This window comes from Sorex fumeus, unplaced genomic scaffold, assembly GCF_029834395.1.
Source record: "Sorex fumeus unplaced genomic scaffold, SorFum_2.1 ptg000098l, whole genome shotgun sequence".
In the NCBI taxonomy this organism is placed as follows: Eukaryota; Metazoa; Chordata; class Mammalia; order Eulipotyphla; family Soricidae; genus Sorex; species Sorex fumeus.
The window spans coordinates 4473427-4740018 of NW_026606155.1; the positions used below are offsets into that span (position 1 = coordinate 4473427).

Sequence of the window (266592 nt, forward strand, 5' to 3'; positions counted from 1 at the left end):
GCACTACAAAATGGGTGTAATCCCCAGCAAATGTCACAGCTAAATAATGTGCATGCGCAGAAGTTTCAACCTTTAACAACATGTTAGTAATCTCTCATAAAAGGGCTTATTGGCCGCTGGGTGAAGTACAACAATCTTCACGCACTTTCCTCTAAGGAAACTTTTTTTGATCATTTTTAGTGGTTTTTCATAACAAACAATACAAAATAAATTATTTCGGTTCTGCTTTGGGGCAGGGGTTGGGGTTCTGGATGGAAACTCCCGAATGGTGGGTGCTGGGAAGGTATAATGGTGGTGGGATTGGTGTTTGAATATTGAATGTAATCAAATATTGTGAGCTATGTTATAAAAATAAAATAAATTAAAAAAAATAATGTGCGTGTGACACTGTCAGGAAGTGTGAGTGCTGGGGACAGGTGTGGGATCTATCACAACCACCGTAGGCAGCAAGGTGGCGTGTGCGTCAACCAAGAGAGGGACCCCTGAACACCTACGTAAGCCTCACAACCAGGGAAGGAAGGGAAGAGAAATGTTTAAAAATCCTAAATGATGGCGTTGGAGAGATAGTTCAGAGGTTAAGGCACTTTCCTGGCAAGCAGCCGGCCCCAGGTTCAATCCCTGTCAGCACATGTGGTGCTCTGACATACACCACTGCTGTGTGACCAACAAACAAATAAAACCAAAAACACCAAAATGAATAAAAAGGAGTAGCAGAAGTTGCATCTAGATCATCAGATAAAAAGTCACCCTCCCACATATACACCTTTCTTTGATTTTTTTTTTTTTGCTTTCAACAAACAAAATAAAAAACAACCACCAAAAACAAGCAAACAAAAAAGTAGCAAGGGCCGGAGCGATAGCACAGCAGGTAGGGCATCTGCCTCGCATGCGGTTGACCTGGGTTTGATCCCCGTCATCCCATATAGTCCCCTGAGCATCACAGGAGTAATTCCTGAGTGCAGAGCCAGGAGTAACCCCTGAGCATCGTCAGATGTGACCCCAAAACAAAACAAAACAAAAAAAGTAGCAGAAGTTGCATGTAGATGGCCAGAAAAAAGGTGGTCTCCCCCACCCCACCTTTATTTGTTTGTTTGTTTTTGCCCACTCCCACCCGTGCTCGGGTGACCAGCAGTGCCGGGAACGGGGCTTAGGTAAAGCCTGGGCTCTAGCCATTTGCATCCTCTCCCTGGCTCCGATGTCCCCATCTGGTTCTTGTTTCCCTGTACCTGCCAGTCTTCTTCAGAGACCATGTATCAGGCATTCCCCGAAGACGCAAAAAGCCAAGCCCCCAGAGCCCCCTTTGTTAATATGGCATAGCTTTTAGTATTTGCCACATCCTCAGGGGACAAAACTGTCTTGTTTCTTATGCTTTGTTTTAGCACAGCAGGTGGGGCATTTGTCTCGCACGTGGCCGACCTGGGTTCGATTCCTCCGTTCCTCTCAGAGAGCCCAGCAAGCTACCGAGAGTATCCCTCCAGTACCCTCCAGTACGGCAGAGCCTGGAAAGCTCCATGTGGCGTACTCAAACAAACAAACACACAAACACTGTCCTCCCATTGTTCATCGATTTGCTCGATCGGACCCAGTAACATCTCCATTTTGAGACTTGTTGTTACTGTGTTTGGCATATTGAATATGTCACGGGTAGCTTGCCAGGCTTTGCCGTGCAGGCGAGATACTCTTGGTAGCTTGCCAGGCTCTCCAAGAGGAGCGAAGGAATCGAACCTGGCTCGGCCAGGCTGGCTGTGCTCAAGGCAAACGCCCTACCGCTGTGCTATCACTCCAGCTGGTGGCTGGTGGCATACTCAATATACCAAAACCAGTAACAACAAGTCTCACAATGCAGCCGTTACTGGTGCCCTCTGGAGCAAATCGATGAACAACAGAAGGACAGTGCTACCATGCTACTGTGCTACAGTACTACAGTTTTTGGGCCACACTTGGCTTTGCTCAGGGCTTAGTCCTGGCTCTGTGCTCAGGGATCACTCCTGGTGGGTTGTGTGTGTCAGGGGTGGGGTGGGGAGAGCGGCACATGCAGTTTGGGGGATGGTACCCAGGTCGGTCGACTGCATGCAAGATGAGCACCCTCATGGGCTGCTGTACAGCTGCTCTGACGCCCTATTTTTTTCTAACAAGAGCTTCTCGAATGCTTGTTGTTCACTGAAGCAGGCGTCCACTTCTTTGCAGAGGAAGAGAAGGACCAATCCAGTGACCAAATGACTGAGAGCCCCAGGGACGAGAGACACTGTGGGAGACCGCTTCTCTTTCCTGACTGTGACTTCACTACACACAGAAACTAGGTTGTGAAACCACACGTTTTCATTTCAGGATTGGAGAAGACGACCAAGTCCCCTTAAAAGTAAATGTAGGTCAGGTTATTAATTATGGTGGGGAGGGGGAGGGGGTGCTTGGCGTGGAAGTGAATTTCATTTTCATTGGCACGCTAAGCCAATCTTAATCTTTATTAACATTGATGCCGCCTTGTAAAAATAATGGAACCAGGAGCCGGAGTGGCAGTATACAGCAGGTAAGGTGCTTGCCTTGGATGTGGCTGACCCAGGTTTGATCCCCAGCATCCCATGGGGACCCCTGAGCCCTCCAGGAGTAATTCTTGAGTGCAGAGGCATGTGTAACCCCTGAACACTACTGGATATGGCTTCAAAACAAACAAACAAAACTAATGAAAACAGCTTAACTTTATTTAGTTTATTTATTTATTTTTAAATTTTTATTAGTGAAACACCATGAGGTACAGTTGTAGACTTACACATTTTTGTGCTTGGCTTTCAGTTATACAATGATCGAGTATCCATCCCTCCACCAGTGCCCATTTTCCACCACCACGAGTCCAAGTATCCCTCCCAAACCCCATCTCCCCCAACCCACCCTGCCTCTGTGGCAGGGCGTTCTCTTTTGTTCTCTCTCTCCTTTTGGGTGTTGTGGTTTGCAAAAGAGGCATTGAGTGGCAATCGTGTTTGGTCTATAGTCTACTTTCAGCATGCTTCTCCCATCCTGGGAGGATCCTCCCAACACCCTTTATTTGGTGCTCCCTTCTCTATCTGAGCTCCCTTTTCCCCTAGTATGTGTGGCTGGCCTCCAAGCCATGGAGAAAAATTCCTGGTAATAATCTTGGCCATTCTTGGCTGTTAGTCTCCTATTTTGTTACTTTATATTCCCCAGATGAATGCAATCTTTTTATGTCTATCCCTTTCTGAGTCATTTCGCTTAACATGATACTTTCCAAGTAGTACCACTTGTATGTAAATTTAATGACTTCATCTTTTCTAACAGCTACATAGTACTCCATTGTGTAAATGTACCAAAGTTTCTTTAACCAGTCATCTGTTCTCAGGCACTCAGGTTTTTTCCAGGTTCTGGCTATTGTAAAGAGTACAACTTAATTTTAAAGCCACACAAGTGCTTATGACTCCTGGAAGACATCACAAGCAAGAGGGCAGGACTGTCTTCAGTGATTCCCAAACTACCCTCTTGTGACTGGGTCCGCTGGGCACAATCCCCGGTTGTGGGGCTCTGGGGTACCTTTGGAGGTCTGCTCCCTCACCTTTCCAAATAGCCTCCATCTCTTGCTGCCCTTCTCCCAGGGGGCTGGGGAACACCCACTCTGCTCTCCTACAGGAGTCCCAGTAAGTTTCCTCGGGCCCAGTTAGGAGCTCCGGGGAGCGGGCCCTCTGGGGTGGATCTTGAAAGGCTGTGGAATTCTGGGCAGGGCTTGGCACAGAAAGGGTGGGCGAACTCACCACCCAGTGAACCCCAACCTATGGCTTTTTTGGAGAAGAAAAAATTGGCTTGGGGGACTGGAGCGATAGTACAGTGGGTAAGGTGCTTGTCCTTTTTAAATGTGTGTATGTGTGATTATTCACATTTTTAAAATTTTTTTTTTGCTTTTTGGGTCACACCCGGCAATGCTCAGGGGTTACTCCTGGCTCATGCACCCAGGAATTACTCCGGCGGTGCTCAGGGGACCATATGGGATGCTGGGAATCAAACCCAGGTAGGCCATGTTGGCTGCATGCAAGACAAATGCCCTACCCGCTGTGCTATCTCTCCAGCCCCTATTCACATATTTTTGTTGTTTTTTATTTTTAAATTGAATCGCTGTGAGATACACAGTTGCAAAGGCTGTTCATGATGGTTTTCAATCATACAATGTTCCAACATCCATCCCTCGGCCAGTGTACATTTGTACATTTCCCACCACCAATGTCCCTAGGTTCCCTCCCACTGCCTCCCACAAATCTGCCTCATTACTCATTGGCCCACAATTTTCTCCTTTATCTCTCTCTGTCTCTCTCTGTCTCTCTCTATCTCTGTCTCTTTCCTTTTGGCATGATGATTGGTAGCACGGATACTGAGGGGTCATCATGTTTGGTCCTTAACCCACTTTCAGCACACATCTCCCATTCAGAGCCATCACTCCCAACCATTATTGTCATGGTGGTCCCTTCTCTATCCCAACTGCTCTCTACCCCAGCACTTGAGGCAGGATTCTACGTGGTGTACAGGGGTCCAATTCTCAGTATCTTATATGACTACCTAAGCACTGTCAAGAGTGATTCCCTGAGTACAGAAACAGGAATAACCCATGACCACTGCCCAGTGTGACCCAAACACATACTCTCTCTCTCTCTCTCTCTCTCTCTCACACACACACACACACACACACACAATTGCCTCAATCTCTAGCCCTGCTTATAATCTCTTGAGCATCACCACTTATGGATGAGATAGGGTGCATTGAGGGTGGTTTGGCCATAGACTCACCACATTACAAAGGAGGAAAGCACCTCGCCATTTTCATTAATGAAATGAAAAGAGTAATCACAATTAAATAAAATATCTTGTTGTGTTGATGTAATGGGGATAATGTTGCATTTTAGTGGTGTTTAAAGCTTGTGTCCCCTATCAGCCGATCAATTGTGAGCATTTATTTGTAGAAACCATCCTCCTCCCTCCATGGAAATCATTCTTACATCATGACCCAAGGGCAGAACATACGTGGCCTGTGGGTTACATTTTGCTGACCCCTGGACTATGCCACTGTCACCAAATTAGTGGCAACTTCTCAAGTACCTATACAACTTGCATCAGTGGTGTTTCCCACAGGGCTTTTCCATTCTGCAGCCCCTCACTCCCACCCTGGGCCCATCATCCAAATGGATTCCTGATGCACCTCTGACATTATGTTCACTGGTTTCTCCTGAGTGGTCCCAAGATCCAACAGAAGAAGCGGAAGACTGGATGTAGGTTCTCCCACTTAACTGCTCTAGACTTTGGACAAGTGATTTCACTTCTCAGTGCCTCAGTTTCCCTATCTATCTACGAGTTGGTTTTCAAGCCTCAGTCTGCTGTGGACAAAGTTGGGGTCACTTGTTTATCTGGTGCTTCTGTCTGCCCTCCTCCCCTGCATTCTCATACAGAGTCCAGGTCCTTATCAAGACCTCCCTTGGTGATTTCTTGTGGTCCCACTCATACCAACCATGCCAATGGCCACCATCACTCAAAACATTAAAAAAATATTGATTCACCATGAGATGCACAATTACAAAGGTGTTCTCGATTGAGTTTCCCCTATGTCTCCAGTTTGCCTCTATGGCAGGCATTCTTTTTTTTGTTGCTCTATTTGGGGGTCACACCCAGCGATGTTCAGGGGTTACTCCTGTCTCTTCACTCAGGAATTACTTTTGGTGCTGTTTGGAGCACCATATGGGATGCCAGAGATTGAACCCGGTCAGCTGCATGCAAGGCAAGGCAAAAGCCTTACCTGCTGTACTATTTCTTCTTCTTCTTCTTCTTCTTCTTCTTCTTCTTCTTCTTCTTCTTCTTCTTCTTCTTCTTCTTCTTCTTCTTCTTCTTCTCCTTCTCCTTCTCCTTCTCCTTCTCCTCCTCCTCCTCCTCCTCCTTCTTCTCCTTTTTTCCTGTTCTACTTCTCCATCTCCTTCTTCCTCTCCCTCTCCCTCTCCCTCCTCCTCCTCTTCCTCCTCCTCTTCATCCTCTTTCTCCTCCTCTCTATTTGCTTTTGGGCATTTTTATGGTTTGCAATATAGGTACCAAAAGGTTATCACATGTATCTCTTTACCTATTTCCAGCACCCAGTTTTTTTTTGCTTTTTTTTTTTGCGGGGGTCACACCTGGCAATGCACAGGGGTTACTCCTGGCTCTGCACTCAGGAGTTACTCCTGGCGGTGCTCAGGGGACCATATGGGATGCTGGGAATCAAACCCGGGTCGGCCATGTTGGCTCCATGCAAGGCAAACACCCTACCCACTGTGCTCTCTCCAGCCCCGCACCCAGTTCTTGTCTAGAGTGATCATTTCCAACTAACATTGCCATCATGGTCTCTTCTCTGTCTGCCACCATTATTTGCCCAGCCAGACATGCAGACCCTGCTGAGCACCTGTGACTCTGACAGGTGCCACCACTTGTGATCTTCATCCAGACACCTGTGGCATGGATACCATGGGACTGAACCTACACGATCATTTGGGCAGAAGGTGGACTTGTCCTGTGGTTCCCTGTCAGAGGGGCTCTAGGGCAAAACTATGAATCAGTATCAATGAGTTTCTGGAGGATTCTTCCATGTCAGCCCTACCCCTACAGAATCCATCTCTGGGGTCCATCTCTGGGATGCGACCCAGAAGCACCCTCAAAGACTCCCCCAGACAACTAGCATTAGAACAGCTCTGAGCCTTGGATACTCACAATTCGATCAAATCCCACAATTGGCTCAGACCCCACAATTCTATCAGCTCTCTCTCTCTGACTGCTGCCCTTCCGGGATGTTTGTTGATTCCAGAAGTTTCTTCAGCCTTTCTGAGCTCAGTCCTATGTTGAAGCTATGCATCTCATTTATTTGGATTCAAAGTGAGACACCCCGCCCCCACCAATTACATCCCTCTGTGCCAAGAGTAAAAGCAAGCACTCAGTTACAATGTTTTCTTACAAGAAGATTAAACTTTAATTAAAACAAAATACTAATATCAATCAATTAATTAAATATTAAATAAGTGTATTGTCGAACCACTTCTTACAAAGTTTTGCCTCCATGAAGTATCCATGCCCCGGTGACTTGGATCTTCTCTTGACTTGGCAGTGTTTCAGCCCTAACCCTTTTCCCCAAGTGTCCCCATGGGTCTGGGGCTGCCATTTCCCCTTGAAACCTGCCAGGTCTGTTTTTCCCAGGTGCACAGCCTCTCCACTGACCTCTGCAGACCTCAGCTGTCCACAGGCTGACCATGCTCACCTGCCTTGCACAGCTGGGTGGCTTTATTTATTTATTTATCTATTTACTTTAAAGAAGTTTTATTGGATCACTGGCAGATACAGTTACAAACTTGCATGATTGGGTTTTAGTCAAACTATGCTTGAGCGCCCATCCCTCCACCAGTGCACATTTCCCACCATCATTGTTCCTAGTGTCCCACCCGCCACCCCCACCCGACCCCACTCCCTGCCTCTGTGGCAGGTACCATCCTTCTTATTCTCTCTCTATTTTGGGGCATTGTGATTTGCAATACAGATCCTAAGAGACCATCGTGTTTGGTCCTTGGTCTACTTTCAGCACACATCTCCCACCCTGGGCGATCCCTCCAATCATCATTTACTTAGTGGTTACTTCTCTGTTCCAACTATGGGTGGTCTTAGTGAAATTCACACTTTCGTGTGGTCTTGGCTGATTTGTACCTGGCAACCCAAGGCAATCCAGCAGAACAACGTCTGTGATGCTTCATTCCCTAGTGGGGACCCTGGCAAACACGTTGATAAATGACAACACTAATCTTCATCACACAAAAAGCTAGGGTTTGTTTCAACTTTCTTGTTCATCAAGTAAGTTGCTTGCCAGTTTTGTGTCTTGTCAAACTTCCAGAACACATGTGCATGTGAATCTGGGTGCCCCTGGGTTAGAAACAGACTGGATCCGGATGGGACTGGGTGACAAAGCCCAGTCGTCAGCGTGTGTCATCCCCCAACCCCGGGGCACTGACGCACGCCTGCTTTCAGAGACAGCCGACTACACAATTGTGTGGCCTTGAGACCATAATCTGTGAGTCTCCCCTAAGCCTAGAGCTGAATGAGAGACTTTCTGGGAGGAGACCAAGGTCCTCAAGGGGAAGATGATCTGCTTGGTCTCCCATAAGTGCTCTTCCCTTGGCGTCACTGGACATCATTGGACCGAGACGTCAGCAGGTTCCAAGGACTTGGGCGACAGACTCCCCTTCTTTTCTAAAGCATCTTGTTATTTCAAGCATCTTGTTATGAAAATAGGTTTAATTAAACAAAATAGGTGGCAGCTCCTTGCAGCAGACAGGATGACATCAGTGCTGAAAGGACAGGAAATCTCATCTCCGACTCACCTTGGCCTCTTTCTAGGCTTGCTTTCTGCCCACACCAGGCGCATCGGAATGCGTTCTGACAGAGGTGATGGTTTATTCACAGTCCCAGTGCCCCCACCTTGCCTATTTTCTCCTTTTGTTCTCGGAACAACAATCTAAAGCACAGATAACTATTTGACAAGCTCAGGTCTACAGCTGCAGCAGCTCAGATTCAATGAAATAAAATTGGCTTCTGGTCTGTTTCCCAGTCTCCAGGTCAGCTTCTGGCTGACAACCTGTCCTGTGTCACCAGAATATGCAAAGAGGCTAGCACCTGCACAAGCACCAAACTTCTCCAAGTCTCTTTCTCCCCTCCCCTCCCCTCTCCTCCCCTTCCCTTTCCTTCGTGACTTACAACCATAGTGATGATGATGATGATGATGATGACCACCACAAAGGAAATAAAGTGAAGAGAAAAGCAAAGAGTCCTCCCAGATACCACTAAACAAAATTTAAAATTGAGTATCTCTGGGAAGGCAAATCAGCACATTCTAGAATTCAGAGCTCTTAGGATTGGGAGACTTCCTGTTAGCAAGCTCTACTTAGGGTCGCAGAACTCATCAGCTTCCAGGCTTTCCTATTAGTGGACCATGTAGACTCTCTAGAGGCTATAGGAAAGGACCCCATAATGAGAAAGGAAGAAGAAAGAAAGAAAGAAAGAAAGAAAGAAAGAAAGAAAGAAAGAAGAAAGAAAGAGAGAGAGAGGGAGGGAGGGAGGGAGGGAGGGAAGGGATGGAAGGGAGAGAGGGAGGGAATAAATGGAAGAGAGGGCGGGAGGGTGGGAGGGAAAGGAAGGGAGGAAGGAATAAACTAAATAAGCTGAATTTTAAAAATGAAACAATCTTGGAGGAAATATTTATTTTGAGGAAGAGAGCCCAAATGGTGGTGAACTAAACTAAAAAGTGTCAATGAGTATATTCAGAAAGACAGGAAGTTAATTTGTCCATAGGATGCCACCATAAAGTACAAACAAGATGAGCTCTTACAAATTAAAAGGGCACCTGTTAAAGTTGTAAAAGTACTAATGGAAAAATCAAAATTTTATAGTCGAAATGACATCTACACTCATATGTCACTGTAGCACTGTTTACAATAGCCAGAATCTAGAAAAAACCCGAGTGCCCAAGAACAGATGACTGGTTAAAGAAACTTTGGTATATCTACACAATGGGGTACTATGCAGCTGTTAGAAAAGATGAAGTCATGAGCACACAGCCGCAGAGAAGAAAGGCCGCAGGGTGCGGGGGTTCCACAGCTCCCAGAGAATGGACTAGGTCCCAAAAAGAGCCGAGATCCCCGGGAAGTCCCAGATGGGGTAGGTGCCTCATCCTGCCTCCTCCAGATGGAACCCCGGTGACCAGGAGCCTCTACAAGCATAGCTCAAGTATGTGGGAACCAGGACTTTTTCTTCAAACTGCCGTGACCGCCCCGGCTCCCAGGTAACCTCTGATTCTGGAAGTCATGCCCACAACCCACCCCCCAGCGCCATCTTTACAGCACACAGCCGCAGAGAAGAAAGGCCGCGGGGGGGGGGGGCGCTCCACAGCTCCCAGAGAATGCACCAGGTCCCAAAAAGAGCCGAGATCACCGGGAAGTCCCAGATTACCGGGAAGTCCACCTCCTCCAGGTGGAACCCTGGTGACCAGGAGCCTCTACAAGCATAGCTTGAGTATGCGGGAACCAGGACTTTTCCTCCATACCGTGTGGCCACTTATGCGGCCGCGCGACATCTCCCTATATACAAAGTGATCAATGGAAAGTAAATCACCCAACGTTTCTCCCTGAAAATCAGGCTTAACTCTTATACAAACCACAACACCCAATAGGAGAGAGAGAACAAAAGGGAATGCCCTGCCACAGGGTGAGGGTGGGTTGGGGGGGTGGGGGGGTGGGAGGGATACTGGGATCTGCGGTGGTGGGAAATGGTCACTGGTGGAGGGATGGGTATTCAAAATAAATAAATTAATTTTAAAATAAAATAAATAAATTTTTTTAAAAAGCCTTCTAGAGAAAGACCAGGCAAGGAGAAAATGAATTCCATGAAGTAATCAACGACATTTTGTTGGGCTGTAAACCCAGAAATGGTCAATACTTCTTTATTCCAACAATAGGAAAGTCTTGTCTTTCCCCCATTTTCAGATATTTAATATGTTGATCTGCCCACAGACTGTTCCTCCTTGTCACCTCTGGGTTTGCAATGAAGAGAACAAGCTGAGGTCAGGGCAGTGGTTCCACAGAAGAAGATTTGTCTGCACATGTGGGGCCATGAGTTCAATTCCTGGCACTGCCAAAGATACTCCAAAAGTTAAACATAAAGAGCTTCAGCCTGCTAAGCGTCATAATAGTTCAGTTCTGTCTTATTACAGGGCCTTGTATGCTGCTGCTGGTTTAATAAATATGTGATAAAAAAAGAAAAGATGAAGTCATGACCTTTGCATATAAGTGGATCAACATGGAAAGTAACATGCTAACTGAAATGAGTCAAAAAGAGAGAGAGATATAGAAAGATTACACTCATCTGTGGAATATAAAGTAACAGAATGGGAGACCAGAACCCAAGAATAACAGAGATAAGTACCAGGAGGTTTGCTCCACGGCTTGGAAGCTGACTGAAGGAAAAGGCAGCTGGAGGAAAAGGCAACTCAGATAGAGAAGGGAACACCAGGTAAAATGTGGTTTAAGGACCCGCTTGGGATGGGAGATGCGTGCTCTAAGTAGATTACAGATCAAACACAATGGCCACTCAATACCTCTATTGCAAACCACAATACCTAAAAAGAGAGAGAGAATAAAAGGGAATGCCCTGCCATAGAGGTGGGGTGGGGCAGGGGGCTGAGGTGGGGGGGGGGCATGGGAGGGATACTGGGATCATCGGTGGTGGAGAATGGGCACTGGTGGAGGGATGGGTACTCAAGCATTGTATGACCGAAACACAAGCATGAAAGTTTGTAAGTCTGTAACTGTACCTCACGGTGATTCACCAATAAAATTTTTTTAAATCAAATTTTAGGTTTTTTTTTTTGTGGAAAGGAGGCCCCAAAGACAAAGAGTTTCTTGATCTGTTAGTTTTTAAAGGTAAATAAAAGGGAAAAAAAGACAGAAAATAAACACAGGAAATTAAAGATCTTATTAATAGTAGAGACAGAGTCTCCTGCCCCTGTGCCTGGCTGTCCTCGCTGGGGCCCCTTGGAGAGGAGCGGGTTGAGTTTCCCTCCCCGCCCCGACCAGGGCTCCAGCTACCACCTCCAGAACCAGCCACCACCATGCTGAGACCACTCTCCACACACATGAAGGTACCGGCAGAGGAACAAAGGCATGTGGGTCCTGGGGCTGAGATCTCCAAGCCTACTCGGATCGGGGCTGAGCATCCTCCACCCAGATCCTCCAAATTCCAGTAGGCGGGGGTCACACCCACCAACTGGCCCCCTGGTGCTGTGTAATCCCATCAATGGCCAAGACTCAGAGACTATAAAACCCAGCTCCTGGAAGTGCGCGGCCGCATTTGCAGCCGCATGACATCTTATTATCTCATTCCTACTTTGAACAAACTGGCAGGCTACCGAATGTAACCTGCCCACACGGCAGAGTCTGGCAATCTCCCTGTGGTATAACCAATATGCCAAATACCAGTAACAATGATGGGTCTCATTCTCCTAACTCTAAAAGAGCCTTGAATATGGCACTTTTTAAAAAATCTTAGGGCTAGGACAAAGGAGACATTACTGGGGCCTGCTCGAGGCAATCTACGAATAACAGGATGGTCGTGATCGTGATCGTGATTAATAGTATGTTCACAAAGACAGGATAGATTATCAAAGGAGAGAACATAGGTAAGATGTTTGTGAATTTTCTAGCACTGAAGCCCACTCCCCATACAAAGCAAGCATCTTACATGCCAGCCAAACCCAGGGAAGTATCTTACAAGTCAGCCACAGAGAAGGAAGCATCTCACCTTCTGGCCTGTCTCTCCAGCCTGCTCTCTGCTAGAAGCTGTTCCCAGGGCTTTTCCAGGTGCTTTCTCTATCTTGTTTTGTTTGTTTTAGGGTCACACTCAACAGTGCTCAGGGCTTACTCCTGGCTCTGTGCTCAGGGATCACTCCTGACTGGGTTCAGGGAAGCAAATGGGACACTGGGGACCAAACCTGGTTTTGGCTGCCTGCAAAGTAAGTGCTCCAGTTCCTGCCGCCTGTATCTTAACAGCCAGCCCTGGAGTGTTATCTCTCTTGTACTGAAGATGGTCCATGCTTGGAATCTCTGACGTCCTTTGTTAACAGTTGGAAAAAGCCCCCAAGCTTGGAAAGTCTCTGATGCAGGTAGGGGAAATAGCTCAAAGGGCTGAGCGTTTATACTTCAGTACCTGGTGCACAGTCCCCTGAACACCACTGGGAGTGACCTGAGAGTAGCCCCCAAGCACTGCCCTGCATGAGCCCCTCCAAAAATAAACAAAAGGCTCTCATGATTAGGCTCATCCAGTTCATCTCCCTATCTTCAAGTCAACAAATTAGTAACTTTAATTGCATCTGTCAAAATCCTTCTGTCCGGTAACATCGACATAATGAGAGTGATTCACTCATACCTGGGAACAAAGGTCATCTGGTCATCTTATCATACTACTACAGTTTCTGAGAAAGTGACTTATTTATATGGAGGATGCATTTGATGACAAAAATGACACTGTTAAGTATAAAGAAGATTTTTGCTTTTTTTTTTTTAAGTGCCTTGGGAAAAGGGAGCTCAGATAAAGAAGGGAACACCAAATAAAGGTGTTGGGAGGATCCCCCCAGGATGGGAGAAGCATGCGGAAAGTAGACTATAGACTAAACATGATTGTCACCCATTGCCTCTTTTGCAAACCACAACACCCAATAAGAGAGAGAGAACAAAAGGGAATGCCCTGCCACAGAGGCAGGGTGGGATGGGAGAGATGGGGGGTGGGAGGGATACTAGGATCCGTGGTGGTGGGAAATGGGCACTGGTGGAGGGATGGGTATTTGATCATTGTATAATTGAAATCCAAGCACAAAAATGTGTAAATCTGCAACTGTACCTCATGATGTCTCACTGTTAAAAAATTAAAAAAATTACTGGGCCCGCTCGAGCAAAAAAATAAAAATAAATAAAAAATGTGCCTTAGGCACCAGAGAGTACAGTGGGTAAAGAGCTTGCCTTACCAGCAGCCTACCTGGGATTTAATCCCCAGCATCCCTTATGGGTTCCCTGCCCCCACAGTACTGCCAGCAATGATCACTGAGCATAGAGCCAGGAGGAAGCCCTAAGCATAGTTGGGTATGGTCCCCCACCCCCAAAAAAGTATTTGATACCTCAAATATCACTTCCCAGAAACCAGCACTGATATTTGGGTATTTGTTACCTTAACAGGTCCTGATGTATATCAGGGAAGAAAGATTAATAGACAACTATGGGATTTTCTTAGCTATTTCTTCAACGCTCTTGAAGGCGTTCCAAGCTGCTCTCTTCCTCCTGCACAACTCAGGTCCCAGGTCATTTGTCATGTTGACTTCTCGACCTAGGTACATATAACTTGCATTCGGAGATGGTCGTTCCCTTGAGAGCGAATGGAGCGTCAGGAACGAGGCTGTTTCTCATAAACATTATCTTCGTAAGATTCAGCTGTAGTCCGACCTTTCCACACTCACTCATTTGTGCTGCTCGGCTAATGTTTGGTGTTATTAAAACAATGTCATCAGCAAAGCAGAGGTGGTGTAGTTGCCGACCATCTATCTTCACTCCCATTCCTTCCCATTCCATCTCTTTGATTCCACTGTTCTTCCTGCATTAACATACGCCTTAGAGACCTGGGCCCTATGCAAACAGGATGAGAACGCTATTCAGGTCTCCCAAAGAGGAACTGAAAGAGCTGTGCTTGGAATATCACGTTTCACTCAAATGAGAGAAAGAATTCGGAGTTTCGACCTCCATCGACGATCAAGAATCAGGGACTCTGTCTCGTTTGCCAAGGCATCAAAAATCAGATGGGCTGGTCACATAATGAAATTTAGAAACGACCGCTGGACTAGAGCCGTTACCGACTGGATTCCATGGGATGTTAAAAGATCGCGTGGCCGCCCACCTACCAAATGATCAGACTTCTTCATCAAGATCACGAACGATTGGTTTGAGGCTCTTCGTGTTCCTAGAACAAACAGACATCATTGGGCTACACTAGCACGCGACAGGGACAAATGGAGACGTTACTGGTGCCCGCTCGAGTAAATTGACGATTAACGGGAAGTCAAGTGATCAAGTGATGAGATTTTCACTCTACAATTACCTGTAAGTAAGTAAACACTTTCTAAGTACTGTAGCACTGTCCTCCTGTTGTTCATCGATTTGCTTGAGCGGGCCCAGTTAACATCTCCATTGTGAGACTTGTTACTGTGTTTGGCATATCAAATACGTCACGTCACGGGTAGCTTGCCAGGCTTTGCCGTGTGGGCGAGATACTCTCAGTAGCTTTCTAGGCTCTCCGAGAGGGGCGGAGATTCTGCATTGAGTTACTTAAAAATATATTAAGGGAGACCAAAGAGATAGTACAATGGGTACAACTATAAAATTATTAAACTTTATTTTATAAAACGAGAAGTGGAAGTGAAATGAGTTGTTCTCAACAAGATGCACTACAGCACATCTAAAAGTGAAATGCATTATCTTTAAAAATAAGAAAAATATTAAAATTGTCAAGATGAAATCATGTTTTATCGAAAAAGCTGTGGTGCATGCATTTCACTTTTTCAGAGTGATTATTTCCCTGCCATATTTTTTCAGTGATTATTTCTCTTTTCATGTACAAAATATGAGTCAATTTGTATACTTACAAGTCCTCCGGCTGCTTCTCCATCTTTCTTCTCAGGTTTGGGAGGTATGGCAATATTTGCATAGCATGAGAGTTTGCAGTGTTCGCATTTCTCTCTCTCTCTCTCTCTCTCTCTCTGCTTTTTGGGTCACACCTGGCATTGCACAGGGGTTACTCCTGGCTCTTCACTCAGGAATTACTCCTGGCGGTGCTCGGGGGACCATATGGGATGCTGGGAATCGAACCTGGGTTGGCCGCGTGCAAGGCAAATGCCCTACCCTCTTCTGTGCTATCACTCCAGCCTCACTGTTACTTTTACCTTGATTCAACTCTTCATTTTAGTTGAGCTTCTTGTTCCTCTTGTCCTGAGCATTTCCTCAGTGATGCCAGTTTTTTATATTTTGGATCTCCATGGTTTATTTTCAGTAGCTACCAAATCTTTATCATTGGAAAAATTGCCTTGTTTGTTCCCATCTTGTTCCTTCCATATTTGTTCCATTGTGTTTTTTATTTTTTGGATTGATCTAAAGCGGTTTTCTTCGTTCTTTTCATAAGCTCTGTCACTTTGTTATATTCTCTTTTATCGCTCTGTGATTTCTCTGTTTGTACTGTGACTTCCCTCTTTGTGGTTATATTTTATTTAAAATATTTTATTTTATGATATTTTTCTTAGTTTTTGTTTTGGGGGGGGTCACACCCAGGGGTGCTTGGGGCAACTGCTGGCTCAGTATTTGGGGTTGCTCCAGGTAGTGCTCAGGGGACCATGTGCTGTCAACGGCTGAATACAACTGCTGTTTAGGAAGCATGCACTCAGCTTATGGTGAGCTATCTCTGACCCTGAGTTTTTTTTAATCTTTTTTGTTTGTTTGTTTATTGAGTCACCATAAGCTACAGTTACAAAGCTTTCATGTTCAAGTTTCAGTCATACAATGATTGAAGACCAATCCCTCCACCAGTGCACAATTTCCACCACCAATGTCCCTAGTACCCCTCTCACCCTCATCCCAACCCCACTCCTGCCTTTATGGCAGACAATTTCCCAAATAATCTCTCTACTTTTGGGCATTATGGTTTGCTCGAATTTTCCCACCACCATTCAAACCTGCCTGCCAGGGACAGATGCTAGATCATTTATTTTCTATTGCTTATTATGAGTATCTCGGGTCAGCCATGTTGGCCGCTTGTAAGGCGAACGCCCTACCGCTGTGCTATCGCTCCAGCACAGCAGTAGGGCGTTCGCCTTACAAGCGGCCAACATGACCGACCCGAGTTCGATTCCTCCGCCCCTCTCGGAGAGCCCGGCAAGCTACCGAGAGTATTCGATATGCCAGACACAGTAACAAGAAAGTCTCCAATGGAGACGTTACTGGGCCCGCTCGAGCAAATCGACGATCAACGGGAGGGCCTTACTTTACTTATTATGAGTATCATGAGAGGTTGTGTGGCCACAAAAGTGACTGCATGCTTCTGGAATTCTGAAATTGTAAGTGGTTCAGGTCCAGGGACATCTCCGTAGGGCGCTAATCCATTTTGAGATTCATCTTGGAGTCTCTGGATCAAGGCCGTTGATGCACTGATGTGGCACCCGGAGGTAGATCGTGGGCGTGACAGCCAGGACCCCAAGTGGGTGGTGAGACGGGAAGAAATGGCCTGTCTCCGCTGCTGCCATGTGGCCTGGAGTCTTAGTCCTGGAACCTGCATACCTGAAATTTGCTTCAGAAGCTTGTGGCTACTGGGGTTTCATCTGGAGCGGGTGGAGAGGGTACATCGTCTCAATCTGAGGTGCCCTGGTGGAATTGTGGCTCGGTACGAGCTCCAGCGAGATCTCCAGTGAGCTGCCGTCTTCCGGGACTCACTGCTGTGTCTCTCCTGAGATGATTTTTGAAAGGAAAATAATTTTGGATTTTCTCCATCGAGATAGTCACATGCAAGGAATGGAGAGTAATGAAGCACTTGGCAACTTGTGTATGTTTCTGATTCTGATCATTTTCTCTTCCTGATTCTCTATTGGGACTGGGGAGGTGCCTGGCCACCATGTTTTGTGTTAGAGATGCTGGAAGGAGGGAGGTTACACACGTGGCAACTTTGGCTTGGAAGCCAGTTCACAGCTGATAGCAGTAAGTAACCCTCAGCCTGGTTTCTCTTTGATAGTGCCTTTTGCTCTTACCAGACGGTTCTTCAATGAACACTCCTGCTACCCTCGGGGTCTTCGGGTTGGGGGGCTCCAATCTAAGTATCAGCCATTAGGGTACCACTTCCTCAGTATTTGCATGTAGGCCTTATTATAATCAATATTCTTTGAATCAATATTCAATTTTTACTATCTTGTTTGTTTGGGGGGGGCACCTAGAAATGTTCAGGGTTTATTCCAGGCTCTATACTGAGGGATCATCTGGGCCGTGCTCTGGGAACCAAATGTGGTGCTGGGAATAGTACCCAGGTCAGCCACATGCAAGGCAATCACCTTACTCGTGGTACCATGTCTCTGATGCCTCAATTTCTGTTTTTCAAAACTATTATAAGACAGATGTAACTAGAATAATAAGTGTGATACAAACAAAACAATAGTAAGAGTGAGTTAGCTACAACAGTGTATTATCTGAGACTGGGGTCTAAATTCTCCTAATTAGGGAGATGAGTAGCATTTAGAGACAAATCAAAGCCCTCTGCACCAAAGCAAGACTCTTTTTCTATTCACGTGATCACAAATGAAAGAATTCTAAATTGACTCCTTTTCGCAATGAGCTATTTGGTATACATGGCTGATTGCTTACTCTCAACTTGTCCCCTGCTCCCCTAATAATACAGTCTCCTTTGCCTTTGGGAAAACCGACTCCAACGTAGGAGTGATTTGGTGCTTGGGACTGAGAACAACATTTGAGGAAATACATACTGTGCTGAGGGTTGCTGGCCCAGGCTGCGGGCTCTTAGCACCTCCCCAATTTCAGTACAGGTTTTGCAGTATTTGGCAAAATACTTCATGGCTTGTGGTCTGAGGTTTGAGAATTTCCTTGTTTCATTAAAAATAGGACTTTTCTTGTGTTTGTGCTGTTCTGGTGTTTGGTGGTTGTTGTTCCTTCCTCAAGATGTCAAATGGAGGAGGGGAGTAAAAAAATCTTTACTGCCATTGCCTGGATATTGTGTATATGTATATACACACATATATATGCACATATATACATATCTTCTTCATACATATAATGAGATGCCTCTACATCCTCTCCCTGCTAAACAATGAGGGGCTTAGACAGCCAAATCTAGGAGGGTGTCTTCCAGCTCCACCTAGGGCTAATTTGTATCTTCTGGAATCCCAGAGGCAGGGTGAGAACTGAGGGTTGTGCCCTACCTGCAGGATGGCTCTCTGCCCACCTCCCAGCCTCACTTCTGGTTTGCTTTATTTTGACTTTTTCAAAGTTCCTGAGACACAACAGTCCCTTTGTCTGCCTCCAGAGTCTTCAACCAGCATCTGAGAATTCTTTCCCCCTGCACAATTCACCTGAAAAACTGGCCTGAAAGGTTAGTTCGTGCCTTGGTAGCAAGTGACTCCAACAGCTCAGCAACTTAAACGGAAAGTCATCATCAAATTGTTTACTTCTAAGCCTGAGATGGCTCAAGGGGGCTCACTTGACCACTCTCCTGTCTTTCTAAATTTAGTGTCTCTAATAATGTGTGGCCCCCTCCCCCGCCCACTCAACAGGTGGCCTTTAGAGTTGCTCTGGAGAGAGTGAGTATGAATGGCATTTCCTGGCCCCACCTGGAAATAGCAGTGATGTCTGCCCACCTTCCATTGGCTAGGTAAAAGTCACATGACCCTATCCTAACTACAAAGTGGGGGAGCGATGAGTGGTCTTGGAAGTCCAGGAAGAGGAAATGAGTTCAGGGCGTCACATCCTGGTTAAAACCTACTCATCTTTAAAGACTCCAATGAAATACAACTTTTCTTTACAGGGGCCTTCAAGATTCTCCAATCTCCTCCCACTTTCCAGGATATATATTCTACTGCAGTATCCTGTAATTCCCCCCTTCCCCTCCCCCCCCCCCCACAAATTGATCACTTTGGAGCGCATACATTTTATTATGTCTTTTTTTTTTTTTTTTTTTTTTTGCTTTTTTGGGTCACACCCGGCGATGCACAGGAGTTACTCCTGGTTCATGCACTCAGGAATCACTCCTGGCAGTTCTTGGGGGACCATATGGGATGCTGGGAATTGAACCTGGGTCGTCCGCATGCAAGGCAAATGCCCTACCCGCTTTGCTATTGCTCCAGCCCCTATTATGTCATTATTTACTATGCATTCCCATCTATAGACGCTAAGAGAGCAACTATGGCATCTAGTTTATTCCCACTGTGTTTATAGCATCTATCACAGATCTGGGTACATTGCTGGTACGAAAGTTCAGTGAGCAAATGAATAATAGCGCACCATGGAGGAGAAGAACCAAAAGTAGGCAGTCAAGTTTGAGTGGGGTAAATGTTCCAGGCAGACAGGCCCAGGATACTAAGGGAAACCTGAAGAGGCTTCCAAGACTTCTCTGTTTTCTCTTCTATTGGAACTTCATGAATCTGTAAACCATAGCCTGCACCAAATTGGGCTTATTGGACCCTGTCATTTTAGGGTCCTCAAAATGAAGAATGGTTTTTACATGTTTTAATGTTTGCAAACGGATTATGTTTAACTTAACTGTCAGTGTCCATAAATAAAGTTTTATTAAAGCATAATTATATACTTTAGTTTGCTTATTTGTCTTGTTTTGGGCCACACCTGGCTATACTCAGGGTTTACTCCTGGATGTATGCTCAGGGATCATTTCTGGCTGAGTTTGGGGGATCATGTGGTGCCACGGATCAAACCCAGTTCAGCCACATGCAAGGTAAACACTTTATCCACTGTACCATCCCTCTGGTCTGTAGTTTGATTATTACCTATAGTTGCTTTTGCACTATAGTAGCAGAGCCAGTTATGAAATAGACTACATGGTCCAAAGCCTAAATATATATATATATTATTTGGCTTTTTTGCAGAAAATTTCTGATCTTCGATCTAATCCAAGCTTAGTGTAAAAGTTCACTTCTAGGTTAAATCCAAGTGCACTTTTTTTTTTCTTTTTGGGTCACACCCAGCGATGCACAGGAATTACCCCTGGTTCATGCACTCAGGAATTACTCCTGGCGGTGCTTGGGGGACCATATGGGATGCTGGGAATCGAACCTAGGTTGGCTGCTTGCAAGGCAAACGCCCTACCCCCTGTGCTATTGCTCCAGCCCCCAAGTGCACTTCTTTACTCTTTTTTTCGTTATCCAACCACTGTCAGAAATTGGGAAAAGTCATTTCTCTCTGGCAACAGTTTTCCTACTCCGCTCACACTTTTTTTCCAGTTCATTTTTGTGGTTACAACCAAAGCAAATTTCTAAGGGAGCAGCTTTTTTTCCCCTTTTTCTTTTTGAGCCACTCCCAGTGGTGCTCCGGTGTTACACCTGGCTTTGCGCTCAGGAATCACTCCTGGAGGTGCTCTGGGGACCGTGTGGGATGCTGGAGATAGAACTTGAGTTGGCCGCGTGCTCCCTAGCCTCTAAGGGAGCAGCTTTGATATTGTAACTACTCTTGGAAACTACCTTTCCTGTGTTAAATAAAATCTTCCTCATTAACCACTGTACTCAAGATTCTTTATCACTTCATCATTTTTTCCTTTGGGATTCTCGCATCATACTTCCAAATCTCTTAATTCCTTAACCCACGTTTGCTTTCTTCACACCAGGCCTATGTTCGTTACCATTTGTTGAAAAGTTTGCTACTGGTTTTTACTTCTATCCTACCATATCTTTCATGTTGCTTCTCATAAACGCTTCCGAGCCTTTCAAAAACCTTCCCCAGTTGCTCTATGGAGCGGTGCAACGCTCCAATGCTTTGTGAGACTTTTATTTCAGAGCCTGCTTCACTTTCCCTTGAGAGCTGTTTAGGGTTACTGTAGCCTGCTCTCTACATCGCTGTAGTGTGCTTCGGGTGCCATTGACGTCTATTGTCAAAAAGGAAATGTCAATTCTTTGCGGATTTCTTCAAGTGAGAGCTAGGATTGTGAGGTTTCATAACGTCTAGCAAAACTACCTAATTCGGGTACAAATTCCACTTCACCTGCTCGTGCTTACTCGGGGAGAGTAACAACACCTTTCCAGTCTTCCAGCGGATCACACTTGTGGATTTCGGTCTACGGCGCCCAAGCCTGCAAACACGTGCAAGAGCGGAGCGGCCCTCCAGGCTCCGCCTCTGTCCACAGTGATTGGCGGACCAAACGTACCAATCAGCCCTCCCCGCCTCTTTCCGCCACGGCCAATCACAGACCCCGAACGCCTCCTGCCTACTAGACACTGTTTACTAACACAGAAGCTGGGGAATAAGGGGTGTGACGGCTCCGGGGAGGTCAGGGAAGGGAAGGTCTGGACTGCGCGTGCGCGCCCGCGGGTGGGCGGGGCCGGGACTCGGGGCCCGACCAATCCGAGGCGCCGCGCTCCTCCCTCTCCTGCCTCCCCGCCAAGCAACAACAATTCGGGGAGCGGGGCGGGGCGGCTCCGGGAGCGTCGGGGCGGATGGGCCAATGGGAAGCCGGCGTGGGCCGGTGCGCGCGCGGGGCGCCCAATGAGCGCCCGCGGCTGCTCGACCTTGCTGGCAGGGGGCGGGGCGGCGGGGCGGAGGCGGCGGCGGCGGGGCCGGGGGGCGGCTTGGTTGCGCGGTACTAGCGGTGCCCGCCGGAGGGGGAGGAGGCGGAGGCGCGAGCCGCGCGGCCGGAGCGGGAAAGCGCCGCCCGTCGGCGTCGGCTCGGACCCCGCGCGCCGGCCACGGGAGAAGATGGAGGAGGAGGCGGGCGGCGCGGCGGGAGAGCAGCTCCTCACGGTCAAGCACGAGCTGCGCACGGGTGAGCGACCCCGCCCTCCCGCGGGTGCCCGGGCGCGCGGGCGGGGGGGCGCGGGGGGCGCGGCCTCGCGGGGTCCCCGGGGGATCGGGGCGCGCGCGCGCCCCAAAGTTTCCCGGGGTGCGGAGGGGCGCCGGGCGCGCGCCCAGAGCCGCCGCCGGACCCTGCCGCGCCGCGGCCCCTTCCCGCACAGGTGACACCGCTGTCACTGCGTCCCTGTCGCGGGGGGCCGGGGCCGCCCCGAGCTGGGGGGCGCCGCGGACTTGGCCTCCCGCGCCCGCGACGTGGCCCCGCTCGGGTCTTGTGGCACCATCCCTTCAGGTCTGCCGCTGTCCTGCACGAGGGAACATTAAAATTAAAAGAATAATAATAAAAAAATAATAAAAGGGACGCGGGTGGTGGCTGGTCCCGGGGCTTTTCATAGACCCCAGAGAGATAAAGCGGGATCAGAGGCTCCAGCTCCTGCCACGGGGAGCTTTTTTTTTTTTTTAAATTTGCAAACCACATGAAATCCTAGACTTGGCCTTGAATTTCTCGCAGAGGTTCCCCGGAGGGAAGGAGAGGCTGCCCGTGTCCGCCTCTAGGTAAAAGAAGGGCAGCGAGCAAGCTGCCTCGGGGTGGGTGGCGTTTGCGTGCTAGGGTGTGAGGTCGCTGGAGTTGTCCCAAGCTTTCTACTTGTTAAATGACTTGGCTCCTCGTCGGGGGTGGGAGGGCGGGGGGAGCAGGTTGTTCGTTTTGGAAAGCGCTTGTCTGCACGAACACGGTCTGGAGCTCAGAAGAGAGATTCATTTCGGAGTCTAAGAATAAGACCTTTCCAGTAGCTGCTGCCCCGTTATTGCTCTCACACCTTCTCAGGAGCACGGAATACGAGATGCAGTGATACCGCTGTGGAGAACAGTCCCTTCCACCTCTACCCCTCCCCTCCTTTTTTTTTTTTTTTTTTTTTAGAAAAACAACAAAATGTTGGGATGTGCTTGTGTCTTATAGGGTTGGATTCAGGTGTAGGCTACTGCACCCCATGCTTCTGTTTGAAATGATTGTAAGTTAGAGGGAGTGCAACTTCTGGTGTACCTAACTGTGTCTAAGACTATTAGCATACAACTGAGTGCCAGCATGGTGACTTGATTCAAGAGAGCTGTGGATTTCATGCCTTCTTCCACAGTTTTTCAGTCTCAGTGAATTTGTTATGTATACTAAGCCATTTCCTTTGTGGTCTTCTTTGGTTACTAATGTAACCTGTGTCAGGTAAGCGGTTAGTTCAGATGTTTCTCCTTTAACTTTATAGACAGCTGATGTTTTCAAAGAACTGTTACATCTTTTATTATTCAGTATTAATGTCTGATCAATATCAGGGGCTTTTCTTGGGGTGGATATTTTTTGAATTTGTCTTAACCTTGCACAACGGTATATTGATTTGTCTACGGATCATGCCTGTGCAGTGAAGACCACTTGAGGTCATATGCTCCCAAGTCACTGACCGTGGTTCAACAAACAGCTTTTTTGCTAACTGACCAAGGAGCCAACCTACATGCTAGGCAAGTCAGCCAGCTGCTCAGTTTCTGGGTTTTGCAAACAATGCTAGTTTTGTAGAAAACAATGAGTACTGCTTTATTTCCCCTTCTCTAGTAACTGTGTGAATCATCAAGCTGCAAGTTTGCATCTCAGAAAATGTTCTGATGGATGGTGAGATTATACTGAATTCATTAGGACTGTTAACTGTCAAAGGAAATGAAGAGTCATTTTGATTTATTGCTGAACATTGGAGCAACTGACCGGATATCGTGGTCAAAGGCTCTGTTAAAATATAACTTGAAAGATTTGCTCGACTTCAGCCAACTGTGCTCCTTGTCAGCACATGGTACTATAATAAGCAGCAAAGTCATTTGATCTGCCGTGGTCCCTTGCTTCTGAAAATGTGGCAAGCATATAGTCCTATCAGCTCACCAGTTGGTGATTGCTTGTTTGTGCCTCACACTTAGTTATTGTATGCCATAGGGTGAAGGAAAGTTGCAGAGGAAGGAGTGGAAATGGGCGTCTTTTATTTTGCTCTGCTGGGGCTGGAACCCAGGTCCTCCATATGCAAGGCTGCTCTGCCACTGAGTCACATCCCCAGCCCATGGGATGGCAATGGTTCTAGTTGTGTAGAACACAAAGTAGTGCGGTATATCTGACCCTGGAATTGGAAGACAGGCATTTCTGAGTCCCGGTGCTGCCACTTAACTAGCTCTCTGAGCGTGAACAGGTCACTTATATCAGACATGCAGCTCTCAACAATAACTGTGTGAGGATGGAATGAGACTCTGTGGGGAAATGGTAGGCAGGTCTTAGGTCACGTTGGTTGAATGCAATTCTGAAAGAATTGAACAGTACTTTAAAGTATGTGAATTGGAGTCCGAATCACCCGCTTGGGCTTAATTTAGGCCACGTTTGTTCTGTGTAGACCTCGTCTTCTGAAGGAGTCAACTCCAGAGATCTCTGATACTATCAGACAACCTTCTCTTCAGAAATATTTAGCACACAGTGCTGTAAATAATAATTGATTTACTGCTCTGTGGTAGGTTATAAGACCCTTGAGGGCAGGTATTCTTTTTTTTTTAACACTCTTTTTTGTCTTTTTTTTTCTTAAATTTTTATTAGTGAAACACCATGAGGTACAGTTGTACATGTACAAATTTTTGTGCTTGGGTTTCAGTTATACAATGATCGAATACCCATCCCTCCACCAGTGCCCTTTCTCCACCACCACTGATGAGGGCAGGTATTCTGACCTTTGTCATTTCAGCCCTGGTGTTTAGTAGGTAAACAGTCATAGAATGAATTAATTTAATGGGTAAACTACTTAACTGAGCATAATAGTTTGTTTTATCTCCTGTATCAAACAGTGAATTAATGGAATAGATGAAATATAGAACTGAGTCTACTGATTTATTCCCAGTATCTTGCAGATTGAAATATTGATGGCAATGACAAAAAATGCTGAAGCGTGAAGAGTAAAAGACTGATTAGATCAGTTAAGCATAGATTTCCTGAGTGATTTCTGTTTTCTAGGTTAGAAGGTACAGATGACATAAAAAAATGATGAATTTCACTCTCTGATAGCAAGGGAGGAAGCTCTGTAAGTCCGTATTTAGGACATACTGCTGAAGGTCTAATAATAGAGGCATAGACAGCAAATGGTAGCTGTGAAAAACCCAACTCTGGATTCCAATAGCCTAACTGTTGAGCAGCAGAAACACAGAAAGATTGGCCTGTTATCTAAAGAATATTGGATTTTCTTGTCCGTTCATTTGCTTGGCAAATACTTCATTACGCACTGTGTGCTCTGTTAAGACACTGGGGTTACCAGAGACGGGAGGTTTCCCAACCAAGGAACCTCTGCAACTTCAGAGAGGTGTTTGTCTGTTCTCTTTCCATCTCAAATCGGTGCTGACCTCCACGGGCCACTTCATTCTTCATTGCTGTGTAGCTTTCCCTACCCGGGAATGAGGGCTGCTGGCAAACTTGAAAGTTTTTCCTGTCTCAACGTTTCAGGCCCCGGGAGAGATAACACCTTTGTCTCAGGCTCAGGAATTGATGTCTCAGGGAAGGACTTGTTTGGTTTAATGTTTCTCAGGTGCCCACTTTGGGCTCATTCAGCCAGTCATCGCTCTCTGCAGTCAACAGAGAGGTGGGAATGGAAGGAAACTTTTTGAACAGAAAACACTGGAGAATAGACAGCTGGAAAGATGCTGTTTGCTATCCCTTCGATTAGGAGAGAGAACTGAACACTTGGGCGAGGTTTAAGGAAGAAGCACGCAGGGTCTCTTCCTGGGGAGCAGGCGTTCTCGACTTCAGGGGCTCAAAGCAGAGTGTGCTGTCGGGACTGGGGAGTTGCCAGGCATGATGGTTTTCAGACACCCAGGGCTTCACACGGGGTCGAAGTCATGCATTGTGGCCAGCACTGCAGTCACCTGGAGACTTGTCTCAGCGTGGAGTTCCCCTTTCAGGAACGACTCGCATGTTTTCCATGGCGTGTGTCAGTACTTCTTGCCATCTCGATCTTGACGTCTCTGTACTTGCTTGGCGCTCCTTGTGATCCAGAGAGAATGAACACAGTGGAAGCTCAGTGCCCTGTCTGTAAAGACATGTACTTTACATATCTCATACAATAAGCTGCTTTTAGCATTCAGGTCCCACCCAGAAGTCCCTGTGGACCGCTCCTACCTTGGTGCTTTGGGGTTGTGCCTGGTGGTACTGGGGGGAGCACATGGTACCAGGGATTGAACCCAGTCTCCCGAACACACAGCATGCGTACTAGCCCTTTAAGCTATCTCCTTGGCCCCCAGATCCACTTTTTAAAAAGTGTATAATTCAGTGAATTTGAGTACATTTATAGTTATACAATCATCACCATGATCTAATTTTAGAACATTTCAATCACTTTAGGAGGAAACATTTCACCCATTTATATCAGTCACCCCAGATTTTGCAGCTCCAGGCAACCACTCATTCTGTTATTCTTTCCCTATAGAAGCAAATGCTTCTGACGGACATTTCATTTATAAAATTTTACAAAAATGGGGTCTTCCAGGGCGGCCACCCTTTATTGACTGTAGCGCTTTCAGGGTTCATCCTAGACATCATGATACAGGATCGTGAAGATTGATTGCTTCTTCTAAGCTTTTATGGCTTTAGCAGGTCCATTTTTGCTTTTGATCTAGTTTGAGTTGATTTTTGAATGGCATGTGACATAGTCCATATTTTTTCCCATGTATATGATTCACTTGTCCCAGCACCATTTGTTGAAGGACTCTCCCCCAACCCCATCCTCCTTTTATTATCTTGTCATCTTTGTTCAAAATTAATTGAGCACAGTTTTATGGGTTTATTTCTGAGTTCTCAATTTGAATATTAATTCATTGATCTTTTTTTTTTTTCTTTTTGGGTCACACCCGGCAATGCTCAGGGATTACTCCTGGCTCATGTACTCAGGAATTGCTCCTGGTGGTGCTTGGGGGACCATATGGGATGCTGGGAATCGAACCTGTGTCGGCCATGTTGGCTGCATGCAAGGCAGACGCCCTACCCACTGTGCTCTCTCCAGCCCCCGAATTCATTGATCTTTACTTTTTCTTTTTTTTTTCCCCCTTTTCGTTTTGGGGCCACACCTGTAGTGCTCAGGGCTTACTCCTGGCTCTACACTTAGGAATCACTCTGGAGGGCTTGGACCCCATCTGGGATGCCGCAGATTGAACCCGGTTGGCCATGTTCCCTGCTGTTGTACTATCTCTCTGGGCCCTCGTTGATCTTTATGTATATCCTTATGGTAGTACTTATGCTGTCTTGAGTTTTGTAAGTTTTGGAGTTGGGAGTAAGAATCCTCCAGTCCTTTTTTTCCCTTCAAGATTATTTTGGCTAGCTGGGTGAAATCCCTTCAATGAATTTTAGGATCAGTTTGCTAATTTCTGCAAAAAAGCCAGCTGGGCTTCTGGTGGGGGATTGCATTGAATCTGTATGTCAGTTTTGGAAGTGTTTCCAACTTAGCATACTTGTTTCTCTGATTCATGAACATGAACATAGAATATTTTTCCATTTATTTAGAGCTGTCGTGTGTTCCCACATTTTGTAGTTTTCAGAGGAAAAGTTTGAATTTTGTTGAATTGAGTCCTTAGTGTTTTATTCATTTTGGTACTACTGTAAAAGGGATTATATTTTAATTTAAAATTTGGATTGTTATGGGCTAGGGAGATAGTACTGTGGGTAGGATGTTTGCTTTGTGTGTGGTTGACCCGGGTTTATGTCTTTGGCACCCCAGATGGTCCCTGGAGCCCATCAGGAGTGATCGCTCAGCCCAGAGCCAGAAGAAATCCCTGAGCACTGCTGGGTGGCACCCAATGCGTCCAAATCTTATTTGGATTATTGAAATAATATAGAAATACAGTCTTTGTGTGTGTGTGTGTGTGTTTTGTACAAATGATTTTGTACTCTGCAGCCTTGCTTAGCTAGTTTACTAGATATAATAGTTTTTAAAGTGGCTATTTTCTGTTTACAAGATACTGCCTAGAAAAAGAGATGGTTTTACTTTTTCCTTTCCATTCCGCATGCCTTTATTTAATTTCTTGCTTAATTGCTCTGCCTAGAACATTTAGTACGATGTTCAGTAGCATGGGTGAAAGTAAATATCCTTGTCCTTTTCCTGATCTTAAGGGGAAGCATTAGTCTGTCACCATTCTGTATAAAGTTAGCTGTGAATTTCTCATAGAATCCTTTTTCTTTTCCTTTTGTTTTTGTCTTGGGGTACCTGCCAGTGCCAGCAATTAAACTTGGGGCTCCTGCATGCAGAGTATGTTAAGCCACTTCCTCAGTCCTAAAGTAAAATCAGCTTCTGATTAGTTCTATAGGAGTATAGTGATGACCTCCAATATGACACTTGGACAGATGTCAATGACAGTCTATCTCTGATGGGAATGAGCTTCCATCTTTATAGCATATGTGCAGAAATAGGTATTCCTGTGTGTGTTTTTAATAATACATTTTTCTTGAGAAGTGTGTGCAGATCTTGTGGTTCTATCTTTATTTTTGTAGGATATATTGAAAAGGTTAAAATGTAAAAAATACATGGGCCAGAGTGGTAGTGAAGTAGGTAGGGCCCTTGTTTTGCAAAAGGTTCACCTGGATTTGATCCTCAGCCCTCCATATGGTCCTCTGAGTCTGCCAGGAGTGTAGAGCCAGGAGTAAGCCCTGAGGACTGCTGGGCCTGGCCCAAAACACAAAAACAAAATGTGAAAATAGAGACTATCAGTATCACTCTAATTTAATTCCCTAGAGTGCAGCTTTTAAGACATTATTATTATTTCTGTTCCTATTATGGTTTTTGGGCCACATCTAGTGGTGCTCAGGGTTTATTCCTGGCTCTGCACTCAGGAATCACTCCTGGCAGGACTGGGGGACCATATGGGGTGCCGGGGGTGAACATGGGTTATCACATGCAAACCCATCATAAGGCAAACAAAACACCTCACCCACTGTACTATCTCACCAGCCTCTCAGAAATGATTTCCTAACTCTCTACCATGTTTTAGAAAGTAACCTAAAGGGGAAAAGGAGGCAGCATCTCAGCCCTCAGGGTTAAGTACAAATCTATTTTGTATTTGTAACCTCAAGGGGGAAAACCCTTTTTTGGTGACACGTCTAATGTATCATCAGATACAACAGTGATCTTTCTTCCAAAGAAGCAAGGAGGAATCTTGAAACCGCAGCTTCTTCGAGTCACACATGGTTTTGTGAGCAGGAGCTGAAGATTGGGGAAGACTCCAGAGAGAAGAGAGGGTTTAGCCTGGTAGCATCATGCGTTGGCTGAAGCTTCAGAGTTCAGCCCCCTGTTGAGAGATGTCCTGAGACGCAGGGGGCTGTCCCATGCACCTCCTTTGGGCATCTGGGATGACTTACCAATCTCTTCTTTCTGCACCTTGTGAGTACCCTCACTCCTGCTGGGCCCTTGGGTGCCAGGTCAGCAGTAGAATCTGCTTCTCTGCCCCCCTCCCCCCCAGGGTGCAGGTGTAGCCGTTTCTCCAAAAGCCAAAGAAGCTCTCTGGACTTTATATATTCCTAAAGTTGTGACCTAGCTGGCTGCTGCATTTAAAAACAATTTCTGGGGCAGGAGAGACAGTAAGGTGCTTGCCTTGACATAGGTTTGGTCCCCAGCACTGACATGGTCGCCTGAGCACTGTCTGGAGTAATCTCTGAGTACAGAGCAAGGACCCATCTCTGAGCACAGCCAAGTATGCCTGCAAACAAAAACAGAAACCAAGCAAAAATGTCAAGAACACCTACCTCCTCTGTAGTGCAAGGAGAGTGCGAAGGTGAAATTCCTGACTCTGGGGACTTGTTTTTGTAGTTATTTTATTTCACACAAGTTTTTCTGTAGGTGTGATGCTCTTGGTGTATAAGTGGGTTCCCGACCCAACATTGTGTAAATAGTTTTTTTTCAAACTATCTGGAATATAGAAGATGCACTTTGTTCTTAAATAAATTCTGTTATCAACTCTTTTCTTTTTGGGTGGGTTGGTTTGGGGCCACACTTTAGCTGTGCTCTCTCCAGGTGAGACTCAGGGGGACAGGTATGGAGTTGAGGATCGATTCAGTCATGTGCAAGGCAAGAGCCGTATCCATTGTATCTCCAGCTCTCTTATTAACCTAGTCGGACACAGAAAGCCAACTCTTTGATTATTATTATTATTTGCTTTTTGGGTCATACCCAGCAATGCTCAGGTGTTACTCCTGGCTTTGCACTCAGGAATTACTCCTGGCGGTGCTCAGAGGACCATATGGGATGCTGGGAATCAAACCTGGGTTGGCTGCGTGCGAGGCAAACACCCTATCTGCTGAGCTATCTCTCCAGCCCCCCCCCCTTTTTTTTTATTTTTGGATCACACCTGGTGATGTTCAGTGGTTACTCCTGGCTCTGCACTCAGGAATTACTCCTGGCGGTGCTTGGGGGACCACATGGGATGCTGGGAATCGAACCTGGGTCGGATGTGTGCGAGGCAAGCACCCTACCTGCTGTGCTATCACTCCAGCTCCCAACTCTTTGATTAGATGCCCATTTGTATCTTTACTACTGTGTTGATTTGATGTGACATTGCCCCCTCCCCTTCACCCCATGTCCATGTTCTCACCTCAGAGCTGTGTCTACTTCCCTCAGGGGCAGAGTAAGGTGCTCCCGCGCTTCAATCAAGGATCTTAATTCTGGATTATGCAGACACACCTAAAGTGACTGTAGGGTTCTAAAAGGGAGGCGAGAGGCCAGACCGGAGCAGGTGAGGGGAGGCTGGAAGCCAGGTTGGAGCAAAGAAGTCTTTGCTAGGAGGAGGCCACGAGCCATAGAACGTAGGCAAGCCTCTCCGAAAGCGACAAACCACGGTCATCTTGACTTAACTGGGTCATCAGACCAGTTTTAAAATTTTGACCTCCAGAACTGTAGGAAAACAAATTTGTTTTGTTAATGAGCCATGAGGTTTCTATTAAATTTTTTTTTTTGGGGGGGCACAATTTGGGGATGCTCAGAGGTTACTCCTGGCTTTACATTCAGGAATTACTCCTAGCGGTGCTCGGAGAACCATATGGATTCTGGGGATAGAACCTGGGTTGGCTGTATGCAAGGTAAACACCTTACCCCATGTACTATTGCCCTGGCCTCCCGTTGTGGTTGTTGTTGTTATTATTATTATTATTTTTCAGCAGCACTGGTACACATATGCCTTGTTTCAGTTTGGGTGAGCCACGAGATAATTTTGCCCGGACCAGGGAATCGAGTATGAGAGCAATGTGAAGCATTTAGCTAAACAAACAACTCTTTCAGTAGAAAATGGTACCAAGTGTCATTCTTCATCAGAGCAGAGTGGTGTCCTCTCTGGAGGAATTCACGAGAAGACATTCCTCTCTGAGCTTAGTGCTAACCTTGTGGAGCTGCCTTTCAGCAGCTGCTGTGCTCCTAGGAATGTTATCAGCGGGCTCTTGCAGACCTCTCGTCACGCCGGTGGCTAGGAAGCTTCCAGTACCCAGCCTTTACCCTGGAAGAATTGTAGTCTGGCATAGTCCCCATTCTTTTCTTTTATTCTTTATCTTCTTCTTTGTCTTTTTTTTTTTTTCTTGTGGGGGTGGGTTTCGGCCTACACCCAGAAGTGCTCAGGGATTCCTCCTGGCTCTGTTCTAAGGGATCCCTCCTGGCCGTGTGCTCACGGATCCCTCCTGGCTCGGTTCTCAGGGATCCCTCCTGGCTTGTTCTCAGGGATCCCTCCTGGCCTTGCTTAGGGACCTTATTCTGTGCTGGGGATTAATAGGTCATGTGCAAGGCAAGTGCCCTCCCTGCTGTACTGTCTCGCTGGTCCATCATCTCTTTAGTTGATTTCCGTAATTTGCCCAAAACTTCTCCTCGTCTAAGGTAGGGATTTGGTTACGTATATAATTAAAGAAATATATGTATATGCACACATGTGTGAACCAACTATAAATGCTGTGTGCAGGTTGGAAAGTGAATTCATTTTAGGGTGGTCACCTATTAAGCAGTGCTCAGGGGGCCTTAGGGCCTCTCTTGGGGACACTTGGGAGTGGGGCCAGTGAATCAGTGCTGAGACAGAAGATGCAGTGCTGCTGTGGCCCTGCAGTGCTAGGGACCACCAGGGATACCCCGGCAGTGCTCCGGACCCCTGTCACTATAGCTGATGCTTAGGGGACCTCCAGCCTTCCACCTGCGATGCTTGGGGTTTCATGGTGTGCCTAGGATTGGACCCTTGTGGGGTCTATAATTCCTAGTCCAAATATTTGTCTTTCTGTAGTCTTTCTGTAGTGTTTTGTTTCTTTCTTTTTTTTTCTTTTTGGGTCATACCCGGTGATGCTCAGGGGTTACTCCTGGCTCATGCACTCAGGAATTACTCCTGGCAGTGCTCGGGGGACCATATGGGATGCTGGGAATTGAACCTGGTTGGCCATGTTGGCTGCTTGCAAGGCAAACGCCCTACCCGCTGTGCTATTGCTCCAGCCTCAGTGTTCTGTTTCTTAAATATAATCTTTTGTTATATAATGTTTGTGCTGTATTTGTTCCAAAGAGAAAATAAAATTTGTAGTTATATTTAAAAAAACCCAGGTACAGCCGGTAGGGCGTTCGCCTTACAAGTGGCCAACATGGCCGACCCGAGTTCGATTCCTCCGCCCCTCTCGGAGAGCCTGGCAAGCTACCAAGAGTATTCGATATGCCAGACACAGTAACAACAAAGTCTCCAATGGAGACGTTACTGGGCCCGCTCGAGCACATCGACGATCAACGGGAGGGCCTTTTAATGAGAAATCAGTACATATATCTATTTAAAATACGGCAAGGGCTGGAGCGATAGTACAGTGTATAGGGTATTTGCCTTATTTACTTCAAATAAGGGTTCAGTTCCCCACATCCATATGGTACTCTTAGCACTACCAGGAGTAATTCCTGAGTGCAGAATCAGGAGTGACCCCTGAGCATTGCTGGGCATGGCAAAAACCAACCAACCAACCAACCCCACCCCCCAAAACCCCCAAAACAGGCAAGCCAGCTTGCTTTCTAGTAACAAAAATAGCATGTTTGAAAGGCAGTTAGGGGAGTATCCCATCTATAACTGGAAAATCCAGCCAGATGAAGCACTCTGTTCTCTAGTTGCATCAATACTAGAGTGGAATTTTATGTTTTTCCTAAAGGAAAATTATTGAAAGTATTTAACAGGGGCAGAGTTGTACTTGATGTTGTAATGCAGTGTTGTGCTAGGAAGGTGAACCGTGCCAAGTCTTAGCCGACTTGGGACAGACAATGTTCCCTGTAAACTTGCCCATATCAGCATGATTTATAAGGAAATGCCGTAGTGACGGTCAGAGCAGGACAAATCCAGTGGGACTGCCACATACCAAAATCAAAATTCTGACCTCAGTTTGCTATGATGTGTTGGGTGGGAGAGTCTTGGTTTTATTCAGCCATTAAAGCTGTGTCAATTTCTGAGTATTGTGTCCCATAGGAGACGCTGAGTTTTATGGGGAGAAAATCCGACATGTTTTCGACCCTCATTAACCCCCCACCCCCCGCCCTCCAAAAAAGACCCTAAATACAGACTTAAGCATCTGAGTCCATGGCTGCAGTTGTGCTAAGCTTTGGGGAAGCCCGGGATTCGATGAGGGGGGATCAAAGAGCCTGGCTGCATTCTGTGGGAGGGGTGAGGGAAAGCTTCTGTGAGGAGGTGACACTCCTAAGCGAAGGCCCTAAGATTTATGGGGTGACAAGTGGGTGGAGGCGTGAAGCTTTTTCTATCAAAGGAGGCCACACTCATGGTCCTAAAGTGGAAGTAGCCTCAAAGACTAGGGTTACTACAAGAGACCTTTGTGGCTTGAGTGACATGTGTCAGTCAACCAGGGGAGTCATATGAAATAGGGCTGAAAAGGCAGCAGGTTCTGTAGGTCACCACAGAGTAATCAGACACCGCGTAGAGAGCACGGTGGAATCATTCCAGGGGATTTGGGCTGGGAGTGAGATGAGTTTTGTGTTGGAAAGAAACACCTCTCTGTGTAATGGGCCGAGGAAGAAGGATGCTGTGCAGGAAACTGCTGCAGCCGTTCCGAGGGAACCGTTGGGATTGGGTTAGAGCCCAGTGGACTCCCAGTGCTCGAGTCTTTGCGGGAGGCATTCAGGGGAGAGAACTGACAGGACTCAGTGCTGGATTGGTATAGAATTTTCTGGGTGGAACAGACTTTTTTTTTTTTTTTTAATTAGTGAAACACCATGAGGTACAGTTGTTGACCTTACAAGTTTTTGTGCTTGGGTTTCAGTTATACAATGATCGAGTACCCATCCCTCTACCAGTGCCCATTCTCCACCCCCAATGATCCCAGTAGCCCTCCCAACCCACCCTTCCCCCCCATCCCATCCTGCCTCTGTGTCAGGGCATTCCCTTTTGGAACAGACTCTTTTTGCAAGTGCTGTTTGCTCTAAGGGTGTTTTAATTGCCACACAGCAAACGATAGCAGGTCACTCAATAAGGTGGTGTTCTTCAGCATCGTTTTATTGTAACATGAGTGTGGTGAGACCGAAGGTTCACAGCCAGGTCGTGTCTGTGTGGATTTCCTCTGGGGGCCCCGTTTCTGTCCATGATCTAGGGATGTGCCAGGTAGATATGGGGGTTCCTGATAGGGAAAGAGAGAGAGGGAGGGAGGGAGGGAGGGAGGATGAGACAGAACACAGAGTGGAGAGAAGAGGCGAGAAGAGAGATTCCAGCCACCGCGAGTGGAATAAGCAGGTTGGAGAACAAATGTCTGAAGGCATACAAATGATCGCTTCATATTACAAGTTTTGGGATCTTTTTATTTTATTTATTTATTAATTTTTATTAGTGAAACACCATGAGGTACAGTTGTAGACTTACAAATTTTTATTTTGGGATCTTTTTAAAGGAAGTTTTTGTGTCCGAAAATAGACCCTAGAAACTTAATTATTTATAGCAATTAGCCGGGGGTCAGCTTAGTTTGGAGTTGTGTTTCACTTAAGTTTAGTTTCCAAGAACCTATACACGAACTTAAGTGACGGCTCAGGGTGTCCCACACATTTAGTGGTTTGCGATAGTCCTCATTTATTTACTTTTCCTCATACCCACCCCTGAGAATAATCCTATAGCCCCACAGTTTCAGTTTGGCCAGGCTCAGTGGGAACCAGCCTGCGTTCACAGAGACTTGGGATAGGAACCTGCTCACAGGCTCACCCAGTTGCCAGATTTCAGAACCCTCGGTAGGTCTGAGCTCCCAGTTTCCGTGCAGGGCGCTGACACCTCCTTGAAGGCACCTGAGTGCCCCTTCACTTGGCCTCTGCGTCTTCAGGCAGCACCAAGCCCATCATGCCCTTCCTGTGATTCTGCCTTCTCTATCTCTCTGTCTGCCCTCTATACCCAGATTTAAACAGCCTCGCGGTGACCAGTAGCTCATTCATCCATCAGAAGGAGTCAGGGGCCTCTCATACTTCTCATATAAAAGTGAACCCCCTGGGCTGGAGTGATAGCACAGCAGGTAGGGCGTTTGCCTTGAACGCGGCTGACCTGAGTTCAATCCCCAGCATCCCATTCAGTCCCCCAAGCACCGCCAGGAGTAATTCCTGAGTGCAGAGCCAGAAGTAACCCCTGAGCATCGCTGGGTGTGACCCAAAAAGCAAAAAACAAACAGACAAACAACCAAACAAACAAAGTGAACCCCATCTTCTCGACCCACCCTGGGTCAGACCCACCTAGATGATCCCTCTCTCATAAGTGAACTGATTTGGAATCGGAATGGCTTCTGTACATTCCCTGTAGCCTAAGAGCGATATCTCATCTCATTCACTCCTGGGGATGAAATCAAGTGAGGGATCCTCTTCAGGTTCTGCTTTTTAATTCGCAGGTGGTCAGAACAGGAGACCTGCACGTGGGGTGGGTCGAGGAGATGGGGTTCAGTTTTATACCAGCCGTGGTAGGTTTAAGGTGGACGGGTGTGCGAATGGTCATTGTCTCGGTGAAAGCGGTGTGCTATGTGGGTGTTGTCACAAACTCGCATCCAAACACCATTTGGGCGGCAACTAATATTATGCTACATTTTCAGAGGCAGGAAACTGAGTCTGAGAGGAATCACTGGTTTGCTTAGGCTACCCAGGTAGTAAGTAGAAGTAGTCAGGCTTCAGCGCCCGTCTGTGCCTTATGCCCTCACTGGGGAATGGGGTAGAAGTGTAGTCACTGCTTTGGATAAAGAGCTTGGCGTCATTGGCATTTAGATGTCAGTTCAGGCCCAGGTGTGGATGACATCACCATAGGAAGGGAGTGGGAAACTCCCGGACATTAAGGATGGCTGGAGAAGGAGTTGGCAAGAAAGGGTACAGAGAGACAAGGAAAACCAGACGAAATCCTCTGGCTGTTTGGGCATAACATATGGTGCCTCAGTTAACTCTGTGCATCTCATATATTGCCCTTTTTACCTCTTACTAGTAAACACTCCTAGTTCATCATTTATGTTACAAATGTCAAGTTTAAATTAATGTGGCTTTCCTACCATAAGCACATACTGACTAATTCAGTGGATAAAATAAATATTTGGTACTTTTGAACGGAAACTAGAAATTATCCACAAAATTCCATAGTACTATAATCAGTTGTTACCAAAGTTTTCATAACTACATAATAAGTCATGTTTTTTCCAAAATAAAAAAAAAAAAGAACTCCTCTGCAGAGGGTATGCCCCAGAGCAAGAGTTCCATCCGGGTGATGGGCCTCGGTCTTTACCATGAGCAGTTTTGGGGGTGATTGGAGAAGAAGCCAGATTGGAATGGGCCGAGGAGTGGGTGCAGATGAAGACAGCTTTGGAGAGATGTGGTTAGGGAGGGGATTAGAGACATAGCCAAAGAGGAAGAGAGGGTGTGAAGGCATCTTTCTTCTGTTTTCGGTTTCGTGATGGGTGGCAGCTGGAGTTTGCTTAAGTACCGCAGGTCTTGATCTCTGAAACTACACCAGTAAGAGCCAGAGCCGCTGCCATCAGGGCCCGAGGGGGAGTGGCACATGGGGATGGGTGGGAGACTGACTCTGCAAAGGGAAGCCCACCAGAGCGCGGCTAAGGGGAGGTGCAGGTGCCTTTGAAGATTGGACACGGGAAGATAAGGGCATTTTAGCTCGTGGGTTTTATTCCTTTCCTTCCCCCAGATCTGGTGGTATTCAGACTTACTCCAGGCTCTGTCCTCAGGTATCACTCCTGGTGTCCTTGGGTCATATGGGGTGCCGGGTACTGGATTCAGGTCAGCTCCGTCGATGGCAAGTGTCCTAACCACTGTACTATTTCATTGGCCCCAGGGTTTTCTGAATTCTTTATTCAAAAGAGAAAAGGAGCATTGATGTTCCTGAAAATTGTTACTCTCTCACAGCTCTCATTGCAAGATTCTTAAATGTCCAAGCTGTATGTCCAGAGTAGGCACAAAACGTGATCCGTCATAAGTGAAACTTTCTATAGTGCGTTGTGCCGCGTGGAGGATTTCCATCTGAGCCATTGAGCGAACCGGTTCTGGGGCTTTCCAGCCAGGCAGCTTCCGGTTCTTTTTCTTCTTTTCCACAGATTTTGTATTTGGATGAGTTCATCTAAGTAAAATGGATGGGGTTCCCATTATATGATTGGGGTGGAGCAGGGGGAGGATGTTTATTGCTACTATCGTGCAGCATTTATGTTCTTACAGACTTGGTTTTCACATTGGCGTCACCAGGGAATTTTATTTATTTATTTATTTTTGCTTTTTGGAGGGTGGGCGGGGTGGGGCCACATACCTGGCGATGCTCCGGGGTTCCTTCTGGCTCTGCACTCAGGAATTACTCCTGGCAACACTCATGGGACCATATGGGATGCTGTCGATTGAACCTGGGTTGACCGCGTGCAAGGCAAACGCCCTCCCCACTGTACTGTCGCTCTGGCCCCAGCAGGGAATTTTAGAGTCAGTTGGCTACACAGGCACTGCTGTTTTACACACCCAGAGTACAGTGAGGCCTGGACAGAGTCACTGAGAGGGAAGCGGTGAGCCTTGCTTTCAAGTGTGCTGATGTGGAAGAGGGCTTTGCTCTCTCTCCAGCAGAATGCTGTCCACACGTGTGGCTGGAGGCCTCCCAGGCAGTCTTGGCCCCTTCAGGATCGCTGAAAGGCACCTGGCCGTGGAAAGGAAGCCTCCAGGTGGCCGTGCTTTCACTCCTCTGTGAGTGCTCCCCTGTTCCCCGGAATAAGGCCAACTGGACCCTGCCAACTTGGGTTAGAGATTGTAGATTTCAGTTCTGTTCGGGCTAGCATACTGTGCTGGGCAGCCCCTAAACTAGAGCTGCTCTGGCACATTGTTTTATAAATAATTTATTTGCCCCTAACAAGAAGGAAAAAAACCTCGAACAGCAGAGAAAGTTTTTTTTTTTTATTTCGCACTGCATACAATTGTCACCTTTTGATGGAAGCTAAATTAGTTCAAGAAGCTTATGTTTCCGTGATGTTGAGTAAGAAAAGACAAGGTTTCATAAGAGGACTTATTTCACAGCTTTATTGTGTTGGTCCCGGCAAATTAGATCCCAGATACATATCTTCCAGTTGGAATATTAAAAAAAAAATCTAAGCCTCTAAAAGTTGGTCGTGTCAGTTTATGCTCTGATAACCTCTCTTGGAAATCTTCCACTTCCTCCGACCACTTCTCCATTCCTTCTCCCACACGGCCCCTCCTTTCCCTGAACCTCAGACTCTCCTTTCCACAAACATTTGGGTCTTCTTGGAAGCACCAGCAGGAGCTTCCAGGAGCCGCTGGCCTTTGTTACTCTCTTCTCCACCAGCTTTCTTGAGAACATGTTGTCCCGGCTGTTCCTGCTTCCTTACCTCCCATTCCCACCCCTGTTCCCAGGGCTGGGACTTTAAGGGGCTTCAGAAGGCCCCTTGGCTCATGACTCCAAGGGGCACAGTTGCCCTGCGTTGCCTGGCTGAGTATCACCTGTAGTGGTCCTGAGGCCTCTGAGCAGCCTGGGGAGGCCCCAATTAAAAATAAACCTTAAAAATGAGAGTTGTGTTGGGGCTGGAGCGCTAGTACAGCGGGTAGGGTGTTTGCCTTGCACGCAGCCGACCTGGGTTCGATTCCCAGCATCCCATATGGTCCCCCGAGCACCGCTAGGAGTTAATTCCTGAGTGCATGAGCCAGGAATAGTCCCTGTGCATCGCCGGGTGTGACCCAAAAAGAAAAAAAAAAAGTTGTGTCTCTTTCTGGTCTATTGGCATTGTTCCTGAGAGCAGTCGGTGCTTGTGCACTGGTCCCTGCTCTGGTCCTTTTCCAGCTCTGACTGCCCCCTTGCCCTGCTCACCCGGGTCCCTCCACTGTGCCCTGTGAACCTTGGTGCTTCTGGGGGCGCCCCAGAGGGGGGCAGGTGAGAGCCCTCCTTGCCCCAAGGGAGCAAGCCCCAGCAGCCGAAAACCGCCAGAGCTCAGCCACCGCCCTGCCCAAGGCCACTCTCGACATGCTCGGGCTCAGCCTCACCCATGAGTGAACCTTTTCCTGGATCTTGCGGCCGCATTTGTGGCCGCATGACACCCCATACGACACACCCTACCCATACTCCAAGAGTGCTGCATCACATTTGATGGGGTTCAAAGTAGGAGGCGACTAACCCTAGAGGGAAATAATATATTATTTTGCTTTTGCATTGAGGCAGGGAATGGGGTTCGGGATGGAAATACCCGAAATATGGTAGTGAATGGTGGAATGGTGGTGGGATTGGTGTTTGAATATTAAATGTAGTCAAATATTGTGAACTTATTTATGAAATAAATTAAAAAGAAAAAGGTAGAAGGAGTTTTGGTGCTGCATTGTGGGTGCGTATGTAAACATCTGTGCCCCTCCTGTGGGGTTGGAGACCAGCCAGGCCCCCCTGTGGCATGGATCTCCTTCTCCAGGTGCCTCTGCTTCCAGCTGGCCGTGTCCTACCCAGCGGCAGGGCCCTCCTTCCCGAAGCCGAGCTAGAAATGGCCCGAGACTGCTTTCTGCTCACACTTCTCTCTCCCAGCCATCCCTGCAGCCCAGAGTCTGATTCTTTATCTGTGTCTTGTTGAACCACAGTCCCCACCACAGACTTAGGCCAGTTGGAAGCAGTCGTTTAGTTTTGTGTGTTTGCTACCGTGCTGAGCGCTCTTGTGTGTATGCTACTATGCTGAGCCTTCTGCAGGTCTCACTGAGCCCTCCTGCACATCTCTGTGATGGGCATACTTCCCAGCCCTCTTGAACACACCTTCACAGCTCAAGGGTGATGACGGCACATGCTCATTCATGTTTACTCCATCCAGGCCCCTGTATGTGCCTTTTTTTTTTTTTGGCTTTTTGGGTCATACCCAGCGATGCTCAGGGGTTGCTCCTGGCTCTGCACTCAGGAATTACTCCTGGTGGTGCTCAGGGGTCCATATGGGATGCTAGGGATCGAACCCAGGTTGGTTGCATGCAAGGCAAACGCCCTACCCATTGTGCTATCACTGTGGCCCTTGCTGTGTCTGCTTTTGGGCACATGCTCTGCCCACTTTTCCATTCTGCTCCAGGACTTTGATTCCTGTGCCGAGATCTAGGATCTGGGTGGGAGCCGACGTGGCTTACAAACGCTGGTCCCAGAACCTAAGAGTTTCCCTGTGTCACTGAGAGCACAGCAACTTATGATACCTGACGGCGTTTCTCGGCCCTTGGCCTCAACTGGGGGCGGCCTTCTATAGCCTTCCCTCCTCCAGGCCAGTGCTCACTCCTTCCTCTTCCTGACTGACTTTCCAATTGAACCCTGTGCCCCTGAGTCCCCCTCAGGGGAGGCGGTGGAGGGCTCTAGAAAGTATCCCTTGAGGGCACTGTTGGGGTGACTCAGCCAGGTGGCAGCAAGGACAGCATGGCAGCTGGGAGTTGGGGTAGGTGACGCCTGCCTCTGAGGGATCGGGACAAGCCTTGTATGGAAGACACAGTGTCATGCCATGTCACACAGTGTCATGCTCTAGCCTCGAGGGGCTTGGGACAGTGGTGATGAGGGCTCCGAAATTGGCCGACCCCTTTGACTCGGTGGGGCCTTGACCACTAGAGCTTGGCAGTTCCATCAACATTTACCCTGAAGAGCAACTTGTGAGAAGAGGGACCTCTTGTATTTAATTTTAAAAAAAATTTTTGGCACTATGATTTATGATACGAATAATGGCAGGGTTTTGTGCCTGACACACGTCACCACCACACCCTCCACCAGCATCCCCGTGTCTCACTCTCCCGCTTCCTGTCCACTCCTATCCCCTCTGCTGTGAGAGGCTGCCTACTAAAGACCACTCCTCAGTTTCTGTTGCTTTGGGGTTGTTGTTTCCTCACTGTGTTTCTTTATAACCCCCATATCAGGGAGACCGTTCTTTATCTTACGCCCCCTTCTGACTGACTTCCCTCAGTGTGGTGTTCCAGATCCTTCCTTTGTAGCAGCAAAGTGCATGATCTCTTCTTTTCTTCTAGCTGAGTTGTATTGCCTTGTGGATATGTACTCTCTCTCTCTCTCTCTATATATATATATTTATATATATACATATATATATATAATTTTTTTTTATCCAGTCATCTGCTTTTGGATAGTAGTGTTGTTTCTAGATTTTGGCTGTTGTGAGTGGCGCTGTAACGAACATAAGGATGCAAACGTCTTTTCTGAAGAGAGTATTTGGGTCCTTGGGGTAGATGCCCAAAATTGGAATTGCTGGGCCCTGTGGAAGCTCAGTTACTCAGTTTTTGAGAAGTGGCCATATTGTTTTCCAAAAAAGATTGAACTATTCAACATTCCCACCAGCAGTGAATGAGGGTTCCCCACATCCCCGCCAACACTGGTTTATTTTAGTCTTTTGTGCCAGTCTCATAACAGTGAGATGATATTATTGTTTTGATTTGCATTTCCCTGATGATAAGTGATGCAGAGCATTTTTTCACGTATCTTTTGGCCATCTGTATTTCTTCTTTGAGAAAGTTTCTCTGTATCTTTTCCCTCCATTTTATGTTTTTTTTTTCTTGTAAAGTTCCACCAGTGCTTTATATATCTTGAATGTTTACCCTTTGTCAGATGTGTGATAGGCAAATATTCTCTCCTTGTTTATGGAGTTGTCTTTTTAAAGGAATTATTTCAACACCATGATTGACAAAGCTGTTCCTAGAATAGTTGTTTCGGGCATTCAGTGTTCCAACATCCATCCCATCAACAGTGTGATCTTCCACCAGTGTCTCAAATTTCCTACCCATCCTCCACCCCTCTTCAACTTGCCCCCTTAGCAAGTACAAAAATTTATTTTATATTGCTTGTTACAACAAAATGGCAAATCATATGGAATTATTAAAAATCGTTAATAAAAGTTGATTTGTGATAATTGCTATATTTCACAATGGTGTTACTAAAGTCATTGAAGATTTACTGGGTGGCTTGGTGGTAGTTGAATCTTCTGTGCTATTGGGTGCAGGGGGCCTGCTAAACCACTCTTCGGCCCGCAGAGGTGGCCCTAGGGATCGATCCATAGGTGCAAGGAGGGACCAACCGAATGAACACAAGACACAAGAGACAGAGTGCAGTTTAGAAACAGAGAGAAAAAGGGACAGAACTTTATTGAGGGCTACAGGCTGTTTATATAGGGTCCGGGGTAGCCCAGTCATGAGCAGAAGCAATATACCCATACATGGGAAGGTCATCAACAAGAGTTTTACATAGTTTTTAAGGTAAACATTTGTACATCAAAGGGTCTTATAGCATTCAAGGTAAACATCTGTATATCAAAAGGTCTTATCGCAGCAGATGCAACAAGAGCTTTACATAGCATTCAAGGTAGACATTTGTATATCAAAGGGTCTTAGGAAGCCTCTAAGGAGGAAGCTCTCAGGGTCTGTGTGGGTCCCAACAAAGGTTGCTCAGTAATTCAAGATCTCACAGAGCAGTCTTGGCTCCTGACAATTGGGCTTAGTGGTTATCTGTGCAACTTTCCCATCTGATTTGCTGTGCTCCTACTGGGCTGTCAGTCTTGTGAAACTTGGAGGTATCTGATGGCTGCATATGTGGCTACACACTTCTGGAGCTGTGGAATTGGGGCAGTTTTGTGGCATGGCTTGCTGAGGTTCATTTGTAAAACTGGGCCAGTTATATGCCTAAGGGTGTTGGGTGTGGATGCAGGCAGCTGGGCCTTCTGGCAAGGGAGGGGGGAATCTTCCCTCCTTTCCTCCTTTTCCAAGAAGGTCCCAGAATTCTCAGCCTGAAGATCCATATACTTGGGATGATTCAGTGACTTGGCATTCTTTCGAGATTAGTTTTGGAGCTGAGTGGTGGTGGTGGAGTGGGGGGGGAGGGGGAGTGTCTTTTTTTTTTTTTTTTTAGTTCACAACTGTTCATTACAGGTAATATTCAAACACCCACCCAACCAGCAAACCTCTTCCCACCACAGTAAGAGGGAAGTGTGTAAAGGTTGTTGATTTCATTCTGGGGCTCTTTAAGCCTGCATATAAGAGAATACAAGCAAGTATGTTAAAACCAAACACATGTGTGCTGCTTTAGGTACATCAGTGGGCTAGAGTATAAGAAGTTGTGCAGTCACAAATGCGGCTGCATGCTCCAGGAAAAACTGCGTGGTTCTCTTCTGGGAGCTTTGTTTTATAGTCTCTAGATCTTGACTGTTGATGAGATTACATGGGGCAGCAGTTAGTGGGTGTGACTGCCAAGCTACTGGTAAACGGGGGATCTGGGTGGAGGAAGCCCAGTCCCGATCTGAATAGGCTTGGAGATCTCAGCCACGGGTCCTGCAAACCTGGGTTCCTCTGCCAGTTCCGTCATGGGTGAGGCTTGTCCGAGCATGTGGAGAGTGGCTTTGAGCACGGCTGTGGCTGAGTTCTAGAGGTTTTCAGCTGCCGAGGTTCTGCATGGGGCAGGGAGGGAGACTCAGCCCGTCCCCCTCAGAGGGGGCCCCAGTGAAAACAGCCTGGCGCAGAGGCAGGAGATTCTGCGGGGGGTGACTTTTTATTCTGGTAATTACTTCTCTTGCAGTGTGGAAGCTTCTTGGTTTGATGTAGTTCCACTTGTTTATCTTTGTTTCCATTTGCTTGGTCAGTAGCATTGAATCATTTGAAGATGACTCAAGATTTAATGTCATGAAATAGTCTGTGTTTTCCTCAGTGTAACTTATGGACTCACATCTGATATTGAGGTCTTTGGTCCATTTCGATCTTACTTTTGTGCATGGTATTAGGAAGTAATCTGAACTTTCTCTCTCTCTCTCTCTCTCTCTCTCTCTCTCTTGCTTGTGAAAAGTCAGTTTTTCCATCTCTTGAAAGGCTTTCCTTGCGCCACTTGATACTTTTTCCTCCTTTGTTAAAGGTTAACTGTACTTATACCTGAGGATCTATCTCTGGGCTCTCAATTTTATTCCATTGGTCTGAGAGTCTGTCCTTATTCCTGTACCACACTATTTTGATTATCGCAACCTTATAGTTAATTTAAAGTGAATCAAGATAAGCCTTTATCCGACAGTAGAGATAAGGGCCAGGAAGATTGCTCCATGGTTGGAAGCCAGCCTTATGAGCTGGGGAAAAGGCAGCTGGGATAGAGAAGGGATCACTAAGGGATCTATGACGGTTGGAGGGATCGCTTGGGATGGGAGATGTTTGCTGAAAGTAGACTAAGGAGCAAACACGATGGCTTCTCACTATCTGTGTTGCAAACCATAATGCCCAAAAAGTAGAGAGAGAGAGTAAGAGGGAAATTGTCTGCCATAGAGGTAGGGGATGAGGTGGGATGGGTGGGGGAGGGATACTGGGAACGTTGGTGGTGGAGAATATACACTGATGTAGGGATGGATGTCCGATCATTGTATGACTGGAACTCAGACATGAAAGTTTTGTAACTGTAGCTCATGGTGATTTAATAAACAACAACAACAACAACAAAAAGATAAGCCTTTATCCTCCCCCACCCCACCAAGCTATCTTCTTTCCCCCTAGAATGGCTTTGGTTATTTTGGGGGCTTTACTACTCCAGGCAAAATTCAGCAAGCGTTTTATCTGTGTCTTTAAAAATATCATGGGGTTTTTATAGCAACTACGTTGTGTCTGTATAGTGCCTTGGGCAACATTGTCATTTTGACAATATTAATCTTTCTAATCCATGAACAGGGGATGTGATTTTATTTCCTTGTGTCATTTTTAAAAAAAATTTTAGTAGTGATTTATAGTTTTTTAAAATATGTCTTCCACCACTTTCGTTAAGCTGATTCCTAGGTACTTGATTTTTCTGAGGTTCAGTTGTGAATGGTATATATTTTAGTGACATAGTAGTCCATAGAATACTTTATTTGAAGAAATAATAGATGAAAACTTCCCAAACTGAAAAAGGAGTTAGATACCCAGTTCCCGGAAGCTCAGAATATTAAACAAAATAAATCCAATAGAGAGTGAAGTTGCCTCGTCAAAGAGACTCTGAAAAGCAGCAAGAGAAACGTGCAGCATCTCACAGAAGGGAGCTGACAGCACCACTGGCAGATTTCTGCACAGAACCTCAGAGCCCAGAGCAGCGGTGACGTGACGGAGCCCGGGGAAAAGGCCTCCAGCCAAGAACACTCTGCCTGGTGGTTAAAGGGATTCACTGCCCCTGAACCAGCCCTTCGAGAAATAAGCAGAAAAGAAACCCAATTGGGATCATTTTAACATATGCTAAAAAACCCAAAGTGTGTGGGAGCTGGGCCCCTTCAGCTTTGTGCTTGTTACACAATTCATGGTAGGACGCTTTGACAGTGGGCCAGAGGGATAGCTTAATAGACTCAGGTGCCTGCTTTGCATGCTAGGGCCCTGGGTTTGATTCTTGACACTTTCTGGGTGCTCGGAGTAACCTCTGAGCACCAAGCTTGAAGTAGCCCCTGAGCACCACTGGGTGGAATCCAAAAATCTGAACATACAAGAACCAACAAACCTTTGGCACTGCCCATCAAAACCAAGTGACCCTCACCCATCCCTACCCCACCTCCCAGATTTCTCAGTGACAGTGACAACAACTTCAAAGGGAAGGGACACATTAAAAACCTTTAATGGAATTTTTCTCTCTTCCTTTCTTCTCTCTACCCTTCCCAGTACTGGGGATGGAGTCCAGGGCCTTGCGCTTCCAGGCAAGTGGCTTCTGTTTTGTTTTAGAACCTGTTAACACACACACACACACACACACACACACACACAGAGCTGGGGGGCTGCGGCTCACTGGAGGCAGCCTGACTATTTGATTGCTCTCTGAGGAGGAGGGGGACAGGCAAGTCAGGGGACTCTGGGTGCCCAGAGGAGTGGATAACGGCATTAGTCACCAGTGTGACAACTTACTGCAATTGTCCGGCAGTCCTGGAGATGAGGTGAAAGAGGTTTAATTTTCTGCTTTTTACCAGTGAGGAAATAGTCAGCCAAGGATAAGCCTTGAAAAGTATCACGTGAAGTGAAATGAGTCAGAAAGAGAGGGAGAGACATAGAAAGACTGCACTCATCTGTGGAATATAAAGTAACAGAATGGGAGACTAACACCCAAGAATAGTAGAGATAAGGACCAGGAGGTTTACTCCATGGCTTGGAAGCCGGCCTCACACGCTGGGGGAAAAGGCAGCTCAGATAGAGAAGGGAACACCAAGTAAAGGGTATTTGGAGGACCAGCTCGGGTTGGGAGATGCGGGCTGAAAGTAGACTATAGATCGAACACAATGGCCTCCCAATGCCTCCAGTGCAAACTACAACATCCAAAAGGAAAGAGAGAACAGAAGGGAATGCCCTGCCACAGAGGTGGGGTGGGGTGGGGTGGGGAATGAGGTAGGGGTGTGGGAGGGATACTGGGATCATTGGTGGTGGAGAATAGGCGCTGGTAGAGGGATGGGTACTCGATCATTGTATGACTGAAACGCAAGCACGAAAGTTTGTAAGTCTGTAACTGTACCCCACGGTGATTGATTAATAAAAAAAATAAAAAAAAATCAGTAAGCACAAAAAATAAAGGATAAGCCTTGATCTAAGATGTCTTCAGCTTTGTGGCTGAATGGGGTCAGAGGCCTGGACGGGGGAGCCTGGTTTTGGGACTCTTGCCCCTTCAGGACCCCCTCCCCACCACGGCAGCCCACAGTGGCTGCTTGTGGAACCCAGGCGCCCAGCAGGGAGGGATGGGGAGAGAGAGAGAACCTGGGAGAGGCTGTGGGCTTTGCAGCAGCTGATGGTCCCTGGAGTGTGGATCCTTTCCAGAGAAGTGTGAGCCCGGAAGGCTCTCCTGGGTGGAGGGGAGAGGAATGCACAGAGAAATGTCCACAGAACTCGGGGAGAGCCAAGGCCCGGGCTGCTCTGCGACTAAGCCACACCGCCAGGGTTCCAAGGCCACACCCAGGGCCTGGGCCTGCCTGGCTGTCCCGGCCTCTTCTCCCCAGGGGCACTTGTTCAGCAATTCTCATGGAGTGAGTATCTCCCAGGGGAGGTTTGGCCCACACCTGGTGGTACTCAGGAGACTCTACATAGCACGGGGGACTGAAGGCTCGAAGACAAAGCTGTCGCAGGAATGTTCAGGCAGATGTGCCTTAGCGTCTCAGCGCCCTCGATTTTCCAGGAATCCTCCGTGCAATGTTTTTCCGGTGTGGAGACCAGCTATCTGGATCCTGTTGGGGTGACACTGCTGGTTCCTTCTTAGAAGCTGCTCCAGCCCATCCTCTCCTGGGACTTCCAGAAAAATAACAAGATAAAACTTCAGCATCATCCACGCACGAATATTCTTGTTCTGGGAGCAAATGCTCAGGCAAAGAATTTCAAGACACGGCCAAGATGTACCAATAGGCGCTAGGGACCATTGCGGAAGGGTGGGTCTTGGAGGTGTCAAACCCGGAAGACGGAGTAAGGCTGGGATGGGACGGGGAGGGCTCATTCATGGGGGAGCACCACTCGGAGCTCAGGGTTACTCTGCACATCACCCGGTTTCCTGGAGTTTGCCCTTGAGTATGACCAGGGATAAATTATCAGAATACGCGTGCAGAGATTCAAGGCCAGATGTCTCCAAAGGCCTGGGGTGAGAATATCGCGGGAAGGATGCTTTGCACTCAAACAATCCGGATTTGATTTCTAGCTCCCCCCCCAATAGGGTACCCCAAACTCACCAGGAGTGATCCCTGAGTACAGAACCAGGAGTAAGCCCTGAGCACTGCTGGGTGTGGGCCTCAAAACGGGGGGAAAAGATCTCTGAAAAGAAAGACTATGAAAAGGGATTCATCCTAAGTGGTGGAGAACATATCTTCATGTTTTCTGGGAGGGTCCAGCGACAACTTCATTCGCCGTGTCTTACAGATTGTTCTGGTGAGAAACAGGCCACGAGGGGAGAGACATCCACGGATGCGGGTTTCCGAGTAGCCATAGAAATGCTGGGTTTGGAATCAGACTGTGTGGTGGCACTTAGCATCATCGGGAAGGTACAGAGGGCCACTGGCATCCAGGATATGTCCCAGCTGCTAACATCTCAGAGGGATCTGAGGCTTCACTTGTCTTTCTCTGTTGAACTGTGGCTGTTCCACTTTGGGGGAACACACTTAGCAGTGCTCTGTTGTGTTCAGAGGTCGCGCTCCTCGAACCCAAGGATGTGGGGTGAAAAGCATGCATACCAGTCCTTCGACCCATCTCCTTGTTCCCCCAAAGCCAACCTCTTTTCCTCCTTGAGTATCCTGCAGAGGTGGGAACCTTTAGAGGTGAAATCAGTTGGCCATAGGTTGTCACCTTTGAGGGTGAAATCTGTCAGTCTTAGGGTGTCATTTGGGGTCCTCAGTGATTGCTCTTCCTGTCTCTCTGTACTTTTCTGTGTTGAATCAGCAGTTGTGTAATTTCTTCCCTTTTTTATTTTTTGGATTACTTGCTTTTTTCTGTTCTTGGTTTTTCCACATTAGGATTTTTTTTTCTCATTTCCCAAATGTTTATTTGAAGATTTAAAACCAGTGAGGAGTGTTCTGTGATTATTTTTTCCAGCCTTGTAGCTTTTCTTTTGGAGGAGTTGGGATGAATTTATCAGCTGAGAAGCTTTCATTCGCGTTTCCATGTGTCTAGGGCTGGTTTGCAGCATCTGGCTGATATTCTGTCTGTCTGCTCCTCTGAGCCAGTGCCCTTCTCTGAACACTGTTGCATGTGACTGTTCAACACAGTTCCTGATGCTTTTTAGCACCCTGCAAAGACCTGGCCTGTGCATTTTCTGTAACTGGGTTTGAATGAAGCATTAGACAATGTGTTTATATGTCCTTTAGGAAACTAGGTATGTGGGAATCCAGACTTGTTATGTAATAATTATTAAGTATTCCATTGATAGAAATTTCATTTTTTTTTCCTACCTATCTTTTCATATCATAAACAGATTTTTTTCAGTGAGGTCCATTTCTTCTTAGGGCAAGGGATCTTTCCAACCCACTTGTTATTTTTTCAAACTTTATTTTGTATTGTATTCCTAGCTGCTTTTACCTCACTCTAATTACGTGTGTTGTATTGCCCTGTGATTATACATGTTTCTCCTTTCCTACTAAGTTTTCTCTAAACCAGCAAAAAACTTTATGGTTCTTTTTTGTGGTACTAGTAGGTGCCCACTAAAGGAATTAATTTACTTAAAGCAGAATAGAGACTAAGTTGATGTCGCCTCATCAGTTGTGAATAATGTGAATATTTTGGGGCTGATCTTCCGTTTTGAAAGTAGAAAACTTGAGTAATGATTAGATTTTATAATAATACTAAAATTTAAGGTAATGGGGTTACTACCACTTTATACCACAAAACTTAGGTTAATAGATTTGTATTTGGGGGTGATGACTTGGGGGTCACTCCCAGTGATGTCTGAGGGATTCTCCCAGCTTAGGAGACCACATGGTGCTGGGGCTCCAACCATGCACCTCACGTGCAAAACACGTGCTCCAGCCATTGGCGCTGCCTCCCAGTCCTAAATAGTCTTTTAAAAACAGAAATGACTTTCACATATACAGCTTTATAAATAATATTGTTGATTAGTTAAAACTCTGGGAATAGAAACGACTCCCTATTTAAAAAAGAGTATGAAAAGTCTCTGCAAAATCATTATTGTCAGCACATCATTTTATAAATGACTTTATATATATATTTTGCTATACAAAGCCATGTTGCATATTCCACAAGCTTAAAATTGCTCATGCTTATAAAAAAGACAAATATGGTTTCTTTTCTTTCTTTCTTTCTCTTTTCTGGAGAGAGAGAGAGAGAGAGAGAGAGAGAGAGAGAGAGAGAGAGAGAGAAAGAGAGAGAGAGAGAGAGACCCAGCTGTGCTCAGAACTTATTCCTGGCTCTCATAATAATACTCATAAATAATACTCAGGGATCACTCCCAGCGGGGCTCTGGGGACCATATGGGGTGCCAGGAATTAAACGCAGGTCGGCTGCATGCAAGACAGTACCCTACCTGCTGTACTACTACTGCGGGCATGATGCACCTGATTTCTTTGGATGTGAATTTGCCAAAATTTGTAAATTTGCCCTGTTCAACACAGTTCCTGATGCTTTTTAGCACCCTGCGAAGACCTGGACTGTGCATTTTTTGTAACTGATTATGAATAAAGAATTAGACAATGCATTTAAATGTCCATTAGGAAACTAGATATGTGGGAATCCAGATGTTATGCAATAATTATTAAATATTCCATTAATAGAAAGTTTGTTTTTTTTCCTACCCATCTTTTTTTAACATAAACAGATTTTTCAATGATGTGCATTTCTACTCAGGTCAAGGGATCTTCAACCCATTTGTTGTTTTTCATACTTAATTTTGTATCGGCTGGTCATAATCATTCGGCACGAAAGTCACAAGATTTGAACATTAAAAAAGAGGTCTGCATAACTTTATCATGTCGTTTGCTGGATTTAAAAAAAAAACCCACCAGATTTCATGCAGAATTTCTCACAGAAAGATATTGTTATTAATAGCACACACACTGTTGTATAGGTCAGAAGAGAATTTTGTCTCTGTAATTAAATTGATTTAGAAAATAAATGCTAGTTTTCTATATTTTGCTAGTTTGCTAGTTTTCTATGTTCTGGACAAAAGAGAAATGGGGGTCGAATGGGTAGTTGTCTGATACTTGTGTAGTATTCTTTACACTAATTTTCTTTATAATAATTTTCATTTGAAAGATCACTTTAGTTCTGTTTGCACGGTAATTTTAACTGATCTATATATGTATATTTATATGTGTTTATATACGTGTGCAAAATAAGTATATATTGTGTGTATGTGTGTGTGTTGGGGTGGGGGCACACCCAGCAGTGCTCAAGGCCTACTCCTAGCTCTGCACCCAGCGATCACGCCAGGCAGGGCCCAGGGGCTCCTATGGGGTGCCAGGGCTCGAACTCGGATCGGCCATGTTGAAGGCAGGCACCTTGCCTGCTGTACTAGCTTTCCTGACCCCCCCAAACTGTGATCTATAGTTTGACTTATTGTTACTGCTTAAAAGACAGCCTAAGTAAGCCACCTGCACTCCAGTTGTTGTGTGATTTCTTTGGGAACATTATACTTTCAGGTGGATCTTAGGAGAAGACATTTGAGCCTGCTGTTTTTAGCAAAGTTGCCTGTTTGTCATTTAAGAAATTGTGAACACCTGTTCCGCGCCGTGGTGGCATGGACGGTCCTGTTGACTCGGTGATGGTTCCTGTTATTAGTTGGATAACGCAGGCAGCTGCTTTGCGTCTGCATCCTCAGGTTCTTCGCCGGCTGCCCTGCATGCCTTATTCTGACTGCCGCTGTGCTCCAGACGAAGAGACTAAGGTCGGGGCTCCATGCAGCTCACACACACCTGGCAAGTGGCAAAGCAGGTTGTGAGTCCAGGTCCTTGAACTCCAGAAAACCGTGTTCTGACCCTTTCCATGAGATGCCTTCACCCTTCCTGAGAAGGACATACCTTCATTGACTTACTAATTTTCAAACTGGGAGAGATGGGAGAGTAAGGGGGTGGTGAGGAGTGAGGGTGATGAGCCAGGATTATGTTGTATCTTCCGGAATTGTCCGTTACTTTAGTTTTTGGTTTTTATAAATGAGATTTTTAAACACGTGGATCTCTTCTGAGAGTACGCACTGCAGAGTGAGGACTCATAAGCCTACCAAAGGATAGTTACCTGGTCCTAGTATTTACAATGTTGAGTTCGTCAGAAAATACAGCATACTCATTGTTTTATTTTGGGACTGCCCTTGGAGTGCTCAGGAGTTTCTCCTGGATCTGTGCTCAGGAATTACTCCTGGTGGGGCTTCAGGGACCATATGGGATTTGGGGAATTGAACCTGGGTCAGCTGTGCACCGTGTCCTCTGTACTATAGACTATAGCTCTGGTCCTGGTATACTAATTTTTTTTTTTTTCTTTTTGAGTCATGCCCAGCAAAGCTCAGGGGTTACTCCTGGCTCTGCACTCAGGAATCACTCCTGGTGGTGCTCAGGGGACCACATGGGATGCCGGGGATCGAACCTGGGTCGACCTCGTGCAAGGCAAACGCCCTACCCACTGTCCTATTGCTCTGGCCCCACAGGCATACTAATTTCTGTTGAAATATAAATAAATACCCCTCTTTGATCCCTATCTCTCCTGTCTTCTTTACAAAAGTAATCATTATTCTGCATCTAATTCATGTCATTCTGATGGTGCTTTTCTGTTTTTAAAACATAAGCATATATTAAAAAATAACATTATATAATAATATTTGTGTGCCTTTCTCCTCCATAAATGACATCATATTGCATCCACATCTTTATTAAATATGCCTGTATCCTATTTCCACTTTATACATAGTCTTCCTTGCTAACATTACAAAGGAGAGTTGTGTTGACATCTGTAACTTTTATTAATTTTTCCTGCTGTTTCTCAGTATTTTGTTATATGATAGCAATCTTGATTTGTTTGCCCACTGTTCTGTAAATGGGCTTTCAGGCTGTAAATGTTTTGCTTTTGTGTCCTGATGTTGGGCGTGGCATCACTCTGTGTCCACAGGCATATGTGTCTGGGTTTCTCTGTGCTGCAAGCACATCTAGGACTAGAATCACTGCATTGCGTGTGTGCATACTTTCAGCCACCCGGTAGGGGTCAGAGAAATAGTACAGGGCTGAAGGCGCACAGAGACCATGTGAGTTCAAATCCCCAGCACCATATATGGTCCTCAGAGCATCACCATCGCCAAGAGTAATCCCTGAGCACAGCCAGGCATGCCCCTCCAAGCCAAAAAAGGCCAAACAAATAAGTATCAGCTCTGTCAGGATGGCAAAACTGCTTTCCAAATTGATTGTATTCATGTCTTCATTATCTGGATACAGGAGTTTTTTTGTTTTTTTTTTTTTTACTCTGCCAATTCTAATCAAACTTGTAAATTTTTACTACTTGATGGGAATAGTCTCGTCTTGAATTGGCATTTCCCTGAAACTGAGTAATCAGTGAATTTATTGCCCATTTGTTTTTCTTCTTTTGTGACGTTATTGGTTTATTTCATTTGCCTCTTTACCAAAACAAAACAAAAGTTTCTAGCTGTTTTATCTGCTGCTTGACAGTACCTGTGATGTGTTTTCTCTCTGCTTACGTTTTTCCAAACAAAACTGTTTTACTTTACTAAGAAACAAACAGTCACAAAATGGGTTTTTAATGCACAGGCGTCATTTAAAAGTAGTTCTTTATAATGTATCCCTTGTTACTCGAACTTTCTATTGAGTATTAGGGACATAATTTAACTCCCCCATCCTTTTTTTTCTTAAAGGGACATTTATTGTGCTATGTTTCTATAGCAATGCTGTCAGAGGTATATGAGACTGTATACTCAGTTATATATTAGGCTATTAGGGCTTCCCACAGTGGGTGGTACTGCACCCTGGGGGGCACTGAGATGATCTCGGGGTGAAATTGAGGAACGGTGAGTAAAAATAAGGGGCGTATGTTCTTTTCCTCTCTCTCTCTCTCTCCCTCTCTCTCTCTCTTTCTCTCGCTCTCTCTCCCTCTCTCTCTCTCTCTCTGTCACATACACTTTTATAAATCTTTTATTGCAAAATATATGACTAGGGAGAAAGATGGTTGGGAAATTATAGGTGAATTAATAAATGAATTATTACATTAATGAAAATATCAGCTTCCTAAAAAATACATTTATAGAACATACCATATATTGAATTGTGTATTAATGTTTAGCCTTAAGATCACTTTTTTGAATTTTAAATACATTATCCATTTATTTTGTATTTAAAATTTTAATTTTATTATTATTATTATTGTTATTGTTTTGTTGTTACTGTGTTTGGCATATTGAATACATCACAGGTGGCTTACCAGGCTACAGTAACAACAAAGTCTCCAATGGAGACGTTACTGGGCCCACTCGAGCAAATCGATGAACAACGGGAGGACAGGACAGTGACAGTTATTGGTTTGGTTTTGAGGCCACACCTAGCGGTGTTGACTCAGGAATTGCTCCTGATGGTACTTGGAGGGACCATATGGGATGCCAAAGATCGAATGTGGGTTGACCTCATGCAAGGCACTTGCCCCACCCACTCCACTGTACCATCTCTCCAGCTCCAAATGTACTGTGCTCTTAAAGACTTTTAAGCACTGATTAACAGTACTATTAGTGATAGAGTTTCATGTATAAAACATTCCAGCATTCACACTCCAAGTATTTCAGGCCCCTTACTCCTGCTAGGGTAAGCTGCCTACTAATAACCAGTTGTGACTTTATGATTTCTGTTATTGCAGAATAAATATGGAGAACATGATTGGATATTACACATTTGATATTTGTTGTAATTTGTCAGGTGTTCATGCCTAAAGCAAATCTAGATAATTCTTTTACAGGTTAATTGAGAAAAAAATGAATTGGGAAACATTGGCAATTAAAAATTTTATGTTTATTAAAACACCACGATAAATTATTCATATCGTTTTTGTCAGGCATACAGTGTTCTCACAACAACCCCACCTCTAGTGTGCTCTTTTTTTGGGGGTGGGGTCTCACCCGGTGAAGCACGGGCTATTCCTGGCTCTGCATTGAGGAATTACTCCTGGTGGTGCTCAGGGGACCATATGGGACACTGGGAATCGAACCCTGGGTTGGCCGCATGCAAGGCAAACGCTGTATCCACTATGCTATTGCTCCAGCTCCTCTAGTGTGCCCTTTTCCTCTCCTTTCAACCTGCCCCCTTAGCAAGTACAAACAGATTCATTTCATGTTACTTGTTGCAGGAAAACTTAAGAGGAATCACTGTTCCTGTCCTTCCGTTGTTCATCGATTTGCTCGAGCAGGCCCAGTAACATTGTGAGACTTATTATCAGAAAACAAATCAATAAGTCAATTTGTGATGATTGATTGCTCTATGATAATTAACTTGTGTAAATAAATTAAAATAATAGAATATGCTTGTTATCATTTACATGGTTAAGTTTTTAACTTGGGTATCTAAAATTACTTTTATTTTGTACTTGGGTATTATGGTAATAATCCTGTCTTTTCTGTTTTTTTCTGCTTTTTTTGGGGGGTGGTCACACCTGGCGATGCACAGGGGTTACTCCTGACTCTGCACTCAGGAATTACTCCTGGTGGTGCTCAGGGCACCATATGGGATGCTGGGAATCAAACCTGGGTTGGCCGCGTGCAAGGCAAATGCTCTACCCGCTGTGCTATTGCTCCAGCCCCTTTTCTGTTATTAATACAAATTTTCTTTTAAATTCTTCTTTTTGAGGGGATTCTCAGGGGGTTAACTACCGACTCTGCACTTAGAAATCATTCCTGGTGAACTTTGGGGACCATAAGGGATGTCAGGGACTGAACGCGGGTCGACTGCTTCCTAGGCCAGTGCCTTATCTGCTGAGCAGTCGCTTTGGCCCCTATCTTTTAAATTCTTCACTCATATATTTTAGAGTTTATGTGAAGTAGGTAGAGCCTACAACTGTAAATTTTAGTAAGAGTGAAGAGAATTCAAAATAATTTAAAGGGAAATATCTGAATAGACCTATAAAAGTACAAAGTGTTTTATACTAAGAAAGGGAATATTAAAAAATTTTAAGACGTAATATATTCAATATAAGTGAAACGTTAATTCAATTGCGGAAAATGTATAAAATTCCTTAGCTAGCTAGGAAAAAACATGCCTCCCTCTTCTAGCCGAGGGCAACCTTAAGCACCACGAATAAATGCCTTACTCAGTGCCACTGTTGAGTAATCTGTCCATTTCCTTAAAGATGCTCCTTCAACACTTGTTGTGAAAGTGGTTTTAAGGCTATGAATTCCCTAAGCTCTTGCCTGTCTTTGAACCTTTGTATGGTTCCTTCAAATCTGAATGGTAATCTGGCTGATTAGAGTATTCTTGGTGAAATGTACATTTCATTGAGTTTTTTCTACTGTACCTCTCCATTCCCTATGGCTCAGAGTGTCTCATTCATTAGGTCTGCTGCGAATCTGATGGGACTCTTCTTTATATGTAAATTGCTTTACTGATCGATCTTGCTGCTTTCAATGTTCTGTCTCTTATCATTGGATTTTTTTTATTTTATGTAGATGGTGCCTTGGAGTTTTCCTTGTGTCTGTTTTCATTGTGACCATTTAGGCCTCTTGGAACTTAGTGCCTATAAATTCCTCTTCTGTTTCCTTCATACATTGTAGAAAATTCCGCTCAATCATTTCTTTAAATATTGTTTCTTCATCAAGTTTGCCTTCCTGATCTTCTGGAACTCTGAAGATTCTTAATATTCTTCCTCTTGAACTCACCCCATAGTTCTTGGTGTGCTGTTCATTTCTTTTCAGACTAATTCCGCCTTCTGATGTTTCCTAGTGGTTTCCTCCTTCGCACTGTGGAGCGCCTTGAACTTTGGCTCAGCTTCTGTTCGTCTGTTGTTCAGCACTCTGGTTGAGTTTTTGAAATCATCTGCCATGCTGTTCATTTCTGTTTGTAGTTTTCTCATTGCAGCACTCTTTCTTTGGCATGACTTTGCTGACTACTTGTGCTGTCATTTCTTTGATCTCATTGAACATCCTTACCGTGGTGTCACTGAAGGCTTTGTCTGAGGGTTTCTGAGCTGGGCTTGCTGTGTGAGCCCTCTGTGTTCTTGGTTTTGCTCACTGAACTCGATGGGCTTCTGCACGGCTTCCCCATTGGGTTTTCTGTGCTCCCATTGGGTTGTAAGGAGTTGGAAATTAGGAGGAGATATTGAGTGGCCTCCCATGCTCTTGAGCAGTGTGGAACTCCTTGGTATGGTGGAGTTCTGGCGTGGAGGCCGCACAATTTGCCTGGAAGGGAGGGGAATCCACTCACCTCAGTTCCAAAAAGGATGTGTAGCTGTCAGCCGGGTAACTGATCAGCCTGGGATGGCGTGGTGACATGCAGAATTCAGGAGTTGCGGCACTGGGCTCCTTGCTTTGGCGAAGTTTGGGGATGGAGGCTGCTGGCTAATTGGCACTTTTCTTTGCAACTTTCAATGGCCTGGTTTGAAAGCTATCTGGTGTTCATCCTGCTTTTTATATAAATGGTGATAATTGTTTTGTCTGAGTCAGATTTCTTTTAGGAAACCATGCATGTGATTTATGTTCAATAATTTTTTTTAAAGAACATTGAATGATTGCCTATCTTTTGAAATTTAAATCTATTTTCTGCTTCATGACAAAATGTTCTGCATTAATTTATATATATACACTTATAGTACTAATTGTCAGCTCATTTGAAATGTAAAATTATTTCATGGTTTTTTAATGAATATTTTATATGAATATAATTATTTTATCTCAAATCCTCTTCATTTCAACGAAAGAGTTTTGTTGTGGTAATTATTTTTTTTCTGACAAAATAGTTAATCATGAAAGCTTTCTTACTTTATCTCTATATTTTTCTTAAGAGAATTATGGATAAACTACTATAGATATTCCTTGTGGAAAAAATAAGGGAGCAGTGAAAGCATAAAAAGGAATTGTAAAAAAAAAAGAGAGAGAGAAAATTGTAGGCTTTCTTCACTCTGGAGAATCCTGTGTTCTCTCTTGAACATATATTTCCTCGCTTTCTTTCCTCTCACATCTTTCTAAGTTTCATACAGTAAAAACTATCTTGTTTCACTAAAGAAAAAAAATGAAAATGCTATTTGTGCACATAAAGTGATAGTGACTACTTCCCAAATAAATGAATATAAGTTATAAATGATCTGTGGGCAAGTCCAGGGAAAGACCTCTTCAGGCAAGTGTTGGCCCGAGAGTCTGTCAGGCAGTGCTGGGCGTACCAGCAGGAATGCAGTGACTATTTGCAAGTGGGACGATAAGTAGGTCTCATGTATGGAGTCTCATTTGCATTGTTTCTGAATTATGTGTCAAGCAGTCAGCAATAATGCAAGTGCAATAACTCTTTAAAGTATTGATTCATTACAATTTTAATTTCATATTCAATTTTAATTTCATTTTCAATATTTTTTCACTTCGACGGTGAGTGTGGAAAGGTCGGACTACAGCTGAATCTCACAAAGTCAGTGTTCATGAGAAATGGTCTCGCTCCTGACGTTCCAGTCGCTCTCAACGGAACAAACATCTCCAAATGCAACAGTTAGGTGTACCTTGGTCGAGAAGTCAACGTGATGAATGACCTGGCACCTGAGTTGCTCAGGAGGAAGAGAGCGGCTTGGCACTCCTTCAAGAGTGTCAAAGAAATAGCTAAGAGTATGAAGAACCTCTGGCTCCGGGCACATCTCTTCGATTCCATTGTTCTTCCTGCCTCAGAGACCTGGGCCCTAAGAAAACAGGAGGAGAATGCTATTTGGGTCTCCCAAAGAGGAATCGAAATGGCTATGCTTGGAGTATCACACTCTACTCAAGTGAGAGAAGGAATCTGGAGTTCCAACCTCTGTTGACGATCGAGAATCAGGGATGCTGTCTCGTTTGCCACGGTGTCAAAAATCAGATGGGCTGGACACGTAATGCAGTTTGGAGATAACCGCTGGACTAGAGCCGTTACTGACTAGATTTCATGGGACGTCAAAAGATCGTGTGGCCACCCACCTACAAGATGGTCAGACTTCTTCGTCAAGACCCTGAATTATCAGTTTGAGGCTCTTCGTGTTCCTGGAGCGAGCAGATGCCATTGGGCTACACTAACATGTGACAGGGACAAATGGAGACGTTACTGGTGCCCACTCAAGTAATTCAATGAGTAATGGGATCAAGGGATCAAGCAATTCAGTATTTTTGATCATATGTTTGATTATGTGATTGATGCCTTCTTGTCTCGGTCAGACCAATGATGTTGTACTTGATCTTCCATGCTTACACAATCAGTTCCTTGATGGCTGCTTCTGATGCCAGCATACGTGCATTGAAAGTACACAGAGTAATTTTTGTCTCTCTTCGTTTTGGCAGCCTAGTTCGGTCCTGAGATTTTATCAGCCTCTCCTTGTTCATCCTTCTTAATACTGCCATATTGGGGGCTCTTTCAGGGTCAGGGGAAGGAGACTCATTGTATTTACTGTTTTGGGCATATCGAATATGCCACGGAGAGCTTGCCAGGCTCTGCCGTGCAGGCGGGATACTCTCGGTAGCTTGCCAGGCTCTCCGAGAGGGATAGAGGCTTTTAGGGCGGCCTCTAATTGCCCTTGCAGGTGTTCCCATGGTGTGGTAATAATGAAAAATGGGTATTAAGTGTCTTATGATGTGTCACAGCCGTGTGGTCTGGAAAGCGGCATGGAGCATGGCGGCAGCTGGGTAGTGGAGGTAGTGGAGGTTGACCGATGAGGTATTTATCTGGCTCCGGAAGGATGGGTCTTCTGGGTGTGATCCCTGGGTCACTGGAGATTGGTGGAAGCAGGCAGAGGATCTTTGTTTCTGGGTCCTGTTGTGTCTGGAGTCCAAGGTCACAAAGTTTTTACACTATTTTTGACACTGGAGAACTGTCCCTCCAAACATGCGACGAAAGAGGCGTCAGTGGTGTCGGTGTCCTTGTAAGCACAAACTTGGCCATGAGCATTGATTCATTCGAATACCTAACAACCCGAATCGGATGATTACACTTGAATAGATGTGGCTCAGTGCCAGCAGTTTCTATCTTTTTCTTCTACGCACCAACATCCAACTATGATAAAGAAGAAATTGAGAAGTTCTACATGGAGCTGGAGAAGTTCTATAAAGAAGAGCACACCTTCTACAAGATCATTGTCGGTGATTTTAATGCCAAGATAGGACCGAGAAGATCAGCCGAAGAACTCCACACTGGGACCCATGGCATAGAATGGAACGAACAAGGTGAGAGACTGTCTGAGTTCATCATGTCGACCAAGACCATCCATGGTAACTCACAGTTCCAGAAGGCCGAATCTAAACGTTGGACATGAGAGTCTTCCAGTGGACAGTTCCACAATAAAATTGACCACATCATATTCAATCGACAGTTTTGCCTGATGTCCCTGTTGTCCCAAAATTCCAAATGGGAACGGACCACCATCTCCTTTGTGCAAAATTCTACTTCAATGAGTGGGTAGAAAGGAAGGGCTGCAAAGTTTAAAGAGAGAACTCCCAGAACGACCACCAACTGGGAGCTCTGGTGCTATTGAGGCAACATGGGAAGATGCCGTCGTTGATGACATTGACAAAGAATACAATCGACTGATTCAGCACCTCCATGTTTGTGCGAGGAATGCTGAGGGAGAGAAAACCACAAAAAGACACCTGTCTTCAAAAACTCTTGACGTCATTTGCCAATGTGGCTGGGCGCGAGCCTTGGGTAACCACAAGCGAACGTCCGAGCTCGCAAAGCAGTGCAGAGAAGTGGTAAAGGAAGACCTTGAAGAGAGAAAAGCAGCAGTGCTGGCCAATGCAGCAGAAGCAGGAAAAGCATTTGCAATGCCCACCTGTCCTTCGCCAACTACAAGACCAAGATGACAGCCCTCGACATCCTGATGGATCTATCACATCTTCCAGAAGGGCAGTGGAGAAGATTATCCATGACTTCTACTAGGATCTCTTTGATAACCACGTCCACCTGCCCACATACCAAATTCCGCAGGATGGATATGTCATTCCCAACGTTCTCTCTTCCAAAATCTGACATGCCATTTTGTTGGTAAAGAAGCGAACAGCACCTACCCCAGACAAGGTCAGACCTGAACACCTGAAGAACCTGCCGTCAGTACTCATCAATACACTGGCTTGGCTCTTTACACACTCACTGTCTGAATGCAAGGTTCTGTCCCAATGGAAAACCAGCAGGACCATTCTACTGTACAAGAAGGGAGATATCCATGGCATTGGCAACTATCACCCGAACTGCCTCTTGTCCGTCGTCTACAAGTCCGTCTGTTCACTCAAGTCATCCTGAATAGGATTGGCAGAACACTAGATGAAGGACAACCATGCGAGCAAGCTGGGTTCTGAAAAGGATTCAGCACGGTTGACCATATCCACATGGTAACCAGGAGTTTCTCAGGAGTTCAAGATGCCTCTCTGTCTAATGTTCATTGATTTAAAGAAGGCCTTTAATTCTGTTGAGACTGAAGCAGTCATCAAAGCCCTAGTCAAATGGCGTTAAAACTCAACACATCAGGATCCTGCATGAACTATATTACTGATTCACTACCAGAATCTCACCATTCTACAAGGAAGTGATCACTGATGTCAAGAGAGGGGTTCAGCAGGGTGATACCATTTCACCAAAACTCTTCAGTGCCATCCTTAAGAATGTCATGTGATGACTGGAATGGGAAGGAATGGGAGTGAAGATAGATGATCGGCAACTACACCACCTCCATTTTGCTGATGACATCGTTCTAATAACACCAAACATTAGCCAAGCAGCACAAATGCTGGCTGACTTTAACCGTGAGTGTGGAAAGGTCGGACTGCAGCTGAATCTCAAGAAGACAATGTTCATGAGAAACACTTGTTCCTGATGTTCCTTTTGCTCTCAACAGAACAAATACCTACAAATGCAGCAGTTATGTGTACCTAGGTTGAGAACTCAACATGAGGAATGACTTGGCACCTGAGTTGTGCAGGAGGAAGAGAGCGGCTTGGAATGCCTTCAAGAGCGTCGAAGAAATAGCTAAGAGGATAAGAACCTCTGGCTCTGGGCACATCTCTTTGACTCCACCTTTCTTCCTGCATTAACAGATGCCTCAGAGACCTGGGCCCTACGAAAACAGGATGAGAACACTATTTGGATCTCCCAAAGAGGAATTGAAAAAAGCTATGTTTGGAGTATCATTCTTCACTTAACTGAGAGAAGGAATCTGGAATTCTGACCTCCATCAATGATCAAGAATCAGGGATGCTGTCTCGTTTGCCAAAGTGTCGAAAATTAGATAGGCTGGACACATAATGTGATTTGGAGACAACTGCTGGACGAGAGCTGTTACCGATTGGATTCCTCGGGACATCAAAAGATCGTGTGGCCTATGTGATGGTCAGACTTCTTCGTCAAGACCCTGACGTTTGAGGTTTGAGGCTCTTCATGTTCCTGGAGTGTGCAGACACCATTGAGCTACACTAGCATGTCACAGGGACAAATGGAGATGTTACTGGCGCCCGCTCGAGCAAATCAATGAGTAACGGGATGTCAGGTGATCAAGTGATGTTTGATTATGGATTTAAACAAAGCCAATTGGATTGTTTTTATAAAACATCAGTTTACACAAGTATATATATATATATATATTTATTATTAGTGAAACACCATGAGGTACAGTTGTAGATTTACAATTTTTTGTGCTTGGGTTTCGATTATACAATGATCAAATACCCATCCCTCCACCAGTGCCCATTTTCCACCACCATGGATAATATCTCTCCCACCCCCATACCCCCCATCCCACCCTGCCTCTGTGGCAGGGCAATCCCTTGAGTTCTCTCTCTCCTTTTGGCTGTTACACAAGTATATTTTAATTCATTTCTATGTCTTCTAGTGCTTACTACTAATAAAATTGTAGAAGTTTGTAGAAGTTTTGTGTTAGTACAATACTATTTGAAGTTGGTAGTTAATATATTTATTAACTAATATTTTTATTATAACATTGACAAAAATGAAACTATAAAAACATGTTGGCCATTAACATTACATTTATTGAATCATTTATGTTAATTGGATAATAAGTCATGTATTAATAAGGAACAGCTATTTATTTAATATTTATTTATTGAATCACTGTGGGAAAAGTTACAAAGCTTTCAGGTGTAAGTCTCGGTCATGCAGTGGTCAAACACCTTTCCCTTTACCAGTACATATTTTTCACCACCAAGAACCCCAATATATTTTTCACCCCAACCCCCCTCACACTCCTCCCAATGCCTGTGAGGCAGATGAATTCTACTTAATTCTCTATCTACTTTGATTACATTCATTATTTCGACAAAAGATGCACCATTATTGTTTAGAGTTTACACCCGACAATCAGAACTGCTGAAAAGGCATTGTGAAATAATTTGTTTTCTACAGCTGGTTATGAGAACCATATGATTTTGGGTTTCTGATATTTTACTTATTAAGCTTGGAGGGATTTCTTCCAAGAGCCAGATAATTACGAGATTGGTTTCTGTGGCACTGGAGCCATAGCCGTGCCAGGGAGCTGCTCGTGGGGGGCAACTCGTGACCTCGGTAGGGCATGAAGGACGAGCCGGGAACGCCCCTCTTCCCATGAGGTTGCAGTTGCCCTGTCACTGCCGGCTCATACCTGGCTTTCCAAAAAGCTCTGAGGCGGCCGCCATCCAGGAACAGCTATTTAAATAAGAGCAAACTAAATTGCATATTGATGTGTTGTTTTTGAGGGAGGACTTTGAGTCCTTTCTTGGTGTTACTCAGAGACTGTTTTGACTCTGTGTTCTTGAGCCAGAGTCGGGTTTATGCAAAGTACTATCTCTCCTACCTTTGATGTATTATTTATAATTAAATTCCTGATAAATTAAAACACACATATCTAATGCTAAGCAAAGAACAGAACACAATTTATTAGTTTCATTAGTATTTTAGTTTGCCTTTTGCCATCTTACACAAAAGACATTGTATACATGATGTCTTCTTGACTGTCATTGCACAGTTATTGCAATTACACAGTTATATAACTACACAGTTATTGCAGAAAAATTTGATTATGGTAAGAGGATTTGAACTTTTAAAATTTATATAAATGGTTTTATCTTTTGATGAATTTTATGCCACTATTATGATAAACATAAATAGTTTAAAGATAAGGCTGAGTCTAAGAAAAAATATGAACAATATAGTAGTGACTATTTGAGCTATGACTTTATTCAGTTCCTACAAGCAACGCATTACCAATGTGCCTGATTTGTCAAAAAGTTTTACCAAGTGAAGTTTGGAAGCCTGCAGGACTAGAATGACATTTGTTAAAGTTTCATGTGGATTAGAAAAGATAAGAATTTGTTTCTTCTTCAAGTACTTTAGAAAAATATTCTGAGACATCGAAAATGTCAGAACTCTTTTCAGTAGCATTCGAACAAGATGACAATGTGTGTGTGCTTGTTAAACATATCATTGCTGATTAATATATCAAGAAAATCACATGTTACTGGTGAAGAGCTAATTCTACAAGCCAGCATCTAGTATAACCAAAAAAATTTGGGTAATAATACAATGCAACACAGAGCTGATGAGATGGCTCAGGAGGTTCAGCACATATGTATTTTAAAACTTCCCAGTACACTTACAGCTTGATGAGTCAAGTTGTCAGGAGACAAAACCTTACTTTTAACATATGTGCAATTTATAAAAGAAGAAAAAGTTTGCTAGGAATTATTCTTATAAGAATTAGTTTTGCTGGAGCAGTTATACAGTGGATAAGGTAATTTCCTTGTACACTGTGGACCCGGGTTAATCCCTGGCACCTCATCAGGGTCCCAAGATTAATACCTGATGCAGGACCAGGAGTAAACCCTAAGCACTGCTGAGTGTGACCCCCCCAAATTATTTGCTAAAGAATTTCAAGCTTCTTCAAAAGGTGATTTGATGTTTTGTGCATTGGAAGAGGTTTTTTGTTTTGTTAGTTTGTTTTAAGAAAAAGAAGTCCCCTTGAGTAATGTTGTTACTGATGGTACTCCACAGGTGATAGCATTATGAGGGGTTCTTTCATACTGGAAAATGGGGTTCTGGGTCAGAGAAATAGTACAGCAGGTAAAGTGGTTGCCTGGAACGTGGCTGACTCTCTTCAGTCTCTGGCACCACATATGGTCCCCTGATAACCGCCAAGAGCCATGAGCACCACTGGGTGAGACCAAAACCAGAAAACAACAACAAAAAAGGAATTTCTGAATATATTTTCTGTACAGTGTGTCACTCCTTACCAGCATTTAGTTGCCAGAAATCTGAGTGAACACCTACATAGATCATTATGTTATTAAAGAACTCCACAAAATCAGAAGGAATGCATTAAATGACAGATTGTTTGGACAACTTTGTATTGAAAACAATGAAGAATTCAAACACTTGCTGTTTCATATAAGAAGTTTTCTGGGCACCAGGACTGAGAAATAGTAGGAGTTAAGATGTGTGCCTTGCATGTGGCTAACCCAGTTGGATCTCCATGGCATTGCATACAGTCCCCGTGCACCACCAGGTATGGCCCCAGCGTCCCCGGCCAAAGTTTCTGGCTATCAAAAGGTACCTTTTTGCCTAAATCCATAGCTTCAGTAAGAATCTCTGCAGACCCATCCCGGTTCTCCAGATCCTGAAGTTTCTGCTCTGCACATATGTGGCCGCATAACACCTCCAAATTCTGCAGTACTGAAATTCCAGTAGGAGTACACCAAATTAGATTAGAAAGGGACATAGAAGTCAACTAAACAAACAAAAAGAGTAACACAGAAGGCTCAACCAGTGACAAACAGCTTAGTAAATCCCCAAAGACTTAGCAACCTCTTGGTGAGATAGAATAATTTTCACAAATTTTCTCTTACTGAAGTATTTTTGATATTTCCTTTAGTCATTTGGTTATAATAAGTAATATAAAACAAATTATTGTGTGACTGCTAAGGGGGCAGGCTTGGGGGGTGGTTGAGAAAATGCGAACAGTGGTTGAGGGAAGGTCACTCAGGAGGTGGGAGTGGTCTTGTAACAACAAAAACCCATAACACCTGTATTATGAACAAGTAAACTACAGTGTTTAAATAAAGTTTAAAAAAAATGAGAAGAGAAAAAAAAGATGCCTGTTTGGGCAGGTTATATAAACTCTTTAACTTGTGCTAGACTTCCTGGAAAACAAAGGTGATGCTTTACAAGCAAACTTGAGCCCAACAATGACAGCTTGTTTGACAGACTTGTTCAATAATTATAATGAACAAATCTATAGATCCAAGATGATAAGATGAATTTTTTTGTTTGTTTTGTTTGGCCACAATCTGGTGATGCTCAGGGTTTACTCCTGGCTCTGCACTCAGGGATCACTCCTGATGGGGCTCGAGGGACCATATGGGGTGCTGGGGATCAAACCTTGGGTGGCTGTGTACAAGGCAAGCACCCTACTTGCTATACTATCTCTTCAGCTCAAGATGAATTTAGTAAGAACAAAAACTTATTTCTGTGCTTATTGCAAACTCTCTTCTGTAAAAATACAATTTAGGATGGGGGAATTCAGCCAGTTTCCAGCTTTATTCACCCAGTTTCCAGTAGAGAAAGATGACTGAAACTTGCCTACCTACTGTTAGCATATGGAAACTCTCCATTCTGAGTTAGTCCATGATTTGGAGATATTCTTCAAATGACATACCTGATTGGATTTCAGTCCCTTTTGCAAATACAAATAGGAAAATCTCCAAAATGACAAGTAGAACTAACAGGTAGAAGTAACAGCAAATGAGGAATTGGAATCAAAATTCCGTTTCGGTTGCAAAAGCACATCCTGACACTTAATCCCGGATTATGGGCTAGAGTATAAAAGATCTTAATTTCATTTCCTTCACATGTATTGGAACGTGGGCTGAATGCAGCCATAAGTCTGTTAACCAAAAACAGAAATCGACTGAAAATGGCTAATCACAGCAATGTAAGGATGCTGTTGACAAAAATAAGGCCAAACATTACTGAATTGATAGCACATCAGATTCAGCCCGTTAGGATTGTTTTTAATATTGTCTGTAGTTTTTTCTTGCTCGAGCAAATCGATGAACAACGGGAGTGACAGTGACAATTATCCTATTTATCTTGGAGAGTAATGTGAGTGTTACTATGGTTGATTTCAATAGTCATAATTATTGTCTGATAAAATGCTATGTTGTGGGGGGTAGGTAGAGTTATACATTAAAGAATGTAAACTTGCATCTCTGTTTGCTCACTTAAAGAAGGTAGATTGCTGAAAGGGACTTCAGTGGGTGCTTTGGGCAACACACACACTCAAGAGCTGGATAACCCCTGAATCACACAGACACACACACACACACACACACACACTCACTTACACTCACTTACTCAGAGCTGAGTAGCCCCAGAGTACCAGCAGGTGTGGCCCCAAAAGAAAACCAGGAAGATAAAGAAGGTAGATTGCTAGTGGGGGCACTTAGTAATTTTGATTTTCCTATAAAAGGGCAGTAAACGAGGTCACTGTCATGGTCATGGTCCTCCCGTTGTTCATTGGTTTGCTCCAGCGTGCCCAGTAATATCTCCATTGTGACAATTGTAACTGTGTTACTGTGTCGCTGCTTCCCTTTCATGGTGATTAGGGGCCTTTGGGACTGGCATACAGTATTTTATTTATTTATTTATTGCTTTTTGGGTCACACCTGAAGATGCACAGGGGTTACTCCTGGCTCATGCACCCAGGAATTACTGCTGGCAGTGCTCGGGGGACATCTGGGATGCTGGGAATTCAACCTGGCTTGGCCACTTGAAAGGCAAATGCCCTTTCCACTGTACTATCACTCCAGCTCCGCATATAGCATTTTATTTTTTATTTTTATTTATTTTTATTTTTGTTTTTTGGGCCACACCCATCAATGCACAGGCTACTCCTGGCTCTGCACTCAGGAATTACTCCTGGCGGTACTCGGGGCACCATATGGGATGCTGGGAATCGAACCTGGGTCGGCCACGTGCAAGGCAAATGCCCTACCCGCTGTGCTATCTCTCCAGCCTCCGCATATAGCATTTCAAATCAATGTAAAATTCTTTTAAAATATTTTAAGATCAAAGTCAGGTGTGTGTGTGTGTGTGTGTGTGTGTGTGTGTGTGTGTGTGTTGAGTTTCTTAGTTTTGCTGGAGTGAACTGAAGTCTTGTTTATTTTATGAGTTTGGTGGGGATACCCCTCCGCCTGACGTCACTTGATGAGATTTTATATTCACTTTGGCAATTCCAAAACTGTTTTATTCCCTTATTGCTTTACACTGGCATTAAAATTCTCTGGCAGTAGGGATACTGTCCCTTGTTCAATTGTATCCGATCATCTAAAATAATATTTCGTTAGTTGGAAAAGTAAAATAGAAGCCAGCTAAACTCAACAAACAAAAACAATATGACTCAGCTAGCAACAGATGACTCAACTAGCAACAAACAGCTTACTAAATTCTTAGACAAAGACTTAACAACCCTGTAATCAGATATAATAATTTTCACATAAATTGATTTTTTATACTGGTTTTAATATTAGAGCTTTGTTATATAATCAGTTTTGATTCTAGAATTGTGTTGACAATTGTGGCTTTTTTCTATATTAAAATAAAAAATTGAAAATGCAAAAATATAGCATTTGGGATATATAGGATTTTGAGAATTAATGATGGAGTGAATGTCCTTCGTTTTTACTAATAAATCATGACTCAGGTGACTGAGAAGATGGTCTCTTTTTTTTTTTGCTTTTTGGGTCATACCCAGCGATGCTTAGGGGTTACTCCTGGCTCATGCACTCAGGAATCACTCCTGGCAGTGCTCGGGGGACCATATGGGATGCTGGGAATCGAACCTGTGTCGGCCATGTTGGCTGCATGCAAGGCAAACGCCCTACCCACTGTGCTATTGCTCCAGCCCCAGATGGTCTCTTTTATATTCCTCTTTTTTCACTTTCTCAGATTACCTGCATACTTTTTGTTGTCTTCTATTTTTTGTGTGTTTTGTGTGTGTAAAAGTGCTTGTGTGTGCGCGCGCGCGTGTGTGTGTAGTGTATGTATTTTGATGATTACCAAAAAAAATTAGGAGACAGGTGGTGCAAATTTGGTTTGTTTGTTTTTTGGGTGACACCCGGCCTTGCACAGGGGTTACTCCTGGTTCATGCACTTGGGAATAACTCTTGGCAGTGCTCAGGGGACCATATGGGATGCTGGGAATCAAACCCAGGTCTGCTGCGTGCAAAGCAAATGCCCTACCTGCTGCGTTATCGCTCCAGCACCCCCTTGGTGGTGCAGGTTTGGGGCTAGAGCACCTGTGTGTATGCTGAGCCCCCCAGGTTTGCTCCTAGTGCTCCATGGTCCCCCACATGTCACCTGTGTGACCTTGGCAGCATCCAGTCCTGCTGGACCTGAGCAGTACTGTAAGTGTACTGCTGATGGTGGCCCCCAGCTCCCCTGAGTGCTGCTTAGAATGCCCCCCTCCCATTTATTTTAGAAGTCAAGGAGAATGCTCAAGTGACACAACACATGCCTGACGTATGTGGGGCCCAGACTTTGAGCCCCAGCATCTCATGCCCACTTCCCACTGCCCGATGTGGCCTCCGTGGTGCAGACGTGAGTTTCATTACTTCACTGACCACAGCACACGTGGGCCTTCAGCCAGGCATGGCCCAGAGCAGCCCCAGCCACCTGAACTCCGCTGGGAGTGACCCCTAGAAGTAATTAATTTAACTGTGCACTTTTTTTTTGCTTTTTGGGTCACACCCGGCGATGCTCGGGGGTTACTCCTAGCTCATGCACTCAGGAATTGCTCCTGGCGGTGCTCGGGGGACCATATGGGATGCTGGGAATTGAACCTGTGTTGGCCATGTTGACTGCGTGCAAGGCAAACTCCCTACCCGCTGTGCTATCGCTCCAGCCCCAACTGTGCACATTTTTAAAGATATGAAATGTATGTGAAATACCAAAAATTAATGCACTGCCATTCCTTCCTGTAGCCATCACATAGTTTATGCAAAGGGATATTCCCTTTGAAGCCCTCTCTGAGTCTTTTTTCTTCCTTTGCAGATGGGGGAATCATAATCTTGATTTATTGTTGTTGTTTTGCTTTTGCCCCCAGTGATCCGTGGAGGACCTCACAGTGCTGGAGTTTGAATTTGAGGCTCCCACTTGCAGAGTGTGCTCCAGCCTTCTGAGCTAGCCCCCAAGCCTACATTATCTTGATTTTTGTGTTGTCATTCTCTTGCCTTCTCCTATATGGAGCTTTAAACCGCTGAAAGATAAGATCCTGCTGTGTGCATTCCTCTGTAACTTGATTGTTTTTACATTGACATACGCTCTTATATTGATCTGTGTGGTTTCAGAGAGGTAAAATTTATTCATTATTATTGTTTTAAAATAACACAGGTATGAAAGTTGCAGTTTATCCATCCTACTCTCAATGGACAATTGAGTTTTTCTTTTTCTTAGAGAAGCATTGCTTGAACTCTTTTGTTACTTTTTTTTTCTGCTTGTCTCTATATACCCAGAAGTCATATAGACTCCGGTGGTCATGGGTGGTTGTACAGCTTTAATGGGTATTGCCAATTTCTTTCTGTTTTTTGAAAAGTGGTTGCATTAATTCATATTCTTACCAGAAGCATGTAAGTAATTTGGTTGGTCTTCATTTGGCCCAACAGGTTTTTGGTTTGTGTTTGGTGGTGTTCAGGAGGATGTGGGATCCTCCCTGCAGTTCTTGGTCAGCAGCTGGTAATTCAGTATGAGGGCCCCGAGGACCCGATGCTGCTCGGGCCCTGTGGTGCTGGAACTTAAATGTGCCTAAATAGTTTTGTTGTCTCGTTGAAGAAAAATACCTTTGCCATTATGGGGAATGAAATGAATCTGATTTATAATTTACTTTCCTCATTATCCTGCAAATGCCATCATGTCAGCTCATCTGTTGGCCCCACATTGCAGACTCATGATTAAATCTCGGAAGAGATCAAGCAAGCCACGAAAATTCACGGGTACACCGGTCTGCTGGCTGAAAACTCTGGGGCGCCCTTGGGAGCGGGGCAGGCCAAGACCCTGCCCCACTGAAGGCCAGGCAGCTGTGCCCACACCCCCAACTGCCACTATGCCAATCACCCAATTCCACTGCCTCACAGTTAACCTTGGCAGAGACAGCAAACTGCTGTAAATTCCAGGTCCATCAGCCTTCAGGCTGAGAACACTGGGGTCTGGGAGCCCTGGCAGCCACACCCACACCCCACAGCCACTGGCATGTAAACTCACAGCCCAGGTAAATGCTCTGGAGTTCCTGGAGCACATGGCCGCGTTCTTGGTCGCACGACACCTCTGAATTCTACAGTACTGACACTTGTAGGAAATTAGATAGGAAAGTAATGTAGAAGCCAACTAAGCCCATTACAAAAAAAAAAGAGTAAAACAGAAGGCTCATCTAGCAGTGAGCAGCTTAGTAAACCCTCAGATAAATGCTTAATGACCGCATGGTGAAAAATAACAATTTTCACAAATTTTCTTTTACTGAAGTGTGTTTTGATAATTCCATTAGCCATTTAGTTGTAGCAGGCAAGATAAAATAAATTATTTAGTGCCTGCTAAGGACAAGCTTGGGGTTGATTGGGAAAATGGAAATAGTGGTGGAAGGACACTCACACTGGTGGTGGGATTAGTGTTGGAATATTGAATGCCTAGAGCATAAGTAGACCATGGTTTTTAATAAATTACATTTACCCAATTATTAATGCGGTTGATCACTTTTCATGTTCATTTACCTTCCTGATTTCTTTCTATGAAGTGTTGGCTTGTGTCTTTTGCCCACTTTTCTGTTGACTGGTTTGTCTTTTACGTAGGTGTGTATTGCAAGTTCTGAATTTCCTTTGCCAGTTACAATTGGGTTGCAGTTAAAACAACGTTCTTCAGGATCACAAATGTAGTGAATACTGTGGTTGAGAGTTTCTTTCCAACTCAGCAGCCTTTTCTCTCCTTAAAGGAAATACTTTGTGTTTTGCGTATATGCTTGGGCCATTTCTGTGATATGGAATCTTTTTTTTTGGGGGGGGGTGGGGGGCTTTGTCCTCCAGACCACTGGTAGTGAGCTCTGGGTCCACAGAAATGTCCCTGGTATTCCATCTGGATGAACACTCTCTCCAGATTGCTCCCAGCACCATATTTTGTCTTTCGGAATGCCTTATGTTACCCTTACTATTATCTATTTAGATAATAAACTTTTTTTTTTTGGGGGGGGGAAGAAGCTGTTTCCGTCATCTGTTTCTCAGGCTCGTCTTAGTAATAACTGGTGTGAGAAATCCAGTTCTCAGTGTTTTTCATGCTAATCAGAAAGAGAAAGCTCAACTCCAGCGGTTTAAGTCAGTAAATAAAATGGAAAAACACACAGTGAGGAATCTGGGCTCAAGCAGTGTTTTCCCCCAGAGAATCCAAACTCTTCTGTCTTTGCTCTGCCAGCCGTCCTGGTGGCTTCTGTCTTCTTGTTTAGGCGGAGACGCAGGGCAGGAGGAGGAAAGCATGTTCTTCTGCGTGGGATGCGGTTTTTTTTTTTCCTCGTCAGAATTTGAAACTCTCCACAGACTTTCTGTGTGTTCTGGTTTGGACAAATGGTGTCAGATGAACATCTTCCTGCAAGGGAGGCCGTGGAGTGGGGTTGTTTCCGAGACTTCCTCACTGAGAAAGAAGGGGGCCGAGACCCGTGTTAATCAGATAAAATAATAGTGTCTTCCATAAAGAGTATGTGATAATAATTTAATAATTTAAATAAAAATATAATATTTTTATTTAATTAATTTTAAATAATTAGTATTTAATAATTTAAATAAAAATAATCTAGGGTGGAGAGGTAGCAGGGGGGAGGGCACTTGCCGAGCATGCAGCTGACCCAGGTTAGATCGCCAGCACCCGATATGATCCCCCAGTCCTCAGCAGGAGTCATCCCTGAGTTCAGAGCCAGGCATGAGCCCTGAGCACTACCGGGTGTGGCCTCTCAATAAGTAAAATAATTCCTGCAGATGTTCAGTCAAGGCTCGTAGCAAAACAAACAAAACTAGCAGTTCCTACCCCTCATCTGCCATTCCTTTCCCATTTTCTATTTCTTCTATTATTGTCTTATCACGGGCTGGAGCGATAGCACAGCGGGTAGGGCGTTCGCCTTGCACGCAGCCAACATGGCCGACACAGGTTCGATTCCTCCGCCCCTCTCGGAGAGCCCGGCAAGCTACTGAGAGTATTCGATATGCCAGACACAGTAACAACAAAGTCTCCAATGGAGACGTTACTGGGCCTGCTCGAGCAAATCGATGATCAACGGGAGGGCCCTTTACTTATTGTCTTATCATTTTTGTTAATGGCAAGTTTAAGCTATTGTCTCATCTGTTTTGTTTATTTAGTTTTTGGGAAGTGCTTGGGGATTTCTCCTGGCATAGGGATCACTGGAGATGCTCAGGGGAAGGTTCCAGGATGGGAACCAGGGTCTGCTGCGTGCAAGGCAGGTTTCTAACTCCTGTGCTGTATCTACAGCCCTCACCCATTTTAGACCACCATTTCTCTTTTCATATATTTAGTGAATTTCTATTAAATTATTTTCTGAATCTGTGTAGTCTTTAGTGTCTACGTAAATATTGCCAAATAACTCTAATCTTCTTCTTTACTTTTCAGTGAGTCTTTGCTTTTGTGTGTTTTAACAGCCCTGTAAAATGCTTCCAGAATGATTTTTGGTGCTGAGCTTGCCGTTTGTTCTTGCAAACATCCCTCCTGATCCCTCTGCCCCCTTCCAGATTGATCGATTATTCTTTCATAGTCATCAAGAGGCTTTCCTTCCCTGTCATGTCATGCATCCTCTTTTCCTAGCTCCCTTAACGCTTTTTCAAATTTCAAAAGTATTTTTGTTGATGTTTGCATGTGTATGATAGGTTGACTTGTCAAGACTGAATTGTCACTTAGGATTTTCAGAAGATGTTTTTCTAGCTTCTGCAATGCCATTCTGATTGCTTTGGATCTGACTTATTTTCCTTTAATTGCAGAAAATAATTTTGAGATTGCACATTTTTATTTTTGGCTTGGTGTGGATGTTTTTTTATTCACTATGTTAAGCATTGAGTGTTTTTAAAGATCCTTTCAGAGGCCGGAGAGGTAGAACAGTGGGTAGAATACTTGCTTTGTATGCAACCAAATCGGATTGGTCCGCAGTGCCCCATATGGCCCCCAGAGTCTGCAGAGTGATGTCTGAGCATGGAGCCAGGAATAAGCCATATATATATATATATATATATATATATATATATATATATATGCTGAACTATATATGTATAGTCGGAGAGATAGTTCAGCAGGAAGGACACTTATTGTGCACGCAGCTGATCCAGATTTGATTCCTAGCACCCCTTATGATTCCCCAAGTATCGCCAGGAGTAATTACTGAGCCCAGAATCAGGAGTAATCCTTTCAGGGGCCAGAGAGAATAGATAAATATCTATCTGAAAGTTTTCTCCTTTTGGTTCTTCGGTTCAGTTTTTCTAGAATGTGTTAGGTCCCTCCTTCTCCTTTCCCCTTCTAACTTGGTTTATTTCTTTACCATCCAGACCTTAATAAAAGAGGCTAAGGTGCTTGCTTTGTATTCCTTCAACCCTCGTTCAGATCCTCACACTACATATGGTTCCCTGAGCACTTCCAGGGATCACAGAGCGAGGATGGGCCCCTGGACACCACCAGGGGTGGCCCACCCCAATTTATATTTCTCTAATTATGCTTTCTATAAATACTTCTTACACAGGAACTCTTGATTGCCTCTCCGCCCCCCACCCCCGAATTCTTTTTGCTTTATTTTGTTGCTGAAAATTTTTTCATTGATCTGATCCTTCAGTATTAAGATGACACTAAAACATTGATTAGAAGCTCTCCATAAGGGATGCTTGCCTTGCCAGAATCCTAGACCTTTTTCACTGGGAACAGCACATGTTAATATCAAGTCTTTACCCAAGGTGATGCATTTCTCCAGAGGAAGATCCTTCAGAGTTTTGGGGAGCACCAGCTGGCTCTTTGCATACTGGAGCCAGGAGGGGACATGTAGACCTTTGCTTAATGCTTAATTCTCTCTCTTCTCTATCCCTTGCTCTACTTAATGAACTCAAAGTTGAAGCCCGACCCCCCCCCCCCCCCCACAGCTTTGCCCAAATTATTAATCCTGTTTCCTGGGAGTATGTGCACATGGGGAATAAAACTCCTGAAGTGACCTTCAGGCCTGGGCATGTGGCTCAGCAGTGCAGTGAATGCCTGGCAGGCATGAGGAAGACCTGGGTTCAGTCCCTGGAACTTAAAAAAGAGTTTTGGAAAATGGAGAAATACCCAGGTAGATGGCTCCGAGGATGGGACTGTGGGCTTTGCTCGCCAGAGCTCTGGCTTTGATGGTCTCCGGAGAGTAACTCGCTGAATTTGAGCTAGTGTGGGCCCCAAACCAAAACAGATCAAGTGTTTATGCTGATTAATATGTTAATGAATGTTAGACAGAACGACATCTTGGACTCCCGAAAAACTTCAATGAGCTTGGTTATCGTGGTGATATGGTCAATTGTGATAAATTCTTTTCAGAATTATGTTTAACGTTCATTGATTTAAAGAAGGCCTTTGATTCTGTTGAGACTGAAGTGGTCATTGAGGCCCTAGCCAAACAGGGCTTTCAAAGTCAATACATCAGGATCCTCTGTGAGCTGTATTGCAGATTCACTACCAGGATCTCACCATTCTACAGGGAGGTGATCATTGACGTCAAGAGAGGGGCTTGGCAGGGTGATACCATTTCACCAAAACTCTTCAGTGCCATCCTTAAGAATGTCATGTGATGACTGGAATGGGAAGGAATGAGAGTGAAGATAGACAGTCGACAACTCCACCACCTCCGCTTTGCTGATGACATCATTCTTATAACACCAAACATCAGCCAACCGGCACAAATGCTGGCTGACTTTGACCGTGAGTGTGGAAAGATCAGACTACAGCTGAATCTCACAAAGACAATATTTATGAGAAACAGTTTTGTTCCTGATGTTCATTCACGCTCAATGGGACGAAAATCTCCAAATGCAACAGTTTTGTGTCCTAGGTCGAGAACTCAACATGACAAATGACCGGCACCTGAGTTGCGCAGGAGGAAGAGAGCAGCTTGGAACGCCTTCAAGAATGTCCAAGAAATAGCTAAGAGGATGAAGAACCTCCGGCTCCAGGCACATCTCTTCGATTCCACTGTTCTTCCTGCATTAACATATACCTCAGAGACCTGGGCCCTACAAAAACAGGATGAGAATGCTATTTGGGTCTCTCAAAGAAGAATTGAAAGAGCTATGCTTGGAGTATCACTGTTCACTCAAATGAGAGAAAGAATTCAGATTTCCGACCTCTGTTGATGGTCAAGAATCAGGGACGCTGTCTCATTTCCCAAGATGTTGAAAATCAGATGAGCTGGACACGTAATGAGATTTGGAGACGACTGCTGAACTAGAGCCATTATTGATTGGATTCCACGAGATGTCAAAAGATCGCGTGGCCGCAAACCTATGTGATGGTCAGACTTCCTTGTGAAGACCCTGAACAATCGGTTTGAGGTTCTTTGTGTTCCTAGAATGAGCAGATGCCATTGGGCTACATTAGCATGCGACAGGGACGAATGGAGACATTACTGGCACCTGCTCGAGCAAATCGATGAGTAACGGGATGTCAAGTGATCAAGTGAATATGTTAATGTCCATATATTAATAGTTATTTTCAAATTTGTCTTTTTTACCTTTCAGACCTTTAGCCCAAATTTAGAAGTATTAGAAACGTAAAATAGTGGAATCTCTATCATTGTATTTACCACCCCTTCAGATATTTTGGTGTAAAACAGCAAATTTGTGGTACATAGAGACAAATACAGGTATTTGACTATGTAGGCGAACATCTTTGGAAAACACACACACACATACCAGTCAATGTGTGTGTGTAATTGTGATTGCCTGAAAAAATCATCAAATTTTCTTTATGTGTGTCATGGATATAGTTATCTTCCATAATTTAAAGTTGTCAATAGCTTGCTATGGCAATAGCTAAATTTGTTTTTTGAGAACTCTAATTAAAGCATTTTAGTTCCCATCATTTGGCCAACCAAAACATTACATGTCTTTGACAGGGGGTACTTAGATTTACTGTTTGTCATTTGAATTTCATAAGAACGTGATTTCTTTGATTGAGTCAGTCTAGTTTCACATTCTAAGAAATACGTTTCCTGATTGCTTTGAACAGAAACATGGTTAGGAGTGTGTTAAGATGCAACTTCTTTGATGGAAATTCTTGTTTCTTGTCTGGCATTCGGGATAGGTCCTTTTGTGGTTGGGCCAAGTCATTAGACTCCACTTTAGTTCTGGCCAATGAACTTATTTAGAGGTTACATGGAAGTCTTTCACAGCTTTGGTTAACACTGGCTCAGCACGTGGCATCACTCAGGAGGTTCACTGTAATCTCAGGACTCTAGTTAAAAATAGTAACAGAACTCCCTGGGCAGCCCTTATTGGTCATATCGAAGGAAGGAGAAATAAACATATTTAAGCTGCTAAAATTGGGGGCACATGTTACAGCACTGTCATACTGTCATTTAGATAAAGTTGGGTAGATTAAATGACGTGTAGTGAAAGTTGTATAAATTATTGTTGGAATTATGATCATCATTATTGTCTCCTCCTCCTCTTCCGCCTCCTCCTCCTCCTCCTTCTCGTGCTTCTTCTCTTCCTTCTCATCCTCCTCTTGAGAGCTTTTTGTTCTTTGGGCGGGGGGGACACTTCAGAAATGGCAGTTTGTAAAGAGCAAGACTCATATTTTTGGTCTGGAAGAAAATGATAGTTATCTGATTGAAATATTTATATACAAAAGCAATATAAAATTACTGTAAAAATAAATTTGCTCGAGCGGGCCCAGTAACGTCTCCATTGGAGAATTTGTTGTTACTGTGTTTGGCATATCGAATACGTCACGGGGAGCTTGCCAGGCTCTGCCGTGCGGGCGAGATACTCTTGGTAGCTTGCCGGGCTCTCCAAGAGGGGCGGAGGAATCGAACTCGGGTCGGCCATGTTGGCTGCGTGCAAGGCAAACGCCCTACCGCTGTGCTATCAGTTAATGAAAAGTCATCCCTAAATCCAGCCATTATACAGAATAAAAATAAGTAGTAACACAATACCCCAATTGAGTAAATATCCTCCGATATTTACTAGGAAATGGGGGGGGGGGGGAAATACCGTAAATCAAATTTTCAAAAGCAAAAGAGGGAAAAAGGCAAACAACATAAAAAATTTCAAACAGGAGGAAATTGAGTGAAAGTTTATTGTAATCACAAAACTCTTAGAAGGAAAAGACAGAATAGTGTAAGAAATGAAGACTAAGTAATAATGCCCTCAAGGAGGAATAAATTCAAGGGGAAAATTTAAAAAGGCATTAAATAAGAGAAGAAAAAAAGTTTCAAAATTCCTATGGTATGCCAGGAGAAACAATACAGGTCAGAGAGAAAGCAGTTGAAATGGAGGAGAAACAAAAATGTAAGATCTACACAACTGGAGTCTTTAAAGCCAGAAAGATGAATTTATTTAGGAAACATTATAACAACAAATGAAAACTTGAGTCTGGGTACTGGGGATAATCAATAATGATATTTTGATTGATTCCAAGACATACAATTACGCTTCAGAGGGTAGTTTTGTTTTGGGGTCACATCCAGTACAGAGAGCTTAATTCTCACCTTGTTCTCATGGATTACTCCTGGCAGGCTCAGGACCACCCTTGATAACCAGAGATCGAACCTGCGATGGTTGCGTGCAAGGCAGACTCCCTACCTGCTGTACTCTCTCTCCAGCCCCAGTACCGTTGCCCTTTAAAGATAAGATTCTTTGACTTCAACAGATCAACGGAATTAAATAATGGTGGGATAATTTATCTGGAACTAGACTTCCCAGCAGCCACAAAGCAACATAATCCTAAGAATTTAAAGGAAAGAAACTCAAGGAAATATAGTATAAACCAAGAATTATAATTAGCCAGCTGCCATTAAAATTAAGGCCAAATGTTAGAAGTTTGGAGATGGCAGGAAGTTCAAGAATTCCCATAAGAAGTGATGTCTCTGAGGAAACTACCAGACAGTGAGCTTCCTGCAGATGGACTGGAAAAAAGGATTGAGGGTGAGCTCTTAATGTGTATTTTTAGAGCGGATTCAAAGGAGGATGGAACTCTGAGTAGATCTGTGGTATTTGAATGGTACATTACATTGTGTGTGTATATATACATATATATATCTCCTCTCCCCCATTTTGTTTCATAAATATGCTCAGAGCAGAAGTCTATGTACATGATTTGTTCCTGATTTTAGCTTCAATTTCCTTTTTCCTTTGGTCACAGCAAAAAAAAAAAAAAATGAAGTTCTTTGAGTGGTAGCTCTAAAGCTAAAACTAAGGAACCTTGCAAATCTTGTCCATGCCTCACGTTCAAGTGTCCATCTCAAAGCTCAGCTGGTAGTAGAAACAGGTTATAAGAACCTAATTTTCCCCTTCCCCTTCCCTCCCCTCCCCTCTCCTACCTCCTGCTCCCCTCAGGCCTTGGGGCCACACCTGGCTATGCTTTGGGCTTAATCCTTCCTGCCTCTGTGCTCAGGGATCACTCCTGGTGGTACCCAGAGGATCATATGGTGTTGGGGATCAAACTCGGGTCAGGTGCATGCAAGGCAAGTGCCATGTCCTCTGTATTATCTCTCCAGTCCCTGGAGTGGAGCCCTCAGTGGGCTTTCTTCAGGCCAGCTGCTTCAGGATGGTGGAGGAGGTGGTAAGACTAGTGAATCTCCCAAGCCTGGGTCCATTCTTCACTTCCTTTGCTGTGAAGTGCGTTCTTCAATGAGAAGGCGGCGTGGACCAACATTATGATAGACAAGACATTTTAAAATTCCTCGGATGGTGGTTTGGACAAGGATTATAGGCAGAGGAAGCAAATCTGCATGTGTCCACAGTATCTGTTCCACTGATCCGCTGTGCTGCCCCTTCCACAGTGGGAGCGGTGTCTTGTCATCAGCCTGCCCCCAGCTTGCTGTGATCCCGGCAGGGGGAGTCCGTGGGGCTCTCTGGTGCAAACAGACTCGGTCCTAGTGCCTTGAGTGGAGGTGAGTGAGTGAGTGGAAGTCCACGTGGCTGCAGTCCATGCATAGCCTCCATCTTTGCTGCCGAGGCCTCTGTTATCAATGAGCCTGTGGCAGTGGTAGGGCCAAGAGGCAGAATGTCACAACCAACGGGGTCATCCTGGCCACCGTGTGACTATTGAAAGCCTTGGGTCAAAGGAGAGAGAGAACAAAAGGGAATGCCCTGCCACAGAGGCAGGGTGGAACGGGGGAGATGGGGGGGGTGGGAGGGATTCTGGGATCCGTGGTGGTGGAAGATGGGCACTGGTGGAGGGATGGGTACTTGATCACTGTATAGCGCAGCGGTAGGGCGTTTGCCTTGCACGCAGCCAACATGGCCGACCCGAGTTCGATTCCTCCGCCCCTCTCGGAGAGCCCGGCAAGCTACCGAGAGTATCTTGCCCGCAAGGCAGAGCCTGGCAAGCTCCCCGTGACGTATTCGATATGCCAAACACAGTAATTGAAACCCAAGCACAAAAATTTGTAAGTCTACAACTGTACCTCATGGTGTTTCACTAATAAGGTAAAGGTAAAGGTAAAGGCCCTCCCGTTGATTGTCAATTTGCTCGAGCGGGCCCAGTAACGTCTCCACTGGAGACTTTGTTGTTACTGTGTCTGGCATATCGAATACTCTCGGTAGCTTGCCAGGCTCTCCGAGAGGGGCGGAGGAATCGAACTCGGGTCGACCATGTTGGCCGCTTGTAAGGCGAACGCCCTACCTGCTGTGCTATCACTCCAGCCCGTTTCACTAATAAAAATTTAAAAAAAAAAGAAAGCCTTGGGTCATTGTTCACATGGAACACAAATACCTGAGCAATTTTTTGCTCCTGTAGAGAGTTCTGTCCACCTACCAGTCCACCTTGTAACAAGCTTCCTTCCATCTGCCTCCCAAGTTCCTCACCATCCAGCTGAACCATTGAGCACGGCCCATCCCTTTGTATATAAGCACCCATCCGGCCAGTTCTCCTTCCAGGAAAGAGGATGGCCAGCAGGAGCGCTGCTTGGAATTCGTCCCCAGAAGGACTTTCCTGGCACCATCTTTAGGGACGTCCCCAGAAAGAATGGTAGTGCTACAACTGTGCACTGGGGTCGTGTCGAGCTGTCTGGGAAGCAGGACCATATCCCGTCTCTTCTGGAACTCTCTCATAGTAGCCATTGTGGACCGGGAGAGTGAAGGGCCATCGTGGTAGTGGGGACCACTTGCTCGGGGGCTACTCCCTGTAACTTCTTATTTCTTTAGATGACCCCAGTCTCTTGAACCCCAGTTCCATTGGTGCCGGACTCTCGCTGCAGTTATCTAGTTGTCATGGAAGGCAGTCTGCTTCACTCAGCATCCATGATTTTAATAGTAATCACCCCTCCTCCCCCCCACCCAAAATAAAAGCCTCCCAGAAGCACCCAGAATAAAGACTGACCAAATAGCAGGACACCCTGGGTTTCTGCCAAAATCCCATGTAAAGTGAGCCATGACAAAGCGCATTGGACAGCTGATGAATGGGTTGTTAAAGTATTTTTTATCAGTGATAAATTTGCAGATTTGATACTGTACTGTACTATACCAGGTTACCTGGGCTGGAGCGATAGCACAGCAGGTAGGGCATTTACCTTGCCGACCCAGCCAACCTGAGGTCAATTCCTCCACCTTTGATTTTTTCACCCCTCACGAAGAGCCTGGCAAGCTACCCAGAGTATCTTGCCCGCATGGCAAAGCCTGGCAAGCTACCCGTGACGTATTTGATATGCCAAACGCAGTAACAACAAGTCTCACAATATTACTGGGCCCGCTTGAGCAAATTGATGAACAATGGGAAGACGGTGACAGTGACAGTGACTGAGGTTACCTAAGAGTTTTTAAGAAATGCACAGCGAAGTATTGAGGATAAAGGTGATGATGTGTGCCAGCTACTCAGAAATAGATGATGACAGTAAGTTTGTGTGAATTTGTATAGTGTAAGAGAAAACAGATATGGCAGAATGTTACAAATTAGTGATTTGAACCAAGTGCTTATTAAGAACCAAGAGGATTTGGGCCAGAGTGATAACACCGTGGGTAGGTCTTGCCTTGCATGCAGCTGACCTGGGTTTGATCCCTGACATCCCATAGAGGCCCCCAGGCACTGCCAGGAGTAATTCCTGAATGCAGACCCAGAGTAAGCCCTGAGCACTGCCAGGTGCGATCCCCCGCCCCAAAGAAAACGGAAGAATCAAGAGAGTTATGAATATTAATCTGTCTATTTTTAAATAATTTCGCATTTTGAAATCCTTTAAAAATAACATCGTGCAAACAACTAGGAAACATAATTATTTAGAGGCACAGAGACATGTGACTTTCTGGGGGAGTGGGAGGTGGGGAGTACAATATTTGGGCTATGTCAGGCAAGTGTGCAAAGGCTATTTCTGGCTCTGTGCTCTGGAGTGATGCCTGGGGGTTCCCAGGGGACCATGCGCAGTGCTGGGATTCAGACTTGGGGTGGCTGCATACAAGGCTAGCGCCCTAACCCCCCTGCCATTTCTCTGGCCTCTCGAATATGTTGTAATGCATTTGTGCATTGTCATTGTCAACATTTTGGAAACATAGTGTCTCTGGTTTCAGGGTAACGTCTATACTTCCTCTCTGAAATCAGAAAAATTGGGGGTAGCAGGAGCTCTTTGGGGGAGCCCTAGAGCCTGGCCACCTTCTTGAGACGGACTTGGGGGCCAGAGCAGAGCAGGGCTAGAGGAGACACTGCTCAAAACTAAGGAAGGGACTAGGATGCGTTTTCCCTCCTTCCTTCAGCCTTCCTTATGCATTGCATTAAATTGAGTTCTTCTCTGTGAGTTCTAGGTAACATTTTAAAAAAGTGGAACTGTTCTTGACAAATGAGTTGGCAGTAACACTTCGAAAGTACGTAGCTTTGAAAAATACAAATTACTGCAAAGTGATTTCCGAGTCAGGTTTAAGTGCTAACAGAAACCAGATCTGCACACACATCTCTTGTCATTGTCGCTTGGAACATAGAAAGAAAAAAAGGTGTTGACGGAGTACTTTCTCACAGCCGAGTGAAATGGAGCAGTAACAATGGAATCCTGATAGAAAAATTAGATTATGACTTATGAGGGATGAAGTGCCACTGCATTTTCTTTCATCACATTGAAATCTGATCCCTTGGACTATTTTGTCTTGCATGGAAAGGACAATTGAAAGCGTATCAACACACACCAACATACTTTGGGATAGCCCGTTGGAAGGGGAGATGGTGGCCTTGCCGGAACGGTTTGGGTTTTCATTGTTTAAACGCCACTTCGTGTCTTACTTGCCAGAAGACTCATGTAGACTTGCTGTCATCAGTGAGTGCCGGACTCCACTAAGGAACGTTGTGTGGAGTGGAGAATGCGGATCCAGTTTCTGTCTGTTAGAGTGAGATCTCTGGTGTGAATCACTTTAAGCTACCTTCATCTAACACCCCGGCTTGGTCCCTTATCTGAGTGTCTCCCAGAGACCCCCCCCCCTCCGGCCCCGCTGCCTGGCATTGGGGAGCCTGTCTGCTGTAGTGTTGGCCCTGCTTTGCACAGTATTGAATACAAGTGAGCACGTATACCGAGTGCTGGATCAGTGTAGACGATAGAGATACATGTAGAGTGAGATGAAAAGCCTGAAAAGTGGGTCAAGGATGGGCACGAGGTATTAGCACAGCACTGGGTTCCAGAACCGTTGGTTTGGGGGGAACTGCCCTGGGAATGCCCTTGGTATCAAACTCAGGTAGGAAGAGGGTTGGGGAAGGTGACGGAAACAGCGATGGATCGTTAGTTTTCTTCCTAATGGGAGGAGACAGAGGAAAGTAAATAATGTGATTGGAGACCTTGCAGTGGGGTGGGGGGGGTCGGCAATCCCTTTGCAGGGAGGAGCCCAGGTTCTCCCCGTTCCCCTCAGCCCTGCCAGGAGGAGTCCCCAAGCACCAGTCTCGGAATAGTCCTAGAAAGCCCATGGGTGTGTTTTAGGAACCAACCGGCCAACCCAGCAAAGAATATGAGGCCCCCCCTTGACTCGTTTTCCTCCTTGCCATATGTACCATGCCCCTAATTCTCCATAGAAGGCTTATGGCAAGGAAATGGGTACTTTTTGCTGTAGATGGGGCTTGGGGTTCTTAGGGTTTAGGGCAGGGGTTTTGTATAGAACCTGGAGGAGGACCCAGGCTCGTGCCATTCTGGATTGGGCTGGTGCCTTGGGGGCACTGGGGCTGGCAGCTCTCCTGATGGGTGGTAGGCACCGCAGGGTGTCAGAGGTAAGTGCATAAGCGGGGAAGAGCTGATAATAGGGTGTTGGGGTTCAGTCCACCTCGCCCCAAGACTCTCTGTTCTTAAAAGGAGGGGAAAAATCTACAATATTGGGTCATGATATGTCAATGCAGGAAGAACAGTGGAATCAAATTGATGTGCCCGGAGCCGGAGGTTCTTCGTCCTCTTAGCTATTTCTTTCAAAGGTAACTTACAGTTCTTTAATATTGAAGGTCTGGAGAGAGGAAAATAGTTATTAAGGAACAGGGAATTCGGGCCAGACCGAAATGACTTTACTGAAATGGCTTTACCGAAATGGTTTTACCGAAAAGAAGAGCTTTGTTATTAACTTGTTAGGCTCTGCCTGTCTGTCCTTGCCTCTCTCTCTCTTTCTCTTTCATTTGGAGAGCTGTTTTTTTCCCCAGAAGCAAAAAGTTGTGGATATATAAAACTTGGATAAGATTTTGAATAGCAGTTTTGTTAACTGACAGTGTTCTCTTTGATCATATTTATTATAAATCTTGATTTAACTTTCATTTCTGCTACCACAAGCTGTTTCCCCACTTCCTATTGCTTTCCACAACGAAATCGAAACAATGTTGCTTTTTAATCATTGTTCTCCTTTTCTTTAGAAGTGAAAACACAACTCAAGTGCCTTGTCCACTGCTGCTGTCCCTTGATAGCATCCAGTGGGCTTCAGTGTCCCCCCCAGCATCAGGCTCTCTGCGTTTTCTCTTCATGCCCTGATTTCATGCACAGAAGTAGTCAGAGTCTGATGTATCATCCCCAAAGGTATTAAACAAATTGACATGGGGATTATCAATAATCAAACTCATGGAACATTTGTGTCTACTGAGGTAGGACATTTTCCCTTCTGGCTGAGGGTGTTAAGGTTGGGTTCCTCAGTGAGTGTGGGCTTAGCGTAAAGGGAGTCGGTTGCATATTTGGGTAGACTTAAAGTCTCTGGAGCTTGACCCTATTGGCAGGAGAGTTGGTCTTTCCTAGGCAACCTGATAGTGGAATGGACTAGTTAACTTTTGCCCTGGAAAGGGCTTGACACACATTGCCCAGTTTGGCATTTTCTTTTTCAGATTTCATGTTTTCCAGTTTCTTTCATTGTTCGTTAAAATGACAGTTCAAATCGTTTTCCTCTGATAGTGATTTTTACCTCTTTTTTGTTGTATTTTTTTTTGGGGGGGGGGGGCACTCCTTACTCTGTGTACAGGGTACCATATAGGGTGTTATGGATTTAACCTGAGTTGAGTGCATGAAAAACAAGCACCTTATCTGCTCTACTATCTCAGAGAGATAGTTGTTTTTTTTTTTTACCACTTTAAAGGTAATTTTTTCTTTAAAGTAGGGATTTCAAGCTATGCTTATGGAGTCCCCAAAACTCTTGGCACTCAGTCAACCAGCTCTGAAGGCTTGAATGCTAGGTCCACACCCAGAAGTACTCAGGCCCCTAGGGCTAGACCCTTCAGTGCTGGCCAGCAGAGAGGCATGGAACCGGGGATGGAGCAGGTTCTCTTTGTCCCCGACCCCATGGCCATCACCTTGGCACCTCAAGGTGACTTTTGGGTAGAGCTCACTGAATCTTTTGTGGAATATTATTCCTTCCTGATGGATCAATGCCTGAGTCTCTTCCTCTTCCATTTCTACTTTTTCCACCTTTCCCATCTTTTTTTTTTTCTTTCCTTTTTTTTTTTCCTTCTAGGGTTTCCCACATACAGGTGCTACTCCTGGCTGTGTGCTCAGGATTGAACCCATGGCAGTGCTGAGGGAACCAGTCGCTGTGCCAGATTCAGGCTGGGGCCAGCAGGATGGAAGGCAAAAGCCTTGACCCCTGTTCCATCCCACCAGCCCCATCTTTCCTTATTTATTTATTTACTTACTTATTTGTTTATTTTTTTTGCTTTTTGGGTCACACCTGGCGATGCACAGGGGTTACTCCTGGCTCTGCACTCAGGAAATACCTCTGGCGGTGCTCAGGGGCCCATATGGGATGTCCCGGGGGATCAAATCTGGGTCGGCCGCGTGCAAGTCAAATGCCCTACCCGCTGTGCTATTGCTCCTGCCCCCATCCCTCTATTTTTTTTTTCTTCGCTATCCTTGCTCGAACTCAGGCAAAAAAGCAGTCAGTTATTTCACCAACAAAATGGGTTTATTTGGAAATGACTTTTTTTAAACAGAAGGCCGTTTCTGCAGTGCAGTCTCACGACAAGACACAAGAGGCCTTTTTTGGAACAAAAGCCCTCACCAGTTCACCTAGATTTGTGAGGGGCTCTTGTAGCCAGGAGGACCCTGGAGGAGAGTGCTGTGTAGTGGCTGTTCATTGGTTGCTTCACGGAGTTCTCTCATTGGCCGAGCTGTTGCTGGCCCCCCCAAGCAGCATCACCTTCTCTTGGAACTGCAGTGCATGCTGGGAGCTGTAGTCCCCCGACTGCCCGTGGGTGCGACACCACTTCAGTAGGGTTTCTGTGTATTAGTTGGCACCTTTTGGGCGGAATCATCTATGCCCGTTGGTTGGTTTTCAGGATGTTGTTTTGTTTTTCCTCCCTCTTCTCACACCACAGTGTCCCTGTGTACATTCAAGGCTCAACCTTTTGCTCATTCAAACGATCGAGACTACAACTACATCTCAGACATACCCCAGTCAAAGTTGTCTTGGGGCTTGGGGGGCAGCTGGGAAGGAGAGCTCCCAGAGGGAGCAGTACCCTCCCAGGCACTCTTTGTGTGTCCCAACTCAGAGATGCTGCAGTCACATGGTTTGGAAGGGAATGTGAGCAGGGTCCTGAGGGATGTGACCTGGACACATTGGCCCCAGGCAGTGGACCAATGCCCAGCTCCTCTCCTGGGAGCAGGGAAGATGGGGCTGTGTGCCACAGTCTCTCTGGGAGCCCTCAGCCATCTCGTCAGTACGGAGGCCACTCGGCCTCTTTGGAGCTCCCCGGGTTTTTAGGAATTGGGTGCCGGAACCACAGAGAAAACTTCTGGGGGAGACCTGAACAGGAAGAAGTTGCCATCTGGATGTCTGACCAGAGACAAGGATGCAAGAGAAGACAGAGAGAAGGGAAACAGTCATTCCCAGTGATACCACAATTTGACTTCATTGCCGATCATTATTTTAGTCAGCATTCGCAGCGCCTGGACCCACAAACACAGTTTCTTTCTGTGTCTCTTCTTGCATCCTCTTGCATCCAGACATCCTTCCTGTCAGGTCTCACCCAGAAGCTTTCTCCTTAAAGCTCTGGCCAGTGCCCCTCTCCAAATAACTTTGTGCCTCGGGTCCCTCTTTTCTCTCTGACCTTCTAAGTTCTTTACTGGAATCTCTGTCACAAGAGACTAACAAGGATGTATTTTACAGAAGTGTCACTGAAAAGTGGCTTGGGAGCCTTCACAAGGAACTGAAGATAGGAAAGAAAAGATGGATTGACCCGGGCATTTCTGTTTCAGTCCTGAACTAGCGCCTGACAGAACAGGCTCTGGGATAAGCAGCCAGTGGCCATTTGTTCTTGACCTCTTCGTCTTTATGGAGAGAAGCAGGCCCTTTCTTCAGGGTATGTGGAGGCTTCTCCTGGGAAAGTCATTCTTGCAGTGTCATTTCTCAGAATCCTTCAGCTTCAAATCGCTACTTTGTCAAGGTGTCAAACATTTCCTGAACCCCATCTGTGCACTGACTGGAATTTCAGTCCTTTGTCTGGAACTGTCTACACGGCAGCCTGTGGGGATGTCCTGCCATCCTTCAGAGTCGTGTTGAAACCCAAAACTTCTCCCTTTCAACTTCCACTTTCAACTAAATCCTGTCAGTAATAATTACCATTCATCAGACTTTGTGTCTGACTGGAGGGTTTGGTGCCAGTGGAGGATGGGGGGTACACTGTGATCCATTCGGTAAATTTCTCTGTGAGAGCGGAGGACCCAGACCCATTGGCCCCTGTAGTTTCAGCCCCCAAGTTGTGTGATGGGTGAGTGGCCTACAGTGTCATTGGCTCCGTTGAACAGAGCACGATTTTCCGGTTCGTTCTCATTTCTGCTCCAAGCAGACTCCCCTCAGTGCACGCGAGACGGTTGCAGGAACCTCCCCTCTTCCCCTACAGGTCTGAGGGCTTGTGCTGCTGGAGTCGTTCTTCCAAACCTTCCTCTCCATCTTGTCAAGAGCCATCATTGCTGATGGGCTCTGCTGAGACTAATTAGTCTGGTATTCTGGGTTTTAGTCAGCAAGTGTCCTGGGTGTGTGTGGTAATTGTAGTAGCCGTTTGCTGTTGTTTCCCCATAGAAGCCTGGTAGAGCCAGTGAGAGCAATCCTCTTAGTGCTGTCTATGAGGAAAACACTTCTCCACTTCTCCTTTTGCTCCAGCTGTTCTAGCCTAGTTCCTCTTTCTCTCGTCCTGGCCAGCTCAGATCTCATAATTTAGAACTGAACTCCCAGTACCTAACTTGGGTGTTGGTAGACCTGGTGAAGGCTACATGTGTGAACGAGGACATGCATTCCTGTCAACCTTCCCAACCAGCTCACAGGATAATGATGTTACATGGAGTTGGAGCGATAGCACAGCGGTAGGGCATTTGCCTTGCACACAGCCAACATGGCTGACCCGAGTTCGATTCCTCCGCCCCTCTCGGAGAGCCTGGCAAGCTACCGAGAGTATGTCGCCTGCACGGCAGAGCCTGGCAAGCTCCCTGTGACGTATTTGATATGCCAAACACAGTAACAACAAAGTCTCCAATGGAGACGTTACTGGGCCCGCTCGATGTTACCCTTAATATCCATAAACCGCAGAGTCCTTCCTACATGATGACAGTTCTCAGCACTTAGTTCAAGTTTGATGAATGATCAGTTCATTGATTAAGACCTGGTTTAAGAGTGCCCTAGAGATCATATGTCCTTCTCTCCCGGAAGGGAGCATAACATGATGCTAGCCATAGCCTTGCCACCGCACCCTGCACCAGGCTGTTTCACTCGGGGTGCCCCAGAGGGGGCAGGTAAGGCAGCTCCCCACCCCAAGAGACCCAGCCCTGGCAGCCGAAACCCTCCAGAACCCAACCGCCATCCTGCTTAAGGCTGCTCCCCATACACTTGGACCGAGCTTCACGCAGAGTGAACCTATTCCTGAACCGAGCAGCCGCATTTGTGGCCACGCAGCACATCATAACACACTTCCTACCCACACTCTTAGAGTACCACATTTCATTTGATGGGGTTCAAATAGTAGGCAACCAATCATTTTTATAGTATATATATATGGAAGTTCACAAGGCTCAATCTTAACAACATGTTAGTGATATCCTATCACAAATCACAAATCATCCTGTTATTCGTCGATTGCCTTGAGCAGGCCCCAGTAACGTCTCCTTCATCCTAGCCCTGAGATTATAATTCAGGGCTCTTTAGGAGAATGAGACCCATCATTGTTACTGGTATTTGGCATATTGGGTACGCCACGGGGAGTTTGCCAGACTCTGCCGTGTGAGCAGGTTACATTCGGTAGCCTGCCAGTTTGTCCAAAGTAGGAATGAGATGATAAGATGTCGCATTCGCGGCTGCGTGCTTCCGGGAGCTGGTTTTTATAGTCTCTGAGTCTTGGCCGTTGATGGGATTACATGGCGCCAGGGGGCCAGTTGGTGGGTGTGACCCCCGCCTACTGGAATTTGGAGGATCTGGGTGGAGGATGCTCGGCCCAAATCTGAGTAGGCTTGGAGATCTCGGCCCCGGAACCCACGTGACTTTGTCCCTCTGCCAGTACCTTCATGTGTGCGGAGAGTGGTCTCAGCATGGTGGTGGCTGGTCCTGGAGGTCTTCGGCTGCCGGAGCAGTGATATCCTATAGAAGGTCTTAATGGCCCCTGCCAAAATAGAACAATCTTCACACTTTTTTCTCTATAGATACTTTTTTTGTAGCATTTTCAGTGGTTTTTCATAACAAACAATACAAAATACATTATTTCGGTTCAATAGAACAGCAGGTAGGGCGTTCGCCTTGCATGCAGCCGACCTGGGCCAACCTGGGTTTGATTCCTCAATTCCTCCGCCCCCTCAGAGAGCCTGGAAAGCTACCCGTGACATTTTGACATGCCAAAAACAGTAACAACAAGTCTCAAAATGGAGATGTTACTGGTGCTCGCTCGAGCAAATCGATGAACAATGGGAGGACAGTGCTAACAGTGCTGCTTAGGGACAGGGATTGGAATTTGGGATGGAAACATCCCAAATATGGTGGTGGGAAGGTATAATGGTGGTGGGATTGGTGTTCGAATATTAAATGTAATCAAATCTCGAACAATCTTATATATATTTTTAAGGCTAAAAAAAAGTAAAGGAAAAACTAAAAAAAAAAAGAGTCTGGACACTCAGAAGCATAGGGGACAGATGGGAAGGACCCATGGGACAGCAGTGATGAGATAGATTCTGGCACTCTGATGGTGGGTGTGGAGCAGTAACATTATATGCCTAAAATACTAATATTAATGCTATTATAAATCATGATAGCTCAATTAAAAGGGGGGGCAGCAACTTGAAATGGCTTTCAAAACCATTATTCTCTTTATCCTACTTTAACTGTAAAAATGTTTTTAAATTAAGCCTTTTCATAGCTTTAACACTGTGAATCATTAGATCTAATCGAATGGTTTGCAGCAAGGTTCAATTCAATTGCATTTGTGCAGCTTAGCAGAAACTATGGCAACAGAATGAAAAAATGTGTTCTTACTGATTGTTTTTTCCTCTGTAAGAGTGAGAATTTACAAGTTAAACATTCACAACAGAAAAATTCATCGAAATATGCTTTGCAAATTACATTTGGTAATAGAAAGTACATTTGGCCTAGAAAGTTGGGTTAAGAATCCATTTCTCAGTCATTGGCTTAGGACGAAATTTCTGAAAGAATATACCAAGGGCTAGCAATAACTATTTTATCTTTTTGCTTGGGGGCCACATCCGGCACTGCTCAGGACTTACTCCTGATTCTGTGTTCAGGGATCACACTGGGCAGTGTTCTGGGGATTGAATCTAGGTCAGCTGTGTGCCAAGCAAACATCTCACCTGCTGTACTATCTCAGACCCTGAAAATACTTACCTTTCAGTGGTGGGGTTATAAAAGAGTTTCGGGGCCAGCTTGTCAACCCTTTGCTTATTATGTTGTCTAGCTTTTTCAATCTGTGAACCTGGACATTTTGCGAGGGGTGGCGATGGGTCATATCAATCAGTTCTTGGGGGCTACTCTTGGCTCTGTGTTCAAGGGTTACTTGTGATGTAACCCCTGTAATTATGATTAGCTATTGTGATTTGTGGGGAACCTTATGTGCTGCTGTATCGTCATCATGCAAAACAAGTGTTTTAACCTCTCTGTGAACCAGAACTTGTTTATGGTGCCAAAAATAATTGAAAAAAAAAAAAAAGAAACCCAGATAATTAAGTTTAGGAGAAAAGGGTATTTTATTGTTTACTCAAATTTTTTATTTAAAAACTTTTTTCCCTTTGTTTTTAAATTGAATCACCATGAGATACTATTACAAAGATTTCATGATTGAGTTTCAGTCATACAATGATTGAACACCCATCCCCCCACTAGTGTACATTTTCCATCACCAATGTTTCCAGTATCCCTCCCGCCACCTCCACCCCTTACCTGTATGGCAGACAGTTTCCTTCTTACTCTCTCATATATTTTAAAAATTTTGTCAGTCATACATTTCCACAGTGCACATGGCCTTCTTAATGATGGGAGGAGCGAAAGGATTCACTCAGTGTAAGGGAGCCACTATTTTATACTCATTGTATAGTCTGGGATTTTTCCCTTCAGGAACCGTTCATTCCACTCTTTTTTCTTTTTCTTTTTTTCTTATGATGCCCAGGGGTCACTCCTGCCTTCTGCACTCAGGAATTACTCCTGGCAGTATTTGAGAGATGGTGTGGGATGCTGGGGATCGAACGCAGGACTGCCGTGTGCGAGGCACATGCCTTCCCCACTGGACTATCGCTCTGACCCCGCCATCTCTTTTCTAATGAGGACATTGGTTTAACTTATGACAAAGATTGTTTGAAAAATACTCTGATTCCTTGCAAAGGGCTTAATGAAATTCACTTTTAGAGTGGTCTCCTAACCAGGAATATACTTTGTAGGATTCTAATACTAATCAAGAGGGGAAGCATTTTTACTGGGAGCATTTCTAACATTTTCTTAATAAGGAAGTTGGTGAATTTGTGAATTGTTTTTAATGGAAGTATTGAAACTGTTCACAACTGTCTTTTTTTAATGACTAAACTTGGTAAACGCATTGACATAAAAGAAAACTGTAGATGCGTAGGATCTGAGTTGGCTGTCTAAGTTGATTAACAGTAGAGATAAGAACCGGGCATGTGGCACAGGGCAGACAGCATGCCTTGCTGTAAAGCCCTGGGTTCTTTCTTAGGCACTGAAAGGGCAAAAAAAAGAAAAAGAGAAAAGAAGGTCTAAAGTAGACCTTGATGTGTTTAAATTAATTAGTCCAAGTTTACTCGATTTAACAATCACTAAATTTAAAAAAGAGAAGAGAGACAAACAATCAGGTGATTTGGGACTGAAAACAGATGCTAGTTAGAAACAGTTGTGGAGTCAGAGTGATTGTACAGTGGGTAGGGCACTTGCCTTGCATGCAGTCTACCTGGGTTCAATCCCCAGCATCCCGTGTGCTTGCCTGAGCCCCGGCAGGAGTGATCCCTGAGTGCAGAGCCAGGAGTAAGCCCTGAGCGTAGATGGGTATGGCTCAAAAACAAAAAATCAAAAACAAACAAACAGAAAAAGGGGCTGGAGCAATAGCACAGCGGGTAGGGTGTTTGCCTTGCATGCAGCCAACCTGGGTTTGATTCCCAGCATCCTGTATGGTCCCCCGAGCACCTCCAGGAGTTATTCCTGAGTGCAGAGCCAGGAGTAGTCCTGGTGTGACCCAATGAGAGAGAGGGAGGGAGAGAGAGAGAGAGAGAGAGAGAGAGAGAGAGAGAGGAGGGAAAGAAAAGAAAAGAAAAGAAAGAAAGGAAAGTAAGCAAGCAAGCAAGTGAGTGAGTAAAATACCAACTAAACTAAATAGATCCAGTCTAAAATTTTGAAGCCTAGGGCTGGAAAGATAGTGCAGTGGGAAGGGCAGTTGACTTGCACAGGACTAACTTGCATTCGATCCCCAGCATCCTATATGGCCCAGCCCCTCCTCCCTGCAGCCTATGAGGAGTAATTCCTGAGTGCAGACCCAGGAGTAGCCTGTGAGCGTCGGTGGGTGTGGCCCCCCAACAAAAAATATAAAATTTGGAAGCCTCTCAGGATTCTTTGTTAATTCAAGTATGTGTGAAGAGTTTTCACAGGGCACTGTTTCTGTGGGAAGCAGTTGATCAGTTTAGCTAGGAGCTAGGGGCTGAGTACAAAGGTTTGGCATTTCTCTCTACCATCATATTTCTATAGCCAGAAATCCACAAACGCCCAATTTCTGCTCAGCCAGTCTGCTCTTCTCTCTCCAGAATCCTGCAGGAACTCTGTGCAAAGACAAGTGTCTGTAGGACAGCGTCCATGAAAGCTGCCAGGGTCCTGCAGCCTGTGTGTGTGGGGGGGGGTGACTCTAGAAGCAGGCTGCCCTCAGACTGTCCCTGAAGGAAGGGAAGGCGCCTTGGAATGCTGCAATGCTTTCCTCGTCTTTGACAGCCTCACCCTCTTGCAGTGCGGGTTTCAGATCATGTGGGAAAATCACCTTTGTGAATAGAACTGTTGGTCTGCACAGTTGCACATGGACTCGTTGGTTCGTTTACTAACTAATTTATTCCGTAAATAAAGCAAGTATCCTTGGGAGGAAAAAAAGTGACACAGTTGCACATAGTTTAGCTTTAAGACCAGAGAGGACTCCAGTTTCTTTCCTGCCCTCAGCTAATCCTAATCTTGGGACCTTCATAGTTTCTAGTTCTCCGAGTTGGGAGACTGAAGGAGTAGGGTGAGCACCAGGTCCCACAAAAATTCAGAACTGACGTTAAGTTCAGTGTTCTGTGTGGTGAAGGGAGAGTGGCAGGTGAATGGCCACTCAACCCCAGAGGGCAGAACAGCCCAGTTTGGGGAAAAAGTAAAGAACTATATGAAGACTCTTTTTTTTTTAAGCATCGGACTCCATCTTCTGTTCACTTGCCCAGTCAGAATGTTGACTCTCAATTTGAAACGGGCAGGGTTGGACAGAGGTGTGCCTTGGCATGGGAACAGCAGCTTCTACGCTCCCAGTAGTATCAGCGACTTTCATACATGATGGAAGACAGTGGACAGCGCTCGCACTCTCTCTCTCTCTCTCTCTCTCTCTCTCTCTCTCTGGAGTCCGGTCCCAGGCCAGGGCGTTCCAACCCCTGTGATCAGCATAGCATGCTGGACTTTTCCCAAGGCTTCTGAATGACTCAGTAATGCAGATGACCCCTGTCATGGGCTAATGTTTATTTCTCTACCGGCTGAAATACAACATATAAACATTTGAAGTCTCGTTCTAATAAATGTTAGTGTTCCTGGGGAAATCTGAGCCCTTGCTCTTAGGTTAACAGTTTCATTAGGAGAAACATAATTTAGTTTTAGATTCTCATGCCCAAGGGCTTAAAATCACAGATAATAGCATAAAAATGAGAACCAGTTAGAGACCTTCAATTTATGTACTTGAAGAGATGTTTGCTGCTGGTTAGGATGCAAGGTGTATATTTACCCTTTGATTTAAAGTGTGTGTGTGTTTTTTTTAACACAAACATTTTCATAATTCACACATACTCTCCCATGATCTGGTAGGAGAGCTCTCTATTGATATAGCTCCATAGGTGTTTCCTTTCCTTATAAATGCGAAGTGAAGAATCATATCAGGAGCCCTGTGTTGGACCTACAGAATATCATCCTTTTGGGATTTAGTTTACTCTTTAATTTGCTAGGACAGTCAAATGAAAAGTAGAAGAACTGAGATCACAGTGTTATTGGTAGGAAGGCTTTAGCTTCTTGTAATGACAGAGTGAGACTTCCGGCTGGAGAAATTCTTTGCAGAAAACCACTCTAAAACCTGGACTTAATGCAAAAAAGCAGCTCCAAAGCCCTGGAGAGAGTGAAGAGAAGCAGAGAGACTGCAGGGGGAGTTGATAGCTGCAGGAGGAATGGAGGGAGCAATGAGAAGTAATTTTCCTTTTTCACGAGCTCTAGCTTCAGGCTAATTAACAGTCCAATCCCTGGAGGCTCTGGTGGAATATCCAGTGTCTGGCCCAGGAACTCGAAAACTGAATCTAGAGAATCCTGAGCACGGAATAGCTCAGAGAAATTCAGGGAGATGCCTGAGAGGAGGCCTTCAGGTCTGTGTTCACACATCTCTGTCTAACCTTAGACCCGCGTGAATTTAAAGCAGCCTCAGAACCCAGACGTTGAGGACAAAAACAGACAAACAAAAAACCACCAAAACACTGAACTGGAACCCCAGAAGGCTCCTAAGAAGCAGAGTTTTTAATTCAAGTTGGGGTATTTGCTGAATCAAAAGAAAAAGGTCTCCCCATCTCCCTTTTTAAAAAATGGAATCACAGTGAATACAGTTACAGAGTTGTTCATGATTTGGTTCCAGTCATAACAGTGTTCCAAGGTCTGTCCCTTCACCACTGTATATTTCCCACCACCAGTTTCCTTTCCGCTCCCCATCCCAGCCTCTATGGCAGACAACTTTCTCTCTTTCTCCGCCTGTCTCTCTATCTCTGCCTCTCTGTCTCTCTCTCTCTCTCTGTCTCCTTTCCCTTTTTTCCTTTTAAGCACTTTGGTTTGCAATACTGTTACTGAAAGACTCTCATGCATATCCCTCTCCTCCTTACAGCACTCAGTTCTTGTCCAGATTGATCATCTCCAACTCCCATTGTCACAGTGGTCCCTTCTCTGTCCTAACTGCCCTCCTCCTCCTCCTCCATTATGGCAAGCTTCCTACCATGAACCAGTCCTCCTGGCCTTCGTTTCTACTGTCTCATGCTGTGAAAAGAAACAACTCGTGTGTGTGTGTGTGTGTGTGTGTGTGTTTACACTCACTTAAAAATTTATTTTTATTATTATTGGATCACTGTGAGATGCAGTTACAAAGCTTTCATGATTGAGTTTCAGTCATACAATGATTGAACACCCATCCCTCCACCCATGTACATTTTCCACCACCAGTGTCCCCAATATCCCTCCCGCCTCCTCCAGCCCATCCCACACCATGCCTTTATGGCAGATAATTCCCTTCTTTCTTCCTCCTTTTGGGCATAATGGTTTGTAATACGGATACTGAGAGACCATCATGAAGAAACAGCCCTTGTGAGAGGGAGTGGGGAAGTCTACAGAGCTTTCACAAATGGAAGTTTATAATATTATTTAGAAGGATATATTCAACAATAAGCAACACATGAAAAAAAACAAGAAGGTAAAACATATCCCACAAAGGAAAAACAACTGAGATGAAGTATTTGCAGTGGTAGACAAGAATTTTATTTTATTTTATTTTCAAGGTTTTATTATTTATTTATTTATTAAGTTTATTTATTGAATCACTGTGAGAACAGTGACAAAGCTTTCAGGTTTAAGTCTTGGTCATACAATGACCAAACACCCATCCCTTCACCGATGCATATTTTCCACCACCAAGAACCCCAATGTACCCCCATCCCACCTTTTCCCGTGCCTGTGAGGCAGATGATTTCCATTTAACTCTCTCTCTACTTTGATTACATTCATTATTTCAACAAAAGATGCACCATTATTATTTGTAATTTCCCCCCCCCAGCAATCAGGCCTGCTGAAAAGACATCGTGAAATAATTTGCTTTCTCTTACTGGTTATGAAGACCATATGATGTCATGTGGCCACAAATAGCCTTGGGTTTCTGATATTTTACTAATTAAGTCTGGAGGGGTTTCTGCCAAAAGCCGCATTGTTCCGAGATTGGTTTGTGTGCCTCTGGGTCCATGGCCGTGCTGGAGAGCCGCTTGTGGGGGGCAACTCGTGGTCTCAGCGGGACGGAAAGGACGTGCCGGTTCTGCCCACCATACCATAAGGTTGCAGGTGCCCTATCACCAGTGGCTCATACCTGGCTGTCCAATAAGGTCTGAGGCGGCGGCCACCGTGCTGCCGCGGGGTGGGGGAGGAAAGGCAGAAGAGACAGACACCCTTTCCCTCCTAGACAAGAATTTTAAAGTAGAGATTGTAATATGTGCAATGAAATCACATTCTCAGTGAGTGGAGGACAAAAAAAACACAACAAAAATCTTATCAAATAGGAACCATAATAAAGACATGGACATTTTAGAAACGAAAAATGAAAAATACAGCATTGAAATTTGAAAAAATAATTCACTGGATAGAGCTAAGAGTTGAATCAGACATAAGAAGTAAAATTAAGATGGAGCAATAAAATTCATGTGGAGAATGGAAAGAAAACTGGGGAGAAATGAATAGTGTCTCAGGGACCTCTTAGATCTTCTCTCAAACCCAGGGTACCGTCAGTCGCCCCGCAGGATTCATTCCTAGGCAGATTCACCGTGTGAATGTTGTACTGTGGGGCTGCACACGCTTCCGTGCCGTGACCTCCCGTACTTGAGCTCCACCCTGGAACTGCCGTCACATATGCATCTGCGGTTCCCTGAGGGTCCTGGTAGCATCTTGGCTGTATGTGAGAGGGATCTCAGCCAGTGGGCCAGCGTGGAGGGGTGGGGTCGAGAAGTCTTTGGGAAATCAAGGCCAAAAAAATATTCCTAAATTAGATGAGAAATAGAAATGCATAGATATGAGGACCTCAATGAATGAATAAAAGCCCGAGGAGGGGCTGGGGGCATGACTCGGTGAAAGAGTTCAGGAGCCCTGTGTAATACCCTGAGTCCTTTGTGGCCCCCTATGGCCTCCCTGGCGTGTAATGCCCCAGGTCCATCTTGGCAGCCCCCCTGGTGTGTACTGTCCTAGGTCCATCGTCGTGCTCTGTGGACCCTGATGCTAGTACCCAAGATAGCAAAAGAAAAAAAAATTAAATGAAATTCGCATCAAGACTTGTGGGCAAAAGATAAAGGACGAATGTGTAAGTTTGGCCAGCACTTAAAAGAAAAATCACATGTTTCAGAGGCACAGCAGTCCACCTAGCTCTTGGAAACCCCCCCCCCAAAAAAAAGAAAAGAGTGGTTGAATGTGTTTGGAGGAGCATGTCGGAAGAAGAGAAAAAGCCATTCACCCCGAAATAGGAATGAAGATGACTGGTGATGCTGACACAGCCTAAAAGAAAACCAGTGAATTGTATATTTTAAAGGGATGGATTTTTTTGGGTATCTGATTTATATATCAATAAGAAATTAGGGAATTGGTGGCTACACCTGGTGGTTAGGAGCTACTTATGACACATTATTCTGGGGTTGCTACAAGTACTTGAGGGTCACTTCCAGCAGTGTTCGGGGTGTCTGGCATCAAACCCTGACTTCCTGCATGCAGAGCATGTATTTAAGCTGCTGAGCTGTCTCTCGTGTCTCGGGGGGTGGGGGCGTTGGGGGGGGGGTTGGGGGAAGATGGTTTTAAAATAAATGCTTTCCAGGGCTGGAGAGTTAATACAGTGGGTAGGGTGTTTGCCTCACAGGCCACCAGCCCGGTTTGCTCCCTGGCACTCCATGTGGTTCCCCCGAGCTCAGCAGGAGTAATTCCTGAGCGTAGACCCAGGAGGACCCTGAGCATTGCTGGGTGTGGCCTAAAAAACTTAAATAAAAACTGCTCTCCAGATAAGAGAAAACTCAAAGAAGAATGTCCTACAAGAAATGTCAAATGAAGCTCTTCAAGGCTACATTAAAGTGTTACCAGTGTCGGGCTGGGGAATAGTACAGCAGTTAAGGTACAGGGACATCCCCACCCTGGGTTTGATACCTGGCATCAGGTGGTCCCACAAGCACGGCTGGGTCAGCCCTGAAGGTCTTGAGCACTGTTGCCCAGGTGACCTAGGACTGTAGGTTATGTATTTGTGGCACCCCCCACCCCCCGCATTGAACCCTGGCTCAGCGGGCAGAGAACAGCCTGGGAGTACCCCCCCCCTCTTCCCCAAATGACACCTTAAACTTTGGATTCTTAGAGCATTTAAAAATGATTAAAATAGGGCTGGGGAGATAGCACAGTGAGTAGGGCATTTGCCTTGCATGTGGCTGACCTGGGGTTCGATCCCTGGCATCCTGTATGGTTCTTCTGACCAGTGATTCCTGAGCACAGAGCCTGAAGTAAGCCCTGAGAACCTCTGGGTGTGGCCTCAAAATATTAAACGCATTTTTGAAAAAGATAAATATATGATAAATGCAAAAGCATCTCTCCTCTGTACTGATTTATATAGCGTATCTAAACAAAATTTCTTGTGACATTTATAAGATAGAGAAGATGTTGTGAATTTCATAAAAGTAGTCTATAACCCTTTATAATACATAACAACTTTACTACAAAGGATGATTGCAAGGTTTATGTATTTTATATGTTAACTATAAGAGGACTGTGAATAGAAATAAATATAGAAATCTTTAGTGCAACAACTATACAAATAATGCAGAAGAGCAGAACTAAAATAGCAATGTGAAAATTGAATCAGATTATGAAAAGCAATGATTTTTTTTGAGAGTTTGAAGAGTAGGACCATGGGAAACAATAAAGAAGACAAATCTAAAGCAAATAATCAGATGATAGGCACAAACATAATGTAATGTTAATTACATTAAATTATTAATGTTATTTTAGTTTTGGGGCCACACCTTGATGTGCTCAGGGTTTTCTCCCGGCTCTGTGTTCAGGGATCATTCCCGGTGGTGCTCTGAGGACCTGGCGGTGCTCTGGGGATTGAACCAGAGTTGGCCACATGCAAGGCCACTGCCTTACCCCTATGCTAGCTCTCTGGCCCCTACATGCAAGTCAACAGTTAACAATTAAGAGAGTAACATTAGATTAAACATCATTTGTATCACTTGTTGTCATCCTGTTGTTCATCGATTTGCTCAAGCGGGACCCAGTAAGGACTCCATTCGTTCCTGTCACGTGCTAGCATAGCCCAGTGACATATTGGGGGCTCTTTCAGGGTCAGGAGAATGAGGCCCGTTATTGTTACTGTTTTCGGCGTATCGAATATGCCACGGGTAGTTTGCCAGGCTTTTCCATGTGGGCGGGATATCCTTGGTAGCTTGCCGGTCTCTCTGAGGGGGATGGAGGCATCTGGGGCGGCCTCTTATCACTTGTGTCTCTAGGAGATTCTGTGGCGCTCTCTTCCGGGATCTTTATTTTATAGTCTCTGGATCTTGGCCTTTGATGAGATTACATAGATTAAACATACCAATCAAAATCCTAGCATACTGAAACTGGAAACCTAATTCTAAGACTTATAAGGAGGAACATGACATTCTTTTTTTGTTTGTTTGTTTGTTTTGGGGGCACACCCAGCAGTGCTCCGGGCTTACTCTTGGCTCTGCATTAAGGGATCACTCCTGGGGGGCTCAGGGGATCGAGTACAGGTCAGCTGAATGGAAGGCGAACACACTCCTCATTGTAATATTGCTCCGGTCCTTGAACATGACATTTTTGATAGAGATGAAGGTCGCAGCCTTGCCTGAGCTTAGGGTAATCAAAACAGTGACCGAGGAACCTGTTTGTGGCTGGTAGAGATTTGGCCCATAACAGAACTCAGAGATGGGAGATGAAGAGACACATAATACAGGAGTCACACAAAACAGTGGTGAAAAGTTAGGTGTTCTGATCAAATGACACTTGACCAATTAGATAAAAAATGGATCTCGGGGCTGGAGAGATAGCACAGCGGAGAGGGCGTTTGCCTTGCACGCGGCCAACCCGGGTTTGATTCCCAGCATCCCATATGGTCCCCCCGAGCACCGCCAGGAGTGATTTCTGAGTGCAGAGCCAGGAGTAACCCCTGTGCAATGCCTGGGTGTGACCCCCCAAAAAATAGCAAAAAACAAAATTGCTTTTCATTTGAAAACTTTTTGAAACCTACCTCCAATTTTTTTTCTTTTATAATATACTTTCTGGATTCTATTTAAGAAATATTTGCCTATGAAGCATCGCACACTCTCCTACGCTATAATTAATTCATTTTTAGCTCTCTCACTCAAGTTCATGTCCATTTGGGGTTAAGTTTCCCAATGTACAGGAAGAAAGCTGGAGAGAGAGGATGGTAGATAGGGTGTTTGCTTGCATCTAGTCAACACTAGTTCAATCCCTAGTACTCTCTCTGGTCCCCCCCGCCCTGCCCCCCCAGCCAGTAGTGAAGGCCTGAGCAAGCCAGGTATGGTCCCCACCTAAAAAAAAAAAACACACACAACCCCAAGAAACAATGTGAGGTAAGAATCGAGATTCTTTTTTTTTTTTTGCTTTTTGCTTTTTGGGTCACACCTGGTGATGCACGGGGGTTACTCCTGACTCTGCACTCAGGAGTTACTCCTGGCGGTGCTCAGGGGACCATATGGGATGCTGGGAATCGAAATGCAAATGCCCTACCTGCTGTGCTATCACTGCAGCCCCCATGAAAAGCAATTTTTAAAGAACTTATCTTCTAAAAAAATGATGGTGAAAGTGAAAAGGTAGGGGCTGGAGGAGAGTACAGTGGAGAGGGCGCTTGTGTTGCCACGTGCCCAACTCGGGTTCAATCCCCGACATCCCGGATGATTCCCCCAAGAACTGTCAGGACTAATTCCCGAGTGCTCAGGAGTAACCCCAAGCATTGCTGGGTGTGACTTAAAAACGTTAAAAAAAATAATAACTGGAGAGGGAATCGAGTGTGCCGGAGCCCCATGTCCTTTCACCAAAAGGTCCTGATGTGGCCCATAAGCGCTGACCCAGGAGTAGCCTCCAGGCGGCACTGGATGTGGCTTAGAAGCAAATAAACAGTTTAAAGAAAAGGAAAATCTCGGAGTGGCCCTGGGAGAGGTCAGAAGTATCAGTCCTCAGCACTGCTGAGCTCTCTGAGCAGCTCTGGGGGGCTCCACCCTAGGGGTCCAGCATTACTGGGCTCATGCGGCACCACTGGCAGGTCTGCCCACCAGCTTCCATCCCCAGCATCACATATGATCCCCCGAGCACTGCCAGGACTAACTCCTAGAGGCAGGAGTAACTCCTGAGCATCACTGGGTGTGACCCAAAAACTTAAAAAAAAAAAAATCCTCCCAGAATTGGAGAATGTGTTTGGAGAGCATCGCAACAAAGCATTTTTGTTCACAATACACAGTAAGTCCTTAAACCCAGTGGATCAGGGTCAGAGAGCGAGTGGGGGCGGAAGGTGTCCACCTTGTGCGGGCCTGGCCGTGTTTCCATCTCCCGCACCATGTCCCCTGAGCTTCCCCAAATGCAGCGTTGGTGACACCCACCCACTGCCAGGGGTACCCCAGGTCATCCTTGACACCACAGGAGCCCAGCAGCACCGCAACCTGCGCCCTTGCATCGTTGACTGAGTGACAGGGAGTGTGGCTCCTGGCACTCGTGATCACCACTCAGGGGACCCCCCTCCCCCACCTGTAGCCCAACGAGAGTAATAGATCCAGTGTCAGGGTTTGAAGGTTTACAAGCACAGTTTCCTATTATGGGTGTGTGGTGCAGCTTCGGTAAGTCCCTTGGGGTCTGGGGGATTCTTCACTCTTAAAACCATTGCAGTTTGTTAACTTGGTGGCGGGGGTGGGGGCACTTGCAGGGCCTGTGAACTCAGGGTTCAATTTCTGGCGCTGCCAATAGGATAAAAGAAATGAAAAGTGTCTTCGCCCTGAAAGCACCTTGTCCCCAAGTATAACACTTGTATGACGCCTCTTAGGATGGGCCCAGAATTCAGGTGACTTTATCTTGGAACACGCTCATTTGCACAACGTGCTAATTTTATTTAGGACCGACTGTATCGTTGAAGCGCTTCTGTTCTTACGTCCTCCTAGGGGCATTTTAGAACTGGCAGAGATCTCACAGTTTGAGAGCAGCTCTTTGATTTTCTGGGCAGAGGAAAACTGAGACACGAGCATCTTATGTTAATCACAGCGTAATTAATGCAGGCAGAACATATTCAAGTGTTTAGCAGCAGAAATGGGAGCGGATCCCAGCCTAGAACCTGGGGGTGGCTTTTAGTAGACGCTCAGTAAATATTTGTCGAGTAAGTGAACACATCTTCTAAATCGGTCCAGTTTCCTTTCCGCTACACCTCTGTCAACATGGTAGAATTTGTATTTCTTTTCAGGATGCATTGGTCGGCAGAGCTTCTGTTTATACTTCATTTGTGTGTTAACTTTTGGTACAAATAAGATATAGTCACCAATTTCTAAAAACAAGAATGGTACTGTGGTGTATAGCAGAGAGAGAGAGCTGCATGTCATGTTACTGTACAGTTTAATATGTAATTATTAAGTGGTTCCTGGTTTTCCCTCGTCAAGAAAGGAAACCCCCACAAAACTCCTCCTGTTGCTGATCCCCTTAATTATTTTGTTTTTTTCTCTTTCTTTTTTTAGCTAATTTAACAGGACATGCAGAGAAGGTGGGGATTGAAAATTTTGAGCTCCTGAAGGTCCTTGGAACTGGAGGTAAATACTAGATGAATCTTTTCTTTTCTTTTTTTTTTGGGGGGGGGGAGGGGATAAAAATATGCTTGTTATTCTTAGGACAAAGGCATGCTATCTCCAACTCAGAGCTCAGTTAAAATTCAAAAAACATTCTTCCGCCCCTCTCGGAGAGCCTGGCAAGGTACTGAGAGTATTCAATATGCCAAACACAGTAACAAGAAGTCTCACAATGGAGATGTTACTGGACCCGCTCGAGCCAATCGATGAACAACGGGAGGACATGTTCCCCAGAGGACATGTTCCCAGAAATACAGTAAGAGAACTGTCGAAGAATAAGATCTAACCATTTATAGTGGAAATACAAAAGGCAAAGTTGAAAAGCACACGCAAGGGTGGGAAATCCTGACACGGCAGGACCACCGCAGCACCCAGTTTCAGGGCCTTTGCCTTGCACCATTGGCTTGGTTCACTGAGAGTCTCTGGAAGAGGCCCTGGGTCCCTGGAACACTGCTTGGAGGCTCCCTCTCCTCTCCACAGAGAATTGGTGAAGGGTCTGGGAGACAGTTCCAAAGGCTGAAGCAAAGTCTGCTTTGTATGTGCGAGTTTGGGGAGTGTTGCCTGGCCCCTGGTATCACTGCTGGAATGAGCCCTGGTGTGCAGGCAGTATCGCATCACCTACCCCCCACCCCCCGCCCCCTGCCCCCCTGAGCATTGTTTGACTGCTTGGGAGGCCCAGAGGAACAATAAAATAGGAAGCAGACAGACCAAATAAAAGAATTGGCAAGGGTGTAGGAAAACACAGTTCCTTTACTCTGCTGTCAGGAAGATAAATGAGCTCAGTCATTACACAGGACAAGATATAAAAACCCACGAGCGTCTCTTGAGCGCTTGCCGAGTTCTCCGAAGCGCTTTGGCCTGATTGAGTCTCCCAGCCCTCCATGGGTGGGCAGTGCTCACCACTTTTTTTTTTTAATTGAATCACTGTGAGATACAGTTACAAGCTTTTATGTTTGGGCTTCAGCCATACAATGATCAAACACCCATCCCTCCACCAATGCACATTCTCCACCCCCAACATCCCCAGTATGCCTCCCCTTCCCACCCTCCCCCTGCCTCCATGACCGACAACTTCTCCCATGCTCATTCTCTGCTTTTGGGCATTATGGTTTGCAGTACAGATACTGAGAAGTTATTCACGTTTGGTCCTTTATCTATTTTCAGCACACATCTCCCATCCCGAATACTTCCTCCAACCATCATTGTCTTAGTGATCCCTTCTCTTTTCCAGCTGCCTTCTCCCCCTGCTCATGAGACAGCTCTCCAACTATGGGGCAATATTCCTTGCCCTTGTATCTACTGTCCTTGGATGTCAGTCTCATGTTATTTTATATTCCACAAATGAGTGCAGTCCTTCTGTGTCTGTCCCTCTCATTCTTACTCACTTAGCACGATACTCCCCATGTCCATCCACTTATAAGCAAATTTCATAACTTCATCTTTCCTAACAGCTGCATAGTATTCCATTGTGTAGATTCAATAAAGTTTCTTTAACCAGTTGTCTGTTATTGGCACTTGGGTTGTTTCCAGATTCTGGCTATTGTGAACAGTGCTGCAATGAACATATAGGTGCAGATGTCATTTCTACTGTGCTTTTTTGCACCCCCGGGATATGTTCCCAGAACATATTGCAGGGTATTGCAGGGTCATATGGAAGCTCAATTTCTAGTTTTTGAAGGAATGTCCATATTGTTTTCCAAAAAGGCTGGACCAGTCGACATTCCCATCAGCAGTGAAAGAGCATCTCTTTTTTTCCCCATATCCACACCAAGTGCTCATCACTTTTAATCATGAAAAATGAAGGACCCTTCAGAAGCATGAATGAGACCCAACGTTGGTTAAATGGAATGTGGTCCCTCTGTTCTGTATTCAGTGGGGTGAAATGGCCTTGTGTGGCCTAGCTTTCTGAGAGGGGTGGAGGGGTTCCCAAGTGGTGCTCAGGTCAGGCCCAGAGATTCTTGACCAGCTGAGCTGGCAGTTCCAGGAGAGCCTGAGGATGTAGGGCTGCTTGGGCCCTGAAGGACTGGGATTACTGGGACTACTGGGAGGTGCCCAGGGCTTCACCTGGCAGCACTCTGGGGACAAGGTGGTGCCAAGGATTGCACCAGGTCGCATGCACTTTAACCCTGCACTTACTCTCTCATCCCTACTTTTTTTTTTTTAACTTTGGTTTTTGTGTTGACTGTACCTAGTGGTGCTGGGGGCTTATTCCTGGCTCTCCGTTATGGGTCACTTGGTGGGTGCGACTCAGAGGACCGTATGGGTGCTGTGGATCAAGCCTGGGCTTGTCATGTGGAAGGCAAGTGCCTTACCTGCTGTACTGTATCTCTAGTCCCTTCCTACTGAGTCTTTTGAAAGCTCTCCAGAATATAATAAGTAAAAACAAACCAAAAAGCTGCAGCAGAGAATGGTTTAGCATACCATTTCTGCAATGGAAAGCGTCATCTGGGTAAATGTTTCCATGCATAAATGTGTAGCAGGTCGGCTCTGCTATGCACCAAAAGCTATCAAAAGTTGTCAGTGCAGGTAGGGTTTTAGATGAACTTGCCTTTTTGGTCTATACTGCTACCTCTGTTACTGTCCCAGTCAGGGCTTCAGGGCCCTGTGACCGGGTCAGTACGGAGATCCTCCCATTAGAAGAGCCCCATGTTTGGCTTTACACGGCACTTTCTGAAATTCTGAATGATTGCTTTTTATTTTTATTTTTTTATTTTTTTGTTTAGGTGTTTGGAGCAAACCAGGTAGTGCTCAGGCCTTACTCCTAGCTCTGCACTCAGGGATCACTCCTGGAAGTGCTCGGGGGATGGTATAGGATGCTGGGATCGAACCTGGGTTGGCTGCAGGCAAGGCAAGCACCCTGCCCGCTGTGCTGTCACTCTGGCTCCAAATTCTCAATAGTTCCTGACCCAGGCACTGCTCCCTTTTTCTTTTTTCTTTTTTTTTCAATGTAGGCGTACTGCTGTTCATGCAGCCACTGATTAAGCTGACGGAAGCACTGCTCCCTTTTTCCCCGTGCCTGGGCCCCCCATGTCCAGTTGTGGTTCTGGCCGAGACCTGCTGCTTCAGTCTCAGGAAGAAGGCACTGTGCAGAGTCTCGGCTGCTCCGAGGAAGTACTCCTCTCGCTTTCCTTCCCTGGAAAGGAAAGTGGAAGCCAAAGGACACTGTCTACCCCAGTACATCCTCAGGACGCTTTCCTCTCTTCCCTGGAAGCAGAGAGCATTTCAGGAGACAGCAGATTGTTTGCTTGCCCAGTAAAGTTCAGCTTCAACCTGTCTCATGCCAGCAGGAGAGAGGTGCACGTTGGGGGACTGCCCAGAGGGCCAGCAGGAGGAAGGTCCCCTGTCCTGGTCCTCACCCTCAGGCCCGGCTGCTGCCCTCAACTTGCTCATGGCTGTGCTTATGTCTAAGTTCCTGGATGATATTTTACATCTCTAAACCGCTCCCGAGAAGGGCCTGCATTGTTTCCCTGGGGTAACATTTCCAGCTACAAACTAATAAGCCCTGGTGTTTATTCTCATTGATGAAGGGTTTTCATGCCAGGAGGAATTTAATGTAATTCTCCACTTGGCCCTTCCCCCACCCCCACCCCCATACCCCCAGAGTCCAGCCGTTTATTGCTCTGTCCGCCAGCAGGAAGGGGCAGCACGGGTGGCATTGGCTGGTGGGGACCATCCTGCTGCCTGACAGTGGCCTGGGTTTGAGTTGCCTGAGAGTCCCCACATTCCTGCTACTATCCAGTCGGCATTACAAAGCTGCCCACAATCATTATGACACCAATAACACAGGGATCAAATGCAGTATATATGCTCCGACCAAAGTCATTGTTCCTCCTGAAAGGATTTGTTGCCTGTGGGTTTAGCCTTGAGTGCACTCCAGGATGTGTGTCCTTTAGCCCCTGCCCAGGTGTACCAAGGCCACTGTCCTGTGTCCAAGTTACCTGCTGCCCTGGGGTCTGGAGTCTGTCAACTTGGCTCTTCACAGTACATACTGATCTTTGGGTTATTTATAAGCATATATATTTTAAATTCAGCCCTATTACATCCTGTTATTAAGAAATCAGCTTTCCACATGTCAAAGCAATATCTTTATTATATATATTTTAATTTTTTTTGAACTGTAGCACTGTCCTCCCATTGTTCATCGATTGGCTCAAGTGGGCACCGGTAATGTCTCCATTGTGAAACTTGTTGTTACTGTTTTTGGCATATCGAATACGCCACAGGGAGCTTGCCAGGCTCTGCTGTGTGGGCAGGATACTTTCGGTAGCTTGCCAGACTCTCCGAGAGGGACGAAGGAATCAAACCTGGGTCGCCCTGTGCAAGGCAAACACCCTACCTGCTGTGCTATTGCTCCAGCCCTAACTTTTATTAATTTTTAAAAAAGTGAATCAAGTGAGATATACAGTTACAGAGTTGTTCATGATTGAATTTCAGTCATATGCTGTTCCAGCACCAAAGCAATATGTTTAATCTCTATCTTAATTCCCATATCAATAGTAACATCTATTCAAAAGGTTGTCCAGTCCCTTGATTACTCACTTCTCTTAAAAAACGGTATTTGTCGGCCAGGATGATAGCACAGTGGGTGGGACACTTACCTTGCACGCGATTGACCCAGGTTCACCCCTCAGCATCCCATGTCTCCCTCGCACTCCCAGGAGTGATCCGTGAATGCAGAGCCAGGGGGCAGCCCCGAGCACCACTAAGTATGGCCTGGAGAACCAACACCAAACCCAAACAAAAGAAAACAAAAATAGGGGCTGGAGCCATAGCACAGTGGGTAGGGTGTTTGCCTTGCACGCGGCCTCCTGGGTTCGATCCCCAGTATCCTATATCGTCAGTCCCCTGAGCACCGCCAGGAGTAATTCCTGAGTGCAGAGCAGGAGTAACCCCTATGCATCGCCGGGTGTGACACCCCCCCAAAAAAAAAACAAAAATAGTATTTATGAACCAGAGAGCTGGTGTCGGGGGCTAAAGTCTGTGCCCTGCGTGTAGACAACCCTATTCCGTTCCCTGAGTATTGCTAGGAGCAACTCCTGAGCACAGAGTCAGGAATCTTCTTCAAGAACTGCCAGATACCACCGAATCTACCCCTTCCTCTGTCCAATAAAAATAATAGCAAAACATTTTTTCAATTGAATCACCATGAGATACAGTTGCAAAACTTTCACGAATAACAAAACTTTAACGGTGTCTGTGACATTGTGCTTTAAAAGCTTTCCATTAGGTAAATATTAACCTGGAAATTTGTAAATACATCTGAAATTTTTTTATTCTGAGAGCCTTTTTAAGGTAAAGTTTATGTTACATAGTTGCCTGTTTAACGTGTAGATTCAGTGTTTTAGTATGTTAATACAGCCGTGCAACCACTTGCAGTGCATTTTAGAATATCTAACTTAAGTCAAAAAGGAACTTCAGATATGTTCACTCTTCCTTTGCAAGCTCACATCCTCCCCATCCCTAAGCAATCACTAATGAGCTTTCTGTTTCTATATATTTGCTTATCCTGGATCTTTCACATAAATGGAATGGTGTAGTCTTTCGTATATGACTTCTTTCACTTGGCATCATATTTTCTGGGTTCATCCTAATTGGTAGCATGTTTCATTGCTTTTTATGGATCAATATTACTCTATTATATGAGCAAACCAATTTTGTTTGCCCATTTATCAGCTGAGAAGAAAGAATACAAGTCTGTAGGAGAAAACATAAGACAATTTAGATATTGCTGCACCATAGAGAAACAGATGAATACCAGAAAGGGGGAAGAGGAGAGAGAGAGAGAGAGAGAGAGAGAGAGAGAGAGAGAGAGAGAGAGAGAGAGAGAGAGAAGATTCTGAAGGCAGCCAGAGAGAAAAAAAATACAAAAGAACAGTAACTATATCCACAAAGAATTATTCAGTAGCAACCTTGAAAGTGACAAGAGAAGACAAAAAATAGCCCTGAAATATTCAAAGAAAATAACTACCAACTTGAAACTGTATGCCTACCAAATTTTTTTCCCTAAAAGTGAGGGAAAAATAGTTACTTTCAGACATATAAAAGTTTGCCATTCTTCCCCGCCCCACGAGACCCCAAGTTTCCACCCACGAATTGCCTCTCTGGCTCCTGATCAAGCTGCTTAATGGCCATGATCCAAAAGATTCAGAAACACATCTCGGAACCCAGCAGCTTTTGGCAGAAATGTGTCCGGTCCCTACAGTAGATTACTGGCGCTGGGCCACCCCAGGTGGGAATAGGTTTTGTGCCTTGGCCTGTTCCCCCTGGCAGCTTGGTGGCTGGAGCGATAGCACAGCGGTAGGGCGTTTGCCTTGCACGCAGCCAACATGGCCAACTCGAGTTCGATTCCTCCGCCCCTCTCGGAGAGCCCGGCAAGCTACCGAGAGCATCTCGCCCGCACGGCAGAGCCTGGCAAGCTCCCCGTGACGTACACGATATGCCAAACACAATAATAACAAAGTCTCCAATGGAGACGTAACTGGGCCCGCTCGAGCAAATCGATGATCAATGGGAGGGCCTTTACTTTTTACTTTTACTTATAAAAAGGGGGAAAAAAAGTTTGCCAGTAGTTCTCTAAAATTTCTTTCTAAACTATAAACTTTTTTTTTTATATGTAGGAGTACTGCTATTTATTCAGCCACTGATTAGCTGATTGAATTGTGCATGAACTCCACCTAAACTATAAACTTTTAGAGTGAAGGGATTGATTTTTGAGAGCTTCTGAGTGGGAAAGACTTGGTGAAAAAAGACAATTCCAGGTGTTGATTGTGTAAAACCAATCAGTATCCACATCTGTGAGGTTAAAAAAAATAGAAACATGTTTATAGAATTTAAAAAAAAACTAGCATTTTTTGAGGAGTTGGGGTTCTGAGGTTACTGAGCTTGTGTTGCTGATACACAGACCTTCCCATGTAGCAGAACACCCAAATAGCCTAGTGACCACCAAGGAGATTGCTCAGTAAGTCCAGATGTCACAGGTGGAAGAACAAGTTCTGCCTCACATTTATGGCGTCGATCACTCCAGCCATCCCCAGAGCTCTTAGAGCTCAGAAAAAGTCTGGTTATGTCTTCTAGCCAGTTGCCTCAGGCTGGTGGGATCTTGATTCCAAAAGCACAGGAAGAGGGTATGAAGAAGGAAAATGACTGGCCAGTCACCTACATGTGAAGCTTTTAAATATCTAATGTTTGTAATATTCAAACTACTGGAGTATTTTTTCTTTCAACACTGGCAAAGCTTTGTCACATTCTTGACCTCTACATTAAAAAAAATTTTTTAATTGGATGATCATGAGAAACAGCGTTACAAAGCTGTTTATGATTTTTAGTCATGCGGTGTTCCAACACCCATCCCTTAACCAGTGCACAATTCCCACCACCAGTGTCCCACCTCCTCCTGCCCCATCCCTGAAGCCTCTTTCAGATACTTTTCTCCTCTCTCTCTTTTTCTCGGTCTCGGTCTCTCTCTCTCTCTCTCTCTCTCTCTCTCTCTCTCTCTCTCTCTCTCTCTCTCTGTCTTTCTCTCTCATTTTCCTTTCAGACTGTGGTTTGCAATACAGGTACTGAAAGGGCATCATGTATATCCCTTTGCCTCCATTCAGAACCCAATTTTTGTCCACAGCGATCTTTTCTAACTATTATTGTCAGAGTGGTCCCTTCTCTGATTGAACTGCCCCTGTGGCAAGCTTCCCACCATGGACCAGTCCTTCTGGCCCTTGATTCTACTGTCTTTGGGTATTATTCACGTACTGTGGTTTATATATATATATGTATATATATATATATATATCCCACAAATGCATGTGATCTTTCTATGTCTGTCTCTCTGTCTCTGACTGATTTCTCTCAGCACGACACTCTCCATGGCCATTCATGTATAAGCAAATTTCATGTCTTCATTATTTTTTTATTTTTTATTTTGTTGCTTTTTGGGTCACACCCGGTGATGCACAGGGGTTAGTCCTGGCTCTGCACTCAGGAATTACTCCTGGTGGTGCTCAGAGTACCATATGGGATGCTGGGAATCGAACTCAGGTTGGCCTTGTATAATAAGGCAAACGTCCTACCCGCTGTGCTATCGCTCCAGCCCCTGGATGATGTCTGTCTTTCTTTCTTTCTTTCTTTCTTTCTTTCTTTCTTTCTTTCTTTCTTTCTCCTTTCTCTCTCTCTCTCTCTCTCTCTCTCTCTCTCTCTTTCCTTTTTTCCCCCCATCTTTTTGGGTCACCTGGCAATGCTCAGGGCTTACTCCTGACTCTGTGCTCAGGAATTACTCCTGGCGGTGCTCGGGAGACCATAGGGGATGCTGGGAATTGAACCTGGGCCGGGCGCGTGCAGGGCAAACACCCTACCTGCTGTGCTATCGCTCCAGCCCCCGTTTTTCTTAACAGCTGTGCAGTGTTCCATTGTGTAGATGTATTGTAGTTTCTTTATCCACTCATTTGTTCTCGGGCACTCAGGTTGCCCCTATTTTTTTGAGGGGTTTGAACCACACCTCAGAGAGATCCTGTTGGGAGAGGAAGAGCTCAGCTACACCCCAGCAGGTGTCCTGTCCTGTCCTGTCTTGTCCTGTCCTGTCCTGTCCTCTGAAAGGTGCACTCTTCACCATGGCCACTGCTTTTCCTTTGTGTCAACTGACAGGCAGGGGGCACTTCTGAGGAGAAGATGGAAATCACTGAGAAATGCCATTGCGGGCACTTGTGCATTTTTAAAATCACAGTTTTGATGACTAAAAAGGAGTAGGTGGAAACTTTTATTATGAATATAATAAAATCTTGATTTTTTTATTCAGAAATTTTACTGCTAATCTTTCTGTCTTATTCCCTTTTAAAGGTAATTTTCCCCCAGAACTTCTGGGAATAAAAGAAAAACCTCATCAGATGTCTTTGTGTGTCTTGTCAGACTTTCTCTGAAAGTGAAACTGAAAACTTCTGATGAATTAATTTTTGTATATTTTGAACCAAAAAAAAATTGCTATTCACCATGTATCGTGAAGGCTTTGTGGAATATTTGAAATATTCACCCTTTGCTCTCATACCGACGTCCATGAAATATGTATGAAAATTCTCTCAGAATGATTTTCTTCTTCTAGCTATTTTTTATTCTTTTTGGTCTACTGGTACTCCGTTGAGTAATTCTCTGAGCAAGAAACCTGGAAGTAATTTTGGCTCTCCTCTACTTTGACCTCATTATTTCTAGTTTCTCACAGACTCCTCCAAGTCTTTCCGTGGATTTTTGCCTTTCCCTTTCTCTTCCTCGTGCCTCCGGCCGGTCTTCAGGCTTAGAATCTCATTAGGGTTTCCTTCATTGATGTGCCTTTCTGCCTTCCTACTTCTCTCTGTACATTTTATATCATATTCTATTCTAAGACAATATGCCGCCCTATTAAGATGCAACGTTATTCAGATGACTGAATCAAAATACAGTGTTCTCTGTTTCAGAACTGAGTTTTTTTCAGTTGAACGTTAATGACCAAAAGCTTGCCTTGCTCCCAGACTGAGCACTGCTACATCTGTCCTGTCCTCAGTACTCCGCCTTCTGGCCTGCTGGCTTTCTTTCCCTCCCTTGGAGTGGCGGGTGGGTCTGCACCTTCAGATGCGATGCCCTGCCCGCGCCTGCGCCTTCTTCTTAGTACACCTCAGTTCTGCCTCTCCAGTTGCCTCCATCGCTTCCCAAGCACTAGAAGTGCTCCGTGGAGAACACAGCATGGAATAGTTCTCTGAAGTTTCCTTCACTGCTGCTGTGTCTTTAGACTCTTAAGCTCTTAAGGTCATTTGTGTAGCAGGCCCAAGGAGGTGGCCGCATGCTTTGCGTGGGGAGGCCTGGACACAATACCTAGTGGTACACGGTCCCCAGGCATAGCTGGGAGTGGCCCCTAAGTATCACCAGATGTAGCAAAAAAAGAGAAAACAGTAAAAAAGAAAAGTAAAGAAAAAATACCCCTTGTTTTTCCACCTGGCCCTCTTTCTACCATTATAGCATGAAGAAAAAGGTTTGGCAAATACTGTCACTTATATATTTTATTCCAGCTCTTGAGATTGATATCCTTTAAGTCCAGGAAATTTTTCTGGTTCCATCCTTTAGAATTATTTTTCCTCAAGATAAAATTTTTATTTTTTTGTGAGGATAACTTTTTCTTCCCCTCTGTCTCTTCTATTGGCTAATCTTCCCTTGGGCCATTCTGTGTTCTTTGAGACATCTGTCCAAATATGTTGGAAGACGGTATTTTAACATATCCGTAGTATGCATGAGAACTAATTCCAGTGCTCTAGTGAAATGTGAAGGTCTTGGCTACAGAATTGAGTATTTTCTTTGAATTTTTTAAAAAAAAAATTCATCATACATGGTCATGTCCTTTGGAGATGTTTTGTCACTCTGAAACAAGAGAAAAGAAAAACTTGACACCAGTGAAGAGATGGTGTTGGAGCATTATATAACTGATCAATCATGAGCAACTTTGTAACTGTGTATTTCACAGTGCTTCAATAAAAAAAAATAAAGAAAGAATGAAAAACTGACCTATACCTATCCAGGTATAGGTCAGCTGAACGTCTTCTTTTAGTTTTTTTCTTTTAGAATTATGAAGCATTTGGCTGTGAAGGATACTTAAAACTCTCAGGCTTGAACCTTGATATTCCCAGGATCTACTTGTATACCTTGAACTCTGAGTGCCTCAGTTACTGTGGCATGAGTTAACAATGCCTTTCACCATGGTGTTATTAGATTAATGAGATAATAGAGATGAATTACCAATCACTGAATAACCATCAGTCAAGGTATTGATTGAAGTGGGAACTTCATTGTTAAGCTGTGCTTAAATGAGAAAAGCAATTATTTAGGACTTACAAGGATAGATGATGACTTTTCACACTTAGTCACTCAGTTACCATCTCTGGGAGTAATTTCAACTAAAATTTTGTTTCTTATAAGAAAAACCTCACATAAAAATAAATGAGCTACTGATATTTGAAGTTGGCATTTCTAAAAACTTAGTTTATACAGTACTTTTAAGATTATATCATCTATAGTACAGCAGATAAGGCACTTCTTTACGTGTGACTGACCCAGTTCCATCCCCAGCGTCACATATGGTCCCCCAAGCACAGAGCCAGAAATAAGTCATGAACACTATTGGGTGAGGTCCAAAACCTGAAAAAAAAATTATGCCAAATAAAAAGATCATATTCTTTTCTGGTTTTTGTTTTCCAGTTTGGGGCCATACATTGATGGTGTTTGGAGGCTGGTGGTTCAGGCACGGTAGGGGGATATTTTGAGTTGAACAATGACTTGGGATGTAGAGCATATGGTCCAGGCCTTTGAGCTATTGTCCCAGCTGAAAGATCCTATTTCTGATCCTCTATTTTCTCCAACATTTTGTAGATTTTATGTTCTGAACTATCTTTGTGTATGTTTGGTAATCCCATTTTTACTGATAGATGTGAAGTGAGTAACCAGACATTCTGAGTGCCCTAGATATAGTAAATATTACATGTTTGGGCTTGTTATGGAAATGGAGGAGTCTACCTTCTAAAATGGCTAACACAAGCTCTCAGATTCTCCCAACACAAAAGTGGATGCTACTTCGTAACAGAGTTTCATCATGAAGCCTGAAGTGTGTTCCACCATCGGGAAATACAATCCCTACAAAAATCTCCTGGTTCTAGCTTCCTGTCCATTCTCCATACTGAGTACTGCCTCCTACCCCCAGATAGGGCCTTCTCTCAATTTTTCGTACTGAATATTGCCCCCCACCCCGATCCTGACTTCAGTGGATTCTCCATACTGAGTATTGCCTCAGGCCTAATCTTTCCTTCCTGTCCGTTTTCCATATTGAGCACTGTCCTCCGGAGTCTGTCCTTCCTGCCATTCTCCATCCTGCCACCAGAGAGATCTTCCCCAGGTTACATTCCATCCCGTCGCTTCTCCATGTAGAACCTTCTGTTCATTCTCAGTGCTCCTGGGACTGATTAATTCATGCGCAGATACTGCTTGGGGCGCTAGAACTAATTGAGTGTTCCTAATGAGTATTGCTCCTCAGATTGGTCCCACACAACCCTGAAAACAGGAGGACATGAAATAGGGTTCGGTCACATCAAAGGCTTCTGGGTCTTAGGAACCCTCAGGGTGATCACTGACAGCAGAGAGAGGGGCTGGAGAGATAGCACAGCGGGTAGGGCGTTTGCCTTGCATGAGGCTGACCCGGGTTCAATTCCCAGCATCTCATGTGGTTCCCTGAGCACCGCCGGGAGTAATTCCTGAGTGCAGAGCCAAGAGTAACCCCTGTGCATTTCTGGGGGTGACCCAAAAAGAAAAAAAAAGAGAATGACAGCAGAGAGAGCCGAAGTGCCAACTGTAGTCCTGTCTCACGAGCTGTCCCTCTCCCTCTGCCCACCAAAGGAGATCGCTTTTCCCTTTCATGTGGATTGGGGGTGAGGGGGCTGGGGTTGTCACCATCACCGTGCCTGTGGTTGTGGCCGTTACTCCCACATGTAGTAGCGAGTCTGTCTCTGGTGCGGCTCTCGGTGCTAAGGGCCATCCTCCCCGTGGCATTTGTGACAGTTCTGAACTCATTGGCTCCAGACACGGGAATTCATCCCTGACGGGACACTCTTATTTAAAAATAAAACGTATTTTATAGCAGACTTCTCAGAAACATGTCTTATTTCTTCTTCTTTTTTTTTTTTTTTAACATGTTTTATTTCTTAAATGAAACATCTTTCTCCTTCACCGGTGCCACTTGCCACTAGAGGGAGCTGGAAGTTGCACGGAGCAGCTTAAAGATGCAGCTGCTGCTTTTTTCGGCGGGGTGGGGTGGGGTGGGGTGGGGGGGTGGGGGTTTGCGTGATAGCGGAGAAAAAAAACTTGGGCTGAGTCACATAAAAAAAAAGACGCCTACAAAAATAAGATGACTTAGTCATCAGTTGTCATTTTATTCTCTTGGGGTTGGGGCAGTGTCCCTGGTAAAATAGTACTCTTCAAAGTGTGTTCGTTGCATTGTCAGAATCGTCATTTAAGAATAAGTTTCGAGTCTTGCATCTCTCTGCATGCCCCCCCCCAGCCCCCCAGACCTGATGCTTCCGTACCAGCGTTTGATGTTGATGTGCGTCTTCCAGGCTCACCAGCTGCCCACAGTGGTGTCAGGAAGGGAGCAAAGAAAGCACTCGCCGGGTCTCCACACAGGTGGAGGCTGTCTTGGGTCCTGTCTGCTGGGTGCAGCACCTGGAACAGGGATTTGGGGTACATGACTTTCGCAGGGTGCCCACGCCAGTGAGGGGAGCAGGGGTGAAGGGAGGAGGCTGAGCCAGCCCGTGTTGTAAGCAGAAGTTTCCGAACTCAGGCACAGAGCTGGGGGTGGGGGAGGCAGGAGAGGGGTTAACGGGACCTGACTTTCTGGCAGGTGCTGGCTCCTCTCAGCCTTTTTACTGGATAAAGGGGTACCTATGGGTTGCTAGTGGTGGGGACGCAGGTGCACCAACCCCCCAGGTACCGTTCCCACCTATGGTGGATGGCCATTAACACTGGCATCCCCACCCGCGCAGTTTAACACTGGCATTACCGTCCAAGCCGATGGCTATTAACACAGGATGTCAAGACACAGTTGCTGATTTAGGCAAATAGCTGGTTGACCCATGTGATGAGTCTGCTGTTTCGTAGGCCTGCCTGCCTTGTTTTCCTGTGATTTTCATTCAGGAAAACCCTTAGTATTCAGGAAGATACTCCTGGTAGGCATTTCCAAGTCTGGTCTTTAGAAGTAGTCTCTACTCTGGTCCTTGGTTTCTTTGGCAGCTCTTTCTTCTTTCCTGCCTGATGAGAATATCTGATTTTTAGTCATCTGGGGCCATGGGTGAGAAATGGTCTGTTAATTGTGGACCATCCAACTTGAGGGTCAGGGTTAGTCGAAATCACATGCATGTATGTCCCGAGGAACTGGTTTAACACACGTGGTGTTGAAGCTGATCTGGGCTGTTATTTAGGCTTGTTTGATTATTTACACATATGTGATTACATAGAGTTCTCATCCTGTAATTTTTTTCTTCCTTTTTTTTTCTCTTTGAGAAGACCTCAGACTGTGGGGTAGTTAGGATGTCTCAGCCTATGGGCTGAGGCTTATGATCAGACTTTCCCTGGGCACTTCCTAAGCCCCCAAACCACCTCTGGGGTCCCTTGTCCTCCGGGATCCTTAATAGCAAAGTCCATAACAGAGATCAAAGAACCACTTCAAAACTGGCAGATAGCCCGTGGCTTTGAACTTGTGCCAGGCAAGTGCTTTAAGCCACTGAGCCATAGCCTGGACCCTTCACGCAGGCAGTCACAGTCTGCAGGACTGGCCCAATCACCTGGTGCATGCAGTGGCACCAGTGTGAACTCACAACCACACACCTGCTGGGCATCTCACTGTTTCCTGGGCCCTGGCTTTTTGGGAGTTTGTTTCTTAGAAGTTTTTAATATTCTTACATATTATTATGCCTTTGAGAAGAGGGGATTGGTTGGGCCACAGCTAGCAGTGTCCAGGGCTTATTCCTCCCTCTGTGCTCAGGGATCCCTTCTGGCTTGAAAAACATGTGCAGTGTTGGAGACTGAGTCTAGGTCAGTCAAGTGCAAGGCAAGTACCTTAACTTCTGTACTAGCTCTGAAGCCCCTCAAAGAAATCCCATTTATATTCTACCCTTCATTAATCTTCAGTTTTGCTTTTATGAGTTTATAAATACTTAAAACAGTAAATAGTATGCTCAGTAGCCTCAATTATTCTTTTTCATTTTAAAATAATGATGAAATATAAAAATATTTTTATATTTTTTTTTAGTATTTGCAATTTAGTGTGCAATGAAGATATTTGTTTTCAGAGAAGTCTGGGAAATCACTGATTGTTGTTTGATAAATACATAAAATTCGCCTTACAAGCGGCCAACATGGCCGACCCGAGTTCGATTCCTCCGCCCCTCTCGGAGAGCCCGGCAAGCTACCGAGAGTATTCGATATGCCAGACACAGTAACAACAAAGTCTCCAATGGAGACGTTACTGGGCCCGCTCGAGCAAATCGACGATCAACGGGAGGGCCTTTACCTTGACCTTTACCATTTTATTTTTAGTGTTTTGAAATTTTTTTTCAAAGGGATTTAAGGGCATTTTGAAAGATAAAAGAAAGAAAATTAGGTCTTATAGATTTCTAGGATGAAGTTGTCATTGAAATTGAGTCTTGCGTATATTCTGAAGTTACGAAAATGTGAAAGGAAAAGTTTTTGGCTTACACACTTTATATTTTTTAAAAGGAAAGGCGGGATGGGTGAGGACTTGGCTAACAAGAGGCGAGCAGTTAGAAAGAGGGAGGTGGAAGCCAGATAATTTTGACATGCGGTTAAATGAAGGATTCGCTAGGAATGGGAAATGAAGTGGTTTTAGAGAGAAGAGTCAAACATTTTTGTTTTGTCTTTTGGGCCACCACCAGTGGTGCTCAGGGATTGACTCCTCACAGTGTGTGGAGGATTGTGTGGTGCTGGGGATCCAACCCGAACCTCTTGCATGCAAAGTATGTGCTCATCGAGCTCTCTCCAGACAAGAGTCAGACTTAGCAACAACTGAGGTGACAACACAAAAGGAATGTCTGCAAGAATTTGAAAGCAGAAAACAAAAAAAAGAATTTGAAAGCAGACTGATAAACATAGTTAGGATGCTTGATGGCTAGCCAGCTCTCCACTGAACAAGATTCCAGTTGTCCAGAAGGAGGAGAGAAAGGTGCGTTCCTGCAGCCTTTCATGTGGACTTTCAGTTGGTGGATGTGCTCTCATTGGTGGGAGTATCGGCACTTGCAGTTAATTCAAAAAGTCTGTTAAAATGGGAGATCAGGGGCCGGAGTGATAGTACAGCAGGTAGGGCATTTGCCTTGCACTCAGTTGACCTGGGTTTGATCCTTGGCATTCCATATGGTCCTAAGCAACGCCAGGAGTAATACCTGAGTGCAGAGCTAGGAATAACCCCTAAGCATTGCCGGGTGTGACCCAAAAAGAAAAAAAAGTGGGAGATCGTTTGAAAAATGATATACACACTTCAGATATATTTTCGCTTAAAACATAGACGCTTATATATAAATAAATATAAATATACATATATATATTTACTTGCCAATCTTAGGATGTGGGAACATGACAGTTTTAGAACAGGCTCATAAAGGATGGTTTATTTTACCTAAATCACACTTGCACTTCATCACGTAAAATTAATTTTCAGATTCCTTAAAGTGGAGTGAGAATGAGACACATTGAAGTAATCTGAGTAAAAAGTTCTGTTAGGTTTTCACAATTTCTCCCTCACCTTTTATTACAGTTTCACCCACACCTAAGTTTTTATCAGTTTCTTTCTTTCCTTTTTTTTTAAAAAGTGTGCTGCTTTTATCTGTACCCCCCCCCCCAACAGTCAATCTCCTTTTTGCTTTTCTTTCACATTTACATTTTAGTGGTTTATATAACTGGAATCATCTTACAAGAATAACATATACAACAGGGATAAGCAGGAAAGGAAAGGCTTTGGCTAGGGCTCAGTGACTGGGGAGCCCCAGACAGCCCAGCAGTGCGGGTTTCCCTGGCAAAGCAGCTCCAGGTTTCTCTGCAGCATGGCTCACAGGGCCTAGCGCTGTGTCTCTCAGCCAGCCTGGGAAGTTGGCTTTGTGGCTATAATTAAGTGGCTGGAGCGATAGCACAGTGGGTGGGGCGTTTGCCTTGCACGCAGCCAACATAGCCGACCCGAGTTCGATTCCTCCGCCCCTCTCGGAGAGCCCGGCAAGCTACCAAGAGTATCTCGCCTGCACTGCAGAGCCTGGCAAGCTCCCTGTGATGTATTCGATATGCCAAACACAGTAACAACAAAGTCTCACAATCGAGACGTTACTGGGCCCGCTCGAGCAAATTGATGAACAACAGGAGGACAGTGCCAGTGCCAGTGCCAGTGCCATATAAAGATAACTTAAAAGCAACAACTCTAGTTTTTTTTTCTTTTCGGTCATGCCCGGCGATGCGCAGGGGTTACTCCTGACTCTGCACTCAGGAGTTACTCCTGGCGGTGCTCAGGGGGACCATATGGAATGCTGGAAATTGAACCCAGGTCGGCTGCATGCAAGGCAAACGTCCTATCCGCTGTGCTATCTCTCCAGCCCCTCAAGTTTAGTTTTTGATGCTTTTAGTTACCCGTGAGACCCCAGTAACTGATGGGTACATTATACACAAGTCTAGGCATGCTTACCAGGCTGGGGCAGGTGAGACAATACAGAGGTTAAGGTGCTTGTATGTGAGTGACCCTGATTTGATCCCAAGCACCACATAGTTCATCTCCCAAGAACCATCAGTTGCTACCCCCTGGAATAACCAGGAGTGGCTCCTGAGTACTCCCTGGGTGTGGTTCAAACATTGCCCCTTGCAAACAAAAATAAAAGGTCCTAGTGCAAAAGTCAGTATTGTCATAGTGGCTAAGCCCTTTTGATGCGAGAGACCCTCCTTTCCCCTCCTTTCCCCGTTAAGTGCTGTCATGAAGGATACACACCCGAGATCTTCTCCAAGATCATTCTTAGTCTCCAAGATCATTACAGTCATTCTGAGTCTTTTATGGCTCATCACTGCTTCCGTAAAAGAATGCCTCCAATATATGCAACATAATATCCTTAACGTAGACACATCCACTTTCATGCATTTCATTATGTGAAATAAGTAGATTGTTTCAGAGACTGTAAAAGGTTTTTTTTTTTTTCAACAAACTAATCTCTTTACCATTGTAAGGGGAAGATCAAAGGCTTCTTCCTAAAACATTTCAGTCAATTCAGATTTTACAAATAGAGCAAAAAGATTAGTTTAATTGTACTCAAAGCAAATCTCAGCAAGAAGATTACTTTTCATCAGCTTGGAAATTCAGTTGAAGTTGTGCAGTGGGTCTTGACATGGCAGTGTGATATTTTGTTTTTAAATTGCCAGCTTTAACTTTATTTTTTCCAAAAGCACCACAAACCTGATGCAGAATAGAACAAGAAACTCATGTTTGGAAAAGCAAGCCGGAAGAGACCAAGTAAAGACCTGGACCTTGCCCCGGATGTCACATTTAATTCATTTTGCATTTGTTCCCTTTTTAATCAAGCCACTGATAACCACTATCCAAGTGGTTTGTTGTTCTGCTATCAGCCTAATGCCGGCAGAGTAGAATTCTGTCATTGGAACAGAATTATAAATTTGTATTTCAGTTTAGCACAGTGGTAGGGCGTTTGCCTTGCACGCAGCCAACATGGCCGAAGCGAGTTTGATTCCTCCGCCCCTCTCGGAGAGCCCGGCAAGCTACCGAGAGTATCTCGCCCGCACGGCAGAGCCTGGCAAGCTCCCCGTGACGTATTCGATATGCCAAACACAGTAACAGTAACAACAGGTCTCATGATGGAGACATTACTGAGCCCGCTCGAGCAAATCGATGAACAACGGGAGGACCGTGACCGTGATTTCAGTTTGAGCAGAGCTAATTAATCTTCATAAGATAGCCAATCTTAAGTTTTTCCCTCCCAGCTCTGGATAAGTTTACATAGTTTTAAAAAATTCCAGTTCTCCCTTTTTTGGATTTTTTTTGGGGGGGGAGGGGGCAACACCTAGCAGTTCTCAGAAACTATTTTTGACTCTATGCTCAAGAGTGACTCTTGGCAATGTTCGGAAAATGATAGCAGTACTTGTGATAGAATTTGGCATCTGCTTTCTTACCTGTTCTCTCTGGCCCGCCGGCACTCCTTTCAAATAACTGCTTTCACAGATCTCTAACTGGCGGGGCTGGAGTGATAGCACAGTGGGTAGGGCGTTTGCCTTACACGTGGCCAACGCATGTTCGATTCCCAGCATCCCATATGGTCCCCTGAGCACTGCCAGGAGTAATTCCTAAGTGCAGAGCCAGGAGTAACCCCTGAGCATCACCAGGTGTGACCCAAAAAGCAAAAAAAATAAAAAATAAAAAAGATCTCTAACTGGCTCCAAAATGGTGTCTGTTGGACCTTAAATTGAAAGATTTGCCTCATTCATATGGTCAGAGTCTGTCAGGAATGAATCCTTCCCCTCCTTTTTTGGGGTCCCCTAAGCTTTCTCTCCTCTGAAGAAGTCTGTGTTCTTTCCTGAACTCATTTCTCTTGCTCTTTTCTTCTCTGTAGTTCCCTGAAATAAAGCTACTTTGTTTTGCTTTTTAAAAGTGGACTAGATTTGGAGCTGGAGCAATAGCACAGCGGGTAGGGCATTTGCCTTGCACACAGCCAACATGGCTGACACAGGTTCAATTCCCAGCATCCCATATGGTCCCCCGAGCACCGCCAGGAGCAGTTCCTGAGTGCATGAGCCAGGAGTAACCCCTGAGCATCGCCGGGTGTGACCCGGAAAGCAAAAAAAAAAAAAGTGGATTAGATTCACAGCAGTACACAAAACTGGTGGAGATGGTCAGTAGAGCATTTGACGCCTGTTCATGCAGAAATTAAAAAGCGATGCTAAGGCTCAATGCTTCATTTTGGGAAGCAGCAAACACAGATAGATGTTTCCAAAATTCCATTTGGGGGGCTCCAACAGAGCAAGAAGTACTGTCTTTTGACACCAAAGGTGTTCTTGCTATGGTAGTCTTTATGGTTTCTAGAAGATGCTGCCTGAATATGAATTCTCGAGTGATGTAAGTGTACACAGAACCAATGAGAGCCAGGGGTTGGCTGCACCAAAAGGCAGTAGCTCATTTGTTGAGTTGCAAATTAAACTAAGAATGCCACCAACTCTGGCTCTGGTGGCTCTGCTTACACTGCTGCAAAGCTTCTCTGTGGTCTGTTCTACAGAAGGGCCACTTCTCTTTCTCCATCTGCTGAAAGCTGCAATCAGGGCTGCCCCCCAAAAATGGTCTCTTCAAAGTCTCTGGTGGCAAATATGGTCTCCTGCGCCCACAGCAGTGTGACAAGCAGCCCTCTGTGCACCTATCAGCAAGGCAGTCTGGAGGCTTGAGTTAGGCAGCTTATTCATAAGTTTAGATCATCTTGATTAGAAATGTTGTTCTAGAACATTACAAGGCACTCTTTGAAGCCAGTTGATGAAGCATCTTTTGGCACTTAGCAGGTGATAGATGCTTCATAGCTTTAGTGTTAATGGTGGCAACTGTGCAACTAATACCCAAACATAATGTAATGTCAGCCCCGTCATCCTTCTCTCCTTGACATTTTCTGAGAGATGAACATCAGTGAATTGGCAGACTGTACAGTCCTCAGCTCACATTAGTGGCGAACTTCTGCTTGTCATCATACAAGGAGGATGGCTAGGTATTGGATTCCATAGCATTTAACATGGACAGAAGGATGGTTTTCTGTTAGAGACCACAGATAGTCACCTCTTGTAGTACCTTATATTTATTTGTACTGAAATATGACTTTTTTAAAAAAGTAGCACTGCACTGTAGCACTGTCCTCCCATTGTTCATCAGTTTGCTCGAGCGGGCCAGTAACGTCTCCCTTGTGAGACTTGTTACTGTTTGGCATATTAAATATGTTACAGATAGCTTGCCAGGCTTTGCCGTGCAGGTGAGATACTCTCAGTAGCTCTCCAGGCTCTCCGAGAGGGACAGAGGAATCGAAGCTGGGTCAGCTTTTAAAAAAGTAATAAAAAAATTAAAAAATATTTACAGATGGCACAACTAGGCAAGCTTGTGGTGGCAAGACATCTCTAGTACCATCTTTGGTGACTCCATGAGGATGATTAGCTTCAGGGCCAGAGAGATAGTACACTGGGTAGGGCATTTGCTTTGTATATGGTTGACCCGGGTTCTATCCGCAGCACCACATTATTGTTCCCTGAAATGATCCCTGAGCACCACCAAGTGTGGCCCCCAAATAAAAACAACAGCACAATTTTGGCTTTAGAATAAGGACATTTCACCTAGATGAGATGGCATGGCGGTGCATTTTAAGTATTCAAAAAATTATCTCCTAGAAAAGAATGTGTGTTTTTAGAACCCCTGAAACCACAGAAGGACCAGCAGATGACTATCACGGTGCGGCCTATTGTCACACAGTTAGGAACAAATTCAGATGGTAGATCGCATCATCAGTGAGATGGGAGACTTGACAAAACTTTCTCCTCAGCAGCAGCAGCAGCAGCATATTCATTTCCTGCGGACCTCACCAGGACTGTGTTGTCTGAGCACTGCCATCTCCTCCTGTACTTGCCTTTGAGGTCCTTCACTTCAGAGAGGCCAGTGGAGCGCAGCTGAGAGTGTGGCTTCTTTATCCCTCCCAGGGAGGTGGCGAAAATCATCTCTCCACAAGTGCCCGACAGACTTGGCTGTTGGGTTCTGGCACCCTGCTGGCTGGCTGGCTGCCTGCCTGCCCCAAGGTCAGTCCCTCTGCTCACAAACATGAGCGCTATGAAGAGGCCAGGTAGCCATCGTTGAAATGTGGAGAGCTCAGTGCGGATGTGCGCAAAGCCCCCGGATTTCTATGGAAATCGCCCTGGAGGTAGGAATTCAGAGTCCAAGAATTTTGGGTAGAAAAGGCCTCTAGGGGACCAGACTTCATCCTGAGCTTATAGACATCTCCCTTGTTAGGAAACAGCCTGCTCACTCTTTACAATAGCCAGATTCTGGAAAAAAACCTGAATGCCCAAGAACAGATGACGGGTTAAAGAAACTTTGGTACATCTACACAATGGAGTACTATGTAGCTGTTAGAAAAGATGAATCATGAAATTTACATACAAGTGATACTACATGGACAGTATCATGCTAAGCGAAATGAGTCAGAAAGAGAGGGATAGACATAAAAAGATTGCATTCATCTGGGGCCCATAAAGTAATAAAATAGGAGAGTAATACCCAAGAATAGCCGAGATCAGTACCAAGAGGATTACTCCATGGCTTAGAGGCCAGCCGGGCATGCTAGGGGAAAGGGCAGCTCAGATAGAGAAGGGAGCACCAAATAAAGGGTGTTGGGAGGATCCTCCCAGCATGGGAGATGCATGTTGAAAGTAGACTATGGACCGAACATGATTGCCACTCAGTGCCTCTTTTGCAGACCACAACACCCAAAAGGAGAGAGAGAACAAAAGGGAATGCCCTGCCACAGAGGCAGGGTAAGATGGGGGGGATGGGGGTGGGAGGGATACTGGGATCCATGGTGGTGGAAAATGGGCACTGGTGGAGGGATGGGTATGTGATCATTGTATAATCAAAACCCAAACACAAAAATTTGTAAGTCTACAATTGTACCTCATGGTGTTTCACTAATAAAAATTAAAAACAAAAAAACAAACAAAAAACCCCAGCCTGCTTCATGAACACAATTTCTGGCTCCACTTCTTCATATACTTGAGGTCAGCTTGTTGGGTTTTATAACTGGCAGGGCTGGCTTTTGTCATTCTCAGAATCTCAGTCTACAGTTACACTTTATAATGAGATACGACACCAGCCCTTTATGAGCTCTTGCTGTATTTCAAAATGTGTTTGAGGTGTTGCACTTACTCCAATCTGGAACATATGATCGCAGGTCTTGGTGAGAATCTGTTTTTTCACTCATTGGAGATTGAGCAGGGGCCCTGCAGTCACACCATTATCATTTAATCACTTCTGCCAATTCTTGCTCAGGTCTTCCAGTTAATTCTTAACTCTTCTGAACCTGTTTCCTCCTCTGTGGAATAGAACTGCTGAAGGTACCATCTTTGGCAGCTCTTTGAGGATGAAGAGAATCAACACATGGACTCTGGCACAGAGCCCGGCGTAGAAAAACCCTCCGTAGGGGCACTACAGCCACTCATCTGTTCTACATCATATTTTGGTCCTAATCTGCTTCAGAGAACTGAATAGCATAGAGAATACAAGCCTTTCCCTTAAAGCTCTCAGGATAGAGTGGGTGGACTAGAGCCCAATTGTATGCCAACTGCCACAGCCGTGTGGGCAGAGCGTGTGGAAGCCCCGGTCTGCGTCAGAACTCAGGTTCCTTCCACAAGGGCCTGACTAAGGCAGCTCATGTCCTGAGTCTGAATGCGCTTCTTGCTGTGCAGGTGTTTGCCTCTTTAGAGGGAAATAGCTTACTCTGTTTCAGGATGAGTCGCAAGCCTGAGCTTTGTCTCTTTCACACTGTTAACTTTTTTCTGCCTATCTCTTCCTGTCCTCCTTCTGCTGCTTTTTAATTTATTTTTCTCCTTCTGCTTCTTTCAGGAAATGCTGATAACTGGCTCTACTCAGCCAGTCCTCGTTCCTCTAGAGGACCATGGGAACCTAATAGGAATTGCCCAGCAGAGAGATCTTACTTTAAAAACACAAAACAAAACGTGACCAGGGGCCAGAGAGATAAAACAGCGGGCAGGGTGCTTGTCTTTTTGGCTACCAACTCGGGTTCACTTCCTGCCTTATCATATGGTCCGCTAAGCCCTGCAAAGAGTAATCCTGGGTGCAGAGCCAGAAACAAGCCCTGAGCACTGAGGGATGTGTTCCCCCAAACCAAAACAAGAATAAAACAAAAAATGTGAACAGGGGCTGGAGAGAGTACTGCAGGTAATGATGCCTGCCTTGCATGCTGGCCTGGGTTTGATCCCTGGCACCCTAACTGGTAGTTGCGTTCTATCAGGAGTGACCCCTGAGCAGAAAGTCAAGGAGAGCATTTTGGGGTTGGCCCCCTGATAACCAAAAAATAACCAGATGATGTAATGGTTCTCTGTCAGTGTTGTTTGTATGTTTCTTAAACCTGAGACTCTCACTTCCCTGCCAGAGGTTGTGACTTTGGACTTAAAAGTACTTCTGAGCTTCTTGATCTATACACACACACACACACACACACACATACACACACACACACACCCCACATGCATGTACACACGAGATTAAGAACTATATTCATTTGTTTACATTAAAAAATCCCTGGAGGTTCCCATCCCCCATGTCTAACATGTTCTGGTTGTTCCATAATTGGACAGTGGCTAATTGACCATAATAACAACTAGTTTCCTTCGGCTAAAAATATTAAGGGAGTAACAGAGTCAAAGCATACGTTTGTCAGCAGTGGTTAAAGATATAAATACTGAGGGTTAAAGAGTTAGAAGTATATTCAGCATAAAATACAGGAAGAAATATATCAAAGAACTATTTGAAATAACACATGGATACTTTTTTTTTTAATATGGGGGCTCACATCCAGGAGTGCTGGTGTGGGGCACTCCTGGCTCCGTGCTCAGGGGTTGCTTTTGGCAGTGCTGGTGGACTCTGTGGGGTCAAGGATGGGACCCCCATCTGTCTCCAGCTCAACATTAGGATACCTTTTCATTCTGTGGGTTTTTTGTTGTTGTTTTGGGGCCATAGCTGGCGATGCTCAGGGGTAACTCCTGGCTCTGCCCTCAGGAATCACTCTCGGTAGTGCTTAGGGGACCACATGGGATGCGGGTTGGTGGGGGGGATGGAACCCGGTCCAGCTGCGTAGAAGACAAGCACCCTAACCTCCAGTACTATTTCTCCAGCCCTGGATTTTTCTGTTTTGGTTTTGTTCTGCCTCTTTGGTGTCGGTTTTACCATTATAACTTCCAATAGACCACTCTTAAGTGTCTGCCTACGTAGCGTTCCAGCTTCTTCTTTTGTGTCTTCCTTCTCAGCTTACGGAAAAGTGTTTCTGGTCCGTAAAATAAGCGGCCACGACGCCGGAAAGCTCTATGCTATGAAAGTCCTGAAGAAGGCGACCATCATCCAAAAGGCCAAAACCACGGAGCACACCCGGACGGAGCGGCAGGTCCTGGAGCACATCCGGCAGTCCCCGTTCCTGGTGACGCTGCACTACGCCTTCCAGACGGAAACCAAGCTCCATCTCATCCTAGGTGAGCACCCGCCATCCGCCATCCAGGGAACTTCCACCCATCCTCACCTGGGTACCCGGCTGCCTCCTCCACCACCAAAAGGAGCTGCCACGCCCGCCCCTTCCGCATCTGCTTCCAGGGCAGCGCACCTCCCTTCCGGTGCCCTGAGACAGGTTGCATTGACTTTGCAGGGAGCTGCTCACCTGCCTGGACCAGGCATGGGGGTGAGAGGAGGGAGAGCACTTGAGTGTGTCGAGCTTTGCTTTCCTGGTAAAAACCCGAGCATTTTCACAGAGCTTCCTGGTGCCCCATGGGTCATTTCCAGACAGAGCTGGAGCATGGCCCGGGCCACCTTGCTAACTAGGATGCTTGGCAGAGAAGTTGTGCCATTTCCTGCTCCAGCCCAAAGTCAGTAGGCGCAGCGCTTGCCATCTTTCAGTAGTTTGTCGGTGATGGGCCCCTTGTGACCATTTGTGCTTTTGCACTCTTAACTCCCAGTTATCAAAACGTTGTGGGGAGCTGATGAAGCAGAACTTTACTGAGTGCTTGGTAAGCATCAGACGTTTCTTAAGCCTGCAGGATGCTAATGCCCCAGTTTTAGGCTCTCCACTGTATCACTGACCTTCACAAAAATGCTGCCAGTGGCCCTCTCATTGGTGATGTAGAAGGTTCCAGAAACTATGTTCCTAAAGTTATGGGTGTTATGTAAACTTGAAAATTCAGATTAGAGGGTAAAAGAGATGGTACAGTGAATGAGGGCTTGCTTTGCATGCGGCCCACCTAGGTTCTCAGTCCCTGGCATCCCATATGGTCCCCTGACCACTGCCAGGAGGGATCCTTGATCATAGAGCCAGAAGTGAACCCTGAGCACCACCGGGTGTGGCCCCCAAACAAACAAACAAACAAAAAAATATATATATATATTGCAATTCAACCCAAGATAGGTTTAGCTTTTCAAAGGATCCTTTGTATTCTTTGATTTTTGTAGTATAGGCAATTTTTTTTCTATGCATATGTGGTATTCTTATTTAGAGCTCTCATTTTGGGAGGGGAGAGCTATGCTTACATATCTGTTGTATGTTGAGTGTGCACTTAGCCAAACTCAGAGCGCTCATTTTTTAAATTATGCTTTTTTATTAAAATTGTACACACCTTTTTTTTTTTTTGTCAGGGTAGGGTGACATTTGGGCCACAACCTATCGTGCTCAGGAGCTACTCCTGGTTCTGTGCTCAGGGGACTGTGTGGTGCTGGAGATTGAACTTGGGGTCCCAGTGTGCACAACACATGATCCAACCTTTGGAGCTGTCTTCCTGGACCAGTATTCACTTTTCGAAGCATGCCTCAGGTTCATTTTATAATACTTAAAATCAGCTAAGAATCCTTAGCCTTGGGCTGGAGCGGTAGCACAGCAGATAGGGCATTTGCCTTGCATGCGACAGACCCGGGTTTGATCCCCAGCATCCCATATGGTCCCCTGAGCACTACCAGGAGTAATTCCTGAGTGCATGAGCCAGGAGTAACTCCTGTGAACTAAAAACCAAAAAAAAAAAAAAAAAAAAGAATCCTCAGCCTCCTATGCAGGTGATTGCGGGCTCTCCTGTCCTGTTAGAGTCATTAATCTTATCATCTGCCTTTTGTTGGGCTGGAGCGATAGCACAGCGGGTAGGGCGTTTGCCTTGCACGCAGCCAACATGGCTGATCCAAATTCGATTCCTCCGCCCCTCTCAGAGAGCCCGGCAAGCTACCGGGAGTAGCTCGCCCGCACGGCAGAGCCTGGCAAGCCACCCGTGATGTATTAGATATGCCAAACACAGTAACAACAAAGTCTCCAATGGAGACGTTACTGGGCCCACTCGAGCAAATCGACAAACAACGGGAGGGCCTTTACTTTACTTTACTTTACCAATAGCACAGCGGGTAGGGCGTTCGCCTTACAAGCGGCCAACATGGCCGACCCGAGTTCGATTCCTCCGCCCCTCTCGGAGAGCCTGGCAAGCTACCGAGGGTATTCGATATGCCAGACACAGTAACAACAAAGTCTCCAATGGAGACGTTACTGGGCCCGCTCGAGCAAATCGACGATCAACGGGAGGGCCTTTTACTTTACCAATGGAAGAGACAGGAAAATAAAAATTAAGAAAACACGAACATGGCCTGGAGAGCTATTACAGCAGGTGGGATGCCTTTCACATTCTGGACTCAGGTTCAATCCCTCACATCCCATGTTGTCTTCTGAGCACTGCCTGGAGTAATTCCTGAGTACAGAAACAGTAATAAATGACCCCTGAGCATTCTTGGGTGCAACCCAAAAACAAACCGTCACTGTCACTATCCTCACGTTATTCATCGATTTGCTCGAGCAGGCCCAGTAACGTCTCCATTGTGACAGTTGTTACTGTGTTTGGCATATCGAATACTCCACGGGGAGCTTGCCAGGCTTTGCCGTGCGGGCAAGATACTCTTGGTAGCTTGCTGGGCTCTCGAGAGGGGCGGAGAAATCGAACTCAGGTCGACCATGTTGGACACTTGCAAGGCAAATACCCTACCCACTATGCCCTACCCACTGTTCTAGCTCCCAAAAACAAAAAGAAAAAGAAGAAACAAGAGCTTATTTTCACCATCCTGCCTGCGTTCTGCTTTGTTTTTCCTTCTATTGTCACTTCCTTCATGATTTTTCTGTTTGTCTGTGTCCTTGTGTTTTATTAAAGGAGACTATACTGTTCATTTAATTCGTAGCCTTCCCCCCCTGCTCCCCATCTCCATTGGTGCTCTCTGTCTTTCTGGAAAGCAAAATTATGGTTCTCTTAATATCCAGCGTGTCTTAATTATGTATCGCAGCGTATCAAACCACTGTAAAGTGTAGCTGCTTAGTGATTTGTTTTCTCATGATTCCGGGCACTTCTCTGTTGGTCTAGCCTGGTCTCCCTCCTGTGGTGGTCACTGGGCGATAGGGCTGCACTTGATGAGCCAAGATGGTTGTCCTTGGTGATCTGTGCCTGGGTGATGTGTCCGTGGTGCCGACTCAGCCATGGGGCAGCCCTCTGTCTCAGACAGTGACACCAGGGCCTTCTTTCCCTCCCCCCCGGAAGCACAGCAGCTTTTTTCCAAGCATGGGAGGCTCAGGGCAGCTCACAGAGGCTGACAGCAGGGCAGCAGGTGCTCCTGAGGCCAGGCCCTGGCACGTAACACAGGCTCCCTCCCGTTGCATGGCCAAGCCGGGCTCAGCAGATGGGGATCTTGACTCCCACAGTATCAGTGGGCCTACCTCACACAAGCCCACGTTTGGATGTCACTCACTGTCACATCCCACCCTTCCCAGCTGACTGGTCCAACAGGAGGCGTTCTTTGCACCCTCGTCTGGTTCCGTCCTTGGTGTCTTTAAATCTGGAACATTTTCTTTTCTATATCCTTGGCTTAATTGTGGGGAAGAGATCCCAGGGTGTCTGGCAGGCCTGTTCCTTTCTGGAAGTCGAGCAGCTCAAGATGAACTATCGATAGGTTGACACCTTCTCACACGGCTCTCACAGTTGCTGCCACTCTGGAACATTATACCCCACAGTCATACTACGTTTACTTCCCCGTCCCAGCGCTCGGAGCCTCTCCTGTTCCTTCTAGGCCTGCCCACAACGTTGCTATTGGTCCTTTCTGGGTTTTCTTAGTCCCAGAAGTGTTGCTGTTGGTCCTTTCTGGGTTTTCTTAGTCCCAGAAGTGTGTGGAAGGGGTGGGTTATGAAGGATTCGAGGCACTGACTATTCTTTAAGGTGCTCTGGAGGAACTGTAGAGGGAGCACAGTGGGTAGGGGGCCTGCCTTGCAGGCACTCCACATGGTCCCTGAATCCTGCCTAAGGTGAGTCCTGAGCTCAGGAGTATGCCCTAAGCATTGCCGGTGTGGCCCACAAGAAAGCAGAGATGTTTTGGAAGCAGGTGCAGAGGTTCGGGTCTGGGTTGGGAGTCAGGGCTGACTGGAGTTCCTTCCTTCCTTTCCTCTTCCATCTCCAGCACCACACCCTCCACCCGAGTGTCCATTTCCTCCCACCATCATTCCTGTGTCCCATTCTCCCCTGTAGTGAGCGTCCTCCTGGAACCCAGGTCTCAGTCTCTGTTTCTGTGGTGCACCTTTTCCCCCCACTACCCTGTTTCATTATATATCTCTACACTGTCACTGTCACTGTCCTCCCGTTGTTCATCGATTTTCTCGAGCGGGCCCAGTAACGTCTCCATTGGAGACTTTGTTGTTACTGTGTTTGGCATATCGAATACGTCACGGGGAGCTTGCCAGGCTCTGCCGTGCGGGCGAGATACTCTCGGTAGCTTGCCGGGCTCTCCGAGAGGGGCGGAGGAATCGAACTCGGGTCGGCCATGTTGGCTGCGTGCAAGGCAAACGCCCTACCGCTGTGCTATTACTCCAGCCCTATATCTCTACACATGAGAGATTATTCTGTGTCTGTCTCTCCCCTTCTGGCCAACTTAACTCGGCCCTGGAGATTTCTTGACAAGATTTGTTCCTTCAAGAGGAAATTTGCTTGGTTAGCACAGGATTTTCCAAATGATAAGCTCATTCACAGGCGTCATTAGCTTGTCAGGTGCTTACCTCTGCCACCTGCCAGGTCAGAAATAGTGTTGCGTGCGACGTGGCCCTTGTGACATGCTTTGTCACCTGTGACTGCTTTCGTTCAGTTGTATTGTTCTTGCTCCCCTCCACATCTGAGGCCGCCACTTTCTTGGTAAAACAAATAATTCCAGTTGTGAGGGCCTGTAAATAAATAGGTTTGGAAGGACTCCAAAAATGTGATGAAAACAATGAGAGGCCAAACATGTCTCCAGGCTTCACTTAATCACTTAACTTAACTTCCCGTTAGTCGTCGATTTGCTCGAGCGGGCGCCAGTAACGTCTCCATTTGTCCCTGTCGCGTGCTAGTGTAGCCCAATGGCATCTCTTCGCTCCGGGAACATGGAGGGCCTCAAACCGATCGTTCATGACCTTGACAAAGAAGTCTGACCATCTGGTAGGTGGGCGGCCACGCGGTCTCTTGACATCCTGTGGAATCCAATCAGTAACAGCTCTAGTCCAGCGGTCATCTTTAAATCTCATTACGTGACCAGCCCATCTGATTTTCGACACCTTGGCAAATGAGACAGCGTCCCTGATCCTTGATCGTCGACGGATGTCAGAACTCCGGATTCGTTCTCTCATTTGAGTGAAACGTGATATTCCAAGCATAGCTCTTTCTATTCTTCTTTGGGAGACCTGAATGGCGTTCTCATCTTGTTTGCATAGGGCCCAGGTCTCTGAGGCATATGTTAATGCAGGAAGAACAGTGGAATCAAAGAGATGTGCCCGGAGCCGGAGGTTCTTCGTCCTCTTAGCTATTTCTTCGATGTTCTTGAAGGCGTTCCAAGCCGCTCTCTTCCTCCTGCGCAGCTCGGGTGCCAGGTCATTTGTCATGTTGACCTCTCGACCTAGGTACACATAGCTGTTGCATTCGGAGATGGTCGTTCCATTGAGAGCGAATGGGGCGTCAGGAACAAGGCTGTTTCTCATAAACATTGTCTTCGTAAGATTCAGCTGTAGTCCTACCTTTCCACACTCACGGTCAAAATCGGCCAGCATTTGTGCCGCTTGGCTGATGTTTGGTGTTATTAAAACAATGTCATCAGCAAAGCGGAGGTGGTGTAGTTGCCGACCATCTATCTTCACTCCCATTCCTTCCCATTCCAGTCGTCGCATGATGTTCTCGAGGGTGGCACTGAAGAGTTTTGGTGAAATGGTATCACCCTGCCGCACCCCTCTCTTGACATCAACGATCACTTCTTTGTAGAATGGTGAGATCCTGGTAGTGAATCCGCAATACAGCTCACGGAGGATCCTGATGTATTGGGCTTGAATGCCCTGATTGGATAGGGCTTCAATGACCGCTTCCGTCTCAACAGAATCAAAGGCCTTCTTTAAATCAATGAACGTTAAGCAGAGCGGCATCTTGAACTCCCGAGAAACCTCAATGAGTTTGGTTATCGTGTGGATATGGTCGATGGTGCTGAATCCTTTGCGGAACCCTGCTTGCTCACATGGTTGTCCTTCATCTAGTGTTCTGCCAATCCTATTCAGGATGACTCGAGTGAACAACTTGTAGATGACAGACAATAGGCAGATCGGGCGATAGTTGCCAATGTCATGGATGTCTCCCTTCTTGAACAGTAGTACGGTCCTGCTGGTTTTCCATTGAGATGGAACCTTGCATTCAGACAGGTAGCGAGTGAAGAGCCGAGCCAGTGTATTGATGAGTACTGACGGCAGGTTCTTCAGGTGTTCAGGTCTGACCTTGTCTGGGCCGGGTGCTGTTTGCTTCTTTACTGACGAAATGGCGTGTCGGATTTCGGAAGGGAGAACGTTGGGAACGACATACCCATCCTGTGGAATTTGGTATGTCGGCAAGTGGACATGGCTATCGAAGAGATTTGAGTAGAAGTCATGGATAATCTTCTCCATTGCCGTTCTGGAGGATGTGATGGATCCATCAGGACGTCGGAGGGCAGTCATCTTGGTCTTATAGTTGGCGAAGGACAGGCGGGCGTTACGAATACTTTTCCCGGCTTCTGCCGCATCTACCAGTACTTCTGCTCTTCTCTCTTTGAGGTCTTCCTTGATCGCATCTCTGCACTGCTTTGCAAGCTCGGACGTTAGCTTGCGGTTGCCTGAGGCATGCGCCAAACCACGCTGGCGAATTAGCTCAAGAGTTTTCGAAGATAGGCGACTTTTTGTGGCTATCTCTCTCTTGGCGTTCCTCGCACATTCATGGAGGTGCTGAACCAGTCGATCATATTCCTCGTCGATGTTGTCAACAATGGCATCTTCCCATGTTGCCGCAATAGTACCAAAGAGTTCCCAGTTGGTGGTCGTTCTGGGAGTTCTCTTTTTGAACTTTGCAGCCCTTTCTCCCCGCTCTGTGAAGTAGAATTTTGCACGAAGGAGACGGTGGTCCGATCCCGTTCGAAATTTTGGGACAACAGCGACATCAGTCAGGCAAAACCGTCGATTGAATATGATGTGGTCTGTTTCGTTGTGGAATCGTCCACCGGGAGACTCCCATGTCCATCGTTTAGATTCTGCCTTCTGGAACTGTGAGTTACCATGAATGGTCTTGGTCGACATGATGAACTCAGACAGTCTCTCACCCTGTTCGTTCCATTCTAGGCCATGGGTCCCGATGTGAAGTTCTTCAGCTGATCTTCTCGGTCCTATCTTGGCATTAAAATCACCCACAATGATCTTGTAGAAGGTGTGGTCTTCTTTATAGAACTTCTCTAGCTCCATGTAGAACTTCTCGATTTCTCTCCAGGCTAGTGCCTATAAATTGCCCTATAAATTTCTCTCTTACAAGTCACATTTGTTTTTACTTATTATTTTTTGCTATATAGCATTAGTCTCTTTAATTTATTTATTTATTTGCTTTTTGGGTCAACCCAGTGATGCTCAGTGGTTACCCCTGGCTGTGCACTCAGGAATTATTCATAGTGGTGCTTGGGGAACCATAATGAATGCCAGGGATTGAACCTGAGTCAGCTGCATGCAGGGCAAACATCCTCCTCACTGTATTATCATTCCAGACACAGAATCTTTATTTGGACTCTGTTTTAGTTTATACCTTATGATACAAGGAGTTGATGTTTTCTTCTTTGTATTTATCCTTCTGAGCCTTACTCATAGAGAGCAGACCTCTTGTAACATACTTTGTACCTCTGAATGGTAGCAACAAGAAATATAATGTCTATCTGTTTTCATCTCAGAATTCATCTTCTCAGAATTCGTATTAATTAACCACTTACCATGGGAGGGAAATCTATGCGGAAAACATTCTGTAGCAAACAGTTTTCTTTGGGGTTGTGTGATCCCAGTTAGTGGTGATTTTGTCACAACACCAGCTCACCTGTGGCAGTACCAACTGTCAGGTTCATCACTCGAATTCATGAGACGCTACATCATAGAAGTGTTTGAAAAGAAGATGTCGAGGAGTTGTCTCCATGATGAATGCCACCTCAGCCCGGAGGCAGCTCTGTGCCTGTGAATCATCTTTCCAACAAGAGGTGTCGGAAATGCTCAAGTTTTATTTTTCAGTATTTGTTTCATCTCAGAAATTCCCCAGGCGAGGGGACTTGATAAGATGGGACCAGAACACCTCCTGGGACTCTGTCGTCTCTCGTGCCACGCGGGACCATCACTAAAGGAACTCCTTGCTCTGCGGTGAATGTAGCTGGCTCACAGCACTGATCAGAAGAGAGAATTTGGTTGTGGTGCTGGTAGGCTGGAATGGGGGCACAGGAGGGCTTTTTAGAAAGTTGAGTTAAAAATCTAAAGAAAGGGAGGCAGTGGTTTGGGCATGAAGTATACAGAAATGGCAGGTGTGTTTTGTGCATCACGTTAAGGTGGTCCTACGAGACAAGAAAATGTAACAGGCAGGAGATTCAGGTGGTCTAGAGGAAAGGGAGATGAAAATGAGAACCAGAATATGTGGGAGTTTATGTACGTGATGTACATCTGAAGAAAAAAAAAAAACTTTACAGGAAAAAACAAAAGTGCCAAGACAACCAAGGAACAGTGCACATGAGTTGTGGTCTGAATCATCAAGAAAATAGGGACCCATAGCTGCCCTTTTGAAGGTACATTCTGACTATTTAAATAGCCAGAATAGGGCTGGAGCAATAGCACAGCGGGTAGGGCGTTTGCTTTGCACGCGGCCAACCCGGGTTCGATTCTCAGCATTCCATATAGCCCCCTGAGCACTGCCAGGGGTAATTCCTGAGTGCAGAGCCAGGAGTAACCCCTGTGCGTCGCCAGGTGTGATCCAAAAAAAGCCCCCCCCCCCCCAAAAAAAATGCCAGAATATAGGATCGACCCAGGTGTCTATTGAAGAGTGAATAATGAAGGTGTTGCATCTCAGCACAACAGAATACTATGCAGCCACAAGGAAGGAGAAAATCATGCAATTTTCTACAATTTGGATGGAACTGGAGGGTCTATTGTTAAGTGAAGTCCAAGGAAATTTGTCGAAAGGAAATGGACAAATGCCAGATGCTTTTACTATGTAGTAGTATATAGAATAACTTGTCTAGGGAGTGGCAGGCATAACATTGGCTCTAGATTATAGAAACAAAAAATGCCAAGGAAGAGGAGAAACGGAGGGGAGGGAGCAATAAAAGGAGGCCGGAAAGGAACATAGGGGCAACAGAAGCATGGTATCAGTCTATAGCTAAGCCCCGAGACACAAGCTCTTCATTGATGGTACAATCATTTGCCTGCTTACTGAAAGATGAAATCATGCAGTTCACTGCTATGAGGATCAAACTAGAGTGTATCAAGCCGCGTGAAGTTCGAGGGAGAGAGACAAATACAGAATGATGTCTTATGTGGAATTTGAAGAAACCTAGGAAGGGAATAACCCATGGCTAGATAAGAGGTATTATCTTGGAGTTAACAATCCCGTGAGTCAGCCTAAAGGATGAGTTTGCCGAGCAGGGTGGGGGTGGGGGCATGGGGTGGGAGTGAACCTTGGGACCTTCCTCTATCTTAAGTACCCTCCATTCCCCACACCCTAGTGGTAATTCCCAACCACTGACCAGTCTGCCTATCCTGTTTAGCTAGCCATGGATATGAGTTTCCTACTGTTTCAGTCCTTCCATATCTGTCCCTCTCTTTCTGACTCATTTCACTCAGCATGATACTCTCCAAGTCCACCCATTTCTAGGCAAATGTCATGACCTCATTTGTCCTACCAGCTGTGTAGTTTTCCATTGTGTAGATATTGCATAGTTTCTTTAGCCGTTCATCTGTTCTTGGGCACTCAGGTTGTTTCCAGATTCTGGCTATTCTGAATAGTGCTGCAGTGAACATAGAAGTGCAGATTCTGTTTCTGCTTTGTGTTTTTGGGCCCCAGGGGTATATTCCCAGAAATGATATTCCTTGGTCAAATGGGAGCTTAATTTCCAGTTTTCTGAGGAATGTCCATATTGTTTTCCAAAAAGATTGGACCAGTCGGCATTCCCAGCAGCACGTTCCTCCACCACTGTCCCAAGGTTCTCTCCCACCATCGTGCCTAAATAAAAATCAAGAAACTATGAACACTTTGGTGGGAGAGGGACATACATATTTGCATACTTTTTGTGGCTGGAGCGATAGCACAGCGGGTAGGGCGATCGCCTTACACGCGGCCAACATGGCCGACCCGAGTTCGATTCCTCCGCCCCTCTCGGAGAGCCCGGCAAGCTACCGAGAGTATTCGATATGCCAGACACAGTAACAACAAAGTCTCCAATGGAGACGTTACTGGGCCCGCTCGAGCAAATCGACGATCAACGGGAGGGCCTTTACCTTTACCTTGTGGATCTGGTACTTGAATATAGTAACAACTCTAATACAGCTCTTGCCCTTGGGATCTTATAATCTGAAAGAATGACAGATTATATACCTGAGTTAATCATTTCAAATAAGTAGCTGGATGGAAATGTGTAGGGTCCCGGTGAAAGCAGGAAAGGAAAAGAAAGAAATTATTCTGTTGTGAGGGCTGACCTTTCCAGAAAAGTGTGTCACTTGGAGTAAGAATCAAAGGTCAGGGAATGATTGGAGAGGATCAGGAAGAACTTTCTAGGCCAGGGCATCTCTACATCCAAGAGTGTAGGTGAAGCATTCGGGAATTGCAGAAAGTGAGGGCAGAGTTGAGTCCCACAGTGCAGACCATGCAAGGGTAAATTGAGTCTGGAGTCAGTCGGACTGGGATTTAAATTCCAGCTGAATCACTATTGGTATAAATTTGAGCAGGTCACTTGGTTATAACCATAATCTACAAGGCACTAATGTAACAACCTTATTTATAATGAACTACTTTATTCTAATTAAGTACTTCTAAGACAACCATTTTTCTTTTTTTCCCCCCAGTTTTATTTTTCATAAAGTTGTTCACAATAATTGAATACATTCACCATTTCAACACCTGTCCCACTACCATTACACCTTCCCATCACCATTATTTCAAATTTTCCCACTGCTGCTCAAGCCTGCTCACAGGTAGATGCTAGATAGTATATTTCGTATTGCTTGTTATGAATAGCATGAGATGTTACATGGCTGCAAAACATGCTCCTGAAATTCTAAACATTTAAATAACTGGGGTCTGAAAACATCTCTGCAATGAGCTGATTCGTTCCAAGATTCATTTGTGAGTCTCTGGATCACGGCCATTAATGTGCTAAATGACACCCAGAGGCAGTTCAGGGACATGACAGCCAGGACCCAAAGTGGCAGGAAGATGGGAAGGATCAACCCGTCCCTGATCCCTTGAGGCCTGGAGTTTTCAGTCACTGATCCCGCGTCCCTGGGTTTTTCATTAGGTTCTGGAGGTTGCGGCCACTGGGATTCTTAGTGGGCAGGTGGAGGGACAGTCACTGCTCCCATCTAAGGCACCCCAGTGTAATTGGCCTGGCGCAAGGTTTGGAACATCTCTGGGCATGCTACTTTGTTCTGAGATTCATTCGTGAGTCTGACAACCATTTTTCAAAATTGGGTTTATTTAGACATTTTTAAAATTGTTACTGGCTTACAATATTAAAGAATTTCAGAGTTATTGCTTTAACACCTCTTCATGTGTTTAACATTTCTTTGTCACCAAAGTTCTAATGTCATCTCGCTATCTTCCTATTTCTCTCTTCTCGCTCCTTGCCTGCCTAGTTTTCACCAAGCTCAGGAGTTAAATGTTTGTTTCTGTGTTGGGCCACAGCCAGTGTTACTCAGGGGTTACTCCCAATTCAGTGTCCAGTGTGAAGGATTGAAACCAGGGGTCCTACATGCAATGTTTATGCTCAGATCTTTTGGATCATCTCCCCCATGCCAGGTTGTTTTTTTTTTTTTTGCCATCTTGTGTGCTTCAGTTATTAATGTTCCCCACATCAATGAAACCATCTGTTAATTTCTTATTTCACTTAACAAAATAACTTTAAGGGGTGGGAGAGATACTCCAGCTGGTAGGGCACTTACCTTGCACTTGGCCAATCCAGATTTGATCCCTGACATCCCATGTCATCCCCCAGCATCACTGGGAGTAATTTCTGAGTGTAGAGCCACAAGTAACCCCTGAGTGTTACCACGTGTAGCCCCCAAATCAACCAATAAATAACCTTCCCTCCACAATCACCTCACATTCATCCATTTTTGTCCCAGAAATGATCACTGTGGAGAACCTCACTTTGAGCAGGGCCCACGGGATTGTCTTTTGCCAGTTCTACTTTGCATCACTTGAAATCCTTTTCTTTTGGCTTGTAAATTGCAGACGAAAAATTAGGTAATGGGGGACTTAAGAAATGTCTCACAACATGAGTAACATGAGCTTATTTTAAAATTTTTATTTATTTATTTTGGTTTTGGGGCCATACTCAGGGCTAACTCCTGTCTCTGGTCTTTTAGATCACTCCTGAAGGGCTCAGGGCACCTTATGGGGTGCAGTGGATTGAACCCCGGCTAGTGCAAAGCCAAACCACTGTACAGTTGCTTTGGCCCCAACATGAGGTTGTTCTTGTGGTTTCCCTGTAGAGGTGGAAGTTTCAGTACAAGTTTTAGTAGTGGAAGTTTAGTAGTGGTAGAGGGCAGAAGTTGTACTGCAAAGATGGAAGTTGTCTCATAGAGGAGAAAGTTGTATTATGCTAGTGGAAGTAATAGACAAGTAAGTTATATTAATGAGGGTGAAGTTTCATTAGAGGGGGCGAAGTTATAATACGGGGTGAAAGTTCTGTTTTGGAGGTGAACTTTGTATTATGGGGGTGAAATTACCAAGGAAGTTGTATGACGGGGGTGAAAGACGTATTACAGAGGAGGAAGTTGTATTATAGAGTTAGTAGAAGCCAGTGTCCTAATCCTCAGAACCTGTGAATTGGTAGGGTTATATGACTGTGGGTCCTGGGGCTGAGATCTTCAAGCCTGCTCGGATTGGGACTGGGCCTTCTCCACCCAGATCCCCCATCTTCCAGTAGGTAGGTGTCACACCCACCAGCTGCCGCCAGCTCCATCAACAGCCAAGACGCCGAGACTATAAAACCCAGCTCCCGGAAGCACGCGGCCGCATTTGCAACCATGTGACATCTTATTATCTCATTTTTCCTTTGGAAAACCCGGCAGGCTACCGAAAGTATCCTGCCTGCACAGCAGAGTATGGCAAACTTCCCATGTCGTAGTCAATATGCCAAATACCAATAACAATGATGGGTCTCATTATCCTAACCCTGAAAGAGCATTGAATATGGCTCTTTTAAAATCTCAGAGCTGGGAAGAAGGAGACGTTACTGGTGCCTGCTTGAGGCAATCAACGAACAACAGGATGATTGTGATCGTGATCATGATATGGCAGTTGGAATTTAAGACTGCAGATGTGTGTAAAATTGTTAATTGACCTTGGAATAGATTATTTGGTTTAAATAAGTGCAGGAGTCTTTCAAAAGCCAAAGAGGGAAGCAGGAGAGGAGAGTCATGTAGTGGTATGACTTGCTATGCAGGAACAGATTTGGGGAGATAGAACAGCAGATAGGGTACTTGCCTTGTGTGCAGCTGACTCAGGTTCTAACCCTGGTATCCCAGATGGTTCTCCGAGTTCACCTGGAGTTATCCCTGAGCACAGAGCCAGGAGCAATCCCTGAGCACTATCCGTGTGGCCCCCAAACAAAACAAGAATAGACTCTTGCCATCGATGGCCTTGAAGATGGAGGGAGGGGCCACAAGTTGAGAAAGGCAGGCATCATCTCGACCCCGGCAAAAGGAAGAAAACTGTCTTTCTCCTCAACTTCCAGAAGAAGTGCAGTCCTGCTGACACCCTGATTTCAGCCCAATTTAGAGTCCAATCAGACATCTAATCTACCACGTAAAATAGCTCACTTGTGTTGTTGGAAGTCACCGAAGTTATAGCAATCTGCTGGAGCAGCAATAGGAAGCAGGCAGAGGGGAAACAGAGTAAGATCAGACTTGAAGATCACTCAACAGAAGTTTTGCCATGAAAAAGGCAGAGAAGATGGGCCGTGTAAGATTGGAGAGAATGGTGTAGGGTTTTGTGCAGTGCGAGATTTTCTGTGTTTGAATTACCCTGTGATTTATGTGATTGCTCTGTTATTTTGATGCCTCTCGGAGCTTGAGCATTATAGTGCTTCAGCTGTTACTCTGCCTTCCCAGAAAAGCCTCTGAAAGAAAGTTAATTGCACTTGAATAAAACACAGCGATCTCTGCAATTTTAAAACTTCAGGATAGTGAGGGGTGGGGGGGAAATCAATGATAGAAAAAATTTCTCCTTAGCTACATAATACTCTAAAACTAATTAGACCCGAATAGTACTTTGCAGAAATATAGGCATTTCTAAGTCTTGACATTATGCTTCTATTGAGAAAATAGGTAAATCAGGACACCATAAATTTGAATTTTAAAAATATTTTGTCACTGTGGTTGAAGTTGGCAGTATTTTTCAGTTCAATTGAACTTATAGATTGGCAATCCTCATGACAAGCTTATGAGGGAGTAACAAATTACATTCAGAGTTTATAGATAGGAAATAAGAGCATTTCTATGTATAAAATCATTTAGCAGAGGCAAAATAATTAAGATGTAATCATTTAGTGGGACTGGAGCAGTAGTCCAGTCATTAGGGCACTTGCCTTGCACACAGCCAACCCAGATTCAACCCCCTGGCATCTGACTTGGTCCCTAGCACTGCCAGGAGTGATCCCTGTGTGCAGAGCCAGGAATAAACCCTTCTCCATCCTTTATTTCTGACTGTGGCTCCTTTATTTCTTTCCCATGAAACCCACTTTACAGACTGGCCCCTAGTTTTATGCCATAGCTCCATGTTTATGCAGTTTTTACCTCTGTCTGCCCTTTGAATGTTCTGGGGCCCACAGGGTCCCAAATGCTCTTTGGTTGAGGAATACTGGTCGAGATAGCCATCACAGAAAGGTCCGGTCACGGTCTGGTCACGGTCCTCCCGTTGTTCATCAATTTGCTCGAGCGGGCCCAGTAACGTCTCCATCACAGAAAGGTATTCTATTGTAAAGCTTAGATTAATACAAACAGTGCCCTCCCTCCCGTTGTTCATCGATTTTGCTCGAGTGGGCCCGGTAACGTCTCCATTTTTTTGAGACTTGTTTTTACTGTGTTTGGCATATTGAATACATCACGGGTAGCTTGCCAGGCTCTGCCATGTGGGCGACACACTCTTGGTAGCTTGCCGGGCTCTCTGAGAGGAGCGGAGGAATCGAACCAGGCTTGGCCGGGCTGGCTGCATGCAAGGCAAATGTCCTACCACTGTGCTATTGCTCCAGCTCCTTAGATTAATAATAAATTGATAATTTTTTTGAAGTCACATTGGAGACATGCGTGTCACAGATTCCAAAAACATCAGATTCATTCACATTTATTTATAATAATCCATAGGTTCTTGATGGTCCCTTCTGTTCTTCAGTTATGAACAGAATAAGTCTTCACTTCCATGGAAAATATATCAAATCCAACTACTGCTACAGGCTTAAACTTTTTTCCTCTCAATTTTTTTTTAATCTTCTGAAATACAGGATAATATGAAGTAAGAACTTCCTTAAAGGCATTGATTTATTGTTGATGGGTGATAAAAATGGCTGTTGCTTTTTTTTTTTTGAGGAAAAATGCAGTTTGTTTTATTTAGTATATGAAGTACTTACTTGGTATCATGCACAGCTCTTGGCAGGCAGCCATCAGTATGAATTCACTTCTTTTGTTTTACGCATGAGTTGTCCTTGGCTTAGGAATTCAAGAGGGATGTGGAGGAATCCGACAACTTTATTTCTCTCAGCTCAGACAGCAAAAGCAGCATTATTTATAATAGCAGAAAATTAGAAGTTTGTCATCTTCAGTTTTGCCTTCTCATGAGGGAAATCAAAACAGCAGGGGCCTAAAAAAATTTTTTTTTAATTCTCTCCCCATTCTTACTATATATGGTTAGATATTTATCTATTTTTGGAAAATTTTTTAAATATATTAGCATAGAATTATTCTCTTAATTTAAGAAATTTATATGCTTGTCAAAAAAGATGTTTTTGGGGGGTTTGGGAGGCACCATACTGGCAGTGCTCAGGGCTTACTCTGCACTGAGGACTCACTTCTGGTGATGCTTGGGGACCATGCATGTCGAGGATCAAACCTGGGTTGGTTTCATGCAAGGCAAGGGCCTTACCCACTCCCACTGTACTATCTCTCCGGCCCTAAGAAAGATGGGGTTGGGGAAAAAAATTATCGGCTTACTCATTGGTTCCAAACACAGTAACAACAAAAGTCTCCAATGGAGACGTTACTGGGCCCGCTTGAGCAAATCGACAATCAACGGGAGGGGCTGGAGCGATAGCACAGCGGTAGGGCGTTCGCCTTACAAGCGGCCAACATGGCCGACCCGAGTTCGATTCCTCCGCCCCTCTCGGAGAGCCCGGCAAGCTGCCGAGAGTATTCGATATGCCAGACACAGTAACAGCAAAGTCTCCAATGGAGACGTTACTGGGCCCGCTAGAGCAAATCGACGATCAACGGGAGGGCCTTTACCTTGACCTTTATCTGAAAAAATGCCCAAAATGGTAATAATATATGCAATCTGTATTTACGTTTATGTTTTGGGCTGGAGCGATAGCACAGCGGGTAGGGCGTTCGCCTTACACGCGGCCAACATGGCCGACCCGAGTTCGATTCCTTCGCCCCTCTCAGAGAGCCTGGCAAGCTACCGAGAGTATTCGATATGCCAGACACAGTAACAACAAAGTCTCCAATGGAGACGTTACTGGGCCCGCTCGAGCAAATCGACGATCAACAGGAGGGCCTTTACCTTTACCTTTACTCATTGGTTCCCAATTTTTTGGAATTTCAGAAATTTAGCTTTATTCATTTACATGTGAGTATTCATGGGATATAAAGAAACACAGTAAGGGCACAACAGATGGGCAAAGGTCTCAGAACTGGTGATTTTGTCTACATAACTAAGCTTACGGCATGGGGGCTGGTGTGACCCTAAAGGGCTCCTTGGATACTGTTGGACAGAGATGAACTCTCTGGTCATGGGTGTGTGGTTGAAACGACATAGGCATGGAAAGCCTGATTGTGCCTCAGTAAAAATGGTGGGAAAAAGAAAATAATACTTGCAATTAGTTGTGGAAGAAATGGGCAGAATCTTGAGAAATCTAAGACTTTCTTTTTTTTTTTTTTTTTTTTTTTTTTGCTTTTTGGGCCATGCCTGGTGATGCTCAGGGGTTCCTCCTGGCTCTGCACTCAGGAATTACTCCTGGCGGTGCTTGGAAGAACCATATGGGATGCTGGGGATTGAACCCAGTTGGCCACTTGCAAGGCAAATGCCCTACTTGCTGTTCTATTGCTCTGGCCCCAAATTTAAGACTTTCAGTGTTAACCAAACCCCATGGTTTGGCCACACGGCCCAGTGGGTAGAAGAGAATGTAATTCATTCTGGCAGTTTCTATTCAGTTTCTTCATTCCAGCAGAACTTGTCACTACCTTTTTTTTTTAAAATAGAGAAGCATCTCTGTACCCACTGGAAAGGAAGAGAGAGGGCCAGGGGCAGGAAAGGATGAGAGGGAGCCCAAGTGATCGTGTCAGTGGGGGTCAGATTTCAGGGTCTCCTCCATAGTTCTCTCCCGAGTGAGACTCTTCCTGTGTCCCTGGCTCCAGAATTCTTTGAGAAGACAAAAGGTTCATCACGCAGCCCCAGTTTAATAATATCCCTGATGATCTCTTCTAAACTATTGCTTGTTTGGTGGTTTGGATGCCTCGCGAAGTTGTTCTCTGTTTCAAGGACAAGTTCCAACCGTCCCCTCGCCAAGCTGTTCGACTTCTTGGTGGCCGCTGAGGTGTAAAGACAACAGGGTCACGGTTCTGGCATGTTCTTGGGTGCCTCTCACTCTGTTTCACTGTGTCAAGAACTGAGCCCCACCAGTCTGTCTCCAGATGCCAGTAAACTCCAGGCCCGCTCTGCCCAGCAGGGGTAAAAGTCAGGGAGAAGGGATCGAGAGTGCCCGCGTCAGGGCTGGGCACATGCTGGAAGACCTCTGGGCTCTGGCTCTCGGGCCAGAGCTGGCACAAACACCACAGCTGGTGCATCCGGAGACCTGTCAGTCAGTGAGGTGGGAGCTTGCCCATTAAAGTGCACAGTGCTGTTTGTGTTGATGTTCCTTCAGCCTTCTGTGACTTGTAACTTCTTGGAGAATCCCCCTTTCTCAGAAAAAGGTACCTGTGATTACATGCACTTGAAAATAATGCACATAATATTAAGGAATTGATGTCCCCACACACACACACCGGGAAGTTTTCAGTGCAACTCCTCTGTTCTCTCAGATATTTTAGAATGTAACCCTCCACCCCCCAAACATAAAAAAAACATTAATTCGAAAAGATATTGCACAGCTATGTTTATTGCAGGGCTTAGTATAATAGCTAGGATATGGAAACACCCTAAATATCCAATGACAGATGAATGAATAAAGAAGTTGTGGTACATATACATAATGGAATACTATGCAGCCCTAAGAAAGGATGAAATCATGCAGTTTCCTGCAACCTGGATGGAACTGAAGGGTATCATGTTAAGTAAAGTAAGCCAGAGGGATAAAGACTAAATACCAATGTTCTCACTTAGCTGGGGGTGTATAGACTAATAAGACATAAGAATGGAGAGCAGCAAATAATAAGAAACTCTTGGCCCTTAATAATAGAAATGATCCTCTAGCCCTGCCAGAAGTGATCCCCGGGCACAAAGCGTGGAATAAGCCCTGACCACTTCCAGATGTCGCCCCAAACAACACACACACACACACACACACACACACACACACACATACAGTAGGAGGAAAAGAAGAGAGGGAGAAAGAAGAGAAGGAAATAGGAGGAGCAGAAAGAGAAAGAGGGATCTGGACCGGGCTCTAAGGGCTAGCACATGTGCTTTGCATGTGGGGGCCCCCATTCCTGGCTGCTCGTGGGTCCCCAAAGTATAGCCAAGCTCCACAATAGAGTTGCACTAGTCAAAATTAAACACCTCCAGTTCATCAAGAGACACTTTTAAGAAAACTGAAGGCAAAAAACACAGACTCATATAATATTGACTCTTTATTCCTCTGAGAGGATTGCATCTAAAATATGCAAGATTGCCTTTGAGGTGAGCATTGAAGTGAGAAAATTGAAGGTCCTACTCTCAGAAAGGTAATGTGATAAGGCCTCTGAATCTGTTCTCCCGGAACGAGCCATCACAGCTGACAATTACTCTAAAAAATTCAGTGGGATATGCCATAGAAATGCTTCCAGACCCCACGCCAGACTGTCTCACCTGAGGCAACCCGGAGGGGGTTGGGTGAGTTCTCCTCCTCGCCCCAATGGAGCCCTGGCAACCGAAAACCTCCGGAACTCAATCCCTGTCATGCTCATGGCCTCTCTCCACAGGCTTGGATCAGTCTCAGCTCTGAGTGAATCTGCAGAAAAACCCAGGTATGCAGGATTTGTGACTGAAATCTCCAGGCTCAGGGAATTGGGAATGGGTGACCTCCCCCGATCTCCCTGTGTTTCCAACAGCTTGTCAGTTATACCCACAAACTGCCTCTGGTGCCAAATAATCGCATTAACGGTCATGATCCAGAGACTCAGCAATAAATCTCTCGGAAGAGAGCACAGCACAATATTCCACAGACACGCTGATAGACCTCGTACCAAGATGTTTCATTCGGGGAAACTCGGTGGGGGCAGGTGGGGCCCCTCCCCGCCCCGCCCCAACAGAGCCAATCCCAACAGCCGAATACCTCCAGAACTCAATCAACCACTGCCATGCTCATGGCCGCTCTCAACAGGCTCGGATGAGCCTCACCCATGAGTGAACCTGCTGTAGTTTAGGGTTAGGAATTCCTGAAGTGACATCCCATACTTTACACCAAGTGTAGCACACCACATTTGATGGGATTTAAAGTAGAAGGCAAACAATCTTAGGGGGATATCTACACACACACACACACACACACACACACACACACACACACACACACACACACGGCTCAGTCTTTAACATGTCACTAGTCTCTTATAGAAGGGCTTAATGGGGGGGGGGGGGTTGGAGTGATAGCACAGTGGGTAGGGCATTTGCCTTGTACGCGGCTAACCTGAGTTCGATTCCCAGCATCCCCTATGATCCCCCGAGCACCGCCAGGAGTAATTCCTGAGTGCATGAGCCAGGAGTAACCCCTGTGCATTGCCGGGTATGACCCAGAAAGCAAAAAAAAAAAAAAAAGTTCTTAATGGCTCCTTGGTGAAATACAACAATCTTCACACACTTTCCTCTAAGGAAACTTTTTAAGGATTATTTTTAGTTGATTTTAGGATATTTTTAGTGGATTATTCATAACAAACAATACAAAATAAATTACTTTAGTTATGCGTTGGGGGCAGGGTTTTGGGGTTTGGTATGGCGCCATTCAAAATGTGGTGGGAAGGTGTAATGGTGGTGGGATTGGTGTTCAAATATTAAATATAATCAATTATTGTGAACAATTTATAAAAATAAAATAAAATTTAAACAAAATAATTTTTAATAGACAATGGGGCCAGAGAGACAGTACAACATGTAAGATGCTTGATTTGTCTGCAGCCAACCTGGTTTCTATCCCCAGCACCAAGAATGATCCCCTGAGAGATGCAAATCAAAACAACAATGAGATAATCATCTCACACCACAGAGACTGGCACACATTCAAAAGAACAAAAACAACCAGTGATGGCATGGATGTGGGGGAAAAGGGTCATTCTTTCACTGTTGATGGGAATGCCCACTAGTCCAGCCTTTATGGAAAACAATATGGACAGTCCTTCAAAAACTAGAAATTGAGCTTCCATATGACCCCACAATACCACTTCTCAGAATATATCCTGAATATATCTAATGTGCAAAAAAGCACATTAGAAATGACATCTGTACCTATATGTTCATTGCAGCACTGTTCACAGTAGCCAAAATCTGGAAACAACCCAAGTACCCTAGAACAGATGACTGGTTAAAGAAACTTGGGTACATTTACACAATGGAATAATATGCAGCTGTTAGGAGAGATGAACTTTGCTTATAAATGGATAGACATGGAGAGTATCATGCTAAGTGAAATGAGTCAGAAAGAGAGGGACAGACATAGAAGGACTGCACTCATTAGTGGAGACTAAAACAACATAACATGAGGCTGATACCTAAGGATAGTAGATACACAGGACAAGAAGATTGCTCCATAGCTAGAAGCATGCCTCATGAGCAAAGGGGAGAAGGCAGCTGGAATAGAGAAGGAATCTCTAGGAAAATGATGGAACCGGTCGGGATGGGAGATGTGTGCAGAAAGTAGATAGAGGACAAAACATGATAACCTCTCAGTGCCTTTATTGCAAACCATAATGCCCAAAAGTAGAGAGAGAGTATGGGGAATATTGTCTGCCATGGAGGCAGGGGGAGGGTGGGAAAGGGGGGTATACCGGGGATATTGGTGGTGGGGAACGTGCACTGGTGGAGGGATGGGTGTTTGATCATTGTGTGATTGTAACCCAAACATGAAAGCTTGTAACTATCTCACAGTGATTCAATAAAATTTAAAAAAAAAAAAGAATGGTCCCCTGAGCACAGAAAAAGGAGTGATTCCTGAGCACAAAGCCAGGAGTAAGCCCTTGACACTCTGGGTAAAACTCACCCCCCCAAAAAAGACAGAGCAACAAAACAACAGCAGCTACACACCAGTGTATTGACCTTGATTTGATCCACGACAAGAAATTAAATCATCTACTTTCGGCATGCTTCTCCCATCCTGGGAGGATCCTCCCAACACCCTTTACTTGGTGCTCCCTTCTCTATCTGAGCTCTCTTTTCCCCTACTATGTGTGGCTGGCCTCCAAGCCATGAACAAAATTCCTGGTTCTAATCTCGGCCACTCTTGGGTGTTAGTCTCCTATTTTGTTGCTTTATGTTCCCCAGATGAATGCAAACCACAACACCCAAAAGGAGAGAGAGAACCGAAGGGAATGCCCTGCCACAGAGGCAAGGTGGGATGGGGAGGATAGGGGTGGGAGGGATGCTGGGACCCATGGTGGTGGAGGATGGGCACTGGTGGAGGGATAGGTACTTGATCATGGTATAACTGAAACCCAAGCACAAAAATTTGTAAGTCTACAACTGTACCTCGTGGTGTTTCACTAATAAAAATTTAAAAAATAAATAAATAAAAATAAATAAAAGTTTGAAATAAAAAAAAATTAAATAAACCATTTAAGACCTCTGAAGTTGGCCTGTGTGTGGGTATAGAGCAAATGAAGAAATTTTTATTAATCTTGAATGGACTCAGTCGCAGCCTGTGTGGATGACAGAAGCTCTGCTCTACCATCGGTAACCAAGAAACCGGGGTTCCTTCCCCTCTTCCTGCCCAGTTGGGGTAGGGGAAGGTGTTGCAGGGCACTACTGCTCTCAACAGCCCCACATCCCGGACGCCAAAAGTTCCATGCAGCCCCACCCAGAAGGAGAAGCAGCAGCTCTGATTCCAGGCTGGGCGGGTTGAGAGCCGGGGTCTGAGGCCTGGGCGCCAACAGATGCAGCAGGAAAGATCAGGGTCGGGACCGGAGTGATAGTACAGCCCGTAGGGCGTTTGCCTTGCATGCGGCCGACCTGGGTTCCATCCCCAGCATCCCCTATAGTCCCCAGAGCACCGCCAGGGCTAATTCCTGAGTGCAGAGCCAAGAGCAACCCCTGAGCATTGCCAGGTATGACTCCCAAAAAAGCAAAAAAAAAAAAAGAAAAGAAAAGATCAGGGTCTTTTCACCAGCTCCCCGATTCCCACTTACCTGGTGGGGTCTCTGTGTGCACCCCGACTCCAGCACTTGGGCCAACCCCGGGCCCCACTTCCACTCCGGATAGCCCAGACCACCTCGAGAGAGCTGACTTTTCACCTCGTGTAGAGTGCCGCAATCTATATTCACTGGTAGTTGCAAATAAAGCTTTTTCATTTTATTTATTTATTTATTTATTTGAAAGCTAAGACTTCAAGGTAGGTAGCTGGCATGACAGAAGTCAAGAATACATTTCTTGATTGTTGTTTTGTCCACTTAGGTTTGTGCTTCTACTCAGTCTCCCCGACTAAGTAGGAAACCATCACTTTTCTTCTGTGCCAAACTCCAAGTCGTTCTTATTCCCATTGCATTAATAAAGAATTAAAACTCGGGCATAGGAAATGTTCCCAGAGCAGGACAGTGGTAGCCCGAGGGTCTACTCAGTCAAAAATCCACATTCTTTGGTCTCTGTTGCCTCAGTGACGGGAGTACCTGGAGCAGGAGAGGAGATGGGACAGCATTAAGGTGCCGGCCATAGACACAGCTGGCCTGCTTTGACCCCTGGCACCACATGGTCCCTGAGCATTGCCACTGCGTGTGGTCTTGGAATCTTCCCTCCCCAGCACCACCAGTTGAGACCCTGGGCCCCCCAAGTGCCCAGGGAGCATCTGTTTCATCCCCAGCACTGCAGGGTCCTAGTAGTACTGTATACTCAGACCCACGGATTGAACATCAGCTCAGTTGGCTGAGAATTTCTATGCGATGTCCCAGGATCTCCTGAGAACTGATTGGGTGACACCACCCCCTCCCCCGTAAAAAATAAAAGACAGATGCACGTTTTTTTGATTGTTGCTATTTTTCTATTTTGGGCTACCCTTGGCTCCATGCTTGGCAGGGGTGGGGGGGGGGGGTGCTCCATGGTGCTCAGGGAAATTTGGAGTGCCTGCAACCAAACCCACAGCCTCCTACATGCAAAGCCTCTCAGTCTTCAAGCCAGCTCTCTGGGACCACCATGTTTGTTTGTTTGTTTTCCACAAACCACTATCTTTTTTGAGTATCAGAGTGACCTTTTTTTTCCCGTTACTCCAATATTTAGTTATGCATAAAGAACTTCAGTTAATCACCCTGTGTGCATCAAATGAATGCTTACTGCATGCAGGCACAATGCTTTTATTTATTTATTTATTTTTTGGGGGCTTTTTGGCTTTTTGGGTCACACCCAGCGATACTCAGGAATCACACCTGGCAGTGCTGGGGGACCATATGGGATGGCAGGGATCAAACCCAGGTCGGCCACGTGCAAGGCAAATGCCTTACCCGTTGTACTATTGCTCTGGCCCCTATGCTGGGAAGAATATATTAATTATGACTTTAAAAAGATCAGTTTTTGTGGAACTGGAGAGATGGTACAGTGGGTAGGGTGCTTCCTTTTCTGGCACCTGGCCTGAGTTCGAGCCCCAGCATCCCATATGGTCCCCTGAGCACTGCCAGGAGTAACCCCTGAGCATCTCTGGGTGTGACCCAAAAACTTAAAAAAAAAAAAAAAGAGTTCATGAAGAAAAGAAACGTATGAAATAAACCTTTCCAGTACCTAAAGATAATGGCAGAGTTTGAAGTCTTTAATCAGTGAACAATAAACATAAAAGAAATGCCCATTTTGCTGGATGGTTCTTACAGATGAGATGATTGAGTAGGACTTCCAAGGATGTATCGGAGTTTGCCAGTTGGCTGTCTGACCCATGAGTGCCGATTTGGGGTCATGACTACATAACATAGAAACCGTTTATGCAAAACCAGTATTAGATTAAGTAAATCACTACTTAAAAGTAGAAAAAAAATCATTGTCAATTTGCAGGAATGTTGTGTTCTTTTACACCTTTTAATAATTAGCTTTGTGCTCAGATATAATTAAAACCCTGTGACAAATTCAGAGCACTAGAAGGGAAGTGCTTTTTTTGCTGGCATGAGTTTTCTGAAATATTCTGCAAAATTACCAGCTATTAGCATTCTTTCTCTCTTGTCGTATCTGATTTTTTGGTGTTGAACACAGTGAAGTAGAAAAGATGGAACAAATCTGTGAGCTGATGCAGCTGTTACTTTGTTCTTTTAAGTTGTGGTGTCGCTTAATGAAAGGACACATACCTGTGATAAGTAAAAGTAAAGTAAAGTAAAGGCCCTCCCGTTGATCGTCGATTTTCTCGAGCGGGCCCAGTAACGTCTCCATTGGAGACTTTGTTGTTACTGTGTCTGGCATATCGAATACTCTCGGTAGCTTGCCGGGCTCTCCGAGAGGGGCGGAGGAATCGAACTCGGGTCGGCCATGTTGGCCACTTGTAAGGCGAACGCCCTACCGCTGTGCTATTGCTCCAACAAATTTATATGGGATATGTGTGTTTCAAAGTCTTTAAGGACCAGGACGATAGCTCACAGGGCTGCTTGAGCTTTGCATCTGGAGCCTGAATTTGATCCCAACACCACATGATCCCCTGAGCATGATTGGGGGTTGAGGTCACATCCAAGCACTGTAGGTGTGGCCCCAGACCACATCCCCTCCAAAACTCCGAGCTCCTCAGGAGAAGCTCTGACTTTGGAGAAAAGCTTTAAATTTCATCGATGACTGTTTTCTAGCTACGCATTGTTCCTTACACACAAAACTCTATGTTAATATAGTAATGGGTAGTTCCTGATGAGACTGTTATCAGTATTGTGCTGAATAGCATTATAAAATCATTGTGTTTTATTTGTCTCCTTATTAATTTCTTGCAATAATGTTTCTACCTGTCCCCGAATATTGTTTCTCTCTCCTCTCTGTCTCTCTCTTTCTCTCTCTCTCTCTCTCTCTCTCTCTCTCTCTCTCTCTCTCTCTCTCTCTCTCTGCTTTTTGGGTCATACCCAGCAATACTCAGGGGTTACTCCTGGCTCCGCATTCAGGGATTACTCCTGGCATTGCTTGGGGGACCATATGGGATGCCAAGGATCGAACCCGGGTCAGCTGCGCACTAGGCAAACGCCGTACCCACTGTACTATGGCTCCAGCCTTGGGTTGTTTCTCTTGGCTTAAGAGTTACTTAGGGCTGGAGCGATAGCACAGCGGGTAGGGCGTTTGCCTTGCACGCAGCCAACATGGCCGACACAGGTTCGATTCCCAGCATCCCATATGGTCCACTGAGCACCGCCAGGAGCAAATTTCTGAGTGCATGAGCCAGAAGTAACCCCTGAGCATCGCCGGGTGTGACCCAAAAAGCAAAAAAAAAAAAAAAGAGTTACTTAAAGGGCAGCAGGAATCTCCCGGGGTCCCGTGTTTTGGTCTAGCCGGGTTGGGCTACCTTTATTTGGAGCCTTATGCAGTAATAACAGAAGGGTGCAAGTTGCATAAACAGTTCTGGAAAATCGGGGATCTCCTTCAAATTAGTAACTGGTCATCTGACAAAGCAAAGGCTGGAAATTTAGGGTTCACTTTTTATTTTTGTTCTTGTTGTGTAAGCTCACACAATAGGGGCACAGCACACACACAGCAGCGGTGGCTCTATCTCTCCTGCCGCCCGCATTCGGTAGTCTCACCCATCTCCCACCCCGGAGAGGTTGATGGCGATGGTCAGGCGGAGGAAGGAACGAGGGCCAGGCTGGTTGATATTAGTCACAGTTTATTCTGATTCTCTCTTCATCAGTCTCTGCTCCCGTCTCCTTCTGTCTCTGCTCCTGTCTCTCTTTGTCTCTTCTTCTTCTTCTTGTCTCTCCTTCCTCCCCCATGCTACTTCATTCTCCTTCTCCATTCCCCTTCATCCTCCTTCTCTGGAGTCTGGGTTCTGATCTCTCTCCCCCCCCCAGCCCACTCCTACAGTCTAGTTATATGTCCCTCCAAGAGGAATTGGGGGAACAATTACACATAGGTGTGGTCACAATCAATAGGGGTAGAACTCTTAGCCTCAGGGAAAGCCGCTCCTAGGACAGATCCTCATTATCAGATCAATCCACCCTAGAGCAGATTCCCATGAGTGTGTCTCTCCTCTCCTTGTCCAAGCATATAAGAATATAATATAAATCATTTTGTATGGATACAGTAAGAAATATCTTAAACTTATAGAATTGCTCTCCTAGGGCCATCTTGATCTCAGACTACGGTGCTCAGGCCAGATAGTCTTTCCCACCCCTAGCAGGATCCTAGTCTTGTCGTTACCTTTGGATCATGACAGCATTTGTCTATGATCAAACTCTTACCTTATAGTTAAGAATCGTGGCACTTTGGCCTGGCCCATTTCGCTGCCAGGGTAGCTCACCTCTTGCCCTGGGTCCATTCAGTCCCTCGTCGGGACCCTGCTTTTGGGGTGTTAGGAACTAAGGGCAACTGAGGCTTAAGTCAAGAAAGCAGATGCCCGGGAGTGAATAATATTCAAGGCCAATCAAACCCTAAGTTACAAAGCATAATGTTAACGGTCTTCCTGTATCTATACAAAAAGGATATTACTTTAAGGTAAACTATTCATAAGGCATAAGGAGAGGAGAAAGGCAATATTTCACTCATACATATAAAATCATAGACTTCTGGGAAACTGATCTTACAAATTAACAAAGTCTGATTAAGGGGAAAGCTGATTAACTGGGTGGGAAGGAGAGCATAGGGAAGACTGTATACAGATAAACACAATGGAAGTGGAAGTGCTTCAGGAGCACTGTGATGGGTGTAACCAGATTGATGGGTGTAACCAGATAAACCTAAGCTCCTTGTACTCCAACACTTGTAGTCCTTTACTGGGACTTTATAGTAATGGTCCTGGCAGGGGCGTCTCACGACTCTGTTGGGGGCTGCGTACTTAATAATAAACAGATGTCATATGACAGTTGCATGCAGCCCCGTGTGGATTTATTTGCTTCACTTTCAGGCTACCGGTCACTGTCACTGTCCTCCCGTTGTTCATCGAATTTGCTCGAGCGGGCCCAGTAATGTCTCCATTTTGAGACTTGTTGTTACTGTGTTTGGCATATCGAATACATCACAGGGAGCTTGTCAGGCTCTGCTGTGCCGGCGAGATACTCTCAGTAGCTTACCGGGCGCTCCGAGAGGGGCGGAGGAATCGAACTCGGGTCGGCCATGCTGGCTGCGTGCAAGGCAAACACCCTACCTGCTGTGCTAGTGCTCCAGCCCTCAGGCTACCTAGTCCCTCATAAAGGCGTATTATTCTGAATTCGGTAGTCCAGTCTCTATGAAACCATCTGTCCTCTACGCAGCCTCCTTCCAAAATAGGTCACCTTCATGTCTTGCCCATTAGTTCAACGTGTTTAAAAGGAAGTGCTTTCTCTCGTGTCTGTGAATGCCAGTGAAAGAAAGAAAAAAAAATATATTTCGTTTTTAGATTATATAAATGGTGGAGAACTTTTTACGCATCTTTCTCAGAGAGAGCGTTTCGCGGAGGACGAGGCGCAGATCTACGTGGGAGAGACGGTGCTGGCCTTGGAGCACCTGCACAAGGTAAGGCCGTGCCCTTGGGGCTCCTGGGTGTGACGTTCCATGTCCCCCTGCCCAGCCCCGGCCCCGCAGAGCCACTGACTGTCCATCGTCTTGGTTTCTGTGTTCCCTTTTGAAAGACAAATCTCCCGTCCTTTGCTGCCCGTGGGCCAAGTTTGGGTGAAGGGGCTCTGTTCCTGTAGAGCCCTGGGGGCTTATTTAAGAGCGGTACTACAAATAAACACTCTTCTTTCTGAAGATGAAACCCCCAAGTGGAAGTAACTTTTTAAAGTACCTAAAATATGTAGGAATATTGAACACGGTAAATCACCGTGAACGGTTTCATAAAAAAATAAAAAAAAAATTGAAATTTAAAAAAATTAAGTAAATCACTCAAGGTGAGAGACTGAGTTCATCATGTCGACCAAGACCATCCATGGTAACTCACAGTTCCAGAAGGCCGAATTTAAATGTTGGACGTGGGAGTCTCCCGGTGGACTGTTCCACAACAAAATTGACCACATCATATTCAATCATCGGTTTTGCCTGACCAATGTCGCTGTTGTCCCAAAATTCAAAATAATAATAATAAAGTACCTAAAATAGGTGACTTGCCCTATTGGAAAAACTGCCTGTACACCCTCAAGGGCCCAGTCCCTGGTGAGGTGGGAGAATTTGAGCTATTTGGAACAAGCGCCCCCACCCCCATCCCAACCTCCTGCTCTGCCTTTGTTTCCCCCTGGCTGTGGTCTCAGATGCTCTCTCGCTCCGTCTCCAACCCACCTCCCATTGCTTCCAAGTAGCCTAAACAGTGGCTCTGCATTTCAGGTGGAATTTACATCTCTTATATTGTTTGAACACTAGATTATAAAATTAGTTTAAACTTTCAACATCGTGGGCATTACAGCAGGCAAGGCACTTGACCTTTCACGCAGCTGACCCGAGTTTGATCCTGGCACCACATGTGGTCCCCCAAGCCCCACCAGGAATGGTCCCTGAGCACAGAGCCTGGAGAAAGCCCTGAGCACCGCTGGGAGTGGCCTGGGTGAAGCAGCCCGAGAACATGTATCATTAAATCAACTTTCAGCACATTGGTGCTGGTGCGGCCACCCAAGGCTCACAATTAGATGTGGCTTAATTAGCTCAACTTGCGATATTGGCATCAATTTGTGTGTTTTTTTTTAAATAACCATTTTTATATATTTTCATCTTGGTCCAAGCAATTTTGGCTTAAATTTTTCTTTTCACTTAATGAGGAGCCATTACGTGGGAGTATTCATTATGACGGCTAGGTTTGCGGGCATTCCCTCCGAAATAGAAGCACAAGTCAGGTAACTTAAAGTGGTGTGTACGATGCTAAGGGGCCTGCCCAGAGGCAGGAATGTAGAGGGATGCCAGAGATTCAGATTGAAGCCGTTGTGCTTTGTCATGTGTAAAGACCTTCCCCTGGATCACAGAAAAAAGCAGATTAATGTGCTTATCTTGGAGTTTTCAAAAGAGGAGAGAAATAGGGGCCAGGAAGAAGGAAGAAGGGTGGGATTTCCCAGGCGGCCAGGAGATGGGATTGCAGGATGGAGGCAGTGGAGAGGAGATGTAAGGCAAGATGATGAGAGATGAAGGGGTAGGGGGAGGCGTAGATCTGACCCAGGATAGAAGTGAGACAGGGCACTGCAGAGTGATGGGCTTCGGCATGGGAGCAAAGTGTGTGGTGGTGGCGGGGGTGGATGCAGGTGGCCACTTTGGAGAGAAGGGACCAGAGAAGCAGCTGAGAGGGGGGTCCATTGGGTCAGAGGTCAAGAGTCACAGTTGCTTTTGCTGGGAATGTCAAGGACATGACAGGCTTTAAGCCTGCAGTGACTTTGTGGAGCCTTAGGTAATGACATTATCACACGTAAACTGCATTGTTCCAGGAATGAGCCACGAGGGGCACTGAATTATATGCTGACAACACAGCTAGAAGTGCAGCTTTTGATTTGTATAAAACCTTAATTTGATGATTAAAAGAAAGCCTATGAACATTATTATTTTAAAAAAAGGGGGGGTGTGAGTAATAGAAGTAGAATATAGTGAATTCTGAATATAAAAGGGATGAATACTTAGAAGTGAAAGTAATAGAGCCAATCAGGTTGCAGCTAAGTTTTTCTTAATTTTACAATCCTAAAAGATGAGTACGAAGCCAGAATTTTAATCTTGACGTAGCCTCTACCACTGAGTTTCTCGAGTCAAAAGTTGTAGTTTTTTGGAGTGAAAACTAAAAGTGATGAGCTAAAGTGCACAGTGAATGATTTATGCAGAAATAAAGAGGTCACTGTCACTGTCCTCCCGTTGTTCATCGATTTGCTCGAGTGGGCCCAGTAACGTCTCCATTGTGAGACTTTGTTGTTACTGTATTTGGCATATCGAATACATCACGGGTAGTTTGCCAAGCTTTGCTGTGTGGGCAAGAGATGCTCTCGGTAGCTTGCTGGGCTCTCCGAGAGGGGCGGAGGAATCGAATTTTTTTTTTTTTTTGCAGTGCTTATTCCTAAAAACTGCAAGCCAAATGCCTGCTCTGTCAGAATAGAATTGCTGGCCTCTCTAAAAATGTAAATGCTGTTGTCTTTTTCTCTCTTTCTTGTGGAGCACTGAAATTCCTGGAGGAAAATTACCTAGTGTTCTTCTTTTTAACTTCAATTTCAAAACATTACTAAGAATCTGCTCTCTCAAATAACCAATGCAGTGCTTGGAAGTTCAGAAACATTTGATTAAGAGGTGGGGAGATAATTCAATACATGAGAGTATGTGCTTTGCACGCAAGAGGGCCACGTTTGACCCCCAGAACCACATGGTCCCCCAGCACCGTGGGGAGGGAATCCTGAGCACAGAGCCAGGAGCCCCGGTGTACCACCAGGTGTGGCCCCCGAAACACAGCCAAAAGAAAAGCATCGAAGCTAGCACAGTGCTCTTTAACCTGTTTGTATCTATGGACCAGCACCTGCCCTGCATATCAGTCCACAGAAGTAGCAGCTAAGGAGGTAGACTTTTTCCAACATTTCTTCACCCACAGACCAGCCCAGGGTCTGGGGCCTGGGGAACACACGTATCAAGAGAGCAGAGCATGTGAAATGAGATTTACTCATGTTACCCTAGCGCCTGCAGAATTTCGCTCTGGAACTATTTTTTTAAAATATAGAAGTATTGCTATTTATTCAGCCATTGATTAGGCTGATTGAATTGGGCATGAACTCCACATTACTTTTTTTATTGAATCACCGTGAGATACAGTTACAAAGCTTTCATGTTCGAGATTCAACTGTACAATGATCGAACACCCTTCCCTCCACCAGTGCACACTTTCCACCACCAGTGTCTCCAGTATATCACCCCCACCCCATCCCAGTCCTCACCCTGCCTCCATGGTAGGCAATTTCCCCAGCACTCTCTCTCTACTTTCGGGCTTCTCTATGAAACTTACATGTAAAACAAATGGCAGGATAGATAAGTGTTATCTAATGGAGTCACTTTGTGCATTTAGCACTAAAGAACAACAACAAAAAAATTGTTGAGGCTGGTGAGCTATTCCAAAAAAGTAGAGTGTATGTCCATCCTGAGAAGGACCCCAAGTTTCATCCCTGGCACCATATGGCCTCCTGAGCGTAGGTGGGCATAATCTGGGTGGCCCAGCCCCAGAGACCCAGGCACCTAACTATTAGGGCCAAGTACCACCGGGAGTGGCCCCTGGGTACCCAAGCATTGCTGGGTAGAGCTCCCCAAAAACAGAGAAACTGAAATTACCAAATCACCTTTAACCTTTATACTTACGAGCCTGTTACTAGGAAAGCCTTTTATTTGACAGATTGTGCTGGATGCTAGGTACGTACATAAAAGATTAAACAGAGCTAGGATGTGTTTAAAGCTAGACGAAGTATCTAGTAAGTATGCATTATTTCATTTTAAACTACTAAATATATATCTCATATATATAATATGTATATATGTGAATATCTATTTTGAATTTTTTCTTTGGCCTTTCGGGGGTGGGGGCGTACCCCAGATGTGCTTGGGGGGGTTCTCCTAGCTCTGCTCAGGGGACCGTGTGGTGTCAGGAATCGAACCTGAGCCTTCTGCATGCAAAGCTTACATGCAGCCCACCGATGTCTTGCTCCGACCCTGATTTAAGATGGATAAGACTTTCTTAGTTTACTTTGGGGAAATTACTGTTTTTAAATGCTTATCTGTTTGCTTTTACAGTTGGGGATTATATACCGTGACATTAAGCTTGAGAATATTCTCCTCGATTCTAATGGCCATGTGGTGCTGACCGATTTTGGTCTGAGTAAGGAGTTTGTAGCCGATGAAGTGAGTATTACCTGTTCGTTTAAAGTTAATAATGATTGAATGTAAATACCGATGACCTGCAGAATCTAAGAGCCCACAGAATCAGCACAGCACCAGATGCTATCATATAGATGATGGGTTTGGGTGCAGATTTGCCCAGAGGAAGGTTTTGACATGAATGACTGAAAAGGTTTTTGGTTTAAAATTGTCACATAATTGTCCTATTTGAATTACAGCAAACCTTTGATGGATACATCAGAAGAACCTCCCAGCTTAAAACAAAAGAGTAATTTCCCAATAAAATATAACGAACGCATTTTAGACAGTCGATAATGTGCCCATGTAGTAACTGGTAGAGAAGCATGAAACGAAGCCCCAGTATTTTGCATTGTGTCTGTGGAGTGAGCTGAACAGTGAAGACCCTTTTACTGTATGACAGCAATCACTCTGCACAATTTTCACATGATCTTGCTGGTTTTTTGGTCTGTGAAACTAAAATGTAATGAAGAATGTGCAGATTTTAGATGCGAAGGATTTGCATTTTTAGCCTTGATTAGGACTTCTTTAGTATTAAAATGTATTTAATGATATTTAAAGTTGTGCACCTCCTACTTCTAATTAATGCTCCTTATAAAGCAATTTTAATAATTATATATATTACATTCCTGGTGATTTCAAAATAGCTAGGTTTGAGTGTCAGCTCATTTCTAAGAAATTCTTGGCATAGACCAGAGAGATAGTCCAGGGGTTAAGACACTTCCCTTATGCAGCCAACCACAGCTCAATTCCCCAGCACCACAGACGGTTCCTTGAACATAGAGTAAGTAGTGACCCCTGAGTACATATCAAGGAGAAGCCCCTGAGTGCCATAGCGTGTCACCCCACTTAAAAAAGAAATTATTGTTGTAAAGAATAGAATCTGTAAAAGTGGTAAAGGATTTTGTTCTTCTAGAACACGTCATTTATGTGTTCCAAATCAGGCTTACTGATTTCCGCTTACTTACTGCAGTATAATCAAATCAGTCTCTGGTGACTTGGGTTATCCTGGAAATTATGAAAAGCTAATGGTTCCGATTGCTGTTCCTATCTGTATTTATCCAAGTTGTATTTCAGTCGTTATTTCCTGATCATCTCTACTATGCCAAGTTCCAGGAGAACAGAGTGAAGAGTCCCTTGGAAATAGCCTCTGCCTCTACAAATCTGTGATGGCTATCAGAGTGCAATTATGCAGGAAAACCATTGTAAGAATAGATAATGTTTCAAGAAATTCACTTTAAGCTTTGAAGTCTTTCCCTTCTTTCTCAGTGTATTACTGGAAACTCCCGGAACTTGTCATATGTTCACTGTTGCTTCCTCACTGCATCCCGCTCCACAAATGAGTGAAGGAATGGAATGGGTGGGGACTTCGGGAAAGAGAGGGAAAGAATCAGATTTGTAAGAAAGAAAACAGGAGAAATACTCATTGATTGAACAGTGCCGAAACCACTGAATCCTAAGCCAATGATGTGAGAAGTCCCAAAGAAGGATAATTTGTGCCTCTGGATAGCCCCCATCCCCACAGATAAGACTCAGGAGTTGGGGGATTGTAAGTGTCCTCCAGAATAAGGCTGCAGAGAATGTAGGACCCAGAGGAGGCCAGAGTCTGCATAAGAAACAAGTTCCCAAGATTTTGTCTCTTCCCCGTTTCTACGGCAGCCGGTTGTCTAGACAGAGTGCGTTTGAGGACATCGGGTACAGATTTGGGTGACATTAGTGAAGAGCGGCCTCTGAACTGTGCAGCCCGCAGACTCTCTCCCTGCCACTGAATACTGAGAACTTGGCTTTCGAGATTTTCTCTCTGGGAAGCAGAAAATGAACCAACCATCCCAGGTGCTGTCAGTCCTGTCTTGATCAGTCACATGGCCCAGTCAGGTGTGCCTGCAGGGGGCTTGTCTTTGTGCCCTATTTCAGTAGCTGTGTTTCAAGTAATTGGGTGCCTCTGCCATACTGTGTATTAAAACACATTTTTTTCAGGGCCAAAGGGAGTACAGCAGGAAAGGTGCTTGCCTTGCACACCACTGACCTGGATTCCATTCCTGGCAGTTCACAGGGTCCTCTGGATCCCACCAGGAGTGATTCCTGAGTGCAGAGCCAGGAGTAAGCCCTGAGTAATTGCTGGGCATGACCCCAAAGCAGGAACACAACAAAACAAAACCTGACAGTTTCCTTAGAATGGGGTCTTTGCCCTTCCATGGCCTGGTACTTATAGCATCACCTGCATGAGGACTGGTGGTCACCTTTCCCCTCTCTCTGGAGCCAGTCAGGCACTTGCTCATGCCCCCCCATCACTGTTTCCTGTCAGACTTCAATTGCTAGACAGGAGACCCCCAAGAAGGGGCCTCTGGGAACCCCACGGCTTCCAGACATGTGCAGCTGAGCTTTTGGCATGAGGCAGAAGTAGCAAGTGCTTGACACCGAGACAGGGGTGAACAGGAAGCAAACATGGTCCTGAGTTATTAGGTTTGCCCAGAGTCGTCTGGAACGCTGCTTGATCGTCAGCCAGCTCCCTCTCCTGAGAGAAAGGGGGTAGTCTCTGCTTATCAGGTTAGAAGCTGCCCAGCGAGAGAATAAAGGGGTTCAGAATGACATCAGGGTGTCGTGATTCAGTTACATGAAATACTGGGGTTCAGTCTGACATGGATAAGTCATTGATACTACTGGCCTTGCTGCATTCAGCATAGTTCTGTGGCATTAAGCCACATGTTAACAGTGTTTTCTCATTTCCCCTCTCTCCCCTGCAACTGCCCATTCATCCTCCCCCAGCCCCGAGGATGCGCTGTTGTGCCAGGCTTCCGGCCTGACTTGGGGTGGGATGGGCTCTACTCTCTCCTGAGTTTCCTACACTCTGTCCCGTGAGCCTTGGCTTCCAGTGCCCCCCAGCAATTGCTTGGAACCTGTCCCATCCCTTTCCATCTGAAAAAGGTGCCCCGCGGTCTCTCTTGAGAGTAGATGCCATTCCTTTTTTGTTTGCATACCAGCCCAACTCCCTTCAATCAAAAGTCCCCTCTTTTCTTGGATGAGTTTCTGTCTCCCCATTTCTATTCTGCCTCCTTGGTTTCCAGATAATAGTTGATCTGTCTCTTTCTACCCTCTTTTCTCTTGGGCCTTTTGTTGACATTTAAGAATGCCCAATTTCTCCCCTACAGTCTCAAAGTTTTAAAATTGGACAAGAATTAAGAAGTTGTAGAACACACACACACAGACATACACACACAGGAATACTATGCAGCTCTAAACAAGGACAAAAACATGCAGTTTGTCACTTATGTGAGTGGAACTCTGGAGTATCCTGCTAGGTGAACTCAAAAGGAAAGGGTTAGATACAGAATGGTCTCTCTAATCTGTGGGATTTAAAGACACACAGCAAGGGAGCAACGGATGAGTCAAAGGCAACAAAACTGCTGAATTGGCCCATAGAACTGAATTAATGGGGTGACAGGGATCAGAAAGAGCCTTTGAGACCTTGGTGGAAGGAGTGAGTATGATGGCGGGTGTGATGCTGGAACGATGTTTGCACAGAACTATCATTGACAATATTACAAATCACAGCAACTCAATGCAGATTTCAAAGAATGCTATGGATAGATGGATGCATGGATGGATGTGTGAATCGATATACATAAGAATGAATGGATACATGCATGCTCGTGTGGATGGATGCGTGGATGGTTTGCCAGTGCCCAGTGGATAAACGAAGATAAAAAAGAAAAATCTTCTTGGGCTCCATAGTTGCTTCTGTAAAGGACATTGGTTTGTCCTTTCTCCCTTGCCACAGGGAGCTTAGGTTTATCGGGTTACACCCATCACAGTGCTCCCAAGTCACTCCCTTTCCTCTGTTTATCTGGAAAGTCTTCTCTGTGCTCTCCTCCCCAGTCAGTTAATCACCTTTTCTCCCTAATCAGATTCTGTTAGCTTGTAAGATCAGATCCTTCTAAGGACACTGAACTTGTATTGTAAGTTATGTCTTTTTGCATAGTTTACCTTAAAGCAATATCCTTTCTATATGGACACAGGAAGACAGTTAATATTATTCTTTGTTACTTGGGAGTTGATTGACTCTGAATAACCTTTACTTCTGGGCATCTGCTTTCTTGACTCAGTTGCCCTTAGTTCCTAGCACCCCAAAAACAGCGTCCCAACCAGGGACTGAATGGACCCAGGGAAAGTTGTGAGCTACCCTGGCATTGAAATGGGCCAGGCCAAAGCACCACAATACTCAACTATAAGTTGAGGGCATGGTCATAGACAAATTCTGTCATGATCCAAAGGTAACGATGAGACTAGGACCCTGCTGGAGCTAGGAAGACTAGTCTGGCCTGAGGACTGCAGAATATATAGTGAGATGTCCTCAGGAAGAACTAAACTGTAAGGTTATATCTCTTACTGTGATCATACAGAATGACATTGCTAGAAATATTGGAAGTAGATTTACTACAACTTTTTAAGTAGATTACTAGCTGGGGAAAGAACACACCCTCGTTGGGATCCCACCCTTGAGCAGATCTCCTAATAATCTGGAGTAATCTCTTTAGATGAGATCACTGTATCACTGTCATCCTGTTGTCCATCGATTTCCTTGAGCAGAAACCAGTAACGTCTCCTTCGTCCTAGCTCTGAGATTTTAGAAAGTACCACATTCGAGGCTCTTTTGGGGTCAGGAGAATGAGACCCATCATTGTTACTTGTTGTTGGCATATTGAATACGCCACGGGGAGTTTGCCGAACTCTGCGGTGTGGGCAGGACACTTTTGGTAGCCTGCCAGGTTCTCCAGAGTAAGAACTAGATAAGATGTCACGTAGCTGCAAATGCCTCCTTGGGATCCCACCCTTGAGCAGATCTCCTAATAATCTGGAGTATAATCTGGAGTAATCTCTTTAGATGAGATCACAGTCACGGTCCTCCCATTACTCATCGATTTACTCGAGCGGGCCCAGTAGTGTCTTCATTTTGAGACTTGTTGTTACTGTGTTTGGCATATCAAATACGTCACGGGGAGCTTGCCAGGCTCTGCCGTGCGGGCGGGATACTCTCAGTAGCTTGCCGGGCTCTCTGAGAGGGGCGGAGGAATCGAACTCAGGTCAGCCATGTTGGCTGCTTGCAAGGCAACCGCCCTACCGCTGTGCTATAGCTCAGCCCTTTAGATGAGATAAAATAAATAAATAAATAGATAAATAGATAAATAAATAAATAAATAAAATAGATTTTATGTAGATTTTATCCTTGAGTTAATCTCCTGGAGGAGTGGTCTTACCTCTCTTTGTTGATATGTTAATGTTCAACCCACCTTTGTGTCACCACCCTGGGTGATTGCTATGTAAACTAAGACTATAAGCTTGGAGGGGGCTCAGGCTCTAGAGGGCAGAGTCAGAAGTGAGAGGGGCTCTTGAGAGAGAGAGAGAGACCCTTGTTCCTTCCTTCACCTGCCCATCGCCATCAACCTCCCGAGGGTGGGGGAAGTGGCCCGAGACCACTGAACGCAGACTGCGAGAGAGATAGAGCGCCACTGGCCTTTTGAAAACACAGCTTCTAGCTCTGAACCGTGCTGTTTCTCACCTTGTTTGTGCATTGTTTACTCATATGACCCCCTTTTCTACTTCATTTGGGTGGTCCCCTCCCCCGGTGCCTGCTCATCTTTCTCTTCCTCTCCTGCCTCCCAGTGTCGACTTGGAAGGGGTCCCTCACCTTTGCGTTATTAACGCCACACTCCTTGGCTCTCCTTCTTCTCACTGTCTTTTGCCGGTTCTTCTTTAATATAATTAGAGTCCTCGACACTGTCTTTTTAAGCTTTAGTTTCTCCCCCTGTTGGTGTTTCCCAGATAGAAATGGCCAGCCCTGGCCTTCAGCCCCCTAGTGTATCCCCACTTGATTTTTCCCTCAGGTGCCCCAAGCTCAACCTTTCAAGCACTAAACTAATCTTTCTTGCCCAATTTTTTTTTGCTTCTCTTTCAGTATGATGCAGTGTTGTGAATTATGAAGTATGACCTCTTTGGTGTTGGAAATGTATTTGTTATATTTTATTTATTTATTTATTTATTTTATTGAATCACTGTGAGATATACAGTTACAAAGCTTTTATGATTGAGTTTCAGTCGTACAATGTTCCAGTCAACACACATCCCTCCACCAGTGTACATTTCCTACCACCAGTATACCACTATCCCTTGTATCCCCCTGACACCCCCCCACTTTTCTTCTCTCTCTCTCTATCTCTATATCTCCCCCCCCCTCGTTTAGGCATTATCCTTTGCAATACAGTTACTGAGAGACCATCATGTTTGGTCATTTGCCCACTTCCAGCACACATCTCCCATCCAAACTGATTCCTTCCAGCCATTATTGTCATAATGACTCCTGCTCTATTCCCAACTGCCCTCTCCCCAGTCCTTGAGGCAGGCTTCCAATTGTGCACCATTCATCCTAACCCTTGTTTCTACTGTCCTTGGGTGTTAGTGTCTTACTATGTTTTCTTTCTTTTTTTTTTTTATATCTCACAAATAAGCGTAGTCATTCTGTTTCTGTCCTCCTTCTGACATATTTCACTTAACATGATACTGTCCATGTTCATCCATTTATAAGTGAATTTCATGAGTTCAGATTTTCTAACAGCTGTATAGTATTCCGTTGTATAGATGTACCATAGTTTCTTTAACTGGTTGTCTGTTCTCAGGCACTCAGGTTGTTTCCAGATTCTGGCTGTTGTGAACAGTGCTGCAGTGAACACACAAGTGCAGATGTCATTTCTACTGTGTATTTTGTAGCCCGGGGGTATATTCCCAGAGGTGATAGTGCTGGGTGATAACGAAGCTCAATTTCTAGTTTTGTTGAGGAATACCCATATTGTTTTCCAAAACAGGCTGGACCAGTTACCAACAATGAATGAGAGTCTCTTTCTCCCTGCATCCATGCCAGTACTAGTTGTTCTTGCTCTCTTTGAGGTAATAGCTTGACCTGTTCCTTTCCTACCTGGGTGTCCCTGATATCTTTTTCTTGCCTAACTGCTATGACAAGTACTTCCAGTACTATTTTGAATAGAAGTGGCAAGGGTGGGTAACCTTGTCTTGTCCCTGATCTTAGAGGGAAGGCTTTTAGTTTTCCCCCATTGAGAATAATGTTATGGGCTTGTGGTAGATGGCTCTGACTATGCTGTGGAAAGTTCCTTCAACTCCCATTTTGTTGAGTTTTTTTTTTTTATCATAAGTGGATGCTGGATCTTGTCAAATGCCTTCTCTGCATGCATTGATTTGGTCATATGGTTTTTTATCGTTTCTTTTATTGATATGGTATATTATGTTGATTGATATGTACGTGTTGAACCATCCATGTATCCCTGGGATGAACCCTACCTTGGTTATGGTGTATGATCTTTTAGATCAGTCATTGGGTTCTGTTTGCTAGTATTTTGTTAAGGATCTTTGTTCTCTCTCTCTCTCTCTCTCTCTCTCTCTCTCTCTCTCTCTCTCTCTGGTGTCTCTGTCCGCTATTTGTATCAAGGTGATATTTGTCTCCTAGAAACTCTTTGGAAGTGTTTCTGTTTCTTCAATTTTCTGGAAAAGTTTTAGCAGTATTGGGAGTAGGTACTTTTAAAGGTTTGGAAGTATTCACTAATGAGCCCCTCTTGATCAGGACTTTTGTTTTTCGGGAGACTTTTAATTACTATTTCAGTTTCTTGATAATGATAAGTCTGTTCAAGTATTCCAGATCCTCTTGGGTCAGCCTTGGAAGATTATAGGGGTCCAGGCATTTATTCATTTCTTCAAGGTTCCCGTGTTTTGTGGCATAAAGATTTGCAAAGTAATCTCTTAATGATCCTTTGAATTTCTATGTTTTCTGTTGTGATGTTCCCTCTTTCATTTCTGATTCTATTTATTAGGGTTCTTTCTCTTTCCTTGTGAGTCTAGCTAGTGGTTTATTGATCTTGTTTATTTTCTTAAAGAACCAGTTCTTGGTTTCATTGATCTTTCGGATTGTTATTTTGCATTCCCAGCTTGTTGATTTCTTCTCTTGACTTACTGTTCATGTTTGAAGTTTCTGCTCATGCTCCAAGTAATCATCTGTGTGTATTCATAAGTTTAATAATTCAGCAATAGTGCCCCTCATGTGTTAGGCATTATGCTAGGCACTAGAAAGATCTTGTTACATGCCTAAGAGATAGAACAGGAGGTAAAGCACTTGCCTTGATTGCAGGTTACCTGGGTTCAATCCCACACAGCCGTCTGAGCCCCGCCAGGAGTGACCCCAAGCACAGAGACCTGAGCATCACCAGGTATGCCCCAACCTCCCCCGCCAAAGTGGTATACATAAAAGATTTCTTATCCTTATTCTTATAACACCAAACATCAGCCAAGCGGCACAAATGCTGGCCGACTTTGACCGTGAGTGTGGAAGGGTAGGACTACAGCTGAATCTCACGAAGACAATGTTCATGAGAAACAGCCTTGTTCCTGACGCCCCATTCGCTCTCAATGGAACGACCATCTCCGAATGCAACAGCTATGTGTACCTAGGTTGAGAGGTTAACATGACAAATGACCTGGCACCCGAGCTGCGCAGGAGGAAGAGAGCAGCTTGGAACGCCTTCAAGAACGTCGAAGAAATAGCTAAGAGGATGAAGAACCTCCAGCTCTGGGCACATCTCTTTGATTCCACTGTTCTTCCTGCATTAACATATGCCTCAGAGACCTGGGCCCTACGCAAACAGGATGAGAACGCTATGCGGGTCTCCCAAAGAGGAATTGAAAGAGCTATGCTTGAAATATCACGTTTCACTCAAATGAGAGAAAGAATCCGGAGATCCGACATCCATCGACGATCAAGAATCAAGGACGCTGTCTCGTTTGCCAAGGTGTCAAAATTCAGATGGGCTGGTCACATAATGAGGTTTAAAGACGACCGTTGGACTAGAGCTGTTACTGATTGGATTCCATGGGATGTCAAGAGACCGCGTGGCCGCCCACCTACCAGATGGTCAGACTTCTTCACCAAGATCGTGAACGATCGGTTTGAGGCCCTTCGTGTTCCCGGAGCGAACAGATGCCATTGGGCTACACTAGCACGCGACAGGGACAAATGGAGGCGTTACTGGCGCCCACTCGAGCAAATCGACGACTAACAGGAAGTTAAGTAATTAAGTGATTAAGTGATCCTTATTCTCATGGATCTATATTCTAGAGGTACTCACTAAGTGTTCAGTCACTTCTAGATTATAGTTTGTTGAACTTGATTGTATATCAGGCAAAATTGATTCATCATAGCACTGTAGCACTGTCCTCCCATTGTTCATCGATTTGCTCGAGCGGGCCCAGTAACATCTCCATTATGAGACTTGTTATTACTGTTTTTAGCATATCAAATATGTCTCGGGTAGCTTGCCAGGCTTTGCCGTGCAGGTGAGATACTCTCAGTAGCTTGCCAGGCTCTCTGAGAGGGGCAGAGGAATCGAACTCAGGTCGGCGACGTCGGCCTCTTACAAGGCAAACAACACCCTCCCCACTGTGCTATCGCTCCAGCCCGAAGCTGTGCACTGAGTCGAAGAAGACGGCCTTCCACGAATAGAGACGGACTGCTCTTCCATCGAGGGTATGCAGGTAGTTGCACTTCCCTGCTAGAACCTCCAAACAAGCTCTCTCTTTGAAGTAATAGCAAATATTCCAACAATCTTTAGAATAAAATTCCATCAAACCGCACTAACTAGTGAAAAGCTAACTATATGATATGTAGTAATCACAAGGTTACTGATATATTTTTATAACCCCTTTTAGCCTCTTCAGGCAGCTTTCATACTTACCTCATTACTTTTCATTCACAACTTTGTGTACTGAGTAAAGCATCTTATTAGACTCAGATTGCTAAGGGTTTATTTTTTCCCTCTGGCCCTATATTGTCTCCCTAAGCCAGATCACATTATTTGTTAAAAATTAAGGATCATTTCAAAGTCCAAAGATTTAAGGTTAGCAATTCTTAATACTAGGAAGGAGGGGGAAAAAGCTCTCAAATACTCTTTGTGATTGAAGAATGTGTAATTAAGATAAAAAGTGAATGTTTATACTTCCTAAGAAGAATAATAATAGTCACTGTCACTGTCCTCCCATTGTTCATCAATTTGCTTGAGCGGGCATCAGTAACGTCTCCATTGTGAGATTTGTTGTTACTGTTCTTGGCATATCGTGTCCGCCACAGGGAGCTTGCCAGGATCTGCCATGCAGGCCGGATTCTCTTGGTAGCTTACCAGGCTTTCTGAGAGGGATGGAGGAATCGAACCCGGGTTGGCCACATGCAAGGCAAATGCCTACCCTCTGTGCTATCATTCCAGCCCCAATAATAATAATAGTAATAATAATAATATAAAGAAAAAGAGTTGAGAGGACTGGAGAATGAGCTTTGACTGAGTGCCAAGGAAGGCAGGCCAGAGAATGGGGGCAGACATCATCCTCCACAAACACAGGCGTCTCTGGGGGCCTTCTGGGAAAGTGTGTGGAAACACATGACTGAGGAAGAAGGGGGTGGAGAGAGGCCTGCCCGGAGTGCTTTGGAAGAAATGACAAATGTCACATGCTGGTTGGCGTGACCCTGAAACATCATGTTTCAGCCGTAACCGCTGAGTGATAAAACCAGATGGGGGTGCAGTGGCCACAGAAGAGCCTTTGGGGAATGCTCTTAGGACAAGGCTGACATGCGGTACTCGGTCAGCGCCCTGGCCACACCACCCTGACGGCCAGGAGTCTGAGTGACTGGCTGCAGCAAGATGATGTAGATCCGGGAGCTTCTAGAAGGTCTTTTTTTCATTGCCTCTGTTTCCCCAACTGAGGGTGAGGAAGGGAAAGAGACTCGAGATCTTACAAAATGGCCAAGTCAAGACAGAACAAACAAAAAACATACACTGTCCTCCTGTTGTTCATCGATTTGCTCGAGTGGGCCCAGTAACGTCTCCATTGTGAGACTTCTTGTTACTGTGTTTGGCATATTGAATACTCTCGATAGCTTGCCAGGCTCTCCGAGAGGGGCGGAGGAATCGAACCTGGCTCTGTCAGGCTGGCTGCACGCAAGGCAAACGCCCTACCGCTGTGTTATTGCTCCAGTTAAGATAGTAAGAAACTAAATAGATTAGGTTCTCCGTGTCTCTGTCTGTCTGTCTCCTCCCTATTCTGTCTGTCTCTCTATCTCTGTCTCCGTTTCTCTCTGTCTCTGTCTGTCTGTCTGTTTGTCTGTCTCTCTCTCTCTCTACGCTTTGGTGACAGAATCAAACCCAGAGGGCCAAACACACAGATAAGTGTTGTGCCACTGAGTCACACCCCGCCGCTCTCCCCCCTCCCCCCCATCCTCTGAGTGGATCTGGGAACAAGCCTTTTCTGGGACCGCCATGGAGGTTTATGAGCACAGGGTCCATGAGCGCAAATTAAAAATGACCACGAGCAAGCTGATTATTCTGTTTTCCTCTGCCCAGGGTAACTGCATGGCTGCAGGCCGTAAACCTGTGGTAGATTGAATTTCATCCTGTTTTATGCCCTTCTTTGCCTGTGCATTAACAGCACATATTATTACCTCTCGTTCCCAGCGTCGACCCCTGTGAAACGCCTTATTGCAAGTTGATTTTCTATTTGACCTGTTTTGTAACTGGCTCATATAGGTAAACATGAATGTTTCATTTATTGTAGCTGCTGTATAATGCTTTGTTATGAGTAACCGGGCTTATTCACCGACTGAGATAGTTAGATGCTTTCTCCGTCACAATGTTGCGCTGTTTTCCTGAGTGAATGGTTTGTGGGAGTTCCCCACCCCAAGCTCCAAACGGTGGTGAGCGAATGACCCAGATGCAGAAAAATCTCTGCAAGATTATACTGGGTACTTCCGTTGATGTTGTTGGCTGAAGAGTGCTCCCAAGTAGTGCACAGGAGGCCCAAGGACACCCCCCCTCCAACTATTCACAGTCAACTGGGCCAGTGGTTCAGTGCAAGGATGCCATGCTGTCTGGTCCCTGTAGTTCTGGGGATACCCGGGACACCCCAGCCTGAGGCCCTCCAGGGCTGCACCCGCCAATCCAGGAACCGTGTGGTCCCATGGTTGGCTACATGCATGGCATACACCTGACCCCTGCACTGTCTCACCAGCCCCCAAGATTATATATTTGTTTTAGGGGGGTCTCACTGGAAAACTTTCTAGACAAATTCTAAAAGAGCTGCAACACCCTCAAGATTGTAATTTTAATTATTTTGGAATTAAAGATTTTACCTCTGACTGCTAAGTAAGATCGCTGGATCTGGTGACAGCCTCTTTGAGGAAACACTCGTTCACGGCCATACCATTTGATGTTTTCCACCCTAGTGCACACAAGTTCCAATTCCTCCACCTCCTCACATGCACTTGGCTATTTCAGCCCTTTACTGTGACAGTGTCCCGATGGCGACAGGGCACATAGTACAGGCGGCATTGACTTCCCTGGTGCTGTTGACTGGCCTTTCCTTATGCCTGTTGATCATTTGCATATTTTGTTTAGAGAAATCAGACCAAGAGTGAAAAAGGGAAGGGCAACAACAAAAATGAGTGAGCATTCCGCTCCCCTTTATACACCGACAATGCTTATGGATCACTCCTGGCGGTGTTTGGGGGATCCTGTGGGATACCGGGGTTGCCGCATGCAAGGCAAGCGCCCTACCCACTGTACTAAAGAGAGAACTATAACCTCTGCATGTTGAATCTTCTGACTCAGTAAATAACCGATAGATTCTTAAATAGTTAGATCTTTATCATTTGTCTTTTATGTCCTCACTATCTTCCTTTCTTTGTTGGTGCTGGGGACTCAGCACTCCACTCCAGTTATACCCTGGACTTTTGTAATTTTTATTATATATATTATTTCCATTAACTTTATGGGTTTTTTTCTGGAATTTTTTTTTTTTTTTGCAAAACACAGGAATGTTGCACATAAATAGCTCTGTTGGGTTTCTCTTAGTTCCTCTAATGTACAGATTTACTTAGCTGATTACTATTCTAAAACAATGAAAAGCATCACTAATAATTTAGTGTGACTTTCTTTTCAGTCTCGTAGATTAAATTTTGTGTTTGGTTTTATCTCCATCTACTAAGTTTTAGATGTGTGTATGACATAAGACTCTGTGTCTCAGGTTTTAGCCGTTTAGTGTGCTGCTTGCTGCAGTTTTTAAAAATCATGTTTAAAAAAATCACGTTTTTCATTTCTAATTGCTGATAGAAGGAAATTCATTTCCTTCTCTTTAACCATCTTATGATAAGGCTTACAGAATAGGGTATTTTTTTTTCAGTATGGAGCTATCTAATTTAATTCTTGGAACAAACTGTACATTGTGTGGTATATATTTTTTAATATAATGTTAGCCTTTGCTTGTTAACACTTTAGTATTTTAAGTGTTGACATATAAATTTTGTTTCTAACACAACATTTGTCTGACTTTGGTAACAGGGTTATAGTAACATCATGAAATGTTGCCCAAACCACCCCCTCAAAAAAAATTTTTTTTCTATAAACCACGTACATGAAAAAAACACAAATGATTGGCATAGTGAGTTAATATGAGGGAAATGCTCTCATAACCTCTACTAAAGAAACATGAATTCCAGGGGCCAGAAGGGAAGGTACTTGACTGCCAGAAGTGATTCCTGAGTGCAGAGTCAGGAATAACCCCTAAGCATCATCAAGTGTGCCCCCCCCCCAAAGAAAAGTAATTGAAATTTAGAGGCTGAAAATTTGGAGTGTGGGGAACTAGCACAGGGTCAGGGTCAACTAGCACAGGGGATCCTTTTTTGCATATATAGGATGCTGGTTTGGTTCCCTGCAGCACTGAGTGGGACCACCCCAAACATCACCAGGGTAGCTCAGGTGGGACCTAGGGCCGTGGGACTGAGCAGCCTTAATGTCTTGGGCCCTTGCACTGAACTCTGAACCCCAGTTGGCAAAGTATCATCAGAGTTACCCCCCATCCCACTCCCTCCCCCACCCACCACCACCGCATGGCTTTATGTGGTGCCCTTCCAAATAGAAAAAAAAGTAAAAATTTGTAACTCAAAAATAGGTATATTTTCCTTGCAGCTCTAGCAGTGTTCAGGCTCATCTCCCAACTCTGTTTTCCAGTTATGAATTCTCTCTCTACTAGGTCTGCTCTGTCCATCCTGCCTATTTTTATTAATATCTTTTTCATTTATGTGAATGTTTCCAATGTTCCATTTTGATCCTTTTTTGTGCCTTCCTAACCTCGTCTGTAGTGATATTACCTCTGCTACCTCTTTCTTAACAGAGAGCCTCTTTTCTGGGTCTGCAGAGTCTACTTTCTTCCTCAGGGACCCGTGGGCTTTCTCCGTGTGGTTATTGGCCGCTCCCTGGTGGGAATATTCCAGTTCTTCCACCATCCGTCCTGAGGATCAGCCTGCGGGACCAGATTGTCTCACTTTCACTTACCTTGGGGAGGGCGAAGGAGTAACTTCAGACCCCAAACCTACAAGAGGCACAAGCCTAATTAGTTAATTCACACGAGGAATATTTGTGTGTTTGTGTGTTTCCAACTAGGGCCGAGGCATAAAGCCCTTGGAGAGGCTGAGTTGGTCTTTCTGCATCTTTCTTTCCCCAAGAGCTTTCATGCAACCAGTTAGGGGACTTTGCTTTTTCATTGTATCCACAAAGATGAACCGAAATGTTAAATTTTATGATGTAGTAATTTTAATGTGCTTCTCGGCAATTTTTTCTCTTAAAATCCAAAACAAAATGTTCTTGCATAGTAGAGAGTTAACTGACTAAAAATAAATAGTTTTTTAAAAAATAATTTTATTTTTTATAACTTTTTAATATTTTCTTTTTTAATAATTCAGTCAGCTGGGGCTAGAAAGATATAGTCTAGTGAGTAGGGCACTTGCCTCGCATGTGGCTGACCCAGGTTTGATCTCCAGTCCCCCAAATGGTCCCCTGAGCACAGTCAGGATTGATTTCTGAAGGCAGAGCCAGGAGTAAGCCTTCAGCACTTGCTGCAGGTTGTATCCAAAAATAAAATAAAAAATCACTCAGACAACAGACAGTGCTTCCCAGTACATCCATTTTTTTCTGCCTAGAGATGTCTAAAAATTGATTGCTCTTTATTTACATATTTATAGGCAATCAATTTAACTTACATTTAATCTTTCTAGTAGTTTGATACAAACTTAGTCTTTATTACTGTAATAATGAAGTAGACATATAATGATATTTGATAGATAAATTTATGTTACCTATTAAGAAGTAGAATTCTACTAGGTAACAAGAAAGAAAATTATAGGCTTAAGCTTAATTGTATTGGGTTTATTTTTCAGTATCTAAAGAGGTAATAATTTTCCAGAATATTATTGCACATAATTGAAACTTACAGATCATATTTTGCATTAATATTTGTACGTATATTAAATTAGATATTTTAAAATACAGCCTTTAAGTACATTGACTATATTCATCAGCTCTGCAGCTTGCTTAAGCTCCAGTCAATAGAGAGCTCTATAACATAACTGAAATAACATTCTTGACATTTAAAATTGATAATTAAGAGAAATCATTTCATTTCTTTTCATTTCATCATCCTGTTACTCGTCGATTGCCTCGAGCAGGCCCCAGTAACGTCTCTTTCATCCTAGCCCTGAGATTATACTCAAGGCTCTTTAGGAGAATGAGACCCATCATTGTTACTGGTATTTGGCATATTTGGTACGCCACGGGGAGTTTGCCAGACTCTGCCCTGTGGACAGGCTACATTTGATAGAGAAATCATTTTTTATAAATCTTTCTGGTGAAAGAAGACTACAGAGTCCATTGAAAAGCTTTCTCCAGGGACTGGAGAGAGAGTGCAGGGGCTGAGGTGCTTGCCTTGCACAGGACTGACCCAGTTCAAACCTCCGCACCACATAGGGTCCCCTCCAAACCCCACCAGGAAGCGATCCCTGAGCACAGAAGCGGGAGTAAGCCCGGAGCTCTGCTGGGTGTGCCCCTCCTCCCGGGGGGAGGGGGAACCTTTCTCCAAAATAATTTAATTGCCTCAAAGTACCTTTAAAAGTTATAGATACAGCCATAGCAGAGTAAATTGCAAAAAAATAATTGTTTATTTTTTGCTATTTATTCTACTTAACAATTTGAATGTCTCTTTTTTTTTTTATTCTTGTGGGGTGATGTGACAAACTCGGTCACTTAATTTGGGTGGGAGGGGGTTGTTTTGGGGCCACACCCAACTCTGCTCAGGGGTTACTCATGGCTCTGCACTCAGGAATCACTCCTGGCAGTGCTCAGGGGGAACATGGGATGCCAGGGATTGAACCCAGGTTGTTTGTGTACAAGGTTAGTGTACTACCCTTTATACTTTCACTCTGAACTCCATTTAACTCTTTTGGGAGAAATTGGGGGTATACCTGAGCACCCCTGGGTGTGAGCCCCCAAAAAAAGTTCTTCAAAAAGGAAATAACTTTTTAAAGACATTAGTATTTTTAGGAGACTAGAGAGAAAGTACAGCAGATAGAGTACCTTGCACGCACTAGCCTGGATCTGATCCCCAGAATCCCATATGGTCCCCTAAGCACCACCAGGAGTAATTCCTGAGCCAGGAGTAAGCCCAAACACCACCTGGCATGGCCAAACAAATAAACACAAATAATAGAAACATCACTTTTCAAAAAGGCAGTTTTGGTTTATCAATGCCAATCATGCTATCAGCAGTGTAAACAAGGTGGTGTGGTAGGAAAAGCTTGTTTGTTTTTTTCATCTTTGTGTTCTCTGTTCCCCTTCTAGAAGTTGATCATCCTTCCCTCTCAAATTTCTAGTGTTTTTCCAATCTTACCTAGCTGGAAAGAGTCATTTACACTAAAGTGTCAGGCAGCTCATGGTACCCTATTAAGGCTACTTGCATTTTGGAAAAAGAATGGGTATGGTAACAGATGACTGGATGGACAGGCAGATGGACATGTGTGTGGGTGAGTGGATGAACGGATGGATGGATGGATGGATGGATGGATGGATGGATGGATGATGGATGGATGATGGATGGATGGGTGGATGGATGGATGGATGGATGGATGATGGATGGATGGATAATGGATGGATGGGTGGATGGATGGATGATGGATAGATGATGGATGGATGGATGGATGGATGATGGATGGATGGGTGGGTGGGTAGATGGATGCACAGATGAATAGATGGAAGGCTACTGGGTTTCAGGCACGAGATGTTCATCCAGAACCCACACCACAGAGATGTGTGTCCTGGTGAGAGCGAAATTCTGCCACTGCTTTGTTGCGCCGTAGACCTGAGCTACCCACATGCTGTGGGAACTTTCTTTGACTGACACTGGTTGTGCTAGCATGGAGTCACATCCCTTTCTGTTTATTTGTTTAAGGCTGAAAGAGCATATTCCTTTTGTGGAACAATTGAATACATGGCCCCAGATATTGTCAAAGGCGGAGACTCGGGACACGACAAGGTACGTTCTTTTTTCTGCTTCCGGTGTTCCTCTATGCGTGTTTGGCAGGTCCGTGCTAGGGAGCACAGTTGAGGCGTCCTGGCTGCACCCCGGTGGTGCTGGGCTGTCTCAGTTTCTCTTCACTCTGTAGAGTAGAACATACCTTAAGTGGTATTTTAGAGGGAAGAGATCCAAGAAATTTCTGCCTTTAACTTTCTCACGAGGCCGGAGATATTGTTGATTATCTCTGCCACAGAGATAACCGTTGCAACAACTGTGAGAGAATAAAACCCAAACTCAACATAGTCTGTTCTCCGAAGCCCTCTGAAAAGCTTGATTTTTCACCACTCTTTGCTTCCCTGTCGATGTACAGAATGATGATTATAGAAGAGACTTCGGTATATCATGAAATAATACCTAAGTCCCTTACTTTGATTCCTCCTGTTAAAGGTTGTACATCTGTGCATTCTTTGTGCTTTGTTAATGACTTTCTCCAGATAAGGAACTTGACTTTCTGTGTCCCACCTTCCTCTCTCCCTCTGTGCCTTCCAAAGTCCTACAAACGTAATATCTTAGTAGAATATTTAGAGGAAGATTGGAGGAATATCTTAACTTGGAAGAATGTTCTTCTGACTAATGACTAATGATACTTAGAAGCCTGTTATACTTCAGGGTATGTGTATTGATTTCAGGCCCAAGACTCAAACTCTGGTTATTGATCTGCACCTGTTTAAGAACACGTCTTTGGGCTAGAATGATAGCACAGAAGGTAGGGCGCTTGCCTTGCACATGACTGGGGTGGGTTCAGTCCCCACCATCCTATACAGATGCCTCGTGTGTTCAGCTTATCTCATCCTTTTTATATCATTGTTACCTGTTTTTTTTTCTTTTTGGGTTACACTCGGCAATGCACAGGGGTTACTCCTGGCTCTGCACTCAGGAATTACTCCTGGCGGTGCTCAGGGGACCATATGGGATGCTGAGAATCGAACTCGGCTCGGCCACGTGCAAGGCGAACGCCCTACCCACTGTGCTGTTGCTCCAGCCCCAGTTTGTTACCTATTCTTAAAAGTATCTCTAGGTTTGCAAATTTTGCACCATTTCTTTAAAACATTGGCCCTGAAATTTGGAAGCAGACAGCTTAAAAAATTGGACAGTTAGTATGTCATTGATAGAAACTCATGTGTTCAACTGTTACTGAAATCTTGACACTTCTAACCATGAAAGATCTAAGTTTTCATAAACTCTATATACTTTGTCTTGATTTTCATAAGGTAATTGAATTTACAAATAGATTTTAGATTTCAAATTTTGTGTTTTTGTAAAAAGAAAAGGGGGAGCAGTTAACAAACCCAAGTTCCCTACATCCAAGGAGGAAGGGCCAATAAATATTATCCTACAGATTCCCAATTTAGATTGCATTTTATTTTGTTTATTTTATATTTGAAATCTTTCCACACATTCCTATGAATGCTTTTAAGGTTACATGATTAGGTTCTATCAGGAGGATTGATTAGATGGTTATGAAAAAGTATCACCCTCAGATGGATTTTTTCAGCTATATTCTTTTATTTTCAGAAATTCTTATGATTCATTGGGCTTGAATAATAAATTAAAATTTACATCGTTACTCCCCCATCAAAAAATCCAAAGATTTCATTTAGTTAAAATTTTAGAAATTGTTGGGGCCGGAGTGATAGATAGCACAGCGGGGAGGGCATATGCCTTGCATGCGGTGAACCCAGATTCGATCCCCAGCATCCCATATGGTCCCCCCAAGCACCACCAGGAGTAATTCCTGAGTGCAGAGCCAGGAGGAACCCCTGAGCATTGCCAGGTGTGACCCAAAAAGAAAAAAAAATTTTAAAGAAGTTATTTTCAAATTTAATTTTTATTAGTTAGCCAAGAAAGTAAAACCGCTTCTAGTTTTAGAAATGACTAAAATGCTTTTCAGTGCCCTGACTGACTTTGCTGGGGTTAAGTTCTCTTATGTCCATATCTGTCCACCAAATATCTGTCTGTATACTGTCATTTATTACTTCTTATCCAGAAAACTGGATGCAAAATCTGTCAAGTAGCTTTTAAATGTACGGCTTTGTTTGTTCACTTTTCTTTTTATGAAATATCTATTAGTTGGTATTCCAAAGCTGATATTCTTCTTTCATAGGCTGTTGACTGGTGGAGCTTGGGTGTCCTAACGTATGAATTACTCACGGGGGCCTCTCCTTTCACTGTTGATGGAGAGAAGAATTCCCAGGCTGAGATATCTAGGTAAGACTTCACAAAATAATACATCATTTCTCAATGGGAAGAGCAAATTTCTGCAGGTACTGATGGGGAAAAAAAATTTTTTTTTGAACAAATAGACAAGATAAGATTTGAAACAGTAATGTTCCCTTTGTATTTATGTAGGATGTAGATAGGCTATATTTCTGTGCAGTTTATGAGACCAATCTTATCTTTATTTGCACGTGTCTAATGTCCTAATATTTGTATGTTCCCAAGCTCTTGGAAACTTAACTTAGTAAATAAATCATTACGTTTATCAAGCAGTTCATTTGATGAATGTTTATTTCCTGGTGGATACTTAATATAATTCCTTTGTGACTTTTTAAAAAATCTACACTGTACTCATTGTTTTCATAAATGTGGGCTCAGTGGAAAGCAGTACCATGATTTCTCCTTCTTGTGAAGTATCACAGCAGTATTCCAGCCCTGTTTCATAGCAGATATTGCCATTGCACTGTTAAACAGATTTATTTTATCCTTAATCAGTTAGTCTCTGTCAGCCCCAATAGACTGTCGGCTCCATAAGAGTGAGGGGTGTGTCTGGTTTGGATTCTCAGCATTTTGTATTCCAGTGCCAGCCCAGTGCTAGCTCTGTCAGAGTCAGTGAGAGTTTGCAGAATGGGTGAGTCAGTGAACTAACGGTGCTAAAGCAGGAGATTACTTGCTAGTCATGCCTTTGTCCTGTTTTTACTTGGATTTTACAACTGGAACAGAGTTGACATCAAACATTTTTTTAAAAGCGTAACTTCCGCTTCTTACCAAGATAGAATAAGAGGGATTGGATATACCCTCCTGCCTGCAACCGTTTTTGTAAATACGGACAGATATGAAGGAACAGTTTTGAAGATACTGAACACCTAGCAGTGAAGGACAGTGAGCAGTGAGAGACAGAAGGAAATGAGACAAGCCCTGGGATTACCTGCAGTGCTACCTGCCTTGGGGGGTGAGGGGGAGAGGTGAGGGGCCCAGGCAGAGAGGCTGAGAAGGATCAGAGGCTCCAGGATGCTCAGAGCAGTGGCCAGTGTTGGCAGGAAGAACACAGGGGAGGAGAAAGCTGCAGGAAAAAAAGGCCAGTGATTTGGAGAGGGCACACCAGAAGCACTGATACGCACCCTGGCGAGGAAACTGCAATGTACAGCTGTCACCTGTCTCCAGATGTGTCTGGAGATGTCACAGGCCCAGTCCCAGGAGATTTGGGAGGATGAGGGCTTAGAAATTGACAAACCTGGGTCTGAAGTTCATATCAAAATAGAGGATTCGGAATAGCCAAATCGCCTTGGAAAGAGCAAAGCATGTTTACTTCAGAGCATCCTCTAGGCTAGAGTCATTTTAGACACTATGGTGCTTGTATGAGGATGGGGAAATCTTCAGTGGGATGGAGCTGAGATTGCAGAGACACAGCACACTTGTGGTGAGGCGGCTGAAATCACCGTGGGGGCCAGCCTGCTAGAAAAGTGATTATCCTTTCCCCCTTTCTTTCCTTTTTCTGTAAGAGCCTGTAATTTACCCAGTTACTCATCATCAATTTTCAAGCATGCAGTGTCCCAACACCTGTCCCACCACCAAAATCAGCTTCTCTCCGTCAGTGTCTCTGGGCTCCTCCACACCCCAGTCTGCCTCCTTAACTAGCACATCTTCCGGTTTGGTGGTTGTAGTTGGGGCCGTGCTCACAGTGTTATGGGCTGTGGGGTGTAGGCAGTAGATCTAAAGGATGGTCTTTTAAAGAAGTGGTCCTTTAAACACACTGGCTGCTTAGATGATGGAAATGAACTCTCCACCCTAAGTTCTTCGTGCCAGACGAAGCGAATGATATTGGATCACAACTTGAAAATCTTTGACCTCAGATTGTTAGACGTTTCTATAATATACAAAAAGCATACAAAGAGGGGCTAGAGATAGAACAGCAGGGAGGGTGCTTGCCTTGCACATAGTTGATCAAGGTTCGATCCCCGGCATCCCACATGGTCCCCTGAGCACTGCCAGGCGTAATTTCTGAGTGCAGAACCAGGAGTAATCCCCGAACATCATCAAGTATGACTGCACCAGAAAAAAAGAAAAAGAAAAAGATCCACAAAAGAAAACAAAATGAACTGGTATCTAGACTCTATAAAGAATTCTCAGCACTCAAGAAAAACCAAACTCCATTTGTAAAATAAGCAAAAGATTGAACAAAACTGTTCACCCAAGACCTTTTGGTGGCAAATCAGCTCATGAAAACATGACCTACACCACGAGGCTTTAGGGAAATGAAAATCGAAACCCAAATGAGATATCATCATAAATTCACTAGAATGTTTTGAAATAGAGATCCCAGAGCAATGGTAGAGCACTTGCCTTGCATGTGGCCAACCCAGATTCTATTCCCAGCATTCCTTATGGTCCCCTAAACCCACCAGGAATGATCCCTGAACACAGCCAGGAGTAAACCCCGAGCATAGCTGGGCCCCAAAACCAAAACTAAACTAAAATAAAAAATAAAGAGACTGACTAGAAAAAGGGTTCTCCACAGAAACAGAACCAGTAGAACATTTGTGTGTGTGTGTGTGTGTCTGTGTGTGTTTGTATGTGTGTGTCTGTGTGTGTAAGGATAAATCATCTTAACTGATTCTGTGGGAAAATTTTTTTTAGTTGAATCCTTGTGAATTACAGCACTGCAGTTATTCATGATTGAGTTTCAGGCGTTCGGTGTTCCAACACCAGTCCCTTCACCAGTGTCCACTTCTCTCCACAGTTTTCCCGTTTTCCCTCCCACCCCCAAGCCTGCCTCCATTTCGGCCACTTTCCTCTTCCCTTATCCCGTGTAGGCATATGATTTGCAGTCCTGTTACCGAGAGGGGCTCATGTGTATCACTTGACTTCCTTTCATCCCCATCCTCCCTGAGATCTGCCCTCAGAACATTCTGTCACTTAGGGGAAGTCTCTTAATCTCAACCACCAACCCCAGTGCTGATCTTAGCTGGAAACGTCCTGAAATTATGCTTGATCTGGGTGACCTGTGGCTAGATCTGATGGTACTAATTAAGATCACAAGTCCAACCCCTGTCATTTGGCAGCCATAAGCAGCTCCTTAAACTTTTCTTCATCCTCAAATAAAGACATATAAAACAAATTAAGAGGACAAGGTTATAGTTCTCCCTAACACAATATTGCTCTCATACCTAGCGCAAAAACTCACTGAGCCCTTTCCCAGAGGACATAAACTTTTTTTCCCCCCATGTTTGTCTGTTTTTGTTTTGGGGAACACATTCAGCAATGCTTAGGGATTACTCATGGCTCTGCACTCAGGAATCACTCCTGGCAATGCTCAGGGGACTGTATGGGATGCTAGGATCTAACTTGGTTGATACTGTGCAGGGCAAGCGTCCTTCCCATTGTACTATCTCTCTGGCCTTTTGTTTTTTATTTGTTTGTGTAGGGCTGGAGCGATAGCACAGAGGTAGGGCATTTGCCTTACGTTAGCCAGCCCGGCTGAGCTGGGTTCGATTCCTCCTCCCCTCTTGGGAGAGCCTGACAGGCTACCGACAGTATCTCGCCAGTGTGACAAAGCCAAACACAATAACAACATGTCTCAAAATGGAGACGTTACTGGGCCCGCTTGAGCGAATCGATGAACAACGGGAGGACAGTGACAGACAGTTGTTTGGGGGGGCACACCCAACAATACGTAGGGCTTACTCTTGACTTTGCACTTGGACTCACTCCCTGAGAGGGCTTGGGAAACTGTATGGGTGCTGGGGATCGAACCCAGGTTGAATGCATGCAAGGCAAGCACCCTGTCCACTGTACTATCTGCTTCTAGAGTAATGTTCCCTCTTCTTAAACCTCCATTCCTTAAATCTGCATTGTAAGCCAGCAAAAATTAACGCAGTGATTTATAAAAAAAAAAAGTGCATCTCATCTTTCCTAGTAACTATTTGTACATACCCTGTTGTATTCATAGCAAATTAAGGAGGAAATACTCATGATCACCAAATCATAGGTATTGTTTATGGCATCTTCTGCTACCTTCTACAACCTTCTACTATCACTCCGTATTTCTTTGCTACTAACAAGCCTTGGCTGGTCAGGTTTTTGTTTGGGTTTTGGTTTGGTTTGACAGTTCTCAGGGCTTATTCCTGTCTCTACGCTCAGGAGACACTCCTGATGGGACTCAGGGGACCACATGGGATACCAGGAATTGAACCCAGGTTGTCCTCATGTGAGGCATGCCTTGTCCCCTCTTGTATTTCTCTAGCCTCCGGCCAGTTGTTTTTTCTTTTTTCTTATCAATGGGGTGATCCAAACCTTCATCCTGAAAAATCCGGGCTATTAGTAATATTGCTGAGATTGTAATAGTTTTCTGGTGCCCTTAATTCCCGAGCAGGGAGAGATACTGAGGTGAGGCACCTCTTGGGTTCTAACCATCATCTTCCTTTCTTCCACTGTGGAGTGCCCTTTGCCCTTCCTTGCAAAGGCTGCTGGGTAAAGTCAGGGCTGGTGAAGTCTCCTGTTCTAGGCCACCTAGGGATACCCAGCCTCATTAGGCAGCTCCGTGCACTGTGGAAACTAATCCCTACCACCAGGATCGGGGAGTGCTGTGGTCCTCAGGCTGCGACAAGGTTATCTGTGCTCTTTGCAGTTAAGGGAAATAGTCCCAATCTCCTTTCCAGGATCCAGGTCTTGGCCTTCATCATAGAAAAGAATCTAAGATGATGTGCAGTGAAGCAAAAGGAAATTTGTTGAAGATAATAAGCTCTGTCCAAGGCAGAACAAGTGTAGTAGGCCAGCTCAGAGAACTGCCAGGAGGTGAGGTTCTGGGTCGGGGGTGTATATTCAGCAGAAAGTGGGGCTTTTCCAGGAAAAGTCAACCCTTGGGTAGGGATCTCTTAGCATTGGGGGTAGTCCCCACCTCTTCTGTCCATATCTGGTCATTTTGGAACTATCAGCCGTGAGTCACATGCAGGACAGGAGTGGGGAGAGGGGTTACGATCATTTCATTGAATCACATCGTACTGCAGTAAAAGGTCAGTTGTAGTGGATTCTCTGCCCAAGTTAGTCCCGCCCTTCAGTTCCAGAGTGTTTGATCACGTGGTTCTGTGGCTCTTGGGTTCAGAGAGCATTGTCAGAGTGCCAAAAGATCCCCATGGAAACTTCCGCACCTTGCTGGTGGCTTCAGTAGCCAGGATCAGTCACCCTAGTCAACCCTATTGCCCCTTCTTCATATCGAGGCTTCTGGATCCCCATGTGCCCAGGCGAAGTCTTCCTTCTGCTGCAGCGGAACCACTGGCAGAGAGTTCAGGAGAACCATCGGCCCCAGAACCAAGACCTCCCAGGAAGCTGAGCCTAAAGTCCCAGGGACACGAAGCAAGCATTGTGCCAGCAGGTCCCGAGCCTGTTACTGGAGGGTCTCATGCCCATACCTGCACTTGATTCCCGGACCCATGAATCCTGGCTGTGGGAAGCGTGTTCCGCCTTCTGGAAAAGCCAGCCTGGCCGGGATTGCCACCTAACCGAACCGTGGCCATTCTGGGGGGCTGTGAAGCCAGTGGCTTTAAGACTGAAGAGAAGTCAGTCAGGGCGGTGGGTTCTGTGAGCCTGAGCCCTCCAGGTACGCTTTGGCTCTGGAACGTGTTCTTGGATCAGCTTCAGTACCACAGAAAATGCCGTGACAGCAGGCGAGGCATTGTGTGGGTCCCGGGTGGTGGTGTGGAGGCCAGGGAAGGCATCCTGGGAATACAAAAGACCGCCCCGTCCAGCATGGAGGGCGGCCCCAGAGAGTCATCCCACTGCCCTGTAGTAGGTCACCCCCGGGATGGGCAGGGTGCGGGCTGTGTTGGTCTCTGCTGTCTGTCAGATCACCCCAGGAATGACAGTGTGATGGGGGCTCTCTGCAGGTCTATGCTTCCATCTGGCTGAGTCTCAGTGACAGCCTTGGCCAGCCCAGCCCTGCTGAGGGTCTGTTGCTCGACCCACGCTATCCTAACCGCCATCCCTGCTATGCTGGCCACGTGGCTCACGAGCCCACTGGGCACTGGCTAGGGTGGCTGGAGAAAAATGCTAAATGCCATTCGCACCGGTCATCCTAGGAGTTTGGTTCCAGAATCCTCCTCTGCTCTGGTCACCTCGTGCTAACATTCACATGGAACCCAGGGAGTTTTCACTTTCCTTTTTCCTGCCCATTCATAGAGATTCGCCCATGTATCCTTCCCCCGCCAAATGCTTCGGTCCCCTCATCTTCCCTGTCACAGAGCTGACCATTTAGGCAAACCATGAAACTGCACATCTGGGCACATCCGGCCTTTTCTCCTTTTGGGCAAAATGGACCAGAAGATGCACTGTACTCAACTATGATGGGAAACCTGGGCCGGCCTTGTGCAAGGCAAGCACCCTACCCGCTGAGCTGCGACTCTGGCCGTGGGTGCTCTTTCTCCCACCCAGCAGCCCATCACGGGGAAGTGGACATTGGTGTCCAGCCTGAGCAGATCTTCAAGGCACAAGTAGGTTATGTGAGGAAGTGGTCCAAAGGTCCCACTCTGCTGCCTTCCCTCTCCTCTTCTGCAGTCAACAGCCTCACGGCGGTGGGGGTGGGGGGGTATTCCCACCCTATTCAGAGAAGACTTAGGCTTGGTTCAGAGATGGTTCTGCAGGCTCCGTACCACAGCAAACCGCAGAGGTGCTACCAGGGCAGCCCCGAAGGATGGTGGGGAAAGAGAAACTGCCCCGGGGGCGGGGATGGGGGGTGATGGAGGGGAGCTAGAATGAATTCCTATCACTGCATCTTCTAGTTCATTATTCACCTCCACAGACTTATGATTCTTTGATTTGGATGTGTGTGTGTGTGTGTGTGTGTGTGTGTGAGAAAGAGAATGTGTGTGTGAGAGAGAGTGTGTGTGTGAGAGAGAGAGTGTGTGAGTGTGTGTGTGTTTGTGGTTTGTTATTTTTGTTCTTGCAGCAATAGCATAGTGGTAGGGCATTTGCGTTGCACGCAGCCAACATGGCCGACCCGAGTTCGATTCCTCTGCCCCTCTCGGAGAGCCCGGCAAGCTACCGAGAGTATCTCGCCCGCACGGCAGAGCCTGGCAAGCTACCCGTGATGTATTCGATATGCCAGACACAGTAACAACAAAGTCTCCAATGGAGACGTTACTGGGCCCGCTTGAGCAAATCGATGAATAATGGGAGGACCGTGACAGTGACTGAAATTTGCAAACTGTGTAATAATTGAAATATCCTACATTGCCTTTCCCTCTCCTACGATCATTTTGAATGTCTTTCCTGGTGAAAAATCTTTTCATAGTCTGTTCTTTTTTTTTTTTTTCAGACACGTACCTTTCAGATAAATGTATCATTATCGTGTCCCCAAACACCCTAATTAGCTACAGCATTTTCCTCATCATTGAATTTTTCTGCTGCTTAATTACTATGACCTTCCCTGAGCTATGCATAATTTTTTTTATGTTTTTTCCCTTCCTGCTTCAAAATACTGTTATCCAAGATACCTCCTTGCCTGTTATTGTCCACAGTAGCATAAATCAGAACAAAAATGTTTTGTGGTAAATCAGATTTCAAAAATTGAAGACTTTCGAAGGAGGATAAAATTTACTTCTAGCTGTAAAACTCCATCAGTCGGGGTCCCCAAGAGGCCCTGCCTTGGTGTCCGCCTTGAGGCCCCACAAACTCATCCCTGCACCCTCGGTGGAGCTGAGTCCAGGAAGCCCCTTCAGTTATGGGACAATTCAGAGGGGTGTAGTTTCCTCCCCCTTAAAGCTTAGATGTCCTTTCATTTCTGTGCTTCCATCTTGGGCCTCTCCTTTAAAGCTGCATTTGTCACTTTGGGGTTTTGGGTTTTTTGGATGGGAATCTCCCAAGCAGTGCTCAGGGAACCTGGGGGCCACCCCTGGCAATGCTCAGCCAGGCCTCTGTTGGGTGCAAAGACCTGAGGCGGGGCATGGCACCCTGGGACATACCAATGGTGGTGCTGGGCAATCCTCACCCAGAGCCAGGAACCCCAACCAGCATGCCTCGGCAGGGGGTATAACACTGTTTCAATCATGCCAGCGGACCCAGTTGAGCTCACACTCCAAAACTGGGGCCCGAGCAAAGACAAGAACTTGGTCCTATGCTTTAACTGATGGAAGATGGAACATTGACAGGCAGCTGGCTGGTGAGCACAGGAAGCAGACATTCCCAAGCATGTTCTTTTGCAGAGCCGGGTCTGGACCCCCTCAAGGATGTGAGCACACGAGGAAGATGTCCCCAGGTTACCGGGGTTACAGAGCGGACACCCACATGCCCTCCTGACTTCCAGACTCAGCTGCCCTTGCTCTCTAGTGCCAAGCGGCCAGGAGGTCTCTTTGTCCTCATCAGCAGTGCCGAATTAGGGACCACCAGGACCACCTGCAGCAGGACGGGGGAGGAGGAGAGGGAAGGGAAACCAGTGGTGGGGGGATCCAACTGTCAGCCACACCCATGCATCCCGACCCTGTGATCTCCGGCCGTGGCCCCCCTTGTTGAATTTCTTCCAGGTTGAAGGGCCCTGCCAGGCACTGACACTGCCATCCTGCGTCTGCCTCCCTACAAGCAGGGGTCCCTGGGTCCCTAAGGGCTACATTCCCAGGGTGTCCTCTCACCATGCGCTCAGGCCTACAGGATGCAGAACTCCCAGCTAGCCCAGCATCTTACAGCACAGCGACCCCTTTGTCTTTATCTGCCTGCGGGAACCATTTCCCAGATTATTTGAGGGCCCGAGAGGTAGGGCAGTGGGTACGACACTGGATCCACACTCCCTTTGCACACAGGTGATCCCCAGACCTCCCTCCTACACACACACACACTACCCCTGGCACACCAGCACCCCTAGACGTAAGCCCTGAGCCAGGAGTAGCCCCCGGTCACCACTGGGGGTGACCCAACACCAGCCCCTCTCCCCCAAATGATGTTTATATGCGATTTGAGCATCCAGGAATAAGATGTGCACGATTCGTTTGTGTGTTTCTTCCATTGTGCAGTGTCTTAGAGGAGGTCGCTCAGCATAGAGCACTTACCTATGTGAGGCCCTCTCTCTCTCTCTCTCTCTCTCTCTCTCTCTCACACACACACACACACACACACACACACACACACGTGCACGCACACCACAGTAGTGTTAAATAAGACTGCGTGAACTCCTTAGGCTAAGAGTTGGCAAACTCTGGCCTCTAAATCCATATTCCATCGTCTGTGTTTTGTATCATCTGACAACTGAGCATGATCTTCACACTCCAAAATTGTTGGAAACTCTCCAAAGACGTGCTTCGTGCTGTGCGAAAAGTAAAGGGAATGCAGATTTCCGAGTCCAGTTTCAGTAGCCGCCACCATGCGTGCTCGTTATCTTCTCCCCTCCAAGGTCCTGCCTGCCTGGAGTGGCCGGGCTGAGTATTTGCTGCAGGGATGGCCCCACAGACAGAACCTGGAGTATTGACCCGCTACTTTGCGGTCGTTACCCATCATCCTTTGCTAAGTCACAAATCGCCACCATATAGAGCAGCTTCAAGCAAGATTAAGCAGTTGCTGGACTCTGGGTACAGCTCGGCCAAGCCCTCTGGGTGCTTTCTCGGTGGTTCTGTTGGACGGCACCGAGTGCGTCCTCAGAGCCCTCACACTGGGCAGGTAGCAGGAAGAGGGGGTGTTCACAGCCCAACCATGAGTGCGACTTCTGTGATTTTTCTGTATTGGACAAGCCCTGAGAAACTCCCCAGGCCAAGCCACATCCAGGGGATGAGCGTGAGGATGCAGAGACCATGGTCTTTGGGACCATCTCATGTATCTGCCAACGGGGCCCTTCCCCAAACATGTTTGCCTTTTGGTTTAGGTGGTTTCTGGGCCTTCCAAGAGTCTTTATATTTAGGTGATTGTTTTTTTTTTTGGGGGGGGGCTCTTTTTGGGTCACACCTGGCGATGCACAGGGGTTACTCCTAGCTCTGCACTCAGGAATTACTCCTGGAGGTGCTCAGGGGACCCTATGGGATGCTGGGAACCGAACCTGGGTCAGCCGCATGCAAGACAAACGCCCTCCCCGCTGTGCTATCGCTCTAGCCCAAGGTGATTGTTTTAATACACCAGCTCTTATAAATCTTATGAACACAAAATCGCAGCAGGGATCCTGCTGCTTTAGATTTGGTCCCTGGTGACTAGTCAGCCACACCTCATATTATCCCATTTATATTTTTAAAAGCCTCTGCTTAGAGATGGCTTGCTTTTAGAGTCATACATAGAATAATTTAGGTGTCATTATGTTTTACCCTGTTCAGAAAGAGATCAGATTCTTTTTTTTTTTCCTTTCTTATCCTTCTTAGAGCTTTCTGGTAAAAACCCTTACTGACTTATTTTTATCAAGCCTTCTTGACTCTCAATAGAAAGAAATAGCTCTGGGTCATTACCAGCTCATCAGGTGGGAGCACACGTGCTTCAGGCAAGCGGCCCAAGGTTGGATTCCCGGCACCGGCACCGCCAGGGGTGAGCTGGGAGTAGCCCTTGGGCCCTTTTTGGCACAGGCGAAAAAACCAAGAGAAAGAAGAGAAAGAAAACAGGCTCCTTGGAAGAGACGATGGTGTAGCCACAGCTGCCTTGGTGCGGGTCCGCTGCTGGGGTTCCTTGCTGGGAGTCCGTGTTCCCCAGGGGTCTCCCCACTCCCCAGGGCTGTGGCACCCACTTAGGGTGATCTGGGTGAGGCCAACAGTCACACTCACAGGACACCTTCTGCTGGCGTCAGGCTTCACTGTCACTCACTGGACTTTCTAGAAGGTTCCAGGTCGGCATCACAGGACAGAGTCAGACATCTTCATCAGGAGTCCTTCCTGCCAGTAGTGGCCAGCAGAGGGCACACCGGGTCATCAGTCCCCTGAGAGCAAGGAGCAGGGTTAGGTCTGGGCTGACCCCCAGAGCAGAAGTTCCACAGATGCCCAGCAGGCAGGAGAGCGAGCCCCCCCAGGGTTCTCAGCGAGAGGGTTCAACGGTCCAGACCAGAGCAGTTGAAAGCACCTGCCCACACCCTCTCCGGGAGCACAGCCTGACCCCTGGCCCCGGCTGCCTGTTCCTGACCCGCAGATTGCAAGCAAATGAGCCCCACGCGTTAAGCTGAGGTTAGTCTCCCCGGGAGAAAAGATCTGAGGGGCTCGAGAGGACCTTTCTCCCCCTGCATGCACCCAAACTTCTGGTTTCTTCCTGGTATTTTAAATTTTGGCCACCCCTGGCTCTGTGCTCAGGCCTCACTCCTAGCTCTGTGCTCAGGGCTGACTTCCTGGCTCTGGGCTCAGGGCTTACTCTTGGCTCTGTCGTCAGACCTCACTCCTGGCTCTATGATCAGGGATCACTCCTTACTCTGTGCTCAGGGCTCACTCCTGGCGGGGCTAGAGGGACTAGAGTTGGTGCCAGGGACCGAGCCAACATCAGCTGCAGGCCAGGCAAGCACCCTGTCTGCTCTATATCACTCTGCCCCTCTTCCTGGCTCAGAACATGGCCCTGCTGAGGTCACACATGCACCCTCACCCCCAAGGTCTGGGTGGTCCTGCTTTCCTTCCAAGCCAACCGGGAGGCCATTCTTTCCCTCGGGGTTCCAGACCCACTCTGGCCATTTCTGTCCCTCAGGAAAGGCAACTATGAGGAGGGCCTTTCACTTCTGGGCTAAAGAAGTGGAGGTGTTTATGCATGATGGAATACTATGGTGGTCTCTATCCCTCCACATCAGCACCTTTTTTCTTCAACAAACCAAAATAAACAAATGAGGCGACATCAAACGAAAAGGATTTTGCATGGCTGAAACTCTGACCCCAAGTACAGGCCTTGAGAGGGGGTTTAGTGGGTCGGGTGCTTACCCTGCACAAGCACAAACCAGGGTCTGGCCCCAGCACCCCGGAGAGCACCCTGCCGTAGGTGCGAGCCAGAGCCAGGAGCACAGAGCCAGGTGCACTGTCGGGTGTAGCCCCCAAACCAAAACAATAGCAATCTAAGTTAAAAGAGACCTTGAAACATGAAAATACTTGCCCATCACCAGATAAAGGGCTGCTACCCAAGATACAGAAAGCCTCCAGAAGACTCACCCACAGGAAAGCCAACAGTCCCACACCAAAACGGGGAGAAGAGACCAAGAGATACTTTCTCAAAGAAGATATGTGGATGGTGTTTGGAAAAAGTGTTTATGGCCACTTGTGCACAGGGAATTGCAAATTAAAATGAATTCCTGTCATGGGCCAGTGACAGTGACATTTACCAAAAGGACAAGAAGACAACCCAGGCCAGTGGGAATGTGGCAAGAAAGGCCTCCATGGAGACAGTCCAGAAATTTCCCAGAAATGTAAGAGGGCTACCACATGACCCAGTAATTGCTCCTCTGTACTTTACCCCACCCCCCAAACACCGAAGTGTTGATTTGGAAAGGTGATGTGCACCCCGGGTTCATGGCAGAACTGTGGTACTGTAACCGGAATTTGGGAACAACCCAGATATCAACCAGATAACAACCCAGATAACAACCCAGAGGCTGGGATAAAGAAGCGGCACTATTTATACATAATGGAATACTCTGCGGCCACAAGACAAGATGAAGGCAGGCGGGGCCAGAGGGTATCATGTTGGATAAAATAAATCCGAGAGTGAAGGACAGATTCTAGATGATGTCACTCTCTTTGGTGTAGGAAAATAACATGACATTATGGGACAATGACAAACCTGGATTTATAAGACTGAAGTGACTGGACTGTGGGGAGGAGGGAGGAGTGGAGAGGAGGGAAAGAGGCGGAGTGGAAATGCGACAGGCCCGTGATGGAGGGACTCGGTACTCACGTGGACATGGTGGAGTGCAGTGACTTTTTGTTTTGTGTGGGATTTTTTGCTTTTTTTTTTTGTTGTTTTGAGCCACACCCGTCGATGCCCAGGGGTTCCTCCTGGCTCATGCACTCAGGAATTACTCCTAGCGGTGCTCAGGGGACCATATGGGTTGCTGGGAATTGAACCCGGGTCAGCCAAGTGCAAGACAAACACCCTACCTGCTTGTGCTCTCGCTCCAGCCCAGGTGCAGTGACTTTGTATATCAAAATTGTGAAAGTGAACATTCCTGTAACTCCTGGGGGTGAATGGTGAATAGTGGGATTGACTCGCTCCTGGAGGGCTGCGTGCCTCATGCTTCACGGGCTTACCAGGCCCATCTGTATTCCAGTAGCAAGTAAGAAAACGCATCCTGACCTACTAGCAGCCCCTGGGAAAGCCACATTTTCCTGGGCTCCATTTCCCATGTCCAGAGTTGCGCCCTCTCCACATGGCTGTGACTCCCATTCCATACCCCTTCTTCAGTGACAACTGCACCCCCACTGCCCCATCTTCCTGCCAACACACAGGGAAAGAGGAATTTCCCTTTCATGTCCCTTTCATGTCCCAGCACTAAAACTCACTTTTCTGAGTCAATGGCATGCTCTTTCCTGTGTAGAATCTCTCATCATCAAATCTGGGCCATACCATAGTTCAGCCTCTTCTAGCCCCTAGCCTTCCCTTTTCAGTTAAATATTGGATGCAGGGCAGAGGGGTGGTGGTCTCCCTTTGGGATTGACTCACGCTGAAAGACGGGCCTTGGTTTCTGCTGCTTTCGGTCACAAAACTGTCATGACTTGGTATCTCGTTGGGAATGTTCTCGCTGCCTCCAAGTGTGTTCCACTGTACTTGTTCTGGCTAAAAATACCATCAGCTGCAGCTTCACTTCTGGTGGTTGTAACAGCAAGTTTCATCTGCCCACAGGAGAATATTGAAAAGTGAGCCTCCGTACCCCCAAGAAATGAGTGCTGTAGCTAAGGACTTAATCCAACGCCTGCTGATGAAAGATCCCAAGAAAAGATTGGGATGTGGACCCCGTGATGCTGATGAAATCAAAGAGCATCTCTTTTTTCAGGTGAAATGAGTTGAAACGTAATGGATCTGTCTGCCTGGCCGCTAGAACCAGGGTACTCGGCATCCTTAGGGAAGGGTGTGGAATTCCCACCTTTGGGTCGAGTTCTCTGTTTTCACATAAAGCCAGTCCACTGTTACGCACACACAGTACAGAACACCAAGGATTGGTCAGACGTGTACTTGTAGAGAAGGAGATAGTGGTTTTCTCCCTCAATGAAATGGGGTGAGGTGGGGAGGCGGGGAAACCTACCTATTAATCGGTTGGTCTCTGAGTATTGATTTTTCTTTATGTATGTTAATAGTTTCATCTCTTTGTCTTCCCAGGAAGAACTATAGCTAATTCAGATCTGCCTGTTTCTCAGTTATAGGTGGGGAATTATTCGTAAATGTTCCTTAACACTTGTGGTGGCCATGTCTTAATCTGAGTGTAGACAGTTTCACAGACACCAAGCGTTGGCTCAACTTAGCTTACTCAATTTAGTAGCCCCTGCCCTCCAAAAAGCCACCAGAATTTTAGATAACTAACAGGAAAAATGAAAAAGTCCAGAGAAATATAGCACAGCAGATAGGGTGCTTGCCTTGCACATGGCCGACCCAGGTTTGATCCCTGGCACCTCATATCATTTCTGTGCCCAACAGGGTCAGACATGACCACAAAAATGGCAGAGCTGGGGAGTGGGCAATGTGTCTTGATAGATAGTACAGTGGGTAGGACTCTTTCCTTGCATGCACCTGATCAGGGTTCAATCCCTGACATCTCATATGGTCCCCTGAGCACCATCAGGAGTAATTCCTTAGTGCAGAGCCAGGAGTAACCCCTGAGCACCGCCAGTTATGGCCCCAAAGCAAAACTAGCTAACAATAAACTAGTAAAAGAGATGAACTGAGTTGACTATCATCTCCATCTAAATGGCCAAACTTCAGGTACCCTTGCTTGCAAGAGTTCTGAGTTCAGGACTTTGACATAATTTCATCCCATCAGCAAGACTGACCTAAATATTGTTCTCAAAGGGCCAGCTAAGTTCTATTTTAGTTCTGCAAATGGAGTTTTTACATTATTATCACAAATGAAAATAGCATACCAAAGCTAAGAAAAGAATTTTGTTATGTGAGCTATAAATTTTTTATGTTTTTATTAAATATAGGAAAAGTACATAAATAAACATAGAAAATTAGTTGATTGAATATAAGAACAGTCTCCTTGTACTTCTGTGCTTAGAACAGGGCACATTCATTTCAGTCTCTTGGTATAAAAATTTTAAATATGTCAATGCATGTCTTGCAGAAGTTCAGTGACAATGAGAAATGAATTTAAAATAAAATTTTCATGGATTTTATAGATTAATATGGCTTGGAATGGTTAATATTTGAAAAAATATCACATATCTAGAAGTTTGGCTCAAAAATGAATAGTAATATAAAATTCAAGAAATAGTCAAGCAAATTACTGTCAATTATACCTTCAAGTGTCTTTTTTTATGGTTTCCAGTATTTATAGTTATTATAGTTATTGCAGTATATCTTTCAGACTAGAGATACGTCTCTTTTCTCTATCTTAGTGGAGTAATTTTAGATTACTTAATTGCCTTGGCTTTTTAAAATTAGTGACACTTAAGGAACGATGAGATTTCTACTTGTAAAGACCTCGATGGAGTGGAGGTGGATATTAGCATTCAGTGCTCTATATGCTAAATGTTCTTCTAATGGCATATTTCTCTAAATTACTCCTTCACTCTAGAACTTTCTCTTAATGTACATACAGTAGCTAAGTACAGGCCAAGTATTTATTAAGGAAAAACATCGCTGACATTTGGAGGAAAGACATTAACTAGAGGGTTGCTTAGAAGACTGTCTGGATGCTAACATACCCATTCATGTTGAAGTGAAAAGCTCGTCTGGAGAGTGAGTTCAGTGGGCTGAATTACTTTGTATGTGGGTGGTCCAAGGTTTGACCCCCAGCACGACCTGGTGCCGGAGGGTCGGAGCAATAGCATAGCGGGTAGGGCGTTTGCCTTGCACTTGGCTGACCTGGGTTTGATTCCTCTGTCCTTCTCGGGGAACCTGGAAAGCTACCGAGAGTATTCCACCTGCAGGGCAAAGAATGGCAAACTCCCCAAGTGACATATTCGATATGCCAAAAACAGTAAAGTAAAGTAAAGTAAAGTAAAGGCCCTCCCGTTGATCGTCGATTTGCTCGAGCGGGCCCAGTAACGTCTCCATTGGAGACTTTGTTGTTACTGTGTTTGGCATATCGAATACTCTCGGTAGCTTGCCGGGCTCTCCGAGAGGGGCGGAGGAATCGAACTCGGGTCGGCCAGCCAAAAACAGTAACAACAAGTTTCACAATGGAGACGTTACTGGTGCCTGCTCTAGCAAATCGATGAACAACGGGAGGATAGTGCTACGGTGCTACCACCTGGTTCATCCCCTACGTGCCTAACTGGGTTAGCCCCCAAGCAAAAACAAAATAATTTCAATGAAAAACCTAGCTATTTTGGTTTGTTTTATTTTTTGTTTTTGTCGGAGAGCCCGGCAAGCTACCAAGAGTATTCTATATGCCAGATACAGTTGATCAACGGAAGGGTCTTTACTTTACTTTTACTTTATTTTAGGGGTCACATCTGGTGATGCTCAGGGGTTACTCCTAGCTCTGCACTCAGGAGTCACTCCTGGTGGTGCTCAGGGGACCATATGGGATGCCGGAGATCAAACCCAGGTCAGCTCTGTGCAAAGCAAGCACCCTCCCTGCTGTACTCCAAGTGCTCCAGCCTTGAAAAGCATAGTTCTTATTTCCAAACTTCAATTTTTATCTAGAGCAAATAAAAGACGTGAAGTAAATGACTGAAAACGCTCTGAAACCCACTGCCGCCCCCAATTTAAGATTTCTTATCTGATCAATTTATCTCCGCTCCCTCCACAAGAGGGCATAATTAAAACATTGTTGATTAAACTTACTGAGCATCAAGCAAGAGATCCAGGTTTCACACTTGACTCTATCTGCAATCAGTACATATCTCCTAGCAGGCAAAATCTTACTACTGTAATTGGTAGCACTTTTTTCTTTCTTAATAGTCCATAAGATGGTGGTATATGTTATTGCCAACATTTTATTTTATTGTATATATATTTGTGGGTGGGGGGGCAGGCAGGGGTTGTGGTTGAACCATACTTGGCGTTGCTCAGAGTTTTCTCCTGACTCTGTGCCTAAGGGTCACTCCTGGCAGGCTCAGGGGACCATATGGAGCAATGGGAATCCAACCCGGGTTAGCCACATGCATGGCAAGCACCCAACCCACTTACCCACTGTACTCTCACTCTGGCCCCTACTGCCAGCATTGTAGATACAGTGAAATGCATTCCTAGAGGATGTCTAGGATTCAGTTCATTAACTGAAGCTGTGTAAGTCACAAAAGGAGCATAAGGAGAGAGTAGACCGTTGAATCATAGCAAACATCACCGTTTATCAGGCAGACCTGTCTGGCGTGAGTGAGTGCAAGGGGCCTTGAATTACCACGTATGGGTGAGAAGAGGCTGTGTTTAATTCTTGAACAATTCCTCGATGACTCCACTCTTCTGTGGATAATAAATAACCAGAGGGAAAAAATTGACAAAGCACAATGGTAAATCGCTCTTCAAAACTGGAGTGATAGGACAGGGGGTAAGACACTGGTCTTGCACATGGCGAACTGAGGTTCAATCCCCTGCACCCCATGTGATCCTGAGCCCTCCAGAACTGATCCCTGAGCTCAGAGCCAGGAGCAAGCCCTGAGCACCACCGGGTGTGGCCACAAAACTAAATAAAAGTCACCGCAAAATAGCTATAACTGAGGTGGTTACCAAAAGGCAGGGGAGGGGGTGGGGGGAGGAGGCATAGTTGAGGGGTTCTGTTTGGATCTTGGGCACCAGATGCCATGAGTCTGAACATCCATCAAGATTGAGGCGGCGGGGCTAGAGCGATAGTACAGCGGGGAGGGCATTTGCCTTGCACACGGCCGACCCAGGTTCGATTCCCGGCATCCAATATGGTCCCCCAGGCACTGCCAGGAGTAATTTCTGAGTGCAAAGCCAGAAGCAACCACTGTGCATGGTCGGGTGTGACCCAAAAAAGCAAATAAAAAAAATATTGAGGTTGTTCTTCTGAAGTATGCCAGTACTGCAAACCCTTGGCAAATCAATTTTTTTTCTATTTTTTTAAAATTTTATTGAATCACCGTGAGATACTGAAAAGCTTTCATGTTTGGGTTACAGTCACACAATGATCAAACACCCATCCCTCCACCAGTGCACATTCCCCATCACCAATATCCCCGGTATAACCCACCTTCCCCACCCTCCCTCTGCCTCCATGGCAGACATGATTCCCCATAATCTCTCTCCACTTTTGGGCATTATGATTGGCAATCCAGACCCTGAGAGGTTATCATGTTTGGTCCTTTTTCTACTTTCTGCACACATCTCCCAGCCCGACCAATTCCTCCAGCCATCATTTTCTTAGTGATCCCTTCTCTATTCCAGCTGCCTTCTCCCCTTTGTTCATGAGGCAGGCTTCCAGCTATGGAGCAATGGCAAATCAATTTTAAAAAACAAAGGGCTAGTGCTGTGACTCAACTACAGGGCACATTCTGTGCACGTGTAAGGCCCTGAGTTTCACTCCCAGCACCAGCCAAAATGAAAGAATAAAATAAAATGCTTGACTACAGTTGGTGGGTGGAAGGGAGACAGGTGAGTAGATCAGTATGACAGTGTCTTTCAGACATCATTAAACAAATGCAGAGTCTACAGTGAGTTTGTGTCTTGGCTAATCTTGCTGGAATGGTCAGACAGGGAAAGTAACTCTCAGAATTAACAGGCCCACTGGGAAATGTAGCTGCTCTATCAGAGTTCATCTTCACTGTCTGTAGAGCAGTTTAACATCCTCTGTGGAGGTTTAGTCTGGGCTTGGTTCCGTCTTGTTTGGGCATCAGGCCTTCTTCCGGCATTTCAAGACAAGAGGGATATTTGCCATCCCTGCGGGCAGACCAAGCTGTCCTCTTGCTCCTGGCTGGGACCGGCCGGGAGGTGCAACCTTGTCTTCAGACCCAACACTAGCTGAGCCCGAGCTGCAGTCGGGAAGATGGCATGATGCTGGGGTTGAGGGTGGGGGAATACTTGTCCCGGGTTCGATTCCTCCGTCCCTCTCAGTGAGCCCGGCAAGCTACCGAAAGTCTCTCACCCACACAGCAGAGCCTGGCAAGCTCCCTGTGGCGTATTCGATATGCCAAAAACAGTAACAAGTCTCACAATGGGGACGTTACTGGTACCCCCTCGAGCAAATCGATGAACGACGGGAGGACAGTGCTACAGTGCTACAATTGATTTATAATATGGCTTTCTCCTTCTTGATCAGTTAGAGTTTTACACGGTCTTTGTTGCAATTTTTTTTGTTTTGTTTTTTGGGGGGACCACGCACCCACTGTTGCTCAGGGCTTACTCCTGGCTTTGCTCTTAGGGAATCGCTCCTCGTGGGGACCGGGGAGGGAGGCATATGGAGTGCCAGGGATCAAACCCAGGTTAGGCATGTGCAAGGCAAATGCCCTATCTGCTGGACTATCACTCCAGCCCTTATCTTTGTTAGTCTTATAAAATAGATCCCTACTTCTGGCCAATTCAGGGAACCATAGTGAGGTGTGGTCCACTCCCTCTGCTCCACTTGCAAGGCAAATGTTTTAATCCTATACAATATCCCTGGCCCAAAAGATAAACAGGTTTTTTTTTTTTGGGGGGGGCGCAGGATATATTTCATCAGCTTATCATTGATTTGCAATTTTATACAGTTTTGGAGTTGAGCTCTATTTCTCTATAGGTGTGTAGATGTTTCCCCCTTCACCATAATTTTTTTTAAAGATATCTCTCATATGTGTGATATAAAAGAGACATGGTGTGGGAACAGCAAATGGTCCAAGTCATGGGAACTGGAAATTCTGACCAAACTTTCTGGGAAGGGGCCTGAGAGGGCTCCTAGGGACGCTGGTGAGGTTCACAGACCCTCCCGTGGAGCTGTCGTGCGGGGACGCTGTCTGCGTGGAAAGTATAGTTCAGTGGATTACAAATCCTGGCACCTTGGGGAACGTGCTTAGAACATGAGATCGCATCTCAGTGGACGTCCACTTTGCACCAACGCTCTTGCTCTGTTTCAGAAAATAAACTGGGACGATTTAGCTGCCAAGAAAGTGCCCGCCCCTTTCAAGCCAGTCATCCGGGATGAGCTGGACGTGAGTAACTTTGCGGAGGAGTTCACAGAGATGGACCCCACCTACTCACCCGCGGCGCTGCCCCAGAGCTCCGAGAGGCTCTTCCAGGTACACACAGGGTTCCAGGGCCCACCCTAGGTCAGGGGGTCCCGGGCATGCACGCACGGGCCCTGTGTGCTGGGGAGGCAAGGCCATTTCCCCCCAGGAAAGGCTCTTTGACATCTCAAAATGGAATCCTCTTGTCTCTGAAATTATCCAGTAGCAGAGATCACGTGATTGTTAGCTGAAGCCTGTAGTTTGTTCAACAACTGATATTCACATGCGTTTTTGTGGTTTTTTGTTTGTTTTTTGTGTTGTGCTCAATGATGCACAGGGGTGACTCCTGGCTTTACACTCAGAAATCACTCCTGGCGGTGCTCAGGAGACCATGTGGGATGCTGGGAATCGAACCCGGGTCGGCTGCATGCAAGGCAAATGCCCTACCTGCTGTGCTATCACTCCAGCCCCACATGCGCATTTTTATATAAAAAAAGTGAGGGCTTTCTACTTGAGTTCTTTTTTTTTATTTGTTCAGACTTTGTTGTGTCCACAAAGCCAACAGTGCTCAAGAGCTCTTTCCTGCTCTGTGCTTGTGGGGGGCGGGGGTCACCTTGGGATCCCATGCAGCACCAGGGATCAAATTGGGGTCAGCTGCATACAAGGCAGACGCTTTCAACATTTGTCCTGTCTCCCTAGGCCATGTTCAGACTCTTTAACATAAGTGGGAAACTACTTATTTTGAAAATCTTCTGTAGTTCATAAGCAGTGCTGTCTCATTCATTGTTTTCAGTGACTAATATTTAACCCTGACTTGGTTGGTCAAGAATCACCGTGGGTGACCCTGAGCATGGCTTGGGAGGGTCCAGAAATAAATAAGAAAAAAATTAAGATACAAATAAAAAGGTTTGAAAGGATTCTGCATTTGCAAAACGCTTGGACATGGGATACATACTCACTTTGAGGGCATCACAGCCTACTTCTTACTCCAGTAAGTCTGCCTCTAGCATGGCCTCATTGAGACAGTATCTCTATCCATTTCAGCTTGTTCATTTCTGCTAGGATCTCTCACAGCTATGAACAGTAAATACTGAATCAATGAATTAGAAACTACACTAAAACTTGCTATTTTGGGGGGGGGGTAAAGGGCCACACCTTGATTTGCTCAAGGATTTCTCCTGGCTCTACACTCAGGAATAACTCCTGCTGGTGCTTGGGGGACCATATGGGATGCCGGGGACCAAATGCAGGTCGGTTACGTGTGAGGCAAACTCCCTACTCGCTGTACTCACTGCAGTCCCCAATCTTCCTATTTTTCTACTTTGAAAAAAAAAAAAAGGTAGACTTGAACCACGTTGTCTCATACCTTTAACTTTTTGGTCTTTTATTTTTTTTTTTAAGAATTTTTTTTGTGCTTGTAACACGTTTATGAGCAAAGCAAAAGAATTCTTCAGATCCTGAGAGTGGACTAGTAAGAACATCCTTTTTCTGCTTTCGTGGTTGAATTGGTTGAATTCTGCCAGAAGATGGCATTGTCTCCTTCCACAAGGCGTTTCTGCATTGATTTGAAACAACCTTGCATTTAGGATTGCAGCTGAAATAATATCAGATTTTCCTTAACAAATACTTGAGTGTTTTATTTCTCTCCCCAGCCCCCACCCCTTCCACCCTTGGTGTAAGATAACAGGATGTATTGCCGTCTTGTCTGAGCTTGGAACTTTCGGGCCCTTACTCTCTTCTTGGCTTTATTTCACTTTCAGGGCTATTCCTTCGTGGCCCCTTCGATCCTCTTCAAGCGGAATGCGGCGGTCATTGACCCACTGCAGTTTCATATGGGTGTGGAGCGTCCCGGCGCTACAAACGTGGCCAGAAGCGCAATGATGAAGGTACAGAATCGAGACTAACCCAAGCACGTATTTATGTTTTAAATACCAGCGATGGCTCAGGGCCAGTGAAATGAATAGACTTAACATTCAACTGAGCTGCAATATTTTTTTTAAACAAGCACATAGAAATAGCAACATTCGCCTTCGACCATTATTAGCATCTGTTTGGATGAGCTCCTTTGTACATTGGTAGAAAATTAGTTTTCCTAAATGAGAGCGATGAAAATGGAAATGAGGGGTTGGAGCAATAGCACAGTGAGTAGGGTGTTTGCCTTGCACGCGGCCGACCTGGGTTTGATTCCTAGCATTCCATATGGTGCCCTGAGCACTGCCAGGAGTAATTCCTGAGTGCATGAGCCAGGAGTAACCCCTGTGCAAAGCCGGGTGTGACCCAAAAAGGGAAAAAAAAATGGAAATGAACTAAACTAAGAGGGATTTGGGATGACCCTTATATTCCGGCCATATGGAGTCCCACAAAGTAACTGTTCTTTCCAACTTGATTTCTCACTACTGCATTCCTAGTAATTCCTTCAGTTAATGCTGCTGGTTTCTTACCAGGACTCCCCATTCTACCAACACTATGACCTCGACCTGAAGGACAAACCTTTGGGAGAAGGAAGTTTTTCAATTTGTCGGAAGTGTGTGCACAAAAAAAGTAACCAAGCCTTCGCGGTCAAGATCATCAGCAAAAGGTATGGCCATTTCTGGCTGTCTCTCACCTGTATTCATCCTAGTCATTACAGTCTGTCATTCAGTATTTTTGTATTTTAAAATCCATGGTATATTATTGTTGGGCTTTTTACCCATGGATATAGCCATCTGACTGGTCAGTGAGCTGTCAGACTTGTAACCTACATAGCTCTTTCTGACACAGTAATTTTTTTTTTAATTTTATTGAATCACTGTGAGATAATTACAAGCTTTCATGTTTGGGTTACAATCACACAATGATCAAGCACCCATCCTTCCACCAGTGCACATTCCCCACCACCAATATCCATGGTATACTCCCCCTTTCTCATCCTCCCCCTGCCTCCATGACAGACATGATTCCCCATAATCTCTCTCTGCATTTGGGCATTATGGTATGCAATACAGACCCTGGGAGGTCATCATGTTTGGTCCTTTATCTACTCTGCACACATCTCCCATCCCGACCGATTCCTCCAGCCATCATTTTCTTAGTGATCCCTTCTCTATTCCAGCTGCCTTCTCCCCTTTGCTCATGAGGCAGGCTTCCAGCTATGGAGAAATCTACCTGTCCTGTGTATCTACTATCCCTAGACTGACACAGTAATTAATGCACTTCAGGGACCATTCTTTGTCCTCTATCTCTGAATTAATTTGGGGGAGATTTTCCTGTGGCCTGACCCTGACCCAGACCTCGTTAGCCGTTCCGGCAGCTGTTGCCTTTCCTGAGTGGGATGCTGGGGGAAAAAAAAAAAAAAAACCTTTTCTGGGTTGATTTTACTAGCTGCTGGTAGCCCTGCGAGCGGGCAGTTGTGTTGGTAACTGGTAATTATCTCCATGATTGTCTATTCTGATTCCCGAGCTTCCAGGCAAGGAGGACATCCATTTCTTCCCATTATCAGCTCTTTTCTGACTCAGAAATCGTCATTTTCCTCAGAATAATGCGTTTCCCCGGGCGGGTGGGTGGTGTGACTCATCTCGTTCATGGAAACCTCATTCTGTGTTTTACCACGAATGTTCGGAACACACTGTAAATAAAAACAAAGTGGGCTTGGGGCAGGGAAGGGGGTTGCAGTACAGCCCTCGATGCGGGAAGCGTCCGGCGGCTTCATGGCCCCTTCTTGCAGGATGGAGGCCAACACACAGAAGGAAATCACGGCTCTGAAGCTCTGTGAAGGCCACCCCAATATCGTGAAACTGCACGAAGTGTTTCATGACCAGGTACCCCGGCTCTCTCCTGCATGTGCTGACTCCCAAGCCAGGGGTGGGTGCTGTGGGGGCGGGCTCAGGGTGAAGGGGTGCAACCCAGCACCCAAGGGGGCAGAGATCCCCAACCAGGGCCTCTTTCGCCTCCTGCTTTTGCCCCTCACAAGTAGGAAAGGCCGGAGCCCTGGGGAGTCTCCCCCTCCCCAGCTGCTCCGAGAGGGGGTACACCTAGTCAGAGCAGCCAGGCAGCAATAGGCAGAGAGACTCCCCTGCTCAGCCCACTATGGGCGGTGCCGTCCCTTCCTGCACGCTCCCGTTTCCCTCCAGGAAATCACACACAGAAATGGGCGACGAGACACAGAGGAGGGCCACCATGTCAGATCTCTGTCCCCTCACCCCCCACATCCCTCCACCTTCAATAATCGATATTAACTCCCGTAACAGCCCTGTCCCCCACGGGCTGGGTGGGCTGGTGCCATCCCACCCCAAGTAACACTTAGCCCCAAGGACTGGAGCCGTAGTACAGCGGGGAGGGAACTTGCCTTGCACACAGCCGACCCAGGTTCGATTCCTGGCACCCCGTACGGTTCCCGGAGCCCCACCAGGAGTGACTCCTTAGGACAGAGCCAGGAATCAGGCCTGGGCCCCCTCGGGTGTGGCCCTCAAACCAAAACCAGGGGCCAACCCAATCCTGGGTGTACCTGAGCCTGGTTTTACCGGAGACGCTCGGGTTTGGAAAGGTCCCGAGACGTGCCCAGGCTCACACAGCAAGTAGTGGACCTCGAGTCGAAAAGCTGGGCCGGCTCTACTGTGCCACAGTGATGCCCAGGTTGCAGAAGGGCCACAAGCCAGTTCTCTGCCACATGCACACCTTCCCGGAGTACTCTGGGCCAGAGTGGAACAGAAACAGAGCACCGAGACTCCGGCTCCTGCCACCGCTGTCCCTCATGCACCCACAGGGCCCCGGCGCTGTCCAGCCCATGCCCTGTGCCACGTGCGTTGCCTCCTTCAGGCATTAGCCGCCCCGTGACCTGGCGCGAGCTGCAGCCTCACTTGGTTTGTGCGTGGCAATGGTGGGTCTCACTCTGGCTTCAGAACCTTCTTTGGTTTGGTTGGGTTGTTTGTTTGTTTGTTTGTTTGTTTGGCTTTCTGGGCCACACCCAGCAGACCTCAGGGCTGACACCTGGCTCCGCACTTTGTGATCACTCCTGGCGGTATTCGGGGGACCATGTGGGATGCCAGGGGTGTGGATCCCTGGTCAGCCACACGCATGGAAGGTGGCCTCTCTGCTGTAGCCGCTTTCCGGCCCCCAGAACCAGCTTTCCAGTGCTTGGCTCTGCAGCCACGTCACCAGAGCGAGCTCCAGAAGGTGATGTCACCATCATTTTGCTCTTCAGTTCTCGTTCGTCAGAGAAAGGAGCATCAAGGGCCATCCGTCTCCTGTGGGAGATGATCCGGGCGGCGGCCTTGGTTGGTCCCCTCTGCCCTGACGGCTGTGCCCCCACGTGCTCCTGACAGACCATCTCTGCGCTGAAGGCCGCTGGCACATCCGGGCCCAAATTCCCCTCCTGACGTTTTATGTTTTCGAAGTCCCAGGCTCTTTTTTTTTTTTAATTTAAGTTTTTAATTTCTTTGTGTTGAATCACTGTTAGAGAGAGCCTTACAGGGCTGGAGCAATAGCACAGCGGTACGGCGTTTGCTTTGCACGCAGCCAACATGGCCAACCCGAATTTGATTCCTCCGCCCCTCTCAAAGAGCCCGGCAAGCTACCGAGAGTATCTTGCCTGCACGGCAGAGCCTGGCAAGCTACACGTGACGTATTCGATATGCCAGACACAGTAACAACAAAGTCTCCAATGGAGATGTTACTGGGCCTGCACAAGCAAATCGATAAACAACGAGAGGACAGTGACAGTGACAGAGCCTTACAAAGGTGTGCATGATTAGGTTTCAGTCATACAGTGTTCCAACACCCATCCCTCCACCAGTGTACATTTCCCAGCACCGGTGTCCCCAGGTTCCCTCCCATCACCCCTTCCCCCACTTGCCTGCACTTTCTCTCTCTCTCTCTCTCTCTCTCTCTCTCTCTCTCTCTCTCTCTCTCTCTCTCTCCCCCCCCCCTCCGTCCCTCCCTCCGTCCCTCCCTCCCTCCCTCCTTCCCTCTCCCCCTGCAGTGTGGTTAGGAAAAATCACGATCACGATCACGACCATCCTGTTGTTCGTCGATTGCCTCGAGCAGGCACCAGTAACGTCTCCTTCATCCTAGCCCTGAGATTTTTTAAAAAGTGCCACATTAAAGGCTCTTTCAGGGTTAGGAGAATGAGACCCATCATTGTTACTGGTATTTGGCATATTGGGTACGCCACGGGGAGTTTGCCAGACTCTGCCGTTTTTCATAGGAAAAATGAAGTCATGAAATTTGCTGATAAATGGGTAGACATGGAATATCATGCAGAGTGAAAACGAGTCCAAAGAAGAGGGTCAGATATAGAATGACTGCATTCATTTGTGGGATATTAATATTAATATATATGTGTATGCATATATATATATATGTATATAGTGGAAAACAAATATCTACGGCCAGATCCCGGACTCTTAAGTCATCTCATGGCCGAGTCCTGTACTGTCAGGTTCAGATGCATCACTGCTCTCTGAGCACTGCTTGATACCCAGGCAGGTGGGCGGACCCTGAGGGTGATGTGGATCTTTTCCGGGTCTCCTCATGTTGGCTGTTCAGCTGTGGCATCACCATGGAGCTTTATTTTTTTTTTAAGTTGCATTGATTTATTTGTTTGTTTGTTTGTTTGTTTGTTTGGGGGGGGTCACACCTGGCGATGCTCAGGGGTGACTCCTGGCTCTGTACTCAGGAATTACTCCTGGCAGTTACTCGAGGGATCATCAGGAGTGCCGAGGACCAAACCCAGTTGGCAGCATGCAAGGCAAACGTCCTACTTGCCCTACTTGCCGTCCTGTCCTCTTTCTCCTGACCCGGGAGTTTTTCAAGTTCACTGGTGTATGCCTTTGGCCTGCTTGCACCTTTTTTTTTTTTAATTTTTATTAGTGAAACACCATGAGGTATAGTTGTAGACTTACAAATATGTTTTGCTTGGGTTTCAGTTATACAATGATTGAGTACCCATCAGGATTGGCCTGATCCCTAGTAGCCTGGGGCATTTGTTTATATCACTGTCACTGTCCTCCCGTTGTTCATCAATTTGCTCAGGCACACCCAGTAACATTGTGAGATTTTTTACTGTATTTGGCATATCAAATACGTCACGGGGAGCTTGCCAGGCTCTGCCGTGCGGGCGAGATACTCTCGGTAGCTTGCCGGGCTCTCCGAGAGGGGCAGAGGAATCGAACTCGGGTCAGCCATGTTGGCTGCATGGAAGGCAAACACTCTACCCGCTGTGCTATCATTGCAGCCAATATATATATTGGCTTTTTGGGTCATGCCCAGCAATGCTCAGAGGTTGCCCCTGGCTCTGCACTCAGGAATTACTCCTGGCAGTGCTTAAGGGACCTTAGGGTATGCCAGGGATCAAACCTAGGATGGCTGCATGCAAGGCAAACACCCTTCCCGCTATACTATCACTCCAGTCCCAATGGGGGTGTTTTTAAAGATTCACCCTTTACAGTTTCCCTGCCATGTGCTGGGTAATGTATTTATAATTTGCTTTTATATATGTATAAAGTAATCTTTCTGGATCTTGCTAATTTGCAGGAGAACATTTTGTTTGTGGCGTTTTGTTGGTGTTATAATGTAGAGCACCTGGATTTGAATATTGATTTGGTAACTTAAAAAAAAATACCCACTTGTGTTCATTTGAGAAGTGACATGGCTCCTTTGTTTTTGGGGGTAGCTCCTGCACTTCATTTTATTTATGGAAATGTATGCAAAACATGTATTTTTAAATACAATTTGGTTAAGATAATGTTGGAATCAGAAGCCTGTCTTGCTTGCTTGCTTGCTTTTTGGGTCACACCCGGCAATGCACAGGGGTGTCTCCTGGCTCTGCACTCAGGAATTCCTTTTGGCAGTGCTCAGAGGACCATATGGGGTTCTGGGAATCAAGCCTGGCTCAGCCACATGCAAGGCAAATGCCCTACCCACTGTGCTATCATTCCAGCCCCGGAAGCCTTTCTTTGAAGAACCTGCAGTGACCGTTGGGTATTAACAGGGACCCTGAAACTACTCTTTGATCCCTAACAGAGGTTCAAAGTGACATCAGTAAGCCGGACCTGTCAGGAGAGGGCAAGTGGCCTTTGCATGGGTATGCCGCCTCCTGCAAAGTTACCTTATTAATATTGGAAATATGTATTACTCTGGACTGGAGCGATAGCACAGCGGGTAGGGCTTTTGCCTTGCAAGTGGCCAACATGGCCGACCCCAGTTCGATTTCTCTGCCCCTCTCGGAGAGTCCGGCAAGCTACTGAGAGTATCTTGCCCACACGGCAAAGCCTGGCAAGTTACCCGTGATGTATTCAATATGCCAAAAACAGTAACAACAAGTCTCACAATGGAGATGTTACTGGTTCCCGCTCGAGCAAATCAATGAACAATGGGAGGACAGTGACAGTGACAGTATTACTATATTCATATTTATTATAATTACTTTATTAATCTTGAAAATCAAGGGCAGATTTTATTAATTTTTATTAAAAACAGTATGATTTACAGAGTTGTTCATTAAACTGTTGTTTCAAGCATTTAGTGTTCCAACACCACCAGTGAAACCTTCCTTCCCTCCACCAATATGAGGGCAGATTTTCTTGCAAGATTACTCCTGCAAAGATTCATATTAAATCCTGCAAGCTGACTGTATGTATGATTTAAGGGAGTCAAATAAAAAAAAAATGTGCGGTGCTGGAGCAATAGCACAGCGGGTAGGGCGTTTGCCTTGCACTCAGCCAACTCGGGTTTGATTCCTCCGTTCGTCTCAGAGAACCTGGCAAACTAACGAGAGTATCCCGCCTGCACGGCAGAGCCTGGCAAACTCCCTGTGGCATATTCGATATGCCAAAAACAGTAACAACAAGTCTCACAATGGAGACGTTACTGGTGCCCGCTAGAGCAAATAGATGAACAACGGGAGGACAGTGACAGTGACAGTGATTTCATGATTATCTGCACAGAGCCCCACTTTTAGAAGAAAGAGACACAAACTTTTTTGGGGGGGTCACACCCGGCAGTGCTCAGGGATTACTCTTGACTGCACTCAGGAATCACTCTGGGCGATGCTTAGGGGACCATATGGAATGCCGGGAATCAAACCTGGGCCGGCCGTGTGCAAGGCAAACCTCCTACCTGCCATACTATCGCTCCGGCCCCAAGAGCCGCAAACTTGATAGAGAGGCTGGGGATAGAATTGAAAGAGAAGTATTTGTCAAGGAAAAGATAGATTTTTTGCTGCAAGACTTGAAATTTTCCACCACCGAAATGGCATTCTGTAAAGGCCACATCCTCCTCCAACTCCAGCCCCTGCGTTTCTCGGGGTGCGGGCTGGTTCCCCTAGCCAGGGGGATATCCCCCTCAGTTCTGGGTGACAGCTCACTGTTCAGCAGCATCCAGGTGAGGGACCCCTCTGCCCTTTCTCCGGGCATCCACGGCTCCTCTTTTTCTCTTTCTAGCTTCACACATTCCTCGTGATGGAGCTTCTGAATGGCGGGGAGCTGTTTGAACGCATCAAGAAGAAGAAGCACTTCAGTGAGACGGAGGCCAGCTACATCATGCGGAAGCTCGTCTCCGCCGTGAGCCACATGCATGACGTCGGCGTGGTGCACCGGGACCTGAAGCCCGAGGTAGGGGCTCCCACCTCCCCTCCCGTCACACCCGCCTGTGGCCCTCAGGTCTCCCCAGCCTGTGCGGGTATTTCTGCGGGTTTTTATTTCTATGACTTTCCGGAGTGACTGCTAAGACATTCTCGCAAAGATCCTGTTTCTTGGATTTCTTTTTTTTTTTTCCTATTACAGTCTAAAATTTCGTTCCTTTTCCTTTTTTTTTTTTTTTCTTTTCACCAGCTGATCTTCTCGAGGTTATATTTGTAAGCGTGAGAGCCTTTTATGGAAGAAATGCTTTATGCAACAATTGTAGACTAAAAATAACCATGGAAATTTTTGTAACAGAAAATAATATGCCTTCTATATGTATACTCTTTTAGTTGGGGGGGTTCTTTCTTTCATGATGTATTTGGGAGGCTTTTTTTTTTACACACTTACGATCAGATTTGATTAGCTTATGAATAGGAATGCATATCATGCTGTTCTAAATCATTTCACTATACGTGATTATCCTGGTACAGTTTGGGGGGTTTTGTTTTGGGGACACACCCAGCAGTGCTTGGGGCTTACTCCTGGTTCTGTGCTCAGGGGTCACTCCTGGTGCTCCCTAGGGGATGCTGGGGATCAAAGCCGTGTGCAAAGCAAGCACCCTCCCTGTTGTCTGTTGTTCTGGCCCTGTCCTGGTACAATCAGCTTCCTTCATGTGCTTTCCTGGCCTATGTACTATAATATTTATAGAATCATGCAACAACACCAAGCGAGCAGCTTTTTTACATATATTTTTCAAAGGTTAATCGAGACAGTTCAAAAACTTTTACAGTGATCCCATTTTTAGTACCCCAAGTCAAAAAAAAAAAATTTCCTCCCTTCCAGAAGATCATCCAAATAATAATAATGGAAATTGGAAAATAAAACCAAGTCATTTTTTTCAAGGGATAATAACTGTGACTCAGCCTTCAACATATGCGAAATGATACACACATTCTCCCCAGAACAGAGAGCCTCGTTCTTAATTACCGCGTGATGATAATACGTCCCGAAGTCTATTTAAAAGAATTAGATGACATTTAATGTTCTCGTTTAGATCACGGCGGACTGTTCCTCAGAAAGCTCCCATTTTGTTGCCTTGTGTTGAAGGCTCTGGGGATTATTGGGAAGAAAAGGATGGTTTTGAAAATGAACCCTCGGGGGGCGGGGGGGCTGGAGCAATAGCACAGCGGGTAGGGCGTTTGCCTTGCACGCAGCCCACCCGGGTTCGATTCCCAGCATCCCATATGGTCCCCTGAGCAACGTCAGGCATAATTCCTGAGTGCATGAGTCAGGAGTAACCCCTGTGCATCGCCAGGTGTGACCCAAGAAAAAAAGAAAAGAAAAGAAAAGAAAATGAACCCTCAGTATTCAACTCTGAGGGAGACGCCTAGTCTGTCTACACATCCATCTCCTTCTTGTCTGTGCCGCCAGGCGTGTGATTAACCGCCGTCCTCCGGGCAAGCGTGTGCTGTGAACTTGCCTCTCTGGGAGCTGCCCCTCGGCTTCCCCCGCGACCGTTCTCGCTCTCCCACACGCCGCCCACGGAAAAGATGGCTCTGTGCATCTCAGAGCTGAGCTGTCTGCCGGCGCCCATGGTAGCACACCACTTAAATGGCTTTTTGATAGACAAGGCACAAGCATGTCATTTTTTTTTAATTGAAAGGCTCCGTTCCACGACTGTAGAGAATTCATTTTCACATGTTTTATTCTTTGATAACTGGCCATCTGTCGTCCCCTGCATTTCAGATGATGCCACCGTGTTCTCCAGCAGAATTTCCATGTGCCTCCCTGTTTTTCTAATAAAAAGATAACTTCCTTAGCCTAAAGTTTTTCTTTCAGTCACTGGAGATGAAGAACTGCCAGGTTTATTCGGGGCATTCGACAGCAGTTAGAGCCTAAGATCAAAAAAAAAATCTATTTTGGAGAAGTGAAAATAAGCACCTTTGTACTTAGATTTCCTTTAAAAAAAAATAGCAATCACTTTGACTTTCAAATGGCAGGATATCTTCTTTCCATGCAAAAGATTAATCCCTTTCCTGTTGATGGAGGATTTTAAGATCTGAGAATAGACCTTTTTTTTTGGGGGGGGTGATGGGCACACCCCGAGATGCTCAGAGGAGTGGCAGGAAGCATGTTCTGGATCTCTGCGTGCTCGTCCTGCTCTCCATCCTTCCAAGTTACTTCCCCAGACCCTGCTTATCTGTCTTTAGGTAGAGAGTTATATGATATCCGTCGTCACCATAAGCATATCCTAAATTTTTCTAGGTGCGAAGCAGATATATTTAGAAGCTGCCTGACATTCTAAGTAGACTGCCTTATATTTTTTCCAAACTGGTCTCCATTCTCTTGAATGATGAAGGGGCGGAAAAAAAGGCCTACCAACTTAGTTTGAGACAGAACTGAGGACAGGGGCTGAAGCGATAGCACAGAGGGTAGGGTGTTTGCCTTGCAAACGGCCAACCCGGGTTCAATTCCCAGCATCCCATATCGTCCCTTGAGCACTGCCAGGAGTAATTCCTGAGTGCAGAGCCAGGAGTAACCCCTGTGCATCGCCAGGAATGACCCAAAAAGAAAAGAAGAAGAAGAACAACAACTGAGGGCAAGCAGAAGGGGTTCGGGTCATTTCCTGCCTACTGAACCCAGCACACACACCGCACCCCCCTTGGAGATAGGAGGAAAGGGGAACATCCCCTCCACTTGGAGAACTTAGAGCCCCAAGCTCTTACATCATCAAAGCTCAGAATCAACCAGTGTCGGGTCCCGGGCCATGGAGACTCAGGGTTTTGCTGGGCTGGTTCTTCCACGATAACCCGCCCTGGGATCCTCTCCAAAACTTCTGTTGTGATGGAGCCTTCCACCTCCTTCTATCAACTTTTACATTGTTCCCTTTTGTTTCTTTTTGGCCACACCCAGAGGTGCTGCAGACTCACGCACCCCTTCCAGTGGTGCTTGGGGACCACAGTCTGGTTCTGGGGATCATTCAAATCCTTACAACTCTAAGGCTCAAGCACTCTAGGATAGAAATGTTAAGAAAACTTTCCCGTTCATTTCCTTGCATCTCTTTCCTCCCACTGGGTTCATTTTTAACTTTTGAATGAAAGGTTTGGAAGATTTTTCTTCTGTGATTCAAAGAAGCCTTTTCTTATGTCTTTGATTCCCATTAGAATGATGTTAACAAAGTAAATGATGTTCCAGAGCTCGGGAATAACTTAACAAACATAAAGGCAGAGCAGATTTTGTTAGGATGTCTAAGAATGTAATCACATTCACTCTCCTCTCCCCGGGGCTTTATGTCCTAAGAAAAAATGATGTTTTCAGATCAGCTCAGCTTTGCATTTATTAGGCTTGTGAGAAGCACAAAAGTAGTGCCCACGACAACCTTAGTGATTGAGAAGGCTCGGTGATGGGTGATTCAAAGTAACAATTGTTTTGGTCTGTAACTGGGATCATATTTTTAAGTATTCAGTGTTTTTCTGAAATGTGCTTTGTCTCCACCATGCCTTCTTTATTTAGTAGGTTCTATTCGAGCTCCTGTGATTCAAGGTTTTCCTTATGACCTCATTCCGTGAAAGACATTGACCAAAGCACCTACTATGTGACTTGCCCTGCTCCGTCCCCCAAAGCCCAGGGAATAGGCTTAACAATCAGCTGAACACAGTACTTGATCTTATGAAATTACAGCCTTGGGGTGGTGAAGGCACAAAACTAAGCAAGCAATGATCCCTGCCGGGAAGAAAACCTCAATAACTCTGGGAGGAAATCCGGAAAGTTCTAGCTTCTGTCTGGGGGCAGGGTTAAAGTGGTGTTTCTGAAGGAGGACCAGTTAAACCAAGACAAGCTGAAAGGAAGCTTGGCTGAGGAACAGAAGACAAATCGATGCCAGCAGAGAAGAAGCACCTCAGGAGAGTGAGGCTGTTGCAATTGGAAAATGCCGCATGACTTCATACACTTAAAAGTTAAATGTTTGGGGGTCTGAGCAACAGTATAGCGGTTAGGGTGCGTGTCTTGCATGTAGCTGACTGACCTGGATTCAATTCCCAGCATTTCCCCTGAGCATTTCCAGGAGTGATCCCTGAGCACAGCACCAGGAATAAGGCCTGAGCCACCACCAAGCATGGCCCCCAAAAATGGTCACGGTCACGGTCCTCCCGTTGTTTATCGATTTGCTCAAGCGGACCCAGTAATGTCTTCATTGTGAGACTTGTTATTGTGTTTGCCATATCGAATACCTCACGGGTAGCTTTCCAGGCCCCCAAAAATAAATAAATAAAATGAAATCAGTCTTTGTTAGGGTGGGAGAGACGACTCAACAGGCTGAGGGCAGGTTTTGCAAGCGGGCAGCCTGGGTTCAGTCCCCAGCACTGGATGGTCTCAGAGCACTGCCAAGAGCACCTGTGAACGCTGAGCCGGGAATAGCCCCTAAGCACTGCCGGCTGCAGCCCCAATACTAAAGCAAGCAGAAAGGAACTGTGTTCTAATCATTCACTCGGGTGAAAATCCCAAGAGCCCATCCCTCAGCATGACATAATACTCAGACAACAAAGCGGGGCTCCCCAGGGCCCAGCCACGCGGCCCCCACAGCACCCCCAGAATGTCACATAGGTGCTGCACCAACAGTCCGAGCCCCCGGGAACTCACTCACGCCTTTGTGTCTTGCAGAATTTACTGTTCACGGATGAGAACGACAATCTAGAGATCAAAGTGATTGATTTCGGGTTTGCACGCTTGAAGCCCCCGGACAACCAGCCCCTGAAGACGCCCTGCTTCACGCTGCACTACGCCGCCCCGGAGCTCTTCAACCACAGTGGCTACGACGAGTCCTGTGACCTCTGGAGCTTGGGGGTCATCCTGGTAGGTCTGCGGGGCACCTCCCCGCTGCGTCTCTCTTCCTCTCCCCTTTCCCACTTCTGTTCCTGAGCATTGTGGCCGGTCGGTTGCTTTCCCGTTGGGCGTTTCTGAGCAGCCGTTTGAAGAGCTTCTTATTCTTTTTTTTTTTTTTTTTCAGTTTTTATTAGTGAGACACCATGAGGTACAGTTGTAGACTTACAAATGTTTGTGCTTGGGTTTCAATTATACAGTGATCGAGTATCCATCCCTCCACCAGGGCCCATGTCCCACCACCACGGGTCCCAGCATCCCTCCCCCCCCAACCCCCCCCAATCCCACCCTGCCTCTGTGGCAGGACATTCCCTTTTGTTCTCTCGCTCTCCTTATGGGTGTTGTGGTTTGCAAAAGAGGCATTGAGTGGCAATCATGTTTGGTCTATAGTCTACTTTCAGCATGCTTCTCCTAAAACTTGCATTGGAGGACTCAAGAGATAGCACAGGGCTAACAGCGCTTGCCTTGTGCTCTGCCAGTCCTGGTTCAATCCCTGGCCCTGCATATGGTCCATGACCCCCCCCCCCCATAATCTCCCACCCCAGGCACCCCCAGGGATCATCCCTGAGCAGAGAGCCAAGAGTTAAGCCCTGAGCCCCACTGGGTGTAGCCCAGAAACTCAACCACCCACTCACTCTCCCAGGGAAGAACTTGCATTAACATTTGTATTTGGTTTTCTTTTGAAAACGCTTAAGGCAGCTGTGTTTTGTGTGAACAATAGTTGCATGTGGTGTCCCAAAACAGAAGCAGTAAGGCTGAGAGGGTACAGTACTCACCTAGCATGGGTGAGGCCCTGGGTTCTGTCTGTCCTTGGCAGCACCAGAAGGGAAAATAAAGCAAATGAAGCAGTAGCATGTTTCTGAAAGATAGGCCTTTGCCTCTGTGTGTGCGTGTGTGTGTGTGTGTGTGTGTGTGTGTGTGTGTTGTTTAGTTTTGGTGTTTGGGGTAGCACCCAGCAGTGCTCAGGGTCTACTCTGGCTTCTCAGGAAGGACTCCTGGCCATGCTCGGGACTGTTTGCAATGCCAGGGATCAACCCCCACCTATGACATCAGGTGTCCTATGAAGACAGTAAGATAGCATTCATAGAAAAGCGTTTCAAATTGCCCCCATGAAACTTTCAAACTAAGAATGTCATTAAAAAACATCTTGGAGCCTGAGAGATAGTAGTGCAGGTAGTGTGCCTGCCTTGCACTTGGCTGACCCAGGTTTGATCGCCAGTGTCCCAACCCTGCCAGGAGTGATTCCTGAGTGCAGAGCCGGGGTAAGCCCTGAGCATCACTGGGTGTGGCCCCCAAACAAAAACAAATGAAGAACATCATTCAGTAGGAAGAATAATAACTATAATCATCCTGGGAAGCACATGTTTCACAAAGGGCTGACTCTCAGAAACAACATCAAAGCGAGACAACCTTCTGCGTGTTATTTTTTGAAATAAGCTATACTTTTTTCTGCATGTGATTGGTCCTGTAAGTTAGGCAGACCATTTCAGATTATCATAGGGTCTGGAGAAATAGTACAATGGGAAGGATGTTTGCCTTGCACACCGCCAACCCGGATTCAATCCCCAGCATTTCATATGGTCTTCCTAGCACCTGCAGGAGTAATTCCTGAATGCAGAACCAGGAATAACCCCTGAGCATCGCTGGGAGTGACCCTAAAAGTTACTTTTAAAAATATAGAAAGATCTGGGGAACAAAGAGAACTCCAGTGTTATCTCCCCAGACAGAGAGGGTACCCCACTCCCCCCCCATTTTCTCCCTTACCCTTCTCTCCCCAGGCCCCATCTTCTGCCTTCTGCAATTCTGCATTTCGCCACAGGCTTGTCTTCACTTGTGACTGTGGCAGTTGGATATGGTTTGGCCTTTAGTTTGGGGGGCCAAAGCCTTGGGGTGCTCCAGGGCTGCTCCGGGCCTTGCTCCAGAGTCACTCCTGGTGGTTCTCGGGAGATTGATAATTTTTTAAATTTTTTTTTCTTTTATAAAGTAGTTCACAATATTTGATTATATTTAATATTCAAACACCAAGCTCACCACCATTACACCTTCCCACTACCAAATTTGAGATGTTTCCATGCCAAGCCCTAATCCCTATCCCAAAAATACAACCGAAATAATATACTTTGTATTCTCTGTTATGAAAAACTGCTGAAAATGCTACAAAAGTACCCATAGTAGAAACAGTGTGAAGATTGTTCCATTTTGGCAGGGGCCAGTAAGACATTCTTTAGGATATCAATAACATGTTGTTAAGGGTTGAGTGATGTGAGCTTATATGCATATGCGCATCTATATATATATTTATATTTCCCTCTATGATTTGTTGCCTACTACTTGAACCCCATCAGATGTGGTGTGGCACTTATAAAGAATGGATAGGGAGTGTCTTATGATGTGTTGAGCAGCCGCATTTGTGGCCACGTGGTCCAGGAATACAGTCACTCATGTGCAAGGCTCGGCCTAGAGAGTGTGGGGAGCAGCCTTGACCATGGCAGCGGTTGGGTTCTGGAGGTTTTCGGTCGCCCCCCTGCCCCCCTTCTGGAGCACCCCAAATGATACAGCCTGGCACGGAGTCCGGTGGCATGGCTATGGGGGGCGTCATGTTGCTCCCTTTTGGGAGAAAAAGCCGTGTCGGGGGATTGATATTTTGTGGTACTTAGAATCCAGTTGGGTTTGGCTACATGCAGAGCAAGTGTCTTTCCCCTGTACAGTTCCCTAAATTTGTTTTTTGTTTTTTGGGGTTTTTTTGTTTTTTTTTTTTCCACCAAGCGAGATTATATTCTGCAGGCGGTTTGTGTTTCCAAAGCAAGGAGTCAACCTTCGTTTCTGCTGATGAGCAGTTAGCAGTTTCCAATTTGGGTCAGTCCATAAATTGCACACATCACATTTCGTAGAGAGATGTGCAGGCACACACATGCACGGGTGACCGTGCTTGTTCTTACCTCACTGTTTCCCCAGGCCAGGCATTGGGGAAGGGTCTTCCCCTCTTGGCTCTGACTTAGGGTCCTTTGGAAGGTTCCCCCCCGACCATGTTCTCAGCCCTCCCCTGGGAGCGCCTCTCCATTTCAGTCATGGTTTAGCACTTTGGGGATCTTCTGCCTGCATTTCCTCGATGAATATGTGGTCTGCGCGCCCTTCCGGTTCCGTTTTCCCTCTTAATGAATTCCTGTTTCTGAGCTTTGCCCATTTCTCTCTGGGGGAAATCTTCGTACCGAACGTGAAAGCGTTTTCGAGGGGCTCGGACCTTTCTCTGCCCTCACTGATGCTGGCAGGGATTTCTCTGGCAAGCCCCTGGTTAGAAAAGTCTGTAAAAGGAGATTTCAAAAGGAAATTCTTTTCCCCAGGACCAAGCCGTGTCGCTCTCTTGCGTTCGCCCCATCCCTGCCCCGACGGGCGCTGGCTGGGATGTCAGATTGTCACTCCACCCCTGCCTCAATTATAAAAATATCCTCCTAGATTCTCCTCTCAAATCGTGTTTTATTTTTACACTGAAATCTGGGCTCCATCTGGGATTGATTCTGAAGCCGGCCTGTTCCACCCTTCCTCACCAGTTGTCCCCGCACCGGGTTGCTGCTTTGATGGGGACGCTTTAGACGTTTCAGTAGTCTCATTTGTTTATCATTTGAAACTAAAATTATGTATTTATGAATAAGGTTTTTCTCTTTTTTTTGGTTCTTTGGACCACACACCCCCCCCCCCCCGTGGTGCTCAGGGAGCACTCCTGGTTCTGTGCTCAGGGCTGGACCTGGCACCAGGCACTGGATCTGGGGGTGGAGCCCGGGGTTCCCACAGGCAGAGCTGCACCCCGGCACTTGCACCACTCTCCTACCCCAAGTGAGATTTCTCACGGAAATAAACAGCTAATTTCTGTAGATCGGAGTTTGTTCAAGGATTTCACCGGAAGAAATTGTACTTATAAGGGACATGCGCCTTAAGGATGAGTGTAAGTCAGAAAGAGCCTTATGATTTTAGTAACCATATCAGACCACCGTGGGCCCAAGACCTGTTACTCTAAGTACAGGCCTGTTCAGCTCTGGGTTTTTTATTTTCCAACATTGAAAATTGGGGCAGAAGCTACAGTGGGTGGCAGAGCCCCCCTCACCCCCAAGGAGGTGGGGGTCTGTGGAGGTCTTGTGCCTCACACTTTTTTTTTTTGCTTTTTGGGTCACACCCAGCAATGCACAGGGGTTACTCCTGGCTCTGCACTCAGGAATTACTCCTGGCGGTGCTCAGGGGACCATATGGGATGCTGGGAATCGAACCCAGGTCGGCCGTGTGCAAGGCAAATGCCCTACCCGCTGTGCTATCACTCCAGCCCCGTACCTCACGCTTTATGGCCCTGACATTGGAAGGTCTGCGCCTCACCAGCTCATTTTCAACAGTTTTTTAATTTAAATATTCTTTAAAATTTTTTGTTTGTTTCATGAGAAGATAGCTTTATTTGATTGTTTGGTTGTTAGTTGGTATTTTGGGTCACACCTGGTAATTCTCAGAGCTTCCTCCTGGCTCTGCACTCAGGAATTACTCTGGCAGTGCTCAGAGGACCATATGGGATGCTGGGGATTGAACCCTGGTCGGCCTACCCACTGTGCTATCACTCCAGCTCCTCACTGTCAGCATTTTAAGGGAAACAGGGGAACAGGAAGTGGTAAGTGATATCCCAGGAGGACAAATGCAATATCCAGCCGTGGGAAATTGTACAGGCCCAGAATCCAGTTTCTCCAGCAAATAAATCATAAGGGGCGAAGGGGGGAATAGCCTAAGAAATAAGTTATAAGAGAAAAAGACAACCCTGTAGATGAAAAAAAAAAAAACCCTTAAAATTTGCATCCTACTTCAATTCTGGTAGGAGCAAAGTCTAATTTCTGTTATATCTTTGAATTAAAGTAAAGCTCTGCACATAGATCATACATCCAGATACCATTACTTTATACGTAGATATACATATATCTAAATATCTGTATCTAGGTAGACATCATTCACTGTCACTGTCCTCCCGTTGTTCATCGATTTGCTCGAGCGGGCCCAGTAACGTCTCCATTGTGACACTTGTTATTGTGTTTGGCATATCGAATACATCACAGGGAGCTTGCCAGGCTTTGCCTCGCGGGCGAGATACTCTCGGTAGCTTGCCAGGCTCTCCAAGAGGGGCGGAGGAATCGAACTCGGGTCGACCAGGTTGGCCGCTTGCAAGGTAAACATGCTACTGCAGACATCATTATTGGTAGGGACATTTGAATTCGATATCAGATGAGAAACGCATCATGAAATATTCATGTGAGGCAAATTCCTGGGGCTGGAGAGACAGTACATTAGAAGGGCCTGGCACACCTCAGAGCCAGGCTCAACCTCTTGCATCCGAATGCCGCCGCCCCCCCCCCCCCCCCAACCAAGCCCTACCAGGAGTGATCCCAGTGCACAGAGCCAAGAGTAAGCCCTGAACACAGTCAGAAGTGTTCCCCCCCACCTTTTTTTTTTTTTATAGCTTTTTGGTCACACCCAGCGATGCTCAGGGATTATTCCTGGCTCTGCACTCAGGAATTACTCCTGGCGGTGCTTGGGGGACCATATGGGATGCCGGGTATCGAACCCAGGTCGGCTGCGTGCAAGGCAAATGCCATACCTGCTATGCTATTGCTCCGGCCCGCCACCCATTATTTTTTTAAACCTCTAAATAATTGAACACAATACCTGCACACTAGACTGTCTCCCCACAAAGAGGATTTTGCAGACTCTCCCCCTGCAAAGGGAGCTGTCTCCGGAGACCGCGTGCTGAGCCTGACTCATCCCCGAGCAAAAACAAACTGTCTCTGGAGTCTCCCGCTCTGCCTCTACTGCCAAAGCCAAGGAGCAGGCGTGTGGGGGCAGCCCAGCCTCCCTTCCGGCTGTGCAGTCTCTGTCTCAGGCTCCACACTCGGCCTCAGACGGAGCATCCGCGTGTCCCCCCATAAGCTGACGCTGCTTCATCCAGCCCTACAGCCCGGCCCCGCGCTCCTCCTGGTAGTTCTGGACGAAAGCCAGGGGGTGACAGCTGCCCCCCACCCCGCCTTGCTGCAGACTGCTGCCTGCTCTGGTGGCCTCCTGTGGGCCTTGCCCAGCACACAGCTGGGAGACAGTGACAGACTCTCTGCTGTCCTTTTCCCTAAGGACCAGGGTCCCTTAGTGCCACTGGGCCAGGTCCCTGCCCTTCAGACCTCACCTAACTTTAATTTTCCCAGGAGCTTGGGTCTTCAACAAATGAGTTTTCACAGGTCACAAATGTTAAGTCTGTAACATAGAATCACTTCACTTGATCAGTTGACTTCCCGTTAATCGTTGACTTGCTCGAGCGGGCGCCAGTAACGTCTCCATTTGTCCCTGCCGCGTGCTAGTGTAGCCCAATGGCGTCTGTTCGCTCTAGGAACACGAAGAGGCTCAAACCGATCATTCATGATCTTGATGAAGAAGTCTGACCATCTGGTAGGTGGGCGGCCACGCGGTGTTTTGACATCCCATGGAATCCAGTTGGTAACGGCTCTAGTCCAGCGGTCATCTCTAAATCTCGTTACGTGACCAGCCCATCTGATTTTTGATGCCTTGGCAAACGAGACAGTGTAGGATAACGTAGAATATAGAGGAAAATAAGGATAGGATTCTCTTGAACAGGTGTGGTAGGGCTACCTGGGGCGGGGATGTTGAACTTCTTTCAAGTGTCAAATACTTCTCCCAAGTACTTATTCAGGGGATTCCCTCCTTTTTGTTTTTGCTGCTTTTCCCCTGATTTTTTTCTTTTTTTTTTTTAGAAATTTTAGACCGAGCTGGAATGTGAGTATAGCATGTGATCCCCCAAGTCCCACCAGAAATGATCCCTGAGCACAGAGCCCAGAGTAAACCCTGAGCACAGCCAGATGTGGTCCAAACTACCCTCCCGCCTCCACACACACACACCAAATGTAAGTGAAACGTTAGACATAGAGAAAATATGAGAGAATAATATTATGAACAAACAAGATACCCCATTTGCTCTTACTCTCCCAGTTGAGTTCTCCCATGCACACACCCTCCAGATGTGTCTGCTTATAGACTTGGCATGGGCCACATTCAGTATATGATTTTATATGGGCACATATACAAAGTTTTAATTTTTATATTTTATAGTTCAGTAGCCACAGCTGACGGTGCTCAGGGCTTACTCCTGACTCTGCACTCAGGGATCACTGTGGGGTGCTAGAGATCGAACCCCAGTTAGCCATGGTACAAGGCAACCACCTCATCCGTTATAGTACTGCTCCAGCCCCTGTAGATACAAATTTTTATGTATGTAGATGATTTTTTGGTATACCCCTTGCGAGGCATTTTTCAATGAAACAAAGCAATTTTTATTTAAGTTAAATTAAAGACAAGATGATTTTAAGAGTCAGCTCCAATCTCATCAAAGATGGCGAGATTCTGAAGTTGAGAGGAGAAAAAGATTACAGTTTGTTTAATTCTGCCTCTTCCCAAGAAGAGACCTATTTTGTAAAGTCCCTGCTTACGAAATGAGTCTCCTTTAAATATTTCCAAAGATGGAGAATCGTTTTTTTTTTTTTTTCCCCACCCCACAGCCTGTTGTATCATCAGAAAGCAAGACACAGTCTTTGTAAAGGTTACTTGCTATATTTGGCCACCGTAGTGTCTGTCAGGAAGTAGGGTTAGATTACGACGTGGAGCAGATTCAAGGAAGTGGAGGATTGATGGATTGAAAATACGCAGATCAAGTCACCCAGCAGTTCTAGCCCCAAGAATATATTCCGGAGCATTGGGAATTCATCTGGAACAAAAAGCACAATACGAAAAGACAGTCTTTTTGGAAGCTCAAGTTTGGGGTCCCTGGGAAGCAGACCCCCAAGCTAAAGTTTATCTCCCCCTCTAAGAAAGAAGCTCCCAGGGGAATAGGAGGCGGGGGACCAAGTCATAGAACCCTCTCCCCTCCCCCCCCCCACACACAGTGCTCAGGACTAACTCCCTGCTGGGCTTGAGGGTCACTCCTGGGGGTTCTTGTGGAAGGCTGCAGTGCAGGCCGTTTGCTTCAGCCCTTGGAGCTCTTGCCCAAGAAAACACAGCCCCGAGGAAACACAGATTGCATGAGTCAGACGCCTGCAGAATCTGGGCGTGTGGCGCAGAACAGCACACAGCCCCCGGGCCTCTGCTCAGAGCTAGGTCCACAGGGTCTTAGCCTGGGTTGGGGCCCACCCTGAGCTTGACTCATTCTAAGCTGCACCCATAGGCACCTGAACCCAGGCTTCTCTTCTTCCCCTGCCCCGTGATCAGAGGCAGCCTCCACCCCACCCCCCACTCACCCTAGCCCCTGGCCCCCAGGGAGGCCACAGGCATGAGATGAGGAAGAAGTGTTGGTGCCGCAGAGGGAGGCCGTGTGCGCAGATGGCACATGGTTCGCTCCGGCCTTAGAGACCTGGTCCTGAGTGTTCTGTGTCCTCAGGATGTCCCGTGGCTGCCACCAGGTTAGGAATCTAGACATCAGATTCAGCTCACAGTGCTCTGCTCGCCGCCACCGGGCTTACCTCACAGGCCCGAGAAGGCCTAAGAACATCCAAACAGCTGGTTCAGGCTAGTTCTGGGATTCCTGTGTTGGTGACCCCAGACTCTATGCAGCCCCATCTTCCGAATTCTGCTGGTACAGTCTGGCATGGGACGCTGGCTGCTGCAGACCTGCCAACCCAGTGCCCCCCCTGGAAGAGGCAGCCTACCAGCCCAGGGGATAGCCGGCTGGATGGATTTCTCCGGGGTAGAACACACGGAGGCCTCTAAGTGCCCCACTGAAGCACCCCGTGGCATGAGGGCAGGGCCGTCTGCCTTTCGGGGGGACTGTCTCTGTGCCCCAGCTGAGGCCCCTAGACTCTTAGCCATGTCATTGTACCCCGAGACTGCAGTGCATGTTCCCTCTCTGCCATTCACATGCCTACCGGTGAATGACTGTTTACCTGGTCATTCCCTTGCCAACCGTGGGTAAGTGGGTTTCACTTCCCGGAGACATCCACGTAGAGACACAGCCTCGGCTTTTTAAAGTATCAGGATGAGAGGCTAGAGTGACAATCCAGCGGATGGGACCCTGGCCTTGCACGTGGCCAACCCGGGTTCGATCCCTGCCACGACATATGGTTTCCCCGAGCACTGCCCAGAATAAGCCCTGAACACTGGTGGGTAGGACCCAGAAAAGCAAGAAATTTTGGGATGCTCTCACTCTGCTGTCCTTGCCTCTCCCGTTACTGGGACTTTGGGGGAGTGCTTGCTGGCTGGATCACAGGGTTCTTATCAGTGCCAAGGCCACAGAGCTGTACCGCCATCCGCATGGCAGCTCTGTTTGAGGCTCAGAGACGAGTCTGTTCTGATACACACACATACATACCTGCACGTACACACATGTACACACATACACACATATATACACATATACACACACGTACATATACACATACACAACTATACATGTATATACATACATATGCACACATACACATATGCACACATATACACCTGCACATACACGTGTACACATACACGCATTGTACACATACACACATGTGCACATATGTACATATACACACATACACACACCTATATACACACCTATACAGTGTACACATACACACATGTACACATACATACATATACACACATACATATACACACCTATACAATGTACACATACACACATTCATACAACATATGCACACGTATACACACGTACACATACACACGTATGCACACATGTACACACACAGAGTCTGTCTGGGTTTTGCAGAACCAGATTGAATCACCATGATGGGGTCTCCTACCCTGGAAACTTCAGATCTTTATTTCTTTTGAGTTTGGGGACCACACCTGGCCATGCTCAAGGGTTACTCCTGGCTCTGCACTCAGGAATCACTCCTGGTGGTGCCCAGGGGATCACACGGGATGCTGGGGATCGAATGCAGGCCAGCCATTTGCAATGCAAGCGCCCTTCCTGCTGTGCTGTGGCTTCAGCCTCTGCAGGTCTCAAGGTCTCCAGCTCTGAGATGAAGCGTGACTTGTGGTTTGAGATGGGAGCCAGAGGCAGCTTCAGGGAACTCCCCGTGGTACTTACTCCCATGTACAGTGGATTTGACCGAAAGTGCCATCTGTCACCACAGTCAATAAGTCAGTCCCTCTCCCGCTGGAGGAGTGTGTCTGTGTCCCGGGTGCCTCAAGCAGGACTCAACAGTCTGGGTGTATCCCTTTCCTGCTGGACCTTACCAGGTGCCACAGCCCCTTACTGGAACAACTGGCAAATGTGGACAGTGTTTGATCACTTTGGCACGGTAATGACCCTGGTAGGTCTGTGCACTGTCTCCGATCGAGAAAAAAAAAGCTTTTCCCTCCACAACTGAAGTCAGCCCCCTAGCACCGGTCTCGATCCTGAAGGCACCTAAGGCCCCGTGCCATCCCCCAGCCAGATCGGGCGTCTCTGACGGTTCTGTGCTGTGGCAGATGAGCGTCTGTGCAGGAAGCATCTTTGCTCACAGATCTTGTATCTCAGGCGCCCGACCCCTTCCCAAGCACTCTGTGGACTCGGTAATGCCTACTCCTGCCAACCAGGCCTCACATTCCTGTGGCGTGCCCTCATGCCCCTTCCTCTGGGCCGGGCATCCTTGAGAAATCCCTGAAGACTTGAGGGTGCAGACGCTGCTTTCTGGGGAAGAGATTCCAGCCGTGTCAGTGTGGGAGCGACGGCGTGTGGGGAGCAGGGCGAGAACCACAGGCTGGGCGGGGTCCAGCACGCACGGACACGAGGCGGCTGAGCTGCCAAGGCCTCGTCCGTCTAGACCAGCCCGCGTGCCGCCCCGCGAATACCATCTGCTCGGGCTCCTTAAAGCCGTTTGTTCTGTTCCTCACAGTTTCTTTCTCCCAGCAAATGCCTTTCTTGTCAGCTTGCTCCAGATCCGTAACCCTAGTGGCTCCTGTTTGTCTTCTGTCTCCACACTGTCTGTCCCCACGAGGATTAGTTTCCTCCTCCTGGGTCTCTCGGCTTTCTTTCACCCCCGCTTCCAGTTCTGCCAGCCTCCAGGTGCCGGCCATCTCCTCACAGCCTGCGGCCGTTGTTCCTCTCAGGCTCAGTGCCCACCTCATGGCATCTCCTGCCTCTGGGAGTCTCCCTGCCTCCTGAGACCTGTCGGGCACAAGCTGCCTCACCGTCCTGCCTGGTGAGGGGACCGTTTGCCTCACCTAGGGACCTGAGGTTGGACGAGAGAGCCAGAGTCTGGCTCCCTGCCCATGGGGGCTGGCTCTCGAAACCCTCCCTCAAGTGACATTCTCCTCTCGGCGTCCCTTCCGGCTTCCCCGACTGCACCTCGCCCTGTGGCCTCCGTCTCTGTGGACAGAGCCCGCTGGCCCCAAAGACGAGCCTCAGCTTTTAGGGTTTTCTCTTGCCCTCTCAAAGGGCAGAAACCTCCTTCGGGGCGGCCTCTTAACCACACGGCTTCAGTAAACACAGGTGCTCGTGGAGAATTCCGTGTAGTAAGCACAACCACAAACAAAATAAAATTTAAATGGAGATCCTTATAAACAAAAGAGGAAAGCCCAAATGAAGAAAAAGAAATGGTTGAAAGTTCTTAACTTTTTTTTTTTGCATGCATCCTTGGGTTTGGTGATGTGGTATTGGGGAGGAAAACCATGTCATTAGGAGAGGTTTTACAGATTCTGTTTTTTGGTAACTCTAATTCGCCTTTTTTGGTGGTGGTTAGTTTGGTATTTGCCACAGCCGACATTGCTGCGGGCAGTGATCACCTAATCCTCGGGACCCTTGCTGTGCCAGGGGTTGAGCCCAGTGTGTGGCAGGCAAAGCCTGTGCTCCTTCCTTTTGAGCTGTTGCCTGACAATTTTAAGACACCATGATGGGCTGGAACGACAGTACAGCGGGTAGGGTGTTTGCCTTGCACGCAGCCGACCCGGGTTCGATTCCCAGCATCCCATATGGTCCCACGAGAACCGCCAGGAGTAATTCCTGAGTGCAGAGCCAGGAGGAACCCCTGAGTATCGCCGGGTGTGACCCAGAAAGCAAAAGAGAAGAATAAAAATAAAACACCATGAGCACCATCTTGTTTTGTTTCTTGATCTCGAGATTGCACACAGTGCCGACTCCTGGCTCTGCACTCTGGGATCACTCCTGGTGGGATCAAGACCATGTGGGGGTGCTTGGAATTGAACCCAGATTGACTGCATGCACTTGCTGTGCTATCTCTCTGGCCCCTGGGTTATCACTTCTTGTTCTTATTCCCCTGAATGTAATTATAAAACTTTAAATTTGGCTTTAAATCTTGATATAACAAGCCAGGCTACTTCTTGTACAAGCTTTGTTTCAGTGATGAAAGTCCAATCTTTGTTTGGTTTGGGGGCCACACTCAAATACACTCAGGGCTTACTTCCGGCTCTACATTCAGGGGTTACTCTTCGTGGGGCTCAGTGAACCATAGAGTGTGCCAGGGATGGAATTTGGGCTGGCTGTGTGTAAGGCAAGTGCTTTCCCTGTTGTACTATGTCTCTGGCCGTGAAGTCACATTCTAAACCCATAATGCTAGCTCCTGGCGAATCACACTCATGACACGGGTGATGAAATTATGAGAATGGACAGAGATGCCGTTCTTTCTGCAGGCTGAGCCCAGGTGTGGCATGTAGGAGGTCCAAGTTCAATTCCCCCATGTCACCAGGTCCCTCAAGCACTACTGGGTGTGGCCAAAAATGAAAATGATCATCATTCTCCCTGGGGTGACTTGACAGTCATTGTGACCATCATTACACTGTGCTCTCTCTCTCTCTCTCTTTCTCTCTCTCTCTCTTTCTCTCTCTCTCTCTCTCTCTCTCTCTCTCTCTCTCTCTCTCTCTCTTTCTCTCTCTCTCTGTAGTATACCATGTTGTCGGGACAGGTCCCATTCCAGTCTCAGGATAAAAGTTTGACATGTACCAGCGCAGTGGAGATCATGAAGAAAATTAAAAAGGGAGATTTTTCCTTTGAAGGAGAAGCCTGGAAGAATGTTTCCCAAGAGGCTAAAGATTTGATCCAAGGTAAGAATCCCATGAAAGGTGACCGTTTGCAAGCCCGGGAAGCCACTGAACTGAGGAGACTGAAAGTGCCATAGGGCCAAGAGAGTCCCTCATCCTCATGACCTTCCTCTCAGAACATGCTCCCCTCTCCTCAGAACACACTCCCTTTCTCTCAGAACATGCTCCCTTCCTCTCAGAATACATTCTTTTCTCTCAGAACATGCTCTTTTCTCTCAGAACACCCTCCTTTCTTTTTTTTTTTAATTTTTATTAGTGACAAACCGAGAGGTACAGTTGTAGACTTACAGATTTTTGTGCTTGGATTTCAATTATACAATGATCAAATACCCATCCCTCCACCAGTGCCCATTTTCCACCACCACCAGTCCCAGTATCCCTCCCACCCCCCACCCTCACACCCCCCTCCTACTCTGCCACTGTGGCAGGACATTCCCTTTTGTTCTCTCTCTCCTTTTGGGTGCTGTGGTTTGCAAAAGAGGCAATGGGTGACAATCATGTTTGGTCTATAGTCTACTTTCAGTATGCTTCTCCCATCCTGGGAGGATCCTCCCAACACCCTTTATTTGGTGCTCCCTTCTCTATCTGAGCTGCCTTTTCCCTTAGCATGTGTGGCTGGCCTCCAAGCCATGGAGTAAACCTCCTGGTACTTATCTCTGCTATTCTTGGGTGTTAGTCTCCTATTTTGTTACTTTATGTTCCCCAGATGAATGCAATCTTTCTATCTCTGTCCCTTTCTTTCTGACTCATTTCGCTTAGCATGATACTTTCCATGCAGTACCACTTGTGTGTAAATTTCATGACTTCATCCTTTCTAACAGCTGCATAGTACTCCATTGTGTAGATCTACCAAAAGTTTCTTTAACCAGTCATCTGTTCTCAGGCACTCAGGTTTTTTCCAGATTCTGGCTATTGCAAAGAGAGAACACGCTCCTTTCTCTTAGAACACGCTCCTTTCCTCTCAGAAGATGCTCTCTTGTCTCAGAACATGCTTCCTTCCCTTCCTTCCTGCCTTCATAGCTGGAGCCTCAGTCCACATGTCCAACATGGACCTACTGTAGCACTCCTTCCCCCTTTCTCCTCGACCTCCCTCCTTTTGCACTGCCAAGAGGCCAGATCAATGGAACAGAAACCCCAGCCTCATCCCAGATGGCACCCTCTCTCTTCCTTCCCATTCCCTTTCCACACCTCTAGGGCTCCTGCAGCCCCTCACTCAGGCTGGCGGTTTCAGTGTCCCCTGCCCGTTCACATGATGCCATATTTCCCCCATGACGTCCCACCCTGTGTCCCTTCCTCTGCTGTCACCTGACTGCCCTCAGTCAGCCAGGTGGCCAGACTCCCAGTGGCCACCAGGAGCCTCATCCGTCTCTTCTCTCACAGACCCAGACCTCAGAGTCCTCCTGCCTCTGAGTCCCGTCCCCTTACCCTGCAGTGGCAGAACACTGTATCTCCATTATTATTATTATTATTATTATTATTATTATTTTAACTCTTATTTGTTTTTTGTGGGGGTGTGCCTGGCCTTGTTCAGGGCACCCACTGGGATGCCGGGGATCGAACCCTGGGTTGACTATGTGCAAGGCAAGTGCCTTACCCACTGTACTATCACTCCAGCCCCCGAATATATTTAACAAGACAAGTGTCAAGATTCCTGTGGGACTGGACATGCCTCCTTTATCCCCGTACGCTCATCTTCACAGAACCCTTGGACTCATCCCTTTCTGGGGTACCCACCCGCTGCCCTGGCCCTCCTCTGGGTCCACAGTTGCACTGGGTGTGAGGGCTCTGCCTGGAACCCCGTGAGCCAGGCAGGTCCTCCCAGCTCCACCCCAGGCCTCTTGTGCCATCCTGCACCCTGTGACGTGGTGTGGGTGCTCTTCTACGGTGGCCTTGACCCTGTCCCGGGAAGAGTCTAGTCTGGAGCCAGCCAGCCTACCAATATTAGCCTCTGTGCACGACCCCACATCTGGCCGCCCACAGGCAGGGCCAGGCAGAGGCCTTGGGCAAGCTGTCATGTCCCAACAGCACATTGGTTGGGGACAGGTTTCCTGTCCGAGGCGTGTCCTAGACTAGGCCATGGCCGGGCATCAGCGAGAGACATTATGATTCTCCCTGCAGGGCTGCTCACGGTCGACCCAAATAAGAGGCTTAAAATGTCCGGTCTGAGATACAACGAATGGCTTCAAGATGGCAGCCAGCTGTCATCGAACCCTCTGATGACGCCGGACATCCTGGGGTCCTCGGGCGCAGCCGTGCACACCTGCGTGAAAGCCACCTTCCACGTAAGGCACCTGACACTCTGAAAGGGATCGAATGGGAGTGTTCAAAGGCCCTGGGTTTCATGCCAGTGATGCATTTTAAAGAAGCCATTTTTCCCCTCAGATGGATTTCTGTGAAGCCCTTGCTGCCGTGAACAGACTAGAAAGAGAAAGCGCACAGGGACCAGAGTCCCAGCTAGCCCAGATTTTGGGGGGGTTGGGGAGGGTTGGTAATTTTGTCTTGGGGAAGGCCATACCAAGCAATGCTCAGGGCTTACTCCTGGCTCTGCACTCATTAGTCACTTCTGACAGGTGCGGGAACCATGTGGGGTACCAGGGATCGAACCCAGGCTGGCCTCGTGCAAAGCAGATGCCCTCCCCGCTGTGCTCTCTCTCCAGTCCCAATAGTGAGATATGTTGGATCATTGAGAATGCCCAGTGGATAATGAGAACAGTATGTCAAATTGTCCAAAACTCGAATATCTTTCCCTCAACTAGGCTAATTCGTTTCTTTAAAAACCATTACACATTAGGAACCAAGGCATATGTGGAAGTTCACTAATTTTTTATATCTAATGCCTCTGAGGGACTGTGAGGGTCAGAGTTAGTTACTCTTAAACTCAGATCAAGAGGTCAGAGAAAGTAGCACAGGGTGAGGAAGGCATTGCCTTGTTTGCAGTCGATGACAGTTTGATTCCCTGGCACTGCATATGGTTCAAGGTATAATTCCTAAGCACAGAGCCAAATCACGCCCCCAACCATTCTTTTTGGGGGTTACTCTTGGCTCATGCACTCAGGAATTACTCCTGGTGGGGCTCGAGGGACCATATGGGATGCTGAGAATCGAACCCAGGTTGGCTGCGTGCAAGGCAAATGCCCTACCCACTGTGCCATCACTCCACCCCCGCCCCAACCACTCTTATGTGTGGCCCAAAGTCCAAAAGGAAAAGAAAGGCTTTGAGCCAGAGATGGTCACGGGGTTAAGTCACTTGCTGTACACACTGCTCACCCCAGCACCATATCTGGGCCCCTAGGCCCAGCCAGAAATGACCCCTGAGCACTGCCAGGGGTGGCAATACGCCCCCTTCCCCAAACAAAGCTCATAGTGCAGAATGATCCCTGGCACAGTAAGTCTCCTCCTGTTCCATGTCCCCCGCCCCCCCCCCCCCCCACATGGGCCTCCAAGATAGTAACAAAAACCGTAAGATTTCACTAAAGGCTGGGACTATAACTGTAGACTTTATTATACTTCTGTACCGAGCAGTAACAGTCCACTCAGATAAAGTACAAGGAGTAAAGTACATTCAGGCCTTCTGAGCCAGAGGAGAGAAGGTCAGCACACAGGCCTTGCCTGTAGGAGGCCCAGGGATTTTTTGTTTAGGGTTTTTGTTGAATTTTTCAAGGTTTTGTTTGTTTGTTGGGGGGGAGGGGTAGTTCCCAGCAGTGCTCAGTTTTTCTCTTGGCTTTGTGCTCAGGGGTCACTTCTGGCAAGGCTCATGTGGTTCCCATGATCAAACTCAGGCCAGATGCGTGCAGGACAAGTGCCTCATCCCAGTGCGATCTCTCTGGAGAGGTCCAAGTTTGATCCATGGCTCCACAAGGTCCCTCGAGCACTGCTAGGAACAACCGCCCCCTCCAAAGGAAATTTATATTTCGGAGGGGTAATCTTGAGACAGGAAGAAGGGAGAACTTTTCTCTTCAGTCCCAGAGACAAAGCAAACCACTCAGGACCCAGGAAGTGTTGAAGAACTGGGCGTGCAGATACAAGCTGGTTGGGGCACGGCTGGCAGGAGTAACCAGGGTCAGGTCCAAGCGTGGGCTAAGCAGAGGACAGGCAGGCCACTAAGCGGAGTTCCGCAGAGCCCGGCGTCTATGGCCATGGGAGGGGTCCAGATCTGCCTCCATTATGCTGGACAGGAAGTGGAGAGTAGGAAGCCCTTTTATTTATTTACTTATTTGCTTTTTGGGTCACACCTGGCAATGCACAGGGGTTACTCCTGGCTCTGTGCTCAGGAATTATCCCTGGCGGTGCTCAGGGGACCATATGGAATGCTGGGAATTGAACCCAGGTCGGCCGCATGCAAGGCAAACACCCTAGCCACTGTGCTATCGCTCCAGCCCCTAGGAAGCCCTTTTAACTGAGACTTGGACTAGAACTTTCTGTGGTTTCCACTTCCCTTTGGAGCCACAGCCAACAGTGCTCAGAGGCTATTCCCGGCCACTGACTCGGGGTCCATCCTGGCAGTGCTGGGTTGCAAAACCAAACTTACTGCAAAGCATGCCCTCCGTCCCTTAGAACTGTCTCCCTGGCCCGAGCACTCAGAGTTTCACAGCTCAGAAAAGAGGGGTCCGGCATAGGGCGGGGGTGTGCTTTAGATCCTGGGTATGTTTTAAGAATTTCTCAACCACAAATCCTGGAGAGGCGGCTCTAAGTTCTTCTGACAGTGTTAGGACACCTTCCTCGCAGCCCAGCTGGTTCGACTTTGGCAGCAAAGCCAGAAACCAAAGCAGGGGGCCGAAGTAATAGCACAGTGGGTAGGGCATTTGCCTTGCACGCAGCTGACCCGAGTTCGATTCCCAGCATTCCATATGGTCTCCCGAGCACCACCAGGAGTAATTCTTGAGTGCAAGCCCTGTGCACCACCGGGTGTGACCCAAAAAGGGGAAAAATAGAAATAGTACGGCAGGAAGAGGCTCTGGCCTTGCATGCAGCCAACCTGGGTTCAATTCCCAGCACCCCATCTGGTCCCCTGAGCCTGCCTAGGAGTGACCCCTGAGCACAGAACTAGGAGTCAGCCCTGAACACACCCCCAAAACCACACAGTCAGTCAATCAACCCTTGCCAGGTGGTACAGAAACCCCAGTTCTCAGGACTCTGTCCCCCAAACGATAGTGGCCTTCTGCTGTAAGTTACTAACTTCCAAAAAGAAAAAAAAAAAACCATGCCAGTGCCTTCCCTTCACCGAGTTCCCCTGTTTCCTCTCCTAGGCCTTCAACAAGTATAAGCGAGAGGGCTTCTGCCTCCAGAACGTGGACAAGGCCCCTCTGGCCAAGAGGAGGAAGATGAAGAAGACCAGCACGAGCACGGAGACACGCAGCAGCTCCAGCGAGAGCTCCCACTCCTCGTCCTCACACTCGCACGGCAAGACCACCCCCACCAAGGCTCTGCAGCCCGGCGGAGCAGCCGACAGTGCGAGCACGGACGCCCTCTTCCAGTTCTCGGACTGACCGGCCCGCTGTGGGCTCCTCCAGAATGCGTCCCGGCCGTCCCCCTGGAATCTGCCCCTGAGGGGAATATTTTTTCTTTTTTCTTTCCAGGAAACCCCAACGGGGGCATCCTGGTCCAAAAGCACTGGACTAAGTACAATACTGTGAATAGAGCACACGGTCTGGTGCCGGGCAGCCCAGCGTGGCGCCCACAGCACTGTTCTGGAAGAAGCAGAGATGGCGGGGACGTTCACTAGGGATGGGTCAGAGCTGAACAACTCACACAGGAAGGTCCAGGCCTGTCGGCCGTCTGCGGGCCTCAGTGGACTCGGGCTGGGAGGAGCCTGTGGCTCTGCCATGTGGCCACGTATGTGAGTGTGTGTGTGTGTGTGAGTGTGTGTATGTATGTGTGTGTGTGTATGTGTGTGTGTGGGGAGTGTGTGTGTATTTTAAAAGAGATTTGCACCCTTTGAATAGTGGTTTCTCAGAGAAAAAGGTCTTGACTGTTCTCAGAAAGATTCTGTCACGCATTTGGTGTGTGGCCTATCTTATTTCTTGAGAGAGGATTTTAACTTATTGTTTTTATGTTATGGTTAAGTATGATAATAACCAGCTATTATTATTCTTTTTCTAAAAAGCAAAGCTATATATATATATATATACATATATACATATATATGTATATATATGAGAATTGAAGGGCCTTTGTGCTATGGGGCCCACCTGAGCTGCATGCGAAGCTACGTCTTGTTTCCTACCTTTGCACTGCTCCTTCCTGGCAGTTTGTTCTAATGGTGATTACGAAGCATTAAGGTACCTGTCTGTTTTCAGCGAAGCTGCACTTTATAAGAGAATATGAATGAAACCACCTCTTTCATAAGGCGCACCGTTTTGACGCGTATGTACTGTATTTCTGCCATTTTCCCCCTGCCCACACCCCATAATCTACATTAAATTTGGCCTCTCATCCCTCGCCTTCTACTTCGAGTGAAAGCAGAATGGGCCACAGTGTGGGAACACGCTCCTTAGCCTCCAAGGCCCACTGTGAGGACAACCTAAAGAGAAATTCTCTGAACACTGTGTTTCATCTCTGTACACTGCGCTGTGCTACAGTGAGGCTTTCCTCCTGTAGTCAATATTCTGTACATAATCTTTTCGAACCGTAGCTTTGACTTCTTTTTTTGCAGTTTTCCTGTTCACTTTCAAGTCCCGAAAAGCATATTTTACAAATTGATGCCAAGCACTTTCATCGTTCCTAAGTTCAGAATTCATACAGAAGACAAGCGCTGTACGAAGCTGAAGACATTTCACTGAAAGGTTGCTGCATTTTAAAATACGGATTAATTCATTCCCTATGCAAAAAAAAAAATCATAAAAGAGAAAGAAAAGAAGAAAACGAAGACATGAATTTGTATGTTATTTTTTGAAGCCATCCATGAATGTCAAGGCTGAGAAAAATGATCGTTGCTATGTTTACAAGAGTCGTGCTTAAAAAGATAATGCCCAGCTTGTTTATTTTATAGTTTTTTTGTTAATGATGATCTCTTGAGCATTAGTTTGGAATTGGGGCATGATATTTATTTATTCCTTTCTTGAGATAATAGCAGCATTAATTTCAAACAATTATGAATACTAAAAGATATTGCACTCCATAATAGTATATTTATTACCAAATCGATGTATATATTAATAGCACAGGCAACAAAAAATGGTGAAAATTAAAATATTTTCGAAGTATTATATTATCCTGTTCACATTTTTGTCTACAATGGCTATTGGGAATAACTTTTCATGGTTTTCAGTAACTCAGATGGTTCCAGACTTCTGGGTCAATGCCAGTTTTTTTACTCCCCTCCTTTCAGTCATTCTTAGTAATGCTGAGAAATTTTATCCGAATTAGTAGTCAGCTGTATTTGATTCACCAAATACGGTCCTGTCAGATACAGATTCTTAACAGTCAGATGCCCATTGAAACCAGTAGTTGTGTGCAATATATCTGGAAATATGTTTCCATTTCTGAAACGAGCTAGTCCGGTCGAAAATAGGAGTTTCAAAGTTTCAATAGGAGAAAGGCTTCGTGGCTTCTGGAAAAGATTCGGGGGTGATGGATTCTGAAGACCTGGACTTGGGAATTTCATTTTCCCCTCTGGTTGTCTTGCCTCTTGGAGAGGACTTGGCAGAAAATGAAATGGGAGGAAAGGCCAGCGGAGGCGGAAGGGGAAGGAGAGAAAAGGCTGATCTAATTAGCCAGCTGCTCAGCCTCCCTGCACAAGGCCTGATGAACGCAGAGGAGCCAGAGGAAGCTCCGGGACGCCTCCCGCCTCGAAGCCCCACCCTCGCATACGGACGAGGGGCAGTCTGGGGCACCCGCGCCCCCCTCGCCACCCTCTTGGTGCCCGGTGAATTGCCCTGGCAGACTGCAAGGCTTGTATTTCATCATCTCGAAAATAAACTAAAACATGCTTTTTATGAAAATGTGCCATGAGAGACCTCTTTCTTGACACTAGAAGTAGATCTAAAGCAGAGTCAACAGAGGGGAAGGTTCATTCCTTCTCTCTGGAAGAAGGTTCATTCGGGGGGACTGAGCCAGACCACCCTTTGCTTTATTCTTGCACTGAGTCTGGTTCTATGTAGTCTGCATGCAAGCGTCATCTCGATTCGTGTAATTTGTCTAGATAGTCTGCATTGGGAGGCAGTTGTAGGGAAGGGGGCTGGGGAGAGAGTTCAGCAGAAGAGACACTGTGTTTCCATACACCTGAGCCAGGTTCCGTAGCTGGTACTGTGTCTGGTCCCCCGCCAGGCCCTGCCAGCTGTGATCCCCGAGCGTTGCTGGATGTTGCTCTCTCCAGAAAGAATAAGAAAAGGAAAGTAATGGGCATTCTTCATGGGCCAGTTTCTTCTCATTACTGTGCTGCAGCCTTTCACAGGATGAATTCAATGAACTATTTGGATACTCGTTCATTCTTCCGATCCTCTCTAAAATGATAAACCACCACCGAACCACTAGAACAGAAAATCAACTCTCCTGAGTTAATTGGTTTTGGGTTTTTTGTTTGTTTGTTTGTTTGCTTGCTTGCTTTTTGGGTCACACCTGGCAATGCACAGGGCTTACTCCTGGCTCTGCAGTCAGGAATTACTCCTGGTGGTGCTCAGGGGACCATATGGGATGCTGGGAATCAAACCCGGGTCAGCCGCGTGCAGGGCAAACGCCCTAACTGCTGTTCTATCGCTCCAGCTCCACTCCTGAGTTAATTGAAACACTGCTCTGTCTTGGAGCTGCAGGTAGACTTATTCATAAAAAAAAAAAAGCCTCAATTTTTTTATTTTACATTCCTGCTGATGTCTTAAGTAGGTAACTAAGTGGCTGCATTTTATTTATTTTTATTTTGTTTGGAGTGGGGGGACCACACCTGGTTATGCTCAGGAATCATTCCTAGCAGGTTCGGAGGACCATATGGGATGCTGGTGATCGGCCTGTATTTCTGCCCTATTCTATTCTAAAGTTCTATTCTAATAGGCTACTACCACTGTATCAAAGTAATGGATTTATAGATGAATTATTACATTAAGCATTTTAAATTATATGATTGTTAACCCTACAGATACCTTATATGATGATACCCCAGTTTGTGGTCTCCAATTAATGTATTTTCCCTGCATCAGTAGGCTTCTTTATTTAACTATACTAAAAAGAATGTCACTGTCACTGTCACTGTCCTCCCATTGTTCATCAGTTTGCTTGAGCAGGCCCAGTAACATTGTGAGACTTGTTACTGTGTTTGGCATATCGAATACGTCACGGGGAGCTTGCCAGGCTCTGCCGCGCGGGCAAGATACTCTCAGTAGCTTGCCGGGCTCTCCAAGAGGGGCGCAGGAATCGAACTCGGGTCGGCCATGTTGGCTGCGAGCAAGGCAAACATCCTATCCGCTGTGCTATGAATGTATAAGACTCTTAAGAAATTTTAAATTTTAATAGGAGTTATTATAAGACTCAAAAAATGAAAAACTAGTCAGAAGATAGCAGAGGAAGTATATGTCATATAAGTATTTTAAATATAACTACCCAAGAAAATAGTTTGCTCTTGCAATATACAAGTTTGTTCTGTGTCTGAAGTAATTTCACTCCAAATAGTGATATTCCTTATAACGAATTTTCTCCTTAAGAATAGTCTTTTAAGTTCTGTTCCTATATAGAGAAAGTGGGTTTTTTTTTTGGGGGGGGGGGTGAGGCCATATCTCCATATGTATGCAGTGACAGATTGAACTGAATCAGCCACATATAAACACCTTACCCCCGTGCTGTCCAGGGAACAAAGCATTCTTTTTTAATTTATATTTTTTTCTTTTTGGGTCACACCCAGTGATGCACAGGGGTTACTCCTGGCTCTGCACTCAGGAATTACTCCTGGCGGTGTGTGAGGGATCATATGGGATGCTGGGAATCAAACCTGGGTCAGCGGCATGCAAGGCAAGTGCCCTACCAGCTGTACTACCGCTCCAGCCCACAAAGCATATTTTTAAGGGACAGTGCCTTTCTTTCTTTCTTTCTTTCTTTCTTTCTTTCTTTCTTTCTTTCTTTCTTTTCTTTCTTTCTTTCTTTTCTTTCTTTCTTTTCTTTTCTTTTTTTAAATTGAATTCGTGAGATACAGAGTTACAAAGTTGTTCATGATTGGGTTTCAGCCATATAATGTTCCAATACCTGTCCCTTCACCAGTGTACGTTTCCCACCACCAATGTCCCCAGTGTCCCTTCCTCCCTTCCTCTGCCTCTGTGGCAGGCCTTTTCCTTCTTCCTCCCTCTCTCCCTCTCCCCTCCCTCCCTCACTCTCTCTCTCTCTCTCTCTCTCTCTCTCTCTCTCTCTCTCTCTCTCTCTCTCTCTCTCTCTCTCTCTCTCCTCTTCTCTCTCCCTTCCCCGTCTCTATTTCCCTGTCTCTCTCTCCCTCCACCTCCCTCTCTCTCTCCCTCTTCTTTTGGGCATCATGGTTTGCAATACAGGTACTGAAAGGTTATCATTACCTTTACTCCCTTTCAGCACTCAGTTCTTGTCCAGAGTGATCATTTCCAACTATCACCGTCACCCTGGTCCCTTCTCTCTCCTAACTGCCCTCCACCCAGCCACTCACTGTGGCAAGCTTCCAGCCAGTCCTCCAAGGGCCAGTGTTTCTCATCAAGAAACATTTGGCATTATTTCAGGCCTCACCTTGCACATTTCTTCATTGTAAGCTGCCCAGCTTTTCTGGAAAAGGAAAGGCAAATGGGGCCCTTTCAAACGGGCCCCCCAGCTCCCTGTCCATCATCCCGTGGCTGGCCCTCTCTCTCCTCAAGGCTGATGTCTACCTGTCAAGTCATGAATTTGAAAATTAAACAGATGCTAGGATTTTAGTGTTTCTGATTATTCAACAAAAAAAAATGCCAGGAAACTGAAGTGGCTCTTGGATATTTCTGCCTTGGCTTTTTCACACTCCTGCAAATCAGCCACTGTTTTTTTGTTTTGTTTTGTTTTGTTTTGTTTTGTTTTTAATTTTTATTAGTGAAACACCATGAGGTGCAGTTGTAGACTTCCAAATTTTTGTGCTTGGGTTTCAGTTATACAATGATCAAGTACCCATCCCTCCACCAGTGCCCAATCTCCACCTCCAGTGCTCCCAGTATCCCTCCCCAGTCCCACCCTGCCTCTGTGGCAGGGCATTCCCTTTTGTTCTCTCTCTCCTTTTGGGTGCTGTGGTTTGCAAAAGAGGCATTGAGTGGCAGTCATGTTTGGTCTATGGTCTACTCTCAGCATGCATCGCCCAACCTGGGCAAATCTTCCCAACACCCTTTATTTGGTGCTCCCTTCTCTATCTGAGCTGCCTTTTCCCCTAGCATGTGCGGCTGGCCTCCAAGCCATGGAGTAAACCTCCTGGTACTAATCTCAGCCATTCTTGGGTGTTAGTCTCCTATTTTGTTACTTTATGTTCCCCAGATGAATGTTACCTTTCTATGTCTGTCCCTCTCTTTCTGACTCATTTCGCTTAGCATGATACTTTCCATGTAGTACCACTAAATCAGCCACTGTTTATGGCCATTCGTGTCCTTCCCTCTGTGACCAACGGGTAACCAACCAACTGGTTACTCAGAATTTAAACGGAGACTTGGAAGAAAGGATGAAATGCTCCTAGTGGTTTATCAGGCCCTGGTCTCTGCTGTGTTTCTGCTGGGGAATGTGAGAATGTGAGGGTCTTGTTTAGAAGGCTGCTGATTGTCACAGAAGTCGAAGTTTTCAGTTTCCCGCTCAGTCAATTTCTGGTGTTGAACACAGCGATATTTCCTCCAGAGCACAGGATAATACTCAGAACCATGCTTTGTCAGTGCATAATGTTTTTCAATTGTGTGATATTACAAAATTCGTTTCTTCACTATGATAAAAATCCAATTTCATTCTTATTTCTTTCCTATATGTTTTTTAAAATCTTTTGCTGTATGGTCTGAAGTCCTATATTATTGTTTTTGTTTCCATTTTGGGGTCACGCCTGGCAGAGCTCAGAGGACCATGTAGGGTGCCAGGGATTGGAACCCAGGGGAGATTGTATGCAGAGCAAGAACCCTATCCACTGTACACTCAGACCCCTGAAATCTTTCTAAACTTAAGAAAAGAAACGAGTCATATTTTAGAAAATTTACAATAGATTTTTCCGACTTTTTTTTTCTTTGGCCGTGCTGGGGATGGAACTCAGGCATCATACATTGCTCTCCCGTGAACTGCCAGCAGCATTTAGCTTAGAAAATCTTCGTTTCTGGCAATATTGTAAATCACCATGCCAAAAATGGGGGGGGGGGGGGGGACTTTAAAGGAAAGGAAAAGAAAGAAAATCTTTGTCTCATATGTTTAAAATCCAGTAAGGTGGAGGAACTTGACATTCTTAACTGCAATTTTATTTTTAGCTTTCTAAGAAGCTTGTCATGGCTTATGGTCTCTGTTGGAATAGATGTGTGATAATTAATGAATCCTCATTAAGACCTGTTGATGTGGTAGACACTTGAATATTCATACAGTTTATTTTAGGTTCTGTAGTGCTGTTCTGTTTGCTCAAATTATCACTACTGGTGAAGGCAGGGATGAAGTGTACAATAAAATTTATTCTTTTGCTACTTTTGACAAAGCTGCTTAAGCTTTGTCATATGTAAAGGTAATACCTCAGCACTCACATTTTGAAAAACATCCCAAAAAGCTTTTCTGGGATGAATGGAAGCTACAGATTTCCATTATACTCACTTGGCAGAATCGTGTAAAATCTGGCTTTTTATGGTATAGCTGATATATTGCTGCCCAGAGTGATATCTCTGGGCACAGAATCAAAAACTTGTTGATAATAATCTATAGTGCAGTTATCTATGTAACGTGTAAATTCTTTTCTTCTTTTTTTTTTTTTTTTGGCTTTTTGGGTCACATCCAGTGATGCTCAGGGGTTACTCCTGGCTCTGCACTCAGGAATTACTCCTGGCAATACTCAGGGGACCATATGGGATGCCGGGGATTAAACTCGGGTCAGATGCATGCAAGGCAAAGGCCCTACCCACTGTACTACCACTCCAGCCCACTGTGTAAATTCTTCCATAGTTTATATAGAGGTAAGAATTTTTCCTAACGGAAAGTAAATGGAGGATATGAAAAACTTGATTTATCTTTTTTATTGTGTGTATGGGGCTGGAGCGATAGCACAGCGGTAGGGCGTTTGCCTTGCACGCAGCCAACATGGCCGACCCGAGTTCGATTCCTCCGCCCCTCTCGGAGAGCCCGGCAAGTATCTCGCCCGCACGGCAGAGCCTGGCAAGCTCCCCGTGACGTATTCGATATACCAGACACAGTAACAACAAAGTCTCCAATGGAGACGTTACTGGGCCCGCTCAAGCAAATCGACGATCAACGGGAGGGCCTTTGTTTTTTTTATTGTGTGTATGGGGGTGGGGGGTTAAAGGTTAAGAGAAGCAAGTTACACTCACCGCAGATCCCATGCATGTCATCCATCCCTGTCCCTGTCCCTGCCACCCTGCCCACCACTGTACACCGTGTCTATCACCTGTACCTCCTTGCACTAAATTTTTGCTTTCTGCTCCTTTACGCACAATAATGGTACCCTACACTGACATTTTATCCATTGTTTATCACAATGGCATATTGACTAATGTCCGTAGGTAACAGCAGAAGCGCAGAGAAGGAAAGACTTCCTGGGGACAGCGAGGGCAGATTCTGTAGGGATCAGGAACTGTGGCACCGGGAACCGCAGAGAGCACTGGGATACAGGCCTCGGCCCGGAGAGAGACGCAGCTGCTTCACAGAGATGCTCCAGAATTGTCTGTGTCAGTGACGCAGAAAAGGTGTTCCGCTCTGTGAACTGATGAACCTGCTTCATATGCCTCTGCACACTTTGTAACATGGTTCTTTTCTCCTAGGAGGCCTGGCGGTAACTTCCCCTTCTCTGGATCCTTGCCCTGTCCCCGACTTGCCCCAGCCTCTTTCCAGGCCTCTGGAACTTTCTGTATAGCCAGTCCCCAAACTCTCAAGACTGCCCTTGGTAGCGATGACACTTTCAGTGCAGTGATTATATCTAAAATACACAAACTCTAGAGCCAGAGCAATAGGACAGTAGATCGGGTACTTGCCTTGTACACAGCCAACTTGGGTTCAATCCCCAGCACCCCATATGGTCCTCTGAACCCTGCCAGGGGTGATCCCTGCGCACAGACGCAGGAGTAAGACCTGAGCATCACCGGGTGTGGTCCCAAAACACAACAAAGTGAAGAGCCTGTGTTTGTATCCCAGATTACCACGGTTTGCCTCAGGGGTCTGTCTGTCTGCCCTGTCTGCCAACATCACTCCTGTCGCTGGAGATTCAATTTTTTTTTTTTATTTATTGAATCACTGTGGGAAAGGTTACAAAGCTTTCAGGTTTATGTCTCAGTCACGCAAATATCAAACACATTTCCCTTTACCAATACTTATTTTTTACCATGAAGAACCCCAATAAAACCCCACCCCCCACCCCTCCCCGTCCCTGTGAGGCAGATGAATTCTAGTTAACACTCTATCTGCTTTGATTAGATTCATTGTTTCAATAAAAGATTCACCACTATTATTTAGAGTTTACCCCCCCCCCCAATCAGACATGTTGAAAAAGCATTGTGAAGTGATTTGCTTTCTACGGCTGGGTTCAAGAATTAAATGTTGGTTTTGGATTTCTGCTATTTTACCTATTGACCCTGGAAGTATTTCTACTGAAAGTCAGATAGTTAAGAAACTGGTTTCTGTGTTCTGGAGTCCTGGCCGTGCTGGAGAGCCGCTCGTGGGGGGCAACTGGTGGCCTCGGTAGGGCGTGAAGGGCGGAGCGAAACGCCCCCCTTCCCATGAGGTTTTAGTCGCCCCCACACTCCCGGCTCATACCTGCTGTCCACAAGGCTCCCATGTGGCCGCCATCTTTCTTTCCAGAGAGGAGAGGGCGAATGGGGCAACACCCTTTCCCCTCCGGCAGACTTGATGGCCTGGATCAATGCATAGTCCGTTCACTTTTCTGCTCCAAGCTGCTGGGTTCTGCATTAAGTCCTTGTGCTTCTGGGGCCGTGGCCGTGCTGGAGAGCCGCTCGCGGGGGGCAACTGGTGACCTCGGTAGGGCGTGAAGGGCGGACCAGAACGCCCCCCTTCCCATGAGGTTTTAGTCGCCCCCACACCCCCGGCTCATACCTGCTGTCCACAAGGCTCCCATGTGGCCGCCATCTTTCTTTCCAGAGGGAGGAGGGCGGAAGGGAGCAACACCCTTTCCCCTCTGGGCAGAAATGATTGCCTGGATTAACGCATAGTCCTTTCACTTTTCTGCTCCAAGCTGCTGGGTTCTGCATTAGGTCATTGTGCTTCTGGGGCTGTGGCCGTGCTGGAGAGCCGCTCGTGGGGGCAACTGGTGGCCTCGGTAGGGCATGAAGGGCGGACTGAAACGCCCTCCTTCCCATGAGTTTTTAGTCGCCCCCACACTCCCGGCTCATACCTGCTGTCCACAAGGCTCCCATGTGGCCGCCATCTTTCTTTCCAGAGAGGAGAGGGCGAATGGGGCAACACCCTTTCCCCTGCTGGAGATTCAATTTGCCAGATGTTCTCTAAGTGGAATTAACCTGTAGTTTTCTGTGTCTGATTTTATTTGATTGTTGTAAAATGCGTCTATTCTTTTTTTATTAATTTTTTTTTTTTGCTTTTTGGGTCACACCTGGCGATGCACAGGGGTTATTCCTGGTTCATGCACTTAGGAATTACTCCTGGCAGTGCTCGTGGGACCCTATGGGATGCTGGGAATCGAATCTACGTGCAAGGCAAATGCCCTACCCGCTGTGCTATCGCTCCAGTCCCAAAATTCATCTATTCTTGCTGTGGTACTTAACAGGAACTGGCTGGCTCTTTCACAGCTGTGTACTATTCCTCCGGGCGAGCAGGCCACCATTTGTAGATCCATCCTTAGTCCTGTCTGTATTTCAGTCTGTGTCATTTTCACTGACCTCTGTTCACAGTCATGGATACTCTGCTGTGCTGGACTTAAAGAATTTTTTATCTTCTTTTTCTAAATCTCTGGTTTGATCTCTTTGTCTCTGCTGATATCTAGCCTATAGTTGAATATGTCCATCCAAAGATATTTTAGCGGTCTTATGGGATTCAGGTCTGAAATACTTGTACCGTGACCCTTTCATCTCTAGATGTTTTCTCCTGGCTCCCAATCATTTGCTCCTCTTTTTAATGCCTTATCTGTTGGCCTCACTTGCCAGACACTGTGTGTGGAGGATGGCCAGGTTTGTTACATCCATGAGGTTGCTACTGGCTTCTGAGATCACCATAACCCTATTGAGGGTTGAGTTTGGGCTTTGGTAACTCTGGTTTCTGAGTTTTGATATTTTTGCTTGGGTGGCCACACCCAGCTGTGCTCAAGGCTCACTCCTGACTCTGTGCTCGGAATCAGTCCTGATGGGGCTTAGGAGAACAGAGGTGCTGCCCGGAACTGGCCCAGTCTACCCTGACAACTATCATTTTATACCTCAGAACACTCTCGCCACAGTAACTTCAGGTGGCCACAGCTTGGATGACTCATATGCAGAGACAGCAGGCTAGGGAGTTTTTTGCTCCATACCCTGAGCTTCCGTTGGCCTGGGGGCCGTGCCCATCAGTCCAGGGCACTGCTCTTAGCTCAGTGCTCAGGGAACCATGCAGTGTGGGGAAGAACCCAGGGCTTCAGCAGGTGTGCTCTCGTCAGCTTTCAGCCTGGTCCTGCACAAAACGATCTGAGCCTCCAAGTTCAGGCCAGGTTCCATTCTAGGCCAAGCAACGGGACAGTGAGGAATGGCCACTCGGCACCCAGCTTCTTGTACAGAGAGACATCGCAGGGTTTCTGGGTCAGACTTGTACTAATTAAAGGCTTTCTTAGCTGTGGGTGACAAAGAGACAAACCGAGGCCAAGCGCTTTGCATGACGGCGCTTTCCTATTTTATCCAAGTATTTTTAGACTTCCTTTACCTTTGCAAAGACTCCCCAGCTCACACTTCACACCCAATGCCCCTCGCTGGCCCCCTTTGGAGAGCAGAGACATTCTCCTTCTCCTCCTCCTCTCTAAATCCTCCCGACAAGACACACCAGGAGAAAACTCACTTTGGAGCCCCGGGGTGACATTGGGTTAAAACTCCAGGAACTGAGCTCTCTCCCTTAGGAGAAGCCTCTGGTCTCTCCTAGGGGTTTCTCTTTCTCAATTCTTCACTCCCCCTGCAACTGCCCTTTTTCTGTCCACTCCCCACCCCCACCCCACCATCACCCATATTCCCTAAATAAATCTATTGACTTAAAAAAAAGAAAAAGCAACCCTAGCGACTAATTTCTGGAGAGCAAGCTTAGCTCTGTAATCAAATACTCTCATGCGTGCTTCGGCGTCAGAGGCGACCGGTCAGGCCACTGTGGTTTCTCATTTTTAACTTCAATGCCACAAAGCACTTTTGAAACGCTTTGAGCTACTGAAAAAAAAAAAAGGCTGGGTGTTCGCAGGCTCCCAGAATAGCTGATGTGTGTTACCAAGAGGAAATAAGCCAAGCATCACCAGGTGTGACCCTGTAGCCCCTAGCACAGCCAGGCCCCACAGCACTCAGGGGACCTGATCTCCAGCACAGTCTCACCCAAGGGTCTGCTCCTCTGCCCTGCTGGCTTCCCACTTCAGCAGCTTTGCCCAGTGATTTTTCTCTCGTCCAAAGACATTCCTCAGGACAATCATTTGCTCTTTCTTTCTTTTTTTTTTTTTTTTTTTTTTTTTTGCTTTTGGATCACACCCAGCGATGCTCAGGGGTTACTCCTGGCTCATGCACTCAGGAATTGCTCCTGGTGGTGCTCAAGGGACCATATGGGGTGCTGGGAATCGAACCTGTGTTGGTCATGTTGGCTGCGTGCAAGGCAAACTCCCTACCCGCTGTGCTATCCCTCCAGCCCCATTTGCTCTTTCAATCACAGCCAGTTTCCCTGTGCTCAGAGGCAAAGACCTTGAGCTTCCTGTCTAGGGATGTGGGTGATCGAGGATGCACTCAGAACCACCGACCCACAACCTGAAACACTTGGTTCTGATGTCTTTGGAGTTCCAGCCCTTTCAGAATGTCTGGGAAGGCCCAGTTAAAGTGGACAAAGCCAGTGAGAAAAGCCTTAATGATGTAGGATTCCAGCTATATGACATGTTCGGAATAGGCAAGTGCAGACAAAGGAGATCCCAGGGGATGGTGGGCCAGGAGATGAGAAATGACTGCTTAAATGAACACAGTAAAAAAACACCCAATTTTACAATTAAGTGGCAAATTACATAAAATGTTATAATCTACACACACACACACACACACACACACACACACACACACAACAGCCAGATATCTAGGACACCATTATTTCATATTTCAGTTACTTCAAGAAAGTCAGTTTAAACACTTTGTGCTCAGAGAATACCATCCCCAGCATCCTTTCTTTGGTAGCACCTCTGAAACAATTACTTGAAAAAATCTTCATGAGTAGAGACTAAGTACAGACAAAGTACATTTTTTTTCTTGTTGCTAACCCCGAAATCCCAGCCTCTGTAGTGACGGAGGGGGTGGTATTGAACCAGCCGTAACCCCCCATGTCTCCAGGATGCAGTTAACGGAAGCTTTTATGTACTTGTGATGCCGCTGGAAACAGTTGTCTTTCTTACTGAAATTCCAGAAACTCAGCATTGAAGAGACAGCACAGCAGGTAGGGCCCTTGCCTTGCCTATGGTTGACCTTGGGTTGGATCCCGGGCAACCTTTATAGTCCCCTGAGCACCGCCAGGAGTGATCCCTGAGTGCAGAGCCAGGAGTAGGCCCTGAGCACCACAGGGTGTGGCCCCAACCAAAAGAAAAATAAATACCAGAAACACAGAAGCTACGATGTCACCATACTTAATTCCACTGCTTATGTTTGAAATCTTCATTCTCATTTTCCTGTTGTTTGGGGGGTGGGGGTGGGTTCACATACAGCAGTGCTCAGGGCTTCTTTCTGGCTGTGCAGTTAAGACCATTCTCAGAAGGACTCAGGGTACCATATGTGATGCCAGGGATCAAACCCAGATCAGACACACGCAAAGCAGGCACCTTAGCCACTGAACTAAATCTCTGGCCCCAATGTAGGATGGCTTTCAGTAAGCAATTTCTATGTATCTTTAAGATGTTTGAGTTAAGCCTACTGCCAAAGCATTTCAATTTATTTAATTCAAGTTTTTTAAATTTGATTTTAGTTGGCTTTCTAATGTTGTGAAAATCAAATCCTATTCACCTAAAAATCCAGAAAACATTTTCGACTGATGAAAACACTCAGTGAGGGGCTGGAGCGATAGCACAATGGGTAGGGCATTTGCCTTGCATGCAGCTGACTCAGGTTCGATTCCCAGCATTCTATATGTTCCTCCGAGCACCACCAGGAGTAATTCCTGAGTGCAGAGCTAGGAGTATAACCCCTGTGCATCAGCGGGTGTGACCCAAAAAGCAAAAAAGAAAAAAGAAAAAGAAAACACTCAGTGAAAACTTAGATTCTTTTAAAACTCTGATTAGAGATTTGAGGGGCCAGAGTTATAATATTGGGATTGAGGTGTTTCCCTTGCTGTGGCAGGCACCTCTTTGGTATCACGAAGTCCCTGAGCACAGAACTGGAATAGACTCCCAACACCTCCAGCTATAGCACCAAGTAACAATAACAATAAATTGACTTCCATGAGCTATTGGGAATATTATGATACCTGAAAAGAGTCTTTGTAGCTATAATTGTATAATCCTTGTACAGGCTTTTTTTGTGTGTATTTTTTAAAACATTTTTCTTAGTGAAACACCATGAGGTACAGTTGGTAGACTTACAAATTTTTGTGCTTGGGTTTCAGTTGTTATTGTGTCTGGCATATCGAATACTCTCAGTAGCTTGCCGGGCTCTCCGAGAGGGGGAGGAATCGAACTCGGGTCGGCCATGTTGGCTGCGTGCAAGGCAGACGCCCTACCCGCTATGCTATCGCTCAGTTATACAATGATCAAGTACCCATCCCTTCACAGTGCCCATTTTCCACCACCACGGGTCCCAGTATTCCTCCCACCTCCCATCCCCCACATCCCACCCTGCCTCTGTGGCTTTTAAAAATAAGTTTCTGTAATGATTTCGTGTTAAGTTTCCTAAATGTTATAGTATTGGAAGAACTTTATTTTCAATCAAGCATACTAAGACACTTTAGGTGTTGGAGAATTGTGGATTAGGAGTTTGGACTACACCTGGTAGTGCCCAGGGCCTACTCCTGGCTCAGTGTTCACAGGTGACCCCAGCTGGGCTTGGGACTATATATGATGCCAGACAAAGTTCAGGGTCAGCTGTATGGAGGACAAGCACCTTACCTCCCATACTGTCTGTCTGCTCACATACACTGGAATTTTGATTGTTTTGTTTGCTTTTGAGTTACACCCAGCGGTGCTCAAAGCTTACTCCTGACTGCGCTAAGGGATCACTCCTGGTTAGCTTGGAGGAATATGTAGGGTGCTGGGGATTGAACCCAGGTTGGCTACATGCAAGGCAAGAACCCTACTCCCTCTGACTCAAGGAATTCTCAAAATAGAAGTCAAAATCAAATCTTTATGCTTGCATTGCTGTTTGTTAAAACTCAGTTGATTGACAGTCTGCCCAAATATGTACCTCAGTTTAGAGAAAATACTCTCCTATTTTCCATTTCATTGTCATCTTCATTGTTACTAGTTACTTAATAGTTTAGTGTTGTGAGATGAGTCTATATGTGTGTGTACGTGTATCTAAGCACGTACAGGGAGCGATAGTACAGTGGGCAGAGTGCTTGCCTTACATGCTGTCAACTCGGGTTCGATTCCCAGCACCCCATATGGTCTCCCGAGAACAGCCATGAGTACAGAGCAGAGTCAGGAGTAATCCCTGAGCATTGCCGGTTATGACCCAATGCCCACCCACCGAAACACACACACACACACACACACACACACACACACACACACACACGTTCTTAGCACCTCATTAAAAGATCCAAACTAGGGGCTGGAGTGATAGCACAGCGGGTAGGGCGTTTGCCTTGCACGCGGCCGACCCAGGTTTGATTCCCAGCATCCCATATGGTCCCCTGGACACCGCCACGAGTCAGGAGTCAGGAGTCATTCCTGAGTGCACAGCCAGAAGTAACCCCTGAGTATTGCCAGGTGCCAGGTGTGACCCAAAAAGCAAAAAAAAAAGAAAAAAAAGAAAGATGAGCACTTGTGAGCCCCATCCTCCCTCCCTCCACTCCAGTGTTTAACTTAGAAGAACAGAGGTTGCACGTATGCCCCTTATTTGGCGGACTCCCTTCAAAACCCAATGCCATGTTCATTGGCACCACGCCAACGGCACGTTGACTGGTTTTTATTCACTCCACATGCTGCATTTCCAACTCTGACCCTACTTGGGTATTTCCCATGTAATTGGGCGAACACATAAATATTTGCTCCTTTGGGAGGCATGTGGACATTGGAAAGTAGAGATTTGCTGAAGAACTACAGATCTGAGAATGCTTTTACAAGAAATTCGCTTTCATCACTTTTTTGTGGACGAATTAATTGCTGGGCCCTAATGCTAGGTTTCTAGACTGTGGGACTACTACTGAATAATGCTATTTCTTTTTTTTTTTTTCAGTCAAACATCACATTATTAGATTAGTTCTGTTTTTGTTCTGTCAGTCACTGAGATGGTTGGAACGCTGAGTGGAAGTTAGATGCCAAGTGGCCTATTGTTCAGAGTCTGAAGCCAGAGTTCAGTTCCCGGAGGCTTTAAGGAGAAGCTTCCGAATTCCAGGCTTCCCTTTTAAGTGTAATTGGTTTATTTGGGGTTTTGTTATTGGGCCACACCCAGCTGTGCTCAGGGCTTATCTCTGGCTCTGTGCTCCTGAGAGGAGTGGCTTAGGGGACCATATGAGGGGCTGGGGTCAAACCAGCATCAGTTGCCTGCAAGGCCGGCTCCTTTCCTGCTGGACCATATCTCCCATGGATGGTACGGGGGAGCATTCTCATTGAGCTCAGGCTCCTTTTGAGGGTCCAGGGATGCCTCAGGAAGCAAGGCTGTGACGAGTGTGCCAGCCATCCCTTGGCAACCCGGACACCCTAGGCTCTGATGTTGAACCCCATCTTCTGTCCCCTCTTTGTGTCTTGGTTTTGCCAGCTGGCCTTCCGTTTGCATCCACAAATTCCATCTTGTTCCTGGAGGCTTTTGGTTTCCCCTCACCACGGTCTTCCTTCAGTCGCCTCTCACGACCTGAGGTGACCGGCTGAGATGAATCCCCGATAGCAGCAATCGCCTGCACAGAGCCCCCAAAGTAAGGGGCCCCCAAAGTAAGGTTAAGCCATTGTTCCCAGCCGTTCGTTGTTCACTGCATCAGCACTAGCAGCCCAAATGACCTTGGGGGCAGAGCCTCCCTGCAGGTGTTTCTAAAGTAAAAGGCTTAGGGCCAGAGAGAGAGAGAGAGAGAGAGAGAGAGAGAGAGAGAGAGAGAGAGAGAGAGAGTACAGGGGTTGGGCACTGACCTCAGCTCAAATCCACACCACACAGGTTCCTGGAGGTGCTCCCTCTTCTGAGCACAGAGCCAGGAGCAGCCCCTGAGCACTGTTGGATATATAGCTCAATCCCTCTTCCCACAATATATTAAATTAAAAATACTTTAAGATCTCTCAGAGGTGGGGCTGGAGAGATAGCACAGCGGGTAGGGCGTTTGCCTTGCACGCGGCCCACCCGGGTTCGATTCTCAGCATCCCATATGGTTCCCTGAGCACCGCCAAGAGTAACTCATGAGTGCAGAGCCAGGAGTAACCCCTGTGCATCACCAGGTGTGACCCAAAGAGTAATATACATATATATATATATATATATATATATATATATATATATCAGAGGTGTGGCTGCACATTCATCTTTGACCACTCTTGGTTTCCGGTGGCAAAAAAGCTGCTTCTGAAGGTGTCAGGTGACCCTGTGTGTTGCTGGCACTAGGGCACTAATTCACCAGCAGCTGGTATGAGTGGATTGTCCACCCTCTCCAGGCGGAAGCTCCCTCAAGGGATCCACCTCTCCTGGTTGCGGAGATGAGCTTGAATTTTCCTTGTGTTGATCTTTGCCACATCCTGCCTCGCTTTAAGAGGTACTTTACCTGCTCAGCTCTCTTCTCCACACATCCCGCCACACAGACATATCCTAATATGGAAAAAAAGAATCCTTTCATTCAAGAAAGAAAATGAGAGGGGCTGGGGCAATAGTACAGTGGATAGGGTGTTTTCCATGCATGCGGCTGACCTAGGTTCAATCCCCAGCACCCCATAAGGTCCCCCAAGTACTGCCAGGATTCCTTAGTGCAGAGCCAGGACTAACCCCTGAGCAGAAAAAGAAGAGGAGGAGGAGGAGGAGGAAGAGGAGGAGGAGGAGGAGGAAGAGGGCTATATAGAGGTTAGGGACCTGGTTTTTCTTTGTTTGGGGGCCACACCCAGGAATGCACAGTTACTACTGTACTACTGGCTCTGCACTAGGGAATTTGTTCTGACAGTGCTCCGGGGGCCATATGGGATGCTAGCAATCAAACCCAGGTCTGCTTTGTGCAAGGCAGGAGCCCAACCCACTGTTCTATCTCTCCAGTCCCTAAGGCATATGTTTTGCTTACAGATGCCCCCAGTTTGACCCATCACAACTGTAAATATTTCCCAAGCACTGCCAGTAGTGATCACTGAGCACAAAGTCAGGAGTAACCCCAGAGCACCCCAATGTGATAGGCCACCCCAATCCCCGCCTCCCCCCAAAAAATAAAATAAGCAAAACAGTGCAATTAAATCATGTTTGCTTAACCACAACACCCAAAAGGAAAGAGAGAACAAAAGGGAATGCCCTGTCACAGAGGCAGGGTGGGATGGGGGGATGGGGGGTGGGAGGGATACTGGGACCCGTGGTGGTGGGAAATGGGCACTGGTGGAGGGATGGGTATTCGATCATTGTATAACTGAAACCCAAGCACAAAAATTTGAAAGTCTACAACTGTACCTCATGGTGTTTCACTAATAAAAATTTAAAAAAAAAATTCTTTAGAAATCTTGTGCTGAGTAAAATAAAAGTCAGTGGTTTTCAAGAAAAAAAATGATGCTTGCTTTCACAAAGGCCATTTCTTATTTTGCTTGCAAATGCCAATTTGGACAGCAATTAAGATAACTTTGAAGGAAGCCCCCTTCTGGAGCAAACCTTTGGCTAAGCCACTCAACTGGCATGTAATTAGAATTTTATTTGCATGGCTATAATGTCTGAATCTTTTCTCGAGGAATATGACATTCTTTAAATGCTTAAAACTCTTTAAAATGTGGAAGGAGAGATATTACAGCAGGTCGGGTATTTACCTTGCATGCAACCAACCCAGGTTCAATCCCTGGCATCCCATATAGTCCCCCCAAATCCCACCAGGAGTGATCCCTGAGAGCAGAGCCAGGAGTAAACTCTGAACACTGTGGGGTATAGCCTCCCTGCACCCCCAAAATCTTTTAAATGTCTATGCTTAGAGTCCTTAAAATTCTTTTGAAAATCCACCTCTACTCTCATCACAGATCTAGTTTACTGTATTTCTGCCATTTGTATCTTCTGCAGTATTGATGCTATGAAGCTGGTTTGACAATCCCCAAAGGAAATGGCTGTTTCTTGGCTGATGGCTCCTGTGTTCCATAAATTGGAGCTTTTCTTCCTGCTTCCTCAGTCCCATATTGATGATACTTCATAGTTTTTGGTTTAGAGGGTATTGGGTTTTTTGTTTTGTTTTGTTCCTTTGGTGCCAGGCATTGATGTCACAATTCTTTAAGCGAGTCATGCATTTTACCACTGAGCATTGGACTAGGACTAGTTTCTAAAAATTAATTCTAGGGATTGGAGAAATAGTACAGTGGTTGAGCACTTGCCTTGCATGCAGACGACCCATGTTCGGTCCCCAGCATTGCATTTGGTCCCCTGAGTACAGACAGGAGTAATTCATGAGTGCAGAGGCAGCAGCATTGCTGGTTGTGGCCAAAAAGAAAAAAATACCCCAAATAAAGATAAATTAATTCTAGCTGGGCTAAAAGTTTTATACACCAATTCATAATGAATTTACCCTGCTATGGGATTAATTAGAAGAGCTAGACATTATATATTTATTTTGTTGCTATAAATATGCATTAAATATACATAATTGTATCAATGTTCTTTTTGGTTGTTTGTGCGTGTGTGTGTGTGTGTGTGTATGCTCAGGACTTACTTTGAAGAACCGTATGAGGTGCTGGGGTTAACTGCATCCTTCCCTGCTATTCAAGCTCTCCAGCCCCTTTCGATGTTCTGGGGTGGTTTATTATATTGATAGTCGGGACTGCCTTTGATGAAAGGTAAGTTTATGGAGTCAAGAATTTTTACCAGAACAACAGCTTCTTGGGAATTCTCAGAATTCCATCATTGCTTGTTTTGAACAGTTAAGAAGCAGCTTTTCCCCATTCAATGGCATTCCACTTCCTTGTCCTTTGTTCAGGCCGGTCTGAGAGAGCTTTATTAACACACGGAACACTTAAGATATATCCAGACTGTGGGCATATATACAAATGGGATGGAATGTTTTTCTTTGACTCAGGGGCCACATCCAGCAAGGCTCAGGGCTTACTCCTTACTCTCTGCTCAAGGATCACTCTTGGCAGTCCCTGGGGGAATTATATGGGGTATTAGGGATCAAACAAGCAAGGTAAGTGCCCTTCTTTGCTGTACTATCTCTCTGGCCATATGTGGTGTTTTCTCTCTCTTATTTTTTGACAAGGATAGAGCTTTAGTTAACAAAGAAATTGTTTGTTGTTTGGTTTGGGGGCCACATCTGGTGATGCTCAGGGGCTACTCCAGGCTCTGCACTCAGGAATTACTCCTGGGATGCTGGGGCTCGAACCCTAGTCAGCTGCTGTACTATCGCTTGGCACCTCCACGTGATGTTTTCTTACTTTAGGAACTGGGTCAGAAGGTTTTATGTGAGTTCCATATTTTAAAAATGCTTGCGACTTTATATACCATGGTTTACAAAGTTGTTCATAATACAGTTGTTTCAAGTATTCAATATTCCCAAGCCAATCCTACCACCAGCGAGACTTCCCATCATCAATGTCCATAGTTACCCATCCACTCACCCAGCCTGCCTGCCCCCTTAGAAGGCACAATATGATTAACTTTATATTGCTTGTTACAACAAATATCTCCTGAAGCTGTTACCATCATCATTGCCTGAGTGTTTCCAGAACCCTCAGGTGCTAGTTAGACCATCCCTCCAGCCCAAAGCATCCGCCTTTGTGTTTACCAACACCCAACAGAGTAAAAGAAAAGAAAATACATTTGGAATTTTGCAATCTCACCTGAGGCAGAAAGCATTCCAAGTATGAAGAAATGCTAACAAGAGATAAGAGGTCAGTCTAAGTTCTCCTGCAGGGTGGACAGGGCCCCTTTAGGAGGGCCCTGCGAAGGGCTGGAGTGTGGATAGGCCCAGCTACCTGTGCATTTCTCAGCAAAAAGAGAAATGAACTTACCTTTCCCTGAGGGCTCATGATAAAGACTTCTGCAAAATTCACCCCCTTGTCCAAATGCTGGGGGCTGGAGCCATAGTACAGCAGGCTTGCCTTGCACACAGCTGACCCAGGTTCTAACACTGGCATCCTGTATGGTCCCCTGAGCACCTCCAGGCATAATTTCTGAGTACAAAGCCAGGAGTAACCCCTGTGCATCATCAAGTATACCCTCTGTCAAAAAAAAAAATTTACTCCATAATTCCATGGCAAGTCTAGGGCAGATGGTCCAGGGGACCCAAGTGAGCCTCCCTTCCAAGCTCTGCACCTCCCCTACTCCCACCAAACAAGTCCACAAGGGATTCAGAGGTGTCTCAAGTTTCAAGTCTCCTGATTTAAATCTTCTGAGGAAGGGATTGTTAGGGGTCCTGAGTGGGCAGTCAGGGACTAGAAATGAAAACAACCACTGGAAGTAATAGAGATTGCCAATGGTGACAAAAGGGTGTACAAAGGAGGAAAGAGAAGGCTCTAGAAGCCACCTCCCCCAACAACCCTCCAGCTAAGAGGGTTGAAAAGGGTATCTAAAACACTCGGAATTGCAGGTCCTGAAAAGGAAGTGATCCTGAAGGAGGAGCAGGAGGTCAAGGAAGAGGGCTTCTGTAGAATGGGACCCCCACCCCCACCCCCGCATCACCGTGGGCAATGTGCAGAAAGAATCTTCATGGGCTCCTGCTCCAGCTGAGCCACACTGGACACTGGCCAATGAACGATTTTTCTGGCTGTCCTTAAAAGGCTGAGGTTAGTTCCTCCGTGACATCAGACAGACCCTCTCCTTTAAGGGAGAAAACACGGAGTCCTGCGGGACAGGAAAGCCCAGTCTCGCGGTGGGTAACAGGTTGTGGGGTTTTCCTCAACTGGTTTGATTGTCCTTGCCGGACCATGCCTTGTATCCTAGTCTCTCCTTGCTCCATCCTACAGTTCTAAGGGGAAATGAACAAAATTTCTATCATCCTCAACCACTGCCCTTCTCCCCTGGGCCTGGTGGGGCTTTAATTCTTTGTTTTCAACTTGAGCTATTCTAAGATCTGGACTCCAGAGGATCCTGACAGCTTCTCGTTGCTCCGGGGAGGAATGAAAGTTCCGGAGAAAGTTCTGGAGGGATCTCTTCGCAAATTCTCTTCTCTGAACCTCCAGGCTACGCCCCTCCGCCCTGGTACCCAGCGCTCCGCGCCGCCGAAGCATCTCCGCAGATCGGCCAATGAGGCGCCTAGGCGCTAGATGACCTCATCGGAACGGCCTCTCATAGGCTGTCCCCTCGCGTGGGCCCGCCCCGTCGGAAAACCAGCGAGGGCTCCGCCCCTAGGCTGAAGGCCACGTGATTCATTACGGGCGCGCCTTCTCTACGGGGCATCTCTGCCAAGTACACCCCTGGGAAGGAAATGTCGCCCCCTGACTTAGTCTAGGCACTGTGTTTCCCGCGCAGGGCGTTATGAAGTCCCTAGAAGTTGGAGGTGTCTTCGGCTTCCCGTTTCCTAAATACCCGACGCTTCCCACTTATTTCCCAGCTTTAAATCCCGGGTCTTGGGACCGGAGAGAGTACAGCAGGTTGTGCACTTGCCTTTGCCCCATTATGTAAGCCCTGGGCACCGCCAGGTAAGGCCCCCAAACAAGAAAATAAATGAAATTATATATCTTGCCGAGTTTTCTCTTGCTTCTCATGGATGGATTTCTCAAGTTCCGCCTCACCGAGTCATGGAAATGATGGTCTCCTCCCCCTTCCCCCCACATTGTACCTGGGAATCAACGACACCCTGGGTGAAAGGCGATTTGGCTGCTTTAAGGTCACGTGGCAGGCATTACAAGCCCTAGCTCCTCTCTACAAGTTCAGTGTCAGCCACGCAGTCTGCATCCCTCCTAGGTCAGCAACTGCCTGTGAGTTGCGGTCTAGTCTCCTGGGCTTCAGGGAGAGCTCCACTAACAGGGAATCATTCTAGCAATTGCGAATTCGCACCCTTGATGCAATAGACTCTCGGACAGGCTCCCTGGGCAGCACTCGGCTTACAAGTGAACACCAGGTCCTGAGCCATACATCTGGTTATGGTGGCCACAGCCAGGCCTCCACCCAGGTCTCCTGCCAGTCTTTGCCTCAGTGCTGACCCTCAAGAACTCCAGGGAAGAGAGAGCCAGGAGTCCCCAGTGAGAGCCAGTGCAGCTGGAAGTCAGCTCTGTGTTAGTGCTGCAAGCATTTCATTGGGGTGAGGAAACAGTCATCCTCCAGAGAGGCAGCACAGTGATAGGATTTGCCTTGCACATGACCGAACCTAGGGTTCGATCTGGCCAACCAATATAGTACCCTGAATACTGCCAGGAGTGATCCCTGGTCACTGAGCTGGGGTAACCTCTGAGCATCACCAGGTGTAGTGGGAGGAAGAAAGGAGGGAAAGATGGATGGAAGGAAGGAAGGAAGGAAGGAAGGAAGGAAGGAAGGAAGGAAAGAAGGAGAGGAAGGAAGGAAGGAAGGAAGGAAGGAGAGGAAGGAAGGAAGGAAAAGGAGGAAGGAAGAAAGGAAGGAAGGAAGGAAGGAAGGAAGGAAGGAAGGAAGGAAGGAAGGAAGGGGAGGAAGGAAGGAAGGAAGGAAGGAAGGAAGGAAGGAAGGAAGGGAGGAAGGGAGGGAGGGAAAGGAGGAAGGAAGGAAGGAAGGAAGGAAGGAAGGGAGGAAGGGAGGGAGGGAGGGAGGGAGGGAAAGGAGGAAGGAAGGAAGGAAGGAAAAGGAGGAAGGGAAAGGAGGAAGGAAGGAAGGAAGGAAGGAAAGAAGGAAGGAAAGGAGGAAGGAAGGTAAAGGAGGGAGGAAAGGAGGAAGGAAGGAAAAGGAGGGAGGGAGGGAGGGAGGGAAAAAGGGAGGGAGGGAGGAAAGGGAACAATCAGAAGGGTCTGTTTGTATCTCTGGATGGCCAGCAGGTGAGGTGAGCTCTCCGCCCAGTCTATACCCCCAGATCAGCAGGTGCTGTACTATAGGGAGGAGGAGATTAAGAAGACGGACTGGGGTGGGTGAGGAGGGGTGCTTTTCCATTTGACACTGGAGAAAATTTGGGACTTGCTGTATCTGAACTCTGTGATCGTATGTTGAGTCCAGTGAGATATGTTGAGTCCAGTGAAAGCTAATGAGCAGATTAGACCTCAAGTCCCTTTTCAAGGCCTTGATCAGGGGCTGTTGCCTCCAGGAAGCCTTCCAGAAGCCCCCTGTGTGCAGGATTCTTCCAATTCCTGGTGCTCACTTGAGTCCCCGAGCTTGAGCCCCAGGTGCAGCCCCTTTCGCTGGCTTTGTCCCCTTTCCCAACTTGATTGTGTCTTTCGGACATGGGCCCAAGATTTGTGCAGTATAAATTCCTAGGGCCTGGCACTCTCTGACACACAGTAGACACTCAGTAGCTTTTTTGTTTGTTTCTTTTCTGGACTACCCCCAGCAGTGCTCAGGGCTGACACCTGGCTCTGTGCTCAAGAATCACTCCTGGCAGGCTTGGGGGACCATATGGGATGCTGGGGATCAAACCCAGGTGGGCTGCATGCAGGGTAAACACCCTATCCGCTGTACTGTCACTCTGGTCCCCCTAAGTATACCACGATTTTAAATGCAGTTGTAGAAATTTCACTAACCTGCCAGTGGCCTTGTGCGGGGAATGGTCACCTAGAATTCCTGACAGAAACTGATTCTGTAAGTTCCTTCCCACGGAATGAACCCTTGCTTCTTTTCACTAAGAAAGTGTTGGAAATGAAAACACCACAATTGTTTGCAAACGCAGCACCAGAAATTGCAGGCTTGCTTAGTTCCTTTAAAACTCCAAGTGACCCTTAGATAGTACAGGGTTAAGATGTTTGCCTTATACTCCATGCCCACAATCCCAGGACCACCCAAGCCCCTCCAGGAGTGATCCCTGAGCATAAGGAATGTAGCCACAAAGACCTCTGAGTGTAGCTCAAAACCAAAAACTATTTTTTAATTAAAAAAAAAAGTAAAACTCCAAGTATGTGAATAAATCTTTTTTCTTTTTTTTGCATTTCTATTTTTAAAAATTATTTTTATAAAGTTGTTCACAATAATGGATACATTCAATATTTCAATACCAGTCACACCACCGTTAATTTTAATTTTAATTTTTAATTTTCCCACCACCACTCAGACCTGCTGAAAAGGCTGATGCTAAATACTTTATTTTGTATTGCTTATTATGAATTGTATAAGATGTTGCAGCGTTCCTGGAATTCTAAAATTTTAGATATTTAGAGTCTGGAGAAATCTCTGCAGTGAGCTGCTCGGTTCTGAGATTCTTTTGTGTGTCTCTGGATCATGACCATTAAGGAACTTAAATAGGAGCTGGAGGCAGTTCATGGGCATAACATCCAAGGTCCCATAGGGGCGGGGAGATGAGAAGGACCAGCCCATCCTCTATCCCTTGAAGCTTGGAGTTTGCTGTCACTGATCCCACATACCTAGGCTTCTCACTGGGTTCTGGAAGTTGTCGGCTGCTGTGATTCCTAGGGGGTAGGTGGAGGGATGACACCTGCCCCCGTCTGAGGCAATCCGGTAAAGTCGGCCTGGCGCAAAGTCTGGAGGCATCTCTACAGCGAGCTGCTTGGTTCCGAGATTCTTTTGTGTGTCTCTGAATAAACCTCAAGGTTCAAATCAAACCACTGTATGCTGGGAAGTCCACTGATCCGAATAATTGTTCTTAGGGATACTCTCCTCCCAGTTGTCAGGTATGATGATTTTGTCCCCACAGTATCCAGTCGTCATACTCCTAAGTGGGGATTTGTAGGGGAAAATTCACTCTTTCCCTTCCTGGAAGAGGGTTGGACAGGGACTATCCAGGGTAAGAGGAATCTCAAGTAATGCTCTGAGTATGAAAGCACATGTGGAGTTAAGGGATTGGGGGGTCAGGTGGCAGGACATCCCATATGGTCCCCCAAACACCACCAGGGGTGATCTGAGTGCCGAGCCAGGAGGAAGCTACAAGCATAGCTGCGTGTGACCCCAAACACAGCAAAAAAGGGGATTCTGGGAACAAAGAAATAGGACTGAGTGATAGTACAGCGGGTAGGGCATTCACCTTGCACGCGGCCAACCCGGGTTCGATCTGGCATCCCATGTGGTCCCCAAAGCACCACCAGGAGAAATTCCTGAGTGCAGAGCCAGAAGTAACCTCTGAGCATTGCTGAGTGTGACCCCTCTCCTTTCCCCCCCAAAAGAAGCAAAAAAAAAAAAGAAAGAAAGAAAAGAAAAGAAAAAGAAAGAAATAGGACTGGGTTTAGGGCACTTGCCTTGTACCAGTCCTGGTGACACATGGTTCTGGGTACCAGCAAGGAGTGACCCAGACACAGCTGGATATGACTCCTGAAACAATCAAGAAAAGAGTGAGAAAGGACTGTCAGAATCCAGACCTCACTCAGGACCCATTTGACTGCTGTTGCAACGTCCAGAGGTCAGGCGAAGTTAGCCTGGATGGTGCGAGTGGGACAGTCCCTCTGGCACGGGACGCAGCTCTGGGCTGTCTGGTAGATGTTTCAACCCCAGAGAGGTGGGCTCAGGAACCACGGGACCTGATGACACTCTTCTCCACTTCCCGCACTGTCATTCGAAACCCATCACCCGACAGCCTTTTGGCACTGCAGGCGTCCTGACCCCAGTGATGGGCTTTCCGGAGAGGGACACCCGTCCATAGAAGTGGGCACGGTGTATGAGGGCTGCCCTAGGGGGCTTCACTGGGGGCACAGGCAAAGCACCCACGTGTGAAAGGCCCCCGAGGACGTGGTTGCCCACAAAGTCTCAGTTGCCTAAGGTCTGCCTGAGATTCAGCCAAGCCCTGCAGCGTCTGGTCATCCCTCCAAGGACAGCAGCTGACCAATGGGGACCAACAGCTATGGGGGCCATAGTGAGGCTGCCTGGTAAGATTCTCACTGATGTCCTTTGAGGTGGGAACCAGGGACCCTTGGGACGAGAGGGGGCTGCAAGAGAAAGAGGGAGAAAGAGGGGCAGGGGACCATGGAGAGTCAGCATCAGAGTTGCCATTCGGAACCAGGGGCCAGATGTGTGTTTTATAAAGAGCAGCCATGAACCGGAGCCATAGTACAGTGGGTAGGGTGTTTGCCTTGCACGCAGCTGACCTGGGTTCGATTCCCAGCATCCCATATGGTCCCCCAAGCACTGCCAGGAGTAACTCCTGAGTGCAGAACTAGAAGGAAACCTGAGCATCGCTGGGTGTGACCCAAAAAGCAAAACAAAATTAAAAAAATAAATAAAGAGCGGCTGTTCACGAAGCCCGCAGACCTGGGCACAGACCATGCCAGCACTTGGGCAGGGGAACGTAGGGGCACCTGGGAGATCATGCATGCCAGAGAGAGTTACAGGCTCCTCGGAGCAGCAGGCATCCCGGCCCTATTTTCAAACAGCCCCTTCTACAGAGGCGGCCGTGACATGCCCAGTGCAGGTCGGGGTTGATCAAGCAAACTTGACTTGATTTCAGAATAAGACTCCTGAAAAAAAAAATCAAAAGAAATCCAGCTGGTACTTAACTCTGGGAGAGTCAGGACTTTGCTGTTCTTCTTTTATTGCTTTATTACATAGGCGCCCCGCGATTATATGTGCTCTTGGAGGCATCCGGCATTTCATAATTATAAACCCGCCAAAGGTTTATCATTACCTGAGTCCCAGGCCTGGAAGTTGCGGCTGTTTCAGGCCATTTCCTGGTCCCCCTGGAGTATCTCTGCAGGGGCTGCCCGCCTCCTGCCTGCCCCATCCTGCCTGCACCTGGGGCCTCAGCGCCCAGCTCCAGTTCTGTGACAGCACCGTCGGCCTGCAGGAGGGGTGCAGGGAGGTGCCGTTGTTGATTCAGCACTCAAAGACCCCCCTGACCATTTTATTCTTCTCTCTGGATCCCTTTCTCTCCTTTCCACCAGATCCCTCTGCTTCAGCCAACTGGTTCCCACCTCTGTCCTCTGAGCCCAGGAGGTGGGAGTGGAGGGGTGCTCAGACCCAGAGTGCGTCTGTTGGACTGGGACCCCCTTACTTCTCTTTCATCCAGGCTGTACTGTGAGCCCCGCCTGGCTGTCAGGGTGGAGCTCCTGGTGGTCAGGTGGTGAGGTTGGTTGGTGACAAGAGGAGAGAGGCAGCCTCAGGGAAGAGGGCATGAGGCTTGCGGGCCACCTGCAGGAAGGGGAGGGCTGGGGAAGAACGCTCTGAGGTGACCAGTGAAGCAACCCCCTCGGGAAGCAAGGGGCCCAGTGGGCATGGGGGAGACCCGCCAGGCTGAGGGCAGTGAGAGGCCAAGGCACAGAGCCCTGCTCTCAGCAGCCTGGGAGTCTCCTTCTTCGTTCTCCCCTTCCCTGAGCCCTGCACTCTTCCTGCCCTGATCACCTCTTCCCTGTTGGAGCCAGACAGGGACTCAGGCTTTGTTACAGGGGTGCAGGGTGGAGGAGGGGGGCGAGGCTGTTCCAGATTGCAGGGACCTTGCCCTGGGCCCAAGAGTCTATTGCTAGACCCTGGAATCTTTTTAAGTGATTTTTTTTTTTTTGCTTTTTGGGTCACACCCAGAGATGCACAGGGATTACTCCTGGTTCATGCACTCAGGAATTACTCCTGGCCGTGCTCGGGGGACCCTAAGGGATGCTGGAAATCAAACCCAGGTTGGGCCGCGTGCAAGGCAAACGCCCTACCCATTGTGCTATCACTCCAGCTCCATTAAATGATCTTTTTAATAGTCTCTCTCGGCTCCCTGCTTCTGAAACTTCCTTTAAAAGATGTGAGAGGAGAGAAAGAGGGAAAAGCATGTGTTCAAGAGAGAATACAGCCTGAGTGGAACTAGGCAAGCAACGAAACATCCAGTCAAACCAGCGAGACACGCGTTCCAAGACGATCACTGGCTTGAAGAGCAAGGCTCTCTTTCAGATCCTTATCATGACCTGTAGTTGCCTTTGAAGTGTCTCCTTTTTCCTGAGGGGTCCACCTTTCTCTGGGGTAGCCTCTGTTTCTGCACTGGGGTGACGGCTCGATTTCTCCATCCCAAGGAGCTCAGGATGGACCTCTTACAGGGATATGGTCTCATGTCTTGATCTTCAGAGTTCTGGAGATCAGTCACATGCAAGGCAAGTGCCTGACATACTGTACCTAAAATTCCTCCTGCCCCCTAAAATTTTTTTCTTTGTATGTTTGCTTGTTAAGGGCTGGAGCGATAGCACAGCGGGTAAGGCATTTGCCTTGCAAGTGGCCAATATGGCCAACCCGAGTTCGATTCCCCCACCACTCTCGGAGAGCCCGGCAAGCTACCGAGAGTATCTCGCCCGCACAGCAAAGCCTGGCAAGCTCCCCATGACGTATTCAATATGCCAAACACAGTAACAACAAGTCTCACAATGGAGATGTTACTGGACCCGCTCGAGCAAATTGATGAACAACGGGAGGACGGTGACGGTGAATCACTATGAGATAGAGTTATAAAGCTTTCATGTTTGAGTTTCAGTCATGCAATGATCGGATATCCATCCCCCCACCAGTGCACATTTTTCACCACCAATGTCCCCAGTATCCCCCCCCCTTCAAACCCTCCCCTTGCCTCCATGACAGACAATTTCCCCCATACTCTCTCTCTCTCTCTCCTTTGGGGCATTATGGTTTGCAATGTAGCTACTGAGAGGCCATCACGTTTGGTCCTTTATCTACTTTCAGCACACATCTCCCATCCCAAACTATCCCTCCAACCATCATTGACTTAGTGATCCCTTCTCTATCCCAGCTGCCTTCTCCCCCAGCTCACAAGACAGGTTGCCAACTATGGGGCAGTTTTCCTAGCCCTGTCTCTACTGTTGTTGGGTGTCAGTCTCATATTATGTTATTTTATATTTCACAAATGAGTGCAGTCATTCTATGTCTGTCCTTCTCTTTCTGACTCATTTCACTCAGCATGATATTCTCCATGACCATCCACTTATAAGCAAATTTCATGACTTCATCTCTCCTAGGGGCTGGAGCGATAGCACAGCGGGTAAGGCATTTGCCTTGCAAGTGGCCAATATGGCCAACCCGAGTTCGATTCCCCCACCACTCTCGGAGAGCCCGGCAAGCTACCGAGAGTATCTCGCCCGCACAGCAAAGCCTGGCAAGCTCCCCATGACGTATTCAATATGCCAAACACAGTAACAACAAGTCTCACAATGGAGATGTTACTGGGCCCGCTCGAGCAAATCGATGAACAACGGGAGGACAGTGCTACAGTGATGTTTGCTTGTTGGGGGGGGGGGCACACCCAGAGGTGCTCAAAGATCTCTCCTGGCAGGACTCAAGGTATCCATACGGGGTGCCAGGGATTGAACTTGGGTCAATGGCATGCAAGGCAAGTGACTTAGCCCCTGTCCTATATGTCCAGCCTCCTTCTTAGTTTGATGACTTTGCCCAAAACTCAGTCATCCCTTTCCCTCCCTTTCCACCCTGAATCTATCTCCATGCACCAGTCTGATGATTCTTATTAGCAAGCAACGGCTTCCTGCTTCTGAATTCCCTGAAGCAAGGCTCACCCGGGAAACGGTTTGGGGATTTTCCCATGTGGCCCCCTCCGCATCTCCAGGGTGGCCATGAGTGGACCTGGACATCGCAGAAGCAGGAACAAGCCTGGAAACAGAGACATCCAGCTCTGGGGCTCTACGTAGTAAAGGTCTAGAAAGTTCTTTCTCTCTTGGATTCATCCTCTCTGCCCCATCTCTATAACTGAGCAACCACAATGCTCAAGCAAATGTTCTGGGGGAAAAAAAAACCCTCTGGGGGTTGCCAGCCACTTTCAGCGGGCCTGGCAGCAGAGGAAGAAGCCTTAAATGCGGTTGCTTACATTTTATCATCAAATATTTGCAGGCGGATCCAGTTGTTTTTAAAGGGGTGACATGCCCTCAACCCAGGGTGGCGGTGGTATGGCTTCTTGGAAAGATCTGGGATTTAGTAGTGGATCAGCTTCTGGTTTAATTGGGGGGAGCATTAAAGAAGGTGACATTTTTGCTGTCGAGATAGTATAGGACCAAGGCCTTTGCCTTGTATGCAGTTGACCCTTGTTCACTCCCCAATACCATACATGGTCCCCAAGCACCCTCTGAGAGTGACCAATCACCGCCCCCAATAGGAAATACCCCCCCCCCCCCATTTCCAAAACTAAACACAACAAAGACAGGTCCAGAGAGGTAGTACAGTCGATAGGGAGCTTGCCTGACATGCAGCCAAACCTGGCTTCGATCCCCAGCAATATATAAGGTTTCCTGAGCACTGCCAGGAGAGAGCTCTGAGCACAGAGCCTGAGACTCAGCTTCTCCGTCGTAAGGAGCTCAGGATTTTCATCTCAAACGGATGTGGTTGTGTCGTATCTTCAGAGTGCTTCATGAAGGGTTGGGCAATTTCTTAAGTTTCGTTATGTCCCAGAAGCTCATCACCGGGGCCCCGTCCATCTGCCTCTAACACTGGCACATGGGATGTGGCAATTCAGTACCACTGCCTGGGCTGCAAATGCTGAGTCTGTGTTCCGGCCCCACAGACCTCAAAGGTCGTGTCTCGGAACATGTGCATCAGGGGGCCAAGAGGTGGACACTGGTCCTTTTCTTTTTTCTTTCATTTTTTTCCCTTTTTGGGTCACACCCGGCAATGCAGAGGGGTTACTCCTGGCTCTGCACTCAGGAATTACTCCTGGCAGTGCTCGGGGGACCATATGAGATGCTGGGAATCGAACCCGGGTCTGCTGCATGCAAGGCAAACGCCCTACCCGCTGTGCTATTGCTCCAGTCCCCAACACTGGTTCTTTTCATGACCATGTGACAATGGCGCTGTTGACATCATCATTCACCATTAGGACACAGTTCCTTAGGAAAGGCTGAAAACAGACGGGAAGTTCCAGCCGCTGGGGACTCACACAGAATCTGCCAGATGTTGAG

General features: G+C 46.2%; 1 protein-coding gene and 1 pseudogene across 1 annotated transcript; one reads left to right on the forward strand and one right to left on the reverse strand.

Annotated features, from left to right (window-relative positions):
* Positions 1 to 21919: 21919 nt before the first annotated feature.
* Positions 21920 to 234586, forward strand: RPS6KA5 (ribosomal protein S6 kinase A5). Its single transcript, XM_056133486.1, has 17 exons — positions 21920 to 22113; positions 104105 to 104176; positions 128810 to 129028; positions 157230 to 157345; positions 161552 to 161659; positions 179048 to 179131; positions 181278 to 181381; positions 195143 to 195293; positions 201469 to 201630; positions 203319 to 203444; positions 204003 to 204136; positions 205262 to 205355; positions 210975 to 211145; positions 215814 to 216005; positions 228929 to 229088; positions 231204 to 231367; positions 234332 to 234586. The coding sequence occupies exons 1-17, from the start codon at positions 22047 to 22049 to the stop codon at positions 234569 to 234571; spliced, it is 2364 nt and encodes a 787-aa protein (XP_055989461.1). The 5' UTR covers positions 21920 to 22046; the 3' UTR covers positions 234572 to 234586.
* Positions 173809 to 173861, reverse strand: LOC130042198 (uncharacterized; annotated as a pseudogene).
* Positions 234587 to 266592: the final 32006 nt, after the last annotated feature.

Bases quoted from the DNA above. Each gene is read 5' to 3' on its own strand.
- RPS6KA5 (XM_056133486.1), top strand. From the start codon at position 22,047: ATGGAGGAGGAGGCGGGCGGCGCGGCGGGAGAGCAGCTCCTCACGGTC. The intron at 129,029-157,229 runs GTGAGCACCCGC...TTTCGTTTTTAG, and splicing joins CAAGCTCCATCTCATCCTAG to ATTATATAAATGGTGGAGAA. The intron at 216,006-228,928 runs GTAGGTCTGCGG...CTCTCTCTGTAG, and splicing joins GGAGCTTGGGGGTCATCCTG to TATACCATGTTGTCGGGACA.